Source organism: Erinaceus europaeus, chromosome X (assembly GCF_950295315.1).
Source record: "Erinaceus europaeus chromosome X, mEriEur2.1, whole genome shotgun sequence".
Taxonomy (NCBI): domain Eukaryota; kingdom Metazoa; phylum Chordata; class Mammalia; order Eulipotyphla; family Erinaceidae; genus Erinaceus; species Erinaceus europaeus.
In genome coordinates, this window is record NC_080185.1 from 93,265,744 (window position 1) to 93,554,101 (window position 288,358).

The following is a 288,358-nucleotide window of genomic DNA, read 5'->3' on the forward strand; positions in this document are numbered from 1 at the left end:
TAGTATGTATCTCTAAAAGACAAGTACTTTTGGAAGCACAACTATAATTTTGTTACATTGTAAAAAATATTTTACAATAATCACTTAATATAATTAAATATGACTTCATTATTCAAAATTTCCCCCATTTTCTTCAACTTCATTTTAGTTTGCTCAAATAAGAATTTTAATAATACCCTCACATTACCTGTGCTTGATATCTTTGTTAAATATCTTGAATCTGATGATGAGATCTAGACCAACGATGTTCAATAAAATTTTCTGTGATAACCAAAAATATTCGATATCTGGTTATTGGGCTTTTCAACTACTACCACTGCAATTAAGGAAATGAATATTTTTACTGGATCATAATTAATGTGAAGTGTTTGCTAAAAGCTTTATTGAAATAAAATTAACATACATAAAGTTCAGGTTTTAAATGAGTTCAGTGGCTTTTAATATATTGAAAGAGTTGTACACTAATTATCATCTATTCCAGAGTGTTTATATTGGCCCTCAAAGAAACCCATTAGCAATCAGTCCCTATCCCTCCACCCCACCCTCAGCCCCTGGAAACCATTAATCTACTTTCTATCTCTATAAATTTGCTTATTCTGGATATTTCATGTAAGTAAATCAGACATTATGTGATCTTTTCCACTTAGCATATTTCCTTGGCTCATCAACTGAAACATAGATGTAAAAGCTAACTCCTTCCATTTTACGGCCAAATAATGCTCTCTATATGCATATATCATGATTTACTTCTATATTCATTGATTTATGGACATTTGGATTATTTTCACATTTTGACTTTTATTAATAATGCTTCTATGAACACTTGTGTATAAGTTTTTCTGTGAATATGTTTTTAATTCTATTAGATACTTAAGAATGGAAATTTGGGGTCCTTAAGTAACTCAGTGTTTAACTTTTTTTTTTTTCCAGAGCACTGCTCAGCTGTGTCTTCTGGTGATCTGGGGTGGGGGTGGGGTTGATGTGTTTAACTTTTTTAGAAACTGGCAAATAAGTGACATTTCAAATCAGATATAACATTTTACATTCCCCACCAACAACGTATATGACTCTGAAAATCCTCTACATCCTCACAAAAAAATTTTGTTGCCCATCTATTTTGAGTGTAGCTAAGCTAGTAGATGTCAAGTGGCTATTCTACCAAAAGCAATCTACAGTTTCAGTGTTATCTTTATCAAGATCCCAATGACGTTTTTCAAAGAAATTGAACCACTTTTCCAAAAATTTGTGTGGAAGCAGAAAATACCACAAATAGGCAAAGCACTTCCGAGGAAAAAAAAGAAAAAGAAAAAATGGAGATACCATGCTTGTTCCCCAACTTCGGTTTATAGTATAAAGCAATATTACTTAAAACAACATGGTGCTGGGGAGTTGGGGGGTAACGCACATGGCGCAAAGTGCAAGGACCTATGTAAGGATCCTGGTTCGAGCCCTCAGCTCCCCACCTGCAGGGGAGTCACTTCACAAGTGGTGAAGCAGGTCTGCAGGTGTCTGTCTTTCTCTCCTCCTCTCTGTCTTCTCCTCCTCTCTCCATTTCTCTCTGTCCTATCCAACAATGAAGACAGACAACAATAAAAACTACAACAATAAAACAACAAGGGCAACAAAAAGGGAATAAATTAAAAAAAAAAAACCATGGTACTGGAATAACAATGGATGCTTGGATCAATGAAGAAGAATTGAGAACCCAGAAATGTATCCACATTTACAGCCACCTAATATATGACAAATGGGGCCAAAAAAACTTAGTGGGGTCCACTTAATTTTCTGCATATGGCTCAATGACCTTGAGTTGATGTGTAACTGACCTTAAATGTATTCTTTTCCATTTGATTATCCTGTTATGCCACATTAGTTACGGAAAAAACTTACTCTCTTCTTCATTAAATTATCTTAGTACACTTTTCAGAAATCAATTGATCATAAATACATTTTGGAATTTCAATTTATTTATTCATTTATTCATGTATTTGTGTATTAATTTATTGTTGAGCTTTGCCCATGAATGATTTCACTACTTTAATGTCATTTTTTTTCTTTCGTTTAGGTAGATAGATAGGTAGATAGATAGATAGGTAGATAGGTAGATAGATAGATAGATGATAGATAGATAGATAGATAGACAGACAGACAGACAGACAGACAGAGGAACTACAGCACTAAAGCCTCCACTGGTGACATGGTACTCCAGACCAAGTGTGTTCTTTGTCATGCATACAACCTACCCGGTGAGCTATTGCTCGAATCTGACGTTTCACTTTTATTCTTTAATCTATGTGTATCCTTGTACTTGTACCACACTAGTATGGTTATCATAGTTTTGCAAGATGTTTTGAATCGGAAGTATAAGTCCTCCAACTATATTCTCAAAGATGGTTTTGGCTATTTTTTTATCCCTAGCATTTCCATATGAATTTTCAGATCAGTTTATTCATTCTTGATAAAAGTGAGTTTGGAATTATGATAGTAATTGGATTTTAAATTTTTACTTCCACTCCAGCTTATGTGATTCTGGGAATCAAACCTGGGGCCTCAAGTATGACAGTCCTGTGAAGTAGTTCACTTAGATAATGTGTTGCTTTGCCATGTGCACAAACCATATTGGAGCCTAGACCTGCCCATTGCATTGAAAGAAGTTTTGCTATAGTTGTCTCTCTCTCTCTCCTCTTCTCTGCATATATATAATACATATATATTATATATATTATAACACATATAATATATATTATATATATAGTCTTGTACTCTACCTACAAGCCATTTCTCCAGTTTGCATTGAATTTTAGAACAACTTAGAGAGTACTGCAATCTTAACAATATTAAGTTCTCCAATACATAAAATGAATGTCTTTTTGTTTACTTAGGTCTTCTCTAGCTTCTTTAATTAGTGTTTTATAGTTTTCAGTGTAAAAGTCTTACTCTTTATTTGTTCAATTTATTCCAAAGTATTTTCTTCTTCGTTATACTGCTGTGAATGGAATTTTCTCATTCATTTTCATAATGTTAATTTTCAGTGTATATAAATAAAATCTGTTTCAACTGAATATTCATAACACATTCTATAACCCTATTAACTCGCTTCTTATTTCTTTTTTTAAAATTTATTTAATAATGATTGAAATGACAGTAGGATAAGAGGGGTACAATTCCATATAATTCCCAGCAAAAGAGTTCCGTATCCTATCTCCTGCTTTGGAAGCTTTCCTATTCTTTATCCCTCTAGGAGCATGGATCAAGGATCATTACAGGGTGCAGAAGGTGGATGGTCTGGCTTTTGTAATTGCTTCTTTGCTGAACAAGGGTGTTGGCAGGTCAATCCATATTCCTAGCCTATTTCTATCTTTCCCTAGTGGGGCAGGGTTCTGGAGAGTTGTGGTTCCAGGACACATTGGTGAGATCATCTGCCCAGGGTAGTCAGACTGTCATCATGTTAGCATCTGCACCTTGGTAGCTGAAAAGACATTAAGATATAAAGTAGAATAGACTGTTTAATACTCAAGAAGCTAAAGGAAAGAATATAGCAGATGAGATTTGTGGTCTCCCTTGTTATTTCTAATGGCTGTATGCCTGTGTGTGCATTTTCAGAATTTTCTATACACTGGATTATATTTTCTGTGAAAAGAAAAATTTTTACTTTTTAATTTCCAATATATATGTACTTGTTAACTTACTGTGCTTTGTTAGATTGCTTTAGTTAAAACCTCCAGAACACTATTAAACAGAAGTGGCAAGCACAAACATCCTTGTCTTTTTACTAATTTTAGGGGAAAAACATCTAGTATTCCACTAACAGGTACAAGTTAGTTGTGGCTTTTTTTTTTTTTTTTGGTATGGCTTTGATTTAATTGAGGAAGTTCCATTATACTCTTCAATTGTTGATTATTTTATTAGAAATGGAGTTGGATTTTGTCGAGTGCCTTTTTTTTCTGAATCATTTCAAGTGATTGTATGCTTTGGGTCCTCCATTTTGTTAATATAGCACACTATATTAATTGATTTTCAGATACTAAGCCAACTTTGCATTCTTGGAATATATTCCACTTGGAGATAGTACATAGCCTTTTGATATATGCTGAATTCAGTTTGCAAGAATTCTTTTAGTGGTTGTGGGGGTATTCATAACTTTCTTTGTGGCAATAGTGTCCTAGGGCAATACTGGTTAATAGAATGAGTTAGAAAGTGTTCCTTTCTCTTCTTCTTCTTTTTTTTTTTTTTTTTTTGGAAGAGTTTGTGAAGAATCAGTGATATGAGAACTAGAAATGTAGATACAGCTCGGGTTATCACATCATGAAAAGCGCCAGCTTTCAGGAGCTCGGAGAAATGGGAAATTAGGACAAAGGAGACTCCAGAGGCAAGATTTCAATGGAGAAGAAAAGGAAATTCTTACAGAAATAATGGTAAGGGCATTCTCTCCTGACTCCAAGGGCTCTCACATCTTGAAATACTGTAGAAAGGCTCAAGCTTGAGGATGGCCTCATTCCTCAAAAGACATTCTCCAACTGGGCAAATATTTCCTTACCTTATATAGGCCAGTTTGAGTTTGTTTACAAGTGTTACCTTTGCTTACCACTTCTGTGTTTTCTTCATCCACAAATGTATGTGATACATATTCTCTGAAAATTAATAAGTTTCCCAGCTCTGGTCCTGACATGACCCAAAATGTCTCCTAATTATTTCAGGGAGATGTCTGGCAATTCTTGAAACTAAACTTTATTTTAAAAAGAGATGTAAAGGGGATGGGAGATAGCTTAATGGTTATGCAAAGAGACTCTGATGCCTGAGACTCCAAAGTCCCAGATTCAATTCCCAGCAAGACAACTTTTTTAAAAAATATTTTTAAAATATTTTATTTATTTATGAGAAAGATAGAGGAGAGAAAAAGAACCAGACATCACTCTGGTACATGTGCTGCCGGGGACCAAACTCAGGACCTCATGCTTGAGAGTCCAAAGCTTTATCACTGCGCCACCTCCTGGACCACCAAGCAAGACAACTTAATGGATATGCAAAGAGACTCTAATGCCTGAGGCTCCAAAGTCCCAGAATCAATCCCAGGCACCACCATACACAAGAGCTGAGCAGTGCTCTGATAAAAACAAAACAAAACAAAACACAAAAGGTATAAATATATGAAGGTGCTTATGCAACTCACCAAGTTTGTAATTTATTTAAATTAAGATATTTAAACAGAAAAAAAAATAAAAAGACCATACTGTTTCATAACTTGTGAAGCTTCCCCTGACAGGTGGGGGGGATGGCTTGAACCCAGGTTGGTGCACCACTGCCCATCATTCTAACCCACTCCACCCCCATGATTTTTATTTCAGTAGTCTAGCCACTGCACCACCTCCCAGATTGCTTTTCAATATTTTCATTATTATTATTATTATTATTATATTGCCACCAGGTTTATTGCTGGGGCTCGGTGCCCACACTACAAATCTACTGCTTCTAGAGACCATTTTTTTTCTACTTTATTTTTATTTGATGGGAGAGAGAAATTGAGAGGGGGAGAGGGAGACAGAGAAGGAGAGAGAAAGATAGACACCTGCAGCCCTGCTTCATCACTCATGAAGTGTCTTCCCTGCAGGTGGAGAGTGGGGACTTGAACCCGAGTGCTTACACATGGTTATATGTGCACTTAACTGAGTGTGCCACTACCTGGGCCCCAGTATTTTCTAAATAAAGTTAAAGTTATGATTGATTTGCCGTTGATTTATAATACTAAGTAAGTTTGGGGAGTATATTTCAGTTTCAAGCCTCTACTGAATGGCACCAGAACTATAGGGGCAGGCACAACATGGTATGTACAGAAACATTTATAAACATCTGAGGGAACAATTCATGAAGGAAAATCGGCCAACACAGCACAAAGAAGTGGCACACCAGGACCATAAAACATTAGAACTTGGGTTGCACATGTTTATAATTATTAAAGAGGAACAATCAGCAAAAAAACTTTAATAAAAATTGTTTCTTAATGATGAGAGAGAGGGAGAGAGAGAGAGGAGCAGAGCAGCATTCTGGCACATGCAATATCAGGGATTGAATTCAGGATCTCATGTTTCAGAATCCCACTGTGCCACCTCCCAGGACATTAAAAGGGAAAAAAAAAGATTTAAAATGAACTGGTGAGACTTCCATAAATGAAAAATATACTTTCGAAATTGACTGCAGTCACATTTCTTTTAAGAAGTAATGATTGCTTGGTAAAATTGAAGATGTTCAGTTCTCTCCAAGATGTTAAAAGTACAAAAATAAATATTAGAACAGCAATACAAACAAAATACATTCTCCAGAGTCACAGAAATTTATAAATTACAATAACAAAGAAAACACGTCAAGAAAAACAGTAGATATACTGTAATACACAGGATGACATCTACATAGAATGTCAAGTGGAGACCAAAAATATTAGTTTTGTCAATAAGTGTGAATGGATTTAACTACTGAAAGAAAAAAAAATATTTTTCTATCTGGCTCACGAAGCAAGATGTGGTATATGGGCAAATCAGAATGATTCAGCAAACCAAAATAAAAGACATGCACAGATGGAAATAATAACGAAGTTTATACTGTGATCTTTCATAGCAGACAAAGTAGAAGTCAGGCCAAGAAAATGAAATGTGACAAGAAAGGCATACTTTATAATGCCAAGAACGAATTTCACAGTGTAGGTATAACATTTATTAGAATGTATGCACTCAATACTTATCCTTACTTTATTTTTGCTGCCAGGGATTTTTGTGTCTGTGTGATTTCACAGGTCCCGTGGACCCTTCCCCGCCTTTCAATATAAAATAGAGAGACAGAGACACCATGCCATTGCTCCACCACTCATGAAACTTTCCCTGAGCATGGTCTCGTGGTTTCAGGGATTGAAACCTAGGTCTCTACGCATGGTAAAGTGTACATTCTACCGAAAGACTTATATCCCAGTTGCTAAATAATTGTCTTTAAAAAAGAGAGAAATTGGAGGTCAAGCAGTAGCGCAGTGGATTAAGTGCACATGGCACGAAGTGCAAGGACCAGCATTAGGATCCAGGTTGGAGCCCCCGGCTCCCTACCTGCAGAGGTGTCCCTTCACAGTCGGTGAAGCAAGTCTGCAGGTGACTATCTTTCTCTCCCCCTCTCTGTCTTCCCCTCCTCTCTCCATTTCTCTCTGTCCTATCCAACAACGATGACATCAATAACCACAACAATAATAAGTACAACAACAATAAATAAATAAATAAGATAGAAATTACTGATGCAAGAAGATACAGATAAAACACACTGGTAATTGGGGACAGTAAAATGCCACTCCAGTACAACACAAATCAAGTGGCAGAAGTCTAAGTAAGGGTGCAGAGGAAGTAAACATTATAATCAATAAACTGTATATACTTTATCTATACTGAACTTCAGAACCTAATAATAGAGCTTATACTTTCCATCCAAAGTGCAAATGAAATACTGATCAAGTATTAGTTCACAAAGAAAACATCAAAAAGTTTTATACAATAGAAACACTACAATGTTTACTGATTTAAGAATATATATTATTTTATTATTATTATTATTATTATTATTATTTGCCTCCAGGGTTATTGCTGGGGCTCTGTGCCTGCACTACGAACCCACTCCACTGCTCCTGGAGGCCATTTTCCCCATTTTGTTGCCATTGTTGTTGTTATTGTCGTCATCATTATTATTATTGTTGTCACAGCTGTTGTTGTTGGATAGGACAGAGAGAAATCTAGAGAGGTGAGAAAGAGAGAGGGAAGGAAAGACACCTGCAGACCTGCTTCACCAACCGTGAAGCGACCACCCTGTAGGTGGGGAGCTGCCCGGGGCTCGAACCGGGATCCTTATGCGGGTCCTTGCGCTTTGTGCCATGTGCACTTAACCCGCTGCGCTATCGCCCGACCTCCTTAAGAATATATTTTATTGGGGGCCAGGTTGTGGTGCACCTGGTTAAGCCCACACGTAGTGCGCAAGACCCCAGGTTCAAGACCCTGGTCTCCACCTGAAGGGGGAAAAGCTCCACGAGAGGTGAAGCAGCGTTGCAATTGTCTCTCTGTCTCTCTACTCTCTATCTCCCCCTCCCCTCTCAGTTTCTCTCTGTCTCTAGCCAACACTAAATAAATAAATAAGAATATATTTTATCAATTTATTTATTTGATAGAGACAGAGAAATCAACAAAAGAAGGAGACAGAGAAACAGAGAGAATGAGACACTAGCAGCAGTGCATTCACCACTGGTGAAGCTTTCCCCCTGCAGTTTGGGACCAAGGACTTGAATCCAGGTCCTTGAGCATTGTAACATTATGTGCTCAAGTAGGTGTGCTTCTACATATCCCCTCAATGTTTACTTATCACAGTGCAGCAAAAGCAAGACTTAAAAACATGTTTTCGATAGTTCTTCCAATCAGGCACATACAAATCTTTTTTAAACAGTATTTATTTTTGTTGTTATCAGGGCTTCACTGCTTTGGGTCTACTTTTTTTTTTCTTTCCAGATAGAGAGAGAGAGATTGAGAGACTGCAATACTGGTGCTGTCTGCAGTGTTGCGAGGGCTAAGGGCTTGCACATTTCTAGACCTTCTTCTCTCTTTGAAAAATGAATACTAGAACAATTAATTTTATTACTAACATACTTCTTATTCACTTCAATGACTATTGCTCTAAGAAGTCTGTTCTGTCCATCAACCTTGTAAAAATAGTCTATCTAGCAACTCTTGAATGAAAGGAAAAAATATAAACCAAAATTAGATATTCTATCTAAAAATATATGTACAAGGAATAAAAGCACTACAAATCAGAGACAGTTAGATAGAGTTAAAGTAGACAGAGATCAGGGCAAAAAAATTAAAGGAATGCAAATCAATGAGCTATATTTAATTACAAAGTGAGAAAAAGGGAGTTGGGCAGTAGCGCAATGGGTTAAGCACATGTGGCGCAAAGTGCAAGGACCAACGTAAAGGTACCCGGTTCGAGCCCTCGGCTCCCCACCTGCAGAGTCACTTCACAAGCGGTGAAGCAGGTCTCCAGGTCTCTCTCTTTTTCTCCCCCTCTCTGTCTTCCCCTCCTCTCTCTATTTCTCTCTGTCCTATCCAACAAGGATGACAACAACAACAGCAATAATAACTTCAACAACAACAACAATAACAAAAAGCAAGGGCAACAAAAGGGAAAATAAATAAATATTACAAAAATTTAAAAAAGAAGTGAGAAAAAAAGGACAACAGATGAATTGGAAGAATAACAAAGATAAAGGCTTAAAAGTAAGAAGACTAAGAATAGATAGCAGTAGTTTAAATTAGCAAGTGAAAATTCTGCCTTCTTGGGGGAAAATATAACTAAATTACTCAAATGATAAAACAGAAATACAGCTATACAAAAGATAAAAGACAATGAAGGGGGCGGGGTGGTGGCACACCTTGTTGAGTGCAGGTTACAACGCACAAGGACCCAGCTTCAAGCCCCCTGTCCCCACCTGTGGGAGAAAGCTTTACAAGTAGTGAAGCAGTGCTGCAGGTGTCTCTCTGCCCTCTTCTTAATTTTCCTCCCTCTCTCCCTTCCTTTCTTCCTTCCTTCCCTCCCTCTTCTCTCTCTCTCTCTCTCTCTTTTTTTTGGTCCCCCACTCATTCCGCTCACTTGGGTGAGTTCTGCCATCATTCCCTCTCTCTCTCTCTCTCTCTCTCTCTCTCTCTCTCTCTCTCTTGTTTTTTTGCCTCCAGGGTTATGGCTGAAGCTCGGTGCCCACACTATACATCCACTGCTCCTGGAGGCCATCTTTTTGCCATAGTTGTTGTTGCAGCTGCTGCTGCTGTTGCTTTTGGATAGGACAGAGGGAAATCGAGAGAGGATGGGAAAACAGAGACAGGGCGGGGGAAGAAAGATAGACACCTGCAGAGCTGCTTCACTGCTTATGAAGTGACCTCTCTGCAGGGGGGGACCTGGGGCTTCCAGCCAGTATCCTTGAGCCAGTCCGTGTGCTTCGCACTATATATGCTTAACTTGGTGTGTCACCGCCCAGCCAATCCCTCCTCAATTTATAGCTGTCTCTATCCAATTCTTCTTCTTCTAGCGTTTGCCCTTCTTCCGTAGCCAGTCAACAGCGTCAGGTTGAGCCTGATATAATCTATCCAATAAATAAATTAAGATAATTAAAACAATGAAAAAACAAAGAAGTACTTTGACAAGGATAAGGCAACAAAATCTTTTTAATTTTAATTTTATTTATTTATTTTTACCAGAGTACTGCTCGGATTTGGCTGATGGTGGTTTAGGAGATTTAGGAGTCTCAGGCATGGAAAATCTTTTGCATAAGCTTTGTACTATCTCCCTAGCGTCTTCAGCAAGAATCATAACATGGAATAAACATGGGTATAAATGAACTAGACTGTTTTTCCTTTTTGAATAGTTTCTTTTCTTTTTTTTTTAATGTTGTTGTAGTTATTATTGTTATTGATGTCATCGTTGTTGGATAGGACAGAGAGAAATGGAGAGAGAAGGGGAAAAGAAAGACACCTGCAGACCTGCTTCACTGCCTGTGCGCTGGGGGCTCAAACTGGCATCCACAGGCCAGTCCTCCTGCTTCGCGCCATGTGTGCTTAACCCACTGAGCTACCGCCCGACTCCCCAGTTTATTTTCAGGCTAAATTTATATTAATGAAACAGCTTTATTATATAACAGGATTTATTTTTCATCAGCATATGCACATAAGCAAAAATCATAACGAATACCTAATAAAAGACTGAGGAAAGAGGGAGAGAGAAAAAACAGTACAACAATATTTCTCCCTCCATTCATGGAGCTCTCCAGGTGCTGTTCTATATACTTTATAATTTGGTGAATATGTCCCACACAGCATTCTTCTTGCGGTGTTTCTTTTTTTAATATATATTTTATTTATTTCTTTATTATTGGACAGAGATAGAAATTGCGAAGGGGAGACAGAGAGAAACGTCTACAATGCTGTTTCATCATTTATTTATTTATTTATAAAATGGAAACACTGACAAGACCATAGGATAAGAGGGGTACAATTCCCACCATCAGAACTCTGTATCCCATCCTGTCCCCTGATAGCTTTCCTATTCTTTAACTCTCTGGAAGTATGGACTCAGGGTCATTGTGGGATGCAGAAGGTGGAAAGTTTAGCTTCTGTAATTGCTTCCCCACTGAACATGGGCATTGACAGGTCGGTCTGTACTCCCAGTCTTTCACCATTTCTGAAGCCTTCCTGATACAGGTGGGGACCAGGGGCTTGAACCTGGATCCCTGAACATTGTAATGTGTGCACTGAACCAGGTGCATCACCGCCTGCCCCTCTTGTGCTTCTATCAAAAAGTCATAAAGTCACTAAAAAAGTCATGAATCAAATCATAAGGAAACTTGTCAAACCATAACTAAAGAGCATCCTTCAAAATACCTGACCTATTGTCTTCAATAATATCAATCAAATTCATGAAAGACAAAAACAAACAAACAAAAAAGATTGAATAACTGAATCAGGTAAAAGAAAAATTAGCAGACGTGACAACTAACTGCAGTTCAGTGTTATTGAAGTAATGTTTTAGAAGACTGTGGTCAAATGGGGAAGTTATAGAAGTGGGTCAGTGATTCTGGGAATTATTTAAGAAGATCTAGTCAAGTTGAGGGTGTAAACTCCTGTATGCAACAATTTCACCTCTAGGTCTGTAACTTAGATAATCTTAAAAGGAGCATTTCAAAGCATCGTTGATAAATAATGAAAAATTGAAAATAATATATAATAATAGCCATCAACAGATGCCAAAAGATGCATCAGTAATTTGGTAAAATTATGCAATGAGCTTAAAATAGATGAAATACATGTGTAAAATCATGTAGAAAATCTCAAATGAAAAACCAGCAGTAGAAACTTAGTGTGTAAAATGTATAAACACAGGGAAAAAATGATGTATAGTGTTTATGAATAAAGCAGGAGAGACTGTCCCTGCTCTAGAAGAATTGGGCCTTGAGAGGCAGTTATAAAGAGCCTGCTGTGCAAACTGGGGTTGGGTGAGGAAAAAGGTGAATGAGCACTTTCTTTAGAAAGCAATGCTTTCCTTCCTTGTCTCTCTCCTACACTGAACCAAGTTCTGAAAACCAGGAATGGGTTTACTCAGGTGAAAGACCAAAGGGAAGGGCGTGATTATTTACAGAATCCCAGAGGGAGAGCTTTGTTTGGAAATTTAAGGTGATTTCCGAAGAGCAATACTGAAGGCAGGGATCAAAGAAAAGCCCTCACCTCCCATCCCCCAAGGCTCTGATCTGGCTTAAGTGTTTGCCTGACTTCTGAAAGCAGCAACAAGGGTCCCTTATTGAAGCTGAAGATTAACAGATACATCATTAAGATAACGAGGATAGCTCTAGAGCAAGGTTTTTAAGTTTTTGCTTTGCTTATTTTATTCATTATTTAACTTTATTTTTGAGGAAACCAGGCAAGAAATCATGGGGCCTCTACTGAGAAAGAGGAGGTGGTGATTTAGAGATATCAGCCTGTCTAGCCAGTGAGGTTCAGGGAGCTGGAAAGGAACTTCCTGGCCTGTACATTTTGGGGCCAGATGGAGTGGTAGGATCCCTGTTTTTGTGCCTGCGGACCCTAACCCTGGCCACTCATAACTGAACCAGGAAGGAGGACCTTACAAATGTTTAGTTTAAAAGTTAAACATGGTCAGTGGAAGAACTGGGAATGTTGATTATGGCAGAATGGGCATTCACTGGGGGAGGGAGGGGGGAGAGCAGATAGACATCAAGGTGCCGGCATCAGCGGCACTTGGAGCAACCAGATTACAAAATAAAGGTTGATGTAAGTAGACCATAGGCAAAGGTCAAGTTGCATTCTAATGTCTGTGGGCCCACCGGTATCTTTTATGCTTTTCTACAGCCTTGTATGCATTTGAGCTCAATTTCAGAACTAAGTGGCAAAACAAACAAACAAAAAATATATTGTGGCAAGAATAGGGGATTAAGTACACACAAATGTCTGGGCTCTATAAAGTGGTTAAAGCACAAGGAGGTGGGGGAAGGGGAATGGTGTGCCCGTCAGGCTTTGTGAGCACACAAAGCTTTCTCAGAGAAAAGCCCCTGGAGACCTGTACCCAGCAGTGGGGGCGGAGGCGGGGGCGGGAGGGGGAGGGGGAGGAGGTGTACACACGAACTTCCGGCTTCGCGGCCTTCTAAGCCCCGCCCCGAGACCCGCCCCGCCCCCTAGATCCAGCCCCTCTTCCTTTCGTGACGCCACCTTCGGTCTCTAGGCAACGTGGGGGCTCAAAACTCGCAACCGGGTGGCCGCTACTTGCGGGCCCTGCTCTTCTGGAGCGGGCCCGTGATCGTTTGGCGCTCGAAGCCATGAGCCTGCCGCTGCTGCCGGGCCTCGGCTTCAACCGCAATGTGAGTAGGGAGGGCTTCAGAGGTCAGAGATCGTGCCAGACTCTGGGGTAGTACTGGGGATAGCGTCCAGGCAGGGTCGAGGCGTGACCTCCTCCCTGGCCCCTCCAGTACACCTGCTCTGCTTTCATTTCTTTGGATCTGATCTCAAGTTGGACCCAACTTCAGAGACTAGTTGAACCTTTCCAACTTATTCCTCATGTTTTCTGTTTCCCACTGCACTGGAGTGTTTTCTTACATGAGATAAAAATATTAAGTCCTTACCAATGACCAGATCTTTGATGGTAGTCAATGTTAGCAATAATATGTATCAGTCATCTTTGATAAAGTTATCCCAGAAACTGCTTTAATCACCTTCCAAAGGATTCGATGCTCTTAATAGCTCTAGGTACTACTGTTTATCCATTTTACAGTCCAGGGAACTGAGGTGGAGAGCAATGAAATGCTCACAGCAGAGCTTTACAGTCCTTGTAAAGAACCTGGTTTCTACCAACAAGTTTTAACAGCTCAAGAGCCTGTTTCTTATCCTTAATACCCTATGTGACAGAAATTGATATTATTGAAACGAGGAAACTTGGCAATCTCAAGCCTTAAAGAGAGTAGATAGGAATGGTTTCCACTGAACTGTAAAGATTCAGTTCTGAAATTTAAGGAGAGAAGCACCCACCCAAATTGAGACTCCCCCCCCCCCATTGTGAATCACCTAGAATTAAACTTTGGCTCATTTCAAAACAAGAGGAAGGTACAAAACAACATGTTATTACAACAATGACCAAAAAACAAACAAACAAGAAAACCTAAGCATGAAAGAAAGAACTTTTGCCAGTAAATAATATCACCTTATGTACACAACTACAAGAAAATAATTCAGGCTTTTGTTTGCACTGCCTTTCTGGTTTGAGTTGAGTTTGCAGGAAGAAGGTAAGACACCAATGAAAGGGTCTAGGAAGAGTCATGCATTTGTGTTTAGAAAATTGGCAGCAGATTGGACAATGTCAAATCTAAGTTTTCAGCCCCCAAATCACAATTTACTTTATAGTTTTGAGCCACCACATCCACAAGTAGGATAATATAATTTGTGTCTTTCAATTTTTTAAAATTTCTTTATTTGGGGATTAATGGTTTATAGTTCACAGTAAAATACAATAGTTTGTACATATAACATTTCTCAGTTTTCCACATAACAATTCAACCCCTTCTGCCATCAGGTTCCAGGACCTAACCCAGTCCTTTACTTTGGGGTAATACAGCAATTCCAGTCCAAGTTCTGCTTAGTGTTTTCCCTTCTGTTCTTATTTTTCAACTTCTGTCTATGAGTGAGATCATCCCATGTTCATTCTTTTGTTTCTGACTTATTTAATATAACTCCTTCAAGCGCCATCCAAGATGGGGTGAAGAAGGTGAATTCACCTTTTTTAATAGCTGAGTAGTATTCCATTGTGTATATAGACCACAACTTCTCAGCTACTCATTTGTTGTTGGACACCTGGGTTGTTTCTAGACTTTGGGTATTACAAACTGTGATAATGTGAACATAGGTATACACAAATCTTTTTGGATGGGTGTGGTTTGCATTGGCTTATTATATTCCACATATTAGAGACATTTTTTGGTAATTGTATTTCACTTTCTAATTTCATTTAGCATAATCACCCCAAGTGTCATTCATAATTTTGCTAAGGGTGGGATGCCATCTTTTTAAAAAAAAAATGGTTGAGTACTATTACACTGAGTATGTATACCACAACTTCTCTCTTTCACTTTTTAATTTTTTTATTATCTTTATTTATTTTTTAATTATTTATTTTTATTTTTAAAAATATTTATTTCTTTTTGTTGCCCTTGTTGTTTTATTGTCGTAGTTATTATTGTTGTTGGATAGGACAGAGAGAAATAGAGAGAGAAAGGGAAAGCAGAGAAGGGGAGAAAGATAGCTAGACACCTGCTTCACCACTTGTGAAGTGACTCCTCTGCAGGTGGGGAACCAGGGGTTCGAACCGGAATCCTTAAGCCTCTACTTGCGTTTTGCACCACTTGCGCTTTGCCTGCTGCGCTACCCCCCAACTCCCTTGTTTTTATTTATTTTTTTTACCAGAGCAGTGTTCAGCTCTGGTTTATGGTCCTGTGGGGGATTGGACCTGGGACTTTGGAGCTTCAGGCATGAGAGTCTCTTTGCATAACCATTATGCTATCTACCCCCACTGTTTATCTTTATTTATTTATTGGATAGAGACAGTCAGAAAATCGAGAGCGAAGGGGGAGATAGAGAGGAAGAGTGACAGACACATGCAGTACTATTTCACCACATGTTTTACCTATCAGTTTATTTGGATGTTCTTTTATTTAGTACCAGTTTTTCTACTGAGTTGCCTGCCTTTTTTCTTAGTGATTTGTAGTAGCTCCATCTAGCTTGTAGATAGGGCTCTTAGGTTAATTATCTGTGTTGCAAATATATTGTAGAGCCCTTTTGGTCTCTTGAGAGCTGTTTTTGTTGAATAATTTTTTTCCCTTCTAGATCAGTGCTTTCTGTTTTCTGTTTAAGAAATCATTCTTTACACTATTGTCATAATATTTTTCTGTGATAACTTCTGGAAATGTTGTTGTATTTACATTTCACATTGAGATCTGCTATGTAGGTAGAATAAATGTGTGTGTGTGTGTGTGTGTGTGTGTGTGTGTGTGTGTGTGTGTGTGTGTGTGTGTAAAGAGGTGGGGTAAGATTTTATATTTTCCCAAGTGGATATCCAGTTGACACATCATTTGTTACAGAACAAAGCCTGTCTGACTTAGGTCTTAATAACCTTGTTGGCTTTATCAGGCAATCTATGGCATAAATGAGCAGTATCCAGTCTTGCAGATAGAAAGAAACTCCAAGGAACTATACAAAGCAAGAACTTTCATAGACCAAAAAACAAGAAAACTGTAGTTGACAAAAAGTGGATTGAGGTAGCTAGCACAAGGTTCATTTCCTTCTAAGGCATAGCAGTGGGTTTTAAAGAAGATTTTCTAATTGATTCCAGACAGGAAGATTCACTATTGACTGGTATAAAAGTTTCCATTTCTGGGCAAATGGCAACTTCAATCTTTAAGTTTGAGGTTGGTGATGCAGGGCTTAGTATAAATGACTCCATTTTGGGCCCAGTTGCTTTGTTTTTTTAACACTTTTTTTTTTTTAAGTCACCCGTTTACCCTTTTCCACATCCCTACAGAGCAACTTTTGTTATAGCCAAGGATTCAAATAGGTGTGGGTCTGCTTCTAGACTCATTAATGCATTTATTTTATTTTAAATTTCTCTTTTGTTTGACACTAGGGTTATCACTGTGGCTTTGTCCCTATATGATTCCACCATTCCTGGCAGCCATTTTTTCATATAGTTTGAGAGACTGAGAGAGATAGGGAGGGAGGGAAGGAAGGAGAGAGAGAGAGAGAGTAACACATGCACTCTGCTGGAAGAACCACCACCCATCCTCTCATGAGTGCTTTAACCAAATTATTAACTTTGTGCCTCAGAAAAATAGGGGTGTGTGTGTGTGTGTGTGTGTGTGTGTGTGTGTGTGTATGTACACACTAGGAAGTTACTATGTTCTTGCTAGATACTTTGGATTATCCCTGGATAAGTCAGTGTTTTTATTGCTATATTCATTTGTTAAATTTGCAGACCTTGCTCTCTACACATGCAATTTCACCACTTCTGAGCTCAACATTTTTTTTTTTATTTATAAAAAGGAAACATTGACAAAACCATAGGATAAGAGGGGTACAATTTTGCACAATTCCCACCACCGGAACTCTGTTTCCCATCCCCTTCCCTGATAGCTTTCCTATTCTTTAACCCTCTGGGAGTATAGACCCAAGGTCATTGTGGGGTGCAGAAGGTGGAAGGTCTGGCTTCTGTAATTGCTTTCCCGCTGAACATGGGCATTGACAGGTCGATCCATACTCCCAGCCTGCCTCTCTCTTTCCCTAGTGGGGAAGGGCTCTGGGGAAGCGGAGCTGCAGGACACATTGGTGGGGTTGTCTGTCCAGGGAAATCTGGTTGGCATCATGCTAGCATCTGGAACCTGATGGCTGAAATGAGAGTTAACATACAAAGCCAAACAAGTTGTTGACCAATCATGGACCTAAGGGCTGGAATAGAGCAAATGAAGAGTTGGGGCACCTCCATTTTGTAGTTAGCTAGTAGGCATATTTAGTTATATTCCAAAGGGCCTGTGAGTATACTAGTTTTTTTTTTTTTTTCCTTTTTCTTTTTGCCCCTGAGCCTGAAATCTGATATGCCGGTGGATCCAAGTTATTGTCTGGGGAGGTGATGTCATGGCTGGCAGAAGGACCAGAAAGCTGGATCAGGGAAGAGAGTAGCTCCCTAATATGGGAAAGGGGTATAAATATTGTTGATTGTAAATCCCATGGATTTGATGTGATCTGGGGCCCATATTCAGCTTAGGAGCCTCTGTGACCTCTGCATCCCTGTAGATCCGAGTTCATATTCTGTGGTCATGAGTAGGAACGTTCCAAACTGCCCCAATATCAGGACCCATCTTCCTCAGGTGTAGCATAGAGTATGTTGTCCAGCCTCCCTTCAGAGGATGGAATTTTTTTTTTTTTTGCTTCTAGTGTTATCACTGGGACTCGGTGCCTGCACTATGAATCCATTGCTCCTGGAGGCCTCTTTTTTTTCTTCCCCATTTTGTTGCTAGTTACTATTGAGGTTGTTCTTTGATAGAATAGTGAGACATCGAGAGAGGAGGGGAAGACAGAGAGGGGGAGAGAAAGACAGACACCTGCAGACCTGCTTCACCACTTGTGAAGTGACCCTCCCTGCAGGTGGGGAGCTGGGGGCTTGAACCAGGGTCCTCACGCCAGTTTTTGCTCTTTTTATTTCATATACATAGGAAATGGAGACAGGGAAGGAGAGACACCACAGCACCAGAGCTTCCCAGATGCTGTTGCACAACTGTGTTGTGTGATGACTTGAGTATGGATTGTGTGCATGGCAAGGCACATGTTCTGCTGGGTGAGCTGTCTTCTGAGTCAGTGTTTTTACAATGAGTCTCCGCATACGTTTCCAAATCTGGTGGCTGCATTTATAGAATTGTTGCACTGGCATGAGTACTAAATGTGCTGTGTGTTGCCAAAACATCAATATTAATAAAGTGATAACTTGTTAAAAAGATGGTAGACCCTCTGACATATAATTGTCAGAAAGCCAGTAAAACCCAGTCTGGCATTTTTAAAAATCACTTTACCTCCATGACCATGACAGAGTCTTTCTTGCCGAACTGAATTATCAAGTGAAAAAGCCTTGGTTTCCTGGAGGTGGTATAATTACTGCCTGTTTGGGTCTAAGATGATAAATAACAAGCTAACTTTCTTTACTGCTTTGGCTTAGAAATGAAAAGGAACGGGGGTCTGGCGGTAGGTAGCGCAGCTGGTTAAGCGCACAGGACGCGAAAAACCCGCCGAAGGATCTCCGTTCGAGCCCCAGGCACCCCACCTGGGGTGGGGGGAGTGTTGCTTCTCTGGCGGTGAAGCAGGTCTGTAAGTGTCTATCTTTCTCTCCCCCTCTTTCTTCCCCTGGGCAATAACAACAATAATAACGACGACAAAAACAAGGATAACAATAAGGGCAACAAAATGGGGGAAAGACGGCCTCCAGGAGTAGTGGATTGGGGAGTAGTGGATTCGTAGTGCAGGCACCGAGCCCCAGGAATAACCCTGGAGGCAAAAAAAAAAAAAAAAAAAATTAAAAGGAACTTGCTTTCTCCCTTACTTAACCTGCTGGTAGTCAGTCCTGAGCAATAGATTGATTTCTGTCCACAGCTAGACGATGCGCCACTTACACTTCTCTCTCAGAAATAAATAAAGTAGTGCACTTTGTAAAATCTAAGCGTTTGTGCCACTGATGACATTAACTTACTGTGATATGAGTTAATTGAAAATATTAGGGAAAGATCACAACTAAATCCCAGGCATACAAGATCTTTTTTTTTTTTCCTACAGGTTACAAACTGGATTTTTATTGAGCTAAGAGAATCTCAGGCACACTGCCAAAAATGATAGGGTATTACAGTTAGAAGGAACATTTCTACCTAAAGCTAAAAATCCTTTTTACAGTGCTTTGTACCTCTAATGTGCCTATAATGGTAATGATGCTCTCTGTTCTGTTTTCGTTTTTTTTTTTTAATCTCATCATTGGAGCTTTTCCACTCCAGGCTAACTATTTTTTTTCCTAGACAGAAAGAGAAATACAGAGACAGACAAAGGATGCAAAGGATGAGAGGAAAAGATACCATAGCACCAAAGGTTCCCCCCTAGGACCCCACCTCAGAGCCAGGCTTGAATCTGGAGTATTCACATGGTAAAGCAGGCACCTTCCCATGTGCTCTCTCTTGCTGGCTCGTGCTCTCTCTCTCTCTTTTTTTTTGTAGTCCATCACCTAATTTATAATACAACAGTGATTTCCTTAAGAAAGGAAAGTTGTTCAAATTTGCAACCACACAATAAAATAGGAACTCAGGATCGGGTTCTCATAAAAAGCTGTGGGCAATTCCTTGAAATTTATTTTTTGTAAATAGGTAAAATGATATTTCAAAATATAAAATCTGTATTTTAGTCCATACTCCCAGAGGGGGAGAAATGTTAGGGCAAGTTGACTAGAGCACTCTGAAACCCAATTCCATCAGGACCTGGAGAGAGAAGAGGGAAAAATAAATAAGGAAAGACTTTCAGAAGTAGTAATAGGTATAGGTGTGACTTAAAATGGAAGAGAAGGCAGGACCATAGGAAAAAAATGGGTAAAAAGGGGCCGGGTGGTGGTGCACCTCTTTAAGGGCACACATCACAGTGCACAAGGACCCAGGTTCAAGCCCCCAGTCCCCACCTGCAGGGGGAAAGCTTCATGAGTGGTGAAGCTGCAGGTGTCTCTCTTGTCTCTCTCCCTCTCTATCTCCCCGTTCCCTTTTTTTTCTCCCTGTCTCTATCCAGTAATGAATAAATAAGATTGAAAAAGATCAATAGAAAATATTTAAAGAATATTGTATTTACTGTCGAATGTATAACATTAATCCCCCAATAAAGAAAACAGTATTTAAAGAAAAAGAAAAAATAGGAAAAATATATATTGATAGTCATAGAAATAATAGTCAACCCCATATCTTGTGTTGACCTTTGGAGAATCACTACAGTTTCCAGTAGAGGGAATGGGTGGGGACACAGAACTCTGGTGGTGGGAATGATACGGAATTATACCCCTCTTATTTTGTAATTTTGTAAATCACTAATAAAAACGACTATTTTAACCAGTGCATTTATAAATAGATGACAGTCATATGTAAAAAGTATATATAAATCTATGTAATATATAGATTGATATAGTTATTAGCTATATTATATAGGAACATTTTAATATATAGGGAAAATTGTTCTATGGGAAATTTGTCAGTGATTTAAATGGTAAACAAGACAGGGGAGGAGAGTGGGTAAGAAGTAGAGATACCTGCCGCACAGTCCCTGCAATTGGGGACCACGGGCTTGAACACTGTCCCAGCCCTTAGAATGATGTTTTTATACAAAATCATGCAAGCATGACCTACCCTATGATCCTGCAATTCCTCTCCTGGGGACATATCCTAAGGAACCCAACACACCCATCCAAAAAGATCTGTGTGTCGGGTTGCGTGGCTCGGAGGAGAGAGAAGAGACCAGAGTGGAGTGGGAACACAAATCTTTATTCACAGGGACACCCCAGTAGTTGAGGCCACGTGGAGCTAGCAAAATGGCCGCCTCCCACTATGCCTAGCAGCCCTTCTCTGGGTCCAGAACATTATAACTGTGTCACGTAGGATACTTTAGGCCATAAGTAACAGAATACCTGGCCAAGAATGAATTAAAGCCAGTTAATCATCACATGTCATCAGGACTGTAAAAGTATGGCAGTTTTGAGTTTAGGTAGTGACGTCATAATGAACTCAGGCTTTTTTTTTTTTTAATCTCTCCACTGTACCATCATCAGAATGTTGAGTTTTCTTTCTTATACTTGTGACCTCATGGTTGCTAGGTGAGAGGGAGAGTAAAAAAAAAAAAAAGTCTCTATTATGATAAAACATAATGTCCCTTTCCCCCATAGATTCTTTCTAATGTGTTAGTGGGCAGAAACCAGTCACCCACAGTCCTTTGCTACAGGATACTGAGAGGTTATCCTGATTTGTTACTATCTCCTTTTGGATCTTGGCAAGAGATAAGGGAATAAATAATGACTGTTAGAAGTCAACAAATCTGATCTATCATACGGGTCACAGACTCAGTACCATACTTGTGACTTTAGATGCTTTCCTTAGCCTTAGCATCCCTTTTATTTAGTAATCCTTTCTGTAAAATATCTTTGATCGTCTTTTTAATTATATGAGTAATACACAAGCACGTCACCATGGTAAAGTTTCTGAACAATGCCATTCTCTAAGACTCTTCTTTTTCATATTGGAAAACAAGACTAATAATTTGGTTAAATCAGTATGGCCACCCACTGCCTTTGAATGTCTTGGACTTTTCCTTCAGTTATAGGTTTATTTATCTTGTTTCCCTACAACATTCTCATACCTTTTTGTTTTGTCATTCAGATTGTAGTCACCCTCTGAAACTTGGTTCTGATTCTCCATCCTCATTAAAACCTTGCCTGATCATTTCACTTGGAACTCTCTCTCTTGTCTATATAACCCTGATTGTTAATATTGTGCAGACCACTCATTTTGGGCCAGTGAAGTAGCTCACTTTGGTAGTGTGCTTGCTTTGCCATGTGTGTAACCCGGGTTCGAGCCCAGCCCCCACCACATTGAAGTGGTGTGGTTTTCAGTGTTATGGTCTCTTTCATCCTCTTTCTGTCTTTATCAATCCCCCCAAAAAAACAAACAAATAAAAACACAAACCAAGACTACTGACTTACCTTCTCTCTTCACTTTCTCTCTCTCTCTCTCCACCACAGCACTGCTCAGCTCTGGTTTATGATGGTGCAGGGAATTGAACCTGGGATTTTGGAGCCTCAGGCATGAGAGTCTCTTTGCATAACCATTATGCTATCTACCCCTTGCCCTCCCTTCTCTATTGTGTCTTATGTTCCCCTAAGTGTGATCATGGTATTCCTCAGTTGACAAAGAAACTTATGATTCATTGCTCCTCGGGTGGATTTCTTACTCTTCTGGTGCATTCATTACCCCTGGCAGGTTCCTCACGTGTGCCTGTTGGTTACCTATGACTCTCTTACCATGCCTAAAATCTTTGAGTGGGGTGTGTAAACCCGGGTTGTGAGAATCATGTCTGGGATTAACTTCTCACTTAATGTCTTTCACTTATGCTATGGAGCAATGTAATTTTTTTTTATTCTGGCAACAGTGAATATAGAAGATGGAAAGTCATTTGCTTTTTGTGGCTTAAATAGGTCATAAGCCTCTCAGGATGCATGACTTACACAAAACATCCAGGGCAGCAATGAAGGTGTCACCAGGTAAGTTGGACTCAAAGCCTGCCTGGACTACTGTGTCATGCTGAGGGACATTTCTCTTTTTCTTGTTGGCTTTCAGTTTGACTTTCCCTGGAAGTAACAGGGAAATTTATCAGAGCATTTATCTTCAACCTTAGCAGACCAGTGTCTCAACAGCAGGATGCCAGACAGACAATTGTGTAGGTAGAAAGGGTTTTTTTTTTTTTTTTACTTGAGTTTATTCCCATTCCTACAGTTACATAAAAGGGCAGGATCAAATTATTAGGATGGAATGAATTCCCCAAAGCAAAGGGAAGGGAAGTAAGATGTGGACATTTTCACTCCTTTATTATTAGCCAGGTACCAGGATACTCTAGTTCAACCTGAAAATTCCACACTGTCAATGTCACCGGTTTGGTTAGTTGAAGGCTAATCAATTTCTTTGCAATTCTTTGGCATTCTAAAGGAGGGAATGGCTATGGCTTCTGAGACTTAGAGTAGAGCTGGTGAATTTCCAGCCTGTGGACTGTAGATGGCCTATATTTGGTCTGGGCCTGCCCAAGGGCAACCACAGGCAAGACTTGAAAGTCCATAAATCTAGAAGCTTTTTTTCCCCAAGGCAACATAAAGTACTACTTTTTAAGTTGATATGTTTGTATGGCCTGCAAATAATGTTATAAATATCCATATGACTGTTTGGCTAGTTTAAGGGAAGGTCAGGTCAATTCACATGGGGGGTAGTGGTTAAGTTAGGCTACCACTACGAGAAAGCTTTTCTTCTTCACATGAAATATGTTGCTTTATCAGACTGCAACAGATGTTTGTTCTTATTATTTACAGGACTATTTCCACCTCATTTCTATGAGAATTTTATTAATTTATTACTCATTTGTGTCCAAGTTCATACTTATTACCTTAGTTCATACTTATTACCTGAAACCTCTCCTAGTAACCAAGGAAAATAGGCCCTCCCTACCCTTATTTTTTGCTAATTGAAAAAAATTGATACAACTGTAGATTCACATGCAATTGTAAGAAATAATACAAGCTGGGCAAGGCAGCATAATAGTTATGCAAAAATACTTTCATGCCTGAGGCTCCAAAGACCCAGGTTCAACACCACCTTAGAGCTATAGTTCTGAGCAGTGCTCTGGTATCTCTCCCTCTCCCTCTCCCTCTCCCTCTCCCTCTCCCTCTCCCTCTCCCTCTCCCTCTCCCTCTCCCTCTCCCTCTCCCTCTCCCTCTCCTTCTCTCTCTCTCTCCATATCTATCCTCTGTACCTTTCTTAAAATAAAATATATTAAAAATAATAGGCATTTTGTGTACGCATTACCCAACTTCCTCTTCATTAAGCAAGATCACAGTACAATGTCATCAGGGTGCTAACATTAGTATAAACCACACATCTTAGTCATACCAAATTTTACATTTACTGTGTAGGGTCTCCCTCTCCCTCTCCCTTTCCCTCTCTCCAGTGTGTGTGCATTTAATCTACTGTTAATACCTCCCCCACTTTTTTTTTAAATCAGAGTACTGCTCAGCTCTGGTTTATTGTGTGGTGGTGGTGGGGGGATTGAACCTGGGACTTTGTAGCCTCAGGCATGAGAGACTCTTTGCATAACCATTATGCTATCTACCCCACCCCCCATATATCTAGTCTATACAGTTCATCACATGTACAACTTACTGTGACCACCATAACAAGGAAGACACAGAACAGATCTGTCATAATGATTCCTCTTCCTTCCTACTTCCTAATTTCTAATTTCAAAAAAATTATTATCTTGAAAACATGTACATGGAATCACAAAGGATGTTACCCTTGGATTTTTTTCCAGTTTGCATTATTTCTTGGAGGTTTATCTAGATTTATACTTGTATCAGTTGTCCATTTTTATTGCTGAGTAGTATTCCACTTATATGCCAGTTTCTTTTTTTTTTTTTTAATATTTACTTATTCCCTTTTGTTGCCCTTGTTTTATTGTTGCAGTTATTATTGTTGTTGTTATTGATGCCTTTGTTGTTGGATAGGACAGAGTGAAATGGAGAGAGGAGGGGAAGACAGAGAGGGGGAGAGAAGGATAGACACCTGCAGACCTGCTTCACCACTTGTGAAGCGACTCCCCTGCAGGTGGGGAGCCAGGGGTGCAAATCCGGAGGCGCGAATCCGGGATACCTGCGCTGCTTAACTTGCTGTGCTACCACCAGACTCCTTGTAGCAGTTAATCTTACTAGCCACCTGCTGAAGGATATCTGGGCTATTTCCAGTTTGGGGTTTCTATAAATAAAGTGACTGTGAGCATTCATGCAAGGCTTTTGTGTGGACATGCCTTTTCATTTTCTGGGATAAATACTCAAGAGTGCATTTGGTGGATTATATAGTAATTATGTGTCTAGTCTTATTAAAAATAAAGTTACTGTTGAGAGTGAATATACCATTTTGCATCTTCAGCAACAGTGTAAAAGTGATCTTGTTTCTCCACATCTCGGTCAGCAAATTTGATGAGGCACAATTTATCAATTTTTCCTTTTATGGATAGTGCTTTGGGTGTTGAGTTTAAACCCCCTCCCTGCCAGCCCTGATGATCTTCTCTGATGTGTTCCTCTAAAATTTTCATAGTCTGTTTGTATCACGATATGTATTTTATATTTTGTGTCATTTGTTATATGATACACAAATATTTATGGCTTTAATATTTAATATTTATATTTATGACTTTTCATATTTAATATCTATATTTATTTTGTGATCCATCTTGAGTACATTTCTCTCTAAGGTGTCAATTAAGTCATGACTTATTTTATTTTGCCAATGAATCTCCAAGGACTCTAACACCATTTGTCTAAAAATATATTCTTCTTCCATTGAGTTGCTTTTTGCACCTTTGGACAAGATTGAATCTCTATTAGGCCTGATCCCATAGAAAACCGAACACAGTCACTCCTGTTTTTGTAAGAAGGGGAAGACTACTTGTAGTCGAGAGAGCCTTACACAGATCTTCCTCTCTTTGTTTCATGGAATATTTACGCAAGTACAAGGAAGGGCTTGAAATTTCGTTCTTGCCTGTTTCTTGAAACACAGGAAGCGAATGTTGGGACACTTGATGGGAAGGTTATTTTTATTCATTTTAGGAAAAGTGGAAATTGAATATCAGGATAAATAGGATAGGAACATTGAGGTCCTTAGCTTAACTGGCTTTCTGGAGAATGTGTTTTTGTGAATTTCCTTTTAAAATATAGCTTGTAATATTCTGCTTCTTCAAAGCTGTTTCTGCCGAATAGAGTGTGTGAAGTTGCAGGGTTTATTATTTTTTTTTCCATAACCCAATTTGTCCACGTCAGGTAGACTTATATGCTTCACCATTATATGAGCATATTTGTGTGGGTCTCAAGTTTTTTATTCTGTTCCATTGGTCTTATGTGTCTGTCAGTGCTAGGCTGTTTTTACTACCATAGTAATAATAGTAAACCTTTGGTACCACATTTCCTGTGACGACTTTCACCTTACCTTTGCTAAGATTCTTCTTTGTCTTGGACTTTAGAATTTTAGCATACATTTGTCTAGAAATACTTTTGCTGGGGCTTTGATAAGAACTGCATTAAATCTCTAGATAAATTCAGGGAGAGTTGACATCTTTACTATCCATGAATCCAATATGTCTCTCCATTTCTTTAGATCATCTTTGACTCTTCATCAGAATTTTGTAATTTTCATCTTATAGACTCTATACATGTTTTTTCTTTCTTTCTTTCTTTCTTTCTTTCTTCCTTTCTTTCTTTCTTTCTTTCTTTCTTTCTTTCTTTCTTTCAGTGATTTTTGAGAGCGGGAGAGAGGTCATACCCTTGGGTCTAGGGTTTCGTTTTTTAATTGGGGTCAAGGGTATTACTGGCTCACTCTTAATTGCTGGATTGAAACAAAAATTTCTGAGAGCAAAAATTTAAAGTGAGAAGAGAAAGAAAAGAAAAGAAAGAAAAAAAACCTGGTTAAGTGGTTTGACCAGTCAGTTATGTAAATCAACAAAGATCTGCAAAACACTGAAACATCACTTTGGGGTGGTGGGGGGGGGGACACACACATAATGACTTTTGTGTAATGGTTTTGCAAAAGACACTCCTGCCTGAGGCTCTGATGTTCCAGATTCAATTCCCAGCACCACCATAAGCCAGAGTTGAGCAGTGCTCTGGTCTCTGTCTTTCTCTATATGTCTCTCATGAATAAAAATCAATCAATAAAATATTTTAATAAAGAAACATCAGTTTCAGGGGCCAGGCCATAGCATATCCAGTTAAGTACACATATCACCATGTGTGAGGACTGGGTTTGAGCCCTCATCTGCAGGGGGTCCCCTTCACTAGTGATGAAGCAGGTCTGCAGGTGTCTGTCTTTCTCCCCCTCTTTCTATCTCCCCCCCTGTCCTCTCCCAATTTCTCTTTATCCTATCTAGTAAAAATTAGAAAGGAAAAAAAATTGGCCACCAGAAGCTGGCAGCAGGCCCCAACTATAACACTGGTGGCAATAAATAAAGAAGAAAGAAAGAAGGAAGGAAGGAAAGAAAGAAAGGAAGGAAGGAAGAAAAAAAGAGAAAGGAAGGAAGAAAAAAGAGAAAGGAAGGAAGGAAGGAAGGAAGGAAGAAAGAAAAGGGAAGAAAGAAAGGAAGAAAGAAAAACAGTTTCTTGGGGCAGGCAAGATGACTCTTTAGTAAGGTAGAGAAGCAATATGTTTATTTATTCATTTAACCCTCTTTGAAGTGGATATCTCAACATCAACACTGCATTGACCCTGCTGAATTCAGTTAGTAGTTTTAGGATTTTAAAAATAAATTTTGTGGGAGACGGGCGGTAGCGCAGTGGGTTAAGCGCACGTGGCGCAAAGCGCAAGGACCTGCCTAAGGATCCTGGTTCAAGCCCCCCGGCTCCCCACCTGCAGGGGAGTCGCTTCACAGGCAGTGAAGCAGGTCTGCAGGTGTCTATCTTTCTCTCCCCCTCTCTGTCTTCCCCTCCTCTCTCCATTTCTCTCTGTCCTATCCAACAACAACGACATCAATAATAAGTACAGCAATAAAACAACAAGGGCAACAAAAAGGGAATAAATAAATAAGTAAAATAAATTTTGTTGGGTTTTTTCTTTGTATGTAATTATACAATTATAGTTCTTCCTTTGTAATGCATTTTTATTATTATCTTTATTTATTGGATAGAGACAGCCAGAAATCAAGAGGGAAGGGGGTGATAGAGAGGGAGAGAGACAGAGACACCTGCAGTACTGCTTCACCTCTTGCAAAGCTTTCCCCCTGCGAGTGGGGACCGGGGATTCAGACCTGGGTCCTTGCGCCTTGTAACGTGTATTCAACCAGATGTGTGCCACCACCCGGCCCCCATTTTACTTTTCTTACCTTATTATAGTAGGTGAAATTTCTGTTAATTTGTTAAATAGCAGTGAGGAGACCAAATATTCTTATTTTGTTCCTGATCTTTGTGAAGGAATACTCAGTTATCATTTTTTATTAATAAAAACGGAATCACTTATATACATATGTATAATTATAACTTATAATATGTCTGTAGATGGTTATCTATTTTGTCAATATTTAAAAAAAATTTAAATTTATTTATAAATTTGAAACATTGACAAGACCATAGGATAAGAGGGGTACATTTCCACACATTGTCCACCCCCAGAGCTCTATATCCCATCCCCTCCCTTGATAGCTTCCCTATTCTTTATCCCTCTGGGAGTATGGACCCAAAGGTCATAAATTATGGTGAGCCCTTGTATGATACAGCAAATCCCAACAATGGGATTTTTCAAAGTTAGCCCAATTGCTAAATGATTTGGTTATAGCTATAACTATCTATTGCCTTCTTAAACCCTAAGACAGCAGAAACCTTCCCCTTCCTCTATAAAGCCCATGTTTCTTCCAGTCCTGAAATCTCTAGGGTGGGGCTCATTTTCCCGCATGCTTCTCCCAGTTCATACCAACTGATACTGCATCTGCTGATCTCAACCCAATCAATGCAACCAGTACCACTTCAGCATGTCAATATATGTATTTTTACCACTTCAAATGAAGTATGAGAATTTTACTTCCATTTAACAACCTATTCCTTTCCAACATTTAAATATTAATTATATGAGTATCAGATTGTTGTAAATTTTATTTCAGTCCTGTGGTATCAGTGACAGTTAATGTAGACACTCAAATTCTATTCCTAAAACACACTTAGCATAAGGACACAACCACCACTCCCACCCCACCCCACAACCTTTGGGCTTCTGTGATAGCTCCCAATGTTAAAGATACCACTCTTCCAGTCTATAGCAATTTACCAAATTTTGTTAGAAGGTGTACTAATGTTTTGGGAGAAAGGGGAGGCTGGTGTTCATCCCCCCAACATTAAAGAGTTCATCACGCATTATCTCAACAAAGAATTGAAAAAGAGAGAACATGATTATTCAGGTACTTTAAACTTTTATTTGGGAAAAATAAGAACATTCACATGTTAGAGCATGAGAGAAAGAGAGACAGAGAGAGAAAGAGTAAAAAGGACCAAGTTAACACTTATATGATGGTCTGGGCAGAGAGAGAGCAAGAGAGTGGGTGTTTCGTTTAAAACGCAAGCCCTGCCTCCACCTTTCCAAGCCACATCTGTAACTACTCCTATTTTCTGGGTGGTGCCTTGGCCCTCAACACTCCCATGATATCTCAACCCTCTACTCTGAACCAGGGATTTTTGAATCCTAAGTGTTATCCTAAGTCACACAGGCTCTGCTGAGGGTAGCAGATGTGACTGTCATAATATGTTGTTTCCTTGGTTTCCGATGCCACCTTCTTTGGCCATAAGCTTATATAGGCCAGTGGAATGCTGACTGGGTGTTAGGAGGATTTCAGTTCATTCTCTCTCTCCCTCTCTCCCTCTCCCTCTCCCTCCCCCTCCCCCTCCCCCTCTCCCTCTCCCTCTCTTTCCCCCTCTCCCTCTCCCTCTCTCCTTCCCCCTCTCCTTCTCCCTCCTCCCCCCACACAAATACACACATACCTGTCCCATGACCAACTCCCCAGTTTCATCTTCTTCCGAATATTATAGGAAAAGTATTAAACCAGGTTGTAAACACCTTGTGTTCTACAGTTTCCATCTTGAGGTACATTAACATGTAGCTGCCTCTAGCTTTTCAATTCTTCTAGCCTTATAAGTGGAACCAGCTGCCCCTCTCTATAAATTATGTAGATTTTATATAAAAATTCAATATAGAATTATGTAGACTGAATCTCAAAGAGATCTCTCAAGTCAGTGAAGGTGACAGATTTTACTGATATTTGTCGTGCTCAAAGTTTGAGAAGAGATTTACTTTTCCTGGTATGTAGTGAAAATTACCCTTTGGATCACTTAATAATCTCCTTCTTTAAAAGGGAAAAAAAAACATTAAGACACATCTGTTAGAGACTTAAATGCATTAGTTTGTCTTTTTTTTTTTTTACTGCAAATGATGGAATGCTTAAAAGGTTTATAAAACCAGGGATCCCCCAGCACAAGAACTCCCGAACCTCCACCCCCAGGTAGTTTGCTCCTGGCATTCATTTACGAAAACTGAGATTTGAGTGAACCAGCATCATGACGTCCTCTCCAGACTTCCTGTCCATAATCCCAAGGCGACTGCTGACTGCTTGCTGTAGGTCCAGGTATCCTGTGTACGTCTCAGGGTCCCAAGTGTTGAACTAGGCTAGGGGTAGCATCCTGTTCATCTGTCCCTTGCTCCAAGAGGACAAAAACCTTTTCCAGAATATCAGAGCAGACTTCTGAAAAACAAGACCAAGTGGAGTTTTCGGTTTTTAAATGGAGACCAGCAAGGGAGGAGGAATTGGGAGATGTTATGCTAATCAGTTGCAATGAGCCAGTGATTTTCAGTGACTTTGGGGAAACTTTATACAATTCTTTTTATTGATTAGTTGAATTATTTAGAGGGGAAAAATCAGTCTTCTGAGACACGATTGTAGACCTCTCTAGATCTTGATGTAAGCTTTAATTTCTACTCTATTGATTTAAATATATTATTAACTATGTAAAATGGATCATAATGTTAAACTGAGGTGATGGCTTAAGAATTCAGCAGTTTGGAAAGAGAAGAATATTAGCTTAAAATGTTTGAGGTTTTCTTTGCCATGGCTATTTTGAAGTTTCTTTTTGAGTGATTTAGCTTTATTAATAAATAATGATAACTTTTATGTTCTTTTGATTCTGAGCTCTAAAATCCCACTATACCAGAGGCAATTTTGTTGTTATTTTCTTTGGAATATTCACAGTATCTGTTGAATAGTTTCTTGTCTCTATTAAAGTGCAGGAAAGAAAAAGAGAAAATTAATTTTTAAATGAGTACGAAGTGAGAAAAAGAAGCTATTCATGGAACAGAAGTAAACTTGTTCTAAACATAAGATAGAAGTATCAAAGAATGATAGTTTAAAGTAATTCTGAATCATATTTTCCATTAACCTCAAAATGTGTACACTGAAATATTAAATATTAACCAGCTCTTTTCAGTTACCAAATTTCCAGTAAACTACTGCTGGCTTTAAAAGCACTCTTTTCTGACACCTACTGTGCTAAAAAATGTATTGAATCTAGGTCCAATTATCTGATCTATTACTTTCTTTCCAGGTCTTGGTTGCCATTCTCATTATTATATTTGTCAAAAGCAAAAGTGTTAATTCAGCTCTGATGACTTAAACAAGGCAAGGCCTATTACTTTTCTCTAGAAGTACATTCATGTTTAAGGGCTCAGGCATTGGGTTTGCATTCTGGAATCAGCACACATACTGGTTGAATGACCTCGGGCAAATTGTTTAAATTCTCAGTGCTCTTCAGTACCTCCATTTGTAAAGGAGTTCAGATGAGGACCGAGTAGAAAACTTCACCTGTAGGGAGAAGCTTCATGAGTGGTAGAGCAGTGCTGTAGTTTCTCTCTTCTCTGCCTCTCACCCTCTATCAAAAAAAAAAAGAGGGATAATGATAAAACATAGTCTGCTTTTACTTGAGAATTAAAAGAAACTCATGTTTCCAAGATGCTTAGAATAGTACTACACAAATAGCTATCATGCTATATACTGTGCATGACATTCACATTTGCAATGATAGATCACTGGCTTTTGTCCAAGGATGTCGGGTATCTGGGCTCTGGAGCACAGCTTAGAAAAGAAACAGTGAAACAGACTAGTTTACTGGATCCCTGAAAGAATGATTTCTGAGTTAACAATTTTGATTTAGCTTTTATGTTTTTTTTTTTTTACTAGCTCTGAGAGCGTACTGGCTATTTGTTCATCAAGATAAGCATGTGGTAGAATTGTTCTCTCAGTCTTTAGCAACAAAGAAGGGGTCTCAGCTTCTTCTTCTAGCGTTTGCCCTTCTTCCGTAGCCAGTCAACTGCGTCAGGTTGAGCCTGATGGAAAGTTTCGAGACCTCCTTTGAATCTGGAGAGGTGGCAGTCGTTGACTATGTGGGTCATAGTCTGTCTGGAGCCGCAGGGGCAGTTCGGGTCGTCTCTGGCTCCCCAGCGATGGAACATAGCGGCGCACCGGCCATGGCCTGTTCCATAGCGATTGAGGAGGGCCCAATCATAACGTGCTAGGTCAAAGCCGGGTTGACGCTTGCAGGGGTCTGTGATGAGGTGTTTGTTCTTGACCTCAGCTGACTGCCAACTCTGTTTCCAAGAGTGTGGAACAGAGAAGTTCAGTGTAGGCGTAGGGGACCAGATTGGGTGACGAGACGTCAAGCGTTGGACAGGGTGGGCGAAGATATCTGCGTATATTGGCAGGTCCGGTCGAGCTTAGACGTGGGAAATGAACTTAGATGATGCCGCATCCCGACGAATGTCTGGCGGGGCGATGTTGCTAAGAACTGGCAGCCATGGAACCGGGGTGGAACGGATGGTTCCAGAAATTATCCTCATGGAGAAATATAATTTGGAATCGACCAAGTGGACATGGGGGCTACGGAACCATACTGGGGCACAGTATTCTGCAGTGGAATAACATAATGCCAGAGAGGATGATCGCAGTGTGGAAGCGCTCGCGCCCCATGAGGAGCTGGCCAGTCTTGCAATGATGTTATTCCTCGCGCCCACCTTTGCTGCAGTTTTTATGAGATGTTTGTGAAATGACAGAGTGCGATCGAGAGTAACGCCAAGATAGACTGGCTGGGCTTCATGCCGGATTCTCGTATCGCCGAGCTGCACATTAAGCTCATGCGAGGCCGAGGCATGGTGTAGATGGAAAACAGATGATACCGTTTTTGCAGTGCTAGGGATTAGTCGCCATTTTTTACAGTAATCAGATATCAGAGACATGTCTTTCGTGAGTGTTTCCTCGAGGATGTCGAACTTGGATGCCTGAGTTGCACAGCAGATGTCATCGGCGTAGATGAACTTCCTTGAAGAAGTTTCTGGGAGGTCATTGATGTAAATATTAAATAGCGTAGGAACCAGAACAGAGCCCTGGGGGAGGCCACTTGAGACAGGTCTCCATCTGCTAGACTTGTCACCCAGATGCACCCGGAATCTTCTGTTTTGGAGAAGAAACGATATAGTGTTGGCCACCCATGGAGGCAGGCATCTTGAGATCTTGACTAGGAGACCATGGTGCCAGACCGTGTCTCAGCTGATGTGCAACAGCAAGTCAAGAGTCTGAATTTGGATGTTGACTTTAGCATTGTGGTGCACTACCACCTGACCTCCAGGAGTGGGATTCTTGAATCATAGAAAACGCATCCATATTCTACTTTGCGTTTCCCTTTTTGTTCTTCTTTCTCCACTTCTGTTTATATGAGTGGGACATCCCACACTTGTCTTGACTGAGTTTGGAGTATTGCATCATAGTGAAAAACTCTAGGTGGAGGGTAAGGGTAGATTTTTCAGCAACACTATGGGGGGTGGGGTGGGTGGAGGTAGGGACACAGATCTTTGGTGGTGAGAATGGTGTTAATATATGCTCATATTAAAAAAGAAAGAAAGAGAAGGCATCCACAAATTTGCTTATTAGCACCTTGTTGTCTTTTAAGCTGATAATCAGCTAACACGCTCATCAGCAGAACATTAGGGTTCTTGTTGCCCCTCATCCTTTCAACCTTTGATATTATCCACCTTTCTAATTCTTGCCATTTCTATGACTGTAAAATGGTGTGCAGTCCCTCTATAACGTACACTGAGCCCACAGGACATATACAGCCCATGAAATCATTTACGGGAAGGGTGTTGATGTACACTCCTATTAACTTGTAGTCTCATAAATCACTATTTAATAAAAAAATTTAAAAAAAGAAATCATTTATGCCAATCCAGCCAAGGCAACTGGAGCTGTTATCATAACAACATTAACTGCTAATTTTCAAGTTGATGATTTTCTATGACCTGAGAATGATGTTTTAAATATCCACGTGGCCCTGGGCAGAGAAAAGGTTCCCCACTTCAGATATAGAACATTGCCACCCAGGCAGTATGGGATATATATATCCATGCTCAAAGAGAGTTTCAGACATATACAATATTTAGATGTGAGGCTTTCCCTAACATAGACCTCCTTATATATTCTTTTCTATTGCATTTTCCTCCTCAACTTGAACTTGTCTTTTTATATTGGACTCGTCTTTCTTTTGTTTCTTACACTGGGTGCTGTGAGCTCAGCTGTAGTGCATTACTTATAACCTTGTTGAGAACACACTTGAGGGGCCGGGTGTGGTGCACCTGGTTGAGTGCACATATTACGGTGCACAAGGACCGAGGTTCAAGCCCCTGATCCTTACCTGCAGGGGGAAAGCTTTGCGAGCGGTGAAGCAGGACTGCAGGTGTCTCTCTGTCTCGCTCCCTCTCTGTCTCACTCTATCCTCTCGATTTTTGGCTGTCTCTATCAAATAAATAAAGATAATTTTAAAAAAGCTTAAAAGAAAAGAGAGAACACAACTTGACTCTCCTCTTCTGCCTAATTGATCCCATTTCTCCAGGTCCAAGACAGTATCCATTTGCCCACAGGACCTCAATTCTATTATGCTAGCCCAGCATATGGCTTTGGGCCGAATTTCCCTGTTCATTCCTGAGCCTTTTCTTTTCTTTTCTTTTTTAAAATATATATCTTTTGTTCTGATTATTTATTTAGTCATGAGAAAGAGGAGGAGAGAGAGAAAGAACCAGACAGACATCACTCTGCTACATGTGCTGCCAGGGATTGAACTGGGACTTCACGCTTGGGAGTCTAGTGCTTTTATCCACTGTGCCACCTCCTGGACCACCATTCCTGAGCCTTTTCTATAAGAGGAAACAAGGTCTTTTTTTTTTTTACCTTCCTTTCAGAAATCCTGCTGGTACCTCAAGCTTTGCAAAAGGCCTTTTGGTCTAGCTATATACCATAAGAACAGAGTGTTTTCTTTCTTTCTTTCTTTCTTTCTTTCTTTCTTTCTTTCTTTCTTTCTTTCTTTCTTTCTTTTTTTTTTTTAAGTTCAAGCAGTGGACTGGAAAGGTATCTTACCAGGTAGGGTGCATGTCTTGCTGTGCACCTGGCTCAGGCTCAAGTTCTGCTGCCACATGGGAATGGCATAGCACAGGGGTAATTTTAGCGTTGTAGTCTCTCTCTGTCCCTCTCTTTCTTCTCCTCCTCCTCCTCCTCCTTCTTCTCCTTCTTCATCTTTTCCTTCTTCTTCCTCTTCCTTCTCCTCCTCCTCTCCTCCTCTTCCTCTTCTTCTTCTCCTTCTTCTCCTTCTTCCCCTTCTTCTCCTTCTTCTCCTTCTTCCCCTTCTTCCCCTTCTTCTCCTTCTTCTCCTTCTTCTTCTCCTCCTTCTCCTCCTCCTCCTCCTCCTCCTCCTTCTTCTTCTTCTTCTTCTTCCTCTTCTTCCTCTTCCTCCTCTTCCTCCTCTTCCTCCTCTTCCTCCTCTTCCTCCTCTTCCTCTTCCTCTTCTTCCTCTTCTTCCTCTTCTTCTTCTTCTTCCTTCTTCTTCCTTCTTCCTTCTTCTTCTTCTTCTTCCTTCTTCTTCTTCCTTCTTCCTCTTCCTCTTCCTCTTCCTCTTCCTCTTCCTCTTCCTCTTCCTCTTCCTCTTCTTCTTCTTCTTCTTCTTCTTCTTCTTCTTCTTCTTCTTCTTCTTCTTCTTCTAGCGTTTGCCCTTCTTCCCTAGCCAGTCAACAGCATCAGGTCCCCACTGAACATGGGCATTGACTGGTTGTTCCGTACTCCCAGTCTGCCTCTCTCTTTCCGTAGTAGGGTGGGTCTCTGGGGAAGCGGAGCTCCAGGACACATTGGTGGGGTCTTCAGTCTAGGGAAGCCTGGCCGGCATCCTGATGACATCTGGAACCTGGTGACTGAAAAGAGAGTTAACATATGAAGCCAAACAAATTGTTGAGCAATCATGGACCCAAAGCTTGGAATAGTGGAGAGGAAGTGTTAGGGGGGTACTCCCTGTAAACTCTAGTCTACTTCTGCTTTCAGGTATATACATGTGAACATATGCTCTCTCTCACAGAAACTGGTGTATATCTAGGTTTTGGGACTTTGTTAGAAAGTGAACCACCTGAGATGAAGTTAGAGTATACTATGAAAGGAAAAGTCTCACCTGAGTAATGAAGTTGAAGGGTTGTCATTCCACACGTGAAGTCTCTGGACACAGTCTGAAGTGAAGCATGTTGAGGTGGCAATCGTTGTGTTGGTTAGGTTGTGATCGGCAGATGCAATATTATTTGATGTGGATTGTGAGAGGCATATGGGAAAGTGGGCCCTATCCTAAGGTTCCAGGACTGGGAGAAGTAGAGGCTCTATAGTGGAGATGTGAGGTTCCTGCTGTCTTGGGGTTCCAAAAGACAATGGATAGTTAATGTTATCATCACATTATTTGGTAATTGGGTTAACTTTGAAAAGTCCTTTTGTTAGGGTTTGCTGTACAGTACCCAGTATCTTGTATATAGCTGTGCCATTGGTTGCTTCTGATCTACTTCGTCTAGGCTTTTGAGAGAGTCCGCATATCAATTACACAGCCTATATATTAAAAAGATTCAGTTTGTGTTTTGAAAAACTTTGAGACATACAATTAATTTCCCCCTCTCATATTAATTAACTAGTGATTTATATGACTACATTTTACTAGGAGTGTACATAAACACCATTCCCACCACCAAAAGACTGTGACCCATCCCTCCCGCCCACTCCCACCCCCCACTGGCCCAGGAAGCTGCATGTCTACCCCTCACCACAGGGTTTTTATTTTGGTGCCCTACTTACAATTTGGTCAGGTCCTGCTTTTAGTTTCCCTTTCAGATCTTCTTACTCAACTTCTGTTGATGAGTGGGATCATCCCATACTCATCTTTATCTTTCTGACTTAGCTCACTTAACATAATTCCTTCTAGCTGTGTCCCAGATGGGTCAGAGAAGGTGGGTTCATTGTTCTTGATAGCTGCATAGTATTCCATTGCGTATATATACCACAGCTTTCTCAGCCACTCATCTGTTGTTGGGCACCTGGGTTCCTTCCAAGTTTTAGCTATTATGAATTGTGCTGCTATGAACATAGGAGTACACATTTTTTGGTATGTCTTATACTTATTTTTTGATTTGACTTTGTTTTGAAAGACTTGCCCATACTGATACACATTATTTTGGAACTCAGTATTAGTGTTCCATTTTATAAGGAGAAAACAGACAAGGTAACTTTTCTGCTACTGACTGCCATTTAGATTGTAAAATAATAATAATAATAATAATAATAATAATCTTATACATAGTAGCTTTTCCTTTACAGGAGTGAAGGATCTTTAGGAATGGACTTCGAAGGCCAGAGGGCATATGCATTTTTTACTTAGCTAGCTATCATCAGATCTCTCCTTAGAGGCTTGGTTTTGCTTTTTTTTTCCTTTAGCAGTACATGCAGACCATGCAAGTCAATTTGGCCCCCATCCTTGCCAACTATTGGTAATATTATCTGTACTTTTCTCTCTCTGCCTATATTCCCAGAAAAGATGGATGGGAGGGGACTGAAGAAGAGGGAGAGCAGTGTTCTACCACTGGAAGAACTCTGAGCAATTTTCCATTACATTTATATCAGTGAGGAAAAGATTTAATTCTGTTTAGGTGAAAATCATGCTTAACCCTCTCTGGAAAAACTGATATATATAGTTGTTATTATTGTAGTTATTATTGCTGTTGTTGTCGTTGTTGGATAGGACAGAGAGAAATGGAGAGAGGAGGGAAAAACAGGGGGAGAGAAAGACCCACACAGACCTGCTTCACTGCTTGTAAAGCGACTCCCCTGCAGGTGGGGAGCCAGGGACTCGAACCCGGATCCTTACAATATATATATATATATATATATATATATATATATATATATATATATAATTTATTTATTTAGTTCCTTTTTGTTGCCCTTGTTGTTTTCTTTGTTGTTATAGTTATTATTGTTGTTGTTGATGATGTCGTTGTTGGATAGGACCAAGAGAAATGGAGAGAGGAGGGGAAGACAGAGAGGGGGAGAGAAAGATAGACACCTGCAGACCTGCTTCACCGCCTGTGAAGTGACTCCCCTGCAGGTGGGGAACGGGGGCTCGAACCGGGGTCCTTAAGCCGGTCCTTGCTCTTTGTGCCACATGCACTTAACCCACTGTGCCACCACCTGACTCCCCACTGTTATATTTTTAACCTGTTTGTATTTTTGGCAAATAAGTAGAGTAGGCCGATTAGTAAACTAAGATTCTAAATGTTAACTTGCAGTAATAATTATTTTTAAATGTTTTAAGTAGCATAGAGCATTCCGTTTATACTTACTGGTTTTCAAAATTTAAATGTGTTGAAAAGAATTAAATATCTAACAAAGCTTTATGGGTTAAGATTGAAAATAATTATTTGCTGACCTACTATGCATTTTGTAATGAGAAAAATAAACCATGGGAAATGTGTTTGCCTTTTAGAACAGATAAGAAATGTTGGTGGCACAGTGGATAAGGCATTGGATTCTCAACCATGAGGTCCCGAGTTCGATCCCTGGCAGCACATGTACCAGAGTGATGTCTGGTTCTTTTCTCTCCTCCTATCTTTCTCCTGAATAAATAAAGAAATTCTTTCTAAAAAAGAAAAAGAAATGTCACACAGAGTATTTAGCTTTTTTGTTTTGTCTCTGGTGTTCACAGGTGGGAAAAGAGAAATTTCATAAGTCTCAACATTGGGGCTTTTGCAACAATGTTGGAATGCTGCTGAGTGGTGAGAAACCTGGCATAGGTGGAGAACCGCTTCCGGGACAGAAGAAAAAACCTGCACATTCTGTCTTTCCTAAAGGAATTGGAAGTGCTGCACCAGCCTGGGTAGCTTTCGATAAGCATGTAAGTCCCATGACATTGGGAGGAATGAAATGTTCAGTGCCTGAGATAGTAAATATATTTAAGAAAATCAGAATCTTCAATGTAAACGTTAAGCCTAGTACTTCTTAAAAGACACATTCAAGAACAAAAGTACACTAGACAAAGCCAAGTTCACTCTCGAGTCTGCTTCTGACAGAAGTTTATCTCTTACAGTTAATACTTTCACTCTTTCTCTCATCTACTCTTCTGGACAGGATACTTTGTCCTTCATTAAGTTTGGTAGTCTGTCACTTTTTTTAAAATTTATTTTTTATTTAAGAAAGGATAAATTAACAAAACCATAGGGTAGGTGGGGTACAACTCCACACAATTCCCACCACCCAATCTCCATATCCCACCCCCTCCCCTGATAGCTTTCCCATTCTCTATTCCTCTGGGAGCATGGGCCCAGGGTCATTGTGGGTTGCAGAAGGTGGGAGGTCTGGCTTCTGTAATTGCTTCCCCGCTGAACATGGACGTTGACTGGTCGGTCCATACTCCCAGTCTGCCTCTCTCTTTCCGTAGTAGGGTGGGTCTCTGGGGAAGTGGAGCTCCAGGACACACTGGTGGGGTCTTCAGTCCAGGGAAGCTTGGCTGGCATCCTGATGGCGTCTGGAACCTGGTGGCTGAAAAGAGAGTTAACATACAAGATCAAACAAATTGTTGAGCAGTCATGGACCCAAGCTTGGAATATTGGAGAGGAAGTGTTGGGGAGATACTCACTGCAAACTCTAGTGTACTTCTGCTTTCAGGTATATATTTTGCACTAGTTTATGGATATGTGTGAACATATGCTCTCTCTCACAGAACCTGGTCTATATCTAGGTTTTGGGACTTTGTTAGAAAGTGAACCACCTGGGATGGAATTAGAGAATACTATGAAAGGAAAGGTCTCACCCGAGTAATGAAGCTGAAGGGTTGTCATTCCACACGTGAAGTCTCTGAACACAGTCTGAGCCGAAGCATGTTGAGGTGGCAATCATTGTGTTGATTAGGTTGCGATCGGCAGATGCAATATTATTTGATATGCAATATTATTTGATTATTTGATATTATTTGATGCAATATTATTTGATAAGCATGTTGAGGTGGCAATCATTGTGTTGATTAGGTTGCGATCGGCAGATGCAATATTATTTGATATGGATTGGGAGAGGCATGCGGGAAAGTGGGCCCTATCGTAAGGTTCCAGGACTGGGGGAAATATAGGCTCTATAGTGGAGATGTGAGGTTCTTGCTGTCTTAGAGTTCAAAAAGACAATGGATAGTTAATGTTATCATCACATTATTTGGTAATTGGGTTAACTTTGAAAAGTCCTTTTGTTAGGGTTTGCTGTATAGTACCCAGTATCTTGTATATAGCTGTGCCACTGGTTGCTTCTGATCTACTTGGTCTAGGCTTTTGAGAGAGTCTGCATATCAAATACACAGCCTATATATATTAAAAAGACTCAGTCTGTGTTTTAAAAGCTTTGAGACGTACAATTAATTTCCCCCCTCTCATATTAACTAGTGATTTATATGACTACATTTTACTAGGAGTGTACATAAACACCATTCCCACCACCAAAAGACTGTGTCCCATCCCACCCACCCACCCCCACCCCCCACCGGCCCAGGAAGCTGCATATCTACCCCTCACCACAGGGTTTTAATTTGGTGCCCTACTAGTCTGTCATTTTTTACTGAGCTAGGCAATTTTGCCATTAACTAAGTAATTGTGTTTGATTCTGAATGTGGCATTAAGTATTGAAGGAAGATGCCTTTCTTCTTTCCTATCTACTAATTGTGGTTTCTCGTCCCTGAGGGCCAAAAGGTGACATAGAAGAATTTTGGAAGTGAAGGAGAGTGATTTCATTATGAGACAAGTGTCTTCTACAATTCTTGCCATGCCAATTTTAAAGATGGATTTGTGTAATCACACAACACAGACATACTGGTATACTAATAATTAAAATACAATTCATGTGAATACTTCTTAAAAAATTTTTATTTATAAAAAGGAAACATTGACTAAACCATAGGATAAGAGGGGTACAACTCTACACAATTCCCACCACCAGAACTCTGTATCCCATCCTCTCCCCTGATAGCTTTCCTATTCTTTAACCCTCTGGGAGTATGGACCCAATGTCATTGTGGGATGCAGAAGATGATAGGTCTGGCTTCTGTAATTGCTTCCCTGCTGAACATGTACGTTGACAGGTCGATCCATAACCCCAGCCTGTCTCTCTCTTGTGTTAGTGGGGAAGGGCTGTGGGGAAGGGGAGCTCCAGGACACATTGGTGGGGTTGTCTGTCCAGGGAAGTCTTATCAGCATCATGCTAGCATCTGGAACCTGGTGGTTGACAAGAGTGTTAACATACAAAGCCAAACAAATTGTTGACCAATCATGGACCTAAGGGCTGGAATAGTGCAGATGAAGTGTTGGGGGGTACTCTCTGCAGAAGAGTTGGGGTGGGTCCTCTATTTTGTAGGTACCCAGTAGGCATATTTTAGTTATATCATGTGAATACTTTTAAAGGAGCTAAGGTCAAAGTAACAAAAACCCTAGATGATCAGTTATTTTATCCAAGACAGGCATATGGCTATGCTGTGTTTATCAGATAATCCTATATCATAGCCCAGTGTTCTGGTCTCCAAAAAAAGAAACTGTAATAAGATCATTGAGATCTTGTAATTAAAAAGAGTAATTCATGGGCAGGGGTAGATAGCATAATCATTATGTAAGGAGACTCTCATGCTCGAGGCTCTAAAGTTGCAGGTTTGATCACCTGTACCACCATATGTCAGAGCTGAGCAGTGCTCTGGTAAAATCAGTCAATCAATCAATCAACCAGGATCTTGGGAGATAACTTATCAAATAAGGTATATGCCTTCCCATGCCCTGGGTGTGAGTGCTGACATCACACGGGAGTACCATGAACAGCACTAGGGAGCTACATGGATGGTGGAGTGGTATTGTGCTGCCTTCTCTTTGTCTAAAATGAATAGTGAAAAAAATGTCCTGAGAGGGAGGTGGTGGTGCTACATACAGTGAGTACATATTGCCATGTGTGACTACTTGGGTCCAAGCCCCAGGTCCCCACCTGCAGAGGGGAAGCTTTATTGGCAGTAGTGCAGTGCTATAGGTACGTCTCGTTATCTCTTTCTCTCGCTCTTTGCCTCCCTATTTCTCTCTCTCTCTCTCTCTCTCTCTATATATATATATATATATATATATATATAGCCACTGAGAGTGACAGATGTAATACAGGTACTGAACCCCTGTGATAATCCGATAATCCTGGTGGAAAAACATTGTTTTGGGTGGTGGTTATCATGCATATGTAAGGTCCCAGCACTTCCATTAAAGGAAGATTCAGGACTGGATAGGTTAAGAATTCCAACCTAGATAAATCCCATTTGTCCGGCAGTTAGCATCCTTAAAATGAATTGGTTGAAAAAATGGATTGGTTGGTAATACTTTGATTCCAATTAAAAATGTTTTCAAATTAGGTAGAACTAACACCTCCCATGTCATCTGTGCTCGGGTCAATCAGCTAGAGTACCCCACCCAAAAAAAAAAAAGTTCTGACACTTAGGAAGATCTAACAGACAGCAAGGAAACTTCTTTCTCAGGAAGCTAACTCTTCTTTGAATACAAGCCAATATTTCTTTTTGATTATTTTTAGTACCTGACTGAGTGTTGGACTGAGTTCAGAAATAATTTTTGGGTTGACTTACTTCAGTGGCTCACGCCTGGTTTCCATTAATATCAGTCTTATAGGTGCGTGCAAATCATCACCCTGGAATATTTGATTTGTGAGGGTCAAAGAAAAGATTCTATTTTTTACTTCTGTGTTAAAAAGAGAATATAGGTGATCGTTTTTAAACGAATCTGCTACCAAATAAGTAATGTAGGCCACAGTGTATTAAGCTATTTTCTTGCATCTAAAGTGGAAAAATTCATTTTATTTCATGTTTTCCTCAGTATGTAATGTGTGCTTTTCAAGCCTGTTTTGCAGTCCCTTAATTACTTTCCAAATTATGTAGAATATTTCATGAAGTTGGAATAATTTTAGCTTCAAATTACTTGAGAAAATGAAGAGCTTGCTCATTCCGGGCCTAACTAAATGCAACATAATTCTTTCAGTTATTTTGTTGGTCAACTTCAATTAAATATTCATTGAGCTTTAAATGAGACACTGAGACTATGAAATATTTACATGCTCTGATGAGATTGTGAACTACAGACTAGATCCTGGTTAATACCCAAAGCAAATTATAAAACACTTTCTACATTTGACTTATTTAACAAAACAAGTCAACACCTGTTCATCATTTTTCTTAAAAATGAGACATCTTCAGCTCATTGCTAGCGTTTCCAGTAGCTTTTAATTATAGCTATGTTGCACTTAGTGTAACATAGAAATAAAGGCAGTTCTTTGAGATATCAAAATAAATATTTATAGTAGATGTTGGTTGATGCCCACCCAAAATTCATGATGGGGTGGGACGTCCAGCTCCCTCCAACCAGCTTTGACAAGAGCTTTTGGTAAACAGTTCAGCCACCCTCTCGCCCATCAGCAAGTCTGTGCTGTTGGCTTGTGAGAGTTGCATCACTATGAGAAGCCTGATGGGTTTCATTGGCCTTGTCCCCCAAAGAGAGGGCAGCCTACACTAATATGCCAACTGTAAAAATCTGAGCTTCTTATTCTGGTGTGTGATGGTGGAGATGGACACAAATTGGAGGTAAGAGTGTTTTGTGTACACCTATCATAGAGAGATAAGAAATTACAACCATGTGTCAACAACTGTACTGTAAATCATTAACCTCCCAGTAAAATGATAAACGAAAGCAAAATAGCATGGAAAAAGAAATAGCTGAGCTTCCTCAAGGCTGGCCAACTCAGTGGTCTGGTTTGGGTTCATTCTCTTCCCCTTTGCTGCTTTTCTCATACTCTTACAAAAACTTTCTGCCATGAGTTGTGCCCTTAGTAAATCACATATACTTAAATCCCTGTTTCAAACTCTGTTTCTATGGAATCCAACCCAAGACAGCATTCCAGTTTTCATTCATAATTTAAAAAGTGGCCATCAAAATGCTCTGCTTAGGTAGACCTTCAGATCACATGTGGAGAAGATAGCTATCTGAAATCTCTGAAGAAAGCCAGAATTATCCTGAATGGCCCCCATGGTAGACATTTCTAGCTATTTTCTTCTTTAGTTACTCAATTTTACTATGAAAAACAAACATTTTTATTCACGGTGGTGATATGTCCTTTTAAAATGCAAGCTAAAGTTTATTGGGTGAGGCTGCTAGAAAGGAGATTTTTTTTTTTTCTAATTAAGAGAGTCAGGCTCAGTTGTTCTGTTTTTCCTGCATTTCTCCCTATCTTGGCTTTCCTGCAGTTCCTTGGACACAGCAGCCATTTTGTGAATGACACAGAGGAAAAAAGAGAATCTAAATGTGGTTTTATGGTGTCATAGCTTTAGTGTCTGGCAGCCTCTTCCTGAACCTTTTTTTTATTTCTTTATTGGGAAATTAATGGTTTATAGTCAACAATAAAATACAATAGTTTGTGCATGTGTAACATTCCTCAGTTTCCCACATAGCATTTCAACCTTCACTAGATCCTCCTCTGCCATCATGTTCCAGGACTTGATATCCCCCCCCCCCCAGCTTAGAGTCTTTTACTTTGGCGCAATACACTAACTCCAGTCCAAGTTCTGCTTTGTGTTCCCTCTCTCTCTCTCTCTCCCTCTCTCTCTCTCTGTATATATATGAAGTTTCTGGCTCTGGCTGCCTCTCTGAACTTTTTTTTTCTTTTTCTGTTTTCCTCCAGGGTTATCGCTGGGATTCAGTGCCTGCACTGTGAATCCACTATTCCTGGTGGCCATTTTTAATTTTTAAAAAATATTTATTTGTTTGTTTTCCCTTTTGTTGTCCTTGTTTTTTTTACTGTTGTTGTAGTTATTATTGTTGTTATTGATGCCGTCGTTGTTAGATAGGACAGAGAGAAATGGAGAGAGGAGGGGAAGACAGAGAGGGGAGAGAAAGACAGACACCTGCAGACCTGCTTCACCGCCTGTGAAGTGACTCCCCTGCAGGTGGGGAGCCAGGGGCTCGAACTGGGATCCTTATGCCGGTTATTGTGCTTTGTGCCAAGTGCGCTTAACGTGCGGCGCTACGGCTGGACTCCTCCATTTTTCATTTTTATTGGATAGGACTGAGAGAAATTGAGAGAGGAGGGGAGATAGGGAGGGAGAGCGAAATAGAGACACCTGCAGACCAGTTTCACAGTTTGTGAAACGACCCCCCTTGCGGGTGATGAGCCCTGGGCTCAAGCCGGGATACTTGTGCAGGTCTATGTGCTTGTGCTTGGTACTATATGCGCTCAGTCTGGTGCTCCACCGCCTGGCTCCCTCTCTGAACTTCTTATATGATAAAAATCAGTCTCTATATCAGAGGTTCTCAATTCAGGGAGACTCTTTAGAAATACGTGGATGTGTTTGGGGTTGGCATAATGTCTGAGTGCATAAAGACGGAGAACAGTCACCAGTGTGCTGACGGATGTAGCATTTAAGGGTTGTCCCAAAATTCAGTCATTAAGCTAAATAATGTTTTGATGAAGTACTGTTGTTAAAATTCTCAGAGGCTCTTGCTGGCCGGGCTAGCTTCATGGGCGGGTAACAGAGACGCGGAGACAACGGCTGGGCAGGGAAGCTGTATTTCTTTATTCAGGAACAACGATTCATAAACTAAGACAAACTAATCACCAAACAGAACTCTGCTGTCTCTTTGAGGCGGCACAAGCACTCTCTCCTCCTCCGGAACTCAGGAACCCTCTCTTGGGGTTCCTTGGGGCGGGGCCAAGCCGGCCCGCGAAAACTAACTGGACTGATCTAATTCTCTTGGTGGGGGAGGGCTAGAACAAACCAATGTAAAGCATACGACAATTCCCCCTTTTCTTTTTAACTAAATGACTATAGTATCAAGGGTGTGGGGTGAACAAAAACATATATCATACAGGCATTTTTAAAAAAGAAACTGGCACAAACATGGAGAAACATGTAAGCAAGTAACAAGAACCAGTGTGTTGCTAAGGGAAGGCCTGAGGGGGCCATATCTGCCTCTGTGGGCTAAACTTTATCAGCTTAAAAAAACATCTCTTGCCTCTGGGGGGCGTACTTTCTTCGACGGGCATTTGCATGGGGGTGGGGAATGGCCTAGAGTCCCAAAGGCAGCTGGCTGCAATTTACTTACTATGAAACAAAACTTGTTATTAGCATATCCACAGCACAATCTAATGTTTTAATAGAGAAGGAATTTGAGACTTTTACATAGCAACAACGTCTTTTTAACCTTTTGTTACACCTATTCAAGATGAAGTCACGTTGTACTCAGGAAAGGAAACCTCAGGCATGAGAATAATTAGCATAGCCATTGTGCGATCTACCATTTCTAATAGAGAAGGTAATGGAGAGTTTTACATATCAACAAGTCTATTTAACCTTTTGTTTAGACCGACATAGTTAAAATATATTGATTGTTAACTAATTTTTACCTCAGACTTTAAATGTAAGTTAATTTTTATCTTTATGAGAATTACGTTGAAAACCTTTTTCATTTAACTTTGTCTAGTAAGAATTTAGTCTTAAAGTTACTGTTTACCAAACTTTAAACATACACATAAACATGGTCATTAATACACTAGGAGAGAAACCTTTGTTATGAAGACATGTCATTTTAAACATGAATTTAAATCTGTACTGTCTTAGTTGTTGTGGGGAGGTTCACCATCCAGAGGTGGCTTCCTGCGCAGCTTTACTTCTAGGAATTGCAGGTTGCAATCTCTGCACAAATCTTTGCGTACTCCAGCTTGTCTGTCTTCAGACCGGACCGGCGGCTGGAGATGTCGTGTGCCCAGTTTCGGCAGGGAGCCCAGGGGTCCAGGAGGTTTGGGATCGTTCCAGAATTTATAGCAAGAGGGCAGGCAGGCCACCATTGTAGAAGGCGTGGGCTTAGGTGCCCAGGGGTGGCGGCCATGATAGGCCGCCGCGGCCCTGCCCCATAACCCTGACATGTCTGCTGCCCTGTTCGCAGTGGCTGAGCAGTGTGGAGGGGTCATGCGTCCAGTGCCCTGAGCCACGCGGTGGAGGGCCGGCTCCTGTGGGCTGGCCTTGGGCTGTTGCGTGTTGGCATCGGGCTCCAGCGTGTTGGCGTCGGGCTCCAGCGTGTTGGCGTCGGGCTCTAGCGTGTTGGCATCGGGCTCTTGTGTGGTGGCATCGGGCTCCTGCGGGCTGCGGGGCTGCGGGCGCGGTGCGCGGGGTTGTCTGGGCGCAGCCGGCTGGCTGGCTGTTTAACCAGGTGGAAACAGCAGCTCCGCGCCTCGCCTCCCGCCCGCTGGCTCTTCCTGCTGGCTGTTCTGAGTTCACCCGAGCGAGTGGAAACCACAGAGTGGTCCAGAGATAAATGTTCCAGAAACAGCAAAACAGTCTCGTGAAGAAAGAGCAGAGGCCTTTGGAGATCTCTTCACAAGCAGAAGAGAAGGCCATAGCGCATAGGTAGCCAAATTGTCTTTACTTATCTGAGAGATGCGCAGGTCAGGTCCACGTGGGCGCCATTTGTTGTTAAAATTCTCGGAGGCTCCAGCTGGCCGGGCTAGCTTCACGGGCGGGTAACAGAGACGCGGAGACAACGGCTGGGCAGGGAAGCTGTATTTCTTTATTCAGGAACAACGATTCATAAACTAAGACAAACTAATCACCAAACAGAACTCTGCTGTCTCTTTGCGGCGGCACAAGCACTCTCTCCTCCTCCAGAACTCAGGAACCCTCTCTCGGGGTTCCTTGGGGCGGGGCCAAGCGGGCCCGCGAAAACTAACTGGACTGATCTAATTCTCTTGGCGGGGGAGGGCTAGAACAAACCAATGTAAAGCATACGACAAAGTACCTTAAAAAACTGAAAATCAGGGAGTCGGGTGGTAGCGCACTGGGTTAAGCACAAGGACCGGTGTAAGGATCCCGGTTCAAACCCCAGGCTCCCCACCTGCAGGGGAGTCGTTTCACAGGTAGTGAAACATGTCTGCAGGTGTCTATCTTTCCCTCTCTCTGCCTTCCCCTCCTCTCTCCATTTCTCTCTGTCCTATCCAACAATGACGACAAGGGCAACAAAAAGGAATAAATAAATAAATATTAAAAAAAACCCTCAAAATTAATGCAAAAAAATTCATGATGAGCAACAACAAATCCCGGCATTTTAATTAAAGACAGGATCATCAACTGTGCCATGCTGAGCATATTAGAGCCTAAGGCAAAAGGGGAAATCAGTTATCCTGATCCCATCTTTATTTAACATTTTTTTTCATTTTGATATTTTGTTCATCTTGTTGTTTTTTTCTTGCATAAATTTTGGTGTTTTAAATCACTCAGCCCTCGGGCTATCTCTGACCAGGAGCAACCAGCTTTGTATTTATAGCTTGCAATATGGGCAGGGAATCCCACCCTAGGGAAGACCATTCTGTCTAAAATGCCAGGAGCAACTTGTTGAGGAACACAGTCTTACTTGACTACAGTCAAATTCAGCTTGCTCATCTGAAAATGGAACTCAGGGCCTGAATCTTCAGACCTGCAGTCCTTCCTAATTACACTAGGCCCTGACTACTTCAATATTTGTGGTAGTTAATAATTGATGTTGTGCTACCATTGTTATTGGGCATGATCTACCATCAGCTGCGTTTTTAAGATGTTGCAATAGTTAGACATATTCAAGTGACTTTTAAAAAATTTATTTATTTATTTTCCCTTTTGTTGCCCTTGTTGTGGTTATTGATGTCGTTGTTGTTGGATAGGACAGAGAAAACTAGAGAGAGGAGGGGAAGATGGGGGGGGGGAGAGAAAGACAGACACCTGTAGACCTGCTTCACCACTTGTGAAGCGACTCCCCTGCAGGTGGGGAGGCCGGAGCTGGAACTGGGATTCTTCCGCAGGTCCTTGCTCTTTGCGCCCGGTATGCTTAACCCGCTGCGCCACCACCCGACTCCCAACGGGATGTTTTTTTTTTATTTGACTTTTATTTGAATGCTAGGCACCATTTATATAGACTTTACAGTTATGCTCCCATTGAATTTGCCAGTGGCTCTGAGTTAGCCTAATTTGTTTGCTCTTTCCTAAACAATTCTGTTGCAGTAAGTGGAAAGATGAAGGTTAACTGTCGTGTATGCATTCATTTCAAAATATCTTTTCTTTTTAAAAATTTATTTATTATTGGCTAGAGACAGAGAGAAACTGAGGGGAGAGGGAGATAGAAGGGAGGGAGAGAGACAGACATCTGCAGCACTGCTTCACCACTCCTAAAGCTTTCCCCCTGCAGGTGGGGACCAGGGGCTTGAACCTCTGTCCTTGCATATTGTGATGTGTGTGCTTAACCAGGTTCACCACCATCTATATCTTATCTTGTATCAATTATAAGTATAACATTAAAATTTTTAACAGGCTACTTATTGCAGAAATAGAATTTCATTTTGTACTCATTGACATTAGGTTTGTGCTAGACTAGTCATTTTTTAAAAAAAATATTTATTTATTCCCTTTTGTTGCCCTTGTTTTTTATTGTTGTAGTTATTATTGTTGTCGTTGTTGTTGGATAGGACAGAGAAAAATGGAGAGAAGAGGGGAAGACAAAGAGGGGGAGAGAAAGATAGACACCTGCAGACCTGCTTCACCGCTTGTGAAATGACTCCTTGCAGGTGGGACATGCACTTAGCCCGCTGTGCTACCACCCGACTCCACAGGCTGATTTTTTTCTTTCCTTTTTCTTTTCTTATTTTTACCAGAGCAGTACTTAGCTCCAGCTTCCGGTGGTGGGGGTCAAACTTGGGACTTCAGAGCCTCAGGCATGAAAGTCTCTTTACATAACCATTATGCTATCTACCCCCATCCAGGTGAATTCTTCAGATAGGAAGAGAGACAGAGACAGGGAGACCGAGAGATTGGGGAAATCCCACAACACCAAGGCTCTCCCAGTACAGTTGTGGTGCAGGCTTGAACATGGGAGACCAGGTGCCTTCCCAGTTGAACTATCTTGCCAGCCCAAAACAACACAAATATTTTCCACTTTATCCGAGTGTTCATAGTTTATGGTATAATTGTTGACACATATTCCAGACCTCCCCCAATTTAATTTAGCTATTCTCTTGGGTCACCATTACTTATTTTAGTGGGACAGTTGGTCTGTTGCTCATTGTAACGAGGGAATGCACCTATCTGAGCCAGCCATGGTCTGTCTGTCTGCACAGGTGTTTGAATTTGAAGTTACGTTAGTTAGTTACTTTTGGGGAGGACTTAAGGAAGTGGGGTTTTTCTTTGGAATGGGGCTGTGAGGAAACAGAGGTATGACTGGGCCTTAATAAGTATCATTTATAGCAAGAGCAGGCTAAGTGAGGCTATAGTTATCATTAATAAGAAGCAGTGGTCGACCCTATGAGCCAGAGATGTTTGAGATGTTAAGAGCGGAGACATTTGGCATTTTGTGGTTTGGACAATGTTCACGTTTTGTCAGTGTTCAGATATGATTTTGGATAGGGCTTTGTTTTGTTTTCATCCATCACACTCGCACGGGAGGCTTGTTTGAGGTTGGAATTCTCTTCTAAAGCATTCATGCTCATCTTGAGAACACTGAGACCTAGTTGACACTGCCAGTCCAGCTTGTAGGAGCAGCACGGAGGCCTGCTGATAATGCCAGTGGTGGTGCCAAGATGTCAGGAACTACATTTTAAAAGATGTCTTTTATTTTTATTTTTAATGAAAGAGAGATATATAGAGAGATACTCAGAGAGAGAGACCAGAATACTGCTCAACTCCAGCTTAAGGTGGTCCTGGGGATTGAACATAGGATCACAGGAGCCTCAGGCATGAAAATCATTTGCATAACCATTATGCTCTCTCTCTAGCCCTCTTGTTAAATATATATGTATGTATATATATTTATTAGTGATTTAATAGTGATTTACAAGATCATAAGATAATAGGGATATAATTCCACACCACTCCCACCAGCAGAGTTCTGTGCCGTCACTCCCCCTAGCGGTAACCACCATAGTTCTCCCATGGTCTTAGATATGGGTTAAAAATAATAATAATAATAAAAATATATATATATATGTTTTCTCTTTTTTTTCAAGTTCATGTGTTTCAATTCTCTATATTCCACTTATGAGTGAAATGATCCCTTGTTTTCTGTCACTTCCTTGCTTCACTAGGCGTAACCACTGCCAGTCCACTTAGAAGGACTACCTTTCTCTTTCTCATGCAGTACCAACCCCAATTTTTAAAAAAATTATTTATAAAACGGAAACATTGACAAAAAACTTAGGATAAGAGGGGTACAACTCCACACAATTTCCACCACCAGAACTCCGTATCCCATCCCCTCCCTTGATAGCTTTCCTATTTTTTAACCCTCTGGGAGTATGGACCCAAGGTCATTGTCGGATGCAGAAGGTCGAAGGTCTGGCTTCTGTAATTGCTTCCCCGCTAAACAGGGGTGTTGACAGGTCGATCCATACTCTCAGCTTGCCTCTCTCTTGCCCTAGTGGGGAAGGGCTCTGGAGAAGTGGAGCTTCAGGACACATTGGTGGGGTTGTCTGTCCAGGGAAGTCTTGTCAGCATCATGCTAGCATCTGGAACCTGGTGGTTGACAAGAGAGTTAACATACAAAGCCAAACAAATTGTTGACCAATCATGGACCTAAGGGCTGGAATAGTGCAGATGAATTGTTGGTGGGGTGGGGGTGGGGGGTTGTCTCCGTTCTGTAGATAGCTAGTAGGTATATTTTAGTTATATTCCAAAGGGCCTGTGGCTATATTGTTTTTTTTTTCCTGAGCTTGAAATCTGATATGCAGGTGGATTCAAGTTATTGTCTGGGGAGATGATGTCATGACTGGAAAAAGGACTAGAAAACTGGATCAGGGAAGAGAGTAGCTCCCAAATATGGGAAAAGGGTATAAACATTGTTGACTGTAAGCCCCATGAATTTGATGTGATCTGGGGCCCATATTCAGTTTAGGAGCCTATGTGACCTCTGCATCCCTGTAGATCCGAGTTCACATTCTGTGGTCATGAGTAGGAAGGTTCAAAGCTGCCCCAATTTCAGGACCCATCTTCCTCAGGGAGAGCATAGAGTATGTTGTCCAGCCTCCAACCCCAATTTTTAATTTTTATGCAGTGGTATCAAGGGATGACCAAGTATAAGTGAGTAGCAAAGTAAGTATATAATTACAATGTGAGAACATCACATCATGTAATGTTAATACTACAATATAATACATAATAATAATGGACATAAGAATAGATAATCTTTAAGTTTTGCCTATATAAATGCTATAGAATATAATTATGGTACATAAAAGTAAAAGATAATTGGGAGTCGGGCGGTAGCGCAGTGGGTTAAGCGCACGTGGCGCAAAGTGCAAGGACCAATGTAAGGATCCAGATTCAAGCCCCTGGCTCCCCACCTGCAGGGGAGTCGCTTCACAGGCGGTGAAGCAGGTCTTCAGGTGTCTCTCTTTCTCTTCCCCCCTCTGTCTTCCCCTCCTCTCTCCATTTCTCTCTGTCCTGTCCAACAATGACGACAACAATAATAACTACAACAATAAAACAAGAAGGGCAACAAAAGGGAATAAATAAATATTTTTTAAAAAGTAAAAGATAATTAAAATTTTAAAGAGTAACTGGAAAAATCTATCAGATAGTACAGCTTTAATCCATATCCCCAAATTGCAACTGAAAAATTCCTTAGAGGTTGATATAATTTTCAGATTATCAGAATTCTTCAAGAACCATTTCAAAAGAAACCAATATGTGCCTTTCTAATACAATGTCATGGCACTAGATTATACTTTAGTTCCAGGTTTTATATCACAATTATATGCATTTTCAGCTCTTTGATTTTAGAGGAGAAATGAAAAGTCTTGCCTGAGTTGAGGTCAACCATTTCATGCTCCAAATTTCCAACTATGCATTCTACATTTGTCAGAAGAGTAAAGTACCGAAATGTCATTCTTTACATTTATGTTAAAGTGATAAGGTTGCTAATTTCACCAAACAATAAAGCTTTCTCTCAGCCAAAATTCAATCAAGTCTTTTGGAATAAAAGTTTTTGGAGTTGAAAGAATGAGATTCACAGGGAGTCGGGCGGTAGCTCAGCGGGTTAAGCGCACGTGGCTCAAAGTGCAAGGACCGTCAAAAGGATCCAGGTTCAAACCCCCGGCTCCCCACCTGCAGGGGAGTCGCTTCACAGGTAGTGAAGCAGGTCTGCAGGTGTCTATCTTTCTCTCCCCTTCTCTGTCTTCCCCTCCTCTCTCCATTTCTCTCTGTCCTATCTAACAACATCAATAACAACAACAATAATAACTACAACAATAAAATAATAAGGACAACAAAAGGGAATAAATAAATATTAAAAAAATAAAAATAAATGAGATTCACAAATGAGGCTCTTACTAAAGAAGAGAATTCGGCCTCTCCACTTTTTCCAAATACTAAATTTCAGCTATTCAATGAAAATTTAAGGTCCTCCTCTCAGGTCTAAGCTTTTTCAAAAACTAAGCACGTGATTTCTCCTACTTCTCCTCTTTCCCCTCTCCTTCCTCTTCCTCCTCCTCTTCCTCTTCATCCTTCCCCTCTTTTTCCTCCTCCCTTTCCTCTTCCTCCTTGCCGCCCTCTTCCTCCCCTCCCCCTCCTCTTCCTCCTCCTTCCCTTCCCCGCTATTTCAGCACTGTTTCATTTTTTTCTTTTATTATGTCTCTCACAGTCTCCATGTTTCTGACCTTTCATTTTTGACGTTATTTCTTTCCTTTTTCTTTCATTGGGCTGCTTTTTATCTCTTCATCCTTATTCTCTTTATTTTCATTTTTATCTATCTTTTACTGGTGCCGTATTTCAGTTTTTATTTCCTTAATAAAGTTTTTTTTCTTTTTCTCAATTTTATTTATTTATTTATTATTGGGTAGAGAAAGACAGAAATTGAGAGGGGAAGTAGAGAGGGAGAGAGACAGAGAGACACCTGCAGCTCTGCATCACCACTCATAAAGCTTTCCCCCTACAGGTGGGCACCGGGGACTTGAACCCGTGCCCTTGTGCACTATAGTGTATGTGCTTAACCAGGTATACCACTGCCTGGCCCCAGTTTTTATTTCCTTTCTCTGTTTTCTGTTTCATGCCTTGGAGTTGCTGAATTCTGTTAAATATTTGTTTATTTATTTATTTATTTATTTATATGAGAGAGAGAGAGAGAGAGAGAGGAGAAGTGAAAGAGAGCTAACACACACAATGCCAGGACTCAGAAGCAAGACTTCATGCTTGAGAGTCCAACATTTTACCCATTCTCTCACCTCCTGGACTGCATTTGTTAACTTCTCAGGAGAGTCTTACCACCATCATCCTATCGCTAGTGGATCATTTCCTTTCCCTTTACCACTAGGGCTGGATCCAGGGTGCATATGTCTCCCCAAATGGAGTGTTGTTTGAAATGAATTCTGTACAGTGGTCAGGACAGCATGTGATCTTGCTGCTAGTCTTGCTAATGTGAGGCCATTTGGAGTAGTAGAGAGAATAAAACTTTCTCAGTCAGGCAGTGATTCTGAACCTGGATTTATTACCTACTTCATACTAGCCATGCATTTACTTATTTTACCTTTCTTGGTCTTAAATCATTCATGTCAAGTGAGAATAATAAACCTGGAGTTGCTGGCAACATCAGATGGATGATGCATATTAAGAACTTAGTTCCTAATAAGGTTTTCTTTAAGAATTACTTCACCAATGAGTCCTAGAACCACACCTCTCCAGAGCCCCTACCCAACTAGGGAAAGCTATAAACAGGCTGGGGGTATGGATTGACCTGTCGACATCCATGTCTAGCGGGGAAGCAATTACAGAAGCCAGACTTCTACCTTCTGCACCTCATAAAGGTCTTTGGTCCATACTCCCAGAGGGGAAAAAAAATACAGAACCTTCTAATGGAGGGGATAGGATATGGAACTCTAGTGGTGGGAATTGATTGGAATTGTATCCCTCTTACCCCACAATCTTGTTGGTCGTTATTAAATCACTAATAAAATAAAATAAAAAGAGAGTTGACTCTTCTAGGGATGGTGGTAGTGCACCTTATAAAGTACACGTTACCATGAGAAAGGATCCAGCTTTTAGATGTGTAGGCATAGAGCTCCAGTGATAACCCTACTGCCCCCAGGCCCTCTCTATTTTTTTTTTTGCCTAAAATATGACTTATTTTATTACATGAGGTGGGGGAGAGGGCTATCCCAGTAGAAGTGAGCATAAACTGGGAGTATCTGTGTGACTACCTGTGTAGATTATTACATTTTCCTTTGGCACAAATTCTAGAATATTCTAGAAGAAAAACTTTGGATATGTTTGCCATTGAGAAGTAAGTTATAAAATGTAGCCTTTGGGATCTTGATGTATTACCATTCCTGATTGTTCCCCCACTATGCCATTTATACTGTGTTGTTAGAATTTATTTATTTATTTATTTATTTATTTATTTATTCCCTTTTGTTGTCCTTGTTGTTTTATTGCTATAGTTATTATTGATGTCATCGTTGTTGGATAGGACAGAGAGAAATGGAGAGAGGAGGGGAAGACAGAGAGGGGGAGAGAAAGATAGACACCTGCAGACCTACTTCACCGCTGGTGAAGCTATCCCCCTGCAGGTGGGGAGCTGGAGGCTTGAACCGGGATCCTTATGCCCGTCCTTGTGCTTTGTGCCACGTGCGCTTAACCCCTTGCGCTATCTACCGCCTGACCCCCAGCTTTCTCTTTTACTGTACTACCATGCTCAGGTGAGTTCATTGCCAGTTTACTGAATGAGATCTAAATGTTGAATCATTAAGTTGCATTTTTTTGTTTATTTGTAAACAAATGACTATAAATAAACCAGACATTAGTAATCACCCTAAATGTGAATGGCTTAACAATGCCCTATTGTTTTCATTGTAAAGGTCTCTCACCTCCTTTGTTAGGTTAACTCGAAGGTATTTTATCTTTTTATAAGTGCTTTGCACCAGTTATATGGTTAATTAGTGAGAGAGCTCCTAAAATAATATTCTAGAATTATGATAATATATTTCTCCTTTTCCTGTCTCATAAAAATCAGATGTTAAGAGCCATACAAGTACAAATAAATATAATACATATTTATGCTGTCAATATAGGTACTTTTCATCTTAAGTCCTTGATTCAGTCTTGAAAGCTTGAGCATAAATTGAAATGTTTATGGCAATAATTTTATAAAAGAAAAAATTATTTGACAGTCATCTTGACAATCTGTCTTTTTATCATTCATCTATTCAATGTACCTTTGTTGACCATCTCTAGTATTCATTAAGCTAAATGAGACCTAGCTTTGTACAATTTTAGGCAATCGAAAATGCATTCTATTTAGTAAAGAAAAACATTGGAACTGGAAAAAATGATGGGAAAGGCACTTGAAAGATTATTTCAAAATGCAGAGAAAAAGGCTAGATATAACAGCAGTTTCATCTAATGAAAAGTTGGACAGAGGATGGAGTGCTAATATAGAGACAACTGTTCCTAAAGAATCAGTAGCCAGGGTCAATAACCTTTAGGGGAAAATGATTGTGACCCAGAAACTCCTGGTTATGAAGTAGACAATTCAAGTCTGAGAAAAACATAAAAAGACGAATACTGAGTATAGTCAACAAACTATAATGATAAATATATGAATAGAATTCAAACAGCATATAAACATTTTTAATGTTTACTGAAGAATGAAAGAATAACAATATAAAATGATTTCCAAATACAGGATAAGGATATTAAAAGCAATATCTTTTTTTGCAAATTAGGTCGGCTTTAAATATTCAGTTTTAGAGTGCTTATATTAACAATTCTTAAAAAAATTAAAGTTTCAATGAATACAGTTAAGATTTCATTCAAGAGGGAAATAAAAGTTCATCTCCATGTCATCTGTTTTTAGGACCTGTAAATATTCTGTTTAACTGCGTTTAATACATCTAATTTGTGTTTTTTAACTACTTTTTTTTAAAGAAGACTACTATCAGTAAAAATTCACTGGAACACGAAGACAGGTGGTAGAATTGTTGTGACATATAAGTCTTTGATGACTATGAGCATAAATTCCAGTGCATTTATCAAAAGTATATATAATTGTACATAAGCAGAAAACACAGAATTTTAAAATACATATAACAAAACAGTGGAATCTTGGTAGTAGAAGTACCATGCACATCTTTCTTTTCCTCTGTATTTGTAATGCACATGTATTAATTTTTACACTGGAGATGCAAAATACATTAACATTAAAAATCATATGGATGCAGCAAAATTATAATTAAAGGCAAATTTATGTTATTGAATGCTTTTTTTCTTTCCTCCAAATTAAAAATAAGCATTTAACTCAAGGCACAATAAAGCAGTCATCTGGGAACTGAAGGAAAAAATTAAGAAGTTTTAAAGTTAGGTTTTAAAAATCAGTAAACAGTAGCTAGGAACAAAAAGTCTTGAGTAGATTCTTTAAAACAAAAGGCAGAATTACCATCAAGCCTGTTTTGCTCCAGAAAGCAAGCAAGCAAGGAAACAAACCCCCACAAATAAAATATTTATATAATAAATTCAAAGGCAATAAAATTCACACTTTATGTTAATTATGAAGTGACTATTACAGTCAATACTAACAAATTCTTTCAGGGAGTATGATGCTGAAATTGACCAATGACCAAGGGAGTACTAGAGGAAACAAAAGACTACTAGAATTTTTATTGAAGTGATCTCTCTTAAGTAGTAGGAGTATGGACTGTTTTTTTCCCTTTGTGTTCTTTAGAACTCTCAAGAATTCTACAATAAGTAAGCACTCATTTTAAAGTTAGCTATGAATAAAGATCAACTGAGAAGAACAGAATCTTCCTATCTCTTAATACAAAGTAGGCAATTTGCTTCTTTTGAACTTTAAAGGTCAAAATAACTGCTTTTCTAAAAAATTTAAGTGAAGCAAAATATTGATGTGAACTGAACAGACTGCCAAGGTTCAGGGAGCCCGTTAATGGGCCTGAAAGGCCTTGTAACTCTGAGCTGACTAATGGCCCAAGCACCACTAATGGTAAATTGAATTTCTAGATCACCACTTTCATGGCTCTGATATCTCCAGAATGGGAGAATAAACACACTAGGTGCCATGCAAGTATATGAATACTAAAGAATCATCCTTCGGGGTTAAAGCAATACATTTGAGAAAACTATTAACGAAGTGTCACAAATTTTGTACATCTATAGCACAAGATTTAATAAAAGTTTCTTTTTTGTAATAGTAATAGGACTATGTGAATTTATTACTTCACTCATGAAATAAGTAAATGGACATTGTAGTCCCCCCCCACACACACACATTCTAAATCTGCTACAGTTGGAACAAACTATATTACTCACTCTCATTCTTGGAGAAATGAAATTGAATCATGGCAAGGCTTCTGCACGATAAAAACACTGCAGCCTGAAGTCTATGCATTTGTCATAAAATAATGTAGAGAGAGGAACATATAGAACAAGTATTTTCTCTCTATAAAGAGAAGACAGCTATCTTTTTGGAAAGTTAACCTACTTTAAGTATGATGTGTGCATATCCTGCTTGTCTGGTTGAATGCTTAACTTATATGCGCAATCATTCAGTCACACCCATTTCTGAAATACATCCTGCCAGTAATGTCACTTTGCAAAGACCAGATAAATAACGATTTGTTCTCCATAGATCTTATACAGTGAGAAAGTTAAATGAAATAGGACACGAAAATGTGGTAGAAATAGTAAGAAAAGTGAAAAGGGCGTAACAACAATCTTAACAAGGGCATAGCTCACATCCCCAAAAACCTCAGGTTCATTCATTGTACCTCAAATTAAGCAAAACAATCTGGAAATAAACTGAGAAACATCCTCTTGAGCATCTGCATGTCATATTGGCATATCAAAGGACAAGCAAGATCCCCAAAGCAAAAACTAACCATATAACATTGTACAACAGATCATTATTTCCTTCAAATGTGTGTCCAACATACCTGCTTTCCCACCGTACTTAATAAAGAAGCTTAGGGCTTCTGTGGGTTGAGGGACACACCTTAAGCAATATATATTTAAATTGGATATTACATAGAAAAAGCCTCCTTCACTCAAAATACTGGCTTAGTGTTTGAAGGTTTTCTGTCCTTTAAAGTTAAGGAGTGTCCTTAGAAACACTGTGCTTTATTTTTGTATCCCTTATATTTGCCCCCTCTCACTGTCCAAATGTCATAGATTTTTCAGGTATTAATGAGGTTAGTTATTTGTTCACATGCTAATTCAAGGAATCTTGCTGGGACTCTGCTCTGTTCCAGGTCCTATTCCAATATGAGATACACAGTGTGAATGAGACTGACAAACTTGAAAATTTACAGCTTGGTGAGGGCAAGACAACCAGTGAACACATAAATTAACAATACAATCTCAAACAGTACTAAGTGCTATCATTACACCAAAACAGTAAGTCAAAGGAGTTTTTTTCCCCTCCTAGGAAGGCTGAGGTGAGCACCATAGGTTAGTGGTTAAGGAGGGCTCTCTGTGGAGGTGGCTTCTAAGCTGAGAGAACCAAATGGTGGTGGAGCGATCTGATGTTTTCAGATGCAGATCAGGAAGCACACGGTGGTTGACTTTTTGAATGTAAAAGAGACTGTTTTTCAAATGGCATTTGTCATCTAATGATGGGACAACGGATGGCAAAACTAAAGTTCTCATCTCATAGTTCCTTTAAAAAGTCAATTCATTTTAACTTCTCTGGAAAGACAACTGTTTGCCAAGTGGGCAGCTGTTTCTGTCCTGTTGATGCTTTCTGAAGTCCTTCTAAGTAGTATACATTTGGTCTCTGTTAAGAACCAGACCGATTAGAATGAACAATTGGTTGTCTGAAGCTCTTTGGAATTATACAAATGTTGGGAGTTCAGTTCTGATTTAAAAGTCACCTCAGTGGTGTTCTAAGATTCAGCTGACTCGGCTCTCATTTCTAAGCTTCTCCACAGTTCCCGTTGGGCAAATTATGACAATTAATTGACTTATTGTTGTCTAAATTGATTGCCTTTCAGATGCAATGCTAGTGAAGGTTTATATTTAGAAATAAGAAATTGCAAGTTGAACAGTCACTGCATTTATGAATTTAACAACAAATCATGTGGCTTATAGAATTCCTATAATAGCAAATACATTTTGAAAATAAACAGAATTACTTACTTAACTTTAAAAATTCAATATTCCTTATTTCCCACCCCTCCCCTTTAATTACAAATAGGGTGATTTTATTCACTAACTGTTCCAGCACAGGGGCTAGAGAGTACAGAGATTTGGATTAACAAATTCCTAACAAACTCCATAAAATGCTTTCTTTAGTCACTATCCACTGGGAAGAAAATCCCTGAGAACATCCATGGCAGATTGATTGCCTTTCTCACAGACCATTGTAGCCTGCCTTAACAGCCAGAAGCAGAAATTTATGAGGATGTTTTGAAGAAAACATCCTCCCCTGCTTTTTCCAATTCAGATGGGCTTTCAGATTATATCCATTCCTACCAAGTTTCTGCTGCTAGTCTCCTTTTGTCTGGAAAATTCCTAATTATGCCTTCTCTGCTTAAAGATTGTAGAGGTGGGTGGTATTCTCACGCAAGGTTGCCAATGTATGGAGCAGTGGCTGATCTTTGATTATGGCAATCTCTTGAACTGTATGGAGAGCCAGGCCTGGGTGGGCATACTGACAGAGGCTTTTGGGAACTGCACGAGGGAGGAAGTAGGGAGCATCAGTTTCCACAATGATCCTCTCCAGAGGGATCTTTTCCACAGCATTCCGTGCCTTCCAGGCTGAAGAGTAGGTCAGGAGTGCCGTAAAACCCACAGACATATTAGGGAAGTACTTCAAGAATGGCTCAATGACAGGGTAACTGCCCGTAAAGCAATGCCTATGGATCTTGTAGTCAGAGGGCACATATTTTTTCATGATGCCAAAGAGATCTTCATCAGCGTCTCGGCAGTGGATCACCAAGGGTTTCTTCAGAGAGACAGCCAGTTGCAATTGCCTTTCAAATACCTTGTGCTGCTTTGAGATAGGTGTAGTGCATTTAGAAGAATAATCCAAGCCCATTTCTCCAAACGCAATAGCCTTGGGATGTCGTAAAGCCTGTAAAAGATTTCTTTCTTCCCTTTCATGGTAGTAGCGTGCAAAATGGGGGTGACAGCCAAAGGCCCCCCAAACCAGATCCTCTTTCAACAGCTCCTCCCAAAAGCCATCTGTTAGTGTGCGAGGATCACAGAAATCAGAGATGCAGCCCTGAAATTCCTTAGGGAAGGAGTGGCTGTATATTTTTCTGAATGTGGTAAAGGTCCCTTTGAAAGACAACTTCGAATACAGCATGTCCAAGTGACAATGAGTATCAATGAAACCATCTTTTAGACCTTGTTCCCACTGGTGCCTTGGCAAAGAGCTGGGTGCACGTGCTGCCCAAGGATGTGATGGTGTCTCCTTGTGGAATGTTCTCTCCTTTACCTCTGCTCTGGAACTTCTGCTGAGGCAAGATGCGTAAGAATTCTGGGACCGACCTCCTTCTGATACTTTTATGTCTCTGGACTGGCTTGAGGAATGCAGTGTAGAGCTGGAGAAATAATCACTCAAGAAGTTTAGGTTATTCTTTCCAGCCTGGGATGTGTTGCCACTGCTGTTGTAGCCCAGGGAGGAACCGTGAGATGGCTTGTCATTGTTGGCTGAGTAGCTAGCATGGCCATAACAAGGACTACTGGATAAATGAGGCCAGTTCCCAGTAAGGCCAGTGGTAAGGGATGAAGGTCGTGCAGCTTTTGAGAGACTCATTGAAAATGAATCCCCTGGAGAGATGATGACTCTGGAAATCTCACCCTTATCAGACCAGCCATTTCCTGAAGAGGGGCACACAACTGCCACATCTTTTTCTCTTTCCATTTGGATTTCTGTGTTATAGCCATAGTTGTTTAGAGATTTGGGGTCTGGAGAGATCTTTCCAAAATTGATTGCCCTTTGGTCACTGACTGGTCTCTGACTGGGTTTCTCTTCAGGATCTTTACTAGCGCTCCTGTCAGAGACATCACCGATGTTTATTGCCAACATCTCCTTGGTGGCTTTGACCTGTGGGGCTGATGCTTTATTATTCTGAGGAGCATACAAAGTAGTGGCCTTGGGTGGTTTATCTTCCGGGTTAGGATGTTCTGATGTTCTCAGCTTTGCACTAGTGACAACCTCTTCTTTTCCTTTTGGCACCAGTTTTGTTTGGATGCCCTTGAGAACCTTTGAGTAGGTCACGGAAAAGTATTCATCTGGACATTTATCCCTCCTTATCTGGTCCTTGTGTAGTTCCTCAGTCTCATAATTTTGACCCTCAGTTTTTTCTGCAAGTTCAGCATTAGTTAAGTTACCGAAACTTTGCTTGAGATTAAAAGTAAAGTTATACGCCTTCTCTGGAGAAGCCATTTTCTCAAGAAAGTTGCTGGTGAAAAGAACCGAGTGCTCAGGATCTGGAAGTCTTTGGAGGCAGCTCCACCTACACTTGGCCTGAGGAACGGTGTGTGGGAGGGGGCGGAGGACGAAGGGTTTCTCTTACAGGATGAACCCTAGGAAAAATATTGTCTGATAGTCACAAAGTCGAGTTGTAAGCCACTAGGACTGCTAGTTTGCCTGATTGTGATGTATAAATTCAGCCGACCCACTACGGGGAGGGGCCACCTTAGGAGTCCTCTGTGCTCCTCACGGAACCCAACCCCACGGAAGCTTGCCGCTCCTCTGGTTTTTGAATTTGTGTAGTTCGAACACCTTAACACCTTTTCCCCTTTCTCTCACCTCATCCTCACAGGTGTTAGTATTCCACTGAGTTTATGATTCCAAAGTGCCTCGCAAAAGCTGCAGAACTGCAGAAATTACTAAATGCTCTGTACGGTATCCGATCCCACCACGCGTTCCCAGAATTACTTCAGGGGCGATAGAGTGCTTCCGGAGTATACCAAGCACTTCCGGTACTACGACGTTTTACCATTTGGCTTGAGAAAAAAAAATCTTCCAAGTTGTTTACCCCCCCCCCCCAAAAAAGGGCTGCAGAGTACTTCAGGACCTACACATAGAGCAGCCCAAGGGGCACTCTGGAAGACAGAACCTGCTTCATCTGAGGGTGGAGGGCTCAAAGGCACAGCTCACCCCTCCCATCTGCCTTGACCATCGGAAGTTTTCCCCTCCCCCAACAACATCCTCCTTTGACCTAGACCTCAGGGCTGTAATTTCTGCCCACGTCCCGCATACTGTGCTATAGGCACCATAATCCTACAGCTGCCAGAATGCAGCTGTGGCCATTACTTATTTTTCATTCCTCCTTCTCTTGCCCAGTCATTTTACTTTTCAAAACATAGTTTAGGCACTGGGAGATAGTTCATCTAGTAGGGCTCTCACCATACTGTGTCCTAAATTCCCTGCTTCTAGCCCCTGTACCACACAGGATCACCACGACACCAAGAAGGTTCATGGATAGTGAACAAGTGCTGTGGCGTATCTATCTTTCTGTCTCTCTCAGATTAAAAGGATGAAATAGTTGATCCAGAAGCAGTGGAATTGCACATGGAAGCTCCATGCCACCAAAATAAGTAATAGTTTAAATATACATGTAACAGTTTAAATATACTTGTGGTGTATCACTTTTTATTTCCGGGTTTTTTTTCCCCTTTAGGGTTATTACTGGGTTTCGGTGCCTACACTACGAATCCAGCTACTGACTGCTATCTTTTTTTTTTCCCGAGTTTTTTTTTTTTTTTTTTTGGATAGGACAGAGAAATCGAGAGGGGAGGGGAAGATAGAGAGGGGGAGACAGACACCTGTAGACTTGCTTCACTGCTTGTGAAGCGACCCCCGTGCAGGTGGGGAGACAGCGGCTCGAACAGAGATCTTGCGCAGGTACTTACGTGCGCTTAACCTGCTGCGCCACCGCCCAACCCCAGTTCTCTGATTTATTCCCACTCAAGTTTGTGTTTTAAGTATTTCTTTTATTGCCACGTGGTTTTCAAAACCATGGTATTGTCTTTATAATATTCGACAGAGTACATAGAAGTTCCACACCTACCAAATCTTTCCCTTTTAGTTAACTCTTTAATCCTATTATAATTTTTTTTTTTGTAATTTGTAAAGGACATCTTTACACACAGTTTTCCATATTTTGGTTGGTTTCTTTGGGCTTCATACCCAGAAATAGAATTCCTGAGATGTATATAGCATTTAAAAAATATTCATTGCTGGAGAATAAACTCAAGGACTGGTTTATAGGTGATACCACTGAGCAGCGTCCTGGTCCCAGTATTTTCATTCCTGGACTTGGAGAGACAAAGAAGAAAGAGACTGATAGAGAAAGACACACCTCAGCACCCCTCCATCATCCATGGGGTGCCCTTGGTGCTGTCCATAGTGCTCCATTATGGGTCACAAACTCAAGACCTGAGTAAGGCACTTGCTGTACTGGTTGAACTGTCTTCTGACCTGCGAAGTATAATCGTTTTAATAGGTTATCACATTACCACATTGCCCTGAAGGATTATAATAATTTAAAATTCGATTCATGGGATGAGAGGGAGGGGGACTTAGCAGTGAAGCCCTGGGTTCCAGGTAAGATTAAAACAAACAGGACATCATCATGCATGGGTATCAAAATTAAGAAAAAATTAAAAAGAAGATTTAAAGCTCCGTTTATGATGAATAATCCTATCAGGAAAACCCAGGAAATCCAGAGTCCTGCTATAGTTTTAATTTGCATGTATCTAATATTTTTTTGAATATTTTATCTATTTATTCCCTTTTGTTGCCTTTGTTGTTTTATTGTTGTAGTTATTATTGTTGTTACTGATGTCGTTGTTGTTGGATAGGACAGAGAGAAATGGAGAGAGGAGGGGAAGACGGGGGGAGAAAGATAGACACCTGCAGACTTGTGTCATCGCTTGTGAAGACTCCCCTGCAGGTGGGGAGTTGGGGCCTCGAACTGGTATCCTTACACCCGTCCTTGCGCTTGGCACCACCTGCACTTAACGTGATGCACTCCCAATATATATATATATTACTGCCACCAGGTTTATCTCTGGGGCTTGGTGCCAGGACTACAAATCCACTGCTCCTGGCAGCCATATTTTCCCATTTAAAAAAATATTTTATTAGATCGGAGAGAGAGAAATTGAGAGATGACGGGGAAGTAGAAGGAGAGAAAGATAGACACCTGCAGACCTGCTTCACTGCTCATGAAGTGGAACCCCTGCAGGTGGGGAGTCGGGGGCTCAAGCCCCGCTCTTTGAACTTGGTAATATGTGCACTTAACCAGGTCCACCACCACCCAGGCCCTCTAATAATTTCGTAAAGCAAACTTTATTGACCTTGTGAATTTTCATTTCTTTGTAAGGGTCTTTTTAATGGATTGAAAAGTTTTATAAGTAAAACTTTCATCATATTCCTGATTTTTATTAGTATGTGTTTTTTCACATTTTGGTTGGTTAATATAATTTAAAAAAAAAGCCAAATCTTAATTTTTCTCTCATAGTTTTTTTTTTTTTTGTACTAAGCCAAAATTGTCATCCTCCCATTTAAGGCTTACACACACACACACACACACACACACACACACACACACACCACACCACACCACACTTTTTTTTGAGGACAAAAGGAGTTGATTTGTTATACTTAGAGTGAAAATCTGTTATTTATTATAGGTAATAACTTATTTTAGATGAGAATACACATTGATGCTTTCTCAACTTAGTATGTTTCCCACTTGATATGTGACTCTTACTTCATCGTGTATTCAAATTCCTATATTTAGTAGTCTATTCCTTGACCATCTATTATTTTCCACATCCTAGTAAGTCTCTTATTCTTCTGGCATTGTATCAGTTTTAGTAATTAAAGCATTTGATACGGAAGGTATCAAATCTGTAAGAGTTAGGTCTTATAGAAGAAATGATTCTGCCACTGCCAAAATAATATCTTTGTTCTCAGATCCAGTTTCTTCTGTTCTCATACACTGGAAATGGGCAAGAGACAGAACAGATCCCAGACAAGGTTTTATTGACGGCTTTTGCCTGGACACAAGGGAGTCAGCCCAGGCTGCAGGTCCACATTCTGACTCTTGAGAGGAGCTCTAACACGTTTATAAGAAGGCAGAGGCACATGGACAGCTCATGACCAGATTGGGGGGGGGGGCTCTCCTAATCAGCATTCAGTTAGAGAAAAAGATCATGTTGAGCTTTCCAGTTGGGGGTAAGTGCTTGCACTAAGTCCGGTACTCACAGACGGCTGGTGCCAGTGAGCTGATTAAGCTCATCAACTAGGAAGTGTTGGCTGTACACCTCCCAGCTGGGCAGGCGGTTATTTACCAGTATGTGTGGGTGATTTTTTGACACAGTTGCTTAATGGTGGTGGAGTTTCATTACTGCCTCCTCATGGTGCCTATATGCTTGTCCAAGGGTGCTGTAGGGTTTTTGTTTGCTTGGTGTTTTTTTTTTAAATTTATTTATCTATTCCCTTTTGTTGCCCTTGTTTTTTTATTGTTGTAGTTATTATTGTTGTTATTAATGTCGTCGTTGGATAGGACAGAGAGAAATGGAGAGAGGAGGGGAAGACAGGGAGAGAGAAACACACCTGCAGACCTGCATCACCGCTTGTGAAGCGACCCCCCCTGCAGGTGGGGAGCCGGGGGATCGAACCGAGTTCCTTGCGCCAGTCCTTGCACTTTTCGAAGCCCGCTGTGCTACCGCCCGACTCCCGTTTTTTTTAAATATATATTATTTTCTTTATTGGGTGATTAATGGTTTACAGTCAACAGTAAAATACAGTAGTTTGTACATATGTAACATTTCTCAGTTTTCCACATAATAATCTAACCTCCCCTCGACCTAAACACTCCCCTGAACAACCCAGAATCTTTTACTTTGGTGCAATATACCAACTCCAATCCAAGTTCCTGTTGTTCCTCCTCCTCCTCCTCCCCCTCCCCCTCCCCCTCCCCTCCCCCTCCTCCCCCTCCCCCCCTCCCCCTCCCCCTCCTCCCCTCCCTCTCCCTTCCCCCATCCTCTTTCTCCCCCTCCTCCCCCTCCCCTCCCCCTCCTCCCCCTCCCCCTCTCCCTCCTCCCCTCCCTCTCCCTTCCCCCTCCTCCTCTTTCTCCCCCTCCTCCTCCTCCCCCTCCTCCCCTCCTCCCCCTGCCCCTCCTCTCCCTCCCTTCCCCCTCCTCCTCCTCCCCTCCTCCCCCTCCCCCTCCCTCCCCCCTCCTCCCCCTCCCTCTCCCTTCCCCCCTCCTCCCCCTCCCTCTCCCTTCCCCCCTCCTCCTCCCCCTTCTCCTCCCCCCCTCCTCCTCCCCCTCCCCCTCCTCCCCTCCTCCCCCTCCCCCTCCCTTACCCCTCCTCCTCCCCTCCTCCCCCTCCCCTTCACTTCCCCCTCCTCCCCTCCCTCTCCCTTCCCCCCTCCTCCCCCTCCCTCTCCCTTCCCCCCTCCTCTTCCTCCTCTTCTCTCTCCTCCTCTTCCTCTTCTTTTTGCAGAGCTTGGGCTTCATGCATGCATAGTTTCACTGTTCCAGGCCCATTTTCATTCAGGTAGAGAGAGAGTGAGAGAGCTACCATAGCACCAGAGCTTCCTTCAGTCCTATAGTACCTCTCATGCAGCGCTGGGGTTTGAACCTGGACCAGGCACAAGGCAAAGTTCACCCCCTACCTGATGAGCTATCTGTGGTCCTGTAGGTGCTTTCTACAGGGAGAGTTTAGTGATCAACAGTGTCTTTCTTAGTCAGAGAGTTCTGGCATTCTGGGAGGGAGGAGACCAATCCCATTTCTATTCTGTCTCTCTCTTTTTTTTTTTTTTTTTGGCTCAAAGATTATTTCTTTGGCACTCTGAATATTGGGTGGAGTTTCCCCTTTCATAAGAGACTGTTTGTATGTGTAAATGAAAAAAAAAACCTTTCTAAGGGTATCTGCTTCACTGCATCTGGAAATTTTAATCTTTTATCCTTGGAGAAGGTGGCAATATAAATTTACATAAAGGTCATGCCTTGGTTGCCTCTGCCTTTCCTGACTTTCCCTTCCCCCTCCCCAACACCCTCTGTCTCTGGCAAAGCTTTTTAAAGTGGCCGCTTTTATTGTGTTACTGGTTGGCTCCCATGTGTACACGTGGTGCATGTGTTCTCATTAAACTCCTTTTTGTTTTTCTGTATTATCAATCTGTTTGATTTTTTTTTTTTGATTGCTGGCTCATCCAGAATAATACAGAGGGGTAGAGAAAAACTTTCCCTCTGCAGTTTCCTATATTCCCATAATTTTCATTATTTATTACAAGCTGACCTGCTCTGTCAGGAGGACTTAGAATTATTATTTTTTCAAGTGCCTCCAAATATCCATTTGAAATATGTTGTTTTTAGTCTGCTTATCTAGAATACACCTCATTGTTCCTATTGTTCTATACCCTTCTATTGTATGTAAGTATTGTAAAGAGTGTTATCTAGGTCACACTTTCCATGAAAGCTATTTTTTTTAATTTGTTTTTTATTTAAAAAAATTTGTTTTAAATATTTATTTTATTTATTTATTCCCTTCTGTTGCCCTTGTTGTTTTATTGTTGTAGTTATTATTGTTGTCGTCGTTGTTGGATAGGACAGAGAGAAATGGAGAGAGGAGGGGAAGACAGAGAGGAGGAGAGAAAGATAGACACCTGCAGACCTGCTTCACCGCCTGTGAAGCGACTCCCCTGCAGGTGGGGAGCCGGGGTTCGAACCGGGATCTTTATGCCGGTCCTTGTGCTTTGCGCCACTTGCGCTTAACCCGCTGCGCTACAGCCCGACTCCCGAAAGCTATTTTTAAGTGTTTTGCATTCTTTATTCTTTTGTATCGTACTTTCCCCTCCCACTATATATATATTTTTGCTGGCTATTGCTAATACATGATATCTTTTATTCACTTTGTTTTGACACCTTTCACCCATATCACTGGCAACCCTCCCCTTTTTATATTATTAATTTTATTTTCCACAAAATAATTACGAGGAGTCTTCAAACAGGATGTTGCAATGCGAGTACTTTCTGAAACCATCCGCAGAGATGGCCTTTCTATCTCTTTGCTCATCATCCACAGGAGAGAACAGAATGTTGCTGTTCTTTTGTAGTCATCCATAAAAGGACAAATCAGTGAGGGTACGTTTTTGTTTATAGTTACACCACACATTTCTGGTCTATTACTTTGCGGTTATTGACAGTATGGAAACTATTTTGACTCTAACAGACTCCATTTTGTCTCTAACTGCCATGATGAGGGTTCTTGGTGAAAAAAAAAAATGAACGACTCCATTCACCTCCCTCTGGGAGACTAAAAAATACCTACAAGCTAGTTGTTGCAAAAAAAAAAAACCAAAACACACACACATTGCAACGTTCTGATTGAAGACTTTTGTCATCAACTGTCAGAAATTTCAAACAAATGGCCTTAGTTTAGTTAGGTCACCCCCCTCCCTCACCCCTCAATATTTTAAAACTATTATGCCCTGTCCCCGATGGACCACAACTTGGGGCAAACTGCTCCTTGACTTTGGACCTGGATGATGATTCCTATTCTGGAATAATCATCTTCTTGATTATTGTGCATTCTGAATATTCCTAAGTTGAAAACTGTAATTTTTGTAATGTATGCTTTTAAAATTTATTAGAATTTTTGTAAATCAGTGTATAATACAGTTCCATGAATAGAGTTTTGGGGGCCGGATGGTGGTACACCTGGTTGAGTGCACATGTTACAATGTGGGTTCAAGGCCCTGGTCCCCAACTGCAGGGGAAAGCTTTGCGAGTAGTGAAGCAGTGCTATAGGTGTCTCTCTTTCTCTTTCCCTCTCTATCTCCACTTATCCTCTTGATTTCTGGCTGTCTCTATCCAATAAATATAATAATTTTATAAAAAAAGACATAAATATAGTTTTGAATAAAGTAGTTATTCTTAGCATTCAATATAAGTTTATGCTTTAATTCTTAAATCTTAGATCTCATAATCACAACAGGAACCATCACTTTCATAACAGATTTTTTTCCCAGGAATAAGCAACATGGCATTAAATGTGCTCACATTTTTACTGTTCATAACCAGCAATAACACACATTTATTATTACTATTATATACATTTCTCTTCTTATCTTACATTAAAAAAAAGATCTTATTGGCTTTATTCAACTAATCTTGAATTGGCTAGCATCCAATGTAGCAGATATAAGGGAGCTCCAAGGAGCTGTGGAATATAAGTTAAACCAGGCAAAAAGATTATTTATGACAAGGTCATTTTCCCTAAAAGAATGGGGGCAGAGTCTGTCAGGTAGATAACCTAATAGCATCTTGATTAGATGCTTCTTGATGGGCTAGTTTTAGATTCATTTCTGGGTAAGGTCAAAGCTAATTAAAAGTTCTCAGTTTTTTGGGGCTAAACATTGGTGGTTTTATATTGAGCACATGACCTTGTTTTTATTAGACTTTGGGCAAAATTTTTCAGAATGATGGGGGGGGGAATGGAAGACCCCAACACTGAAGCTTCCTCCAGTGCTATGGAGGCCATGTTCAAAGCTGGGTTATATGTTCGACAAAGCAAACATACTGTCCATGAGAGCTATTCTACCAGTTTAAAATTTAAGACATTAGCTATATTCTCAAATATTGCTCTCTAGTCCTCTCTCTCTCTATATACATATATAATTTTGCTTATTCACTGTGTAGCATTCACAGATAATGATACCAGCTCCATATGTTTCAAACCAGTCCTTTTTTCCATTTATTTATTTATTTACTTACTTATGAAAGGAGACATTATCAAAACCGTAGCATAGGAGGGTACAACTCCACCCAATTCCTACCACCCGATCTCCATATCCCATCCCCTCCCCTGATAGCTTTCCCATTCTCTATCCCTCTGGGAGTATGGACCCAGGGTCCTTGTAGGGTACAGAAGGTGGAAGGTCTGGCTTCTGTAATTGCTTCCCCACTGAACATGGGCATTGACTGGTCAGTCCATACTCCTAGTCTGCCTCTCTCTTTCCCTAGTGGGGTGGGTCTCTGGGAAAGCAGGGCTCCAGGACACATAGGTGGGGTTGTCAGTCCAGAGAAGTCTGGTCGGCATCATGCTGGCATCCGGAACCTGGTGGCTGAAAAGAGAGTTAACATACAAAGCCAAACAAATTGTTGAACAATCATGGACCTAAAGACTGGAATAGTGCAGATGAAGTGTTGGAGGGTACTCACTGCAGACTCTTGTACTTCTGCTTTCAGGTATATATTTTGCCCTGGTTTATGGACACGTGTGAACATATGCTCTATCTCTGGGGACCTGGTCTATATCTAGGTTTGGGGACTTTATTGGGAAGTGGACCACCTGGAATTGAATTAGAGAATACTATGAAAGGAATGGTCTATCCTGAGTGCTGAAGCTGAAGGGTTGTCATTCCACACATGAAGTCTCTGGACACAGTCTGAAGTGAAGCATGCTAGGGTGGCACTCGTTGTGTTGGTTAGGTTGCGATTGGCAGATGCAATATTATTTGATATGAATTGGGAGAAGCATGCAGGAAAGTGGGCCCCACCCTAAGGTTCCAGGACTGGGGGAAATATAGGCTTTATAGTGGAAATGTGAGGTTTCTGCTGTCTTAGAGTTCAAGAAGACAATGGATAGTTATTGTTATCATCACCTTATTTGGTAATTGGGTTAACTTTGAAAAGTCCCCTTGTTAGGGTTTGCTGTATAATACCCAGCATCCTACACCTTCTTTGATCCTCAAAACAGGCAGATTATTTGCTTGGTGGTGTCAGCTTCTTGAATTATATTCCTGTTTTGAGAGAGTCTGCAATATACATGAATTTAAGAAGTTTCAGCCAGTAAGTAGGTCTAAGGACACAAAAGAAAAGTCGATATATCCTCCCCACCCCCAAAGCTTAATACTCTGAAGTGGGGTGCTATTTTATCGAAGTCACATATCAAAATATAACTAATCTTATTTTGTGATCTGAGCCAAGGAATGATCAGTCTCACAGTATGCGTGCCAGGGATAGAGAATAAAGGTTTTTGTTTGTTTGTTAGTTTTTTAAGGATTCAGCAGGGTGGGTGTTCATAATCAAGCTAATTAAGCGTAGGTTCTTTGGAATTTTTGAACTAATTGATATTAGCATCAAATCATTTTAAATTACATGATCAAAGTAATGTAAATAAGAGTCAACTGTTCAACAAGTAGATGAAGGTCTTATTCCAAAGAAGATAAAATACCTAAGGTGTTTCTGGATCCCCAAAAGTCTGAAGTTTAAATGGACAGGTTATAATGAAGTCAGAGCATAAAGGCCCAGAAGTAGCTCTAGCATCCAGTTTTAGTACAGCAGAGGAGGTAGACTGTGGTTCTGAAAAGGAAAAGAGTTCAAAAAGAGAGAAAAAAGGTGACATTGGAGGTGGCACCTGAGCACATGCAGTGACTGTACATGCCGATTTTGCAGAAGATGTGGGAGGAGGAAGAAGGATCAGAAACTATTTTATTTCTCTTTTTTCTCTCTTAGCTTCAGCCAGTTTTAAAACTTCCTTTTTTAAGTAGACAGTTTTGGACTTTTGATAATTTATGGAAGCTCTCATATACCAGCTGTAGTAAGCATCCAATCCCATTACCTACAGAGGCACTACTGCTATCTAACTCAGTTTTATGAAAAACCATCTTTGGGGGTCAGGTGGTAGAACTCCCAGTTGAGAGTATATGTTACCATACATAAGGATTCAGGTATAAGCTTCCAGACCCCACCTGCAGGGGTTAAGTTTCATGAGTGGTCAAGCAGTGCTGCAGTTGTCTCTTTCCTCCTCCTCTCTCTCCCTCTCCCTCTCCCTCTCCCTCTCCCTCTCCCTCTCCCTCTCCCTCTCCCTCTCCCTCTCCCTCTCCCTCTCCCTCTCCCTCTCCCTCTCCCTCTCCCTCTCCCTCTCTCTCTTTCTTTCTCGTTGCCTCCAGGGTTAATTCTGGGGCTTGGTGCCTGCACTACGAATCCACTGCTACTCTGGCCATTCCCCCCCCCCATTTTTTTTGGATAGGACAGAGAAATTAAAAGAGGAAGGGAAGACAGGGGGAGAGAAAAACACTTGCAGACCTGCTTCATCGCTTCTGAAGCAACCCTCCTCCCTGCAGGTTGGGTACTGGGGCCTCTAATAGGGATCCTTGCATGGGTCCTTGGGCTTTGTACTATGTGTGCTTAACCTGGTAAGCCACAGCCACCCCTGTCTCTTTCCTTGTCTGTCTCCATATCCTCTCTCAAATTCTGTCTGTCCAATCAAATAAAAATTAACTTTAAAAACTAAAAAAAAAAATCTTTGGAAATTCACAAGTTCCTCAAATGACCACTGGCATTATAAATGACCTTTTGTCAATTCATACTGAGTTAAAAATATACATTTAAAAGGACCTGATGGAGGAAACTCATAAGAGCTCTTAGCCCAGATCCCATTTCCTTTCCGTTTTTTTTTCCCCCTGTAATTACTAATCCTAAGAATTCCTCAGATGATGTGCCACTATGAGCTATGCCTGCTTTCAGAGGTAAATATTTGGATTCCGGGGCAGAAGTGTGGCGACCCAGTCACAGAGAGTTGGCTCTCCCCCAGAAAGCAATTATTACAACAGAATAATTCAATGAATTTCATTAGAGAACAGCTGGGATTTCTGGGAAAGAAAGCAACATCACTATATGAAAGTTGGTGATTGTGTGTGGACAGCAGGGGCAGGAAAGGGCTGGGAAGTGAAGGACTCAAGCAGAAATAAGGGACTGCATTGCCAGCAGGTGCTATATTTGCAATTGCTTAAAATCCATGTGGCAGGTTTAAAAGGAACCACTCAGGGGTCAAGTGGCTTTAGCAAGGGAGCGTGGGACTGCTTTTTAGAGCTGTAGAAACCACAGGCTCCTGAGAAACCCTAGTGAACTGTTCAGAGGAACCAAGGAACTAACACTGTACCCTTGTGGCATTTGAGGAACCTATCAAACTCTAAGGTGTCCCAGCTGCCATACAAACCCTGGTGATAAGGTTAAACTGCACTGCAAACAAGAAAAGCGATTTTGACCTCACGGCCCAGTTCCTGTTTTCACTGTGTTTATGGTGATAGATATGTGTGTTTACCTTTTGGACTCCTAATATTTGGACTTCTAATATTCCCTTAGTTTCACAGTAAAGGAGACAATGGGAAGTGCCAAGTGTTATGGATTCTATCGTTTTCTTTCTTTTTTTAAATTTTTTAAAATATTTATTTATTATTCCCTTTAGTTGCCCTTGTTATCTTTTTATTGTTGTAGTTATTGATGTTGTCATTGGATAGGACAGAGAGAAATGGAGAAAGGAGGGGAAGACAGAGAGAGGGAGAGAAAGACAGACACCTGCAGACCTGCTTCACCGCCTGTGAAGCAACTTCCCTGCAGGTGGGGAACTGGGGGCTCGAACCAGTCCTTGCACCTTGCTCCACCTGCGCTTAACCCGCTGCACTACCACTCAACTCCCCTAGGTTCTATTGTTTTCTGATCTTCTCATGTGTGGCAGTTTATAACCTTCTAACGTAATTTAAACAGGGTTTTGTTTTAATAGTCATAGTGGTTAGTGGCTGTGAACAGGCACTTAAAGCTTTTGAGAGAATTATGCACCAGGAAGATTATTATAATTGTTAAAAAGAGAATATTCCTCAATGGTTGGAAAGTTCTTTGGAGCCATGGTCCACAAGACTCTTAACTAATCATAATCAAATAAGACCACAATGAAGAACTCACTTTCTTATGTCAACTGACTTGGTTAATAGTGTTAGCATGTAGACCAGTCTCAAGTTTTTCAGAAGCATCAGTCCAAGTGCAGCAGTTATAATACATTGGCCATAACAAAAACACTTCCTTACTCATCTAAAATCTAGTCAAGGGCCATCTTATTATCAAGAGCAACTTTATTGCCTTATCAATAGATTCTTCTGATTCTGCAATATTGTCCAGAATTAAGGAACAGAAACAGCTGTAAAGACCAACAAAATTTAAGGATCTGTAGACCGCACTGATGGTTTTATTCGGGTTACTTTTTCTTTGTGTCTATGTTTAATTTTTGTATGGAGGCTGGATGCAATGTTCCCCAGGCATGGGTTTTCTAACTAGAGTTAGGGGAATGCACCCCCAGAGTTACAGTACCAGACACAAAAAAAGAACACTTTTTTTTTTTTTTTTTTTTTTTGCCTTCATGGGCAGCACCTGAGGTAGCCTGTGTTAGCGTTAACTTTAGGTTAGGTAGACTTAATCATCAAGCCCTAGCTCTAACAACTCTGTGATTTTGGTTAAGCCATGTCCACTTGATGAACTTGCATTTGTATATCTGCATTTATTAAACATCTCATCTGTAAAATACTAAAATAGTACCTGTTCCTAAGAGATTGCTATAAGAGATAAGGGGTTAGTTAGATACATTCAGTGACTTGGGAAATAAGAACTATATGGATTTATTTCAAGGTACTGAACACTTATTTAAATATTCAGTGTTATATAGTAATACTTATGGTAATTATTAGTTTCACTGTTAGAGGTGAAATTAAGACAAGACATGGACATTACAAAATTAATCTGCTATTCAGCTCTCTAGAGCCCTACCCAAACTAGGGAAAGATAGAAACAGGCTGGGGTTATGGATCAACATTCCAATGCCCATGTCCAGCAGAGAAGCAATTACAGAAACCAGAACTCCCACCTTCTGCACCCTCAAAAATATTTGGTCCATACTTCCAGAGGGATCAAGCAATGGTGGAAGTAAACCAGAGGGCTCTACACCCCCATTCCACCAGGACCCATAGCGTTTGTCACCAGGAATACCATCAGTGAAAAGTTTGCGAATCTGGAAAACACTAGAGGATAGCAGGCACGGGTATACTTATCTGAGAAAAAAAGGAAAGGCATAAAATCATACTAACCTCACCATTTTTAAACATTCCATGATTTCATAGGGGTGGAAAAATAATTTCCCTTTCACCTTCCTCGGTTCTTGACTAGGCAAACACATAAAAAAGACAAATTAAAAGGTGAAACAAATTTTTAAAAAAGTATAGTGGCATATGTACCTGATATGCACTTGGGAGCTGAATCTAACTTGTTAAAATGGCCCACGTCACCTCCCCAAAGTCATCTTGAGCTGAAGACAAAGGAAAGTGGGAAGGGGAGGGTATGGACAGGTTGTCAATTTGGGGAGTTACAAGGCAAAACACAGCAAATGGGAGTCTGATTGATAAACCTTAAGTTAGGCCTTCTCTTTTGAGGAAGGGTTTCTGTAAATTGAATCAGTCAACCAGATTACTGGCACAGTAGGAAGGTACCTTTAGAAATGGAAAATTTTTTTAAAAGAAAGAAATGGAAATTTCTCCCATAAATATAAATGTCCCTTTCAAAAAGTAAACTTTTATTCTGTTCTCTTAGGTTCTTCTTCCCCGTCTTCTTCTTCTCCTTCTCCTTCTTCTTCTTCTCGTCCTCCTCCTTATCCTCCTCCTTCTCCTCCTCCTCATCCTCCTCCTTCTCCTCCTCCTCTTCCTCCTTCCTTTTAACTAGAGCATTTCTCAGCTTTGGCTTAATGGTGGTGTTAGATATTGAACCTGGCATCTGGGAGCCTCAAGCGTGAAAATCTTTTGCATAACCACTATGTCATCTTCCCAGACATCTAACTTTTTCTTTCTTTCTATCTTTCCTTCTTTCTTTCTTTCTTTTTTTGCTTTCTTTTTTATTTATCTATTATTGGACAGAGACAGAGAGATATTGAGATGGGAGGGGAAGGTAGAGAGGGAGAGAGAGACACAGCTGCAACCCTGCTTCACCACTCATGAAGCTTTCTCCCTGCAGGTGGGGACCAGGTGCTTGAACCCTGGTCCTTACACACTGTAATGTGTGTGTTTGACCAGGTGTGCCATTGCCTGCTCCCCCAAGCTTTTTCTATATCGCTATTAAAAAATAACGATTCTAAAACAATGCTTGTACCATATAGGCATATTTTGGGGTGGAATAGTGTATTATGTTTCTCTTCTATTTATTCAAAGGAATTTTTTATTTCCATTTTATGATTACATTTCCTGGTTTGTTATGGACAATCTTCTACACACAATTACTTTTTGCTGCAACAAAGAATAATCATTTAGAAAACATTTTAAATGAAAATTGGAAATCCAAATTGATGTTAAAATTAACATTTTTATCCCGGTATTTGGGATATGCAGTGCACAGCAAATAACTCAGTTGACATAAAAATAGGATTAAATCCTTTTCCCCAAGCTAAATTTATACCCATCAAGTTACAATCATGTGTGTCTTAAAATATACTCCTGATTGCTTTTCAAATATATTTCACTTTATATATTTTAATGAGAAAAAAATGCAGTGAGGAGGATGGATAGATAGATAGATACCAGAACACTGCTCAGCTCTTGGTTGGTTATGTTGGTGCTGGGGATTAAGCCTTGGACCTCAGAGCCAAAAGCAAGAAAGTCTTTGTAGGGGAGTCGGGCAGTGGCGCAGCGGGTTAAGCGTAGGCAGCGCAAAGCGCAAGGACTGGCATAAGGATCCCGGTTCAAGCCCCCGGTTCCCCACCTGCAGGGGAGTCGCTTCACAAGCGGTGAAGCAGGTCTGCAAGTGTCTATCTTTCTCTCCCCCTCTCTGTCTTCCCCTCCTCTCTCCATTTCTCTCTGTCCTATTCAACAACAACGACATCAATCATAACTACAACAATAAAACAACAAGGGTAACAAAAAGGAATAAATAATAAATAAATATTTTTTAAAAGAATTTAAAAAAAGAAAGTCTTTGTAGTACCATTATGTTGCCTCCCTATCCCACTCCAGTTGTGACAGGATCATGATTTTATAAATATTAACAATTTGAAAAATTACATTTATAATGAAGAAAAATCTACTACTTAAAAGGAATTGATTTCAGGTTTTATACCCCCTGGGCTAGAGTTAAAAAATAATTCCAAATGCTTTGCAGGGTTAGGCAGTTAATCTCTTATACATGATTAGTAGGGCTTACAGAGAACTTTGGGGGACTAAAGAACATACTCCTCTCACATGATGCCCTCAGTTTAAATAAAAAGATAACCAATTATTTTTTAAATTTATTGGATAGAGACAAAGCAAAATTAAGAGGGAAGAGAGAGATAGAGAGACACCTGCAGCACTACTTCACTCTTTATGAAGCTTCCCCCCTGCTGGTGGGGCCTAGGGGCTTGAACCTGGGGACTTGCACATTGTAACATGTGTGCTCAACTGGGTGAGCCACCATCCAGCCCTGATAACCAATTACAGCGGCCCTGTGATAATCGTGTCCCGGTGGTCACAATAGTGTCCACAAAGAATCAGGCGGCTCAGTGAATCAGACAAAGCAAGCTTTATTTAGAGGAATGAAACATACCTTGTGCACAGACACATGAGGATCACCAGAGGATGTGGTACCCTGCTGATTTTCCCCTTGCCTTTTATGTCCTTAATAGGTCTGTTGCAGTGACTGAGTGCTTCATTTCCCTTCGCCTCCCCCAGACTTACACCCACCTCCACACCCATCCAGGTGCAGCTGGGTAGCCAGAAACCTCCCTGGAATGTCCAAAGACAAAGTCCAGGGTCCTGCAGGTAACTTGAAACTGCTGGCAACTCTGCCAAGCACTGTGGAATGTTCATGTGACTGAAGCCAAGGATTTTCTCTCCCTAATTTGTCTCTTAACACAACCACATCCTCTAAGAACTTATTTATCTAGTCTCTGATTGGCATCATAAATTACAGTGAAACCTTGAATCATTACATTTCTATACATTTTCATTTCTAACTTTTTAAAAATTTTAGATACCTCTCTTCTACATCAATCTCCATTGCAACTAGATTCGTTTATCTTTCTGAGGTCACTTGTAATCTGTTCGGTGTCTCTTCCTTGAAATTCTACTTTGCTGCATTTTGTAATTTCCTCTCCCTCTAATCTATTTTTCTATCTCTCCTGCTCTCTGACTTGCTCTCTTCCTTTCATATTGAAGTTCTGGCAGTCCTCCACTCTCAGGAGAACAAATCATGATAGGTAAGTAGATCCTTTTTTTTTTTTCTAGAAATATTGTTACCCGTCCTAAAATAATGCCTTGCTTCTTTCATTTCCCCCTCCACCTAGCATCCCTTATACTTATTTAATACACCATTGCTTGATAAGTATTTCATGTTTATATTACAATTCAGTGCTATCAATTCATCTGTCTCATTTTGGTCATCTGCAGGTATATACCAGTAATATTCAATACACAGAAGTAACTTCTTTTTTAATACCTTTCAACATTTTGCTATCCAATTACAAAGAAAAAAAGTTTCAGATTGAATAACCCTTTTACTGGAAGTTCGATAAAGCCATAAATCTTGTCCTTTTAGGTGTTTCATCATCATTTCCTGCATATAGCTTTTGAGAATTAGGTAATAGGATTTCCATAGTTATATTCACCACATTAACCTGTTCAGCACAGTTCAGTGTCCAGCTGCTTTCTCAACTGAAAGTAAAATTTTCACAGCATAAAAGTAACCATTAGTTGGTTCTCTTTGGGAGGTAGGAGGGTGGGGACAAAGAACGTTGGTGGTGGGTGTAGTATGGAGCTGTATTCTGTAATCTTACAATCTTGTAACCCACTGTTAACCACAAATAAAAAATTAAAAAAATAAAGTTAACCATTAACAATTTTAAAGAGTGAAGTTCGGTGGCCTTTAGTGTATTCACAATACTATGCAGCCGTCACCTCTTTATAGTTCTATATCTAAATTCCATGCTTGGGGCCAGGTGGTGGCACACTTGGTTGAGCGCACATGTTACAATGCGCAAGGACCCAGGTTCAAGTCCCTGGCCCCCACCTGCTGGGGGAAAGCTTCACAAGTGGTGAAGCAGTGCTGCAGGTGTCTCGCTGTCTCTCTCCCCCTCCTATCACCCCTTCCCCATCAATTTCTGACTGTCTCTATCCAGCAAATAAATAAAGATTAAAAAAAATAAAAAATAAATAAATTCCATGCTTAACTCCTTATACTCCTATCCTGGCTACAGCTGATGTCAAGACAATCTGATTATGCAAGATGATTTTCCCTTTCTTCCTTCCTGAAGTCCCTCCTCCTTATTTCCTAGCCTTATCAAATCCCTTGCCTTTGTTTCCCTAGGCAGAAAAAATTCTGACATACTTTTCTCCCACCTAACACATTTCGGCCAATTCTAACTAAATCAATCATTTCTCCAAGTATCAGTGCTTTTGTTTGACTTCAACTCAGTGTCTGCTGCAGAGCCGGGTTTAGGTGCTCTGATAATAACTCCAAGACATTTTCACCACCTCACTAGGAAATCCTGTGCCATCCAACAGTATCTTACCTGCAATATTCTTTCAGTTCAAAAGTGACAACATTCTAGTAGCGGAATTAACAGAGTTTCTAGCTGGAGTCAGGATAGATGAATCCCCAAGATAGCAGCTGAATATAGCAACATTTTTTTTTGGAATAAAACTAATTCTGAAGGGTATAAATCTCTGGGCTTAGTCTAGGATGTGGGATAGTAAGTACAGCACTAGATTTGATGGCATGAGGTTCCAAGTTACATCTTTAGTATTGCATGTGCCTGAGTGATATTCTGATTCTCTTCCTTTCTTAAATAAGTAAATATTTTTAAAGTCTCTGGGCTCACTATATTCTTAGAAGTTTCCCCTGCAAACACTGTAGCTGCCCAGTATTGGTAACTGATTCATGTGTGGTAATTAACAAAGATTCCTGTCTTGATCAGACTTAAAGACTATTGAAGCATTTTGTCAGTCACTTTTCAAGTGTGGGCTTCTGCTGGAAATTTGCAAACAACCACCAGCGTATAATTTACATTGCATTTTATTATTCATTTAATTTGTCACTACTGGGGCTTTACTGCTTCAAGATTACTTTTTCATATTGAAACACACACACACACACAGAGACAGAGAGAGAAGGAGAGACACCACAGCACAGAACCCCCCCCCCCAGTGAAGTAGGATCTGAAGTTGGACCTAGGTTTTTTACACATAGTAAAATAGGCAGCTTCCTAGCTAAGCTATCTCGCTGGGCCCTGTTTTATTTACTTTTCTGTTCTTCTTCTAGCGTTTGCCCTTCTTCCGTAGCCAGTCAACAACTTCAGGTTGAGCCTGATGTAAAGTTTCGAGACCTCCTTTGAATCTGGAGAGGTGGCAGTCGTTGACTATGTGGGTCATAGTCTGTCTGGAGCCGCAGGGGCAGTTCGGGTCGTCTCTGGCTCCCCAGCGATGGAACATAGCCGCGCACCGGCCATGGCCTGTTCCATAGCGATTGAGGAGGGCCCAATCATAACGTGCTAGGTCAAAGCCGGGTTGACGCTTGCAGGGGTCTGTGATGAGGTGTTTGTTCTTTACCTCAGCTGACTGCCAGCTCTGTTTCCAAGAGTGTGGAACAGAGAAGTTCAGTGTAGGCGTAGGGGACCAGATTGGGTGACGAGACGTCAAGCATTGGACAGGGTGGGCGAAGATATCCGCGTATATTGGCAGGTCCGGTGGAGCGTAGACGTGGGAAATGAACTTAGATGATGCCGCATCCCGACGAATATCTGGTGGGGCGATGTTGCTAAGAACTGGCAGCCATGGAGCCGGGGTGGAACGGATGGTTCCAAAAATAAAGCCCAGGGCATCAGTCATGTGAGGCATGCCCTCTACTGCTGAACCAATTTCTTAGCCCATTTGTATCATTTTCCAAAAATTTTTGATCAGAGTATTACTCAGCTCTGAAGCATATGGTGGTGTTGAGGCTTCAACCTGGGATCTCAGAGTCTCCTGGGGGAAACTGTTGCATAAACCAATGTGCTATCTCCTCAGCCTGAGTATAGTTTTTTAAATTGTAAAAAATCATCAAAATGAAAGCAAAGAAAATATTAAAGTGGAGCTCTCAAGGAGCCTGTGCCCCAGGTCAAGCTTGAAATGGTTGTATGAATTTCATTTCCATCAGTTACCATGTTTTTCCCAGTAAATGAAAAATAGAGCAACAACTAGTATAGTCGTGGTCCCTTTGGAATATAACTAAAATAGGCCTACTAACTGTCTACAAAACGGAGACCCCCCCCCCCGACTCTTCATCTGTACTATTCCAGCCTTTAGGTCCATGACTGACCAACAATTTGTTTGGCTTTGTATGTTAACTCTCTTTTCAGCCACCAGGTTCCCAGATGCTAGCAGGATGTGACCAGACTTCCCTGGACAGACAACCCCACCGATGTGTCCTGGAGCCCCGCTTCCCAAGAGCCCTTCCCCACTAGGGAGAGAGGCAGGCTGGGAGTATGGATCGACCTGTCAATGACCATGTTCAGTAAGGAAGCAATTACAGAAGCCAGACCTTCCACCTTCTGCATCCCACAATGACCTTGGGTCCATACTCCCGGAAGGATAAAGAATAGGAAAGCTATCAGGGGAGGGGATGGGATACTGAGTTCTGGTGGGGGGAATTGTACCCCTCTTATCCTATGTTTTTTGTCAGTGTTTCCTTTTTATAAATAAAAATTAAAAAAATAAAATAAAAAACAACAAAAACAAAACAAACAAAAAACTCCATATAGAGAATCACTGCAATCATTACACATAGACATTATGCATGCAACATGGCACATAAGCATAATGCTGGTCCAACTAGTGCTTAACGGAAGGGCCAATCTGTTATTGTGTCCAACATGGGAGAGAATCTGGCTGTGTTGTACATAAGAAGCATTTGTCCAAAGTGATTAACGATTTTTCAACATTATTTTTCACTATGTCTAATTTTTAATATGACTACTTTAGAATTCATCTCATCTACCAGACCAACCCACCCCTGCCCGCATGCCCCGCCCCCAGTACCCCCCCCCCAGTGATGAAACTGGTCCAGATAAGGTTTTTTAAAGAAATGGAAGGTAGACAAAAGTGCTCTCCAATGCACTGGAAGTATTTCAGATCAGCTTGTTTGAATTGCTTCATGATACACATCTAGCAGGATCAGAAGTCAGGATAATTTTATCCTCAAACCAGTGTAGCTATACATTCTCTTTAATAGGAAAGAATATTTTATCTCACACATACATATAGAATCCCATTATGAAATGCCAGAAACAGACTATAGTTCAGTGTATGATGAGGATGAATGATGGTTTATTGCTGAATATAATTTCCTCATTCTGAGCAAAAAATATGAAAAGTCTGAAAATTACATATACTGTAATCTAGATAATAGATAAGTACCTATAGCTTATGTATAGAATGCCTTCTTGCAAACTGTCAACTTTCATTTACGTTAATGAAAGTAGGCTTATTCATTTTAAGTTTTTGCTTATTGCTTATTTTCTAATTATAATTTCAACAGGTATTATCTTTTGATGCCTATTTAGAAGACGAAATGCCTGATAAATTTCAAGAAACATATAGAATACGGTACTATAAAATTTACTTCTACCTGGAAGATGACACGATTCAAGTTAACGAACCGAGGTTGAAAAATAGTGGATTGACGCAAGGTATCTATTTAAAACAGTTATAGTTGTTTCACTTCTAACTCCTGTCTTTATATGTTATCTTTATCTAGCTTTTTAAATGACCTCATGTTACTACTTAGGTATGTAACTTTAGAATATCAGTAGTTAATGTATATAATGTTAGCTTGTAGTTATTGATGGTGATAAGCTTTCTATTTCTCAAATCTCAAAACTGGCCATTCCTCTCACCTCTGTAGAGTATTACTGCTTGCATACTTTTAGGTGCAGATTTTTCCTGTGTTTCTGATGCTTTTTTCTTCACATCCTTTGGTGTTTTTTCTGATGACCATATCACATCTTTCACAGTTCTTTCAAGGGAGTAAAGAAGGCCTTTTCCTACTGCTGCTTCCACATTGGTGCTCTCTCTCTTTGCTTAAATTCATTGTCATTTGCTTCAACCTTCCTCTCATCATCATACTTGTTAACTGCAGACTTTGGCAGTGCTTCAGCAGAGAATTGCACTATTAGAAGAATGGCAGAGGTCGAGGGAAGTAACTGATTTGTTCTGTTTGTGCTATCTTTTTTTTGGGGGGGGTGGTGGTGGTATGATGATGAGTTCTGAATGTCTCAGAGGGCAGCAGCCATGATGATTGAAAGGACTGAGAACTTATCTTGTGTTAAGCATAATAGTGGAAACAGATATGTGTAAAAGGAAGATATGAATATATTTGGAATCTGAGGGATTGTTGTGTGGAGTAGGAATCATCTTATTTTCTGTATTCCCAAGGACAAGTCTTGGGTGTTAATTCAGGTCAGTCAGAGGAAGGAATTTCTTTCTTTTCTTTCTCTTTCTTTCTTTTTTAATTTTTAACTTTTATTAGGGAAATGGTGGCTTACAATACAGTTGTTACATGGGTATAAATTCTCATCCTCTCATGATAGATTTCTGTACACCGGTCTCACCACAGACTTGGATCCTCCAGTACCATTGTGCATTGTGTCACTAGTGCCCTCTGAGTCACTGCCCACCATCTGTTTCTTCCTTTCTTTTTTTTCCCTTTTTTTAATTTAAAAAAAGGAAACACTGACAAAACCATAGGATAAGAGGGGTAAAACTCCACACAGTTCCCACCACCAGAACTCCGTATCCCATCCCTTCCCCTGATAGCTTTTCTATTTTTTATCCCTCTGGGAGTATGGACTTCAAGGTCATTGTGGGATGCAGAAGGTGGAAGGTCTGGCTTCTGTAATTGCTTCCCGCTGAACATGGGTGTTGACAGGTCGATCCATACTCCCAGCCTGTCTCTCTCTTTTCCTAGTGGGGCAGGGTTCTGGGGAATCAGAGCTCTAGGACACATTGATGGGGTTGTCTGTCTAGGGAAGTCTTGTCAGCATCATGCTAGCATCTGGAACCTGGTGGCTGAAAAGAGAGTTAACATGTAAAGCCAAACAAGTTATTGACTAATCATGAACCTAAAGGCTGGAGTAGAGCAGATGGAGAGTTGGGGGGTCTCTGTTTTGTAGCTAGCTAGTAGGCATATTTTAGTTATATTCCAAAGGGCCTGTGGCTATACTAGTGTTTTTTTTTTTTTTTTTTTTGGTTTGTTTGTTTGCCTGAGCTTGAAATTTGATACTCAGGTGGATCAAAGTTATTGTCTGGGGAGATGATGACATGGCTGGAGAAAGGACCAGAAAGCTGGGTCAGGGAAGAGAGTAGCTCCCTAATATGAGAAAGGTGTATAAATTGTTGACTGTAAACCCCATCGATTTGATGTTATGCTGGGGCTCATATTCAGCTTAGGAGCCTGTGTGACCTCTGCATCTCTCTAGATCCGAATTCACATTCTGTGGTCACGAGTAGGAATGTTCCAACCTGCCCCAATATCAGGACCCAAGAGGAAGAATTTTCTAATGGAAGGAAACCAGAAATTATGGTGGATGGCCCTGGATGGTCCTAGGGGTCAGGGTTGGGTGTAAGTGTGAGAAAGAGGTGAGTCACTTATTTGATTGTTGGTATAGATACATGCTACTGCAGGCAAGTCAGGGTTATTTTTCACTGACAGCTTGGTCTAAGTAGGAAGGAAATTATATATTTATTTGGTGGTTGGTGTAGATAACCTCTCAGGATCCTTTAGTTTGCTGAGGATTCAATATACTTAGGTTCACTGTTCCTTTGTCTTTTGGAATTGGCATCTTCAGTGTCCCAGGCTCTGAATTGCCCTATCTGATGATAATCTCTACTCCTTTGGCTTTCCCTAATTTGTTCACACCCACCATCCTCATTCTTCATTTTCACTAGAAAAACACATCCTGAATCTGTCCATTATTAGTCACACCCTTTGTTACCATCTCAAACCAAGTTACTTTCATTTCTTGTCAGAGACAGAAACTGAACACATCCTATATGTCTCTGCTTCCTTTTTTTTTTTTCTCCTCCTGCTATCTGTTCTCTGTGCAGTAGCCAGAGTGTTGTGTAGGATGTTACCCAGATACAATGGTGACCTCCAAGAAGCATACACGAAAGCTTTCTAGAGGTTACAGAACAGATCCCTCATGGATAAAAGCATGAGTTATCAGTTACTTGCTTCATTAAAATAATTTTAAATACACTGTAAGAAGCCAAAGGGAAAGACACTTAGGATAGTACACAAGTGGATAGAAGGGTCATCTGCCTCAGTCCTGCTGCTCTGCTCCATTAACCTTTTCTGCAAATAGTGTTTGTTTAGGGAACAGAGTTGATAATTTAAGTAAGAAACACAGAGTAGCCTTGGGCAAATGCCACATTGATTACTTCTATTGAAATAAATGGCTTTGGTTAAAGCTGTAGCTCACCAGTAAGACTGCTGAATAGTTGTGGGCTCCAGACAAAGGACTCATAGGGTCAGAATGGATATCACCAGTGAATGAGTGGCCAAATTAAGGACTCATGAATGTTGAGTACTCATGAATATTTAGTGTCTCTTGTATATTTAGTATATCATGAATATTTAGAGTCCAGGTGCCTCATATATATTTAATCTGTACTAAAAATTACATCTTGGCTCTTTCATCCCTTTCTTTCTATGTTTAACATGTATATGCTCTTCTTATTATCTAGTGATTGCTATTTGACTTATATTTTGATTTCTACCATTGTTGACTGAATTTTTTGCTTCCTAAATGCCCATCTGGGTTCGATGTCTCTATACTGATAGATTTGGGGGGAGAAGCAGGAAATTGTGGGCGGTGGGCTGCTGTGAATAAGGTTAGGATAAGTCACTGTGCCAAGAATTTCTTAAAATACTTATGAGATTAAAGTTTTTCTTAGAGCATCACATCTTTGTATCTGGATGGTGAGCTTCAAAGAACCAGTTGACATTTCTAAGAAGTGTTCGTGGAATATCTTTTCTGTTCTAGTCACTGTGCTGTGTTTTAGGAAAATAAACCAAAGAAGTAAGACCCAATATACCTCTAGCTTGTAGAGTTTATAGGCAAGTAATTAAGAGAGGAAAAGCTGCAAGGTGACTAGTTTGGGAATTTGACAGTTTTTCAGACTAGAAATTCTGTCTCCAAACCAGGACAATGATAAAAAAAAAAATGGTTAAGAATTTTAGAGACATTTTGTTGGCAGAATTGATAAGCCATGACCAGCAATTTAAAATAAAAAGTGAGGGAGGGAGATGTTTAATGATAAAGTACATACTTTGTCACTACGGCACTTAATCCCCAATGACCACCTAAAGTAGGTCATTGACAGTTTTGACAAAAATGGAAGTAGACATGAGAGTTATTTTGCTGCCTCCGAATCTGGATATTGATGTGCTACAAATTCCAGCAATATGGAGCAGTAGGGTTTAAAATTTTTTTTTATGTTTATTTATTTTCCCTTTTTGTTGCCCTTGTTCTTATTGTTGTTGTAGTTATTTTTATTGTTGTTATTGATGTCATCGTTGTTATTTAGAACAGAGAGGAATGGAGAGAGGAGGGGAAGACAGAGAGAGGGAGAAAGACAGACACCTGCAGACCTGCTTCACTGCCTGTGAAGCGGCTCCCCTGTAGGTGGGGAGCTGGGGGCTCACACTGGGATCCTTATGCTCGTCTTTGCACTTTGTGTCACCTGCACTTAACCCACTGCACTACTGCCCAACTCCCTGAGCAATAGGGTTTTAAGGTATGAGGCCTTTGAAGGTGTATCAGAACAACTGTATGATGATAATGACTTGGGAGGCAGAATCTTGGGATAGTTTTCAAGAAACAAAATTGAAGATTGGAGATGTGGATTAGGAATTGGGTTGTTGAGGGGGTGGGGGGTGGGAAACAGTGAACTTGGTAAAGCAGGCATGTTAAGATCTGCAAAGACTTGGATTCAAGCCCCTGGCTCCCACCTATGTAGTGAAGCAGTGCTGGAAGTATCTCTTTTTATCTCTCTCTATCTGTACCCTACTTCCCTCTAAAAAAGAAAGAAAGGAAGGAAAGATGAAAAGGAAGGGAGGGAGGAAAGAAAGAAAAGATGGATGGATAGAAGAAAGGAAGGAAGGATGGACAGAAGGAAGGAAGAAAAGAAAGGAAGGAAAGAAAGAAAGAGAAAGAAAGAAAGAAAGAAAGAAAGGGACGTGCCTAACTCATGAACAGAATTGGATTCATTCTACCATGTTAGAAGAGAGCCACTGTTAAGACAGTAAAAGAGGAAGAAGATACAATTTAGTGCCTATGTTTGATGTCACTATTGGAGGGAGGAGGTAAAGTTTGGTATGAGGATGGAATCTGAGTTGTCTGGTCTTTTGTTTGGAAAATTTAGGATTTATGGTAAATTTTTATGCAGTGTAGAACTACCTTGACATTTTAAGGAATGTTGTCATAAACTTCTAAGGTTGGAATATTTTATTAGGCAATGGAATAAAAGGCCTTTCTCTAGATTATTTAAGATCATTTAAACAGATAAGGCACTTTTAGAAGATTGACAGGTGCAGATTAATAAATGTTTGAAGAATGATCGCAGAACAGAATGAAAATTTGCAACTGTAATTTTTTTAAATTTATTTTATTTTTTATTTTTTTATTTTTTAAAATTTTTTATTTAAGAAAGGATTAATGAACAAAACCATAAGGTAGGAGGGGTACAACTCCACACAATTCCCATCACCCAATCTCCATAACCCACCCCCTCCCATGATAGCTTTCCCACTCTCTATCCCTCTGGGAGCATGGACCCAGGGTCATTGAGGGTTGCAGAAGGTAGAAGGTCTGGCTTCTGTAATTGCTTCCCCGCTGAACATGGGCGTTGACTGGTCGTTCCATACTCCCAGTCTGCCTCTCTCTTTCCCTAGTAGGGTGGGTCTCTGGGGAAACTGAGCTCCAGGACACATTGGTGGGGTCTTCAATCCAGGGAAGCCTGGCCAGCATCCTGGTGGCATCTGGAACCTGGTGACTGAAAAGAGAGTTAACATACGAAGCCAAACAATTTGTTGAGCAATCATGGATCCCAAGCTTGGAATAGTGGAGAGGAAGTGTTAGGGAGGTACTCACTGCAAACTCTAGTGTACTTCTGCTTTCAGGTATATATTTTGCAGTAGTTTATGGATACGTGTGAACATAAGCTCTCTCTCACAGAAACTGGTGTATATCTAGATTTTGGGACTTTGTTAGAAAGTGAACCACCTGAGATGAAATTAGAGTGTACTATAAAAGGAAAGGTCTCACCCGAGTAATGAAGCTGAAGGGTTGTCATTCCACACGTGAAGTCTCTGGACACAGTCTGAGGTGAAGCATGTTGAGGTGGCAGTCATTGCGTTGGTTAGGTTGTGATCGGCAGATGCAATATTATTTGGTATGGATTGGGAGAGGCATACGGGAAAGTGGGCCCTATCCAAGGGTTCCAGGACTGGGGGAAGTAGGGACTCTATAGTGGAGATGTGAGGTTCCTGCTGTCTTAGGGTTCAAAAAGACAATCGATAGTTATCATAGTTAATGTTATCATCACATTGTTTGGTAATTGGGTTAACTTTGAAAAGTCCTTTTGTTAGGGTTTGCTGTACAGTATCCAGTATCTTGTATATAGCTGTGCTATTGGATGCTTCTAATCTACTAGGTCTAGGCTTTTGAGAGAGTCCGCATATCAAATACACAGCCTATATATTAAAAAGATTCAGTTTGTGTTTTGAGAAACTTTGAGACATACAACTGATTTTTCCCCTCTCATATTAATTAACTACTGATTTATATGTCTACATTTTGCTAGGAGTGTGCATAAACACCATTCCCACCACCAAAAACTGTGACCCATCCCTCCCACCCATTCCCACCCCCCACTGGCCCAGGAAGCTGCATGTCTAACCCTCACCACAGGGTTTTTACTTTGGTGCCCTACTTACAATTTGATCAGGTCCTGCTTTTAGTTTCCCTTTCAGATATTCTTAGTCAACTTCTGTTGATGAGTGGGATCATCCCATACTCATCTTTATCTTTCTGACTTAGTTCACTTAACATAATTCCTTCTAGCTCTGTCCAAGATGGGTCAGAGAAGGTGGGTTCATTGTTCTTGATAGCTGCATAGTATTCCATTGTGTATATATACCACAGCTTTCTCAGCCACTCTTCTGTTGTTGGGTACCTGGGTTGCTTCCAGGTTTTAGCTATTATGAATTGTGCTGCTATGAACATAGAAGTACACACCTCATTTTGGTTGGGTGTTATGGAGTCCTTGGGGTATAACCCCAGGAGAGGAATTACTGGATCATATGGAAGGTCCATGTCTAGCCTTCTGAGAGTTTTCCAGACTGCTCTCCACAGAGGCTGTACCAATTTACATTCCCACCAGCAATGTAAAAGGGTTCCTCTGTCCCCACATCCTCTCCAGCATTTGTTGCTGCTGTCCTTTTTGATGTATGCCATTCTTACAGGAGTGAGGTGGTATCTTAGTGTTGTCTTAATAATTTGCATTTCTCTGACAATCAGTGACCTAGAGCAGTTTTTCATATGTGTGTTAGCCTTTTGGATCTCCTCTGAGGTGAATGTTTTGTTCATATCCTCTGCCCATTTTTGGATGGGGTCATTTGCTTTTTTGGTGCTAAGTTTGCTGAGCTCTTTATATATTTTGGTGATTAGTTTCTTGTCTGATGTATGGCATGTGAAGATCTTCTCCCATTCTGTGAGGGGTCTCTCTGTTTGTTTAATAGTTTCTTTGGATGTGCAGAAGATTTTCAATTTGATCTAATCCCATTGGTTTGTTTCTGGTTTAGTCTTCCTTGCAATTGGGTTTGATTAATCAAAGATGTCCTTGAGGTGTAGGTGGGAAAGTGTTTTACCAATGTTTTCCTCTAAGTATTTGATTGTTTCTGGTCTGACATCTAGATCTTTGATCCATTTGGAGTTGATTTTTGTTTCTGGTGAGATAAAGTGGTTCCATTTCATTCTTCTGCATGTTACAACCCAGTTTTCCCAGCACCATTTATTAAAGAGAGCCTCCTTTTTCCATTTAATCCTTTGGGCCCCCTTATCAAAGATTAGATGCCCATAGGTGTTGGGATTTACTTCTGGGCTTTCAATTCTGTTCCACTGGTCTGTGTGCCTATTTTTGTTCCAGTACCAGGCTGTTTTGATGATGATGGGCAACTGTAAATTTTTATGTGTGTCTATTTTGCTTAAGTATTCTTGTTGAGATGACAGTATTTCTTTAGCAAAGCTTTTTTTAAAAAAGATTTTATTTATTTATGAAAAATACAGGCGAGAGAGAAAGAACCAGACATCACTCTGGCACATGTGCCGCTGGGGATCAAACTCGGGACTTCACGCTTGAGAGTCCAAAGCTTTATCGCTGCACCACCTCCTGGAGCACGCAATTTTTTTTTTTTTATTAAATGTTTTTGCTCAAGTTCTTTACTCTGTTTTTCCTCTAATTATGTTTTGCTTATTTTTTAATGCCTTCCAAATTTGCACAATGAACTGGTGGTCACAGACCATCCTGAATCTGCATTAGTGACTTGCATTGCATTATTTATTATTTTTAAGTGAAGACTCATATTCCTATAGCTCACTGGTCCCTGGCCAGTGAGTCTAAGCTTTATTAAACTATACAAGAAGAAATATGAAAAGCAACTTCTGTGAGAATCAGGGAAGCACTTTTATTAAGACTTAAATTCTCTATGCCTCTTGATTTCAAATCTTACATAGGCATATTCTAAAAGCAAATCAAAGGTAGTAGATAATTTTTAGATAATCAGGGGGAGATGCTATTCATAAACATTCAGAAATAGCATGAGGGTAAAAGACAATTTTAAAGTCTTTTATAAAATTTTCATAATCTCTGATTGACTCACTCTGACCAGGATATTTCCTTAAGTGAAGCCACAGCTGAAGAAGTATGCATAGACTATACAGTAATCACAATATGTATAGTAAAAACTGAAAATTTCAGCAGAATGGAGTTATCTGGAGGGATACAGCAAAATTCCATGACAAAACAAACACGAACAACCACTCTATCATTAGGTTTGGTTTAGTGAGTAAACACTCTCTCTTGAAATACTTAACGTGGTGAAGGAGGCCCTTTTGGACAGAGTCTACTTTGGAAAAATGATTTAAATCACTTTTTAAACTTTCTATAACTAAATGATTGGGGAAAAGAAAATGAATCTAATGAGCCAGCGATTTAGACTTGGATGGAGTAGGCAAGCGGTGTTCCTTTCAGTTCCTTCCCGAGTGATCTAGGACTGATTTTCATGTGTTGGTGGTTGCTTAGACAGTGCTAGGATTTAACATTTAGTTGTAAATACTGGTGGTGGTCCTACCACTTGCGTATCATTTCAAAATGAACTGGAAAGTCAGATGCATCTGCTTCTTTGTGGAAATATCCATTCAGAAAGTAAGGCACTTTCTCTTTCAGTTTCTCTCCTTTCATAGAAATTATCAGGGAGAGAAGAGTTTGGAATTAGTCAGAAGCATCCCTTAAGCTTACTGCCAAAAATATTGAGGTGTCAGAAATATTACGGCATATGTAAAAATATGTCACAACTTTTGAGACAACCCAATAGACCTTCACTTCACATAGCTTCTAATTAGAACAACAGAGTTTTAATATTCACAAATCCTTGTTGGCAGAGAGTCCTATGTATTGTAAGTCAAGTCTTTGTTACACTTCCAGGCTTGGCTTTCATTTCTTGCCAGGACATCATTCTCTTTTTTGATTGGATATGTTATATTTATAGAATTTGTTCCTGTTCTACTGGAATGTAGTTAAAGCAGTGTTCTACTAAACCAAGGATGTCATAGGTTTTCCCAAAAGTTTTGCCTTCCAGTCTTCTAGCAGAATAATTGTCAAATACAAATGAGTCCAAAATGGTCTACAGAAAGGGTAACAATTAGAAACAAACCATGATTGTGTGTGTGTGTGTGTGTGTGTGTGTGTGTGTGTGTGTATGTGGTTTATACCTCTTCTTGGTTGAGTGATCATGAGAATCTCCTGGTTCTTTAACAGAACTTCTGATTCTGTAGATTTGTGGTCAAGATAAAGCTTCTACTTGGCTCTGAATGCATCCTTGGATAAGAATAGTGATAGTCACTAGTGACCTGTTTCGTCCCCTCAACAGGGCATTTCTTGCATGTGTACACATGCATTTTACACTCTCGAGATAATCTGTCCGAATCAAGCAAAGCAAATGTGATAAAAAATAGAGATCAGTTATTCACATGTCTTTCATTCATATTGGAAGATACTGTAAGTACTGTATTCCATTAAATGGAGGCAGAGTGATGGTAGGGTTTCCACATAAAATATAGAAATCCCAGGTAACATTTGAGTTTCAGATAACCAACAAAGTAGTTTTTAGTACCACCATATCACCAATGTGATACTGATTATACTTATACTCAAAACTATTCATCATTGATCTGTAATTCAAATTTAGCCAGGCTTTATGTATTTCAAGTTGGTCAATCTGACAGTGTTAGAGAGTGAGCACAAGAGAAGGATTTATCATTGAGTAGAGCAGAGTCGAGGTTAAGAGTGGAAGAAAGTCACCAGCATGTGAAGATAGGTACTTGGTACATGATAAAATGCTCAGTAAATATTTGTTTGAGAAAGGAGGGTGAAAAGGAAGATGTGATAAAGGAAATGGAAAATGGTAATTTGTACAACACAATGTGAATATCATAAGTGATACCAGGTACTTTGGGGGATCAGAGACTAATGTCAATATCCACTAGAGAAGTTGGCATTTAAGTGGTAATTCAAAAGTTTTTGCTGCTAAACATGGAAAATTAAGCCAGCTAAATTGAAAAGAACAGCATGAGATAAAGAATGAGGTAAGCCAGAAAGAGAAGGATGAATATGGGATGATTTCACTCCTGGACAGAAGTTGAGACATAAGAACAGAAAGGGGAAATACAAAGCAGAACTTGGACAGGGTTTGGTATATTGCACCAAAGCAAAGGACTCTGGAGGTGTGGGCCTTTCAGGTCTTCGTGCATGATGGTGGAGGAGGACCTAGGTTGGGCATGAGGGTGTGTTGCCGAGAACTGAGAAATTTTACACATGTATCAACAACTATCTTTACTGTAAACCATTAATTCCCCCATAATAAAAAAAAAGAGCTGAGAAAGTAATAGAGTGAATACCAGCAGGAGGTATTCAGCAGTAGATCATAGAGTGTGTAAGGAAAACTAGACAAGAGAATATTAGAAGCACTAGATGCTTTATTTTATTTATTTTATTCTTTCTTTCTTTCCTTTTGTTGCCCTTGTTGTTTTATTGTTGTAGTTATTATTGATGATGTTATTGCTGTTGTTGGATAGGAAAGAGAGAAATGGAGAGAGGAGGGGAAGACAAAGAGGGGGAGAGAAAGACAGACACCTGCAGACCTGCTTCACCGCTTGTCAAGTGACTCCCAGGCAGGTGGGGAGCCAGGGGCTTGAACTGGGATCCTTATGCCGGTCCTTGCGCTTAGCGCCACCTGCACTTAACCAGCTGCGCTACCGCCTAACTCCCTCAGACACTTTTTTTAAATTATTAATTTATTTAGGTGCTCACTCATTGGGTAGGAGAGAGATGCACATGACTATTATACTTATCATAATCAGAGATATGCAATATATATTTATTTATTGTTGTTGTAGTTATTATTGTTGTTGTTATTGATGTCATCATTAGATGGGACAGAGAGAAATGGAGAGAGGAGGGGAAGACAGAGAGGGGGAGAGAAAGACAGACCCCTGAAGACCTGCTTCACCGCCTGTGAAGCGACTCCCCTGCAGGTAGGGAGCCGGGGGCTCAAACTGGGATCCTTACGCAGGTCCTTGCGCTTTGCACCATGTGCGCTTAACCCGCTGTGTTCCCGCCCGACTCCCCTATTTACTTTTTTTTTGAAGATTCATTTATTTCCTTTGTGAGATCGATTAAGAACAAGTGAATAGACAGAGCACTTCTCCAGCAGATTAAGTATCAGGGTTTAAACCTGTGGCCTCATATGTGAAAGTTTTGTGCTCTCTCTACTCATCTACCTCTTTAGCTGCTTGCTTCTGCTTGGAGGATTTTTAAAAAATTTATTCTACTAATTAACAAAAATAATAACCCCAAGTATATGCACTATAATGTTCAACATTTCTGTTAAACCTTTGGCTTTCAATGTGCAGACAATATTTTATCGTTATTAATATCTATATCTGTATCTTTATCTGCATCTATATCATCTGTATTTAGATAGAGAGAGGAAGAAACAGAGGAAAAGATCATGCTGTGCCTTTCTGGTATATGGAATCAGGGTGTGCTAAAGGCATATGCTCTACCCACTGACTCGTCTCCTAGCCCTTGTTTTATTAGTTTTTAAATAACACATGAATGTTCATGTAAACATTTTATTTTTATTTATTGTTTTTTTGTTTTTAACCTGCTCACTTGTTACAAGTATTTAACAAGTTCTCCTTTGTCTCCGTTGCCATGTTGACAATGTCTTCGATGAGCATTTTGGTAAATCACTTTAGGAATTTAAAATTTCTTATTCTTTTGCGGCAAGGCAGATGCCAGACTAGCCAGTTAGCGAAAGTTATTTGAAACCAAAATTCTACAGACAATGATGATGTCTCATAAAGACAAAAATTGAATCTGCATTTTGTTCATGGAATAACAGTGAGCTCAAAAGGTGAAATGATTTTTTTCTAGCACATCTGATTGCAGTTAAGTTCCTTAGTGTTTTTAGGATGTAGATTTAATAGACCTGATGACAAACAGCAGTGCCATTTACCTAGGAAACTTTTGCCTTTAGCCTTGGATGTCCTATATGTCTTCAGTGCTACTACAGTGAACAAAACAATACTTTCAACAAAAATAGAGGTCAGAGTGTTACTTCTGGAAGGATTATTTCTGAAAACTAAACTTAGGGGCATTACAAAGTCTAATGCAAGTCCTAACCGAATGAAGTTAAAATACATTAAATGTAAATATGTGAACACATTAAATGTACATGTAAACAGAAATAACTTGTAGAAGTAAAATTATATTTCACCATTCTGACCCAAATAACAGAAATATTAGGGAGTTAGGGCTTAAGGAATATAATCAGCTATCTTGGCCTTTAAAAAAGGAAGAGATGCTAATGTGGCAACATCTGCCTAAACTGTTTCTGTGGACTAGATAAGAAGACACACATCTCAAAATATAAAGGGCAGGTGTGCTACTTTTGGTTTTATTTTTCCATTTGTAACATCACTTTATTTATGTATCTTGATAATTTCAGGTGCACCACAATGTGTGCCAAAGACATGGCATCTTGCCCATTTCTTTGATATTCCAAAACCAAATTCCTGCTTTTAGAGTTTCTGTCATTTGTCATGGAAGACTAAACCTGCTGGGATAGCCTGAGGGTGCTTCTTCCCGAGCTAGTGCTCTCTGGGTTGGAGAGAACTCAACTGGAGCCGATCTAGGCTGCTGCGTGGGAGAGGGATCAGGAATTCCTGCCGCACTAACTTCGCAGGAGATACACCCTGGAACTCTCGGAGCCGGAAAGCAATTTCCAAGTGTCTTTAATCAGAAAAGCAGCTGTTTTTATACTCTCCAAGTGGGGTGGAAACAGGATGTGACATAGAGAGGGTGGAGCAAAAAGTGACTGGTGGAAGATCAGGGTGTGACAAGGAGAGGATCAGGGTGTGACAAGGAGAGGGGGTGGAGCAGGTGAGAATTCTACCACTAAACCACCAATGCCCTGGAGGGAGTGTGGTGCTTTATGTAAATGTAAAAGTGATTTATGTAAATAGACCAAAACTTTGAATGGGATCAAATCAATCCCTATATAGGCATATGGTTAAGCAGAAGCCAGGGGGAGCTGGCATACTACCCAACATAAACCCACAAACACCAATAAATAGAAATTTAAATCCCCAAAGACTCAATTGAGTGATCCCATGAATATATTATTGAAAGCTCTCATGTGCAACTGTATATTTCAAATGACCCACTTTGGTTTTCTGATGAACATGAAATTGTGACGCTAGATATATATTTTTTTGTTATTAAAAATTTCTCCTTTAGATCTACATTCTCTTTCCAGTCCATGGAAGGCCCAGGATTTTTCTTGCCACGGAGAACATGCCTGTGCTCTTCTGAGAATCATCTCAGGAGAGCAGTGTGGTAGCTAAGATAGGAAGAGGTGTGGGAGTCTGAGGTATGCATGTTCCTGTAGGAAGGGAGACAGTGCCAGAGTGTTTCGAGTTAGGAATGGGGGAATTGCTGTAGCTTGCCCTTTCTAGAATTTGCCTTAGAAAAGAAGAGAAAGAGAGGGGGGGGGGAGAGAATTTTCTTTATTTTTTCTTCCTTTCCTTTTCTTCTCATCTCTTTTCTTTTCTTTTTCTTTTTGGAGAGCAGCTATATTATTTCTTTCTCTTCAGGGTGACTTGCAGCTCTTCTTTCTGTTCTCTTTTCCGTAGGGCACTTCCTTCTTAACCATCTCCTCCAGCTTGTGACTGTATAAAATGGTAAAAAAAATTATAATAATAATGGCATTTACAAAGAACTTGGAACCTAGGTTCAAGATCTTTTTCTTTCATTTGTTGGGGACATCACTTAACTGCTCTGAACTTTGATTTTCTGTTCCCAAAACTGAATATTTGTGTTTCCTACATTATCTGCCTTTCTGGGGCTATTGAAGATTAAATGAGAAAATGTTTATGAAAACATAGCCTAGGGCTATTATTATAGTTATTTAAAAATCTCAGAGGGTGGGCCAGTTCTTCCCACCTAAGAAAATAGAGAATTCCTATTCATAGTCTTACTGAGCAGAAATAAGTACTCACTTGCTTATTTAAATTTTTATAATGAAATATAAATGTAAGATAGATGGAATTTTTGAAGAAGCTTCTGGCTATTGGAGACATCTAATATATTTTAAAAGCTGTCACAATATAAGTATGTTTAAAGAGATGTGTAATGGCTCCTGAAAATACCTGAAATGCCCATCCTTTTATAGATATTTAAGTATGCAATTTGTTCTAAATGTCTAATCTTGAATGATTAAATAATTTGCATACTGTTTTCAGTGGCATGAATTAAAGGCTAATTGAAGTATGATTTTTTTGCAGTAAAATTATATTATCCTTTATGTAATGCATTTAAAAATATTTTAGGCCAGTTCTAATTTTATGGTTTTATTATTTTAATTTAATGTACCAAGTAATTAAAAATTGCTACAAAGAAAAGAAGATGGAAATGATTTTAGTTAATTTCCCTTCAACAGAGTGAAAAGATGATTAGTAGAATAATGGAACAGAACTCAGCACAGTTCCTGGCACATAAAGATATTCATTAAATGTTCCTTAATGAATAAGGAATAAATAATTTATAAGTGTTTTCTAGACTTTGGTTAAAGTTGCCATTTTCAGGACTCTAGAAAATATGAAGAAGACAACTTTATGGAGAGGTCACACAAGTCAATTTTTAAAGAAACCATTAAACTCTCAGTTTGTTTTCCTTGATTTTTTTTTCCCTTTTGTCTTTTCTCTACAGGCCTAGGTCAGTAGCAGGTACTGAGAAATTGTTCTTCATGGTATTTTACCTTTCTGTACATCTTGCAGCAAAGACAATTACTACTCTTTGTGCTGAACTCCTTTAAAGAAGTTTGCATAGCAAATGTCTTTGGAAAACAGTCTCTTTCTTCCCCTCTCTCTTTCCTATTGGATAGAGACAGAAACTGAGAGGCAGGGGAGATAGAGAGGGAAAGAGGCAGAGAGACACCTGCAGCTCTGTTTCGCCACTCCTGAAGTTTTCCACCTGCAGGTGGGGACCAGGGGCTTGAACCTGGGTCCTTGCACACTTTCATTGTGCACTTAACCAGGTGCACTACCACCTGACCCCCAATAGTCCCTTTCTGGAACAAACTATAAGTGTTAGAATACAGAGTTAGCATCTTCCTCCAGAGCAAACTTGACTGTCTCATGTAATGAAACCATCATCTCCCTCTAAAACAAAAGACAGGCATTTGGGCTCTGTGATCTCAGAGTTCCACTCCTGTAATGTAACCCATTGTTTGTGAAGGTGCTGCCTAGACCTTGTTTTGTCACCTTGTGTGACAAAACTGGGGCTCAGGAAACAGGTACAAAACTGGGGCTCAGGAAACAGGTACAAGAAATGCTGATGCCCTTTGTTTCAAACTAAAACATCTTATGCCTTTTACCAACATCCACAAAAATGTAACAGACTAATTTGCAAGTAGGATAAAACCTCATTTCATAAAATAGTTCTTGGTAACAGGTTTCATCAATGTTTATGTAAGTATTTTTGTTTGTTTTTTATTGCTATGGTGTCATATAGTCAATGCATTCATCTTTTCAGGGGTCCATTTTATTTCCAGCCAGCCACACTTTGGGGTATAGCTGGGGATATCCTGAGTCCATAATTTCAAGACATGAATAATGAAACTCAGTACTATGGAGTTGGGAATAAAAGACGGGATGAGAGGGCAGAGGTAGATAGGATAATGGTTATGCAAAGAGACTCTCATGCCTAAGGCTCCAAAGTCCCAGGTTCAATCCCTTGCACCACCACAAGGTAGAGCTGAGGAGTGCTCTGGAAAAAAAAAATCCAGAAGCTATAGTCCATAGTACTGGCAGAAACTATGAAGTCTCTGGTAACTTTTATTTGGTGTCAGTGGTTGGGTGGTAGTAGACAGGAAGAAGTATGTAGAAGGGAATAATATATAGAAGGAAGAAGGTTCCAGAAGCTTCAAAGTAGCATAAAATTACTCATGCTTATAGATGCTGTAAGTTACAGCACTGAGACCTGCTGTGTTGAAGCTCATTAGCTAATGTTTGGAGTCGGGAATATACACTCTTGTGAGCATTCTGTTTTCTGGCTTTTACTACCTTATTCAATGGGCGGACATTGATTGCTAGTGGTTGGAAGTGAGCATGCTTTTTCTGGGAAAAGATGATGGCACTATCTGGCACATTAGGTTATTCTGTCTATACCTTTCTTCTTCCCTGCCCTAGCTTTTATGACATATGAAATATTCTGTTTTTCTAGAGTTGTATTTATTAGGAGAGAAAGAATGAGAGAGAAGAGGACAAGAGAGGCCAGTGTAGGAAAGGAAGGAAGAGAGACCATAGCACTGCTCAACTCTGGCATATGGTTATGCTAGAGATTAGACCTGTGGTCTCTGGTGCCTCAGGCATGCAAGTTGATGCTCTTAACAGGTTTATCTATCACGCTGACTCTAAAATATATTTTTTTGGTATAGCTACATAAGTAACTACAGTAACATGCAAGTTTGGTTAAATAACTGTGGATCTCAGAATTTTCAGTTTGAACATACTAATGCCACTTCCAAGAACCAATCCTTTGCTCATTCCCCTGTTGTGGGGAAGATTCCAGTTAGCTGCACAGTGAAACAATTGTATTTTTTAAATTTCTTTATTGGATTAATGTTTCATAGTATTGCAGTAAATACCATAGTTCGTACATGCATAACATTTCCCAGTTTTCCACATAACAATAAACCCCCCACTAGGTCCTCTACCATCATGTTCCAGGACCTGAACCCCCCCCCCCCCACTCCAGTGTCTTTACTTTGGTGCAATATGCCTATTCCAGTTCAGGTTCTACTTGTGTTTTCTCTTCTGATCTTGTTTTTCAACTTCTTCCTATGAGTGAGATCATCTCCTATTTATCCTTCTGTTTCTGACTTATTTCACTTAATGTGATTCCTTCAAGCTCCATCCAAGACGGGCTGAAAATGGTGGAGTCACCATTTTTCATATCTGAGTAGTATTCCATTGTGTATATAGACCACAATTTGCTCAGCCACTCATCTGTTGTTGGACACCTGGGTTGCTTCCAGGTTTTGGCTATAATAAATTGTGTTGCTATGAACATAGGTGTACACAAATCTTTTTGGATGGGTTTGTTGGATTCCTGAAACAATTACATTTTATCTCACACCACAGGAACTGTGATTCGCCGTCATCGTATTTCTCTTCCTCCGCCAGACGATGACAAATATTACACTGTGTACCATTTCAATATTAGCATAGACCTTGTACTTTATGGCCGGACATTTAAGATTTATGACTGCGATCTATTCACAAAGAACTTTCTGAAGAACATAGGAGTCAAATTAAATCCTCCGAGAAAGCGTCCAGAAGATCCTTACTTGAAGTTAAGGAAAGAGGTAAGATGTTCATATGACCGTGAGTTCTTGTCTCCGAATAAGAGTCCTTTTGGAGTCTGTAAAGTCTGTTAATAGTCAGGATAGAAACGAGAAAGAACTTTGGAGGGTATAGGCATTGTGTTGCAGGAGAAACAGGTTCCTACTCTCTTAGGAAACCCCTATGAGTTTCCTAGCACCAGAGGAACAGGTTCCTTAGTTCAGTGGAATGTTATAGCTCGTAGGGAAGTTCGAGTGGGCTTCCCAGGGATGGGTCCTTCACAGTAGTTGCTGACGAAGATTCAGTGGAACTCTGAGAGTCAGGTAAGATCAATTTCATTTTCAGGGAAGAAAGCAGGAGAGAAGCACAGTCTTACAGGAATGCCACGTACAGTAACATCCACTTCCCGGTGCCAAGTACTTAGATAGGCAGTTGGACATTCTGTTCAAGAGACTTTTTCTCCAGGGCCTCCTATGGAGGGCCCTAACAATTGGAGCTGTCTCATTGTCCTTTGGGCTGGAGAGGTTAGGTATTGAAATGTCTTCCTTACTGCCTCCTTTCCACTTTTCTCCATGGAGTGATCCCACAGAGTAGGAATCTCCAGTCAGATACCCATGTAGAATATATTTTTTATTTTTTTTGAAATTGTTTAACTTTTTTTTTTCCTTTGTCACCAGGACTGTTGTGGTAGCTTGGTACATGTATAAGGACTCCACCTCTACCAGTGCACATTTTGTTTCTCCTTCCTTCCTTCTTCCCTCCCTCCCTTCTCTTCCTTCCTTTCTTTCCTTCTACTCTTCCTCCTCCCCCTCCTCCTCCTACTCCCCCTCCTCTTCCTCCTCCTCCTTATCCTCCTCCTCTCCCCTCCTCTTTCCCCTCCCCTCCCTTGTCTCCTCCTCCTCTTCTTCCTCCTCCTCCTTCTTCTTCAATAAAAACAGTAAAATAAGGGAGTCAGGCGGTAGCTCAGTGGGTTAAGCGCACGTGGCACAAAGCGCAAGGACTGGAGTAAGGATCCCGGTTCAAGCCCCCGGCTCCCCGTTTGCAGGGGAGTCGCTTCACGGGTGGTGAAGCAGGTCTGCAGGTGTCTCTCTTTCTCTCCCCCTCTCTGTCTTCCCCTTCTCTCTCCATTTCTCTCTGTCCTATCCAACAACGACATCAGTAATAACTACAACAATAAAACAACAAGGGCAACAAAAGGGAATAAATAAATAAATATTTAAAAAAACATTATAAAAAACAGTAAAATAGGGAGAGCTATTGAGGGAGACAAAGAGATATACCTGCAGCAATGCTCTACCACTTGTGAAGCTTCCTCTGTGCAAGTGAGGATCAGGGGTTTAAGCCTGACCCTGAGGCATGGTGATGTGTGCAGTTGACCACCTGGATCTAGGATACTTTCTAAGAGCCCAGAGTTGACCTTATGGTCACTGATATTTTAAAAGTTAAGTCCACACTTATTTAGCTAGTCTTGCTAGAGTTCAAACTCAAATCTCTTGCTCATTACTCTGATTTTTATTATTGTCATTCATTTTCCTTTTCTTTTTTATTGGAGTAAGACTACATATACTAAGACATACAACATCAAGTGTTCAGTGGCTGAATTCTAACACATGCACACGTCTGTGTATTCCTCATTCCAATTAAGATATAGAATATTTGCATACCCCCAGAGTTCTCCCATGACCATTCCTAAATAGATCCCTCTCTCCAGCCAGGGATAATCTATAGATTTCTATCCTTATAGATTAATTTTATCTCATTTTTATTGTTTCTAAAATTTATAATTCATTTCCTTGAAGATAACATTCTGAATAAAATTCCCCTTTGATTCTGTTTTGATCTATTGTTAAAAGCTGTCAGAGGACCTAGTGGGGGTTGTATTGTTATATGGGAAACTGGGGAATGTTATGCATATACAAACCATTGTACTTACTGTTGAATGTAAAACATTAATTCCCCAATTTAAAAAAAAGTAAAAAAAAATTAAAAAAAAGCTGCATGTAGGATCATTCAACTCTTCCTGCTTCCTAGCCCTAGCATAATTATTCTTTAGAGTTGTAGTCAGACAGCCCTCCTCATATATATATATATATATATATTTCATCCTGAAATATCTAAGGGGAAACCCCTATGACATTATATTTGAATCTATGGACATGCAAGGAGATTCATGGTTTGAGTTTATTTTTATTTTTCCAAAGGCCTTAATAAAATATTCGTAATCAATATAAATTCTTTAGAACCAGCAGAGAAAATTTTAAGTACATCTACCCCTTGCATATTTATTCACTAACAGGTGGCATTATATGATAGGGATCATGAATGATGGCATGAAATGCACAGAACACTATGCACCTTTATAAATTTATAAAGAGATAAGCTGTGTGTGTGTGTGTGCGCGCGCTAAGAGTTGAGAATAAACACCAAGAACAGCCAAAAAATGTTTCAAATAATTTCATCTCAGACTGAGTGAATAGTTTTAGCATTTACTCCCTCAAGACTGAAAGCCCTTCAATAAGTACAGTAATCTGTGGAAAGAATAGTCTAATAAGAGACTCCATATTGACTGCAGTGCATATACTTCTCCAGTGTTTGCTGCCTCAAAAATCCAAAATGAAACTATTTAACTGAAACTGAAAAGAACTCCAATGGTGTATTCAATAATGCATCTTTTAGAAGTTTTATAGTGCCAAATACGCACTTTTAATCAATGAAAGGAAAGGTTCCATAATTTCATTTTTACACTTGTGTGTGTTGCTGGGGCCTTATGCATGCATACTTTTTACCATTCCCAATCTCACTTTTTTTTTTTGTTCTTTTTACTTGAATGTGAGTGAGAGTGAGAGAAAGGGATAGGCATCACAGCACCACCTCACCATCTGTGGGGTTTCCTTTGGTGCCTTGGTGCTCTTATGTGGTTCTAGAGCTTGAACTTGGGACCACATGCATGGTAAGGTGTACATTCTACCGGCTGAGCTATCTCCTAGCCCTTCATTTTAAACATTAAGAACATGTTTGGAGAGCCTCTGGAAGTCACCACAGCTCCGTGAGATCTCCTGTCTTGGGTGATCCTATTTGAGACTCTGTTTTGTGAATGAGCATGTCCTCATGCGAACCTGTTTGTTTGCCCACATCAGATAGAAGGGGGCGGGTTTTGTTTCAAGAGAAGAGTGAGGAACAGTAGAAGCAGCATAATGGTTCTGCAAAATACTTTCATGCCTGAGTTTCTGAAGTCCCAGGTTCAATTTCCCACACAATCTAAACAGAGATGTGTAGTGCTCTGGCAAAGGGGGAGGAAGGAGGAGAGAGAAGGGAGGGAGGACAGGAAGGGAGAGAGAAAAGAATGAGAAAACACGTAAGTAGAAGAACACAGAATTAGTGGTTTGCGGTTGAAGGTGGGGGTTAGAGCCCAGACATTGTTTTTGTACCAGTTTGGAAGTTCTCCATTTGTTTTCATTCTTTTTCTGTGGTCTTTCAGATCCTCTGGATATGAAATGTTTGAACAAAATAAAACCATAAATATCTCTGTCTCCCTTTACCTTCACAAAATCTTTTAATTTATTTATTATTGATTAGAGAAAGACAGAAGTTGAGAGGGGTGGGGGAGATAGAGAAGGAGAGAGACAGAGAGACACCTGCAGCCCTGCTTCACCACTCGTGAAGCTTTCCCCCTGCAGGTGGGGACCGGGGGCTTAAAACCTGGTCCTTGCTCACTGTAGTGTGTGTGTGTTTAACCAGGTGTGCCCTCCCCAGCCCTCCCTTCACAAAAAACCTTGGAGGAGTAAGAATATATAGATATGAACTCTCAGTGAAAAAATTGTTTTTAGTTTTGATGTAATTGATAAAGATGCAGATAATATAGACATGTTTTTTAATATTTTATTTTATTGTTAATGAGCGAAATACAGAGAGAAAGACATATACACTCATACTCACACCTGAGTAGTGCACTACTCAGCTTATGGTGGTGCTGGGGATTGAATCTGGGACCTTACAGCCTCAGAACCATTATGCTATCTCCTCGGCCCCAGATATAAAAATCTTGAGCCTGAAGATCAACACATTTTGAAAAAACGTGTACAATTTAATAAACATCATGGAAACCAAGGTAGAAAATATTTGCATTGCCCCAGAAATTTCTCATGCCCCCCTTTCTGATTAGTCTCCAACCCTCTTCTAATTTATGTGACCATTTATTAGTTTTGTCTTTTTTTTATTTGAGACAGACACAGTGAAAGAAATCATAGCACTAAAGCTTCCTTCAGTGCAGTAGGAGCCAGGCTTGAACTTGGGTTGTCATGCACATGGCAAAGTAGCATACTACCCATGTCAGCTATTTCAGCAGCTGTCTATTTTTAAATAAGAATGTTAAGCATTTGAGAAAAGTCAGTTTTGGAAAACTTTACAGAATTTTATTTTTAGTGAGGTTACAATAATATATAATATGAAAAACCTTACTCTTGATTGTCTATATTTTTAAATTTCTTTTATTAGTGATTTCATAATGATTGACAAGATTGTGGGATAAGAGGGGTACAATTCCATACAATTCCCACCACCAGAGTTCTATATCCTGTCCCTTCCATTGGAAGCTTCCCTATTCTTTATCCCGCTGGTGTATGGACCAGAGATATTTATGGGGTGCAGAAGGTGGGAAGTCTGGCTTCTGTAATTGCTTCTCCACTGGACATGGGCATTGAGCAGTTGATTCATACCCCCAGCCTGTTTCTTTCTTTACTTACTGGGGTAGGGCTCTGGCGAGGTGGGGTTCCAGGACTCATTGGTGAAGTCATCTGCCCAAGGAAGTCAGGTAGGCATCATGGTAGCATCTGCAACTTTGTGACTGCAAAGCGTTCCGATATAAAGTAGTACAATTTTTTAAAAATAATCAGGAACCTAAAGATAAGAGTATAACAGATGAGATTTGGGGGTCCTCATGTTGGAAGAAGCCAGGAAGTCTGTTTTAGATATATTCCGATGGGCCTGTGGCTTTACAAATTTTTGTGTGGGCCAGATAGCTTATGTGCAGGTGGGCTAAAAGTATTGTCTGGGAGGATTGTATCAGCGATGGGATTTTTAAGGCTAAGACTGTTTACATAGGCACATAATGTTATTCATCAGTGAAATTCTTAAATATATGCCAGAACCCTCTATGGAAAAGATATATTTATATTATTTGATTGCTTACATCCCAAAGGTTATTATTATTACAAGAACACAAACTGTTATCGTCCTTTTGTCTATTTGCAGAAATGGGATGTTGTGCAACCTTTTCGTCCCTATGAATCTTTTGACACGCTGGGCCAATTCCTGGAGTATGATCGGAAAGTTTTGCGTTTTTTCTGCCTATGGGATGATACGGATTCACTCTTTGGAGAGCGTAGAGAACTCGTTTTACACTTCTTTCTAGCTGATGATACTGTTGAAATCAAAGAAGTGATGCCACACAACGCAGGCCGAGACGCCTCATCATTGTTCCTCCAGAGGTCAAGGTTACCCAAGGTTAGTCGTGACCTCAGAACTGCTTTCCAGGTTTGCCTGTGGACTGAAACATTCTAGTCACCCACTGTCTGGAATGTTGTGTGATATGACAGTAGTTATCATACATTAGTGCAAGTGTTTAGAATAGGTTCACTTTGTATCATCTACTATTATATATCCATGAATTAATACAGAGGATATGACAGTTTGGAATGGGAAAAAATCTAGGCTTAAGGAAAATAAATGGAAAATGTCAAAGAGGAAGTATCATGGAGTTAACAATTAGTCTTAGGAAGGTAAAAACAACAACAACAACAACTATCCAGTAAAATAATTGTTTGTGGCCTTGGACAAGGCACAGACCTCTGACTTCTGTAATTTACCAATATTTCTCTCTCTCTCTCTGTCTCCCTCTCTCTCTCTCTCTCTCTCTCTCTCTCACACACACACACACACACACACACACATGCGCGCGCGTGTGCACATACACAAATTTCTGCACAGGAGTGAATCTTCTGAGAATAGCAACCAGCTACCAACAAGCCACTGACTAGTGGCAATGACAGCTTTTGTGACTTAATTAGTATTTGAAAGAGTTGTCAAGCTAATCTCTCTCCCTCTCCCTCTCTGTCTTTCTTTCTCTCAACCATGTTATGGCTGAGGTTTGGTGCCTGCATGAAAAACTCACTGCTACTGGCAACCATTTTTTTTCTTTTCTTTTAATTGATGTGACAGAAAGGAATTGAGAGGCGAGAGGGAGCTAGAGAGGGAGAGAGACAGAGAGACACCCGCAGCATTGATTCACTGCATGTGAAGCTCTCTCCCTTCAGGTGGGGTCTAGGGGCTTGAACTTGGGTCCTTGTGCATGATAATGTGTGCTCTCAACTGGACCTACCACCACTTGCCCCACTGGCCAATTTATATTTATATTTGTATTTATGACCATTAGAGAGATTATGTAACTTGGATGCAGCAGAAATAGCACAGAGAAAGAAGACCGAGGTTAGAGTTGTGAGTATTGTATTGATTGTGAGTATTAGTCCTGATAACTGTGTATTTCCCTATCTCAAGATGCAGTTAACATGGCCTCCCTCATGCTACCAGTAACTGTAAATACTAGATCAGATGGTATCATGTAAAAACACTAGTTAAGGACCTATGAGCACCTATAAAAACAAAACAAAAAAAGGCTCTTTTTTTTTTCACTCCTCTATGTTATTTTTTATTTTATTTTTTTTTAACTTAGTGCTACTGAGAGGGTTTTCTATAGCTTTCATTTCTGACTTTGAGTTATTTGCTCCTCATGGGAGGCTCACCCAGATTCTCTAAAACCACAGCGCAAAGCCCTGCTATGTTTCTTGGATGTAAAGGCAGGGATGGAAAAGACACACGATTGTTTGATCTAGTGGGAGCTCTTTGTGTGTGCAGCAGGTGGCCATGAAGCGCCAGTGAAGTATATATATACATACACACACATATATATATATATATATATGTGCTTTGAAAAATTAGTCTGAAAATAACACACTAACACACACCTGACATTTGCGGTGTGGCTTGATGTCAATTGCTTCATTTATTCATTCAGTCAACAAATATTTGTCGAGTGTCAGTAATATGCCAGCTCTGAAATTACAGTGAGAGAGAGAATGGATTAAGTCCAACTTTCTGGAGTTTGAGATACACTCACAGTGGGTGCTCCCTTAACACTGATAATATCCTTTGTTAGATGATAAAACCGAAATTCTAAGGAGAGAAATAGCTATCCCAAAGCCCTGTAGCTAGCAAGTGGCAAAGAGAGCATTTGTATCCACCTGTACTATTTTCCTGTTATCAGACTTACTTATACCCCATACCTCATAAACTCAGACATTTAAACTTACAGTTTGTGTCACATGTGTCAGGGATGATCCAGATTTCTTGTGTATTTCTTTTCTTTTTTTTTTTATTTTTGGTCAGTTTTTTCCCCCTCTCATATTTACAGTGATTTATGAGACTACAAGTTAATAGCAGTGTACATCAACACCATTCCCACCACAACAAAGGACTGTGTCCTGACACCCCCCCCCCCCATTGAATCTGAACATCAACTCTTGCACTTCATGTAACTATTTGCACTACCTCCAGTATATTTTGATCTGAGGAGTTTTCTGCTTTGTTCTAGACCACAGTTTTATGATTTTAAATTGCCACCAGGATTGTTGCTGGGGCTCAGTCATTCTCTCTCTGTCTCTCTCTCTCTGTCTCTGTCTCTCTCTTAATGTTGAAAGATAACACAGCGAAATTGAGAGAGTAGGGGGAGGTAGAAAAGGAGGGAGAAGGGGCCGGCCGATGGTGTCACATCCAGTTGAGCGCGTACATCACTGTGGTCACATGTGATGGAAGGACCTTGCAATGCATCATTCCTGCTTGAGCCTCTCAACAGGCTCACCTCTCACCTTTTTGTACAGAAGCTACCTACCGCATCTTGTTTTAACTTTCTCTTCCAGTATGGCCCTCCTGGAATCTTTCAACCAGGCCAGAGAACCGATAAAATAGTTCTCAATTTATATGGTGGCATGACTGAAAACCGAGTTACTGGCTACTTGATGGATAAATACAAGGTGAGGAAGTTCACATTTTCATCACTGTTTCCAGTGTTATTTCCCTAGAAGTTGAAATGTGGAGAGAACTGTATATTCTTCTCCTGTGAGATTGGTTATGAATAAAATTGATGAATATATAAGTTGAACAGCTAGTTAGAGCTAGTAAATGTGCAGAAGTGCATATGTAATTATATATATTGTATTGCTATTGACATTCACTTCATTGCTGAAAGAGTATTTATGTTATGAGTGTTGACTGTCTTTTGATTTAGATAAAACACTTATAAATAATACGATGGAGGGTTTTTTTTGTGATTTATGTTTTCCTTTGGGAGAGTAAGAGTTGTCTAGGTCTCTGGAGGGTCTGTGGTACCAACACCTTGTTCCTTTGTCTTTATTAGCTAGAGAAAGTACAGCAAGAATATTATAAGGATACTGACTTGACCCTAGGAGCTACCATCAATGTGTGGGGAAGAAAAGTAATCCTTTGTGATTGTGATGAATTTACAAAGCTTTATTATAAGACTAGATATGGAATTGGTAAGTGATCCATATGTCAATTAGAAAATAATTGTTTATGACTAAGAATCTTTGCTCCTGAGTTAAATAGTCTACTTTTCAGTTTCAAATGCTAAGTTTATAAAAACTGCCATTTATTGAGCATTTCTTTTTCTGCCAGGCATTTGTTGCCTTATGTATTCCTAGCAACAATTTCAGAGGCATCGTCTCAGTATCATCATTTTATTTTAGTTTTAGTTGAGAAATTATCATTTTTAGAATCAAAATATCCCTTAGGTATGTACATTATTATTACCATTTAAAAATTTGTTTATGAAAAGGAAACATTGACTAAACCATAGGATAAGAGAGGTACAACTTAACACAGTTCCCAACACCAGAACTCTGTATCCCATCCCCTTTCCTGATAGCTTGCCTATTCTTTAACCATCTGGGAGTATAGACCCAAGGTCATTGTGGGATGCAGAAGGTGGAAATTTGGCTTCTGTAATTGCTTCCCCGCTGAACATGGGTGTTGACAGGTCGACCCATACTCCCAGCCCGTCTCTCTCTTTTCCTACTGGGGAAGGGCTCTGGGGAAGCAGAGCTCCAGGACACACTGGTGGGGTTGTCTGTCCAGGGAAGTCTGGTTGGCATCATGCTAGCATCTGGAACTTGATGGCTAAATGAGAGTTAACATACAAAGCCAAACAAGTTGTTGACCAATCATGGACCTAAGAGCTGGAATAGTGCAAATGAAGAGTTGGGGCACCTCCATTTTGTGGATAGCTAATAGGCATATTTTAGTTATATTCCAAAGGGCCTGTGGCTATACTAGTTTTTTTTTTCTTTTTTCCCCTGAGCTTGAAATCTGATATGCCAGTGATCTAAGTTATTGTCTGGGGAGATGATGTTATGGCTGGAAAAAGGACCAGAAAGCTGGATCAGGGAAGAGAGTAGCACCCTAATATGGGAAAGGGCTATAAATATTGTTGACTGTAAACCCCATGAATTTGATGTGATCTGGGGCCCATATTCAGCCTAGGAGCCTATGTGACCTCTGTATCCTGACTTTATATTACAGAAGAAGGCACACAGAACACACAAAGGGGGTGGTATAAAAGAGACTTTGAATTTCACTTTTTGGTTCATTAGGGAAATTCATTCCACTGCGTCTGCATGCCATATCAGTCAAAACGTGTGGGTTCTATGTGGCCAGTCTGGTGTCCACTTATTATTTGATTTTCAAAAACTGGTCCACTTTGGGAAACACACAATTGGGCACATTTGTTTTTAGGATAGCGAGCAAGAGTTAGCCAGTGGTGTGCATGGGCTGGCTACTACAGAGAAACTGCTTGTGACCCTTCGATGGTTGGAAGGGAGAATTTTGTCTTTAATAAATGTATATGCCTATTTAGGGTCAACATGTTTCAGTAGAGACTTGAAATTTCCATGTTGATGTGAGAAAAAAAATTATGTATATAAATGATGGGCTATGGACACGCTCACTTGTTTCCCATTGAATGATTACTTTAATATAAAGAATGTGGTCGGGCTGCGTGGTGGCACACCTGGTTGACCGCATATGTTACCGTGCTCAAGGATCCAGGTTGCAGCCCCTGATCCCCACCTGCAGATATGTGGTGAAGCAGGTCTGCAGGTGTCTCTCTATCACCACCTTCCCTCTCAATTTCTGGCTGGCTATCTAATAAATAAAGGAAGATAATAAAAAATTTAAAAATATGTATGTATAAAAATGTGGTAGAGATTGCAGAACATAATATGATCCCTTCAACAAGACTCCAGCATTTGGTTGATGTTGACTGTCAGCTTGCTTTTGCGAATATAGAGGTTGCAGTTGGGGAAATGGATGTCACTCTGGGGGAGACATGGCGCATAGTATTAGTCTCTTAATTGGTTTGCAGGAAGCATTCGGAAGTACAAGTACAGTCCTTTTCCATACACTCCAAATCGCCGTCCTAGCCAAAGGGATCAGCTTCAAAGTGCTTGCTGACCCATTTCACATAAGCCTCACTGCTTAATTTCTTTGCCCACTTCTTTTGTCCATTCTGAAGACTTATTGTACAATATAAAAAAAAAAGTAACTCATGCCTTTAAAGTTAATAGAATACAAATGTTATGGACTTAAAACAGAAAACCACGCAAGTGCAAAAATATGTAGAGTTACACTGCTTATATTTTTCATAGTTTAAGCTAAAATATTCAAATTAAAACACACTTCTATCACAACATTTCTTGAGCAACAGTAGTGTACTTAATGTAACTAATGACTAGAAATCATAATCCATGACGGAAGGAGCAGGGAGGCATGACTTAATATTCTTCCATAGTTTTTTTTTTTGCATTATCTTTATTTATTGGATAGAGACAGCCAGAAATCAAGAGGGTAGGGGGAGAGAGAGAGAGAGAGAGAGAGAGAGAGAGAGAGAGACTTACCTGCAGTCCTGCTTCACCACGTGCAAAGCTTTCCCCCTGCAGGTGGGGACTAGGGGCTTGAACCTGGGTCCTGCACATTCTTCTTCTTCTAGCGTTTGCCCTTCTTCCGTAGCCAGTCAACAGCGTCAGGTTGAGCCTGATGTCTGCTTGTTGCTGGCTTTGAAAGTGACTGGGATCCATGTAGATTCAGTCGGCTAGGAAGGATCGTCAGTTTCCCCAATAAATGGGTACTCACGGGATGCACCACGAGAAGGTCGATCCAATGCATTCCTCCTGCACATTGAAAACATGTGCATTCAACCAGGTGCGCCACCACCCAGCCCCTTTTTTGATAGTCTTTATGTTTGTTTTTCCCTAAGGTGTTTCTTTGTTTTGCAAGGTCAATATACTTAATGCTACTTAGCTGCAACTACTTCTGACATTTTAGTTTTGTTTATAATCCATTTGGCCCTAAAAAGTCTTAGTGCTGACCAAACTGCCTTATAATGTGATATCCTTGAAGCCTAAACCAAGACAATGTCCTTTTGATAATTGGGGTTATTTTTCCCATGTCAATAATTGTAGTCTGGTGTGTCTATTCTGTGACATCATAGGGAGGGACTAACAAAGGTGAACAGCACAGCTAGAGACCTCCCTAGCATAAAATCAGGGAGAAATTTCTGTTGTAATATGAAGTTTTGGTGGTTTAGTGCCTTCTCCTACTGAATGGCCCCCTAGTATATTTTTTCAGCAGTTGAAAGTGCCAGAGAGACTAAGAGAAGGAATTTGACACACTTCCAAAAAAGGTGCTTGGATAAAATTTCTATGTAAGTTGAAGTGGAGGGCTTTATAGAATGCTGAGAGATAACTGAATGCCCATGCAATGCTGATTTGAATTTTAATACGATGGGATTCATTGGTGAATTTTAAGAGTCTAAGAAAAAAGGTGATTCCTTAGGATTCTTCCATATAACACTCTAATGTAACTCCTCAGCTTGGCCATCCCCTGGACTGGTCAAGCTTTCCTGCTGGGCTGGAGTATGTCACTCCCTCACTATTTTATGTGGATGAGCAAGGACTAGCAGATGGAGGTCTGTTGCACTTTCCTATAGCACGAAGGTTGGAAAAAGCTCCACGGCCTCTGCACTTATTTCTTTTATTGAAGGGACAGGGGTTTGAATGTAATTTTTTTTCTAGAATAATACTTGCTGTGGTTTATTATTTCTTTGTCCTTAAGAGGTTTTTCTTTTCACTGGTTTTTATAACTTGAACAAGCAAACATATAGTAAGACTGTTCATTCTCTCTCTTTTTTTAAGTCTTTAAAAATGTTTTTTATTTATTTATGTTGACAGGATAGAGAGAAATTGAGAGAAATGGAGATAGAGAGACAAAGAGATGCCTGTAGCACTGCTTCACTGCTTGTGAAGTTCCCCCCCTTCTCCCCTACAGGTGAGGATTGGGGACTAGAACCCTGATCCTTGTGCATGGTAATGTGTGTGCTCAATGGGATGCAATACCACCCAGCCCGGAAGACTGTTAATTCTTATGGCTTTTACCATATTGACACTAAAGTGGAGCCAAAATCTTTAGGCCCCTTTAATTTTGTGGGGTCATTTCTGGTTATCTCTGAACTTGGTGCTGGAAACATCTAGATATGCAAGATGAGAATGTAATGATCATTTGAAAAAAAGGTGATTCCCAGGTTGAAGTAACAGGTATAGAATTTGCTTCTGGTTTCACCATATAGTCTCTTGTAAAAATATTGTTTGTTTGTTTGTTTGTTTGTGTTTACTGAGAGGACCAGAGTGTCATTCTAGTATATGGATGTCACAGATCAGACTCAGAACCTCACACATAAAAATCCCGTGCTCTACTACTGAGTCACCTTCACAGCTGCTCACCACATATCTTGATGGTCTTAATGTCATTACCACTTCTATATTATCCCAGTATATAATCTGAGGACTAGGTGGGTTTTATAGCTGAAAATTTATAAGACTTGCCAATTGACCCTAAAAACAAACAGTCCACCAAAACTATTGGACCTGAACATTGAATATAAGTAAAAATTGGATGTACCTTAAGGGTACTGGGGTTCTCCTTTTGCAGGAGTCCTTGTCCAAGACACTCAGCCTAATTTTATCTTAATAGTTTGGCCTCTTTTTGCCTTGAAGTATTTCTTCCAAATAATATAAGCTTCAGGCCTCCCAAAGCCCGGGTTCATGTCTGGGTTGCTAGAACATATGACATGCACTTTGAGATAATTGAAAACTTTTCCAAGTTACGTTTTCAAATGAAATGGCGAAACAGTTCATCACTACATAGGAACATTAGAACTCCTTTTAAAATATATCAATTTGTTGGATTCTAATTAATGGTGGATAAGTATTTAATATATCTGTTTTTTGCAAGTCACTTGGAATTAGAGTTATCCAACCATTTGAAAGACAAATGTGGTTGAGGATCCTGCAGAGTATATCTGGGAAGATGCTTTGTATAAAAGCGTGCACTTTTTCATTTATTCATCAAATAACTTTTAACAGATGTCATGATAGAAAACTACAGGCAGGAAACCTATCATTCAGGTGAGAGTCAGTCTACCACTTTGTGATTCTATGTAATTAACCAGAGAAATGCGATCTTGTGTCAAGTACCCAAAAAGTTGTTTATGGTGTTAAAATTTTTGGAAATGACCCAGTGGAACAGCTCTAGGCTTTTACACACTAGATGGCACTGTGGGTGCAGAGGAAAGGTCTAAATTGGTTCTTTTGTTACATAAATCAGTTGTAAAATTTATGTAGTTGAGAAAACAACACTGTGTTATAAAACTGAAATTTTAGGGAAAGGTGTGGAATGCATTCTTAATTACTTCAGCAGTCCACTTGTGTGTTCTCCTGGTTATACTCTTCAGACTAGCATGTAGAGTTATATGTATGCTCTCCTCTTGGAGGAAACTGATCATGCCCTAAATTTCTGATAATCACATAGTGCTTCCCCCCTGCCATCCCTATGATATTTTCTCTGAAATGAATGTACGAGTCAGTGGTGTGCTTGCTGTGACGATTCAAGATGATAGGGTGTACTGCACTTCTACCAAATTTCGAGGTGTTAATTTTCTTCTTGATTATCAAGACTTTATAATGACCACAAATGTAGCAAGAAGAGTGGCTCACAAACTACTTACATATCAGTAGGCTGACTGCCCCCTTTCACTGAGCCAGTGAGAACTATTTCATGGCATTCTCTTTGCCAATATGTTTTCTGTGAACATTTTCTGTTAGTATGGAACAATACTCTTTTGGGGATTATGCTTGAGGGTATTTCACACAAAGGCTCCTAGGAAGGCTAAAGAAATGTGAGAGTTGAAAATATTTTCAAATTCGTGTTAGAAATAGCCTCTAGCAATTACTGAGGGTCTTGGACCATGGGGTCCATGCTTGATTCGAACAGAAACTAAGATATTTTCAAGTTAGTAAGAGCTTTGTTGTGAATCGCGTAATAGGGTAGGGTGACTGATAGCCAAAAAGGTACCTTCTCTGAACAATAGGGAAGCACAAGTTTTGTCTTTTAGGAATTAAGCAATTATGGGTGTAGAGGATAGCATCATAGCATGTGTATGTTGAGACAGAGTGGAATATGTGTTATATGCTAGCATTCTTCTTCTGATGTCATGTGTTCATAAAATGGATTCTAAATCCTGCCCAGAAGCAGAGAACTTAACTATGAGATAGAGTGTTTGCTCACCTTGACCAAACTGAGTCTCCACTAATTCACATTGGTCCTGGAGTTACAGCCTTTGTCCAAGAAATTCATGGTTTAACTGGAAAAAAAAAAACGTGTTATAACATTAGAATCTTCCCTTACCTCGCTCTACTAATTTTTCTTTGGAGTTAATATAAAGGATTTTAATTGGGCTAGGGGTCCCTAGTATCGAAAACAGTAGTTTTTGATCAATCAGTAAAAAAAATAAATAAATAAAATCCTTCAGGTTGGAGAAGAAGGTTGCCTTAGAAAACAAAATTACACACTTTTAAAATTATGGAGGTATGCACTAAATTTAATTCTCCCTTCTGTAAAATCAGTAGAAAAGGATATCTTAGAACTTCCTTTAGTCATGAATGGGAACACTTATGAGATACTCAAAGTTGAAGAGACAGAAAATATGAATTGTTTTGTCTTGTTGTTCTCTATTTGAGGCAAGATCCTGGCACTTGGTTTATCATTTGTGGTGAGATAAATACAAGTGACTTGGATCTATTATGTCAATATGTTATTTGCTCTGGAGAACACAAAATTCCACTTCTTAAATGAGTAACTAAAAGTTCCTAGTATACTGAAAATGTGTTTCTAACTCTTTCTTCCAGCTCTGCTTCCTCACAGATAAGTAAACAAAGAAAATCAACAATATCTCCCACTTAGCGCTCACTTTGAGAGAGTAGGCACTGGCTATTTTAAAAGTTTATTTTTATTTATTTGCTTTATTGGGCTTAGTACATTTGCAATCATTTTTAGGCAGTAACTAGAGTAAGTGATAAGTTTTTATTTTTGCTTGTGTATTAGGCATTGAAGCTCCATGACCTGCAGTTGAGTTAGAGGAAAGCAAGAAGGAAAAAAAAGGCCACAGGAGGAGGGGACAGTGCATGGGAAAGATGTGGATGAAATAGACAAGAGTTAGTTCTTACTGGAAATGAATTTTATTGTTGAGTGTTAACTGGAGATAGGGCAAGGCTAAATCACAGATTAAAATATGGGTTGGGTGGCATAAAGTTCCAAGTTTGAATTTTCTTATCACTGGAAAATTCAGGGAAGAACAAAACAGATTCAGAAATAGGGGTATTATGACAAAAGATAAATGTTTTCATATTGGACATAGAGAGTTTCTTCTCTTCTTTCTCTTGAACTAATGGTGATTATTGAGTGATTTTTGATGTTTTTGTAGACATGATTGAAACTTACTCTCATAAGATTTTGCTGTGTTTTGTTTGCAAGGTTTAAAATAGTCCACAAAGATCTCCATGTTCATGTTGAAAGCATAACAAGTCTTTCAAAACAACCGTAATCAGGACAAAAAAAATATTGATGTTTCATTTGCCTTTGTTTTGTTATAGACAAGTTTGCCTCGATTCCATGCAAGCCTCCACCTCCTCCAAAAGTCGAAAGGAAATTTCCACCTTATAACGGCTTTGGTTCTGAAGAGGACTCCCTCCGTACCTGCATAGGTCTAATTCCCACACCTCATCAAAGAAACTTTAAGATGTTCATGGAAAAAGACAGGTGCTTAAGGGAACCGAGATTTTAGTTCAGTTTCTCCCAAGTGTGTTATAGCTTTAATCCTGTGATGATAATAACATACACACACTACACACACACACACACACACACACACACACACACACACACACACACACACACACACACACACACTTCAAGATAGTTTTAGAATAGGGGGCTCAGCAAAATTTTTCTCTTCTTCTCCTCTTCCTCCTTTTCCTCCTTTTCTCCTCCTCCTCCTCCTCCTCTTTCTTCTTTCTTTTTTTTTTTTTTCCTTCATGGTTATCACTGGGGCTCAGTGCCAGCACTATGAATCCACTGCTTATTGCAGCCATTTTCTTTTTTTTTCCCCCTCTGTTCTAATTGAGAGTAGAAAGGGAGCTAGGAAGAGAAAAAGAAAGACACCCATAGACCTGCATCACCACTTGTGAAGTATCCCCATGGTGAGTGGGGAGTGGGAGGGCGGGGCTCGAGCCCAGGTCCTTGTGCATAGTACTATACATTTAACCAGGTACATCACTGCTTACCACCACCAACCCCCCCCCCCCGCCTCCGAAAACTTTTCCTTAAAGGGGTTAGTAGTAGATAGTTTTGGCTTGTGGGTCATGTGGCTTCTACTTACTGTAGGGTAAAAGCAGCCACAGACAGTAGAAGAGCTACATTTGCAGTTTAACTAAATGGATAATTACATCCGATTTCCATATCAGTTTTACACAGCGCACAGTATCATTCTTGTTATTTTTCCCTTACCTTTAAAAACATCTGAAAACTATTCTGAGCTCACAAGCCATATGCAAATGGGTGAGCAGCTGCATTTAGCACCCCCAGACTATAAGTCTGTCTGGCCCTGCTTAAGACACTTCAGTGATTTATGAGTGTTTTTCAGAATGGGTTATTGGAAAAGTCATGATGCATTTTTCTGTTTTTATTTTCTATGCAAAAATGCATCATGACTTTTCTGACAACCTGACATTTGAATTTGGATTGCTCACATGACTAGATATTACTTTCAAAAGATGGTCTTTCATAGGTTTTCCTAACATCACCCCTGAGTCATACGAATAGCATGTGGGCACTCACTGCCCATGGTTACTTTTTGCTTCTGCAGGGAGAACAGGAACTGGAGGAAAGCATTTGGGGGTGGGGAGTGGTGGACAAATGTTGCATTTGCTTAAATGTGGACTAAGAATTAAGGTCCCCTATGAGGGGGAAATAACAGGTAAAGAGACCCTGTGTTAAAAATGACAAAGCAGAAAAAATCAAGGTAGGAGAATCTTGTATATGATCAGACTTACTGAGGTCATATGCTGTCGTGGAACATTTTGAAGTAGCGAGGACAATAGTTTTGTCATAACTGTAACGTGGTGAAAATGTGGGTGGGAGCAAGGTGGTGCACAGCAGGTTGAGAGCACATGTCACCATGTACAGGGACCTGGTTTCAAGCCCCCAGTGCTCACCTACGGGGGAGAGGGGATTCACAAGTGGTGAAACAATGTGTCCCTCTCTGTCTCCTCACCTCTCAGTTTCTCTTTGTCTCTATAAAAGCAAATAATAAATAAATGGTGAAAATGCATGGAATCATGCAGTGTCTAAGAGGCTAAGTGTACCCATATATAATATCTGTTGTTTTTCAAGAAATTATTGCTTTTAAAGACTTCAGGGTTTTAAGTTTTAAAATTGATGATGCTCAAAGCATGATTCTTCCTGCTCTTGTTAGAAGTGCAAATTCTTTTATTTTTTTTAGTATTTATTTTATTCATTTATTCCCTTTTGTTGCCCTTGTTGTTTTATTGTTGTAGCTATTATTGTTGTTGTCGTTGTTGGATAGGACAGAGAGAAATGGAGAGAGGAGGGGAAGACAGAGAGGAGGAGAGAAAGATAGACACCTGCAGACCTGCTTCACCGCCTGTGAAGCGACTCCCCTGCAGGTGGGGAGCCAGGGTTCGAACCGGGATCCTTATGCCGGTCCTTGTGCTTTGCGCCACTTGCGCTTAACCCGCTGCGCTACAGCCCTCTAAGTTGTTCTGATATGCACCAGTGTTTAAGAACCACTGGTTTCAATCACGTAAGAGGGACATCGTTTATAAGGTTCCAGGGTGGGATTTTTGATGGATATTTTTCAATGACTGCTGTTTTTAAGCGAAGTCACCTTAAGAATGTCCCTATTGTGGGGCAGGGTGTTAGCTGAGTGGGTTAAGAATGTCCCTATTGTAAAAAGAAAGAGGACTTTTCTTATAAGTAAACAAGATGAAACATGACCCAGAGTGTTGCTTTTGGAACTCAGGGGAAATCAGTTTGTTGTGGGGAGCTACATTTGTCTCTCTGTGTACACTGCGTCAACTTGCCCACAGAATGCTGACTGTAGATAGCGTTCCACGTTCTTGTCATACTGCCCTGGCTAGAGGATGGTGGTATGGGCACGACTGTCTAATTGAGTTTCTTTCTGTCCACCACATGAGGTATGCCAAGAATATACTTCCCTCAAGCTCCTTCTACACAGTGACCTTGTTTCCATAGTAACTAGCACATTTAAGCTGAAGACATATACAGTATGAGTTTCAATAGCCCAAGGTTTTGAAATTGTGAGAACCTAAGGAAGATGATCTCATAAAGCATACAAAGAACAGTTTCTTAATGCAAATAAACTGTGAGTTGAGGCATGCAATTGCATTTGACATGTATTATTGTGTGTATTGCAGTTGAAAATTTACTGAGTTCTAATTGTTGGATGAGGTCAATGTTGATGTACTATGAGTCATTGAAGGCGATAGTTTCCAATTAAAGCATGAAGTTTCACTGTATATGAAGACCTTCTTTATCCTCTGAGTGAAAACTTACTGTGTTTGGCCTGCTGGATAGATTTCCTAGTGTAACTTGGCAGAACCAGAATAATTCCTTTCTTCCAATACCTGACTAAATAATATATATATATTATATATATTATTACATATATAATATATATAGAGAGAAGGGGGAATAGCATAATGGTTATGCAAAGAGACTTTTAAGCCTGAGGCTCCAAAGTTCCAGGTTCAATCCCCCATACCACTATAAACTGGAACTGAGCAGTACTCTGGAAAAAAAAAAATCTTATGGGAGAGAGATGACATAATGATGATGCAAAAAGACTGTCATGCCTGAGCCCTCAAGTCCTCAGGTTCAGTCTCCCTCACTACAATAAGCCAAAGCTGAGCAGTTCTCTGGTTAAAAAAATAATAATAATATATAATTTTTGAAAAAAATATGAAAGACCGAAGGGGAGAGAGAGAGACCGCTACACTGACCCATCACTACACTGCTTGTAAAGCTTTCCCCCTGCACGCACTTCTGTATGGTGGCCTGGGACTTGAACCTGGGTCTTCATGCATGGTAACATGTGTGCTCTATCTTTTGAACCACCTGCTAACCCCCAGCATTAGTTATTTTGGGTATGTATTTTTTTAATATTTTGTTTATTTGTTTATTTATTTTCTCTTTTGCTGTCCCTGTTTTTCATTGTTGTTGTAGTTATTATTGTTATTGATGTTGTTGTTGTTAGATAGGACAGAGAGAAATGGAGAGAGGATGGGAAGACAGAGAGGGGGAGAGAAAGATAGACACCTGCAGACCTGCTTCACCGCCTGTGAAGTGACTCCCCTGCAAGTGGAGAGCCTGGGGCCCGAACCAGGATCCTTGCTGGTCCTTGCGCTTTGCACCACGTGCGCTTAACCCGCTGTTTGGGTATGTATTGATAGTATCCTGCTGATCAAGCCTCTAACAGTAGTATTATAAGCAGTAACTTACTATTTTTAAATTTTTAACATTTCTTTATTGGGGGATTAATGGTTTACTGTCGACAGTAAAATCTAATAGTTTGTACATGCATAATGTTTCCCAGTTTTCCACAACATAATTCGAACCTAGGGTCCCTTCCTTCCTTCCTTCCTCCCTTCCTTCCTCCCTTCCTTCCTCCCTCCCTCCCTCCCTTCCTTCCTTCCTTCCTTCCTTCCTTCCTTTCTCTCTCTCTCTCTCTCTTCTTTCTTTCTTTCTTTTTTTCTTTCTTTCTTTCTTTTACTGGTTTACTGCTCAGCTCTGGCATATGGTGGTGCAAGGGATTGAACCTGGGACTTTGGAGCCTTAGGCATGAGAGTCTCTTTGCATAACCATTATGCCATCTACCCCCGCACTCAAGTTTATTTTTCATGCTTAGAACCAGCACTATCATAGTATTTGTAATTATTTATGTAACTGTGGTTTCCTCACTCCAAGAGCTCTTTGAAGGCAGGAATTGACTGTGCTGTGTTTCTTCCCTAACAGTTGAAATAGTGTTGGAAATGTAGGACTGAGAAGCACCTGTAGTTTCATTTTAAACACAGTTGTTTGGATGGACCTTACTGGAGACAGAAAATGTATTTTAGGCAGAAAGACCAGTCTGTGTAAAGAACCCAAATACGGAGCAGACTTAACGATATACAAAATATAGCTGGAGGCTGGTATGGACACAAAAAATAGCCATTGGGATTGGCATTGTAGAGGTTGCTGTTGACTTTGATAGGAATGTCGGTAGAGCAAATCTAATGGAATAAGTTAACAGAGAATGGGAGGAGTATTTGAGGCAGAGATTAAAGATAACTCCATGTTGTCTGTAGAAAAACTTAAGGCACGACTTCTAGACCTAGGAATTTATCATTTGTTTTGGCATAGTGGAAATAAATATATTTTATTTAATTTGTAGCTTTTTAGTACTTATTTATTTATTCCCTTTTGTTGCCTTTGTTGTTTTATTGTTGTAGTTATTATTGTTGTTATTTGATGTCATTGTTGTTGGATAGGACAGAGAGAAATGGAGAGAAGAGGGGAAGACAGAGCGGGGGAGAGAAAGACAGACACCTACAGACCTGCTTCACCGCTTGCTAAGTGACCTCCTGCAGGTGGTGAGCCGGGGGCTTGAACCGGGATCCTTATGCCGGTCCTTGCGCTTTGTGCCATGTGCGCTTAACCCACTGCGCTACTGCCCGACTCTCTTTAATTTGTAGTTTTTAAGTATATATTTATTGATGGGAGGGATAGGGAGTAGGAGGAGGAAGGGGAGAAGGAGAGAGAGCCAGAGCATCACTCTGGAATATCTGATGTTGAGTTTGAACTCAAGACTTTATGCTGAAGAGTCCAATAGTTTATCGACTATACCACCTCCCAAACTACAGGAATAAATATATATTAAAGGAGAAGCCAAGAGTATAAATCTATACGGTAATAAACTTGATATGACATAGTGTGAGCAGTAAATGAAGTTAATTTGTATGACTTGTGGATAGAAGGATAGATTTGGGTCAATTATAGGTAGTCGTGACAAGTAGCTATGTATGTGTGTATATGAACTTGGCCCACCAGTGAAAAACTTGAAAGCCAGATTGAGCAACATAGGAGGCCAATAGGATGTAGGGAAGATGCTAAAGTTTTTGTCCATTAGGAGTATTGTGATTAAAAATCAAAGTGTCTAGAGGAGTTTGCTAACTAGCTTATTAGTCAAAGAATTATCTGAAGACACTTGCAGTGTTTTTCAAAGTACACCTTGGGGACCACTTCATCAGTATCCTGGGGAGCTTATTAAAAGTGCAGGTTTCTATAGGTGTAAGCTAACTACTGAATCCATTATCTCTGGAGGTGGGGCTTTGGATTCTGTAGATTTACAAGCTCCCCAGGTGATTTTTATAGCATGATTAAGTTTGTGACCTAAAGGCTTTGTCTTATAAGATTATCTTCTCTGGGAGCCGGGCGGTGGCACAGCAGGTTAAGCGCATGTGGCGTGAAGCACAAGGACTGGCGTCAGGATACCAGTTCGAGCCCCCGGCTTCCCACCTTCAGGGGAGTCGCTTCACAGGTGGTGAAGCAGGTCTGCAAGTGTCTATCTTTCTCTCCCCCTCTCTGTCTTCACCTCCTCTCTCCATTTCTCTCTGTCTTATCCAACAATGATGACATCAATAACAACTATGATAACTACAAAAGGACAACAAAGGAAAATAAATAAATAAATATATAAAAAAGATTATCTTCTCTATTGAGGTCATCTCCAGAATACTAGAAATTAAGTGAAAAAATGGCATATCCGGTGCTGGGGGATATGGTTTAGTGGTAGAGCACCTGCCCTTTGCATGATAGCAAAGACCAACACTCCATGGATGGTTAAGTCGTGCTTTACACACATTCAGTCTGTGTCTCTCTGACTCTATTTTTCTTACTCTAAAAATAAAAAATTGAGCTAAGAGGTGACTCAGTAACAAAGCATATTCATTTCTTCCTGAGTTAAATCTCTGGTATAACAAAAGAAAATGGCATATTAAATGTGAAAAACAGTATAAAATTATATAGGCTCCAAGAAGCCAAATTTATCGTAGTTTCATTTGGGTTTGATGGTAAACTTGTTTCAGGATCTGTGGAAGTTATTGGTCTTTTGTGAGAAGGAGCTATCAGTTTTCTTGTGTAATTCTAATCATGTACAGGAGATGGTTGAAAGGGTATTGCCATCTCTAATGCTACATGAGGCTTCCCTGAAATCTGTGAAACTAAGAACAAAGAAAAACAGTGATGGAAATCTAGCTGTTTTGCCCATAGTGCCCTGGGATTGTCCTTAAGAATCGCTAATTTCCATCTCACAGAAGGCTTCGATACGAGAATCTTGGCTGTGTGCTTTTTCTCCTCCTGTTCCCTTGGACAGTCAGAAAAAGAGGCAGAGAGAAACTTTTTCTGTCTCTGCAAATTAAACATATGTATTTTCTTTTAAATTACTGTGGCCACAGGGAAAGAACAGATTTAAGCTTGGAGGAGTCTGAAAGTGAGGATCTCCTTGCTTAGAAGTTGGGGTGAGAGTGTTTTGCAGACACCTATCATGAGGAGATGAGAAATTGTATCCATGTGTCAACAACTGTACTGCAAACCATTAAGCCCCCCAATAAAGTAATAATAATAATAATAATAGAATTGCAACAGAGAAGTGACAAAGTGCATAGTTTATTTTTACTGTATGCCTCCTTGGAGTAATGATTTCAATAATAAAAGGTCTGCTTGATGGTTTATTTAGTATTTGTTATAAAGTCTATCTTTTACTATCTGATAGCCACAGACATGCTTCTACTGACAGACCATGAATTAATTTATTTGACTAGGCAATCAACTTTGGGAACTTTTGATTCTAGAATTTGATCCTTTTTGTAGTCTATTAGGCTATACTATGCATGCATTAAAATTCTAAGGGCAAATTCCAATCTGTGCAGAACTTATAACAACTTTCTACATTTATTGAGTGCTTAGAATATAAAAAGTTATATTAGGTAAGGTCTAATAAGAAGCAGTTCTTGCCCTCTGAGAACAGACTTGTGATGACTTGAGAGAGGGTTGGGAATTCTGGAGAACAGGTGGAGTGATTCAAGAAGGAGAGGATGTTGGCTTAAAGAAGGGGGGAAAGTGGGCATGAGGAGGTAAGAGGTGAATTGGGATGGGGCTGTGGGCTCTAGCCCAGCAAGCTCTCTGACATGATCTGGCAGTAAAAGACTAGGTGTAATACTCTGGGCTGACACAACTTTGATCGCTGACCAGACTTTCAGAGTAGAAAACAGTTGCAGCTGCTTCCAGGGGTGTGATTATGACACTCGTTTTGGCTGTATTTTTCCCAATGTGCATGTAAAAAGAATAAGGCATTTTACTAGAGTGAGAAAATTTCTCTGCCTATAGACTTAGAACCTTAAGATAAAGAAGACTAAATTATTTCTTCTTTAGAAAGTTTATGCTGTCTTAAACACATAGCATACCTGGGGCTATGGAGTGGGTGAAATGGGTAAAGGAGGTCAAAAGGTACATCTAGTTATAAAATGAATAAATCTCAAAACTGTAATGTACAACATTATACTATAGTATAACTAAATCGCACATGTGAATGTTGCTAAGAGATCTTTAATTTAATTTATTTATAAAAAGGAAACACTGACAAAACCATAGGACAAGCGGGGTACAACTCCACACAATTCCCACCAACAGAACTCCGTATCCCAACACCTCCCCCGATAGCTTTCCTATGCTTTAATCCTCTGAGAGTATGGACCCAAGGTCACTGTGGGATGCAGAAGGTGGAAGGTCTGGCTTCTGTAATTGCTTCCCCGCTGAACATGGGTGTTGACAGGTCGATCTTTTTAAAATTGTTTTATTATCTTTATTTATTTGATAGAGACAACCAGAAATCAAGAGGAAGGAGGAGTGAGGGAGAGAGGTAGAGACATCTGCAGCACTGCTTCACCATTTGTGAAGATTTACCTCTGCAGTTAGGGACTAGGGACTTGAAACTGGGTCCATGCACATTGTAACATGTGCGCTCAACCAGGTGTGCCACCACCCGGCCCTGAGAATAGATCTTAACAGTTCTCATTGTAAGGACAAAAGGAATCATCTCTTATGGACAGTGACAGATACTAAGTAGACTCTTTGGGGTGATCATTTTGCAGTAGAATCAAATATTGACTCCTTATGTTGTATACTTTAAACTGATACAATGTTACCTGTCAATTATAATAACAAAAAAGCATATCACAGCTTTTGCATGTTGTTTACTCTATCCAATGTGTGGATGATTACTGATATAATGCTGTAACTCTCATTTCTCTTCTGTTTAGCTACGGCAACATAAGTAATACATTACGATTTTTCGCAAGACTATTCACACACAAATGTACTGATGCAGAGAGGATGTTTATCATTTCGTATTTTCTCAGTGATAACACAATGGCAGTATTTGAACCTATCGCGAGGAATTCAGGTAAGAGATTTACCTTCTATAGCAATTTTCTCAGAAAAATTAACCATCCTCATTTTGAAAGCATGGTCTGGTTTTATTGCCTGTGAGATATAAGGTAGTAGCTTTGTCTTCTTTCCTTCCTTCCTTCCTTCCTTCCTTCCTTCCTTCCTTCCTTCTCTCTCTTCCTCTTCTTTCTTTTTTTTCTTTTCTTTTCTTTTCTTTTCTTTCTTTCTTTCTTTCTTTCTCTCTCTCTTTTTCTTTCTTTCTTTCTTTCTTTCTTCTTTTCTTGCTTTTTTATGAAGATATCTTAAACAAGAACCAATACATGTAAAAATGATAAATAAGAAGTTGGGGTAAACTCAGGACTGAGGGAATAGGGAACATCTTCTCACCATGTTCTCTGGGACCATGGAATCCAGTGACTTTAAAATCATAATGATCCTGGGTCCATACTCTAAGAGAGATAAAGAGTAGGAAAGCTTCCAGTGGAGGGGATGGGATATGGAACTCTGGTGGTGGGAAATGTGTGGAATTTTATCCCTCTTACCCTCTGGTTTTGTCAGTATTTTCAATCTTTTATAAAGGAGTTAAATAAAATATTTTTTAAAAAATGTAAAAACCATGGTCTGTCCTCTCATAGCTCGTATAATAATAAGAAAGCTATATTCTTGATATCTTACACAATTTTTAACTGTAAGAAGCTCATATTAATATTTTTCATCTTATGAAGCCATCTTCTGAGTTTTCTGTCTGTTGAGGCTGTCTCCAAAGTTCCAGCACCAAGGCCCATGGGACACCTCTCTGCAATGGGCTGATATGTGGCTATTATTGAGGAAGACTACTTATTTTTGTCTTATTTTAATTTGTATTATTGATTTAACAATTATTAGCAAGATTGTAAGATAACAGGGGTATAATTCCATACAGTTCCCACCACCAGAGTTCCCTGTCCCATCCCCTCCATTGGAAACTAACTTTCCTATGTTTTATCCCTCTGGGAGTATAGACCAAAATTTTTATGGGGTGCAGCAGGTGGAAGGTCTGGCTTCTATGATTACTTCTCTGCTGAATATGCTTGTTGGCAAGTCAATCCATACCCCCAGCCTATTTCTATCTTTCCCTAGTGGGGTAGGGCTCTGGAGAGGTGAGATTCCAGGACACATTGGTAAATGAGGTCCTCTGCCCAGGGTAGTCAGGATGGAATCATAGTAGTGTTTGCAACTTGGTGGCTGAAAACTGGTAAAATACAAAGCAAGACAAATTGTTTAATAAACAGAAACCAAAGGTAAAAATAGAACTGATGAAATCATGGGTCTTTGGAAAGAAGCTAGGAAGTCTATTTTAGGCATATTCCAAGGCCTCATGGCTTTAGTAATTTTTGCCCGAGTTGGTTGGCTAACATGCTGATGGACTGAAAGTATTGTCTGGGAAGATGGTGTCAGAGTTGAGAATAGAACTAGAAAGCTGGATTAGGGCAAAGAGTAGTAGTTCCCAAATATTAAGAAAGTATATAAATACTATTAACTGTTAACCCCATCGATTTGACCTAGAGCTTATATATATTCACAAGACTATTGATTTTTAAAAACATTTTATTTTAATGAGAGAAATACAGAGAGAAAGATCCAGAGTGAGAGAGACAGAGACACCAGAGCACTGCTCAGTTCTTGCTTATGCTGGTGCTGGGGATTGAACTTAGGACCTCAAAGCTTCAGGCATGAAAGTCTTTTGCAGACCCATTATGTTGTCTCCTCAGCCTTGGACTACTGATTTTTAATTACCAAAGTATGCAGTTGTATGGTTTCATTCTTGGCCCCAATATGTTTAAAATATTTATCTGTGATAAATAATATTGGGAAGAATAATTAAGTGGTATGATAGCTAACTACTCTATAAAACAATTTCAAAAGTCCCAATCTGTACTGTCTGCCAGCTACCATTTGTAAATACCTCACTATGGCCAATTTCAAGAGATGAACTGTTTAACAAGTGACTTGCAAAATCCCAAACATTTAGCAGTCAGCTCGTGAACACACCAACAGATAACGTGTAACTTGTATAAGTCATTGAAGCCTGATAGCACTTGGAATAATGGACCAAGTCTTAAAATATGAAACTGAATAGGGGTGAATATAAGATTAGGTTGTTTTATTTTAAAAGGATTTATTTCTTCTGAGTGATAAAATGAGAGAGAAAAAGAGATTGGAATACCACTCAGCTCTGGAATGTGGCAATGTTGGGGATTGAATTTGGGACCTGTAGGGTCTCAAGCATTCAGGTCCTGTGCAGTAAGACTGAGTCACATTCCCAGCCCTACAATCACCTCTCTCTCTGTCTCTCTCTCTCCCACCAGGGTTATTGCTGAGGCTCTGTGCCTTTACTATAAATCCACCACTCTCAGAGACCATTTTTCCCTTCTTGCTTTCTTCTTTTGCATTTGACAGAGACAGAGAGAAATTGAGAGAGTTGGGGGGAAATAGGGAGATAGAGAGGGTAAAAGAAAGAGATACCAGCTGTACTGCTTTACCACTCGTGAAACTTCCCCTCTGTAGATGGGGACCGGGGCTTTGAACCCAGTTCTTTGAGCACTGTAATGTGTATGATCTATCAGGTACGCCTAAAATCATGGTCTTACTAGTAAAAAAAAAATCATATCTGCAATGGGGATAATGTGGTCAAGAATTGCCACATAAAACAAAAGGATGATTGGTAGCCAGCAACAAGCTTACTAATAATAATAAGCACCAGTGGGTACTGGCTTGTGTCCTTGTAAAGGCTTTATGAAGTTTAAGCTTTGTTTAGTGCTAGTTCTCCAAAAGGCAACCTTAAGATGACATTAATGGCATAAGAGATTTATTATGGGTAGTGTTAATGGAAAAATGTAGAAGAAGCCAGAGCAAGATCTGGGAGCCAGTGGACTACAGTGCATGCCTGACTCTTGTGGAAGATGGAAAGATGAAATGGGGAGATGTTTAACTGTAGTGCACACTCAATAAAGTTTCAACAAGGCTGATAGGAGTCTTAGAGTAAAAGTCACTAGTTGAATGAGTAGGAATGAGTCTACTGTCATCTGTTCCTTGCTTAGCCTTTTGATGGCAGCAACCTCTGGAGAGCGTAACCTGGGCATACACCTGAGGTAGACTTCATAATATAGTAACTGGGGCCTTCCATCTACTATCTGCCAAAGTTGACCATCTCAGAGGTACATTATCGTGACCTTCAGAGACTTTATTCTCATTTTACCAGTGAGAATTCAGAGACGTTCGGAAAGCTTAAGCCAACTTCTGAAGATCATCCAATAAATAAGGCAAACAGCCAGGATAGACTCCAGTGCTATTTGGTTCCAGAGGCTATTTTGTTCCATACCTCCAGTTTCTGAATATGATTAGAAGTGTGATGAAACACCCCCCCAGGAGCTCACCTTTTGTTTCTGAGGCTGTATTCACAGGTCTGCAGATTTTAACGCAGAGTGAGCGAGCTGAACGTCCATGTTCAGGTCGGCATGTGGTTCCCCCAAAGGCTGAAAACCAAATATTTCCTATCAGAGAGCTAAATAAATGGTGAGCATTTTGAAAAGAAGGAAATAGGAAGCAGTGCTAAATAAAGCAAAGGCACTTTACTTAGCAGGGAAATAAAAAGTTTTAAAGAATAGGAAAGCTTTCAAGGGAGGAGATGGGATATAGTACTCTGGTGGTGGAAATTGTGTGGAATTGTACCCCTCTTACCCTATGGTCTTGTCTATATTTTTTATCTTATAAATAAAGTAGTAACAATTTAAAAAAGTTACAGGAGCTTCTGTGGTTACCTTCAAACACTCAAGTAAGCTCATTTCTGCAAGTGGGGCATCTTATACTTAATCTATGAAAATAAATAATAAGACATCATCTGGAACAAATAGATGTGAATAAGCTCAAGTGAGAAAATTTCTGTCTGTTAATGTTCAAACATGCTCTAAAGATGAATATCTTTCTGGTGTCCCACTTCCCAGTATGCTTGCTGGGTGTTCATGTAAGTGTTTGGATTGGGCAGAAAGTAGACAGAAAATATAAGACTGCCATACTAGGGAAAGAGAGAGGCAGACTGGGAGTATGGACCAACCAGTCAACGCCCATGTTCAGCGGGGAAGCAATTACAGAAGCCAGACCTTCCACCTTCTGCATCCCACAATGACCTTGGGTCCATACTCCCAGAGGGACAGAGAATGGGAAAGCTATCAGGGGATGGGATGGGATATGGAGATCAGGTGGTGGGAATTGTGTGGAGTTGTACCCCTCCTATCCTACGGTTTTGTTAATGTCTCCTTTCATAAATAAATAAATAAATAAATAAATAAATAAATGAATGCCGTACAAATTGTTCTTTACACACTCACCAAGGACTCTTTCATTTCTTCACGCTGTCCATGACATTCTTTCCTTCAATCTAAGAATAATAGGCCACTGGAGTTCACAGTTCAGTTGTATGGTCCCTGTCCAAGTGTGAAATGCCTCAAAGCAAGTTATTTAGTTCTTTAGGGAAATATAAGCTACACGTTAACTCATGTATTTTTTTTTTCCCGACAGGCTATACTGGTGGAATGTTCTTGAAAAGAATTCGTGTGAAGAGACCTGGACAAGAAGTGTTCAAAAGTGAACTGTCAGAGTATATCCAGGCTGAGGAGCTATATGTCGGAGCGAAAGTGAATGTGAACGGCTACCTGTTCCTTTTGCTCAATGCTGATGAGTACACCTTAAAGTACATGGAAGATAATGTGGACAAGGTGAACTAGCTTGACTTGCCCTTCGGCTCTCTGCCATTAGTGGTTTTCTTTTTTTTTATTTCTTTTTATTTCTTTTTTGATATGATTTATTTTCACTTTTGTTGCCTTCATTGTTTTTTTATTGTTGTTGTAGTCATTATGGTTATTGTAATTGATGTCGTCATTGTTAGAACAGAGAACAATGGAGAGGGGAGAGGAAGACAGAGAGGGGGGGAGAACATTAGACACCTGTAGACCTGCTTCATCGCCTGTGAAGTGACTCCCCTGCAGGTGGGGAGCCGGGGGCTCGAACCGGGGTCCTTACTCCGGTCCTTGCGTTTTGCGCCACGTGCACTTAACCTGCTGTGCTACGGCCCGACTCCCGTGGTTTTCTTCTTCTCCGCCCATTTTCCTTCTCCTTCTCCTTTCCCTCCTTTTCCTCCTCTTCCTCTTTCTTTTTCTCCCTTCTCCTCCTTCTGTCTTGCCGTTCATTTGACATTTTGCATTCACACACGTGGGCATGAATAATAGATGCGCGTGACTTGGCCACAGTCCCGTTACCGGGCCAGGTCCCAGTCTACTTTGTTTACGAGTCGCGTCCTCTGAGACCCAGAGGTATGGATGCCAGGCCCAGGCAGGAGGCAGGCCCAGGGCTGAATCAAGTTTCCCGGATTTTCTGCTGATTTTCACAATGTTTTCCGAAAGAAATTCAGCCACTCTAGGAAAAGAAGAAAAGCCAATGTCACACACTGTGCCATCCCAGTTAATTGGCACAAACCTACAGAGAAGGCCAAAACCTAAACAAACAGAAACCCCAAAGGAACCTGAGAGTTGCTTGAGTTGCAACTTCCCATCTCCGGAACCACCTGAGGTCTAACTAAGAATTTAATGACAAATTGGCAAGAGTAAGCTCATAAGAGGTTTTTCATTTGCAATAAGATGACAGATGGTACATTTAATAAAAAGTACTGTCATGGTAATGCTGCTCAGTAAAATAGCATATCACCAAGGTCTCAGTTTCTTTCCTTTTATTTGATAGGATAGAGAAATTACCAAGGGTGGGGGGAGATAGGAAGAGAGCAAGAGAAACTCCTGCATTACTGTTTTACCACTTGTGAAGCTTCACTCCTGTAGGTGGGGACTGAGTGCTTGAATCCTGCTCCTTGTGAGTGCTCAACTGGGTATATCAATCCCCCCCCAAGGTCTTGATTTAAGTGTGAACTAGTTTGGTGTGCAAATATGTTCATTTGAGAGTCTTTGCCTAATACCAACAATAACAACAAAAAGCTTTCTCAAAACAGTAAACTTAACAAAACCCACCTGTATAAGTAACAATTTTTGTCATGTATATGTATATGTATATGTATATGTATATGTATATGTATATGTATATGTATATGTATATGTATATGTATATGTATATGTATATGTGTATATATATATGTGTGTATATATATATATATATAGTACCAGTTAAATTTTTTTTTTTTAATATTTATTTTCTTTTATTTATTCCCTTTTGTTGCCCTTGTTGTTTTATTGTTGTAGTTATTATTGTTGTTGTCATTGTTGGATAGGACAGAGAGAAATGGAGAGAGGAGGGGAAGGCAGAGAGGAGGAGAGAAAGATAGACACCTGCAGACCTGCTTCACCGCCTGTGAAGCCACTCCCCTGCAGGTGGGGAGCCGGGGTTCGAACCGGGATCCTTATGCCGGTCCTTGTGCTTTGCGCCACCTGCGCTTAACCCGCTGCGCTACAGCCCGACTCCCAGTACCAGTTAAATTTTATGTATATATAGAACACTCAGGGATAAATTGTCAAGATGAATCTCTCTCTCTCTCTCTCTCTTTCTTGCCTTCAGGGTTATTGCTTGGACTTGGTGCTGGCACTATGATTCCTCTGCTTCTGGCAGCTATTTTTTTTTTCCCATTTTATTGGCTAGAACAGAGATCAGTTAAGAGAAATGGGGGGAACAGAGAGGGAGAAAGAAAGACAGACAACTGCAGACCTATTCACCACTTGTGAAGTGTCCCTCCTGCGGTCCGGCAGTGGGGGCTTAAACCCAGATCCTTGCACAGGTCCTTGTGCTTAGAACTATGTGCGCATAACAGTGTGTGCCACAGCCCAGACCCCTGAATCTTTCGTTGTATGTGACATCGCCCTTACCAGTTTGCCACACAGTTCTAATACGGACCAGCTGGAGGGGGAGCCCAAGAGCCCACTGTCCATCAGAGAAGTCCTATGTCAGACACAATAGCCAAGCTATGGTGTTTCCCTGTGCTCAGTAATTAGATGGAGATGGCCAGGGAAAGTGTGATTCCTATAAGAATGCTCTGGACAATCTCCATAACGCAACAGTTAGGGGACTGTAAGGTAACCAGGCTCTTCTGCATCGTCTCTTTTGATACGACGCTTACGCAGTGCCTCTCCTGGTTGGCACATAGGCTCTCCATTTGTAGTGGGGAAAATACGGGTCATAGTACATGATGGTAGAGGAGAACTTAAGTTAGTGGCGGGTGTGATGTGAGGACCTCTGTCATGGAATGATAAAAAGTTGTGCCCATGTGACAGCAACTATCTTGTAAATCATTATTTCCTTAACAAAAAAAAAAAAAGAAGAAATTTTGCTTCCAGGGTTATCACTGGGGCTCAGTGTCTGCACTACGAATCCCCTGCTCCTGGAGGCCATTTTTCTTATTTTGTTGCCCTTGTTGTTGTTATAGCTGCTGCTGTTGTTGTTGGAAAGGACAGAGAGAAATCGAGAGAGTAGGAGAAGACAGAGAGGGGAGAGAAAGATAGACACCTGCAGACCTGCTTCACCACCTGTGAAGTGACCCCCCTGCAGGTGGGGAGCTGGGGTTTCGAACTGGGATCTTTATGCAGGTCCTTGTGCTTTGTGCCATGTGCGCTTAACCTGCTGTGCTACTGCCCAGCCCCCTAATTCTCTTTTTTTGAGTTGGTGGGTGTAGAGTGAAACTTTACCCCCGAAACCCTATAATTTTTAAAGCCATTATTAAAATATTAAAAAACAACAATCACTGAATTCAGTTGAGAGGCCCAATGAAAGGGTGGTCAGTTGACTTGTCTTAGAAAAATGATTCTACGCTTAATAATTGAGGGGTCTCAGATGTGTATCATCCTTGAACTCCACTTTCCACATCTTTTAAGTGGTATGAAAACAGTGCCTATGGAGTTGCTGCAAAGACTAGATATACTACTATGTATAAAATATTTATCTCTATGTGGGCCCATTAGCATATTCAGCCAGTGTAGCTATTATAAATTAAGATTATTATTTTTTCAAACACAGGGCTAACCTTTATCTTAATATAAAATATATAGTAAAAATTTGGATATAGATACATACAGATATGAAGGGATTTTTTCCTTTCTGGATGATGAAAGCCATGCAGGACATTATCTGGTATTATCATTTCATGTGAAAATTGCGTTGTTTTATGCAGAGAAGTATTGACATATACCTTAATGTCAGTTTGATGAGTCTTTTCAAAGGAGCTAATAGATCCCATCATCGGAACTGGTGAAAGGAAATGGAAAAAAAAAAAAGGAAGGAGTGAGGTTTTCTACTATATGTCATACTCTCCAGTGAAAGAAAGAGAATTTTATACTGAGTTACATTCAGTGTTTTAATTTTATGTTTTATGTGGGTTCTTTAATAGGTTTATTTATTACTGTCACAAAATAGAAGGAGGGAAAGAGAGAAGGAGAGGGCTCCGTAGTTTAGTGTTTACAAGATTAAATAAAAATACATTTAAAGGGACCAGGAGATAGCTCACTCAGTCGAACACATACCTTGCTGTGTGTGAGGCCCTGAGTTTGAGCCCTGATATCACATAAAAGCATCATGGGAAGCACCAGGATAGGTTCAGGGATGGTGGATTGGTTCTGTGGTATCTCTATACTCTGTCTGTCTCTCCCTCCCCACTCTCTTTAAAAGAATGGAAACATTGGGCCAGAGAGACTTTAGTGGTTAAATCACATATGTAAAAAGTATGCATACAAAATTAAAAAATGTAAAAAAAGTCTTAAGCACATGGTGAAAGATAAGAACTGGGGGCTGCACAGAGTATAAATTAATGCAACTTGCAGGTACGTAAGTCTGTGACAACCAGACTTGCTTCACTAAGCATCTATAGCCTTGTGGTTCACATTCCTGGGGGGGGGGGGGCTGGCTCTGAAGAGCTGGAGGAAATACCGGTTCATTTATTCCATTTTGAATCCTTGCTCTCTTCGTTTGTCTCTTTTAACACACTGGGCCAATATTCAGGTGTTAAGGGTGGGGCTTCTGGTGGTGGTGATGGTTGAGGTGCAAATAGGATTATTTTCTAAATCCTGTGGCCTATTGCCCTTTCATCTCATTTTTCTCACATCCAGATCTATGGTAACATCGCCAGTTGTCCAGAAGCTTTAACTAAAAGAGATACAATCTGAACATTAGAAAAGACTGGGATCCCTGTGTTCCAGGCACGTTTGAATATTTTTCCTTTCTGTTCTCTCTTCCAGTATCCTCGGAGCAATATCAAACTTGCCCTAGAAAAACTGAAAGCAGAGGAATATAAATCGAGAGAGATCAAGCAGGCATTTGCGGCTCTTGACTGTAACTGTACAATGAAGGTGAAGTTCAGTGTTTTCAGGTGAGCACTGTTCTGTTTGCAGTAGTGAGTCTCTCTCTTAAAACTATCCAAAGAGCAGAAAGAAACTTTTCTGCTTTGATGTCATAATTTACTATAGACTTTTCAAATCCCAGAAACTGACATTTCGGAGCATTCATAGGACTCTGTGATTATGTTTTGCTCAGTTCTAGTAAGTTTTATGAATTTGCATATAAAAAGTTTACAGGTTAAAAAAAGAAGTTTAAAGGTGAGACCAGCGAGGCCAAAACAAAGAAAGCCAGTTTGTCATGACTGACTAGATTTTCAGGACAATATTAGACAAAGTATACTTGCAGGGGGCTGGGCAGTGGTGCACTGGGTTAAGCACACATAGTACAAAACACAAAGTCCAGCGCAAAGATCCTGGTTCGAGGCCCCCGTTCCCCACCTGCGGTGGGTGGGTGGGGTTCACTTTACAAGCAATGAACAGGTCTACAGGTGTTTCTCTGTCTCTCTCCCTCTCTGTCACCCTCCCCTCTCAATTTCTCTCTGCCCTATCCAATAGTACAAAAAAAGTATATTTGTTTAGGATTAAAGAATTCTAATTTGAGAGCATGCCAAATCATGTCCTTAGCAGGTACAACAAGCAGAGGATGTGGTAATGGATGAGGTAGTGGTTGGGTAAAGGAGTCACCAAGTCAGAGTAGGTAAAACTTTGCTTTAATCAGTTCTTGAAAACCATATTCTTTTTTTTTTATTTAAGAAAGGATTAATGAACAAAACCATAGGGTAGGAGGGGTACAACCATATACTTGTTCTCACTCGTTCCTCAAACAACTGTGAAGCAACTGTCACTTGGTCCAATCCAAAGATCTGTCCCAGTTTAAATAAGACAGTAATTTATATATATATTCTTTTTATCAACGGTTGCCTGACCCCATGTTAAAATGTGTCCACTTACGTCAACTTTTCATAGTCACATTTTCCTGTAGATTGTGGTGTTGAAGGATTAAAGGTTTCTGGGAAAACTGCATCTCAGTGAGAATAGCAGGGGGAAAAAACAGGCAAGAGCTCTTAATTTTTTTAAATCAATTAATTTATTTTCCCTTTTGTTGCCCTTATTGTTTTTTTTTATTGTTGTTGTAGTTATTGATGTCATCGTTGTTAGATAGGACAGAGAGAAATGGAGAAAGGAGGGGAAGACAGAGAGGGGGAGAGAAAGATAGACACCTGCAGACCTGCTTCACCGCCCGTGAAGCGACTCCCCTGCAGGTGGGGAGCCGGGGGCTTGAACCGGGATCCTTGTGCCGGTCCTTGTGCTTTGCGCCACGTGCACTTAACCCGCTGCACTACCGCCCGACTCCCGAGCTCTTAAATCTTAAATCTGGGCAAAGAGAATGAGAGAGATCTCCTTTTTAATATATTTTTTTCATTCATTTATTTTTGCCTCTAGGGTTATCGCTGTGGCTCAGTGCCTGCACTACAAATCCATTGCTCCTGGAGGCTATTTTTTCCCTTTTGCTGCTCTTGCTTTTTATTGTTGTTATTGCTGTTGGATAGGACAGAGAGAAATGGAGAGAGGAGGGGAAGACAGAGAGGGGGAGGGAAAGATAGCCACCTGCAGACCTGCTTCACCACTTGTGAAGTGACAAACCCCCCCCCCCGCAGGTGAGGAGCCAGGGGCTCAAACCGGGATCCTTACACAGGTCCTTGCACTTTGCGCCAGTGCGCTTAACTCGCTTCACTACTGACGGACCCCTGAGAGTTCTCTTTAGAAACAGGATCAGGTTAGAAAAGTGAAAGAAGACAGAAAAGCAACAAAACAACGTATTAATTTGAGAGGAGGCTTTGGGTCCTGATGCCTGATAGTAGAAGTTACCTATCCCGGGGTAATGTTTTGTAGACACCTATCATAGGCAGATGAGAAATTGTGCCCATGTGTCAACAACTGTACTGTAATCCTCCCCCATAAGATGATAATAGGAAAAGAAACTTTCAACTAAGAGTTAAAAAAATAATTACAAAATGACCCAAAGTAGCATTTCTGTGAGAGCTTATCTTTTTAAATGCATATCTGCTAGCTATCATAAGTAAATCCACACATCAGAGATGATGAATGAGGAGTACCAGAGATCCCATGTTATTCTTGACCATGACAAGTTTCCTACTGTGGTTTGGGACAAGCACTAGAGCCTCTACCTGAATTTTAGTTTGTCAAATCTAATGTTGATATTTAACCTATATCAAAGCTTATTGAGGATCTGTGAAATACAGAGTAAGTCTCCAAAAAAAATTGCTGATTATATTTTAAAAAGAACAGATAGGAGAAACTTCGCTTATTATCAGAGAAGGTAATATTTAGGCATTTGCTCATCTGTGTATTTTTAAAGGCATAAAAATACAGAAACTGAGGGAGTCAGGTGGTAGCGCAGCAGGTTAAGCACACGTGGTGCAAAGCGCAAGGACCCCGTAAGGATCCGGGTTCAAGCTCCTAGCTCCCCACCTGCTGGGGTGTTGCTTCACATGCGGTGAAGCAGGTCTGCAGGTGTCTGTCTTTCTTCCCCCCTCTCTGTATTCCCCTCCTCTCTCCATTTCTCTCTGTCCTATACAACAATGACATCAATAATATCTACAACAATAAAACAAGGGCAACAAAAGAGAATAAATAATAAATAAATATTTTTTAAAAAAATACAGAAACTGAGAGGAAAACACCTGACAGTGCTTAAACATATTATAGGAACTCTTCTTCAACCATAAAGATTTCCTCTACAGTAAAGCTGAATTTTGAGACTGCCCAGTGACTGACCTGACTGACTTAGGCAAATTTCCAAGCAGTGGAAACATAGGGAAATTCAAATTCAGGGCCCAGTGCAATTGTGAAACATTTTAGCCTGAAAAACAAAGTGAATGGACCGTTCAGGAGAATGTAAATTAAATCATGGGTGGGAGACAAAGGAGACTTTCTCTTTAGGCTGAGAATTCTGGCTCCTGAAAACAATAGTGGCTGAAAGCTATATAGGAAATAAGCATGATGCAGTCAAGATGTGGGCTGAGAAATAGGGAAGTGAACCCACAAGAGGGTGACAGCAAAGTCTTTCTAACTTTGTGTCTGAAGTTGCTATTGCGCTAATACCTGCTGACCTGAGTCCCTCATTATGGCAAAGAGTCCCCAAAACTCATTTATTTCTTTCTTTCTTTCTTTCTTTCTTTCTTTCTTTCTTTCTTTCTTTCTTTCTTTCTTTCTTTTTTTTTTTTTTTTTTAGCAAAGCTCTTCTGTGTTTCCAGAATGTTCTTTTGAAACAAATCAATCAGAGGACAGATTTGTATTGTTTCGAATACTCACCCTTCTGGGATCAATAAGAAATTATAATTGTTTGCTATTGTCCATTGTAGTACACATGTTCAGGGTCTTTGGGGTGGAAATAATGGGTAGCAGATTAAAGAGCAAAAACCATTTACCCAGGCTGTGGGTTAATAGCAAGCACTGGAGGAGAAAACAAAATTCTTATTAGAAATGCGGGCGTGGTGGTGTTTTATTAGAGTCCTTTTGCAAAATCTGTTGGAAACATTTTACTGACTTTATGGGGGGGAAAGCTCTTAAGCCAGGCAGAAGATCCAAGGAGGAAGAGTTGTTCTGCAGAATAGACGCCTAGCCCCAGTTGTAGATGGGAGTCAAGAACTCCCACCCTATGACTCCAGGTCCAACATTAGTGCTCAGAAAGAACCAACTCCCATTCTTTTGATCTTCTTGTGGCCAGAAATGTCTCAAGATGAGAATTAGATCAACTCATGCCTGGCTTAAAACTCTTCACTGATTCTATCCTTACATTAGGTTTCAAACATTGTATTGCAGTCAACAGGACCCAGAGTGAAGTGACTTTGGGTTTCCAGTGCCATCTCCTTTCTTTTTATCTAGCCCTGTCATTCAGTTTCTCAAGCATGTTGAGTTCTTGCCTGCTTCCAGTCCAATACACATATGCTTCCTGCCCCTGGGAATGCTCACACCACCATCCTTCCCATGGCAAACTCTTAAGACTCATCATAAATGTTACTTCTTCAACAATGGGGCTTTAAAAAATTATTGCAACCAAGGTTATTGCTGGAGCTCAGTGTCTGCATGATGAAATGGCTCCCAGCAGCCATTTCTTTTCTTTTTTTTTCATTTCTTTTATTTGATAGGATAGAGATAACTTGGGGCCAGGCAGTAGCGCAGTGGGTTAAGCACACATGGCGCGAAGCACAAGGACCGGTGTAAGGATAGAGACAACTTGAGGGGGGGGAGATTGAGAGGGAAAGAGAAAGGAGACACCTGTAGCATTGCTTCACTGCCTGCGAAGCCCCCCATGCCCTGCAGGTGGGGACCAGGGGCTCGAACTTGGGTCTTTGCTTATGGCAAATTGTACATCTGTCTGGGTGCACCACCATTCAACACTAATAACAGGACTTTCTTCTGACTATTTTGATGATCTTGACTATCACTCTTATTGTTGGTCCTTCATTCACATTTTTTCCCCACATCATCCAGTGCAATTTTGAGCTCCTTCATTTACATGTAGGTCCTTGGTATATGTATACTTGTATGGATCGCATATTAAAACATGAACTTTCTGAAGTTTAATGACCTCAAATCTGCTCACTACTCTACTCCTAGCATTTAGTGGTGAAGTCAGTGCTTATCTTGGCTCCTGACTTGAATAATGAGCTGCTCGAATTAATCTTGCATATTCTAGTTTAGAGGTGGTGTCAATGTCTCCAGTTGAGAGTCTAGACCAGGAGTCAATCAGTATATCCTCATCCACAGGACACATTCCATGCCAGGCACTGTGTCCTTTTTGTTTAGGGCTTCACTTCTGTAGTTGGCTATAAACATGGGCCTTTAGCTCCTCTCCTGCTCTTTAGTCCTTCCTTTGGCCCCTCTTGTTTTTTCCTGGGCAAAGGCAAAAGAACTACATATCAAATGACTGACACCACCCTAATTTGATTCCATGCTTGGCATTTGCACTAGCTAACATTTTTATTTTTGTGTATATATGTGTTTTGCCTGTTTTCATTACTCTGGCTTTTATTTTCATATATATATATATATGTATATCACGGTAACATTCCCAGGTTTGAACCTGGGCTGTATGGCTAGCCAAGTAGGTACCATACTATATGACCTGTCCCTCTCTAACTTCTGTTCTGGCTATTCTAACACAGTATCTTTGAGGGTAGAGATCATGTTATTTTCTCCTTTTTCTATGTCACTTTTCATTTTGCCTGGAAAATAAGTGGCTGTTAATAAAGATTTTTCAGATGGCTACATTTTTACCATCACTCACTGTTCTATTTTCACTTGAAGGCTAGTTTCTCCACATAAGTAACTCAATTTCAGACCTTTCTACTGAAATGTACATCTGTAAGTATTAATAGCTCTGGTGCATCTCCCTTTTAAATGTCCCTTAAGTGCCCCCGAATTGCTTGTCCCAAATTAATCTAATTTTCTTCTCCCATAAAGTCGTAGCCAGAAACCCTAGTGTGCTAAAGGCCATCGTACTTATTTCCAGTCTTGACTAGGATTTTTTTTTTCTTTCTCTCTTCTCTATAATCTTTACTGGCCCTAAGTAAAATCGACTTTTTTTTTTAACCATCAGGGTTATTGTTGGGGGTCAGTGCCTGTACAAATTCACTGTTGGTAGTGGAGAGAGAGAGAGAGAGAGAGAGAGAGAGAGAGAGATAGATCTAGCTTGTGAAGCTTCCCTCCTGCAGGTAGGAGCCTGGAGGTTGAACCCTGGTGCTTGAGCATGGGAATGTAAGCACTGTACTAAGTGAGCCACCACTTGGACCTGAAATTGTATTTTTTTAAAAAAGATTTATTTACTTATTTTTAAATATTTATTTATTATTTATTCCCTTTTGTTGCCCTTGTTGTTTTTTTGTTGTTGTTATGATTGATGTCATTGTTGTTGGATAGGACAGAGAGAAATGGAGAGAGATGGGGAAGACAGGGGGAGAGGAAGATAGACACCTGCAGACCCACTTTACCGCCTGTGAAGCCACCCACCTGCAGGTGGGGAGCTGAGGGCTCCAACCGGGATCCTTATGCCAGTCCTTGCAGCTTTGCGCCACCTGTGCTTAACCCGCTGCACTACCGCCCCGAAATTGTACTTCTTAAACTGCCTTTCTCCATCCACTGCTTCAGCTTATCTTCAGTCTAATGCTCTTCCAACTGAGCTATTTCGGTTGCTGATGCTTCAGCTTATCTTTATGGTTCACTTGAACTCTCCTGGGAGCTGCATGACTGATCTCCTTTTCTTTAAGTTTCATTCTCCAAATTTTTTCTGTGACCTTCCCAAAAATCGGATGATGTTACTCCTTTGCTTTAAACTGTACACCAGCTTCCCATCTCTAGTGCAGATTACAGTCTCTCAGTAATTTTTACAAGCTTGGTACAATGTGACCCTTGTATTTCCCTCCACCTTATTTCCATCTCACTTGAAGAATATTCTTGTACAAATCACCATTTGTCCAGCACTAAATGATTTTCCTCTATAGTCCATCCACTGGTAGCCCCTGTTGAGTTGTTTACTTCCTGCCTCCACTATTAGCTCCTGCCTCATGCTATAGATGTTTGTTGAATAATTAAATGAATGGTCTTATGGCTCAAAGAACATTCTGTTTGAAGTTTGCAACAAACAAGTACATAATTAATTACCTTGCATCAGAGAAGGGAGATTTGTCTCTTACAGTAGGGTGAGTTAGGTCTGATCTTCTACTAGTCAAGTGGTATGCTTCAACTCACTTTAGTTTCCTTTTGTTCATATAATGGACTCTAAGCCAGTCTGAAGCTCGTGATCAAGCAGATTTAGAAATCCTCTTATGCAATGCTTCCTTTTCAGATTCGTGCATTGTAATTATAGGAGTAGGCAGGCAGGGGCAGGATTGCAGCAAAGGCCTCCAGGCTTCTCCTCCCCCGTGTGTGTATCTGGCACTTGGGGTGTACACCTGGGACCTCAGAGCCCAGACTTGCTGCTCTGGGCATGGTCCAAATCCTGGGCATTTCCTTTCTCAAAGATTTCTGCCTCTTCTCAGGGAAACCTTGAGGATTGGAGAAAGCTTATAAAGGATCTCTGTGCATAGGTGCAGTGGTAGCTGATAACAGACAAATACTCATACCTTTGCCCAAAAGTTGACCTAAAGGAATGCAAGGAGGTGCTTGATGGAAAACAGATTTGGGGGAGGAATGTTTCTCTTCTGCCTGGCAGGGGTCACAGGTTCTTTCTATTTTGGATATGTTTCTTTTGGACCTTTCTTTTGGACCACCCCTTTTTAAAGTTTTGTTTATTAGAGAGAGCGTGAGAGGAAGGAGGGGGAGGAGAGAGAATCACTTTGGCACAGGTGATACCATGGAGAGACCCTTGTATTTGAAAGTCCAAGAAATTATCCATTGTGCCCCTTTCAGACAACACAGTCTCTGTTTTCATGGTCTGTCAGGGTAGCCTGGGAAATTTTTTTTTAATTCATTTAAAATTTTCTAAAGATTTCTTTAAAATATTTTTATTTATTTATTATTGGATAGAGATAGAGAGAAATTGAGACATGAGAGGGAGATAGAGAGAAAGGGACAGAAGGTGTCTACCTGCAGCCCAACTTCATCACTAGTGAAGATTTCCCCCTGTAGGTGGGGACCAGGGGTTTGTACCTGGATCCTTAACAGGTGCGCCACCGCCTGGCCTTCTGTAAGATCCTCTGAGCATTACCCAAGAGAACACAGAGAATGTTTCTCTGAGAAACCAGGTATCTGGCAGATTCCATTAGGGATCTAGGCAAGGACTAACATTTCTTGGAGTTGGGAACATGGACAAAGTGAGACTTTCTGTGATAGAAATAGTAGCCAGGGTCCCACACCACGGAAGATGTTATCAGTCTTTTTCTCCAGCAACCTCTCTAAGCCTTATGAGATCTACCAATATGAATGACATGACACCTGCCCCAGGTAGCCTGCGTTGTATTCTGACTCCTGAGTGCGCACTTCTGCTCTCAGAAGAGTAGAGCTCTCAGAAGGCAGAGTCCCTGCCTCATTCACTAATGTGCCCTTCCCACATCCCTCCAGTACTAAGTGTCTCAGGCCTTGAGGAACATCGTAAATTATTACATAGTTCTTTCCCAGGCCCTTATTATTAACTTCAGGGTCAGGAAATTTCCATTGAACATTCAGTAATAAATTACTTCATGACTTAGAGACTCGAGAAAATTTTCTCTCTTATAAAATTCTTCTGGAGGCAGGTAGTAGAGTATAAAGAAATCCAATTTGGGGTGGGGGTATAGCATAATGGTTATGCAGAGACTTTCATGCCTGAGGCTCTCAAGTCCCAGGTTCAATCCCCCCCACCGCCATAAGCCAGAGCTGAGCAGTGCTCTGATAAAAAGAAGAAAAAAAAAAAAAAGAAATCCAGTTTGGGACTTGCAGCCCTGAATCTAAATCTCAGTTCTTGCCAGGTCAGTGGTCTGGAAAAGTTGCTGAACAATGTTTCCACCTGTAAAATGTACACAATAATATCCACGTCATAAAATGGTTGTTATGAATCGATTTGTGAGTGTCTGCTCTTATTGTAGCCCGCCGAGTGAGTGCATAGTCAACACTAGAAAACAAAAACCCTTTATTCCAAAAGTTGCAACTTGTCATCACTGAAAATAGCAAGGGTAAACTTAACGTCCTGTTTTTGATATTTCAATAAGTTATACATTTTTCCCTTTGAAATCGTTCTTCAATAAATGAGGCTGAAAGAAAACTTTAAAAACTTGGAAGCCATGAAGGTGGAAAATAAACATCATTATTTGTGGATCAAGGTTGGAAAACATTAGTATAATTCACCCTATTACTGTCCTTTACTTCATGGAAGAAGCTTGTAAATTTGGTGCTTAGAACATTGTAATGATCTCATCCTGATTTATCTCAAACTTATCTATCTGTCTCTCTCTTTATGTGGTTTTTTTCTTGTGTCTTTGAACAACTCTATGTTCGTTGTTTTCATTGCAAACTATCTTACGTCTTTTAAGGAAATCATTAGACTGTGACTCTATATAAACAAACAAAAAAAACCCACAAAGACAAATTTCAAAAGCATTTAAACATCTACTTAGATTATGAACCGACTAGTCACTTTCACAATGTCCACAGTATATCTTTGAGATGGGAGTATCAGCACACATTTCTGAAAGCATCATTTTGAGCCTTCTTAAACAACTTTAAATAAAAATGTGATGTCATTTACCCCCCCCCCCCAAAAAAAAAAAGCTGGCTTGGGAATACAGAAGACCAGAATCTTTTTGATTCTGTCACTGCCAGATAGTGTTGTTTGTATTGGTGAGGGCTTAGTTTTGAAAAACAAGAATCCTTTCTGGCTAGCTAAGCAAAAAAGGAATTTATTAAAAAGGATTCTAGGTCTTACACAGTATCTCCGGGAAAGCTAGAGAAATAAGCTGGAGGATAAATTTTAGGAGTAGTGCCCAGAACAGAGCTGTAGAACTCATCTGATGAGAACATGGCCTCTATTACCACTCCAACGTTCACAGCCGATTGCTATATTCGCACTGTTGCCGAGAACTCAATTTTACTGCATCCGTCATTACCACCACTTTTGGCAAACATGTCCTTTCCACTCATGAAAGCTAGACATCTGTGATAGCATACATGGCCCATACCTGGCTGGTTTTCTCAGATCAAAGTGACCCCCCCACCCTATTGGTGGAACCTGCATTGTTCTCACTGCAAGAATGTGTGGGAAACTGAGCTCTGACTTCCTTGTTGGGTAGTAGGAAACATAGGGCAGACATTTCTCTTACTGTGGAAAGGCAATTTTATAGGTACACTTTCCAAGCCAACATGAACCAAACAGGGAACATAAAATTTGACATTATGAATTAAACTCCCTGTTAGTGACTACACCAAGCAAAAAAAAAAAAAAACTTACCTGCTTTTAACACTTTACAGGTACCATTCTCATCTATTAAAGGGCTCAACAAAATATAAAACCCTTCTTTATATTCTGCTACTTCTGTGATCTCTTACAAAACTTTCTAAGCTTAAATTGTCTTAAGTGAAGGTATTGGATTCAATTCAGTTCCATAGATTGAAAGCTAGCAAGGGTATGGACTGTTTTAAGGATCCCGGTTCGAGCCCCTGGCTCCCCACCTGCAGGGGAGTCCCTTCATAGGCGGTGAAGCAGGTCTGCAGGTGTCTACCTTTCTCTCCTCCTCTTTGTCTTCCCCTCCTCTCTCCATTTCTCTCTGTCCTATCCAACAATGACGGCAACAAGGTTAACTACAACAATAAAACAATAAGGGCAACAAAAGGGAATTAGTAAATATTTTTAAAAAAGAAATAAAGACTGAACGTACATTTATTTCTCATGGCAACAATGAGTTTTGGGTAAGAAAGAACCTTTATTTTGCTTTTGCATTCTCTCTCTACAATAACTTGTTTTATGCCTTCTCCCATTGGTAGTAACTGCATTCTTCAGTAGATATTTAACTAGGATTAATTATTATAAAGCCCCTTCAAGCCATTAAGTTCCATTATTTTGTTACCCTAGTTATAGTAGAAGTAACCATTTAGAAATAGGCACTGATAGAGAGACTAGAGCACGACTTAATTCTGGCATAGGATTATGCCAGGGCTTGAACCTGAATCCTCTGGGATTCCAGGCATGCAAGTTCTGTGCCCTAATACTGAGCTATCTCTCAAGCCCAAAGGATGGAATATTAATCAATGTTTTAGTGACAATTTATCAGGAAGCGTATATATATATAATTTTGAAGTAAGGTACAACTTCCTAAAACTATAAAGGGAAGGTTGGCTGTATTGACTAGATGAAAATTTTTCTATTTCTCTCTACCTCTCTGTCTCTCCTTCCCTCCCTCTCTCTATACACACACACACACACACACACACACACACACACACACACACACTAATGGCTGCCACATATATGCCATGCTGTTTTGTATACATAGCAAAATTCAGGTAAGTATAATATCCCATTTATGCCAGAAATTAAAGTTTCTCTGTGTTTGTATATTTACATAAATATTTCAAAGACCATGTATCCTTTGAAGAAATTCTAATAAGCTACCCACCCAATTGTCAATAGTGTATGCCTCATTCTTTTTGATTTTTTTAAAAAATGAGCAGCTGTAAGCAAACTTTTTAAAATAGAAATTAAAAACAAATAATCCCACACAAATAAAACCAAATGGCCTGGGGAAATAAGGCTGAACATTTTTTTCGTTTCAATTTCTTGCTTCAGTTTCCAGAAAGATCTAATAGCAAGTACTGACAGAATGTTTTGCGAAAACAGAAAAGAGATCCCGAGTCATTGAACAGAGGATGAGTTGTGAAACTTAGTGTTATTCTTTGATTATTGTTTACAGTCAAACAGTCATGTTGTCAGTGTTTCCTTTTTATAAATAAATAAATAAATAAATAAATAAATAAAATAAAAAATTCTTGTATTATAGATCAGAACATTTTATATTAACACTACAAAATTCCAGAGCTTTGAAACAAATTTTTGGAATAGAATACTTTCTTATAAAATTAGAATAACATTTTAGTGGCCTGAGAAGTAGATCAGTTGCAAAGTCTTGTTCCTAAAAGCATGTGATCCCGAGTTCAATCCCAGCATTATATGTGCCAGTTTGATTTTTCTGATTCTTTCTCTCTTTTGTGTGAGGAAATATTTAGTTTTTTTGACCCAATTATTTCCCTTCACCATTTTAAGAATATGAAAAATTAAGAACATTTGAAAGAATTGAATTTACTACTAGATTGTATCTTAAAATTTTAAAAATTATTTTCCCTTTTGTTGCCCTTGTTGTTTTGTTGTTGTTGTAGTTATTGTTGTTGTTGATGTTGTCGTTGTTGGATAGGACAGAGAGAAATGGAGAGAGGAGGGGAAAACAGAGAGGGGGAGAGAAAGAGAGACACCTGCAGACCTGCTTCACTGCTTGTGAAACAACCCCCTCTGCAGGTGGGGAGCCAGGGCTCCAACCAGGATCCTTATGTAGGTCCTTGGGCTTTGCTCTGCATGTGCTTAATCCACTCTGCTACTGCCCGACCCCCTCATTAACATTTTAATACATTTGTTTTATAAAGTATCTCTCCATTCAGGTGCCCTTCTGCCCAACCATTATTGCATGTTAATTTCTATACATTTCAAAAGAAAATCAGAGTTATTGGTTACTTCCCTCTAAATATCTCAGCATGCTTGATATTAGGATGTAGTGTTTTTTTCTGTAAAATATATGCTCATTGCAGGGGAACTAGTTCTGTGATGGTGTACTTGACTTGCATGCATAGTATATGCCCTATACCAGAACAGAGCAGTGCTCTGGTCTTGAACAGTCTTTTCTTTTTTAAACAGTGAGACTGAAGAAAAAAAAAATAGCAATAGGTTCTGTTCAATTAAATGCATAAACATAAAATGTGCCTTTGCTGAGTTTTTCTGAATGTGCAACCAAAATTCCTGTTGAGAAAGAACGTTACTGACACCCAGAAAGTTCCCTTATACTTTATCTCAGTCATTGTCTGCCCATATTCCTTTGTTCTGTTTGAGACAAGTACTGTCCAGGCTTCTTTCTACCATAGTTTCTTTCCTATTCTAGTAATTGATATAAATTGAATCATGTGCTATGTATTCTTTTATACCTTTTCTCATTTGGAATGATTTTGAAACTCATATCGTTGAAGCATATCAATAATTCACTTCTTTTAGCATTGCTAAGTAGTATTATGTTGTATGAATGTTGTATGAATGAATTATATTATTTCTTTATTCTTTCCCCTAATAGTAGATACCTTGGCTAATCCCAGTTTATTTTTGGCTAATATAAACAAGCCAGCTCAGGACATCCTTGCATATACCTTTTTGTGGGTATATACTGTTATTTCCCTTGGATATAAACCTATAAATGGAATTTCTGGGACATTAAGTATGTGTTTATTTTTTTAAGTAATTGTATGACCTTTCATTCAAGTGGTTATACTTGTTTACACACTCTCTACAGATATACTGAGGCTTCTAGCTCCTTCACAACCCTGCCAACATTTAGTATTGTCATATATTGGATTGAAAATAGCATGTCACTAAAGGATGTACAGACAGTGTGGTACCATTACATGCAGCTTAAATATACAGTACACTATTATAAATTTTGTCTGGACACAAAAGTATATGGGACAACTTGTTCTGTGAGACTTCATGAAAATAGATACAGGAAACAAAAAGAAAAAAAATAGATAAAGAAAGTTCTAAATAAAATATTCCCAGATAAAATGTAATACATGAAAGAGCAGTAACATCACGACCAAGGGAGGATTATCCCAGAAATACAAAGTTTAACATTTGGAAGTCAAGATAAGCTACCATATTAACAAGCTAAAACAGAAAATCACTATATCATCACAATGTAGAAAAAGGGATTGGACAAAATATAATCTAATTCATATAACAAAGTAGAAATAGAACATCTACAACCAAGTGAAAGATATCTACCAAAATTCCTTAACTAATACTACATTTTCACGTTAAAATATCAGATCATGGGAATGATCTCTTTTCCCCTCCCCTCCTCTCCCCTCTTTTCCCCTCTTCTACCCCTTCCTCAGTTCCCCTCCTTATTCCCCCTCTCCTCCTTTCGCCTCCCTTCCCTATACTCCCTCTGTCTTTACTTCAGTAGCTATCTCACATTGCTTCCTTCTACTGTGTGTGTGAGAGAGAGGGAGAGCGAATCTTTTCTCTCTTTTAAGCATACATTAGGGCTCAGTTGGATAATTCGGTATAATTTAGAATAACCCCTCCAGATATATAATTTATTCACATTTGCAAAAACTTTTTTTTCTTAATAAAGTAATATTTACAGCGTCTAAGAAGTTAGGCTCTGATATATTTGGGAATCATTTGTCATTTTTATAACACTTAGGGAGAGCTATTTTGCTATTGCAAAAAGCAACAAAGGAACATCCTTTTGCATGTCTATTAATATGTGCTTGCGTTTGTCTAGAATTGAAATGTACAAATAGAAATGCTGTGCTATAAACTATGAATGTCTTCAGCTTTACTAAGGATTTTTACACTGTTCTTCAAAGTGGAAGCAGCAATTTATGTTTTCATACTTGGTATATTGTTCTTTGTCAGTTGGGACTTAACTCCTATTGCTTTTCTTGATACATTTTAGATGTGAGTATTCTGTTGGTTATGCATATTGCAGAAACATTCTGTGCCAGGGCTTTGCTGTATAAATTTCTGTGTATCTTTTGTCATAAGAAAGTTTGGATTTGTTACTATTGTCCCTAGTTCTTCACTGCTCCAAGCCAGATTTTTCAGATAGATAGAAAGCGTGCGAGGGGAGTGGGGGCGACAACAGACAGATACCACAGTACCAAAGTTTTCTCCAGTGTGGTAGAGGCCTGGTTTAAATCAGGGTTGAATGAATAGCAAAGAAACACATTATCCAGGTGACCTATCTTGCCTGGCCAGAAGTTTTCAATTTTTGATCATAAATGAATGAATACATCCACATTTTTCTTTATGATTTGTGAATCATGCATCTCCTTTAAAAATTATGAATAGTAAATGAATTGTCAGTTATTCCATCACTATGTATGAGTAAATCTGTTGTTTTTCCAATATTGATATATATGATATTTTTCATGGTCCCAAATCCATTTGAATTAATTTCTAGGCTTTCTTTTTTTTTTTTTTTTTTTTACTTTGTCCACTTGTCTATCTACTGTTTAAATTTATTATTATAGCACTACGATAAGTCATATATAAGGGTCCTTTTCAAATTTTTATTATTCTTTTTTCAAATTTTTATTATATTTATTTTCCCTTTTGTTGCCCTTGTTGTTTTTTACTGTTGTTGTAGTTGTTGTTGTTATTGATGTCGTCGTTGTTGGATAGGACAGAGCGAAATATAGAGAGGAGGGGAAGACAGAAAGAGAGAGAAAGACAGACACCTGCAGACCTGTTTCATCGCCTGTGAAGCGACTCCCATGAAGGTGGGGAGCCGGGCGCTCGAACTGGGATCCTCAGGAGGGTCCTTGCGCTTCTGCCGCCTGCGCTTAACCCGCTGCGACACCGCCCAACTCCCAAATTTCTATTATTCTTAAACCTTTACTTTTCCATGTCAGTTCTGTTGCCACTCTTAGTAGTTCTTTTAAAAAGTCAGACAATTTTTTGTATTCATATTTTTACTAGTTATTTACAAAATTATAATGGGTATAATTACACAACATTCCCAGTACCAGAGTTCTGTGTCCCCATTTCCTCCACTGGAAACTGTAGTAGTTTCCCCCCAAAATCACAGATATGGGTTAACTATTATCTATCTATCTATCTATCTATCTATCTATCATCTATCTATCCATTTTTTCTATGATCCTGTATTCACTTCCTTTCTAAGTCACACCTACACCTATTACTACTTCTGCATATCGTTCTTTTATCCTCTTCTCTCTCTGGGTCCTGATGGATTGGGGGTTATGAGCCCTTTGGTGATCTTTCATAAACATCTCTTCTCCTTTAGGAGTATGGACCAAAATTTTCCTTGGGGTGCAGTCGTTGGAGATCTGGCTTCTGTAATTGCTTCTCCACTGAACATGGGCATTGGCAAATTGATCCATATCCCCAACCTGTTTCTATCTTACCCTGGTGGGTAGGACTTTGGAGAGGTGAGGTTCCAGGATACATTGGTGAGGTCGTCTGCCCAGGGAAGTCAGGATGGAATTATGGTAGCATCTGCAACTTGGTGGCTGAAAGGCAGCAAGATATAAAGCAGGACAAAAATGTTTAACGAACAGGAACCAAAAAGTAGGAATACAGCAGATGAGAACAGGTGTCTTATGGGGGCCTATGACTTTATTAATTTTTGCTTGAGCTTGATAGCAAACATGGAGGTGAACCAGAAATATTGTCTGGGAAGATAGTGTCAGAGTTGAGACTAGAACGAGAAAGCTGGATTAGGGCAGAGAGTAGCTCCCAAACTTGAAGAGAATATATAAATACAATTAACAATTAAACAGGTCAATCTGACCCAGGGCCCATGTATATTCATATTTAGCACAGGAGCCTATATAAACCCCGAGTCCCTGTCAGTCTGAGCTCACAGTCCATGGTCACAGCTGCACTCATTTCAGGACCAGTCTTCCTTGAGTGGCAGGGTAGGATGACCTAGCCTCCCTTCGGAGAGTGGGGAAGTCCCAACCATTGCTACTATATAGTGAGGACAAGGTCTTGGAGAGGTCCCCTAGAGGGCTTATGTTGATGTTCCTGTTGGAAGTGACCAGTGATTGTGGAGAGAGGTATCTATTAGAGGTCTAGGCCTAGCATATCTATGGGGGAATCCAAGGATTCCCTGAGTAGAGCCCCAGGTGATGGGGTAGCCTGGTAGTGACCAAAAAGGCCTTCATTAAAGTGAGCCACAGACTGACTTTTTATTGACATCATATTGACTTTATTTGAGAGGGTATAATTGCTATCAACCATGAAAATAATTTCTCACTCACAAAGTTTGTACATATTGAGTTTAGTTACTCTTGCAAACATTTTTTCTTTATAATTTTATTTCCTAATTGATTGCCGCTGGTACATATGAAAGCTATTTACTTTTGTATATTTTTATTTGTTGATTTTGTCTTTTTGGGGGGTTTTTAGAATCTAGACTATTTTGGACTGTATCATATAAGCCATGTAGATTTGAGTCTTCCTTTTAATTCCTGTGATTTTTCCTATTATTATATTGACTGGTAGCTGCAATGTATGACAAGAAGCGATAACAAGTATCCTTATCTTTTTACTGACTTTAAAAAATATACTGCTAGGGACCAACAAGAGAGCTCACTTGGTAGAATGCTTTTCTTGTCATGTGTTCCTCAGGTTCGAGCCCCATGTACACCAGACAGGAGTACTTCAGCACTTGTTACTGTTGATATTGTTTTTGAAAATTTGATTTTTGTGTTGGCCATACTTCTCCACTGTAAAACTCCTTTAAAAATAGTTTTATAGTTCCTGTAATACTGTTCCAGATGGTCCTTTTTCAATATATTTTGTTCATGAGAGAGCTCCAGAAAGAGAAAGAACCAGAGCACAGATCTGGCACTTGGGATGCCAAGGTTTGAACTTGAGACATCACACTTGAGATTTCATGGCTTTATCCATGGCACTACCTCTTGAACACCCTGTCTCTTCTTTCATAGTAAATAGATACCACTATGCAAAAGATACTTAGAGTTTGTGTAAATTCTGTTTTTCCTCAAACTTTTTACCCACTAATTTTAGCATCTGAGAGTGAAGTGATTTTGATTTTTGACTCTCTAGATTGGTTTATAAACTGGACCCAATTTCATCTTAATTTTAATGTTAGTTTATTGACTTGGAGCTTGCCACAGTAAATGAACAAAATAATCTTTACTCCAAATTCTTATTAGGCAGCTTATTAGCTTTGAGTTTTATCATATAGCCTCCTCCTCCTCCTCCTTCTTCCTTTTCTGACTCTGATTCAGCAGAGAAAGGGATCATTGTCATCTTTCCTGGTCAAAGGGTAAAAATATTAATCCTTTCATCTCAATTGCAACTTTAAAACATCCCCCCCCAAGTTTTCATTTTGTGCACAGGTTTCATGTGTAGTCATTCCAAATTGCTACCCTCCTAGACCAGAAACCTTGTCTCTTATGTTTGAGTGAGCCCCAGAGTCCAACTTTTACTTGTTGACATTATTTGATTCCATATCTCCCAAGTGTACCCTGTTAGCTCTCACACTGTCCTCTCTGGCTCTCTCATTTTTTCTCATTTTCTTTTTACAAGCTCAGCCAGGAGTTGGAGTTTTAATTGCCGCTTAGTCGTCTATTTTGCCACACATGGTCTATCTGTCATGCCATACACTTTCTCTAAAATTACACTGGAGAAACTACTGACTAGACATCTTATTATTTGGGAATGTCCAGCTATTATTAATACCTGTATGTTGAAGTGAAGTTGGCTTTGCTTGTACAGGCCTAGTTAAGATCAAGTCCACTATTTAAAAGTCTTAATAACTCTCAGGCTTTTCTCTTTCTATTTTTGAAGCATATCCATTCTTACAGCCTTGAGTTTTATGGGATGCTAGGAAAAAAAATTCTTGGCATTTCAGAAGAAAACTATATAATGTTGTGCCAAAACAGATAGACTGTTTCTTAGGTTTGTAAAGAGTGGAAAAAAGGACCAGCTCTTTTTCTGAGGTTTTATATGTATATACATATATATTTATACTGTGTTTTTTATTTCTTTTTCCATGATTATATTCTTGAGGGAGTGAATAAGTCATTAACAGTGAAACTACAATTTAATCCAAAGAACAATGTTCCAATGGTCTCTTTTCTAATTGAACTCTACATGAATACAAGCGATGTAGCCATATGACCATCTAGTTATTAACAAATGACTTGGTCAATACCACCATGTTTTTTTTTTTAATTAAATTTTTAATGAGGTCAATGGCAGCCAGAGAGGTGACTTCGTAGTATACACTTGCATATGTGAGGTTCCCAAGTTCAGTCCACAGCATTGAATACATCACTTAGTCCCTCATGCTCTCATTACATAAATCTATTAATAGGCATTTTTTTAAATGAGGACAATAACTGCAGACTAACTTTCAGTTCCTCTGATGGATAATTATGAAATACAGTAAGAGAATACTACAGAGCGGGAGGAGAATGATGCTGTGGTTGTCATAGGGGAGATCCTACCTGGCTATTTTTATTCAAGTAAATGTTTTGACCCTTAAGTACTTGAAATGGCAGCCATGCTTCCTAGTTCAGTATTTTATCACATGTATTTAACATTCCTTCAATCACTAGGCATATCTTGGTCACATAATCTCTGTCAGGTTCCACCATGGATAAAAGAGGTTCAGAGATGAGACTGCAGTTTACCAAGGAACATTCTGTTAACCTCCATCACCCATCATGGGAGGATCTAACACTATATACACCATGGGACCTAGCACTATTGTTTCTGGACAGTCCAATCTGGGATATTCCCTTCCCACACTATTATGAAAGAGGTTTCTTCTTCAGTGCCCACCTTTCTCCTAGCCCTGAAGACATGATCCAGATGAAATTTCTTCTCTTAGATGTCCTGATGGCTCTAGTTCACAGCGAAGCCTGTCTCTTTATGCCCAGCTGGTGCCATGCATTGTAACTACCCCCCTCCACTTATGCATGTTGAAAAAAAAAGCAAAGCATAAACAAAGGCAGTATTCATTTGGATTCAGCATTTTACTAATTTAACAATCTGGACCCTAGTTATAAAAGGGAATACTATTTTTGACTTTTTAATCAGAACACTGCTCATCTCTGGCTTATGGTGATGGTGGAGATTGAACCTGGGACTTTGGAGACTCGGGCATGAAAGTCTTTTGCACAACCATTATGCTGTCTCCCCCACCTAGACTTTTCTTGAAAGGAAATTCATGGTACTACCTACAAATAGTGGTAATATTTACAAGCATTTATGTGCTGCTTACCACGTGCTAGTATAATATGTTATGCGTTATCCCTACTAGTCCCTACAGCAGTCCTTGAAAGTGAGGACTGTCATCAGTCCCGATTTTTCCAATGAAGAAACTGAGCCAGAGAGGTTAGAGAACTAACCCATGACTTCATATTAATGCCAGAAGTGAGATTAGCACTACTCAGCTTAGCAGTTTCATCATGAGTTAGAAAACCAGCTATGTTTGGCTTTTGATTTCACTGGAGTCTTTGGTTCTTTATGTGTGAAGTAAGAACTATCCAGGAAATTACCTGGAAGATTAAATGAGTTACTATGTGCTAAACTCCAAGTCTGTAAGTAGCCAGTGATGTTAGTCTCATTCATTTTCCCTCACTCATCCCTGGCCATATGTTTTCAGGATCTAGAAAACATGGGCATATTTCTGGATGGTCCAGAAACTGTTTCCTCCAAACTCAGAGATGTTTACTCTCATTAAAATCTCCTTCTTTCACTCTGTTTTGTCTGGAGAATAGTCTTCTGGAATGAGGGGGCAGCTGAGGTCGAATTAAAAAAAAACACTGAATGTTTAACTTTTCAATTTTTCTTGTCACTATCATATGTCTTTATGACCAGTATTTTACCTTATTTCAGCAATGGACTTAAGGTGAGTTGCTAAGAGGCTAATACTTCAATAGCATAGTACAGGTATACAAATAGTTCAAGTAAAGGAAAGTAGGCCAGTGAAATAGCTCACTTAGGTAGTACGCTGCTTTGCCCTCTGGTGGCTGTGTGGTGTTCCCCATAACATGCCTTCCAGTTGCTTCAGGTAGCTATTTCTGACAGGAGACCTTAGAAGAATCAAATCATATCCTACCAGATGAAGCAGTTCTGTTTAGGGTGTCATGTGAAATGCCTTAGGTCTCCAACTTTCCGAGGTCCAACTTAACCCATGACATTAAAATATCTCTTCCTAACCTCTGGGTGAAGGAGAAGTACAAGATGTCAAGGCCTGGTACAAGGGATGAATTGCCCAAAGCCACAATATAACAAATGACTGCAAAAATATTGGGCTGTCAGAAAAGTCATGGCACATTTTTGCATAGAAAATACACAGAGACATGTTATGACTTTTTCGACAGCCCAATATATTTAGCGCACACATGGGTGGTTTGGCATAGTCACTTAATTTGGGCTGTGCCCAGCTTGGATCAGTCCCTTCTCTTCTCAGGATCACATGTTTCTTCTCCAGGAGTCAGTGCACGAACCTGGGTGCGTTATTCTCCTGATGATGGCGGAAGTGCAGACGGGGTGAGAAACATGCTAAATGCCTTGTGGCCTAGGCACACATTGACACACATTGACTTGCGTCTCATTGTGTTAGCCAAAGTATATCCTGTGACTGACCCCACTGTCAAAGAGCAGGAACGAAACTGTTCCCTTTTGTATAGTGCAACTGAGCCAGGGAGACATCTCGATGCGTTAGAAGACAGGACTTGCGGGAGTCGGGCTGTAGCGCAGTGGGTTAAGCGCAGGTGGCGCAAAGCACAAGGACCGGCATAAGGATCCCGGTTCGAACCCGGCTCCCCACCTGCAGGGGAGTCGCTTCACAGGCGGTGAAGCAGGTCTGCAGGTGTCTTATCTTTCTCTCCTCCTCTCTGTCTTCCCCTCCTCTCTCCATTTCTCTCTGTCCTATCCAACAACGACAACAACAATAATAACTACAACAATAAAACAACAAGGGCAACAAAAGGGAATAAATAAATAAAATAAATATTAAAAAAAAGAAAAGTCATGATTCAATTTGCATAGAAAAACACATCATGACTTTTAAAAAAAAAGAAGACAGGACTTGCATGCCTGAGACCTCAGAAGCCCCAAGTTCAATCCCTGACTCCTCTTAATGTTAGAACTAAGTGGTACTGTGATCTCTCCCCTCTATCAAATTAATTAGTTACATTTCAAGAAGTAGAACAGTTAAGTCATATGGGACAAGATGAAGTTATAGAGTGGGGAATTAAGTATAGTGACTCAGTGTCCCACAGATGAGATGGGAATGTTTGTGGGGAGTGTTCACCATGCCTTGAGGTATGGGGGCCCCTCCCTTCTCACTGGTGGCACCTGCTGCCACCATGCAGGGCAGTTCACCTGACAGGAGACTTGGGCAAGAGTAGCTGTTACTGTGCCTGCACATCAACTCTGACTGGGCAAACCAAACCCTGGGTGTGATTATTGCAGGGCCTGTGCTCTAGCATCTGCTTGAGCTATTCCCTCCCACTTGTAGTGAAGAACATTGCCCCCTGAAATAGCAAGGAACTTGGGTTTATGATTGACATCTAGCTCCTGCATTTTATTTCATCTTAATTAAATCATGCATATTTTCATTTTTTTACAAGTAAAAATGTCAAAGTACTGACATATGATGAGCATACTGACTTTACTCTTGATTTAGATCACTCGTGATTTATAGATGAGGATATCAACATATGGATCTCTAGTATTAGTTTTGAATTCGCTATATTTAGACCTGATATCCTGTGGTTACACACTTAAGATTCATTACACAATTTAAGCACAGAGTGTTTTAAGCAAGGAGCCGGGAACAAATTCCCATTTTATTATCTGAACTGAAAATGATTTCTCACTGACATTGTAAAGTTGAGAAATTTTAGCTACTGCCAAAATGTCGTCAGGTAGCTTGCGTAGGCTTGTACCTGTGCCTTCTGACTTGGATAAGTGGTTTGATCCTCATGCCAGTGTTGTCCTCTCCCACACTCAGGAGTTCTCATAGAAAACAAAAAAAAGATTCCTAAATAGGTTATGCAAGAATAAACTATAAAGGGGTTCTGGTGGTGGTGCACCTGGTAGAGCATATGCGTTACAGTGTTCAAGGACTTGGGTACAAGTTGCTAGTCTCCACCTGCGGGGGGAGGGATCTTCTCAAGCAGTGTTGCAGGTATCTCTATCTTCCTCTCAATCTTCCTGTTCCCTCTCGATTTCTCTCCGTCTTTAGACATTAAATAAATATAAATATGACAAACAGAAAGTTCAACTTTGTTTTAAAAAATATATAGGGGGTCAGGCGGTAGCGCAGCGGGTTAAGCGTACGTGGCGTGAAGCCAAAGACCTGTGTAAGGATCCCGGTTCCAGCCCTTGGCTTCCCACCTGCAGGGGAGTCGCTTCACAGGCGGTGAAGCAGGTCTGCAGGTGTCTCTCTTTCTCTCCCACCTCTGTCTTCCCCTCATCTCTCCATTTCTCTCTGTCCTATCCAACAACGATGACATCAATAACAACAATAACTACAACAACAAAAAAGAAAAAAAAAGAACGACAAAAGGGAAAATAAATAAGTAAATATTTTTAAAAGAACATATAAAAGAAATGATTTTTCTTTAAAACTGATAGTGAAATAAAACACTATATTCCTTAGCGGACTTAACATTTTCTCCTTTTTAAATTCATTCACTGTCTTGGAAGACACAATTGCCTTACTTACAGTCTGTCAGCTGAGCACAAGCCAGAGTTTACCCTAGGGCTTCTATGTGGTGAAGTAATTTTAGGGAAGGGCCCTGTAAGGTTTGCCCAATATGTGAACTCCACAACTCTAGGAACACCAAGCATGGAAAGCCCCTTCGGAGTCCCTCAGACAGTAGCTGGGCTGTTGACTCAAGGTTCCCAGCTTTTAATCTGTAGCTCTTTTTCTTCCCCTGCTATCTCCCACCCCCTAAATTTAACTGCTTGTGCTCCAAGTCAAAAGCCAGTATTTCTGCATCCCTCTTTTCATATTGACTCGAATACATTTATTGAGTATGACCATGATTGAATCCTTATTTCTTAAGTGCTCCCAGTGTGTGTGTGTGTGCACGCGCGCACACACACACACACACACACACACACACACACACACACAGAGAGAGAGAATAGATACCATAGACTTTTTTTTAAAAAAAAACACCAAGAACACCATATCATTAATTATTTTTAGAATTCTTTTCTCTGGGCATAGCTCACCTAGACAGTATGCTTGCTTTGCCATGAACTTGGTTCAGATTTGAGTCTGGCCCATACTGTATTGTGGCATATACCCCACACTCTCTCTGTCTGTCTGGAAAAGTAAACCCCAAGCAGTGAAGCCAAAAAAACAGAAATCATCTAAGCTAAAAAAAAAAAAAAGTCTGAAAACTGAGAGTTCACTCTGTTCTGAGAAAATAAGCGGCGAGATAGATCACTAGAGAGAACTTTGTAAGAATTTAAAGGTCACATGGAAGGAAAGAATCTAATAAGAAGGATCAAAGCAAAACATACCCGAAGCTTAAAAATAACACCACTAGCAGCAGAACCAGTAGCCTAAAAACAAAAAAGTTACAGTGAGCCTCAGGTAACATGGGATACATTGGATGAAATTTTCTTTGCTTTCATGGAAAACAAAGTGGGGGCAGAAGTTTTTCTCACATGGGAACAAAATAAATATTTTTAAGTCTACAAGGAAGAAATAGTTTCTTTAATAAATGGCACTAAGAAATGTTTTAGTAGTTACTCTATATATTTTTAAGAGAATATAAGAATTAAGAACATAAGGAGAACATTTTATTTATTTATTTGTTTGTTTATTTATAAAATGGAAACACTGACAAGACCATAGGATTGATAAGAGGAGTACAATTCCATACAATTCCCACCACCAGAACTCCATACCCCATCCCTTCTCCCGATAGCTTTCCTATTTTTTAACTCTCTGGGAGTGTGGTCCCAGGGTCATTATGGGATGCAGAAGGTAGAAGGTCTGGCTTCTGTAATTGCATCCCCGCTGAACATGGGTGTTGGAAGTATGTCAATCCATACTTCCAGCCTGTCTCTCTCTTTCCCTAGTGGGCAGGGCTCTGGGGAAGCAGGACTCCAGGACACATTGGTGGGATCGTCTGCTCAGGGAGGTCTGGTTGGCATCATGGTAGCATCTGGAACCTGGTGGCTGAAAAAGAGTTAAAGCCATATAAATGGTTGACTAATCATGAACCTAAAGGCTGGAATATTGCAGATAAATATTTGGGGTCTTCATTTTGGAAATAACTAGTAGGTCTATTTTAGGTATATTCCAGAGGGCTCATGATTTTATTAGTTTTTGGCTGAGCCTGACATCTGATATGCAGGTGGACCCAGCTTAATGTCTGGGGAGATGATGTCATGCCTGGAAAAAGGGCTAGAAAGCTGGATCAGGGAAGAGAGTAGCTCCCAAATATGGGGAAAGTATATAAATATTGTTGACTGTAAACTCATCGATTTGCTCTGGAACCCATATTCAGCATAGGAGCCTATGTCACCTCTACATCCCTGTAGGTCCAAACTCACATTCTGTGGTCATGAGTAGGGACATTCCGAGTTGCACCAATTTCAAGACCCATCTTCCTCAGGTGGTAGATAAAGTCTGTTATCCAATCCTTCTTCGGAGGATGGAACGTTCTCTACCATTATTGATCCACATTGAAGGCAAGGTCCTCTGGGAGCCCCCAAAGGGGTCTATTATGTTGTTCCTGATGGAGATGACCACTGATAATGGAGAGAGGGGTATATATATATATATTAAACTGAGCATTAAAGAACTGGGTGGTGGTGCTCTCAGTTGAGTACACAACCATGTGCCAGGATCCATATTCAAGCCTGCAGTCCCCATCTGCAAAAGAGAACCTTCACAAGTACTGAAACAGAGCTGCTCCCCCTCTCTATACTATTTAAAAGAAAAAGAAATAAATGGCTATTAAGAGTGGTGGATTTGTTGTGCAGACTAAGATCCACCAGTAATCCTTGTGGCAAAAAAAAAAAAAAAATCAACATCAGAACAGGTTTATATGAGTAACAGTTACCCTTATAGAATCAAAGATAAAACTGTATTTCATGACATTAATGGTACTGTTAGAAAAATTAAGCAAGAAGAGAACATGGTTACAGTAAGTTTAGAGATGGAAGACTCGGGACTGGATGGTGGCATACCTGGTTAAGCGCACACATTGCAGTGCGCAAGGACCCGGGTTCGAGTCCCCAGTCCCCTCCTGCTGGGGGAAAGCTTTGCAAGTGGTGAAGCAATATTGTACGTGTCTCTCTGTCTCTCCCTCTGTATCACCCCCTTCCCTCTAGATTTCTGGCTGTCTCTATCCAATAAATAAAGATAATTAAAAAAAGAAAATCAAGACTCAGAGGAGGGTAGGGCAGGTAAAGGCTGAATGTATCATATTCCATCTTGAGAGTAAAATCATGTTTCACCTCTGTTTTTGAAAATCAAGTAGATATAAGTTTAAAATATTTCAGAGAGATTTCAGCTTAACCAAGATAAAATTCCAAAAGAGATTGACTGCAGAACTTGAAAATTATTTTACAAAATATATGTATAGGAAAGCTATCAGGGGAGGGGATAGGATATGGAATTCTGGTGGTGGAAACTGTGTGGAGTTGTACCCTTCTTATCCTATGGTTTTTGTCAGTGTTTCCTTTTAATAAATAAAAAATTGTATCTCAAATCTCCATACTGTGCACTTTACATAAATTTTCTAAATCAGTTATACCTCAATAAAACTAGAAATGAAGAAATGTTGGTGATTTGTACTACAGATTCAGATAATGGAGATATTCTTTATATAATTGTTTATGCTTTTGAATTCATATTATGATGCAGTCGTTTTTTTGTTTGTTTTAAATTATCTTTATTTGTTGGATAGAGACAGTCAGAAATCAAGAGAGAAGGGGGAGGGAGAGAGACACCTGCAGCACTGCTTCACCACTCGCAAAGCTTTCCCCCTGCAGATAAAAAGAATGTAGAACCCTGGGAGTCCGGCGGTAGCGCCGCGGGTTAAGCGCACATGGCGCAAAGTGCAGGGACCTACGTAAGGATCCTGGTTCGAGCCCCCGCTCCCCACCTGCAGGGGAATCGCTCCACAGGCAGTGAAGCAGGTCTGCAGGTGTATGTCTTTCTCTCCCCCTCTCTGTCTTCCCCTCCTCTCTCTATTTCTCTCGGTCCTATCCAACAATAACAACATCAGTAACAATAATAACTACAACAATAAAATAAGGGCAACAAAAGGGAATTAAAAAAAGAATGTAGAACCCAAGAGCAAACTAAGTATAACTTTTATTGCAAAGGGCAAGTAATAGGAGGTAATAGCAATAATACATGAAAAGTTGAGAAAGCTAAGAAAAATGACAGGGGACAATGTCCCAGGAGAGCTGTTGAATGTCATTGTCAGCTCCCTAATTGTCCCTGGAATCATTACAACACATTCACACTTCTCAAAGTTAGCTAATATCTTTTACTTTCCCATCTAATCGTTGAGCTCCCATAGGGCATATTTTCAGGAATTCCTTTGAGGAATGTGAATTATATTCCTCTTGGGACTTTTTTTCTTTTTTTTTTTAACATTTATTTATTTATTTCCCTTTTGTTGCCCTTGTTGTTTGTGTTTTTTTAAATGTTTTAGTTATTATTGTTGTTACTGATGTTGTCGTTGTTGGTTAGGACAGAGAGAAATGGAGAGAGGAGGGGAAGACAGAGAGGGGGAGAGAAAGACACCTGCAGACCTGCTTTACAGCCTGTGAAGCGACTCCCCTGCAGGTCAGGAGCCAGGGGCTTGAAACGGGATCCGGGATCCTTAAACCCAGTCCTTGCACTTTCGCCAAGTGTGCGTAACCTGCTGCGCTACCGCCTGACACCCGGGACTTCTTCTTTAGTTGTCTAGGAACCCAAGAAACACTTATTTTGCCCAAGGAGAGTACCAGCCACTCTTCACACGGTACTGTAATGGCTCCTTGCCATCACAAAGCTGCTGTGCGAGACTGGTTATACTCTGTTAGTGGATGATACTGGTATAACTTAGTAGGCCAGAAGAAGTGGTGAAGCAGTTCTGCAGTTGTCTTTTTCTCTACTTCCCGCCTCCTCTCAATTTCTCTCTGTCCTATCCAATAAAATGGGGGGGGGGGAATGACCACCAGTGCAGTGGATTCATAGTGCTGGCACGGAGCCCCAGTGATAACCCTGGGGAGATAGAGAGAGGGAGAGAGAGGGCTACAGAGGTACGAACCTCCCCCACACCATTGTATGGCTAACTTGGCATTCTTCCTTTCTCAACTTGGTAGAAAATACATTTCCACTGTGGCTCAAAGATAGCTGTCTCAGTAACCGTGTCTCCCAGACACTCAACACAGGTCTACTAAGAATATCCAACTCTAGTTGATACCTTTCTATCCATCCTAGGGCTCTAATGACTCACACATGTACCTTACAGGATTGAGCCCCATCTGCCAGCTTTCTAATTATCCTGTTTCATGCTTTGCTTCCCTGTGTTCTAGTCATCCTAAGAACCTTGACCAAAAATCTTGACTTCTTTACTTACTAGCTGTGTGCCCTTAGGCAACTGCTAAAGCACTCTGCCTTAAGGTTGTCACTGGTAAAGTGGGAGTTCCCACCTCTTAACAGGTTGTTGTGAAGGTTAAATGAGGTCATGGAGAAGCAGACTGGCATACAGTAAGCGCTTGACAGATGTTGGCTCCTGTTATTAATATTTTATATGGCACCTCAGATTACTATTCTCTCAGTCTCTTTGAATCTTTCAGGAAGTAGCTCATTCTCTTTATTCTTTCCAACTTTTTTCCCTCCTCCTCCCTACTTCTCTGACAAATTGCTTTTCATATTCAATATTTGTTCTACTACCCCTTGGCTTGTATTTAACTGTTTGTAATTAAGGTGCAGTCATGGATGGGTGTCAAAATTAGAACATCTCATATTTATTTATCAGTTGATATGGCCTGGCATGGAGTTAGTACTCAAATAATGTTTGTTGAATGAATGGGTACATAGATTAAAGACAAAGAAAGAACTATGCAGACAGAACACAATGGAATAAATGTAATTTCTTAACAAACAAAAGGTGTTCAGTTTTATTAGTAATCAAATCCTTGTTGATTAAAATAAGACATTATTTTTTACTTGTTGAATTAGGAAACATTAAAAAATTAATAGCACCTATTACTGTGGTCTTTCCCTCAATGCTGATGAGAGTAAAATTTGATTCCATTTTTTATCAAGATACTTTAATATGCTCTTTTGTTTTGCCCACCTCGTATTTCTAGAATACCATCAAAAGTAGATGATTGTATATACAGAACATGTTTATGTATAAAGATGTTTCTTATGACATAATTTATGAACGTTTTTGAAAAAAGGGAGACTCATGAAATATCCAGTAAAAGTAATATTATTATGACATATCATTTTAGTTTCAGATGAATATGTAAAAACATGGATATATTGTATTAGTTAAATAAAAAAGGTAAACTATAAAATAGACTCCCAGCTATTAAGGGAAAAAAGAGAAATGCCCATGCCTAAGAAAGAGATTGCAAAAATGTATACCAACCAGAATGCTTACTTGTTTACATTTGGGTGTTGGGAGTGTGTATAAAATTGTATATAATTAGAAACATGTCCCTATTATAGTAGAATAAAGGTAATAAATTTTATGCTCTTAAGCATAAGTGTTCTGGAAGAATTAAGAATGTATGATGAGAGAAGATAGCATAATGGTTATACAAAAAGACTCATGCTTGAGGCTCCAAAGTCAATCCCCACACCACCATAAGCCAGAGTTGACAGGACTCCAGTAAAAGAAAAAAGTTAAGAATCTAACTATATTTTGATATAAGTCAATCTTGAGTTACTAAGTCTTTTGTTAAGCAACCAGAGGGCATAGAACTGCTCTTGTGTTCAGATGATTGTGTGATCAGTTACTCATGGACTCATTGGGAGTCACCCTCAATGTAAGTTCTCCCCCCACCTGCACACCACATACATACATTGCTCCAGGACTCTAAAACATGGGGCAGTTAAAGAGGCAAGTGCAAAAAAAAAAAGAAAGAAAAGTTGGAGTCTGGTTGAAGACAAGCCCTGAGCACTGGGTGGCTGTTAAAGAAAAAGGATGGCTGGGAAATGAAGGGAAATGAATTAACTTTGCTTATAAATGGAATGAATATTCATTTCCTCTCTGCCCGCATTGCACGTTCAGCAGTTCAGCACCATCACATCACTCAGACTGCCACTTGTTGTTACGGAACATTCTTGACAGGATTAAGGGAGCTTCCAGTAGAAGGGATAGGACAGAGAACTCTGGTGGTGGGAACTTACAGAACCATACTCCTGTTACATTCTTGTTAGTCATTATTAAATCACTAATAACAGTTTTAAAAAAATCAACAGTAGAATAACCCTTGCCTTAGTTTTCAATGCATAATGTACCAAATGAAAGAAGAATTAGAGATTAGTGTTCTAGAGTGTTTCTAAATGTGCTCTTATGAAGCATGCTGTTAAATAATATACAGCCATTGTTCATAACTGCTTGATAAAATTTCACTTTGTTTGGGTAGACTTAAAGAGCCTCAAACTTAAGTGTACCAAGACACACTGGATTTCAGACTAAATAAATCAAAATTACCGTGTACTTTCCACTACATGCCAAAATAGGAAAAGCTATCTTATTTGATGTGAAATGAAGTTTAATCAGTAATAAGAGATAATACCAGAAGCTGCTTACACTGATTTAAAATAAGAAAATAGGGTCAGTGTTATTCAAGGCAGATGTAATTCTCTTCAAGAAAATATGTTAAAAATCACTCTATAAAGCGGACAAGTTTGGCAATAATTATCCTGTCAAAAAAGTCTAGTTTCCAGAGGACTCATTTCAGGGTTCAGTGTGTTTGCTTGTCATTAAAAACTTCAAGGAAATTAGAGGAATTGAAATCTAAGGTGTTAGGTGTCATTTCCAATTAATAATGCTCAAAATGATAATAACATTTTTATATTTAACAGAACACCTAATTTCAAATGCTTAAGTATTTGTGGCATTATCTCAAATATATTCATTATATAAAGGAAAGCACACCTGGAGCTTATTACTTTATCACTGCAGTCTTAATTCTAAATATAACTGTTTTAAACAAGTCAACCATTTCTCTCTTACATTCTACAGATAATTCTATGCTTTTAGTCATCAGAAACACTTCACATTTTTCCAAGATAAGCTTGCTACAGAAAAGTATCTCTTTCCTCTTAATACAACTTGAAATTATTTCCACTGTGGAAAGAGGAGAATAACCAAATGTGCTATCATTAACTGAACATTCATAGTTCATAGTTACAGGCACTATGCTAAATACTTTTCATACCTTGCTAACTTAATCCTCTTTTTTTTCCATTTATTCCATAAACAATTTATTATAGAGTTGTTACGACATGCCAGGGGCTATTTAAAGATTCAGCAGTGAACAGATAAATAACCTTGTCCACTGTGGAACTTACATTGTAGCTAGGGTATTAAGACAATATAAGAATAAATAGAGGCTGGGAGGTAGTTCATCTGGTAGAGTGCATGCCTTACCATACATGAGGATCCCAATTCGAACCACCCATACCTGATGGGAGTACCAACATGACACCAGGAAGGGGAAGTTTCATAACTCATGGAATGGTGCTGTAGTGTTTCTCTTCTCTTGTTGTCTGTCTCTATCTGAAATTAAAAGGGGGAAAAGAGTCAAGCTACAGTGCTGCAGCAGGAGAGTGCAACATGAGCAAGGCCCTGAGCCTCAGCACCAAAAAACAGAAACAAACAGAAAGAATAAAAAAGGAAATGGGGGTAGGGGAAAGAGCATAGTGATTATGCAAAAAGACTCTCATACCTGACACTCCAAAGTCCCAGATTCAGTTCCCTGCACCATCATAAGCTAAGCAGTGCTCCAGTGAAAAAAAAAATTAATTTAATTTAAAAAAAATTTAAAAGAAAGTAAATGGTATGCTAGGTTAAGTTGTGAATACTACTGAGAAAAAGAGAGCGGGGTAGGGAGACCCAGGAGGTGGCTTAGTGGCTAGTGTATTGGACTTGGAGAATGCAGACCAGTGTTTAGTCCCTGGCATTGCATGTACAAGGGTGATGCTCTGATTTGTGTTCTCCTCTTTCTCTCCCTCTCTCTCTCTCTCTCTCTCTCTCTCTCTCTCTCTCTCTGTCTCTCTCTCTCATAAATAAATTTCAACAAAAAAGGAAGTGGAGAAAGTCTGACATTAGGAAATGTCAGACTTGTAAGGGGGGGTATCTTTTTTAAGAGGATCAGGCAGGCACAAAGCACAAGGACCAGTGTAAGGATCCCGAGTCAAGCTCCCGGCTCCTTGACTGCAGGGGAGTCGCTTCCCAGGCGGTGAAGCAGGTCTGCAGGTGTCTATCTTTCTCCTCCCCCTCTCTGTCTTTTCTTCCTCTCTCCATTTCTCTCTGTCCTATCCAACAACGACGACATCAATAACAACAACAATAAAAAAGGACCACAAAAAGGAAACAAATATATATTAAAAATAATAAAATAAAAAAATAAAATAAACCAGAGCTGAGCAATGCTCTGGTTTAAAAATAATAATAATAAAAAGGTCAGGTAAAGTAAGCCAAATGAGAAGATGTCACCTGGGTTCATGAGAAGATGTCTTACAGGAGGTGAAAGACCAGACTGTATAACTGTGTTGTGGAAGAGCATTCAAAATACTAGGAACAAAAAGTACAGGTTCTGAAGTTGTAATGTGCATGACATCTTTGGGAAAGATCAGAGTGTAGGATGATGGATGTGGAGGGGAACAAGATCTGAGAGATAGCTGAGGAGGGACCATATTACACAGAATCTGGTAAGTCATCATAAAACTTTGGGGTTCTACTTTGAGAGAGGTGGCAAGCCCTCAAAGGGTTTTAAACAAGGGCATGACATGATCTGACTTAGGTTTTTACAGGATCTTCTAGGCTCCCATGACAGAATCAAATTCCATGTAACAGATGGGATTGTCCTTTTATAGCAAATTATTAGGGCTGAAGTGTGTTTTTTTTTTAATAATTTTATTAGGGAGTTAAGAGTTTACGGTACAGTTGCTGACATATGGGTACAGTTTTTCATCTCCCCATGATAGGTGTTTGCAAAACACTCTCATCCCCAGCTTGGAGGTTCTTTGTAAACTGAAACCTCATACTTTTTCATTAAACCTCACCACCTCCTAATTGAGATATAGAGTTGACATTTTTGTAGTTTGTAGTGACCCCTGGTTTTTTGTTGTTGTTGTTGTTTTCCTTTTCTTAAGTTCCTTGGCTTCTCTTGTGAGACCACCAAGTCACACAACTCCAGTGCCTATCATTTATACCATACATTTATAAATGCACTCCCTGGAGGAGGGCAGTGCCCAGCCCAAGTGACCATATGTAATGATTTTTTTTTCTCTCCAGTGAAGTGAGAAGCTTTAAAAAGGACTTTGAACTATGGTTAAATTGGCAGCAAAATTTCTTTGGTCGAGCATTTGTGTAGACCCCATTGTGAGATGTTTTTTCAGTTCACCTTCCTGAAACAGTATTCTCTCAACTGTCACTGCTACTCTCTGTTGGCTAATAAACCCCTATACCAACAGCAAGCCAGTTTAGAATGCAGGTGACAGACAGCAAGACAGGGTTTTCTCCTCTGTATGGTCAACTTAGACTCACAAGGGTAAGAGAAAGTCTAAGGGAGTAGAGTATGTCAGAAGGTGTGGCTGGCTTCTTACTAGAGGAAATAAAACCTTTCATTTTCTGAGTATCAAATGGAAATAAATGATAAAGGACACTACCCAATTGTTATCCAAATTACAATTTGGCTTAATTTAGGACCAACTAAATTTTCTTATAAGTCATTAGACTCTTAAGTCCTTGTTAATCTCAAACCTAATATTTTTCAGTTCATTAGAAGGATGTTGCAAAAACTTTAGTGATTTAGTATGTAAGAAAATACCCTGACATTCAGAACTTCAAAATAAAGTTATTTTTTAAATTAATTTATTCATTATTGTATAGAGGCAGAGAGAAATTGAGAGAGGTAGAGGAGATAGAGAGGGAGAGAGGCAGAGAGACATTTGCAGCCCTACTTCACCACTTGTGAAGCTTTCCCACTGCAGATGGGGACCAGGAGCTTGAACCCAGGTCCACGGTAGTGTGTGCGCTTAACCAGGTGCACCACCACCTGGCACCCCAAAATAAAGTTCTGGTTCGCCACTACTTGACTAGATGATTTTAATGGAATTGTGTTGTGTAAAACTATCTAGCACTATCTAGCACTTCTGAGACTTCATGTTTCAGAATTCTTCATAGTTATCTCAATACCCTAGAACTGTTTAGCATTTTCCTTAGTCTTAGGACTTTAATTACAAAATAGGAGAGAAAATTAAGACAGCATCCCTTATAAGGTCAGCTAAACAATACTGTGGTGACTGTATAAAATATTAGTAATAGGGAGTCGGGCAGTAGCGCAGAGAGTTAAGCGCATATGGTGCAAAGCGCAAGGACAGGCATAAGGATCCCGGTTCAAACCCCGGCTCCCCACCTACATGGGAGTCACTTCACAAGCGGTGAAACAGGTCTGCAGGTGTCTATCTTTCTCTCTCCTTTTCTGTCTTCCCCTCCTTTCTCCATTTCTCTCTGTCCTATCCAACAATGACAACATCAATAACTACAACAATAAAACAACAAGAGCAACAGAAGGGAATAAATATATAAATAAATACATATTTAAAAATATATATTAGTAATAGAGTACAGGTTAGTAATAACATAATATAGGTTAAGGCTAAGGTAACTTGTCATTTGAGTCTTTAAGATTAGTAATAATAACCATAGAACACCAAATCGGTACAATTACAACTATTTTTAAATGCATTTTTATTTCTATTAAATGACCAGGCAACAGTATCAACATGAGACTTTGCTCTTAGATCTCACTTCTGGTTTAGGTGAGGAAGGGTTGTTTGACAGAAATTGGACTTTTTTTTTGTGGTGACTATCAAGCAAAAGTGGAGTATATCTAGTAGGATATATATAGAATTACTATATATATATTTTTTAATTTAATATTTATTTCCTTTTGTTGCCCTTGTGGTCTTATTGTTGTAGTTATTATTGTTGATGTCGTTGTTGGATAGGACAGAGAGAAATGGAGAGAGGAGAGGGAGAAAGACAGACACCTGCAGACCTGCTTCACCGCCTGTGAAGTGACTCCCCTGCAGGTGGGGAGCCGGGGGTTCGAACCAGGATCCCAACGCCGGTCCTTGTGCTTTGCACCACGTGCGCTTAACCCGCTGTGCTACCACCCGACTCCCAGAATTACTATATGATTGAGAAATTCTATTGCTTCTTCTATAGACCCAAAATATAACAAAATCTATATGTTCACAGTAGCCGTGCTTACACAGAAACAATCTACATGCCCACTGATGCATGAATAGATAAGAAAAATGTAGCACATTAGGCAGTAGAATATTATAAAGAACTACATTCTGGCACATGCTGAACATGGGTGGGCAGGAAAACATACTAAGTGAGAGAAGTCAGACACAGAAGATCATATATCATTTGGCTGTGTTATTATGGAATTACTGGAATTGGCACAGCTACAGTGATAAAAAGCAGATTAGTAATTGGCGGTTGGGAAAAGTCCAGGGGGAGGGAAAAAAAGTGGAGCTTTATGTCATGAATGGTATAGTCCATGTTGGCATGTATTTCACCACAATTTTGTAAAATGGAGTGTGCCCAGAGGAAGTCAGGGAAGAGGAAAAAGGAAGAACAGTCAGAATTAGTGACAGATAATAGGAATGACTTAGAAAGGAAATGAAGGCAGAGGCATAGAAGTGAATAAAAATGGGCAAAAACAGATGCTAGGTAGATAGGTAGATTAGATAGACAGACAGACAGACAGACAGAATCAGCCCATATCTGTGATCTTGGGAGAACTATGGTACTTTCCACTGAAGGGGGATGGAGGAACAGAACTCTTGGTGGTGGAAATGGTGTGAAATTATACCGCTATTTTCTTATAATTTTGTAAAGCACTATTAAATTACTGACATTAAAATAAAATAAAATGGAGTATGCCAGTTTTGAAAAGATTCTTCATTCTTGGTGAAGCCATTAAATGTTGACAGGGTGTAGTGAATCCTAAGGAAAGCCACAGGGCAAACACAGGGCATAGTGCCTGCGGCAGAAGCCACTTGAGAACTGCAGAACAAGCTTATACATCCCAGATGGGATCCCAGTGCCAGGATCTATTGCCATGGGTACAACGGTCACATCAGTCACACAGACAGTTACTCCAACACCCCTGGTGTCTTGCAGAACTGAGGTTTAAGTCTAGGGCAACTTGTTTAAAAGCCTCGTATAAAGACATGGAGAGTGTGGGATACTGTGATGTTTAAAATTCAAGTTTCAAATTCAGCAGATATAAATTTTAACTGCGGTGAGACCAGAGTGATTTCAGTATACCCAATGAAAAGGTAAATAAACTTTTATGACTTGGTGTTGCCAGAATAAGTCTAGTTAAAGGTGCGTGGAAAGTGTCTAGTTGTTGCTACATATGTTCTTTTTCCCCTGTCCTTGGGAGAGCACCACTGTTCCTCGTCACACCACTTTCTACCCTCAAAAGGAGAGGAAAAAAAAAACATTCAAATGGGTTTCCTCCTGTAGATGAAACTGATATTCATCTACTTCAAACATTATATTATATAGTATATTATATAGTATATATTTGTGTGCATATATATTATATATGCATTATATATATTTTATATATATTTTATATATATTATATATATATTATATATATATTTAATATATATTTATATATATTATATATATTATATATATTATATATATTATATAGTATATATTTGTGTGCATATATGCATACGCATACAGAGAGATCTCAGAAACAGGGACAATGCTTTGACATGTATCCTTTCAACATTTTTCTTCTCTGAATATATATATTCTAGTTATGTTCTGTTCACTGAGTTCCTACTACACTTTTCATCACAGCACGGGCTTCTTTCAAACTGATAAGTACCAAGCAGTGGCATACATTTCATGATTGCACAGTGCTGTTTTATGCACATAAAATTCCACAACAGCAGTCTAAATGAGCTCTGTTTTTTTTTGTTTTTTTTTCTGAGGAGTGGCTTGTCTGTGGTCACTTAGCCCTCCATCAGAGATGATTGATGACTCAGGATTTCTGAAATTAACCTCATTACTTATTTATCCTGGTTAGTGAGAGCCCTCAAAATGGAGATCATGGATGGCAATGGAAACAGAGAATCATATAAGTCAGTTCAGGGGCACTCGTGTTCAAGTTCCTAGTCCCTAACTGTAGGGGACAGTCTCATGAGTGATGGAGCAGTGCTGCAGGTGCCTCCTCTTCTCTCTGACTTTCTTTCTCTGTCCTCCTTCCCCACCCCCTCTGTCAAAATAAATAAGAAAGAAGAAAGGGAGATATGATGGCTGGGCACAGTGGAATTATGCAGGACTTGAGGCCCAGTGATAAATCTGGTAACAAAAAAAAAAAGTCAGTTCAAAATCTGGCTGAGCCCCATTTCATCCAGTGACTCCATCTTCCATGCTCCAGCAGAAATAAGACAAAGTAATATAGAGAAACACAGAGCTAGGAGTCAGACAGCATGGTTTTTTTATTCTCGACTTTTGTGACATTTGGTGCATTACTTAACATTTCTGCACCTCAGTGTTTTCATCTGTAAAATGGGGATAATAATAGTATCTATATTCTAGACCAGATGAGACCATCCAGGCCCAAAGTTCCTGCTAACACATGACCCAGACACATAGCCAGTACCCAGCTCTAATGCGGTTCACTCAATTGACCTTCCCGGTATATGAGAATTCATCTGTATTCTTGCACAGCCCAGCGGGATCACAAGCTGCAATGCCCAGCCAGTGTTACTGATTCATTATCTGACCCAAGTTTACTTGCTGTGATGATGGGGCCCTGTCAGTTGAATTTGGCCTTCATTTCCTATTAATTATAATAATAGCAAATCAAACAACAGCAGTGATAATAATACTACCACCAACAAAGTACCCCAGAAAACTGGGAACTGGATGAAGGTGAAATGTGGTCCCTTAAGTAGGTCAGCATCACTACTGTGGGTTTTGCTAGATTTACAATCAGGAAATTATAGGAGAACCAAAAATTCTCAAATGACAGTGAAAATGTCCAAGGATAGTTACTCTGAAAGACCATTTTATAGAAGGTAAGTTAGTAAAATGTTCTCTCATTTATTTGGGCATTCTTAGGAAGTCAGTAGATTTCCAGTAAGTAGATTTTTTTCTGGACAGAGAAAGTTTATTCACTTAACCACTGCAGTAGTTAGCATCTTAACCATTTTGATGTGATTCTAATGCATGCTGAAGAGTTTATAGCATCCTTAAGGAGGATGTATTGAAACCAGCCCAGCCAATTTGTTATGTTTGACCCCTTGTGTCTATTATTTATTTATTTTTGCTTATTTTGTAGGCAATGGGATGGGGGTGGGTGGGTGGGATTGCCAAGGCGTTGGAAATATGCTATTGCAACACTCCAGCAGACTTTTTCATTCATGTGGGTGGGTAGGCAGGCAGGCAGGCAGCATGCAGGCAGACAGATTGACTGACTGACTGACTGACTGACTGACTGACTGATCACAGCACTGGAGCTTCCCCTAAGACCATAGCACTTCCATGTGGTACCAAGTCTTGAACCTAGGCTGCATGTCTGGCAAGGCATACTCCCTATCCAGTGAAGCTATCCAATCCAAATTCTCCTCCTAATAGATATGTGTTGTGTTTTTTTTTTTTTTTTCCCAATTCCTCCAAATAATTTCAATGGCCATCTGTAGCCTCAAACAACTATAACTTTATACAGCTCTTTTAACACTTATCTCCTGTAGTTTTTCTCTGGAAGGCTGTGTCCATTTTCACTTTTTTTTTAACTACAGAAATGTGCATAATTACTTCCCCCATCTCCAGAACTTGTTTCTGATTTATTAAGGTTGGTAAGTTTCATATACTGGGTAAACAGACCCCCTGCTCCTGGTCTTGTTATTATTTTGTATAAAGTTAAGGTTCACAGATATCAAAATAGGTGGCATACTAATTTGTGAAAAGTTCTAAATTATTGTTGTTTTACCACCCAAGATCTTAAAAGCTGACTTCTTAGTTGCAGGCTGTCATCTCATAGAATTTTGACTCTGAGCAAATGCTATTTTATTTATAGTTGTAGCACTCTAGTTTTCCTGTCTAACATAGATGCCCTCTGGGAAGTTAAGAAATTAAAGAGAAATAAGCACCTATTCTCTCTGTAGTTGGTTAATGTTTTGTAAACTAAGATTGGGATACTCTTAATAAAGAGGTAAAACTTATTAGCTATGATTTCACAAATGTTTTTTTTCCCCACATTGTCTTTACAGAGATCTACTGATGACTATAACGGTTGGCAGACTCACAGACCAGGAAGTTATAACTATTGCACGTCAATACCCAGCACCTGATGATAACCGGTGCTCAGAAAAATTATTCTTAATTGCCAAGGCCCATGAGAAGTTCAAGAAAAATCATTTTGAACACTTTGACAGAATACTTGCTAATTGTGTTTATGAAGATAGAGAGAGGTAGGCTTTCATTTTAGTGATTCTAATCATTTTAGTTTCTGGGAGTGTCAATAATGAAAGAATTCCTGTTTTCTCAAAAATCAAAAAGAGAATTGTCACATATTCCCATATTCTACAAGTTACCGTAAGATCTTTTAAAAATTTGATCTTCCATTTGCTTATTTATGTACTTTGGGAGAAGGGCCAAAAAAAAAAAAAAAAAACCACACTTCTGGTGTAAGTGGTACTAGAGATAAAACCTGTGGTCTCACACATGTGAGTCATGTGCTTCACACACTAAATATCTCACTAGCTACCTAAGTCCTTTTTGGAAAGTGTCTATGTACGAGTATTTCATAGTAATGGTGATCTTTTTTAGTGGAATTGAGAAGACCCTATATCTTCAAAGTAGACTTCCCTTTTGTATTTCCTTTACATTGATGTCTAGAAGCCTTCAACACAAACATAGTAAATCAAGACGTCTTAAATGGTTTAATTCAAAAATGTCATTTTCTTACGTTATTTTAATATTTAAACTAGAATTCGTAGATAAGACTTTTATAACAGAGCATCAGATATGCAAATCAACTTTCTGTGCAATTTCCTTGACCTTATTTCTTCTTGAAGCTAACCACAATCTATTTTTAATACAGATATCATGTATGTATTGTACTTAATAAGTCTTTGTTTGAACAACTAGATCTTAATATCATTTGGTGTTCACCTTACCTAGAGACTTAATAGAATGGGGAGAGAGAGAGTGTGTGTGTGTGTGTGTGTAATATTCATTTGTAGTTATAAAATGATACTCTTAACTCTAGCATCTAATTTTGATGGTAAATGTCACTGTCATTGCTTTCCTCAAACCTGATATCTGCACCCTCATAACCCGTTATGTACCCTAAATACAATTGAAAATCCTATAGTTCATTTTAATATTGAACATGATTTTTCCTCACTTATTATACATTTTTATTGGATTTTTCTGATCCATCCCCCCACTCTGTGCCTTTTGATGGGCGAGTTTAAGCCATTGACATTTATTGATATTATGGATTTAATGTATCGTAGTGCCATTGTTCAAAAAAATATTTTTGTTTGCTCTGATATATTGCAAGTATTATAGTGATGTTCTTGTTTATAAGAGGTCTTTTAGAACCTCTTTCAGGGCCGGTTTGGTGATGGTTGCCTCTTTTATTGGATTTTTATGAATATGTTACTTTTCTTTGAGTCGTTGTGTTTCCCTGAATTCCCTGGAGGGTTTGTACCTTGACCTTTGTGTGACCATGGCCTTGCCTTTCACCCCTTGCCTGAGAAGCATGACCTTCCTTCACTAAAAGAACATCTCTTGGGATTAGTGGGAATGTTTTATCAGACAGCTCTGGGATTCTTCCAGATCTGACAAACTTTGATTCTAGACACAACATTCTCTCATAATTTTGTAACCTTGTTGTAAAGGAAGGAACCTACTTTCTTTCCTGTTGGGTCTAATTTTGCCTGGTGCCTGGAAGAACATTGGATAAGTGAGAACATCAAAAGTATTTCTATGCCCCCAGCAAGTTAGAAAAAGAAAATAACAATAATAACTCTTTTAGCTGCTCTGGAGAAACCATTTAAGTTGAATGTTAAGACCGCAGCTGAAGCTTCTAGGTTATAGGTTTGGGTCCAAAGAAAAGAACAGAAAAACACCCTGAAGTCATATAATAACTTGTGTTGGAGGCACTAGATGCCTGTCAAAATTAAGAGCTGTTTTCATATATCAGAACCATTCTTGAATAGTGGTCAAGAATGCAGATCAATTACTTAAAACAATATTCATGGCTGCAGCCTTAATATTATCAGCAACTAATAATCTGAATCTTGGTGGAAATGCTTTTATAAAGGCAGAACCTGGTAATTTCTGAAATGGAAGAGGTTGTTGAAATGCATTACGGTTGCTTTTCCTTACTGAAAATTCCAATTTTCAAATTTATTACTATATACATAAAATGTACACATTTTTAATTTATAAAAAGGAAACATTGACAAAACCATAGGACAAGAGGGGCACAACTTCACACAACCCTCACCATCAGATCTCTGTACCCCCATCCCCTCCTCTGACAGCTTTCCTATTCTTTATCCTTCTGGAAGTATGGACCCAGGGTCATTGTGGGATGCAGAAGGTGGAAGGCCTGGCTTCTGTAGTTGCTTCCCTGCTGAACATGGGCATTGACAGGTTGATCCATACTCCCAGCCTGCCTCTCTCTTTCCTTAGTGAGCAGGGATCTGGGGAAGTGGGACTCCAGGACACATTGGTGGGGATGTCTGTCCAGGGAAGTCTGGTTGGCATCATGCTAGCATCTGGAACCTAGTGGGTAAAAAAAGAGTTAACATATAAAGACAAATGTGTTGTTGACTAATCATGAACGTAAAGGCTGGAATAGTGCAGATGAAGAGTTGGGGGTCTCCATTTTGTAGATAGCTAGTAGTTCTATTTCAGTTATATTCCAAAGGGCCCATGACTCTACTAGTTTTTTTTTACTTGAGCCTGAAATCTGATATGCAGGTGGATCCAAGTTATTGTCTGTGGAGATGGTGTCATGGCTGGAAAAAAAGGACCAGAAATCTGGATCAGGGAAGAGAATAGCTCCCAAATATGGGAAAGGTGTATATATTGTTGACTGTAAACCTCATCAATTTGATCTGATCTGGGGCCCATATTCATCTTAGGAGCCTATGTGACCTCTGCATCCCTGTAGATCCAAGTTCATATTTTGTGGTCATGAGTAGGAATGTTCCAAGCTGCCCCAATTTCAGGACCCATCTTCCTCGGGTGGAGCATAGAGTATGCTGTCCAGCCTCCTTTCAGAGGACGGAATGTTCTCTACCCTTTGTTGATCCAAGTTGAGGGCAAGGTCCTATGGGAGTCCACAAAGGGGTCTATTGTGCTATTCCTGATAGAGACGACTGGTTATATTGGGGAGAGGGATTTATTCAAGGTCTAGGAAAAAATGTATACATTTTTTATGACACATTTGATTTTCTTTCCTGTATCATATACTTGTTTCTTTAGAGACAAAAGTTATATCAAAACTATTTATTTTGTTTTAATGCAGAACAAACTCATTACCCACCAAAGATATCAGAAGGCTGTGCAAGACTGGCAGATTACCTTTGACGGATGATTTTCTAGAAGCCTTACTGTCCAAGTAAGCTACAATTCCACCCTTCATAGAGATTGTTTAGCCTATTTATGCTATTTATTTCTTGTTTTAAATTTGCCTTCAATTTCCTTGATCAACCTTTAACTTTATTTTACTATATTATCAAAGACATACCTCCATTACATGTTACAAGAGGAAAAGTTAGTTATAATTTTGAATGTTACAAAGACTATTATGAATTTCATCTTTTCTTACATTAAGACAAACATTCACACAGGCCTCTGGGATCAACTTAAAATAAATGTATAACTTACTTGGTTCTGAAGATATCTGATATAAAATTGTGGACACATTTTTAAAACAGTAGTTCCTGATAGCTACAAGAAAGAAATAAGAGGGCCTAGTTTTATAAGCATAGGGATTATGATGTCCCAGAAGGAAAGCACTGTAAACTTACTTCTTTCCCCCACTGAAATCACTGTTTTGGGGAATTAATGGTTTATATGGTACAATTGTTGACACATGGGTACAATTTCTCATCTCCATGTGATAGGTATCTGCAAAATCCATTCACTCCACCCCCAACTTTGGTCTACTTCCACGCCATCATGGTCCAAGACCCCAGTTCCCTCTTCTTCCCCTCCATTCTCTTTCTTCCACGGAGTCCTTTGCTTTGTTGTACTACACCACACCCAGTTCAATTTTCACTTTGTGTTTTCTCTTTCTGTCCTTGTTCTTTTTATCATTATTATAGATTACTTTTATATAGATATTATTATTATTATTATATAGACACAGAAATTGAGAGGGAAGAGGGAGTGAGAGAGACATCCAGCCATAGCCCTGTTTCACTACTTGTGAAAATTTTCCCTGGTAGGTGAGGATTAATGGCATGGATCCTAATCCTTGTGCATTATATATAATAAAGGCACTCAAACAGGTGGGTGTGCCCCTGCTCAGCCCCTGTGTCCTTATTTCTTAAGCTCTATCTATGAACGAGCTCATTTTGGTATCTGTCCTCCTCTTTTTTGCTTATCTCATTTAACATGATGTCTTTGAGTTCCATTCAAGATGAGACAAGTTTACTTCATCATTTTTAACAGTCGAATAGTATTCCATTATGTATTTATACCATTATTTTCTTAATCTGCTCATGTGTCATTAGGAATCTGGGTTGCTTCCAAATTTCGGCTGTTACAGATGGTATTGCTGTGAACATAGGTGCATATAGATCCTTCAGACGGATGTTTTTGCTTCCTTTGGATATATCCCTAGGAAAGGAATTGCTGGGCCATAGGGTAGGTTCGCTTCCAGTGTAGAGAACAGATTTCTAAATTACATCACTTCCCCTCTTGAGCTGGACTTTGACTTCTTCATGATACCCAGATTCTTACTATGATGCCCTGTGGCACTCCAACTCCTGACTTAACTCATCTTGATATCCCTCCCCCCCATTTTTATTAGCTTTCTTTATTAGATAGAAACAGCTGAAAACTGAGAGGGAAGTGGGAAATAGAGAGGGAGAGAGAGACAGAGAGATTCCTGCAGCACTGCTTCACCAAGTGCAAAGTTTTCCCCCTGCAGATGGGGACCAGGGGCTTGAACCCGGGTACTTACACATTGTAACTTGTGCACTCAACCAGGTGCACCACCACCCAGTCCCTTCATCCTGATAGTCTGGCATTTGAATGTTTTCTTAGGAACTGGTACTATTGTTTTGAATACATTATCTTGTTGGTCTTTACAGTTCTATCTTGCTACTTGTATTTACTCTTTCCTCTCCATTACCAACCACTACCTGTATCCAATACCCTCGGCCCTAGCCTATATCTAGTATCTGTAGCTATGTTGGATAAAGTACTATCTGAAATGAAACTAGCTAGTCCCATGTGTTAGGAAAGTAGATTAGAGGAATTAGGAGCATGACATCTTAGGCTTGGCATCTGTGGTGACACTGCAGTAACTAGTCAGTGGTAGCATAACATGGCATGGCAGCACTGGTAGCATTGATTTAGTTGAGGTAAACAGGGGCAGTATGACAGGAAGGGATCAGAGAGAGGAAACATCAAGAAACATGGGCATAGTCCTAGATGTTCCAGGACTAAGAGAAATAAGGATCTTAAAGAGAATAGGAAGGAGGGAGTCGGACGGTAGCGCAGCGGGTTAAGCGCACGTGTTGCAAAGCACAAGGACTGGCATAAGGATCCCGGTTTGAGCCCCCTGTTCCCCACCTGCAGGGGAGTCGCTTCACAAGCGGTGAAGCAGGTCTGCAGGTGTCTATCTTTCTCTCCCCCTGTGTCTTCCCCTCCTCTCTTCATTTCTCTCCTATCTAACAACAATAACATCACTAACAATAATAATAAGTACAACAACAATAAAAAAACAAGGGCAACAAAAGGGAAAATAAATAAATTAAAAAAGAGAGAATAGAAAGGGTTCCTTATAGTCTTAGGCTTTAAAATAATAATAGTTAACTATTATTGTAAATAAGTTAGTTGGGGGATTTGTGTGTGTATGTGTGTGTGTGTGTGTGTGTGTGTGTGTGTGTGTGTGTGTTACTCGTCTGTTCACAAACCTGTATCATGTCTTTGCTTTCTGAAACTTCTTACCATTTTGAATGCCTTCTTTTCCATCCTGGGGCTCAAAGTTGTCTTTTGGATAACTGTTCTCAAGCAGAGTGTTGAGTGAGGAGCCCTGAGCTGATTTCAAAAGCGAAGCTAGAGAAACCAATAAAACTGAGTGCCACGTGATAACACTAGGTTCCAAGGTATCAGGAAGGGAATCCAGAAGAGGTTCAATCCAGTTCCAAAAGTGTATGTATTGGATTGACTTGGGGTTATTTTTTAGGGTTATTTTTTTCAGTTTTTTTTTTATTTTATTCGCTACCAAAATGAGTCTTCTTGATGTAGAGGAGCTGAGATGAAATAGATTTAGGGGTCAGGGCTCCCCACTGCTCCCACATTCCAGAAGTTCTCTTTCCTGTTTCCAGTAGTCTAGCCAGATGGCCTAATTAACATTTCACATGCATGCTTCTTGCCTTTCCAGTTTTTTTTCTGCCTTTCTCTGCTGTTTCTTCACTAGGAAGTAAACTCCCAGTTTTCTTTACCTACTGCAGTTCTTCAAGACCCATTTCATACAATGCCATATCCATGAAGTCTTCTTGGACTGACTTGGCTGACAATGGTCATGTCCACCTAAGGATTTCCACAGCATTACTAATATTACTCCCATTGTAATGAAGATTAGTGACTTAGTATTTCAGTCATTCGGATGCGGAGGCCTCCTTCTAGCCTATTTGATTTTACTGCTTATAAATATTCAGTGGCTTGACACATCTTAGCAACAACCCCCCCCACACACACACACACACATTGTCTCCTGTATTCTTGGACTCAACTTACTATCTGAATGATGTCATGCAAGAGTTTTGACTTCCCTGAATCCTAGATCCCTTACTTCTAGAATGAGATAATAGTGCCTACTTTCTAGTTGTTCTGAGGATGAATTAAGATAACATTTGTTAAGTGTTCAGCACACCATCTGGTTCTAAATATTGAATGGGAACTGGGAGAGAAGTTTAGGTCAGGGATTGTAGGCCACACACTCTGACTTAGAAATGAACTGGAAGAAAACTGTGTCCTTCTATTGATACATAAAAGAACCTTTGTTGTTGTTGTCGTTTTAAACAGTTGGATCTGAGTACCTTTCACACATTAAACTTTCTTCTGGTCAGGAAGCTGTAGTTATTTATTAGATTATCTCTTGCTGACCTCAAGGATGAGTTGTCCTAGGAAATCCAGTGTTGTGGGAGCCTGGCTTAGAGAGGACCTAGATGTTTCTTATCCAACATGAGGCTACCAACTCATCAGCTTCTCACTTTCTTAGCAGACTGTTTCGTCTCTGCCTTTAGGATTTGACATGTCAAGGCGGAAAGACTCCTCCAGCTTGCTTCGAAGTCATCTGTGCTTCAGAATACATCTCCCTCAGAGCCGCTTAGCAGACTATGTTCAGTCTAACATTGCCTCTAATTGTGCAGTGACCCTTCTCCACACTCAGGGGGAAACTTCAGACTAATCAGATTAGAAAATGTCTCATTCCCATTCCCCTCTCCCTCCAATATGCCCTGCCATGATGTGGGTCACATGCTTGGTGTTTTGCATCATCTCCACAGATTCTTTTCAAAGACTGCCCTAATTCCTAATGGACCCATCAGCCTGCAGCTTACATTTATATTCTGCATTCTTATTGTTCCCCACAGACTCCACAGGGCTTTCCAAGAGCCTTGACCAGACTCTCTCTGCACAGCCCTTCTGTGACACGCTGAGCCAGAACCCCTCTGACGTCTGTAGTCTCTCATGGGAGGCAGACATGGAGTTTGTTGATTTGGTTCAATGCACGCTCTGCTGAAGGGCAGTTTTACCTGCCTAGGGATAGGGCTAGGCAGCTATCAAATGATCTTGTAGCTCTGCTGTGTAAATTTAGAGCAGGACACGAAAAACAATATGGCTAAATTTGGGGTGCTTGCTTTCACCCAGTGAGCACTGGAAGTTATTCTGTTCATTTCCAGTCCTCTTGTGATCCAGGTAGGTCTTTTGCTTACCCATGCAACTCAGGACTTCAAAATATGTTTCCTTTAGTCTGCCCCAGCCCCCCATGGATTAAGTGTTGTGGTCCTTAGTATGAGGTCACCTTGCTTACCAAACAAATTAATTTCCCTAATGCACAAAGCATCAGACTTATATGTTCTGTGTAGTGGTGGCTATTTTCCCCATTAATAATCAGAGTGACACTCTGTATTGACATAGTGCCAAGGACCTTAAAAGATTTTGTAAATCCTTGAACAAATTAAAAGGTGCATTCAGTTAACAGTAGGCCTGATCCCTCATTTCATAAGTGCAAATACTAAGAGGCTCTCTCTCACTGAAAGAGAGTGCTTCAGGTCGAGATGAGTCTCCAATGGCATTAAAATGACAACTGCCTAAAGTGCCTGAAACCTTTACTCCTGTTTTAGTTCCTAGGAGTGGGAACTATGACTCATTCATTCATCTTTGTAGCCCCAGAAAATTGTCTAGTTCTGGTATGTTGAGCAGGAGAACAGCATGGGCTTGATATCCACCAGGCCTACCTCTGACACGTTTAACTCTGCTGCCTCCTGCTCATGTGATCCTTGTGAGTTGACTTAATCCTCTGGGCCTTCATTTGGCTATGAATGTTTCCCCAGTTTCTACTAATTCCAGTAATAAATTTAAAAATCTGGCTCTCAAACTCTTAAGAGGTAAATAATAGTAGATCATTCTATTCTGTATTCCCTGTGGGACTGGAATGCAATTTTTATTATATTTTATTTTCACTTTTTACCAGAGCACTGCTCAACTCTGGCTTATAGTGCTGTGGGGGACTGAACCTGGGACTTTAGAGTCTCAGAACCACATACTATCTACCCCACCCTTCCTTGTGGGTCTGGGAAGTAGAGAGGTAGTCTACACCTCAGATTGTGGTCTTCAAAATTGAGAGTTGAAATAATGTGACATTCAAATGCAAATCTGTCCTTCAGAAACTCTCCCCTAAGCTGGTCTTTTTATAGCTGGCTTTTTGTTCTACTCAATGCCTTAGAACTGCCCTCCCAAGAATTTTGGTATCTCATCCAGAAGGATCAGCTTAGTTGGATAAAGTTAACAGAGCTTTAAAATCATCTCATTATACTTTACCCAGCCTTATTCTCTGTGCCTCGTACCAGAGACCTGGTTTGAGTTCAGCAGATTTTGATCAACAATACCTGGCAGTAAGGTGGAAGGGCAAGTATGACCCGTATGACAGTTTTTGTTGCAGAGTGCTTGGAGCAGTGTGCAATTTTCAAACAGAAAACTGCCCCCCACCTCTAGACACTCAACCCAGATGCTTTCCAAATAGAAGGTGATTCATAGTTTCAGATCTTTTTAGAAATTCAAGACCACGTAGACCAACAGAATACTGACCGTGTACACTTGTCAGCTATGATACAACTCATCAGGGACTTCCCTGGCAGGGTCAGCATTTGAATTCAGAGATAATTCCTTAGAGATAACTGGAGTTGCTCATTGGCAATATGGGCAAAGCCACCTTGCCAACTCCAGATTTTTGTGACCAACCAACACAGTAGCCCAGAGCTCCACTGTTTTCTCAAGTGTTTGGGCTTTTTGAATCTTATGACGTATTTCAGCATGTACACCTGGGTTTTCTGGATAATGAACCAAAACTAAACACAACTATGTGAATCAAAAATATGTCTTCATTGCCTTCCTGCCCTTCTGGTCCTGGTCATGCAACCAACCCATTGCCCCAAAATACAAATGGCCTTGTAGCAAAAAGGAGCCCAAGTGACTCCTCAGCAAAATGAAGTTGTCACTGTGCCTTTTTACCTGCATAGATGGTGGAAATAAAGCAGATCAGCATATTCCCCATAGCAAGAAGATGGATGACTTTTGCAGTTTTCAGGCCATTCATCATTCCTGGCAAGGGGAGCAAGTGCACCTGTCAAATGACACATTAGACTCCCTTAACAAGAACTCCCACCTCGCAGGACATCAAGAAGCATGCTTGGAGGTCATTATTATCTAGAGAGGACCCAGTGAATTTGCTGTCCCTTCCTCTTCTTCCACAAATAAGTCCCATAGTTTGTGGAGGGTAGCAAATAATGGCTTTCCCAAGTATCAAAGGGAAGGACGGATTTATGGAGGTTTTAGGAAAACACTTTAGGACTGTGAACTGGGACTTTAAGATGATGAGGCTGACTTTTTAACAAGCTTGAGACACTTAAAAAGCAGAATTAGTGCTGCCCTTGAGGGCAGTCACCCTGGAAGACTGTGCAGTGACTCTAACAACGCTGCATAGAATATTCTTTTGGAATTGCCTTCACAGCATTTTCAAAAGAATTTCCTCCAGTATAGCAAGTTTTCCTACTTTAGATTTGGATCTGAGCCTTGGCAAGAGCCAAATGTCATTTGGAGAAGAACCAAGTAGGGGATTCCAGTGACAACCACGATGCTAACTTGTATGATCAGAAAGACAAGCATGACCCTGAAGTCCACAGATACATTCTCTGTATGTTTGAGAGGCGCTTCCAAAGTGTTTTGAAAGTACAGATAGGATTTGGTGAAATTTATCTATAGTCATGACATAGGGGACACTGACTGACCTACTTGTTCTCATTCCCCTATCATCAAACCTGTGTCTGTCTCTGAGGTACTTGTCCCCACTGCCGCCTTCTCTTAACCCAGACCAGCTTTAAAACTGGAACTCTCCCTTGAATGCTGTTCTCTCTCACACCGTCAGCTAACAATCACAGTGTACATTGGAGATAGTGTGTATTATAATAGCAAACGAGGGCACAGGACCCTCTCACTATACCAATGGAGTATGTGCAAAATTTTGGAGTAGCGAGGAAGACTGGGAAACTATTCAGTCTTCATCAACACACTCTCAACTAATAGCACTCCTTACTCTCCAGGTTAAACTGGTATGAGTTTATTACCTTGAAAAGCATGTTTTGAGGTCTCTCATCTGCTTCTTGCAATTAAAGTTTTTAATTTGTATGCAATTGATTCATGGTCACAGTGAAAAGCATCCAGATTATTCTAATATTCTAACAAGCTTATTACAGCAGAGGTTTCCAGTCTGACCTCCCAGATCTACTCCCAAGAAGCAGTCACTGTCAGTGCATCTAGCAACTCCTACAGGCATTTGTATGCCATGCCATGCTGCTATTTTTGGAGTTCTCATATTTAGATACCACTACCAACTTCCTGTTAGGAAGCTTGAGAATTTAGCATAATATTGATTCCCATTACTGTTGTCCTTTCAGGATGCTCTTATTATCTTTTCTTTATTCCTGGTATTGAAGTTCATGATGGGGTCTTGTGTTGTGTCTGTGTGAGTGAGAGAGTGAGAGTTAGAGAAAGAGACTATATATAGTTTCACTGTACCTAATACTTTATGAGTCCTTCTGGTCTGGTGACTCTGTTCATTGCTTCTGAGAAAGTTTCCATTACATTTTAAATAATTCCCCCCCCCTACATCTTTCATTTTTCTCTTGTGAGAACTCTTGTAATTAAGGTTTTAGAGCTTGTGCATTTTCTTTCCCAAATTATGACATACTTACTAAAGGATTTCTGCAAATTTATATTCTACCCTATTCAACTGCATTTACTTACTGCTACCACATTTTTAAAATTCCAAGAACACATTTTTTTGTCCAAATATTGGGTTTCTTTTTAATTTCCTCTACTGTGTAAATTGTATTTTCTTCTTGGATGCCCCTTCCCCCCAAATTAGTTTCTCTCCATAATGTTGGAAACTTTTAAGGGTAAGTGCTATAGATTGATGGGCTTGCTTGAGTTGTCTCCTAGTTATTTTTATTGGAGAATCATCAGAAACTGGAGTCTGGAGATCTCTCTGAAATCATTCAGAGTATTGAGGAGAGAATCCTGTCTTTTCCTGCCGAGGTAGGAGCGCAAGTAAGATGGGGAAACAGAAGAGAATTTAGGCATGGCCACTGGTGGTCTAGACATGGAAATAGAGAAAGAAGAGGGCTAAAAAAAAAAAAAGATCCAACTTCAGTATAGAATATTATCTTCTACCCTCCATTATGCATCAATATTAGAACCTTTTTATTTAGTTTTTCTGGAGAACATGTCTTACTCCCTTACAAGGAGGAGTGTAGTATAGAAGATAATGTAGTGGGAGTCGGCCAGTAGCACAGTGGGTTAAACGCAGGTGGAGCAAAGTGCAAGGACCGGCGTAAGGATCTCTCTTCGAGCCCCCGGCTCCCCACCTGCAGGGGAGTCGTTTCACAGGCGGTGAAGCAGGTCTGCAGGGGTCTGTCTTTCTCTCCCCAACTTTGTCTTCCCCTCCTCTCTCCATTTCTCTCTGACCTATCCAACAACGACGACAACAATAACTACAACAATAAAAAAGGGCAACAAAAGGGAATAAATAAATATCTTTTTAAAAAGAAGGAGAAGGAGGAGAAGGAGAAGGAGAAGGAGAAGAAGAAGAAGAAAACGTAGTGACCCAACAGCTGTTGCTGTTTTCAAGCTTCATAGAATCTTTTATTTGTCCCTACACCTTGTTCTTACTCATTTTGTTATCTGGAGCATGCCATCCCTGAGTTTCCTGGATGTTCTGTGGGACACACTAACTATCCCTAAGCGCTTGCTACCACCACCTTGTACATTTAGAGTTCAGTTTTTGTTCCCTAGCTATATCAACTCAGTTTCCAGTCCTTGGTCCACTGGCAGTCTTACAAAAGATTTCTCAGTCTCTTATACCATTCTTTATTCCCCCAGGGATTGTTGTGATCGTCAGTTGTCACCTATTTTCAATTTCTCTACAGTCATTTTGGTGAGATCTTGGTGGGAAAGGGAGCTAAATATTTTTCATCAGTCCATCATGATTCACTACAATTCTGGTCACTTCCTAAAAGCAAACAGATAGTTAAGGAGAATTGGCTAGCTTTATCCCTTTTATTAGCAATTTGTTTATTTTTTGAAAGAGACAGGTCAGAACATCATTGACTTCCAAATAGCATATGAATCATTAATATTCTCAAAAATTGGTACTATGTTTAACGTGTTAAGTCAAACATATCTGGGTGGTTAGGAGGTAACATATGTATCAGTAAATATTAGACTTATTGGGGCCAAGTGTTGCTGTACCTGGTTGAATGCACATGTTACAATATGCAAGGACCCAAGTTCGAGCCCCCATTCACCACCTGCAGCGAGAAAACTTTGCAAGTGGTGAAGCAGTGTTGCAGGTGTCTGTCTGCCTCTTTTCTCTATCACCCCACCCTCTCTCTTGATTTCTGGCTGTCTCTATCCAATAAATAACTATAATATATTTTTTAAATTTTAGATTTATTGGTAAAAAAAATCTGATAATAAACCTTCCTGTGGCAACTCTCAAAACTTTTCCTGTAAGTTAACAGTGCCTTCATCCAGGGAAAAGGCAAATTTAAGCAAGGAAAATCAGTCAAAAAAGAAGCCCTTCAGGAAGGCCTTTCTGAGGAAGTAATATTTGAACTGAGACTTTCAAATAGACAAAAGAACCACAGAAAGTGCAAAAAAATATTTCTGGGAACAATCTTGTTATGCTCAGAGAACAAGACGGCTAGTGTACCTAGAACATTGTTAATATTCTAAAGAGGGTTTTCAAATGATATCAGAGAGGTAATCAGGGGCCAGATTAGGATTCATAATAGGATACATGACCCTAATAAGGAGTTCAGCTTGCTTGTATTAAAGTAGGTTGGGAAGCTACTGGAGAAATGCAAGTTAATGAGTCAATGATCTGATTTGTGTTTTATAAATATCATTCTGATAGAGGAGGTCTGTAACCTGAGAAAAGGAGGAATTAAGATATAGATGGAAGTCTATAGTGGGATCCAGGAAGATAGCACAATAGTAGCCCATGAGACTTGCATATGAGAGGATACAGGTTCAATACCCGGTGCCACTTATAGTTAACGTTGAGCAATGCTCTGGCACAAAAATAACTTAGAAAGCTATTGCTGTAATAATAGCTGAGTGCTAACAGTGACTTTGACTTATTAAGTAGTATAGGCGATGCCCAAAAAGTCTTTGTGAAGTAGCTATGGAAGTAGGACCCTTTGGACTGGTTAGCAGAATGTGTATAATTAAAGTCTGAGGTGATTCGAATCTGTTTTGGTAGTCTTCTGACTGGTTCCAAAACTCTAGGGCTGTCATACTTCTGAAACCTCTGAAATTAAAAATGTGCCTCTTACAATGGATATAATGGAAATTTACTGATGATTAAATTCTGTACTGTAGGAATTAATGAACTTATCTCATTGGTGATCTCATCCAGTCTCCTAGACTGGTGGCTTTTAAATATTAACTTTGCGCTAATGACATTCACATCGCTATCTTTAACCTGAACCTATCACCTGAACTTCTGAACTCCAGATTTATATAGCTAGCTGTTCCTTTCCCATCAGATTCTAATATATCCCAACCAAGTTCCTGATACTTTTCTCAGCAAGTTCTTTCTTTCCATTTGTTCAGGTGAAAACCCTTACAGTTGTCCTGGATTCTCTCCTCTCTCTCCTGCCCCCCCACCATATACACACACAAGCAAGAGACATTATATCTATTTACACATATATAGATACACACATATGCATTATGCCTATATACATATAAATCCAGGCAGGAATCCTGTATTGGATAAGCCAGAAAGAGAAGTGTGAATACCAGATCATCTCACTCATGGATGGAATTTAAGAAACAAGGACAGGAAGGGAAAAACACAAAGTAAAACTTGGACTGGGCTCAGTGTACTGCACCAAAGCAAAGGACTCTGGGGAAGGAGGTCTTGGAGGGGGAGGGAGGGGCTCAGGTCCTGGTGGTGGTAAAGGACCTAAACTAGGAGTGAGAGTGTTTTGCAGACACCTGTCATGGGGAGATGAGTATTTGGATCCATGTGTCAGCAACTGTACTGTAAACCATTACCCCCAAACCAATAAAACAATAAATAAATAAAAAAAATATACTCAAGTTAAAAAATATATTCATAATTGACCATTCCATATGTTATTGCCTTTCCTCGACTACAACCTCATCAACCGGACTTTCTCATCTGAATTGCTGTACAGGACTGCTAGCTGCTCTTGATATTTTGGCGCTTTGACCTTGCCCCTACATTCCACTCACAATAAATAAATAAATAAATAAATAAATAAATAAATAAATAAATTGTGGGGCCCAGGCAGTGGCACATCAGTTGAACACACATAACATTATGCACAAATACCTATGCAAAGACCCGGGTTCGAGCCCCTACTCCCCACCTGCAGCAGGGATGCTTCACAAGCAGTGACCAGGTCTGCAGGTGTCTGTCTTTCTCCCTCTCTATCTTCCACTCCCCTGTCAATTTCTATCTGTTCTATCAAATAAAAATAGGGGGGGGAAGGGGAAAAAAATGACTGCCAGGAGTGATGGATTCATAGTGCCAGCACCGAGCCTCAGAGATAATAAACTCTGGTGGAAATAAAAACAAAACAAAACAAAAAATATCAACAGTAACAAGTGCTAAAGTATTCCCACAAGTGTAATCTTTAGAAGAAAATGTCACTTAAATAGTATGGTATAAATGTCCCTTATCGTTTGCACCGGTAGCTCTTCGTTTTCCCCAGTATAACAATCAAAAGTCCTAAATGACTTCATTCTTTGACCTCAGCTTCTACTCAAAGTATCAGAGAAAGCTTTTCTTCTGGCCTCCATGCTAAAACAAAGTTCCCTACAAAACATCTTTAATTGATTGAGTCTTTGTTCATCTCCCAAAACACACACACACACACACACACACACACACACACACACACACCACACAAATAAAAGACATAATGGTCCTACATCTTGGCTACAGAGATTTCCATAAACAGAGCATGTTTTTTCAAGGATTTTAAATGAAAAGTGAACCAAAGTGCAAATGATAGATACACTGGTGGGGGGGGGGGTAGCAATTTGGAGTGGCATGCCGGATTTCTTGGTTAAAGTAAATGTACACAGGAGAATTTCTAGATTCTGTTGCCTCTCTTCTAATCGTTCTATTTGATCTACTTTGCCTATGTGACTTTTATTTCTTGCTCCTCATTTTTCTTAGTTTATACATATGGTTATCGTTTCTCAACAGACAAACTGAGTATATTGTTTCCCTACTTTTATGAGCAGAGTTTTCATGTAACTAATTATTTGTTCATCCATGCAGCAGTAACTTGTGTGGCTGGCTTGCTGACTGTTAGGAGTATGTTGAGTTAGAGGTTACAATGGCAAGAGTGTAGAGCAGCTTATATGGACAGAACCTTAGTGATAAGCTTTGTTTTTTCTTTCTAAAAAATGGTACCATGTGATGAATATGTGCAGTCGGTCCTTGAACAACACAGGCCCTTAAACTGTGCTTGTTCACTTATGTATAGATTTCGTAAAGTAATGATGCTAGCTTAGGGTTTTGATACAGTTCCTTAATGTAAATGTATTTTCTCTTCCATATGTAAATGTATTTTCTCTTCCATATATATATGTATTTACCACCAGGGTTATCACTTGGGCTCGGTGCCTGCAAGATTAATCTACTACTTTTGGAAGCCAATTTTTTTTCTTTATTTGACAGGACAGAGAGAAATTGAGAGGAGAGAGGGAAACAGGGAGAAAAACAGAAAGACACATTTAGTACTTGCTTCGCTACTTATGAAACTTTCTCCCTGCCAGTGAGGAGTGGGGGCTCAAACCCAGGTCTTTGTGCACAGTAACATGTGCCCTAAAAGGGGTGTGCCATCACCGAGCCCCCACCATTTTTTAGTAGCCATTTTCTTTAGCTGGATAACGGTACAGGACAACAAGATGTGTGTGTGTGTGTGTGTGTGTGTGTGTGTGTGTGTGTGTGTGTGTCTGTGTCTGTGTTTTCAAAAGGTTAATGGGATTATTTTTTACTAGTTATAAATTTTAAAGCAATTCAGATATACAGAAGTGTTTAGGAAAAAATTTCACTCTATTTTCCCAGGAATAACGATTTGAATACCTCACTGTATTGTCACTCCATTTTAAAAATTTATTTATTATGTAATTTCCCTTTTGTTGCCCTTGTTGTTTATCATAGTTGTTGCTGTTATTGCTGTCGTTGTTGTTGGGTAGGACAGAGAGAAATGGAGAGAGGAGGGGAAGACAGAGAGGGGGAGAGAAAGATAGACACCTGTAGACCTGCTTCACCACTTGTAAAGCGACTCCCCTGCAGGTGGGGAGCGGGTGGTTCGAACCAGGATCCTTCTGCTGGTCCTTGCGCTTTGCGCCACCTGCGCTTAACCCACTGCGCCACCGCCCAGCTCCGTCACTCCATTTTTAAAAGATAGAAACAGAGTCAGAGAGAGAGAGAGAGAGACTGAGACCTCTGCACTTAAGTGTGATGGAGGCTGGGCTTGAACCAGGGTCATGCACATGACAAAGTAATGCACTATCCAAGTGAACAATCTCCTTGGTCTGTCACTATAGATTTATATGCCATTTTATTTTATTTTATTTTGTTTTGTTTTTGATGTATCTTTATTGAGAAAATGTTTTTCAAGACTCTTGTCACAGGAGTACAATTTCATATCGCTCCAAAATGTCTATGCTTTTTTTATATAAATGTAAGTCTAGGGAGAGATCATAATTTTACAAACCTCACCATTCAACAATATATCATGAACATATCCTATGACAGCATATGAGGATTTAAATAACGTCCTCTGAATTTAAAACAGTCTTTATTGTAACTTATTTTTTACATTGTTTTCACATATCTAGAATTTATTATCATCTTACTATTAAGATAGTATCTTTTCTTTTTTCTTGATTTAATTATGATTGACAATGGCTATTTAATAAATGAGAAAAAATGAATCCAGGCTTGACTTAAAAATTTAGAAAGCACAAATAAACGGATATTTTATTTTATTGTCATATAGTATCATTCATATTAGACTAAAAAGATCTTTAAATCTTCATATTAAAATAAAATGCTGGTCTTAGTATGGCATAAGTTAGCTTCTATGTCAGCTGCAACAACTATTTATTAAAAACCTACTAAGTGCCAACATCGATCTAGGTGCTGGGGGGTCCTTCTGTGAAGTCAATGCTTGAGACTTCTCATCTCAAAGTTTACGTGCTAGCAGTTTAGAAGCAGGTAATTAATGTGAAATAAGCAAAAATACGATGTAATAAGGCATACCTAAGGATATGATTTCATGGTAGCAGTTAAGCTGACATTTTGGTACTGGATTGTGCAGATTAAGTCAAATTATGTATTACAATTATACTTTCAGGTTTGAAGACAGTAAAAAACAAATCAATTATAAGACATTTTTCTGTGCCATGAACTTCAGAATCAACCCAATGCCTGAACTGCAAGCAGAGTCGGTCGAAAGAGAGGTAAAATTAATACTTACTTTTTAAAAACAGCTTTGACAACTCCTCTTACATTTTAAATAGCCTCTGTGTTAAAATCATTTCTCAATATGAAATATTAACGTCAGTGCTTTCACAAAGAGCATGATGTGTTCCTGGCTATTTGTGTTAAAGGCTAATTCACTTTCCATGCTGAGCAAACATCTGCTCTGTAAGACCTGACTTTTCTTATGCAGCTGAATTTCCCTTAACCTTGTTCTCATCCAATTATATGGAAAATAGGATAATAGCTTACAGTTATAAATAGATATAAACACTGTTATCTAGGGATTCTGGTAACATCATCATCATGAGCCAAAAGAGCAAATCTCAAATGGTGCACATGTCAAAAATCCCCAGTGTATTTGTGCATGCAGGTTTGCCTTGGGTGAAACTAAAAAAAAAAAAAAAATTCCATAAAATACTTGGTTAGGAGAAAAAAAAGTTCATGTGATCAAATACTGCTGTCAACATTTTGGAATTGTCTGAATTTTCTAAGATATCTTCGGACCAATTGTCTGTAAGGAGTGGGTGGGTGGTTGGTAGTTTGTTTATAGTTTAACATGCTTCAGAAATTGATTTTCTTGGGAAAATCCCTTGATAAAGCAAATGGCATGTGGTTGATCCTATCAGAAAGGAGGCGTTTATTCCTCTGGTCTCTGCTGACCAGTTCATTCTGGCCTAAACCAGTCTAGTGCCCCACGAGAGTTCCCTCAGGCATGCAGCCATTCTGGAGAGTCAGGCAGCCATAGAACTTCCAGATGGTGAGAAGACACTGGTGGCCTTTGGAGTCATAGGGAGTTGGTATTGAATCTTGCCTCTGGCGCTTATGTGACTGAATGACTTGAGGGTCACTTACTTAACTCATTCATTTATAAATTCAGTTCTCAAACCAAGATTAAGTATTCCTTCTTAGGGAATTCTATGCTCTGCTCTGGAGTCCTGACACAAAAGTCATTATTTATACCTTTGAGGAGCTTGCTGTGGATAGAGGAATCAATACACTCATGATTTAGGGAATATAGTATGATTTAGTTTTAGCTGTCAGTGCTGTGGTATGACATTGAAGCTACTTATAAATATTAGACCTGGAACAAGGGGACAGGAAGTGATCTCAAGGGATGTGAAATTTCAAATTTCAAAGGATGTGAGTAAAAGCAAGATGGTGTGGAAAAGGTATGCCCAGCCTAATGTAGGTCTGACATATGGAACACTGTGAAGCTTGAGCAGAACCAAAAGGAATCAGCGTAGATGGAATGAAAGTACAAAGGGAAAAATGAAAAGGGATGAGAGCCTGAAAATACTTGTAAAGAAAGGTCTGAGACCCTGGGGACATTGCAAGGAGAGAATGATCAGTTGTACCTTTTAAAACGGTGGTGGGCTTAAGTCCAGCTCTCGGGCTATACACAGCCCACAAAATCATCTGGTCTGACCCCTTCAAAGCCAACTGCAGGCGGGATTTTAAATTCAGCAAGTGCTGAGTTTTAAGTTGTTAAATTCGGTATGGTCTGCGAATGATGTTATAAATAACCAAAATGACCCGTGGTAGGAAAAAAGATCCCTCACCCCTGCTTGAAAAGGAGTTTGCTCTGGTTAGATTATGGGTAAATTGGAGAGAGGGCATGAAGACAGGCAAACCATAGTAGGCTGTTGACAATCCATGGTCACTATGATAAAAGCCAACCGTTAAAGCACTTGCTATGTGTGAAACACTGCTCTAGGACCTCAAATGTCATCAGCTCATTTAGTCCACTTGGCAACTTTGTGAGACATTTTTAAAAGGTTTTTATTATCTTTTATTTATTTATTAGATGGAGATAGCCAGAAATCGAGAGGGAAGAGGAAGATAGAGAAGGAGATAGATAAGAGAGACACCTGCAGCACTGCTTCACCACTCGCAAGGCTTTACCCATGCAGAGGAGGACTGGGGGCTCAAACCCGAGTCCTTGTGCATTGTAGCATGTGTGCTCAACCAGGTGCGCCACCATCCGGCCCCCGTGAGACAGACATTTTTTAGAGAAGAGGAAATTAACAAAATAAATGTGTGGCAGAGTCCGTATTTTATGTCTTTTACTCCCAAGAATAAAAGAAAGTCATCCTTTAAATTGTATTTATTATGATTGAGGACTTTGGATTTAATTAAACAAAATTTATGATACTATCACAAAAGAGATAGATAATATTATTTGCCCAGGTAACCTTTCCCTTTGTGTCCATTTAAATATATATTTTTTCTTTTTTAATTTACTTTTTATTTAAGAAAGGATAAATTAACAAAACCATAGGGTAGGAGGGGTACAACTCCACACAATTCCCACCACCCAATCTCCATATCCCACCCCCTCCCCTGATAGCTTTCCCATTCTCTATCCCTCTGGGAGCATGGACCCAAGGTCCTTGTGAGTTGCAGAAGGTGGAAGGTCTGGCTTCTGTAGTTGCTTCCCCGCTGAACATGGACGTTGACTGGTCGATCCATACTCCCAGTCTGCCTCTCTTTCTCTAGTAGGGTGGGTCTCTGGGGAAGTGGAGCTCCAGGACACATTGGTGGGGTCTTCAGTCCAGGGAAGCCTGGCCAGCATCCTGATGGCATCTGGAACCTGGTGGCTGAAAAGAGAGTTAACATACAAAGCCAAACAAATTTGAAGAATCATGGACCCAAAGGTTGGAATAGTGGAGAGGAAGTGTTGGGAGGTACTCACTGCAAACTCTGCTTTCAGGTATATATTTTGCACTAGTTTATGGATACGTGTGAACATATGCTCTCTCTCTCACAGAACCTGGTCTATAGGTTTTGGGACTTTGTTAGAAAGTGAACCACCTGGGATGGAATTAGAGAATACTATGAAAGGAAAGGTCTCACCCGAGTAATGAAGCTGAAGGGTTGTCATTCCACACCTGAAGTCTCTGGACACTGGGCTGAGCAGTGGCACACCTGGTTGAGCATACACTTTACCATGTGCAAGGACCTGGGTTCAGGAGGGAAGCTTTATGAGCTATGAAGCAAATGCTGCAGGTATCTCTCTGTCTCAATCCCTCTCTATCTCCCACACCCCTTTCAATCTCTCTCCGTTCTAGCAAATATAATTCATTAATAATTTAACAAAATGATAGGTGGGATTCCATTTTACCTTTTCATTTGGTTTCAGTATATAACATTAAATTACAATGTGTAATATCCTCTATTGGCTATCATCCTTTTTTTTTTTTCATTAGGGTGTCTCTCCAGCCCCCTCCACTCTGCTCTGAGTCCCAGCAAGCTGACCTTTCGTGGGCTGGATCAATGGGGCCCTTTGCCTTCTGGCCTCCAGTTAGATTGTCAGTGTGATGTACCAGCAGGATTGTGGAGGAGGGGGCCGGGGAGATAGGGAGAAATAGTATCTCACCCTGACAGTCACAAGAGACTGACTGCCTCCAGCTCCTGGCTGGAGGTTCTCTCCATATGCTTACTCAGCCCAGATTCTGGGGACCAGCCCTCATCTGCCCCGTCAATCCTAGCTGGTGGGAATGGCTCCTGATACTGCAATCCCTGAGGGATGAGAGAACTCACTCCCTCTTAGTTTTCCGAAACAGTTCCCTCAGTTTTGTAAATAGTCACATTGTTAAAACAAACAACAACAACAAAATCATCTTTATGTAGGCAGTGTGTATATAACTTTCATTTCCAAAGTGTTAAACTTGCTTGTTTCTGCAAGTTAGCAACAGCCTTTAATTAATTTTACTTACTTTCCATGTCTCTCCTTCTCCATTCCACCCAATCTACCACCCAGATGTGTTGGGGAGTTGATTCATTGTACAAAAATATAATCCTGTCCGCATTTATCTGCCGTGTGATTTTTTTACTTAACAGTACACCATGGGAATTTTCTCTCATTTCTCATGTATAGATTTTAGACATTCTTTAATAGCTATATCATAGCTAGACGATAATTTATTTCTATGTTGATAGACATTTAGACTATATTGACATTTTTACCCCCTGAAAACCTGTGCTACGTTATGACTTTAATTTTTGTTTTTCTGGTGACAATTGAGTTTGAATCAAAATTGATTAACTTTTAGTACCACAACACACACAGTAAGAAAAACATTTTTTTCTTACCAACCCCTTGTGCACATACATAATGGAACAAAAGTTTCATGGAACAATGCTGTTCTGACTACATGTAGTGCAGTATGATATATTCTTCTTTCCCTTTTCTCTTTTTCTTCTCTTATTTTTCTCCCCTCCGGCTCCCTTTCTTTCACTCTTCTGAATGTAGTTTGTGACCCATTAAATCTATTTAAGGACCCACAGAAGGATTACCACCCACACTGTATGGGAAGGGCAAAGATTCATTTCCCTTTAACCACCCCTCCCCCGCATCATCTCTTACCAGCTCCATCAACTGAGACAGTCACTGAGCCATGAACCTCAGGTGCATTAGCAATGTAGAGCAGAAGGTCTAGAATGACACAGACCTGAGGTCAGAGTCTTAGTTCTGTGACTTATGTAGCTAACTTGGTGCAAGTTACTAAACCTTTCGAGTTTCCCCATCTCAAAAATGAAGATAGGAATAGTGTGCTTCCATTGGGAGTTGCCATGAGGATTAAGTGAGTGGATACACTTGAGACATAACACAGTCCCTGACCCATAGTGAGGGCTTGTCCTTGTAAAATGAAGTTGTCGTATTTCCTCAGATAAGGCCAGACCCTGATAGTGGTTCTATCCTGAAATGTCGAACAGTTACGGAACAGGGATGTAGTCAGAATGGACCTGTGCTTCAGCCGTAACTGCCAACTTTCACTCAGTTATGGTGAGAACTGTATTCTTATTTCTTGTCAGTTGACCAGGCCTAGAAGTATTTTAGGCTACAGAAGACATTTGGAAGGGGCCTGTTCTTTACAGTCAGTTTTTTCGAAGACATAAATATAAAAGAGTACCTTGATGACCAGAAAAGTGACCAGGAAAGTAATATTCTTTGCACTTGTGAAGTCTCAGGCTTAATCCCTGGCATCATGACAGCAATGTCTCTCTCTCTCTCTCTCTTTCCCCCTCTCCCCCTATCTCTCTCTCTCTCTCACACATACACACACAATCTCATCTATTCCTCTCACTATACAAATAAAATATGTATGCTTGAAAATCTTCTTCTTCTAGCATTTGCCCTTCTTCCGTAGCCAGTCAACAGCATCAACAGGAGTTTCGAGACCTCCTTTGAATCTGGAGAGGTGGCAGTCGTTGACTATGTGGGTCATAGTCTGTCTGTAGCCGCAGGGGCAGTTTGGGTTGTCTCTGGCTCCCCAGTATCTTGATTACTTTAACCAATAATGAGAATTCGATTTCAGGTTCTGCAACACTCCCAGTCTTATGTTTTCAGAAAGAGGATATAATGTAGTATGAGAATACTATCAGTGAATCTATGATCTCATGTGAACATGTTTAATGTGACTGGATTGAGCATGGCATTGCATAGTTCATGCAGTAGAATCAATCATGAAAGGTACAATATTTTTGGAAGCACATAAGTGTGTGTAAACATTGCTGTCTAATAACGCTTGAGGTACTTCCTGAGTCAGCCATTGTCACAGGTTGGATTCTCCAGGAAGTGGATGAAATCTAATGGGGAGGATATTACTTTGGGATTATTCTTGCACTCACTGTCCATGAGAGGGAGAGGAAAGACACAGGTGTGGACAGAGGGAGAAGATGAGAGCTGCAGTGCAAATCCAAACACAAAATTTAGCTGGTCCACAAGGAACTTTTGAGCAAGAATGACTTTTCAGAGTTGTCTTGACCAAGGTCTTCATCCTTGTGGGTTGGTTGAGGAAGGAGTCTGACATTGGACAACCCGATTATGTGCAGCCAAAAATAGCTCTGTAACTGAAGCAGTCCCTGAAGGGTACTCCCAGCAGCTGAGGCACCAAGACTCTCTCCCCAGTAGAGATTTGCAGCTTGTTAACCAGCCATACTTTGCACACACTTGAAACCCTTGTTGGTTGTTCCCTGGTATTAACCGGAAGTCTGGCAAATGTATTGTAGCTTCATCCTACCCCACTCACCCCCTGCTTTTCAATTATGATCTGATCTTTCACCTATTCTAAGGAACTTGCAGAAGTGTGGTTATCCTACAGGAGGGTATGGAGAGTCAGACTAGATATGTAGAACTGAGAGGTCCAGTTGGCTAGGGCAAGTCTCTTAGAGCTTTAGCGACCACCTACATTAGGGAAGTCTGCCATATTTGAAAAGTCACATGTGGGACTTCAGTGTAAGGAGATTGAAGTTTGGTTGAGAACAAGAATGACAGGCAGATATTCTGTGTGGACACATAGCTAAGGTGGAAGCCAAGGACTGGGCTTGTATGAGCTGGAGGAAGACTGACTTTGACTGAAGTTCCAGAGATGTGATAGGCAGCAATCAAGAAATTACCAGGGTAGGGAGATAACATAATGTTTGTGTAAAACTACCTTCATGCCTGATGCTCTGAGGTGTCAGATTCAGTCTCCAGCACCACCGTAACCCAGAACTGAGTAGTGCTCTAGTTAAAAAAATCAAAATACTGGGGCTGGGTGGTTGACACCCCTGGTTGAGTGCACATGTTACAATGCCCAAGGACCCAGGTTCGAGTCCCCAGTCCCCACCTGCAGGGGGAAAGCTTCACAAGTGGTGAAGCAGTGCTGCAGGTGTCTCTCTGTCTCTCTTCTTCTCTATTCAACCCTTCCTTCTCGATTTCTGGCTGTCTCTATCTAATAAATAAATAAAGATAAAAAAAAATTTTTAAATACTATTCAGTAAGTAAAGTAGCAGGAAGAAGTTACCAACACCTCCCACCACTCAGAACCAATACATCATTATTCCCAGGCTGACTGTTACTTTCAACATGATCTCTTCTCTGAACTGGAGATATTTATGTTAAATGACAAGGGGCTTATCAAACTGATAAAAGCTGAAGAAGCTTCCGTACTAGAGTCGATATTATTTCTGTTTGTCATGATTTTAATGAATGGGATAAAAGGCAAGGGTAAAGGTATGGGGAACTATCCACTCTATCCTGGTTAACAGTAGTGCATAGTATACTCTGGGAGGGACCACAAAAGAGAAACAGAACTAAGGGTTTTTGACAATGAGAGGCCGAGGCAGTGGCTGGTCTGATACATAAGCAGTATTAGAAGAGTAGAGCATCAGAGAGTTGCAGCAGGGCATGTCGGCAGACCAGGAAAGTGATGGGGAATCCTGAAGTTGCCAACTTTCAGCAGTCAGAGGGAACTAGTCAGCAGGCTTGTTTGTTGACAGGCTTGAACCAAGACTTCAGCCCTATCAAAAGCATAAAACAGTCTAATCCCTTTATCAGCAAGATTCCAGCCGGAAACACACTTGAAAGAACCATGGGTATGATTTAATGAAGTGGCTATTGGCAAAGGAGTGGAAAGGGTTATGAGAACCAATCAGTATGATGTAGCAGGAGTGGGAAACCTTTGCTGTCCTTATCCTGGAGAAGGAGAGAAATAGAGAGACAGAGAGACAGAGACAGAGACCGACCTGTGTTGTTAAACCCCACTCAGCGTTAGAGCTGAAACAATATCCACAAACAGACACTGTGAAACCATGACTGGGCAGGGAGGGTATAAGCTGAGGGAAGGAGGGGTGAATGCCCTACTACTCCCTTGGTGCTTCTCACTGGCTTAACCCACCCAGAATCCAGAAAACAGGGAAACCTGAGGAGTGATGTAGGTCACAGAGCTTAGCTTCCTGGGAACAAAGAACAGTCAACAAAGAATTTTCTCTTGAGAGGCAAATGGAGAGTGACCAACATGGTTTTGCTACCAGAACAAAGCTTTGGGCTCAGGCATATATACCCTACAAAACCAGATGCAGACTAACAGCTGCATGTCCCCAGATTCATATGTGACTTCCCTATATTTGATGGCCCCATGACTTGATTATAATGGGAGTAGGCAACAAGAAAACAAAAGGTAAAATCATGGTGTAGCTATTCTAGCCTTGACTAGTCCTACAGCCTTTTGTTGAGATGTATTCCTTCCTCTGGGGCTATCGTAAACTGTCAGCCATCATGACTGTTGACTGGCCTGTAGCTGGGATTCTCACTGGCGTGTAGTCTGAGATTCTTGGGCGGTCCCTTGGTTGGGCCTCTGCCTCTGCAGCAGCCCATGGTGAGCCCTGGGGCTGTAATTTAACTTGCGCTCAATTATGTAACTATCTGTGGTCTCAGCATGTCACCCTGGTGCTGTCATGGCCTAGAGACCCCATTTCCATCCTATTGTGCTCGCACACAGATGGTAGCTGTAAAACTGGCAAGCTAGTTCCCTCTGTTTAGAGCCTGTCTGGTTAATCTCAGAAGTCACATTTTAAAAAATAGCACAAAATCGGTTCTCATATAAACTTTATAACTTGCTCTGTGTGACTGGCGTCTTATCTTTTGACGTTTCTGAGAAAAATTGGATGTGCCTTCATTTTATGAGCTCTGGAAGTGCAAAAGCATTAGCAATGGGCTCTAAAGCCTTTTCTTGTCACACTAGAATTATATATAGCTTTGGCAGTGGAGCATAGGGGGCAGTTGGGTGCATTTGGGGACACATCTTTGGACACCCGATTTGTAGAGGATGTCCTTTATTATTTAGAAGATGCATTACCCTGTGACACTTTATTGTCCCAACGGTCTTGTGAGAGGATGCATCCTTTTCATTCCCAATGTATAGGCAGGAAGTTGAGACTCAGTGATATTCTTAGAGTTAATTGCTACACAGTCAGGTGTTAGTCCCAGCTTTAACATAGTTTATTTACTTATTTTAATGAAAGCCATACAGAGAGAAGGACCAGAGCACTGCTCAGCTCTGGCTTAAGGTGGTGCTGGGGATAGAACCTAGGACCTTTGGTGCCTCAGGCATGAAACAATTTTGCATAACCATTATGCTATTTCCCCAGCCCTTAGTTCCAGCTTTAAATAAGCAAAGTTATTTATAATATCTGAGGTTGAAGTTGACCACTGAAATGCAAGATTATTAGTTACTTCCATTAGATTTTGAAAAGTAAAATGATACATACATGATGATTCTCTTAACACAAAGAATAACCTAGGAGGAAATGATACTGCTGGAATGCACTTTGATTTTAAAATGTTGGATGATGTCTACTAAAATTATATGCATGAACCTATCATTAAGCTAAAAAATATTCGTGTGTCCTTGAAAAATTTACTTCCCTTATAACATTGCTTCAAGGAAAGGAAAAAAAAAAAACCCAAATATTGGCATTATCATAAAAAGACAGAAATGGAGAGGAATAAAAACTCATTTCCAGGCTTTATATATGAGCCTTTCCTTGTTTATCCAAATGCTATTGCCTACTTATACAAACATTTGCAGAGTTGTTTTCCCAAAATTAATTTCAACTTTATTTCCTGAAATTAATTTATTTTTATGACTTCATCACTTTAATTTAATTTTTTTTAATGTCATGCCAACCTTATTAAAAGAAAAAAAATCCAAGAAAGCCATGATTTCTATTTCCATAACACACTACTGGACTTGTCTGCAAATTCAAAGATATTTCCCATGGAAACGTCCCCCTTTTTGAGCAAGTAGAGTGACGTAACAGGGTGAAATCACTAACATGACTCTATCAGCCGTACATTCGGGAGGAATAAAAATAACCTTGTTTCACTGAAGCATGGAATTTAATTGGTTCCCGATCTTTCACCCCCTCATGCATCTGGTGGCCAGTACTACAGTAGAAAAATTTAAACTACAAGGAGACATAATGCAATTAAATTTCCTTTTAAAAATGTCAAAGCAAATAAATCCAGGGCCTATTAGTTCACATACAGCTCTGCTATTCTCACTGGACAGCTGCTGTTTACTGGGTTTCTATCCAGCACCATCTTCACGTCCCATTGCAATGGTATGCGATTTTACAGATCAGCAGCTTTTTTCAGATGAGCAGTAATTTATTGCCAACTTGTTTGACATCTTAAGTTGCTCTGGTGACAGCTAGAGTGAAAGATGTCATGGAAACTTCTTACGGAGAGCAATTCCCAGCCATGGAAGAGTCATGATTTTTCTATCATTGTTGAATTTGTCTTCCTTCTTCCAGAAGATTCTCTGTGGTTCATATTCTTTATACTCCGGGTTAACTTAAATTTTGTTTTGATACTGGGGTATCATATCCTGAGTTAATGGGAAGTCACCCTGGAGAATCCATTCAGAAATCCACTCAGGTTGTCAGAAAGTTGCTTTATTCCAATTTCTGCCAAGACTTTCATAGTCATTGTATTAATTTTTGACAAACGCAAAATTGCATAATGTTTTTGTTGAGCTTCCCCCAGACACAAGAATTTGAGTATAACTATATTTTGAGGGACATGCAGAGAACACTAGGGAGGGAGTAGAAAATTGATAAATGGAAGAGAAGGAGCTAGTATAGAGCATATTATCAAATTTGATATTATCACATTAGTGATCAGATTATCGTTAACAAATGAGGGTGACTCAAGCTGAATATCTGTGGGAAACATGGCTTCAGTGATATCTATATCTATATATCTATGTATATGTATATCAAAGTTGTCTTGCCCGAAGTATAAGGAAGCTGTGATATTTCCCCATCATCTATTTTTTGATCATTTATTGGGGGCTGAATGGTTTATAGAACAGTTATTGACACATGGGTGCAATTTCTCATCTCTTTGTGGTAGGCATCCGCAAAACACTCTCACCCCAATCCCCAACTTAGGTCCAGTTCCACCATTATTCACCAGGACCTCAACATCCTCTTCAGCCCCTCCCATTCAATTTCCAACTTTGTGTTTTCCCTTTCTGTCCTTGTTTCTTAAGTTCCACTTATGAGTGAAATCATCCAGTATTTGTCCTTTTTTTTCCTGGCTTATCTCATTTAACATGATTCCTTCAAGTTCCACCCAAGATGGAGCAAAGGAGATGACCTCATCATTGCTAACAGTCGAGTAATATCCCATTGTGTGTATATACCACAACTTTATTAGCCTCTTATCTACTGTTGGGCATCTGGGTTGCTTTCAGGTTTGGGCTATTTAAAAAGCTGCTACCACGAACATAGATGTACATCGCTCTTTTTGGATAGGTGTTTTTGCTTCTTTTGGATAAATCCTTAGGAGACCAAGTCCTGGATGATAGGGTAGGTCTATTTCTAGTGTTCTAAGGAATCTTCAGACTGTTTTGTAGAGGGGATAAGCCAATTTACAGTCCCACCAGTAGTGTAAAAGTGTTCCTTTCCCTTCACATCCTCTACAATACTTATTCTTTCTGCCCTTTCTAATGTATAACATTCACACAACTATAAAGTGTTATCTCCACTAGGAGCTGGCCACCATCTTTGGGTACTTTCAAAAATCACCTCATTAACATAACAAAAGATAGCTTCCCCATTCTCTTTGAAATTCCAAGTGTTTTAAATTTTTTCTACTAGACATAGAGACAAAGGCCAAATGTAGATTTTTGTTATAAGTCACATCACATTGACAATGTTCCTCAAGCACTGTAAATATACCTGCGACATTGATCAGATATTTGAGCAAAAAAAAATTCCGCTCCTACCTGGAACCTAGAGAACAGTGGCAAAGGGAAATAAAATCTCAAGAAGTAGGGGTCAGTAAGGTAGGTCACCTGGGAGGTTGCCTGTTTTGCCATGCCCACAACCCAGATTAGAGTTCCGCCTCCACTGTTATAGGGATGGGGGGGCGGGGAACAGCGTCTGTCCCCCATTGTGAGGATTCGTCAAACCAATCACAGCAAAGAATTGATGGGAAGCATGATCATCCAGGTAAAATTAAACTTTATTGAACACAAAAACATGTAAGAGCATGAGAGAGAGAGAGAGAGAGAGAGAGAGAGAGAGAGAGAGGGATTGAGAGAGAGAGAGAGAGAATATGAAACGGACTTAACTCCTTGTAGGTCACATGGTAGTCTCAGAAAGAGAGCCTGAAGGCTTCCAGGTTCTGGGTTATAACTCAAAACCCCGCCTACACATTCTAAGCCACACCTGTAGCCACTCCTGTTTCTGGGTGATAACCCTCCCTTAACAGCACTACACTGGGGGAAACTTAGTACGTTGGTGTCTTTTCCTCTCTTTCCCTGTCTCTTCTATCTGAAAAAGTTGGCCTGGAGCAATGAAACCCCAACAACAACAAAAGAAAAAAAATTTAAGGAGGTAGTATTGATTTTAGAGAACATAGCGGGGCTCGAACAGTCAGGAAAGCACTGTGCATTTTAACGCATTGTGAATTTTAAAGAAATTATAATTTAAAGGGATGGACTAGTGTTATTTCTTCTCATTTTATGTTATCTTTAATTTCAAATTTCAACATACAGTCTCATTGTTCAAATTTCGGTTTGTTACTAGTAATTTTAATTCTCATCTCCAAATTCTTGCGTTATTATTTTATTGTAAGTTTTCAGTTTATTTCTTATTTTCATTCTTAGGATTTTAGTTATGGTTCTTTGCTCAAAAAAATCTTTTGCTACCTAGTAAACTATGAGGAAGACTATATTAGTACCCAATTTTGTATGAACTCATTTCCTAAATAATTTCATTATAATGATTTGAGTTGCATATATTTTATTTTTAATACTGATTCATTTAGGAAGGGGGAGATCATTAATGATTATACGAAAATGTTATTCATGACTGAAGCACTAAAGGTGACAAGTTTAGTCCCCAGCACCACCATAAGCCAGAGCTGAGTATTTCTCTGAGGGTGGGGGAATAATAAACTTATAATTGATTTATTAGCTCTGCTCCTGTTATTTTTACTTGTTTTTTATTTTCCTCCAGGGTTATCACTGGGGCTGGGTGCCTGCACTATGAATCCACTGCTCCTGGCGGCCATATTTTTTTTTTCCTGTCCATTTTTGTTGTTGCTGTTGTTGTTGAATAGGACAGAGAGAAATTGAGGAGAGGAAGGCAGGGAGGGGGAGATAAAGACAGACATGACCTGCTTCACAGTTTGTGAAGCGACTCCCCTGCAGGTGGGGAGATAGGGGTTCCAACAGGATCCTTCCGCGCGGGTCCCTGCACTTGGCGCTATGTGCACTTAACCTGGTGCACCACCTCCCGGCCTCCTGTTCTCCCTCTTTTTTTTTTTTTTAATCTTCATTTACTTATTGGATAGAGACAGTTAGAAATTAAGAAGTAAAAGGGTGATAGAGAGGAAGAGAGACAGAGAGACACTAGCACCACCACTTTACCACTCTCAAGAGCTCTCCCCTCCCCCTCTCCAAGCAGGAACTGGGTGCAACACTACCCGGTCTGCTCCTGTTTGTGCAATGCTAGGGAATGAAACTTCTGGTTCATGTATGCAAGTCCTGAGCAAAAATTGCTTTTAAGTTTTATAATGATTTTTTTTTACATTTTTAAAAAAATTTTATTTTTAAAAAGGAAGCACTGACGAAACCATAGGATAAGAGGGGTACAACTCCACACAGTTCCCACCACCAGAACTCCATATCCCATCCCCTCCCCTGATAGCTTTCCTATTCTTTATCCCTTTGGGAGTATGGACCCAGGGTCATTATGGGGTGCAGAAGATGGATGGTCTGGCTTCTGTAATTGCTTCCCCTCTGAACATGGGCGTTGACAGGACGATCCATACTCCCAGCCTGCCTCTCTCTTTCCTTAGTGGGGTGGGGTTCTGGTGAAGTGGGGCCCCAGGACATGTTGGTGGGGTCGTCTGCCCAGGAAGTCTGGTTGGCATCATGGTAACATCTGGAACCTGGTGGCAGAAAAAAGAGTTAGCATATAGAGCCAAACAAATTGTTGACTAATCATGAACCTAAAGGCTGGAAAAGTTCAGATGAAGCGTTGGGGGTCTCCGTTTTGTAGATTGTTAGTAGGCCTCTTTCAGTTATATTCCAAAGAGCCCATGACTATTCTAGTTTTTTTTTTCCTGAGCCTGACATCTGATATGCAGGTGGATCTAAGTTATTGTCTGGGGAGATGATGTCATGGCTGGAAAAAGGACCAGATATTTTTAAGGTTGTGTTGAATCATGGAATTGGACGACTACTGATTTCAGCTTTCATATAACTTTGTAAACACACATGCACACAGTGATTTTCTGCTTTGAATCTAAGGACAGACATTTTGCCAAATTACATGAAATATGAATTGCAAAAAAAATAGACTCTAAGAGTTAGTTTAACCATTTATCTATCTGAATGGTCATTCCTGTTAGTGCTTTGGACTCAACTTCTTAATGGAGGAATTTTTGAAGAAGAAGAGTAGAATCACTACATTGTTTTTTTACTTAGCTGTCATCTCTCCCCAGGACAATTGCAGTAATCTCTAAAGTGTTTTGCCTACTTCATTCTTCACATATACAACAGTTAGCTAACCGATTTCTAATCCAGCTTCTCTGTCTGGGACCCACCAATAAATTTTCCTAGCCATGGTATGAAGTATAAGCTAACACTAAAAGCCCCAAGTTTAGCCCACATTTCTCCTTCAAACTACTTCTTCTGCCACTCTGCATTCACTTTTTCAGTTTAATTTTTTCTTGGTATTAATTATTAACTATTTACCATAGCACTGCTCAATTCTGGCTCACGGTGGTGCTGGGAATTGAACCTGGAACTCTGGAGCCTCAGGCATGAAAGTCTTTTACATATCTGTTATACCAGCTCCCCTGCCACTCACTTTTTCTTAAAAAGTAGATTTTTAGGTTTCTAGGCTTGTGTTTATGCTGCCCCCTATACTTGGGACAGCTTTCATCATTTTAACCTCCTGCATAACTTCTTGCCCCATCAAGCCCAAGAGAAACATCACTTACTCAGGATGTTGCCACAGTTCCATTGCAGAGGATAATTGAGGCTTTACTTAATGTCTGTGCTACCTTGAGAATCTGCATACGAATGTAATACTGGCAAAGACATGACTTCTTTTCTTAAAAAAACAAACAAACAGTCTTGACAATAGAAATATAACCAACCACAGTCATTAGCCTCTTGGCTGATATCAACATCGACTATTGCAGCATAAATGAAAACTAGGTGTAGTCATATGTGTACTTGTATAGGTTGACCTACACATTAATTTTTGAAGTCTCTTTGACTAATTTATTTTTTATACTTTATTTTTTATTAGTGATTTAACATTGATTTACAAGATTGTAAGGGGTATGAGTGTAATAGGAGTATAATTCCATAGTTCCCATTTCCAGAGTGCTATGTCCCATCCTTTCTGTTGGAAACTTCATATTGTTTAATCCCCCTGGGATTATGGATCAAAATTCTTTTGGGGGGTGCAGAAGATGGGAGTTCTGACTTCTGTAATTGCTTCTCTGCTGGACATGGGTGTTGGCAGGTCGACCCATACCCTCAGCCTGTTTTTATATTTACCTAGTGGGGTAGGGATCTGGAGAGGAGAGGTTCCAGGAAGCATTGGTGAGGTTGTTTGCCCAGGGAAGTCAGGATGGAGTCATAGTAGCATCTGGAACTTGGTGGCTGAAATGCAGTAAAGTGGAAAAAAGGACAAAAGGTGTAATAAACAGGAAGCATAAAGTATGAATAGAGTAGATGCAAGTAGGACCATTAAGGAACAAGGAAGTTAGGAAGTCTATTTTAGGAATTCCTAGGAGCCTATGTCTTAATAACCTTTGCTTGAGTTTGATAATCTAATATGGAGGTGGACTAGAAATATTGTCTCGGAAGATGGTGTCAGAGCTGAGAGTAGAACTAGGAAGCAGGATTAGGCCAGAGAGTTTCTTGCAAACTTGAAGAAGATATACAAATGAATTGTTTACCACAATGATCTAACCCAAGGCCCATATCTATTCATATTTAGCAAAGGAGTCTATACAGTCTCCAAGTCCCTTTCAGACTGAGCTCACAGTCCATAGTCACAGCTGGGAACATTCTAAACTGCACTCATTGTAGAGCTTTTTTTCTTCCTTTAGTGGCAGAGTAGGATGACCCAGCCTCCTTTCGGAGAGTGGGACGGTCCCGACTATTGCTAGTTCATAGGGAGGGCATGGTCCTGTAGAAGCCTGCGAAAAGGGCTTATAATGATGTTCCCAATGAGTGTGAGTAGAAAGAGGGATCTATCAGACATCTAGGCCCATATTATCTATGGGGGATCCAAGGATCCCCTGTCTAGGATCACAAGTGATAGGGTGGCCCGTAGTGGCCACAAAGGCTATCCTTAAGTGAGCCAGTCTCTTTTCTCTATCCAGCTTTTGTTGTCACTTCTTTATCTGACAAGCTTGGGCTTTCTCCCAGTTGTTAAAGCGTTGTCAATTATTGCACTGAAACCAATATTAGGTTTGTAGGATCTGACCTCAAGTTAGGGAGGAAATAGACTTAGGATTTTAGCAGGGTCTTAGTTAGTCTCAAGTTTTTCTTCATTTATTTGTTTGATGATTCTAACAAAGGTTATAGGAACATAAAATTGTCCTTTACTTGATATATAGTTTTTGACAGTAAAACTCTTGGCTTATCAAAGAGTAGCAATAATGTCGGAAGAGATTAAAAATGGATGAATATTTTTACTTACTTTCTTTTGTATAGTTGAGTGACTGAGGGAAGTGAAGTAAGGGGTAAGAGAGAGGATGTCTTCTGGACCTAAGTAATAAATATATGGTTAGAGAATTTATGATGCCTTCTTTAAGTTTTTTTTTTTTCTTTTAACCAGAGCACTGTTCAACTCTGGCTTATGGTGGTATGGTCGATTGAACCTGGGACTTTGGAACCTCAGGCATGAGAGTCTGTTTGCATAACCATTATGCTATCTACCTTCTGCCCTCTTTAGGCCGTTCTACTAGAATGCCAGGTTTATGAAGTCTAAGTCTAATCTCAGAGAGCTATTAAGTACTTTGACTTTGAGGTATATAGTTGCCCCTTGCTTGTGGATACATGTGCACATGTATCTATTACCCTAGATCCTAGCCCATAGCTGGTATCTGTAACTGTGTCAGAAATCATGCCATCTGAATTGGAATTAGGATAGGAAAGATCTCACCAGATTAGAGGTGTTGGGAGGTTGACATTTCAGGCTTGGCATCTCTGTAGACAATCCACAGTAGCAAGTCAGTAGCAGTATAATGTGGCATGGCAACACCGGTAGCACTGATTTAGCTGAGGTCAACGGAGGCAGTCTAACAGGGTAAGGGATTAGAAAGAAGAAACATCAAAAAATAAGAACAAAGTCCCACAGGTTCCAGGACTAGGAGAAACTCCGGTCTCAAAAAGAATGGTAAGAGTTCCTTTTAGTCTTAGAAGGAGTTTAGAATAGCGGTAGTTAATTATCATTATAACCAAGGTAGTTGGGAACTTATTTTTCTTTGAAAATTCAATAGTTAGGATTTACCATAATATACTTGACCTCACTATGCTTCATGACTTTTAAGGATGTCTACTAACTACAGTATCTTAAATACTGACAGGCACAAATGGTTTTTATCTATCTGGCCTAAAGTTGTAGGTAACTTAGATATTAAAGAAAAATATACATATATATATAATATAGTTATAGGAATAATAGTCAACCTATATCTGTGATTTTGGAAAACCTAATGCAGGTTCCAATGGAGGGAATGAGGACACAGAATTCTGGTGGTGGGAAAGGTGTGGAATTATACTCATTATCTTATAATTTATAGATCAATATTAAATCACTAATAAGTATTTTTAAAAATGTATACATACAAAAATACATTAATAAAGATGCCATTTAGTCATTCAAACGTTGAGTAAAGCGCTGAGAACAGTGAATAATACACGTATACACACACAGACACACACATACACACAGATTTATTTTTAGATCTGCTTAAAGCATTTAAGCCATATCAGAATTTGATCATCTTACAAATATGAGACATTAAATATTTAGGATAAAGAAAATATGTATACTCAGAGCTGTGATCTAGGCAGAGAACTGGAAATATTAAATCTATTTTTCACCCTTGGCATATTGAATCAATAGTGATTTATAAGATTATAAGTTAATAGGAGTATAATTTTACACCGTTCCCACCACCAAATGTCTATGACGCCCCCACTCCATCTTGCTCCCCTACATAACCACTATAGTTTTTCCACAGTCTTGGATATTGATTGACTTCTGCTGTTGTCACTTTCATGTCCTATGTTCAATTCTTTTTTTTTTTACATTTATTTATTTTCTCTTTTGTTGCCTTTGTATCTTTATTGTTGTAGTTATTATCGTTGTTGTTATTGATGTCGTCATTGTTGGACAGGACAGAGAGAAATGGAGAGAGGAGGGGAAGATGGAGAGGGGGAGAGAAAGATAGACACCTGAAGACCTGCTTCACCACCTGTGAAGCAACCCTCCTCCAGGTGGGGAGCCGGGGGCTCGAACCGGGATCCTTATGCCGGTCCTTGTGCTTTGCACCACGTGCGCTTAACCCGCTGCACTACCGCCAACTCCCCATTCAATTCTTTATATTCCACATATTAGTGAAAACATTCTGTCAGTTGTCCTTCTTATTTACTTCACTAAGCATAATCTTCTCTAGTTCTATTTTCTCCTAAAAGACATAATATTACCTTTTTATTGCTGAGTAGTACTTCACTGAGTGTATGTCCCATAACTCTTTTAATCCAGTTATCTGTTGTGGGCAGGGGTAGATAGCATAATGGTTATGCAAACAGACTCTCATGCCTGAGTCTCCAAAGTCCCAGGTTCAATCCCCCGTACCACCATAAGCCAGAATGGAGCAGTGTTCTGGTTAAAAAAAAAAAAAAAAAAAAAGGTAATCCAGTTATCTGTTGTAAGACATGTTAGGTGCTTTCATAATTGGGCTATGAAGATGGGGATGCATCTATCCATTCAGTTAGTGTTATAATCTCTTTCAGATAATGCCTAGGAGTGGGATTCTTGGGTCATAAGGTATTTCCATTTGTATTTGATGAAGGAATCTGCATACTGTTCTCTATAGTGGTGGCACCAGTTTGTGTGCCCACCAGCAGTGTTCCTCTCTCTCCACATCCTCTCCAGCACTTATCCTCTCCTGTTTTATGATGAAGGCCATTCTGATGTGTGAGGTGGTGTGATTTTAATTTGCATTTCTCTGATGATGAGTGAATTGGAGCATTTCCACATATGTCTGTGGACTATGTGTTTCTCTTTAGAGAACTGTGTATTCCTATCTTCTGCCCATTTTTATTTTGTTGTTATTTTTCTTTTTGTTGAGCTGTATGAGCTCTTTATAGGTATTTATTATCAACTACTTGTCTGAAGTGTGGTATGCAGATATCTTCTCCCAATTGCTAGGCTTCCTGTTTATTCTTACAGAATTTTCTTTTGATGTGTAGAAGCTTTTCAATTTGATGTAGTGTTGGTTGGTATGTTCCCTTCCCCCCACCTCTGAGAAGAATTGGTTTGCCCCTTGCTAGTTTCGCGCCCGCTTTCTCCCCGCCCCCTATGCTAAGGATGGGCAGAGTCCCAGCAGCAGTGGCGGAGAGAGGATGATGGAGAAAAGCACATGGTGTGGTGATTTGCCCGTTGGTGAATAAAGATTAAACTGCATTCTCAGCCCAGCCGTATGTCTCTGGTCGTCTCTGTTACCCGCCCGTGAAGCCAGCCTGGATAAAACAACAATGTAGTCCCATTGGTTCAATCTTATTTTTGTTTCCCTTGCCCATGTGGTAGAGTCTCCAAATACATCTTTGATGTTAACGTCATGAAATGCTTCACCAATTTGTTCTTCTATATATTGATTAATTTCTCATAGAACTAAGTTTTATTCTAGCTTGCCCCATCAAAAATCATTACTAAGCATTTCTTAGTTTAAATTTTTTAGTATCTTTATTTATTGGATAGACAAAATTCAAAATTGAGAGGGAAGGGGGTGATAGAGAGGGAGAAAGACAAATAGACACTTGCAGCATTACTTCACTACTCATGAAGCTTTCCCCCTGCAGCTGGGGACCTAGGGCTCAAACCTGGTACTTGCACACTAAAACATGTGCTCTCAACCAGGTGAGCCACCGCCCGGCCTCATTACTAAGCCTCTCTAAAGAGAAGGCATTTATTGTCTGAAATCAGCAAATGTACACATACATAAATGTCATTTAAAGTATACATGTAGGTATGCTTTCATACACAAATACATATAATGAAAGTTCAACTTCTTAACCTCATCTTGGATAGAGCTTGAAGGAATCATGTTAAGTGAGATAAGCCAGAAAGAGAAGAAAGAATATGGGACAGAAGTTGAGAAATAAGAACAGAAAGGGGAAACACAAAAGAGAACTTAGACTGGTTTGGAAGTGTTGTACCAAAGCAAAGAACTCTGGGAACTGGGTAGTGGCACACCTGGTTGAGTGCACATGTTAAAATACTCAAGGACCCAGGTTTGAGCCCCCCGGTCCCCACCTGCAGGGGGAAAGCTTTGAGAGTGATAAAGTAGTGCTGCAGGTGTCTCACTTTCTCTCCTTCTCTGTCTCCACCTACCCTCTTGATTTCTGGCTGTCTCTATCAAATAAATAAAGATAATAAAATATTTAAATAAAAAGAGTACTCTGGATGTGGGGTGCTTTCAGGTCCTGGTGCATGATGGTGGAGGAAGACCTAGACTGGGTATGAGAGTGTTTTACAGAAAACTGAGAGATTTTACACTTGTATCAACAACTGTATTTACTGAAAATCATTATTTCTTCAATTAAAAATATATATACATATACATAAAGTAAACTATCCATAATAGCATGCCATGTACTCATATACAATTTCCCTTTCTTTGTTAGATTGAGGAGACAGCAAAGCAACCAGCATAGCTACCAGTGGGTATTGTAAAAAAAAAAAATGTTCTCAATATAAGAGAAACTACTACTGCAATAGTAGCACATAAAAGCCCCCCCCCCAAATTACAGTGGTTGACAGTAACAGATATTTATTTTTCTCATTATGGAACTATACATCAGCTGGTCTTGGCTCCAGTCTGCAAACAGAGTCTGTTCTGCTCTACATGTGGAGCAAAACTGGATCATGTTCTTCCCATGGAGAGGACGGAGATGCAGAAGACCAAGCCAGCACATTAGCATCTCTGGTCTGTCAACATGACATAAGCCAGAACCAATCATGTGGCAGAGTCCATAGCAAAGGAACAGGAAATATATTTCACAAGAAACTCTGTAAAGCAGCATGGCACATGGTTTGAGTTTATGCCTGTGGTACAGGAACCAAGCAAGAAAATTCAGTCTCCCCCAAAGTTCTTAAGAGTCTGAATGATAGAAATGTCTCTTTTGAAAATTAGCTATTTACTAAGATAAGAGTTTATCTCTCTTTGTGAAACTGCAGTTTGAAATGTGATTCTAATTATATTACTCATTTTTGTTGTTGTTTTTCCCCCCTAGATATGTGAAGATGAATGGATCGGAATGCCATCACCCGTTCCTGTGAGATGCATCAACTATTTAGCTCTTATAAAGGATATATATGGATTAGACGATGAGTAACCCTATCAGGTTGTTCAAGCCAACAACCTTTGATTACATTTTCTAATTTTTGCCAAGCTATTGTAGTAGAAACAGAAAAAGAAGCAAGGTTCATTATGAGCTGTGTTCTTGAACCACAATTAATTTCCTTTGTCATTTCAGTTTTTCAGAACATCCTATTATATTACTGATGTACCAGCTTTATTAAAATGACATTAAAGAAATATTGCACATTTTATTATATGTATTACCTATTAGTACCAAGTAATCTTATGGTAATTCTCTGTCCAACATAGTTTTTATTCACTATAACACAAAAAGAAAGTGACTTTTGACCTCTCTGTATGATAATATAAAATCAAATCATCTTAGAGAAATAAGTTGTGGTTCTGTTAAACATTTTAAAAATCCTCACGAAACATGTTTATATATAATTTTGTTTCACAGAATCCCACCTTATCAAAACAGTCCTTAGAAATCTTTGGGGTAAAGATATTTCAAATACTGATAAAGATATGAGAAGACAAGAAATCTCTCTCTAATCCTCTGCAAAGACACACACACCACATAAATTAGGAGAGGAAATGAACTGTGTACGGTGCAGTGTTTATATTGTAGTGTCCTTTTATATCTAATATAAATATGACTGTTTTATGTTCATATAGTTATACTATAACTAAAAATGTATTGTGTCTGAAATATTTAGGGATGTGAATGTTAAAAATTTTGAAAGAATTTTTTTACATAAAACAGAGAAGCAGACACACACATATACACATGGGGGGGAGAGAAAGGGAGATACTACAGTATCAAAAGCTTTCTTCATTGTAGTGGGGACCAGGCTCAAAACTGGGTCGCTCACATGGCAAAGTAGTGCCTTATCCAACTGAGCTATTTTGCTGGTATTGAAAGATTTTTTTTTTTGGTTCATATCAAACACAGATACACACACACAGCACACTCACCCCAGAGGTTTAAATCTGCTAAGGCTATGATTTAATCCCCCACCCCATATTTTTCTAGTTTTCTTCTTTTTCTCCTAGGCCTATATATAATGAATTTCATGAGTTGGTATGGTTTCAATCCATAATCATGTACCTTTGGGAATGTATTGTAGGAAGTCTATCCCAGTCTACCCAGTGTTTCAGAGTTGGATACAGTGTTCTTAAAGACAACAGAAGTCTATAGGTAGAGAAGGGACTGAAGGGAGTACTCACATTACTGTATGGAAGGACCTGGTTTTGAGCCCCTTGTCTCCACCTGCAAGGCGAAAGCTTTGCAAGAGGTCAAGCAGGGCTGCAGGTGTCTCTCTGTCTCTCTCCTTCTCTGTCTCCTACTTCCTTTCTATTTCTGGCTATCTACCAAATAATTTTTTAAAATATTTATTTATTTATTTCCTTTTTGTTGCTCTTGTTGTTTTTAATGTTGTTGTAGTTATTATTGTTATTGATGTCATCATTGTTGGATAGGACAGAGATAAATAGAGAGAGGAGGGGAAGACAGAAAGGAGGAGAGAAAGATAGACACCTGCAAACCTGCCTCACTGCTTGTGAAGCGACTCCCCTGCAAGTGGGGAGTTGGGGCTGGAACCGGGATCCTTATACCGGTCCTTGCGCTTTGCGCCACATGCACCTAACCCGCTGCACTACTGCCTGACTCCTACCAAATAAATTTAGATAATAAAGAATTTGGGGGGCCAAGTGGTGGCGCACCTGGTTAAGCACACATATTACAGTGTGCAAGGACCCAGGTTCAAACCCCTAGTCTCCACCTGCAGGGGGGAAAGCTTCACTAGTGGTGAAGTAGTGCTGCAGGTGTCTCTCTGTCTCTCCTCCTCTCTATCTCCCTCTGCCTCTCAATTTCTGGCTGTCTCTATCCAATCAATTAATAAAGGTTTTTTTAAGTTTAAAAAAAGAAAGAGAAGGTACTGAGTCTTTTACCTTTCAGAGATGGCTCAAAGAAGAAGAAAAGGGCTTCAAAGGCCCTTTCAATCTCATTTTTTATTCCACCTTTGTGACAGTGTGTTGCTTAGAAAAGAGCTGGCTTACTGACACTCAGATATAGAATTTTCTGTATAAGAAAAACTCATTTTTCAAAAATTATAATACTTGCTAAATATTTCTCTATATGTTGCATAAATCTAGGATAATTACATATGTGCTGCAGCTAGGGCAGAGCTCACACGACTTTACAAAAAAAACTAGAATATTCATTTTATATACTAGAATTATCTACTCATAAATTCTGATTTTGACTTCTTGATTTTTGTACCAGATTTCTTTCTTTTTTTTTTTTTTTGAGACAACTAACAGTGCCAAGCCATTTTGTCACTTTAGAATTTCTATTCCCCAGAGAGCAAGCTTTTCGAAGGATGACACTTTCCTGGAACTTTTCAAGCTGACACATTTGTCACTTACCTATTCAACTCCTCAGTCACTTGTCTTTTCCTCAAGATTTTAAATATGTAGATAGTTTGCCCCTTGTATAGGCTTGCAATATCTTCAACTTGAGAAGTGGGAGGAAGAAAGAAAAGTAATGATAGAAAGCAAATCAATGATATGTTCCCAAGTTTGTGGGATGCCAACTCTTATTCTGTCACATAAATGTGTGTCACTTCCCTGGCTATTCACAGTCATCGCCCACAATTAGCAATTAAGTGGCCATTATAGGAATCATGCCGATAAACATGATAAATTGCAGTCATACAGACACTTTAAATAATTATTCTTTTTATAACTAAGCCATATACTGAAGGAGATTTATAATTTAGAGATAATATCCCCATTAGTAAAGTTTATGACCCAATAAACAGCTCCCACTAGTTAATAAATGTCAAAGCCATAAAAACAAAGACTATTAATGTAATAGAATTTCTGTACCTCCCTCTTTTGCTGGTGGTCTCAAGGCACTGAAGGGAAATGCTATCTTAGGAAAAACATATATCCTCATTATGTAAATATCTATGAATTGTCTTACAATCCATCTGGAAATCTCTTAGGCCTGTGGCCTTTGGTCCCAGGTGGTCCCAAAATGCATTTCTGTTTAGGTTTCAAGCAGTAGATAACACTCGTTTTCAGCATTAGTTAATTCTGTAACTAAAATCTTGGGAGGCGTGGGGGGGGAGATAGCTGGAACTTTTGCTTTCTCTTCCTTTTAAATAAGAGAAATCACAGCTATTCCTATGATTCCAGAATGATGGTTTTTCAAAGTCTTGCAACTTTTTTCATGTACTTAAATTTTTAGCAGCCTCTTCGTTTCTCCTTGAAAAAGTGAAATCCCAACAATTGTCATTACTCCAGGGCAATGACTTTTAAGAATGTTTCACAACTTTTGTATACACGTATATTTTTAGCTGCTAAAATTTCTCATTTTGATGGAAGAGCAGGTACTCCCTGTGGATGTCTGCGTGAGTTGAAGTGTTGTTTTCGCCGGGCTGGCTTCACGGGCAGGTAACAGACGACCAGGGACTCATGGTTGAGCTGTAGGCAGTATCTCTTTATTCATGCAGGACGCAGCACAATCTAAGCCGAGCTAAGCTAAACTAAAGGTACGGTAAAACTCACAATGCTGTCTTTATATGTACTTGCCAAGTAGGGTGGAAACAGGATGTGACATAGAGAGGGTGGAAAGAAAAGTGATTGGTGAAAATCAGAGTGTGACAAGGAGGGGGCGGAGCAGGCGAGAATCCTATCACTGAACCACCAATGCCCTGGAGGGAGGGTGGTGCTTGTTAACAGTGGTTATGTAAATAGAATGCAGTGGTTATGTAAATAGAATAGTGTTAAGCAGGGGGGATTAAACCAGTTAAACAGAAGGGGTCTCATGCATACCAACATTGAAGGTTAATATTGGCAAACCTTTTGTACTCAGAATTAACTGTTTTGTAGTGTTCCTGGAATTACGGGAATGACTCATGAACGGGTTTTAAGGTCCCAGCCAAATCATGTCTTTTAATAAGCTGATTAAGAGCTGTTCAAGTTCACATGGAATGGTTTGCTGAGTCATTGTTGTTAAGTATGGCTGTTGTAAGCAAATACCTATTCTCTCATGTTTATTTGCCTTCCCCCTTACATTTTTCTATTGTCTTAGGGGATTGATGATTTACTGTATAGTAATTGACATATAGATACATCAATACCCAAGGCCTATTTCACTGCCTCCCAACCCCTCCTTCCCCAGTCTTTTGCTTTGCTGCCACCTGCCCCATTCAGTCTTAGCTTTGCCTTGTGTTTTCCTTTTCTTTCCTTGTTTCTTTTTTAAATTTTTTTATTATATTTATTTTTTGTTAGATAGAGACAGCCAGAAATCAAGAGGGAAAGGGGAAATAGAAAGGAAGAGAGACACCTGCAGCACTGCTTCACCATTTGCAAAGCTTCCCCCCCCCTGCAGGTAGGGACCAGGGGTTCGAACCTGGGTCCTTGTGAATTGTAACATGTGCGTACAACCAGGTGCACCACCACCCGGCCCCCTTCCTTGTTTCTTAAGTTCCACCTGCAAGTGAGACAATCTGGTACTTATCTGGTATTTGTCCTTCTCTTTTTGCCTTCCCTTACTCCTTTTAAAAATCAGACCATTTGAACCATTTATACCAGCTTGAAAAATTATGCTTAGTTTTATTGGTTGAATTTGGTGTTCAGTAAATAAAATAGCAAAAAAATTAATTTAATTTAGTCAAAAAATTTTTAAAAAAATCAACAAAACCATAGGATAAGAGAGGTAAAATTCTGCACATTTCCCACCACCATCGTTCTATATCCCATCCTCTCCACTGGAAGCTTTCCTATCCTTTATCTCTCTGGGAGTATAGACCCAGGATCATTATTGGGTGCAGAAGGTGGAAGGTTTGGCTTCTGTAATTGCTTCTCTGCTAAACATGGGTATTGGCAAGTTGATCCATACCCCAGTCTTTTTCTCTCTTTCCCTAGTGGGGCAGGGCTCTGGAGAGATGGGGTTCCAGGGTACATTGGTGAGGTCATCTGCCTGGGGCATCTGAAACTTGGTGTCTGAAAAAGCATTAAGATAGAAAGTAGAACAAATTGTTAAATAATCAGGAACCTAAAGGCAAGAATATAGCAGATGAGATTTGGGGCCTCCATTTTGGAAAAAATTAGTAGATCTATTTTAGGTAAATTCCAAAGGGTCCATGACTTTACTAATTTTTTGCCTGAGCCTGACAGCTAACATGCAGATGGACCAAAGGTATCTGGGGAGATGGTGTCAGGGTAAGAATAAAAATTTTAGATGTTAGAGATGAACCCAGTAACTTTCAATAATGATATATTTTTATATATTTTGCTAACCTTATGCTATGCATTGCCTCTGATCCAAGTAATGTTAAACACACTTTTCTTGGTTTTTTATTTTTGACACTATACTGTTTGAAGTTTGTGTGGGTTTGTAGAGCTCTCAGTCTTTATGGACACCTCTATCATGAGTTCAGAATAATTAAGTTGTCCTCCCTTCTTTCAAACAGCAAGAAATTACTGATAAATGAAGAACTCTCTCTGAATTAAAAAATAATAACTCTTGCCTTTCAACTTGGACTTATCTCTCTTAATATAAGTGAGAGCTACTTCATACCTTTTTCACTTCTCCGTCATTCCCCACCCTCTGGTTTATGATTTTTTTTTTATGCTCAACAGTTATATATGCTCAACAGTTATCCCCCATAATGACTTGATGAAATACTAGGTTTTCCACAAAGTAATTACGATGTTTAACAATAATTAAACGAGTGGTCATGTTTCCAATTTTCAGTTAAGAATGTAGCATTTTGAATACTCTTCAGAGTTAGCTTACCAATGGTCTTTCAGAAAAGTAATTATCAAATGTTATAAAGCATATACTCAAGGGATTCATCATTGCCTTAATATTTGCTTGGGCCAATTTAGAATTTCTTCAGCTGAAGCCATATTAAAACCTTTTCAAAAATGAATCTTTTCAAATGGACGGAATATCTTCAGAGATAATGCTTTTCCATTCCTAAGAGAATATAACTTACAGAAATGGAGATCCCAGTGAGGCAAGATCAATAGAGCTACTTAGCAAATAAACCTGGATTGATAATGAAACAAGCATCCTTTTTACAAAGGGTCTTGCTGCCTATGCAATTAGTTTTATTTTATTTTATTTTATTTTATTTATAAAGTTAAATATTGACAAGACCTTAGGATAAGAGAGGTACGGTTCCACACAATTCCCCCCCTCTAGAGCTCTGTGTCCCATCCCCTCCCTTGAAAGCTTTCCGACTCTTTATCCCTCTGGGAGCATGGACCCAGGATCATTATGGGGTGCAGACGGTTGGAAGGTCTGGCTTCTGTAGTTGCTTCCCCGCTGAACATGGGTAGTGGCAGGTTGATCCATACTCCCAGCCTGTCTCTCTCTTTTTCTAGTGGGGCAGGGTTCTGGAGAGGTGGGGTTCCAGGACAAATTGGTGAGGTCGTTTGCCCGGGGAAGTCACATTGATGTCATAACATCTGGAATTTGGTGGCTGAAAAAGCAGTAAGATATAAAGCAGAGCAAACTGTTACATAATCAGGAACCTAAAGGGAACAATATAGCAGAGGAGATTTGAGGTCTCCTCCATATTGGAAAAAGCTAGTAGGTCTATATTCCAAGGGGCTCATGACTTTACTAATTTTTCCTTCTCATATTGATTAGTTGTTTGTATGACGGTAAGTTAATAGGAGTGTATATTAACACCGTTCCTACCACCAAAGGTCTGTGTCCCTCCCCTCAGCCCCCACAGTAAAGCTGAAAATCTACCCTCACCCTCCACCCAGAGAGTTTTACTTTGGTGCCATACTCCTAACTCAGTCAGATTCGCCTTTGAATTTCCCTTTCTGTTCTGCTTTCTCATGTGCAATTAGTTTGAAGAGAAATTGTAGTTCATCCTCACTCACCTTTGTCTACCAGGTTTAGACAAACATTTTCATCCAAGGTCAATGAAATTCCCTCGAGTTAAGTTTTGAGACTAAAATATGCATCATCACCCAGTTGTTTCTGGGTCTAAGCAAAATTCTTTCCAAGGGGACTTTCAACCCCATTATGTGTTTGGTGCATGGCACTGGGGTCCAAGGGTCAGCACTGCTACTCAGTTGCAACTGGTAACAACTAAAAAAAATGTGACTGATGAAAAACTCCACAGTGGCTCTGCAAGTATAGAATTAATGACTGGCTAGAATCAGTAGGAGCCTTTAGTTCTAAACACTTATTAGTTTAAGCAGTGAGGCCTGATGTTATGCATGTTAGAGAGGGGAAAAGGGGCCCAGCCCTCCCCATTGTCTATTTTGAACAGAATATGCACATTTAACTCAAAGTGGTGAATGGTTCAAATACTTCAAACCAACTATTCATCAATCTCCCAGCTTCCTGAGCACCGCTTTGCATCTGTGTAAAGCCAACAATAGAGAAAATGCTTGTTATGACCCCACTATAATATTAGAACCCAGAAGGGCTGATAGCTCAGTGAAAAACACAAAATGCATTGTTCTTTTGGAAATAGTTCCATCAAAGTCATCTTTGTGTTTCCTTTTGCCTATACAAGAACATCTGACCGAAACAGGAACCTGACAAAATTAATTTTGCCTGGTGTTTTTTTTTTCTCCCTTACTACACTGTTCCTGATTATTGTTGTGAGACCACTCACTGAATATAGTGCAGAATCTGAAAACGCATTTCAAACTACTTCAGATATTCCCAGTGTTAACAAGGACCAGAGCATGGTGTGTGAGAAGTGCTAAGAAATGATACCTGTCAATAGGAATTGGTTCAAATTCTTCAACACACATTGAAGAATTTGAACTTCTTCCAAAAGGGATGAGAAGTTAGTGAAATATTTTAATCAGGAGAATGACAAGATTGTGCCTGTAGTTAAAAAAAAAAAAATCTCTGGCTGCTTTGTGTGTGTTAACTCTAGGAGTGCGTTTGGTGGCCAGGAAGCTGACTGGGAGAAGGTTGCCAGAGAAGTGATGGGTGGTTTGGATTAATGTGATGTCAGTGAAGTTGAGGAGGATTGGAGAGATTCATGGCACATTCAGGATGTTGACGAAGAGGAGAAATAAATCAGAAAATTATGATGGATTGGGTCATTCTGACAGCTGGGTAGACAGTGTAGCCATACACTGCACTGGGATATACAGGAGACATATTGCTTTGGGCAGGCGGTGGGGGGGGGAGGGGTTACCAGAATTGTCTGGGGCATGTGAAATTAGGAAGCCGATGAAACGTAAATAATGCTGATAATGCAACAAAACCATCAGGTCTGATCTCAGTTGAATGGCCTGGGCTGGAGATACATGTTTGAGAGTCACGAAAATATGGTTGTAAGTACTCGTACTAATTAGATAGAATTGAACAAAAAAGCGTGGGTTGCTTTAGGACTTCAGTCCCTGCCATGTTACCAACAATTTTTTTTTCCTTATTGCCACCAGGGTTATCTTGGGACTTGATGGCTGCACAACAGATCCACCACTCCTAGTGGCCACTATTTTACTTTTATTTTCCTTCTTTTATTTAGTAGGAAAAACAGAAATTGAGAAGGAAGGGGGAGATATAAAGGGAGAGAGACACCTGCAGCACTGCCTCACCTGTCCTTCACCACTGCATGTGGGAACTAAAGGCTTGAACCTGGGTCCTTGTGCATGGTAGCATGTGTGTTCAACTGGGTACACCACTACCTGGTCTTCAACCATTTTTTTTTTGTGTGTGTGTGTGTTTCCAGGGTTATTGCTAGGGCATGATGCCAGCGTTACTAATCCACTACTCCTGGAGGCTATTTTTTCCCTTTTGTTGCCCTTGTTGTTTATCATTGTTGTCATTATTATTGTTGTTGTCATTATTGCCGTTGTTGTTGGATAGGGCAGAGAGAAATGAAGAGAGGAGGGGAAGACAGAGAGGGGGAGAGAAAGATAGAGACACCTGCAGACCTGCTTCACCGCTTGTGAAGAGACCTGCCTGTAGGTGGGGAGCTGGGGGCTCGAACTGGGATCCTTATGCTGGTCCTTGTGCTTCACACCATATGTGCTTAACCCACCGCATTATCACCCGGCCCCCTATCATTTGTTTTTTTAATGAGATAATTTTTTATTGACCTTAGTTAAGAAGGAGGGGAAATTCCTCTCACCACTCTGATTGCTTCCCAGGCTGTTCATGCAATCAGATTAATATCAGACAGACTTTAGCAGGTGAGAAAAATTAATTATACTAGTATAGGAAATCACACAAACTTGAGGATTCTAAGGTGACATAGGTGGACGATTGGTCGGGAGGCTTGTAACCTGAGTTAAGGAGTAAGGCCTGGGGTTTCCAGAAGAAGGGAGTGAGACTCAGTTGATGAGAGGGTGAGTCATATGTTGGTTCTTCAAGATTGGTCATAAACAAACATCAAGGAGACTCATAAGAGAAATTTATGAATAGGTGTACCTTCTACACATGAGAGAGATTCAGGAATTACAATCAATGCAAGCTGCATTGTCTTGGACTATCTTAAATGCTAGTACACAGGATCTGGAGATGAGAGAAGGGCCAGGAAGGCTTACTAATGCAAATTTCACCCTCTTCAGGAAGAAGAAAGGGAGGGCCAATGAAGCATAGGACTGAGACAGTTCCCGTTTCTACTCCTGGATGCCACAGGAGATTGGGCCAGGTGATTTGGGGGACAGGCATGTCCCTGTATGTCACTCTCCAGTGAAACTAGCTGGGTGCTCAAAAACTGGAAACCAGCCACAAAGCGTGTTTGGGGGGGGGGGTGTCTTATTTGTCATCCAACTTGAGAGATGTTGACATGGCAGCTTTTTTAAATTGTTAAAAGAAAGAAACAACAAAACCACCCAAAATGGAATCATGCATGGGCCTAGGGCTGTCCACTCTGACCTAATAGTTCACTGAATTGCAGTTTTAATCTCTCCCTAACAGTGAGATTCTAAACCAATCAGTCTGGAGTTTTCTGATTAGCAGGCTGACATAATTTGCATAACCCCCCCTAGGCCTTTTCCTGAGGGAAGGTGACTCTGCCTGGAATAATCTTTTTCTGTTGCTAGTAACTTTGCCCCCCCCCACCCTCTTTCAGACTATGAAAGTCTTCCCTGGTTTGAAAAAAACTTTCTCTGCATAAAAACATCACCCCAACTAAGGTAACGAATATATTACTTGAAGAAGGTGGATGATTTATGTGTTCTGAAGAGAAACCAGAGTAGTGAATTAATAAATTCCCTTGTTTGCAGTGTCTATTCCATGGCATGTCCACCAACTCAGAAAGACTTTAATAAAGTTATTACCATCTCTAAAGTATTCAGACGTGTTTTTCAACATGACCAAGACCAGGTAGTCTGTAATTAGATGTCTTTTCTGTTATATAGATAGGTTTCTCGGCTAGAACAGTTATTTCTGGCTCTGGAAAATAACTCAGCCTATTGGGAGTACAGCATTTTGCAAGTTTGAGACTGCAGGTTTTACTTTCGGTACCACATCAAACCATATCTGAGTAGTGCTCTGATCTTCAATCTCTCCTCTCATGCTCTTTCATTTTTTTTTCATTTTTTTCCCAGTTTTTATTTATAAAATGGAAACACTGACAAGATCATAGGATAAGAAGGGTACAATTCCACACAATTCCCACCACCAGAACTCCATATCTCATTCCCTTCCCTGATAGCTTTCCTATTCTTTAACTCTCTGGGAGTATGGACCCAGGGTCATTATGGCGTGCAGAAGATGGAAGGTCTGGCTTCTGTAATTGCTTCCTTTTTGTCTTTTTACCAGAGCACTGATCAGCTCTGGCTTATGGTGGGTTGGGGAATTAAACCTGGGACTTTGGAGCCTCAGGAATAGAGTCTCTTTGTATAACCATTATACTATCTAACCCCTCTCATGCTCTTTCATAAAGGGTGATAAATCTAAGAAGTTTCATTAAAAAATGTTTTTCTGATGAAATTCTAATTCTGGATAATACCCACAATTTTTATGTTTATTTTTTTAATATTTTATTAATTTTTATTTATTATTTATTTATTGGATAGAGACAGCCAGAAATCAAGAGGGAGGGGGTTACTAGAGAGTGAGAGAGACAGACACCTGTAGCCCTGCTTCGTCACTAGTAAAATTTCCCCCCTGCAGGTGGGGACCAGGGGCTCGAACCCGGGTCCTTGCACATTGTAATACAGGCGCTCAACCAGGTGCTCCACCATCTGGCCCCAATTTTTTTCTTTTCTGTAGTTAAGGGACTGGTAAAATTTCTTGTGTGCCTGCCGGACCTTGATTGACCTCAGTTCTGAATAATTCATAAGCCAAGGAGACAGATCTTGAGAAGATCTTTCCTGAACATCTTGGGAAGCCTATCCTTCGCCTACAATAAGCTGCATACATTAACATGTATAATCTGGACTGGGAGTATAGCTTATCATGTAGGACACATGTGCATGGTCCAGGTTCAAATCCTGCCTTCATTTGAGAGGCACCACTGCTGTGATGTCTCTCCCTCTCTGTTTCTTTCACTGTCTCTCTGTCTGAATGTAAAAGTGTCCCAGAGTGGGTAAATCAGGTATATACAAAGCCCTTATTTCTCCAAAACATAGTTAAGTATACAATACAACAAACTGACTTATATTTACACACCTGTGGAACGTCAACCCAAACAAGACAATGAAAATATTACCACCTAAATTTCCTCATGCTCCTTTGAAATTCCTCCCTTCCATATGTCTCTATTAGAAGAAAAATACTTTTCCTATACCTTTCTGAGTTCTTAGCTGCAAATCTCCATTACAAAAGAGTAATGAGACCAAAGAAAAAATCCACAAAATGTAATAATATGTACACCTCATATCTCTCAAGATATAGAGGAGAAACCTAGGAAAATTGAATTACCCTCTCATTTTTATTTATTAATATTTTATTTAATATGACAGAGAGAACTTGAGAGGGGAGAGGGAGTGAGACAGAGAGACACCTGCAACATTTTTTAACCACGTATGAAGATTCTGTCCCTTGCGGGGGGGGGGGGGTCTGGGCGTTTGCACCCTTGGTCCTATACGCATGGTAACATGTGCATCCAACAAGGTGTGCCACTGACCACCCCCACCCCCTGCCCCAGTTTTAAATACCATCTTTAGCTAAAGATACAAGAAACGAGGTGGGGGAGGAAGGCAGCTATAAGCTATGGACACAGAATGGGCCCCACTGCTTGGTGTCCAAGAAAGCTAGGCACTGCCACACCACTTTTTTTTTTTTTTCCAGAAGAGGAAGACTGTTTCCTTCAGTCTGGAGAACAATGGAAACAGGAACATTGCTCATATCTGCCTCTGAGTCTTCTTGTTTCAGGGAATGTTAATGCAGATAGAAGGAAGCATTTGAAACTTCTATCCTGTCTTATTTCTTAAAGAAAACCAGAGGTGTGTTTTGGGGGCATACAGAATGCAGTCCTTAAAGGAAAACCGTAAGAGGTAGGTCTCAGGATAAACACCACAGGGACTTTGAGGTCCTTTGGACATCTGTCTGCTAGGATGATGTGTTTCTGCATTTCCTTCCAAAAATATAATGTGTAATTTTAGATTCTTCTGGCTATTTTAAAGTAAAAGGGCAAGCAGGAACAGAGAGAGGGTGTCTTAAGTGAATTTCTCCTTGTCCCTTCCTGCAAAACAGTTGAAACATATTAACAGCTTCTGAAAAGCAGTTCCTACAAAACAGACTTTGAAAAAATAAATGTCTTTTGCTTAAATCTGCTTATTAATTTCAGGTCACCTTGTTCTTTTTAAATTTTTTTTTTAACACCCTGTCCTTTTAGGACCATGTCAGATCTGTTTTAATGACTTCTGTGTGCATTTCTACATAAATAGTATAGTTTCTTAATATAGCTTTTGTAATGTCTTGAAGTCAAGTGTTAATTTTCTAATTTCATTCTATTTTGTAATACTATTCTAGACTGTTTGCATTTCCATATGTTTTTAAAAATATACATGCCAGTTATAAGAGCATTATTGGAATTGCACTGAATCCACACATCAGTTTGAGAAGAACTGACATCTTCATTATACTGAGTCTTCTGGCCCAAAAACAGTATATCCGTCCATGTATTTAAACTTCTTTGAGTCACCAAAATTTTTCAGTTTTTAGGGTATAAATATGTATTGCAGATATGCGGCTGGCTTCTCCCTAAGGAATTCAATTGTGATAATGCTAATAAAATGGTAATTAAAAATCATTCTATCTCTCATAGATAGCTTTTCTTTTCTTCCTTTTTTTTTTTTTTTGCTAGCAGATTGAGAGATAACTGGCTTTTGTACATTGATCTTATATCCTTCAAACTTAATAACTTTATTTATTAGTCTTAGGGTTTTTTTTTTGTAGATATCATCAGATTTTTGCATAGATAATTCACATAAATAATAAAAAGATCAGGAGTCGGGCGGTATGCAGTGGGTTAAGCGCAAGTGGTGCAAAGCACAAGGACCTGCGTAAGGATTCCTGTTCGAGTCCCCGGCTTCCCACCAGCAGGGGGGTCACTTCACAGGTGGTGAAGCAGGTCTGCAGGTGTCTTTCTCTCCCCCTCTCTGTCTTCTCCTCCTCTCTCCATTTCTCTCTGTCCTGTCCAACAACGACGACATCAGTAACAACAACAAAACAACAAGGGTAACAAAAGGGAATAAATATTTTTTAAAAATAATCAAAAGATCGTATTTTCCACATATATGCATTAGCTTACAAATAAAATTTTACTTGATTTAAAATTCCAGTGCCTTGTATTCCTCTCCTATCCAGAGAAAAAGACACATATCCAAAGAGATAGGTTCATACCCATGTTCTTTGTTTTCTTGCAGAACTATTTCACTTTTTCTTGCAGCTATTTCATATATATACACCACACCTTCCTTAACTACTACTCTGTAACTAGAAATGTGGGTTATTTCCACATTTGGAGTATTACAAATAGTGTTGCTATGGGCATAACTGTGCAAAGATCTCTTCAGATATGTGTTTGTGTACTTTGGATGGATTCCTAAGAGAAGAACTTCTGGATCCTATGGTAGGTCCATTCCCAGTGTTCTGAGCATTCTTCAGACTTTTCCACTATGGCTGAACCAGTTTACATTCTCACCAGCAGTATGTAAAACTCGCCTTTTTTCCACATCCCCACTAGCACTTGTTCTTAGCCTTTTTAATGTCGTTCATTCTCATGGGTATGGTAATTCAGTGATGTGTTTATTTGCATGGGAAGGAGTTCTTAAATGAGAACCTCAATAGTTTAGTAGATACGGAACTACTAAGATTCTATACTCTATAGTGAGATTTGATAGTTATTATCTTAAAGAAATTTATTCTCTCCATCTTGATTGTTGAATTTATTGGTTGAAAGTTACTCATGATAGTCCCTGTCCTTCTAAGATCTGAAGAAGCTTTAGTGATATCACCTCTCCTTAATCTCCTTAATAGAATTCTCTTTTATTTTTTGATTAGTTTGACTAGTGATCACAAAGTTTTATAGAGCTTCTCAAAGAAACATTTTTATTATTGTTCTCTAGTATTTTTCTGTTTTCTAGTTTATTGATTCTGCTCAATTTATTACTTTTTTTTTTTACTTACTTTGGGCTTAATTTGCTCTCCTTTTCTTAATTTCTTCTTACACAATGTAGACTTTGATTCTATGAAATCCTAAATACTGCTTAAAATAAATTACATAATATTTGATAGTGTTTTCATCTTCAGTTATTCTCATTCAGTTGGATTAATTTCAGTTATTCATTTGCTGTATTATTTCTCTTTGATATTCTTTTTGATCTAAAGCTCATTTAAAGTATGCTAATTTAGTATTAAACACTTGAATATTTTCATAAAGATCTCTGTGATGATTTCTGATTAAATTCCTTAGTTTCAGACATGTATGATATGTCCTTTTAAATTCTTTGAGACTAGTTTGATGGTTCAGAATATGATCTTTCTTAGTAAATGTATTTTATGAATTTAAAAATAATGTATTCTCTTTTGTGGAACATTCTGTAAATGTCACGTTAATTTTTTCTGTAATCTAGTCAGGTAATTATTAAGAGGAGAGTACTGAAATTTCTTCATATAATTATGATTTTATTTCTCTGTATAGCTTTTATAAGTTCTTGTTTCATGTATTTTCAAAATTTTTCATTGTTGTATAGACATTTAAGACCATTATGTCCTCTGGAATTCATTCCTTTATCATTATGAATTTAATTTATTTATCACTGGTAATATTCTTGGCATGGAAATCTACATTGTCTTGTAACAAAGCTACTCAGGCTTTCTTTTCATTGGTGTTTGTATATTTATTAGTATTTTTGTTCCTGTCTTTAAAATATCTGACCTATATATATTTTGTATATGGAGTGACTTCCTTGTAACTAATATTTATTTGAATTTTACTTTTTGACACAAATTTGACAATTGCTACCTTTTATTGGTATAGTTCTTGCATTTAATCTAATTATTGATGGCAGTGACATTTAATCTGCCTCTATACTATTTGCTTCCCACTTCATATTTTTAAGTTTAATTTATATTTTATTTTTAAATTTTTATTGAGAGATTAATGATTTATAATAAATACAGTTGTTGGTACATTTTAAAAATTTCTTAGCTTTCTGCAAAACACTCTCACCCCTAACCTACGTCCTCCTCTACCATCATACACTGGGACCTGAAACCCCATTCCCTAAGTCCTTTACTTTGGTGCAATAAATCAAATCCAGTCCAAGTTCTACTTTGTGTTTTTTTTTCCTGTTATTATTACTCAGTTTCCATCCCTGAGTAAGATCATCCCAACATTTTTCTCTTTCTGGCTTATAAATCTTAATTTTATTATACCTTCAAACTCCGTCCAAGATGAGGTGAAGAAGGTGAATTCCATCATGTTTTTTAAAATATTTATTTATTTATTTATTTATGCCCTTTTGTTGTCCTTGTTTTATTGTTGTAGTTATTGTTGTTGTTATTGATGTCGTCTTTGTTGGATAGGACAGAGAGAAATGGAGAGAGGAGGGGAAGACAGAGAAGGGGAGAGAAAGATAAACACCTGCAGATCTGCTTCACCGCCTGTGAAGCGACTCCCCTGCAAGTGGGGAGCCAGGGGCTTGAACTGGGGTCTTTCTACTGGTCCTTGCGCTTTGTGCCACGTGCGCTTAACCTGCTGTGCTACTGCCTGACTCCCGAATTCATCATTCTTAAGAGATGAGTAGTATTTCATTTTGTATATACACCACAATTTTCTCAGCCACTCATCTGTTGTTGAACACCTAGGTTGCTTCTAGGTTTTGGCTATTACAAAAATCATGCTGCTATTAACATAGTTGTACTCAGATTATTTTGGATGAATGTTTTTGATGCCATAGGATGTATTCTCAGGAGGGGAATTTTAAGGTCATAGGCTAGGTCCATATCTAGCTTTCTGAAAGTTCTCCAGACTGCTCTCCATACAGGTTGGACCAATTTACATTCCCACCAGCAGTGCAGGAGGGTTCCCTTCTCCCCAAAACCTCTCCAACATTTGTTGTTAGTATCCTTTCTGATGTATGGCATCAGAAAGTATGATGTATTCTTGCAGGAATCAAGTGGTGTCTCATTGTCTTTATTTGTATTTCTCTGACAATCAATGACTTCGAGCATTTTTTTTCATGTCTGTTGGCCATTTAGATCTTTTATTTGGAGAATATTCTGTTCACGTCTTTTCTCTTTTTAAAATAAATCTTTTTCAATTTTATTTATTTATTTATTTGTTACTGGATATATATAGAGAAATTGAGAGGAGAAGGAGAAGGTAGAGAGAGAAAGAGACAGAGAGACACCTGCAACCCTGCTTCACCGCTTGTGAAGCTTTCCCCCTTCAGATGGGGTCCAAGAGCTTGAACCTGGGTCCTTGCGCACTGTAATGTGTGTACTTAACTAGGTGCGTCACCGCCTGGCTCCTTCATATCCTCTCTCCACTTTTGGATGGGGTTCTTTTGTTGTTGTGGTTGCTGAGTTTGGTGAACTTTTTATATATTTTGGTTATTATCCTTTTTGTCTATGTATGGCATGTAAAAAAAATCTCCCATTCTATAAGTAATCTCTTTGATGGCTTCTTTTTCTGTGCAGATGTTTTTCAATTTGATGTGGTCCCATTGGTTTATTTTGTTTTAGTCTTCCTTGCAATTAGATTTGATTCTATTAAGATGCCTCTCTAAGTTAGATGGGAAAGAGTGCTGCCAATATTTTCCTCTAAGTATTTGATAGTTTCTGGTCTAACATCCAAGTTTTTGATCCATTTGGAGTTTGCTTTTGTGTGTCTTGAAATCAGTTTCTTTCTTCTGCATGCTTCAACCCAATTTTCCCAGCACCATTTGTTGAAGAGACTCTCCATTTTCTGTTTAATTGTTTGGGCCCCCTTGTCAAAAATTAGATGTTCATAGCTGTGGGGGGCATTTCTCCATGTTTTCTCTGATTACATTTTCCTTCTTCTTTTGGGCTAATCAAAACAATTCTTTTTTTTTTCCATTTTGTCTCTTTTGCTGTATTATTTATTTGTCACAGAGAAAATATTTTCATTATACTTTCCTAAGTTAAGTCCTATGAAGTCTATACATTAAGTGAAAAAATAGTATCAGGACAAATAGTTCATTACAACCACAAAGAAACATAATCAAAATTGGTATCAGAGTTTGGGGATTTAAGAATGCATTTGGAGGGGGCCGAGCAGTAGCACAGCAGGTTAAGCACACATGGCACAAAGTGCAAGGACAGGGTAAAGATCACGGTTGGAGCCCCTGGCTTCCCACCTGCAGAGGGGGGGTCACCTCACAAGCAGTGAAGCAGGTCTGCAGGTGTCTGTCTTTCCCCCCTCTGTCTTCCCCTCCTCTCTCTATTTCTCTCTGTCCTATCCAACAATAACAACAACAACAATAAACAACAAAGTCGACAAAAGGGAAAAAGTAGCTTCTAGGAGCGGTGGATTCCTAGTGCAGGCACCGAGCCCCAGCAATAACCTTGGAGGCAAAAAAAAAAAAAAAAAAAAGAATGTATTTGGCATTTTGGTTTTCATTATTATTATTTTTTTTCCTCCAGGGTTATTGCTGGGCTCGGTGCCTGCACCATGAATCCACTGCTCCAGGAGGCCATTATTCTCCCCTTTTGTTGCCCTTGTTGTTGTAGCCTCTTTGTGGTTATTATTATTGCCATTGTTGATGTTGTTCATGGTTGGATAGGACAGAGAGAAATGGAGAGAGGAGGGGAAGACAGACAGGGGGAGAGAAAGATAGACACCTGCAGACCTGCTTCACCGCCTGTGAAACAACTCCCCTGCAGGTGGGGAGCCGGGGGCTCAAACCAGGATCCTTACGCCTGTCCCTGCGCTTTGCACCACATGTGCGTAACCCACTGCGCCACTGCCCGACCCCCTTCATTATTATTATTATTATTGGGAGGGGATGCTAGAGCACTGCTTTGGCCTGTGCAGTGCTGGGGGACCAAACCTGGGGTCTCAGGTTCGCTGAGTATGTGCTCTACACACTGGACCCTGTCCCCAACATAAGATCTCCCTTCCCCTCATTACCTTTCCCCTCCCCTCCTTCCCTTGCTCTTTTTCTTTTATTTAATAGGGCAGAGAGAATTTGAGAGAAGGAGAAAGAGAGAGACAGAGGGCGAGAGAGAGAGAGAGAGAGAGAGAGAGAGATGCACTATTTGTTTCACCACTCATGAAGATTCCTCCCTTCAGGTGGAGGCCATGGGCTTGAACATGGTTCTTTGAACACTGTAATATGCACATTCAACCTGGTGTGCCACTGCTAGCCCTCCCCCTTTTCCCTCTTTTCTCATCTTATTAGTGGATGGAAAGGATCAAAGGGGCAGTTATGGAAGCACAAGTTACTTTTTATAAAGAGAAGAAACAGGGCAATTATGTAAGAAAAATATTTTGGGAGGACTAGTAGGCCCTTAGGAAAACAGCTAGGATATATGGCAGTTTTGTGACATTAACTATTTGGATGTGGTTTTCTACAAATATTATTATTATTATTATTAATCATTATTACCAGAGCACTGCTCAGCTCTGATTTATGGTGGTGCTGGGGATTGAACCTAGGACATCTGGTTCCACAGGCATGAAAGTCTTTTTGCATAACCATTAATCTGGGGGGGGGGGGCTGCGTTAAGCACATATATCACCAAGCACAAAGATCTGGGTTTAAGCTCCCTGCTCCCCACCTGCAGGGAGGACACTTCATGAGTGGTGAAGCAGGTCTCTCTAACTCTACTTTCTCTCTCTCTCTCTCTCTCTCTCTCTCTCTCTCTCTCTCCCTCCCTCCCTCCCTCCCTCCCTCCCTCTCTTCCCTCTCTATATCTCCTACCCGTTTGATTTCTCTCTGTCCTGCCAAGCCAAAAATAAATAAATAAACTGGAAAAATGGCCACCGGAAGCAGTGGATTCCTAATGCAAGCACCAAGCCTCAGGGATAACCCTGATGGCAATAATAAAACAAACAGCAGCAACAACAACAAAAACAAAAACCTATTATTCTGTCTCCTTCACCCAAGCACTGATTTCTCTCCAAGAAGAGAATTCAGGAACTGATTTCTGATTGCTCTGAGAGAACTGCTCTGAAGACTAGGTCTTGGCATGGAAATTTTTATACATTGAATATACCCCAGGGGAGGTTACAGCAATTATTTTAGGAACTCTGCAACACAATACCAGCTAGACAGTATGTCTCCTGACTCAGTGTTATCTGTGCATCGATGCAAGCAAGTTGAGCCATTTAATTTCATATGACTATTTATCCATTGTTCTAGGAAGTGGGGAGTTGGATATAACTGGATGGTTGTTCATGTGCATATCTTGATGGTTGATGGATATCATGTCTCAGGTCACTGTGCCCCTGCTTCTTCAAAGAGTCAGGAGGTTCCAGGTGTGACCTTTTCACAAACAAGACCAACTGTGGTCTGACTCTTGGCTCACACATTTACAGTGATTACTATGGTCTGAACTGGGTTGCTGGTAAAAACTTCTAAATGTTTTCTTTAGTACTTTGTGATGTGATTTGTCTTTGGTTAATTGCAACATTCTATCATTGGTTTCAAGATAATTGTTTTTAACAGAACTTTGAGCTAGTTTTATGTGCCTAGATTTAAATTTCTTGAGTCTGCAGACAAGTTTCCATACAATCTGGAGAATTTTTATCTATGTTTTATTTAATTGTATTTGGTTCCTTTTCTCTCTTCTCCTTTCGTGACTCCCATTATATGTATATCAAGCTGCTTAAAGGTCATTTTCTTTTGGAAGGATTTCATGTTTACAAATAAAATTTTCTATGGTATATGATCTATTATTAATCATGCTCTTATATTTTTATCTCAGTGTTATAAATGATGTGAGTTAGGTCTTTTTATATCTTCCAAGTGTCTACCTAACATGTTAAAAAATTTCCCTCTATTTTCTTGTGTTTTTTTAAGTTTTTCCCCCTTTTGTTGCCCTTGTTTTTTATTATTGTTGTAGTTATTATTATTGTTGTTATTGATGTCATCATTATTGGATAAGACAGAGAAAAATGGAGAGAGGAGGGGAAGACAGAGAGGAGGAGAGAAAGATAGACACCTGCAGACCTGCTTCACCGCTTGTGAAGCTACTCCCCTGCAGGTGGGGAGCCGGGGACTCAAACCGGAATCCTTACGCCGATCCTTGCACTTAACCTGCTGCTCTACCGCCCGACCCCCCTCTTGTGTTTTTTTTAAATGAGTTTTTATTATCTTTATTTATTGGATAGAGACTGTCAGAAATTGAGAAGAGAGGAGCATTGTAACGTGTGTACTCAACCAGGTGCACCACCACTCAGCCCCTGTTCTATCTTCTTGTACTTACATATTTGCACCTTTAGTAATAGTTTTAATGTCATTGTTTATTAATCTTACTACTCATTAAAAAAGTTTTATTTTTACAAGAGAGAGATGAAGAAATTCAGACTAGAGTACCACTCAGCTTTGGTAGATGACATGCTGAGGATTAAACCTAGGACTTCAAGCTTATGAGTTCTTTTTTTTTTTTCTCCTCCAGGGTTACTGCTGGGCTCGGTGCCTGCACCATGAATCCACCGCTCCTGGAGGCCATTTTTTCCCCTTTTTGTTGCCCTAGTTGTTGCAGCCTCGTTGCGGTTATTATTGCCATTGTTGACGTTGCTTTGTTGTTGGATAGGACAGAGAGAAATGGAGAGAGGAGGGGAAGACAGAGAGAGAGGGGGAGAGAAAGATAGACACCTGCATACCTGCTTCACCGCCCGTGAAGCGACGCCCCTGCAGGTGGGGAGCCGGGAGCTTATGAGTTCTTATACTCTTCTATGTAATTTATTCTTAGAAGATATAATTCTTTATCAACATGAGGACGAAATTGAGGCAAAGAAGGAGGAAGAAAACCAGGACACCACTCTGGTGCCTGTGATACTAGGGGACTGAACTCAGGACTCATGCTTGAGGGGTCCAACACTTCAACTATTGCACCACCTTATATCCTGTTGTGAAATTTCCATGTCAGTTTAGATGGATTTATTTATTTTTCATGGTCATGGGTACTGTCTTTTTGTTTCTTTACATGCTTACTAACTTTCATCAGATGTCATGCATTTGAACTTTCATCTTGTGAGTGTATTTATAAATACATTTGACATACAATATTGTATACGTTAGAGGTATATATCCTGTTGACACTGTTATACGTTGCAATGACATTAGCACTACAACATTTGTTAACGACTCTGTCGTCTCACAATATTGTCATTTCTTTCATTTTATGGTGGGAACTATTAAAATCTAGTCTCTTAGCAACTCTAAAGTTTATAATGCAGTATTGTTAGCTACAGTGCCAAGTTTGCCTTCCAGAGATGGTTTAATCTATTAGTTCCAAGTCTGTACCCTTAAAACATGTATTTGTATATTTTTATTTTCATATAAACAGTTGAGCTTCATTCTGGAATATGATTAAGTTACTTGGATATATTAATAATTTCGTCCTTTCAGAACATGCTTTCAACCTTTGTTAGGCAAGGAAAGAATAGCTTTTAGTTTAAAATTGTATTTTCCCCATGACTAAAGAAAAACACTTCTGAATACTCTGTCCAATTCCCTGTTAATGAAGTGTTCTATTATGACTAATGGGAACAAGAATATGGCACACAGCATTCAAAGAAAACCCTCAATGACCCACACCATTGTATAGTCCTCTCCATTGAATGTGGTTATAAACTGTGAATATGACGGGAGGATCCTTCCATGATTTAGTTATGTTACACTAGACAATTGATGAGAAGTAGGACTGATTGCCCCGGGTCGGTCTGACTCAATCAGATGAGTCATTGAAATGCATGAGACTTTTCTGACAAAAGAAATTTGAAGTATGTGAAGGATTCGACATGAGGGATAGTGTGTCTTGTTACTACTGAAAACGGAAAGGGCCACTTGGCAACAATTTGAAATCAACCACTAGGATGAGAGCAGCCCCTGCTGACAGGCGATGAGAAAAACGATGCCTTAATCCTACTATTGCAAAGATCTAAATTCTGGCAAAAGTAAGCTTCAAAGTGGATTCTGCCCAAGAACTTCAGGAAGGAACTCTGTCTATTCAAAACTCTTGATATCAGCCTGTGAGACTCTGAGTAGGGGACCTAACTAACCCACATTCAGACTTCTGTCATAATGAACTGTGAAATAATAAATGGCTATTATAGTAGTTCACTTTGTATGTAGTAATCTGTTACATAAAATGGAAAACTATTATAAGAAACTTCTCATGACCTCAAGGATTTTTCTTACTACTCTTTGATGAATTCTTCCCCTGGACTCATTTATTTTCCTTATATATATATATTTGTTAATCAGTACTTGGTAGAAGGTTCAGATGCTCACCTCTACAGATCTTTGGAATTCTATCTCTGTGTACACCTTTCCCACTTTTTGCCTCGAGAACTCTCATTTCCTTGACTTCTCTTTTTTTTAAAAAAAATATTTATTTATTTATTTATTTATTGTAGCAAACCCCCTGCAGGTGGGGAGCTGGTGGCTCCAACCGGGATCTTTAAGCTGGCCCTTGTGCTTTGCACCATGTGCGCTTAACCCCCTGTGCCACAGCCTGGCTGCTGACTCAATTTCTTTTTTTTATTTTATTTCTAAAAAGGAAGCACTGACAAAACTGTAGGATAAGAGGGGATACAACTCCACACAATTCCCACCACCAGAACTCCGTATCCTATCCCCTCCCCTGATAGCTTTCCCATTCTCTATCCCTCTGGGAGTATGGACTCAAGGTCATTGTGGGATGCAGAAGGTAGAAGGTCTGGCTTCTGTAATTGCTTCCCCGCTGAACATGGTCGTTGGCAGGTCAATTCATACTCCCAGCCTGGCTCTCTCTTTCCCTATTGGGTCGGGGTTCTGGGAAATTGGAGCTCCAGGACACATTGGTGGGATTGTCTGTCCAAGGAAGTCTGGTTGTTGATCCAGCTTTCTGGTCCTTTTTCCAGCCATGACATCATCTCCCCAGACAATAACTTGGATCCACCTTCATATCATACTTCAGGCTCGGGGGGGGGGAGAAAAAGGGGCAAAAAAAGCTAGTATAGCCACATGCCCTTTGGAATATGACTAAAATATGCCTACTAGCTATCTATAAAATAGAGACCCCCCCAACTCTTCATCTGCACTATTCCAGCCTTTAGGTTCCTGATTGGTCAACAATTTGTTTGGCTTTGTATGTTAACTCTCTTTTCAGCCACCAGGTTCCAGATACTAGCATGAAAAATATTTATTTTTATTTTTTATTTGATATGGCAGATCAAAGTAGAAGGTATAGTTTTCTCAGTATATGCTTTCCTGAAATATCATATAGTTAACAGAAACTTTCACTGACCTCATTCTCAGTTTTTTATTTTAAAAGTAAGAATACTATGGAATCTCTCTCTCTCTCTTTGATTCCATATGCATCATGTTTCTAGTTAGTTTCCAAAATGCTTAGCAAAATGCCTTACATGTAGAAGACACTTGATTAATGATTGACTGGATTTTTAGAACCCACCCTGTATTTAAAGCAGTTTTTCAAAAATATAGTGGGTAAGGTTATCTTATTTCCTGCTAGTTTTTGCACAATTGCAAAAATATTCATCATAATGTATTGATATATTGCAAATATATGTAAGTATAAACACTTCTCTATGCTTTCTTTAAGAAAGAGGGCACTAAGAACTCTGGGAAAAAATGAAAAGAAAACACTGAAAATGAGTATAAACAAATAAATAATAAAATTGTGGAATAATAGCCTTTCCAGCTTTAGTGCGATAGAATTGGCATGTATCATTACTTTAGTCTAAAGGGTAAAGTCTACCCATCAATTCCACTTCCAGATACTTAGAGAGAAAGGAATATAGAAAGAAAGAGGGGTGGAGCCATGACTACACAGTCAAGTGCAAATCACTCTCCCTATTATTGTGATCAATAATAATTCACAGAAAGATCTCACTAGCTCACAGTGGAATTTGCCTTAGAGACACATCCATCCATCTAAAAGGTGGTGAGACCAGTGGACAATGAAGGCAAAAAAAGGTACATAGGCTTAAATTCATAGTGCAGCACACCAACTGTTATTATTGCCAGAAGAGCAGACTATGCTGGGAGATGATATACTTCATAGACGCGAAAGGCCTGACCTCATGGAACTTACTGAGCAGAGCGAGGCACTTCCTGCTAGCAGACACTCAGCATTGGGACAGTAACATAGAACCAGAAATATAAAAAATAGTAATTTAAGGCAATAAATAATGGAAAGAGAGGGAGAAAAAGACAGAAGCACTATAGCAGAAAGACAATGAAAACAAGACCAGCACCAAGGTTGTAGAAATAATTCACTGGATTATTTACTTATGAAATGGAAAGATTAGCATGACTATAGGATAAGAGGGGTACGTTTCCACACAATTCCCACCACCGGTACTTCATATCCAATCCTCTCCCTTGATAGCTGCCCAATTCATTATCTCTCTGAGTATATGGACCCAGGATTATTGTGGGGTGCAGAATGTGGAAGGTCTGGCTTCTGTAATTACTTCCCCATTGAACATGGGTGTTGGCAGGTCGTGGATCAAACTCTTATGGTAACCAAAAATAAAATATGGGGCTAAAACAATTAGAAGGAGGGGAAAAAAAAGGAAACTGAGTGTGTCTCCTTGGAAAAGTATCCATAAAGGCAAATAGAAATAAATGGGAAAATAAATAAGAAAAAAAACCAAACAAACAGAAAATGAAATTTAGATTTTCAGTAAGTAACATATATTAATAATTCTCCTAAATGTGAATAGTCTAAACTTAACCTTCCAAAGACATTGTGGTTGGATGAATTTAAAAAAAAAAAGCAGGATTTGGGCTGGTGGAATAGCTCACTTGAATAATGAATGCTCTGCTTTGAGGGCTGGGAGGTGGAGCACCTGGTTGAGCGCATATGTTACAGTTCACAAAGACCTAGGTTTGAGCCCCTGGTCCCCACCTGCAGGGGGAAAGCTTTGCAAGTGGTGAAGCAGTGTTGTAGGTGTCTCTCCCTCTCTATTGCCCCCTTACCACTAGGTCTCTGGCTGTCTCTATTTAATAAATAAAAATAATATTTTTTAAAGGAACTAAAAAAAAAAGTAGTGCACTACTTCACCATGAATACAACCCAGGTTTGAACTTGGCCTCCATTATGCTGAAGAAAGCTTTCATGACACAGTCTTTTTCACTCTCTTTGCCTCTTTATTGATACCAAAAAAAATAAATAAAAATAAAAAGCAAGGTCTATCTATATTATGCATACAGGACACTCATGTTCAATATAAAGACAGGCATAATTTCGGAGTGAAGAGTTGGAGCAAGATGTTTCAGTCCAATATTACAGAGGAAAGGATAAGAACTGCTATTTTCATATATAAGATAAACATTCAGACAACAAAAGTGACAAAGTAAAGACAACCTCACCAATGTGTCCTAGAAGCCCACCTCTGCAGTGCCTTACCCTACTAGGGAAAGACAGAAATGGGATGGGGATATGGATCGACCTGTCAATGCCCATGTTCAACAGAGAAGCATTTATAAAAGCCCGACTTTCTGTCTTCTGCTCCCCATAAAGATCTTTGGTTCAGGAGTCAGGAGGTAACGCAGCAGGTTAAGTGCACGTGGCATAAAGCACAAGGATTGGCCTAAGGATCCCGGTTAGAGCCCCCTGCTCTCCACCTGCAGGGGAGTCGCTTCACAGGTGGTGAATCAGGTCTGCAGGTGTCTGTCTTTCTCTTCCCCTCTGTCTTCCCCTCCTCTCTCCATTTCTCTCTGTCTTATCCAACTACAACAATAAAACAAGGGAAACAAAAGGGTATATATATATATATATATATATATATATATATATATATATACATACATATAAAAGATCTTTGGTCCATACACCCAGAGAGATAAAGCATTATTAGAGAAACTTCTAATGCAGGGAGGGGATATGGAACTCTGGTGGTGGGAACTGAATTGTATGGAATTATACCCCTCTTATCCCACAATCTTGTCAATCATTTATTAAGTTATTATTAATAATAATAATATATATATATTATTCAGTAATTCAGGAATCAGTTCATCAGAATGACATGTCATATAAGTTGCCAACTTGGATGCACCCAAATACACAAAACAGTAATGAAGCACAAATGATATAATGACAACACAGTAAGAATAAGGGACCTGAACATATCACTTCAAGAGACAGATCAGCTAGACAAAAAGTTAACAAGTAATGTCACTAAATAGGTGTCGGCATTTTACTTAATAGGTATTTTCCAGTTTACAGAATATTTCAGGATTCTCATGGTATATAAACTGATCATTAGCACTTTTGAGAAATCCATTCCTCATGGAAACAATTAAGTGTGGAGCTTGTTGCTTGTTCCTTGATACAAGTCACTGTTGTCAGATGCTGTTAAGTGGAAGACACATGTGAAAAATCAAATCACTGTGTAGGTCTAATAATTCCAGGCCCCTTTGGAAAAGTTGTTATAAGACAAAAGTGATAAATTGTAAAAAGGATTATATAGACAATGATAGCTATTGAGCCTACGGAGAGGAAGAGATTATCAGAATAAAGCTGTGACAGAACTACGAGTTTGTATCTGAACTTGTGGCCAGATCAACCCTGAATATGGTCACGGTTGGGACCGGGAATTTCAAAGCAGAAGGAGTGACATTCTCACGAAGAAAAAAAAGACACAAAAAAGTGTATTTTGACATATATGGAGGAGAGAAGGAATTATTCTGGAGCAGTAGTCATTGAGGTAGATTTTGAGACACTTAGAGGTTTTCCGCAGGACGTGGGACATCAGAGGGAAAGACAGTAAGAGAATGAGACAAGAAAAGGTTCAAAGTTTCCCCACTCTTGCAGATTCAATTGAGGTTTCTAAACTAGACTTAGGGTTTATCCCTGTCTGTTTAACCTTCTCAACAGCTGAACTTTAACAGAGAAAACATATCAACTCTCACATAATGTATCTTTACTGGCTCCAATAGTTGCCTTCTGGATCAAATTTAAACTGCCTATTTTAAACAGCCAGTACCCCTTCCTTCACTCCAGTGGTGCATTGTATAAATATCCATCATGGGCAATTAGTGTCTCTGATTTTCTTCTTTCTAAATAATGTGGTTGAGTGATGTTTAATATATTTCAGTTTTTCTCTCCCCAAATATGTCAAGTAAATTACACTTTCTTATTCCTTTCAAAGTTCATGCATATATCACTTCAACTGTGATTAAAAAGGATAAAGGGACATTAAAGAAAAAGAATATGAGACAGCCACATATTAACATTTTATGGGTAAAATGTTGTTTGGGTCAGAAGATTTCTGAAAAAGGGAAAACATTGCCATCTTCTTTAGAGAAGATATTTCATGTTTTATATAGCAAATATTAAGTTACTATATAACATGAAATGGGAATTTGCAGTGTTGTTTATTATTCTTGCCGTTCTTGCTCACCCCACATATGTCAACGTTGCACACATTTGTTGCTGTGAAGCACAGTTAACTTACCCATAAATCTGCACTCCGGTAACCCCAATGGCTGAATAAGAAGCCAGACCGTCAAGGGAGCAAATAGTCTCAACTTGTTGGGTTCTCAAGAAATTAATGATGTGTTAGGCTCAATTCCTGTCACAAAGACTGAGAAGGAGGAAGATCCTAATACTAGCTAAAGTGTCAGCATGCCATCTAAGTACCAAGGGGCAGTCTCTATGACCACACCCAGAAGTGATTTGCAAAAGCACTACTTTTCTAATCTATGCTTTTCGAGATTTCCTTTTAAGGACACAAAATGAACTAATTTCACTGTTTCTGTTACATTGCGTTATGTTTCATAATCACCACAATGAAGGTTGTCATGACTGACATAAAGAGACCAGGGATGCTAATGAATAAATAAATAAATAAATAAACAAACAAACATCTGAAAGGATGACTTCAAAGATTTGCCAGAGAAATCCTACTCAGTTATTTTTCAGAACCCTAAACTACCACCCTATGCAACAGCATATTTCTTTCATGCCCAGGGTGCCCTTGGTAGTGTTATTTCAACTCACTGCTTGCCCCCATGTCCACTTGGTCGATTCCAAATTATATTCCTCCATGAGGATAATTTCTGGAACCATCCGTTCCACCCCGGTCCCATGGCTGCCAGTTCTTAGCAACATCGCCCCGCCAGATACTCGTTGGGATGCGGCATCATCTGAGTTCATTTCCCACGTCTACGCTCGACCGGACCTGCCAATATATGCGGATATCTTCGCCCACCCTGTCCAACGCTTGACGTCTCGTCACCCAATCTGGTCCCCTATGCCTACACTGAACTTCTCTGTTCCAGTCTCTTGGAAACAGAGTTGGCAGTCAGCTGAGGTAAAGAACAAACACCTCATCACAGACCCCTGCAAGCGTCAACCCGGCTTTGACCTAGCACGTTATGATTGGGCCCTCCTCAATCGCTATCGAACAGGCCATGGCCGGTGCGCCGCTATGTTCCATCGCTGGGGAGCCAGAGACGACCCGAACTGCCCCTGCGGCTCCAGACAGACTATGACCTACATAGTCAATGACTGCCACCTCTCCAGATTCAAAGGAGGTCTCGAAACTTTACATCAGGCTCAACCTGACGCTGTTGACTGGCTACGGAAGAAGGGCAAACACTAGAAGAAGAACTGCTTGCTCCAGTGCTCTTTAACTACATGTGGACATACAGTCATTTTTGTTGTTGTCTCTTGTGCCTTTATTGCTCTGGGCCATCTTTTTTACAGATAGAGACAGAGAGGGAAAGAGAGAAAGACACCACAGTAACAAAGCTTCTTCCCCCAGTTCTGTGAGAACTCAACTCAAACCTGGGCCATGCAGTCGGCAAAACTGGCACCTTCCCAGATGAGTTATCTTACTGGTACTGATGTGACAAACTTATGTGTTGAGTCAAAGATCAGTCAGGCTATTTCTCCCCTATTCTCTAGAGAGTCAGCCCAGACCTGAATGGATACTTCTTCAAAGAAGATATAAAAATGAACAATAGGAACACAAATTCATATTATTCATCTCTTATTATTTTGAAAATACAAATCAAAACCACAGTGAGAGATCATTTCAAACCTAGGAGAATAGCTTATTATGCAAAAGTCAATAAACAACAAGTGTTAGGCAGCATGCAGAGAGGAGACCCTTGTACACTGTTTGTTGTTGGCTTAGTCATTATAACAAGCAGTATGGGGATGACTCTGAAATTTTTAAAACTTTATTATTATTATTTTTTATTTTATATTTTTTTATTTAAGAAAGGAGACATTAACAAAATTATAGGATGGGGGGTACAACTCCACACAATTTCTGCCACCCAATCTCCATATCCCATCCTCTCCCTAATAGCTTTCCCATTCTGTATCCCTCTGGGAGCATGGACCCAGGGTCATTGTGGGTTGCAGAAGGTGGAAGGTCTGGCTTCTGTAATTGCTTCCCCACTGAACATGGGCGTTGACTGGTCGATCCATACTCCCAGTCTGCCTCTCTCTTTCCCTACTAGGGTGGGTCTCTGGGGAAGCGGAGCTCCAGGACACACTGGTGGGGTCTTCAGTCCAGGGAAGCCTGGCCAACATCCTGATGGTATCTGGAACCTGGTGGCTGAAAAGAGAGTTAACATACAAAGCCAAGCAAATTGTTGAAGAATCATGGACCCAAAGGTTGGAATAGTGGAGAGGAAGTGTTGGGGGGGGGGTTACTCATTACAAACTCTAGTGTACTACTGCTTTCAGGTATATATTTTGCCCTAGTTTATGGATATGTGTGAACATATGCTCTATTTCATGGAACCTGGTGTATAGCTATCTAGGTTTTGGGACTCTGTTAGGAAGTGAACCACCTGGGATGGAATTAGAGAATACTATGAAAGGAAAGGTCTTACCCGTGTAATGAAGCTGAAGGGTTGTCATTATGCACCTGAAGTCTCTGGACACAGTCTGAGCTGAAGCATGTTGAAGCAACGTTGTGTTGATTAGGCTGCGATCAGCAGATGCAATACTATTTGATAAGAATTGGGAGAAGCATGCGGGAAAGTGGGCCCTACCCTAGGGTCCCAGGACTGGGGGAAGTTTAGGCTCTATAGTGGAAACGTGAGGTTCCTGCTGTCTCAGGGTTCAAGAAGACAATGGATAGTTATTGTTAACATCACATTATTTGGTAATTGGGTTAACTTTGAGAAGTCCCTTTGTTAGACATACAATCAATTTTCCCCCTCTCATATTAATTAAATAGTGATTTATATGACTACAATTTAATAGGAGTGTACACAAACACCATTCCCACCACCAATAGATTGTGTCCCATCCCACCCACCTGCTCAGGAAGCCGCATGTCCACCCACCCCCTCACCACAGGGTTTTTACTTTGGTGCCCTACTTTCAGTGAAAATTTTTTTAAATTATTTTTATTTACTGGATAGAGACAGCCAGAAACTAGAGGAGTATGAATGATAGAGATGGGAGCAGACAGAGAGATACTCTCAACACTGCTTCACCACACACAAACCTTTCCCTCTGCAGGTGGGAACCCGGGCTCAAACCTGGCTCAACCAGATGCACCACCACCCAGTCCCAAGATAACTCAGAAATTAAAAATACGAGTTCCATAACATCAAGTTATCCCACTTCTTAAGAAGTGCCAAAGAAAATGCTACTAAATCTGAGAGATATCTGCACTCTGTATTCAATGCTACTTTACTTACAATAGTCAGGAGCTTGAAACAACCTATGTGTCCATCCACAGATGGTTGGCTAAAGAAAATATTTCTTTTTTTCCTTTGTTTTTTTGCTGGGGCTCAGTGCCTGCTCCTGGAGGCCATTTTACCCCCTCTGTTGCCCTTGTTGTTGTAGCCCTGTTGTGGTTATTATTGTTGTTGATGTCGTTCGTTGTTGGATAAGACAGAGAGAAATGGAGAACCGAGGGGAAGACAGAGAGGGGGAAGAGAAAGATAAACACTTGCAGACCTGCTTCACTGCCTGTGAAGCCACTCTCCTGCGGGTGAGGAGCCAGGGGCTTGAACTGGGATCCTTAGGCCAGTCCTTGTGCTTTGTGCCAAGTGCGCTTAACCCACTGCGCTACCGCCCGACCCCCAAGAAAATGTTTTATATATACGTGCTGGGATATAATGGTTAAAACTGTGAAATGTGGTAAAACTAGACATACAGATGAATGGAATAGAATTGAGTGCCCAGATTAAACTCTCATATATCTACATAGTTAGCTGATAGCAATGGAACCTAAAACATAACATGGAGAAAGGAGAGTCTTTTCAATAAACAGTATCTGGAGAAGTGGATAGTTACAAGGTAGAAGAGTAGAACAGGGCCATCATATCTCATTATGCACAAAAGTCAACTTAATATGAATCAAAGACATAGATGCTAGGTTGCCATGTACTTTATGTTTATGTTTATAAAGTACATGGAGGAAAACACTGACAGACTACTCCACAGTGCCTTGTAATGGACAGATGGCACTTTGGTGGTGGGTGAGGTGTACTGACACCTATCTTGGGGATATGGAAAACCGTTCCTCTGTGACAGAAATCTTGCAAACCAACATTTTCTCCATAAAGTAATTTGGCTGAAAGAAAGGAAGAAAATAAATGTGATATATATATATACATACACATGGAATATACTACACAGCTATAAAAAGGTGAAATACTGACATTCTCAACATTATGGATGGAACTATAGTAACATGCTTCACTATCTCATCATCTGGGGCCCCAGTTAGGGAATCCTTGGACTCCCACACAAGTTTAATGGGCCTCTAATGAATCTCTTTCCCCATCACCACTGGTTACTTACATCAGGAACATCATCATAAACCCACTTCTGGGCCCTCTCAGGACTTTGCCCTTACCATAAAGTAATGACGGTAGGGATAGCCCCACTCCCTTAGGAGATTGGGGTATCCTGTCCTGCCTCTCAAGGAAGACTGGTCCTGAAATAAATGCAGCTTGCAGTGTTCCCAAATGTGACCAAGAGCTGCGAGTTCAGACCAATAGGGACTCAGAGATTACACAGTGCCTTGGGTCAGGTGGATGGCGCTAAATAGTTAATTGTATCCACAGGATTTTTTTCAAGATTGGGAGATACTCACTGCTGAAACCAACTTTCCAGCCCTTTTATCTACTACAATACCATTTTATCAGACAATATTTTTATCCAACTTAAGGCCAGCTGTAAAACTCAGACAAAACAACGATAATTGTGTGCCCTCAGGAACATTCCCAAGATAAGACTTTTTAACTTTCTACTACCCTAAGATCCCTAATCTCATCTGCTCTGTTTCTACTTTTTGGTTCCTATTCATTAACCATGTTGTATCAGTTTATGTCCTGTCACCTTCTGGACACCAAGTTACAGATGCTACCATGATTGCACCCTGACTTCTCTGGGCAGATGACCTCACCAGTGTATCCTGGAACCTTGCCTCTTTAGAGCTCTGGCCCACTGGGGAAGGATAGAAACAGGCTGGGGGTATGAATAGATCTGCCAATGTCCACATCCAGTGGAGAAGCAATTATACAAGCCAGAACTCCTACCTTCTGCACCCCAAAACCAACTTGATCCATACTCCCAGAGGGGGGAGTATGATAGGAGAAATAAGAGGGCTCTGAACTACAGCTCCATCAGCAACCAGAGAGAGAGGAGGAAAAGGAGAGGGACATATGGAGGTAGTAATGTTGTCATGAATGATTTGGAGGGGAAGAGAGGATTGGATCAGGAAGAAAAATGGGGTAATTATGTATAAATGTAGACAGTTGTAGAGATGATGGTTGGCCCATGTCTATAACCTTTGGGGAACTGTAGTAGCTTGCAGTGGGGAGACTGAAGATTCAGAGCCTTGGTAGTGGCAATGGAGTGGATTTATACCCCTGTTGACATGTAATTTTGTAAATCAATATTAAATCACTAACGAAATAAAAATAGATTTTAAAAAGCTTAGGTTAAAAAATAGAGTATTATGTTTAATAAAGTTAAGTAGCATAAGTAAAGACAAAAATTGTATAATTTTGCTCATATGTGGCACGCAGAGAAACAAAAAAGAATAAACAAGCAAAAAGGAAAATTTAAACCATAAGGTCAAATGAGTAGATACTACAAAAGAAGGAAGAAAACAGTTGGGTGCATGAGGCAAAAATAAAGCATCAATTTTATGGTGAACAAAAGAACTGGACTTGCAGTGGTGAACCTGATGTGTAGCAGGCACACAGGTTGATTTCTTTTTTTTTTAGTTTTTATTTATTTCTGAGAAAGATAGGAAGAGAGAGTAAGAACCAGACGTCACTCTGGCACATGTGCTGCTGGGGATCGAACACAGGACCTCATGCTTGAGAGTCCAAAGCTTTATCACTGTGCCACCTCCCTGACAGCCACAGGTTTAGTTCTAATAACACACACTTGAAACCTATATACGGTTACAACGCAATGTTATTTCAAAAAACAAAGCAAAACAAAACAAAAACCAGAAGAAATAAAAAAGAGAATCAATTCAGCCCTCGCCAAGGTTCTGTCTTCCATAGAAGAGCTCTCTGTAGAGAAGACCAGATTTGTGTAAGAACTGATGTTAAGAGAATGGATCAACATAGAAAAAAATGGGCAAATACACACACACACACAAACACACACACACACACACACACACACAAATAGATATCTACTCTTGCCCTTTTAATTTCTCTCTTCCACTGGAAGATTCTTTTTTTTTTCTTTCTTTTATTGCCATATGGATTATTGCTAGGACTTGGTGTCGTTACTATGAATCCACTGCTCCTGGTGGCCATTTCTTCCCTTTTTTTCTTTCTACTTTTATTTGGTAGGGCAGAGAGAAAGAGAAACAGCTGTAGACCTGCTTCACCACTCATAAAGCATCCCCTCCTGTAGGTGGGCAGCGGGGGGTGCCTGAACCCAGGTCATTGTGCCTGGTAATATGTGTAATCAACTGGATGTGCCACTCTCTGGCCCCCATCCATGTACTTTTCAATGCCAATTCCACTTGTTTGATAATGATATGGGAGATAGAAAATAACATATTTATCAAGCACATTTCACGACATGAACTCGGATGGTGGGGACTATATGGAATTGTACCCCTGTTATCTTACAATCCTGTTAATCATTACTAAATTACTAATAAAATTTAAAATAAAGAAAGAAGGAAACAAAGAAAGAAAGAGAGAGGAAGACAGGAAGGGAGGAAAAAAGGAAAGGAAGGAGGGAGGGACATGGACGGACAGTAGTGGTGTTCGGTGAGTTAGTTCAGCCACCACTCCTTCGACGGCATGTGAAGAACTATCCCTTTCTGTTTGAGAGACAAAACAAAGTATTATCCTAAAGAAATGAGTACACTGGCCAAATCTGATTTTCTTCTTCAGAGGATACCAGCAGCAACTCCCACTTCGAAAACCAAAAATCCCATCATTTATGTGTATGGTGCCTGGGAAGTATTGTAAATCTGAGAATGAAATCCCATAAACAGGGCAATAAAAGTTCTTTTTCTTTTTAAACAGAAATTGCTTCCTGAGAAAGGGAACATTGTGTATAGACAAAGGGGAAGGCTAGCATCTGAGAAGATGGATAGGAAGTCTCTTTAAAATTTTTTTTTAATATCTTTATTTATTTATTGGATAGAGACAGCCAGAAATTAAGAGGAAAGGGGGTGGTAGAAATGGGAGAGAGACAGAGAGACACCTGCAACACTGCTTCTCCATTTGCATAGCTTTCCCCCTGCAGGTGAGGACTGGGGGCTTGAACCCAGGTCCTTGAGCATTGTGACATGTTCACCCAGGTGCGCCACCACCCAGGCCTGATAGGAAGTCTCTTAAGACTAAGTGACCTAGGGGCCAGGTGGTGGCGCACCTGGCTGAGTGCACATGTTACAATGCACAAGGACCCAGGTTCGAGCCCCTGGTCCCCACTTGCAGGGGGAAGACTTTGTGATTGGTAAAGCACTATTGCAGATGTCTCTCTGTCTCTCCCTCCTTATCACCCCTTTCCTCTCAATTTCTGGCTGTCTCTATCCAATAAGTAAAGATAATAAAACATTAAAAAATAAAGACTAAGTGACCTAAAATCCTAAATTCAGTTAAAAGTAGTTTGAGACCTTATATGTATGATGATGAACTATTGCTTGAAAACCCTTCCTTTTTTAATTTATGATCAGTTTGATAGGGGTCTTTATATGGCATGAGTTTCAGAACCCCATAATTATGCCCTGTAACCTCTCCAATGACATTCCAGACCCTCTGTGTGTGCATATGGAACTGTGGTAACTCAGAGCTACTGACAGTCCCTAGGAGTGGGCTGGATGAGGGAGACGTGCTTGGCCATTACCCACCCCATTGGGGTACCAGCTTCAAGAACAAAAAGGCTTTTGACTGAGGTCTTCACTGGAAACTGAATGACATTCTTTGGGTCCAAAGGAGCAATTGGAAAGGTAGTTTTGTGGGTTGGCTTTGGAGCCAAAGTGGAAACTAGGCTGTAGCAAATCTGACAGAAACCTGGCAGAGGAGGAAAAGGCCTTTCATGTGCCAGGAACTACATAAACCCATGACCAATCAAACAGAACCAGTGTGGTGAGGAAACATTTGTGACTGGCAAAGAAGACTCCACTGTCTAGTGATTTACTATAAGCGGTGACTATCAGTGTCTGCTTGCTGAAGTGTGGCCTGTTAAAGGAAAGCCTGGCTGGAATGATTGTTGTATTATTTATCTTCAACCTGGAGAAAACTAATTTTTTTCAAGAGGAACCAAAGAAGGAAAATCTTTTTGGGATTGTAAGATCTTAAAAGGGCATTTTATGCCCTTTGTAACCAGACAGATTGAGTTATTGCTTAGGCTATGTTGCATAAAATTAATGAAATTAAAGATGTGCTTCAATGAGGATTTAGTAGGCATATGGCCATTTTTCATAAAGGAAGAGAAATAATTAGCTTGACAACTAGCCATAGTTGGCTAACCCAAAGGACTTTTCAAGTCAACCAGGGTTGCTCTGTAGACTGAATACAAAAAACTGTTGTAAAATGAGTAAGCACAAAACCTCATATCACGTAAGACTAAGGGACAGTGTTGACCCTGGGCTAGAGAAAACAAATTCATAGCGCTAACTCAGTTCCTTTAAAGCCCCCAGAGTAGAGATGTCTCTGATTGTGCCCCACTGAGTCTTTGGCTTTTGAAGCAATATTTCCATTTGTCATAACAATCAGCTGTAGAATAATTGGTCTAGATACTGAGCAGCCTACCCAATTCGTTTAGTGAAAACTAACAGAGGTTTTTACTATTCTGGTAAATTTTGTGATTGATATGTACGACTCTGACTGCTTAGTTTTCAACTTGAGGGTGGGAAAGAACCAAGGAAAGGACCCTAGGGATTGACAACTACACCTTTTCCCCCCACCCAGATCTGAAGCCCAGAAAGTAACACCCAAGTCACCAGGCTTGGTAGACCAGAATAAGATTGAGATCACCAAACCAGGATATCTCACCCTTCTGTCCCATGTGGTCAACTCTCAGCATCTACTCTTTATTTGAAGAAATAAAACATAGACACACACACACACACACACACACACACACACACACACACACACACACACACATACACGTGTGTGTGTGTGTGGGTATATAATTTTACTTATTTTTGTATTTTTTTTTTTTTGCCACCAGGGTTATAGCTGGTGCTAAATACCTGCACGACAAATTTACCATTCCTGGTGTCCAGTTTTTAAAACTTTCTATTTTTCTTTTATTTGACAGGACATAGATAAAATGTAAGGAGAGAGGGAGAGGAAAAAAAGGCATCTGCAGGACTGCTTTCGTTTTTCTGTGAAGCGTTCCCTCTGCAGGTGGGAACCAGGGATTTGAACCCAGGTCCTTGGAAATGGTAATGTGTGTGCTCAGAAGGGTCAGACACCACCTGGTCTCAATAAAGCTTTTTTTTTTTTTAAATTATGCTTTTGCTCCAACAGAAGTTAATCCCCAAAGACATATCTTAATTAAGGTAGCATAAGAAAAATCGCTGCAATAACTATTAAAATAATGTAAGATAAATACAGAATTCTTTGCAGACTTAATTTATTATGCCTTTAAAAGGGTTGCGAAAGCTCTCCTTGCTTCTGTGAAGCATAGTGCATTTTTGCAGTTCCCCTCAGTTATAAATTAATATAGGCCATTAGGGATGACGCTAATGGTGGATGAAGACTATCTCCTGGGGAATACACAGCACCTGAGAAAATGAGCAGCTGTGGTGTGTGGACCCCCAACCAATTCTACAGATGATACAACTTGTCACAAAATTAGTCCCCACAGAGGCATATTAATTTCTAATAAATAAACCCAGCCATTTGGGTTTCAATTTGCTTTCCTTTGTAAGCAGGCTTCCTTGTGTTCAACCTAGAGGCGTTTTAGTATGGTATCAAGGAACTGTGTAAGCCCAACTTAAGCCAACCTGCTTGAACTCTCTGTTGACATTTGACTCTTCGCTCTTGGGAAGTCAACATTCTCAGCTGAGAGGTTGTGCTAATGAGAAGAAAAGTTAACACATTTGCATGTTGTATAACCATTGTCAGTATACCCAAAGGTTTTCCTTTCATTATGTAAGAAGCCCCCAGAATCTTACCAGTGCAACAAAGTAAAATCTAGGGTGCTTTAGGAAAAACAAGGATTAGACAAAACAATATATCAAGTTCCCCTAGCACATAATTGTACAAGGCTGCAGAAAAAGGCTTTAAGGAGTTTAGCAACTCACTTGGGGAGGTTGGAGATAAAAGACAAATCTTCTGCTCTTGTGGATTTCTGTTTGGAAATGGAGTCACTTTGAAACTAAAAACCCAAAGCCAAGTTTTAGATATACAAACTCAGAAAAGCAAGGCGATGTATCTGATATATGTAAAGAATGAGTATGTGTGCTGTTTTCCTGTGGACTGGATCAATCTCTGGGAAGCCATACCTGGATGAGTAGCTGATTTTAATGACACCCCATGACTCAATGCATTCCCCACATCCCTCTTCACTTTTCCTTAGTACTTTTGTTCAAGAGATTTGCATGTCCTCCCCCCAGAAACTAAAATGTAGCCTTTCTTTATGTGAATAATAATAAAATCCTATAATAAATCAATACAGAAAGATGAGATCACATCTGGTGTTAGGGATTTTGATTTGTTGCGGTAGCACTGGGTTCCAAACACTCCCCCCCGCCCCCCACAACTGGATGTTCGAAATGGTTGAAAATTAATAGGTCTTTGGAGAGCAGGCTTGTGTCCAATAAGAATCTGTATTATTTTTATATAGGGTGTTCATCTGCGCTTCTCAAAGTCTCCGTGGATGAAGGGGATTGTCATTTGTAATACACTCAATTGAGTAAAAGGTTATTAGATACTTCTCACTTTACTTCAGTAAAAGAACAACTGACCATGATATTTCACAGTAATGATCCTATGTATACAAGTCTGCTTCATTTCAGCAGTAAGGGATAAAGGGAAGAATAATCCTTTCCCCTAAAAATAGTCCATGTTTACCTGAAAGAAGCTTACTCTTATTAGAATAACTGTGATATGAGTTTAAGGATATCTGTAAGCCAACAAGTCACCATTTGTGTCCTTTAAAAACATAGGAATGCTGTGGGGGAGTGTGGAATTCAATATGGAATGTGATTTTCTCTAAGTGAGAGGCAGAACAGGTGAGAAAAACATTTGTTTATGCAAATTCATTGTTCTGGGGCCTGGTGATAGCACACGCATAGTGGAGTGCATACATTACAGTGCACAAGGATCTGGGTTCAAGTCTACAGCCCTTATCTGCCAGGGGAAAGCTTCATGAGCAGTGAAGCAGTGCTGCTGATGTCTTTCTCTCTCCATATTTCTCCCTTGCCCCTCAATTTCTCTGTCTCTATTCAAAATAAATTTAAAAAAAAATTTAAAACATTAAAAAGTCCTCAAATAATTTCATTGTTCTTTTTGCCTTGCTAATGCATGATGCTGCTTATTATAAGGGAGATAGTTGAAATAGGAAATAATCTTCTTTTCATTGAGACAACATAATATATGACATGGCATTCTACATACTAAACGTCTAGACACAGAACAATGACTATTGTGATTTTGTATAGTTCTCTGTGCTCCTGGTACTATTTGCAGAACCAATCAAGCATATGGGAGACTTCAATGAATGTGTATTGAATGAATGAATGGGTCCTTGAGTTGAAAGGAAAATCAAAGATCATCCAACTAAGGTCTTTGCATTCCTTACTTTAGAAAAGAGAAAGAAGTGTTTATGGGGTGGGGGTGAGGTGGTTTATTGACTGAGTGAAAGTCACTCAAGGAGAAGGGGGCAAAACTAAGATCAGAACCAGCTCACCTGATTATCTACACTGTCATCTTTTAACCATCTTATATTGCCTTCACCAAGACATTCTGCCATCCCTTTCAGACCTGCTTGCTTTAACTTTGCTGATATCAGTTTCTTATTACTTTGCTTAATTTATGTTGCAATTTCTTGCAATCTCATAATTTATAATTCTTACCACTGAAATGAGATTCAAGCTTTCCTTGGATGAAAGGTGCAAACCTAGATAGGAGTACCTTCCCCTTCAGATATTCTCTGTGAAACATGCCCAGACAAGCTAAGCCTGCCTTGTGACTTGTTACCTGTAAACCAGGCATCATAATCATGTGTTTATTTTTTTAAAAAAAAAACGGGTTACAAGACTTTAAAAAATATTATCTTTATATTATTTATTTGTTGAATAGAGACAGCAAGAAATCAAGAGGAAAGGGGATGACAGAGAAGGTAAAAGAGATACTTGCAACACTGCTTCACCACTCTCAAAGCTTTCTCCCTAAATGTGGGGACTGGGGGCTCAAACTCAGGTCCTTGCGCATTGTAACATGTGCCCTCAACCAGTGCCACCACTGAGCTCCATAAGACTTTGAAAGTATAATTTCAAACCTGTGTGTGTACAACTCACTATACTTACCACTCAAATTTGGTACACCTCGCTACACAGCAGACCACTCTCCACCTCCTATCCTCTTTCTTTTCTGTGGTAACTACCACAGTATTCATAGAGTCAGAGTCCTATTGGCTCTGAATATTATTGCTGTGTGTTAGCCTCTGCATATCAGTAAGCCATCCTGTAAGTGACCTTTCATTTCATTACTCATTTCACTGGAATGTTTACCTATAGTTCTATCCATTGTGTCACAAATGACACAGTGTCACCTTTTATAATTGTTGGGTAGTATTCCATTGCGTATATGCCCACAGTTTCTTTATCCAGTCATCTGTGGTAGGCATTAAGGTTTATTCCTTATTTTGAATTTTAAAAATTATCCTTATCTATTTATTTATTAGACAGAGACAACCAAAATCGAGAGGGAAGGGGGAGCTAGCGAGGGAGGGAGAAAGAAGGACACCTGTAGCACTGCTTTACCACTTGCGAAGCTTTTCCCCTGCAGGTGGGGACCCAATGCTGGAAACTAGGTCCTTGGGTATTATAACAAGTCTGCTCAACCAGGTGCGCCACCACCTGATCCCTCCTTATTTTGAAACTATTGTGAGTAGTGAACATATGAACAATAGGTTGTATCTATCCTTTAAAATTAGTGTTTTCGGGAGTTGGGCGGTAGCGCAGCGGGTTAAGCGCACGTGGCACAAAGCGCAAGGACAGGCGGAAGGATCCCGGTTGGAGCCCCCGGGTTCCCCACCTGCAGGACATCACTTCACAGGCGGTGAACGCGGTTCTGCAGGCGTCTTTTTCTCCCCCTCTTTGTCTTCCCCTCCTTTCTCCATTTCTCTCTGTCCTATCCAACAACAACAACAATAATAACTACAACAATCAAACAACAAGGGCAACAAAAGGAAATAAATAAATAAATAAAATTAGTGTTTTCATGTTCTTTGGGCATATGCACAGGAATGGTATTATAGCATTATAAGGTACTTTCATTTTTTTTTTTCAAAATCACATTATTGAGGAAATATAGCATTATAAGGTACTTTCATTTTTTTTTTCAAAATCACATTATTGAGGAAATAATGATCTACAAGATAGTTGTTCTCACATGTGTACAGTTTCTCATCTCCCCATGAAAAGTGTCTGTGTACAACTGCCACCACCAACTTAAGTTTTCCTCTAACATTGCACACTGAACTCCCAACACTCTCTCCCCCTCCTGCTATTTTAATTAATTTATATTTAAATTTTTTATTTATAAAAAGGAAACACTGACAAAAACCACAGGATAAGAGGGGTACAACTCCACACAATTCCCACCACCAGAACTCCGTACCCCATCCCCTCCCTTGATAGCTTTCCTATTCTTTATCCCTCTGGGAGTATGGATGCAGAAAGTGGAAGGTTATGGGAGGCAGAAAGTGGAAAGTCTGGCTTCTTTAATTGCTTCCCCACTGAACATGGGCATTGGCAGATCGATCCATACTCCCAGACTGTCTCTTTCTTTCTCTAATGGGGCAGGCCTCTGGGGAAGTGGGGCTCCAGGACACATTGGTGGGGTTGTCTGCCCAGGGAAGTCTGGTTGGCATCATGGTAGCATCTGTAATCTGGTGGCTGAAAAAAGAATTAACATATAAAGCCAAACAAATTGTTGACTATTCATGAACCTAAAAGCTGGAATATTGCAGATGAAAATTTGGGGTCTCCGTTTTGGAGATAGCTAGTAGACCTATTTTAGTTATATTCCATAGGACCCATGACTATACTAGTTTTTTTCCTGAGCCTGACATCTGATATGCTGGTGGACCCAAGGTATTGTCTGGGGAGATGACATTATTCATTTTTTAAATCTTGATTAGTGATTTAATGGCAAATGCTAGTAGTAGTAGTAGTGATTTAATAATAGTTTATATTACTATAAGATGCAGGGGTATAGTTCCACACCACACCCACCATCACAGTTCTGTGAACTTGTCCCATCCCTACCCCAGGGTACCACCCCTCATCCCCAAGGATAGCCATCATAGTTTTCACAAAGACTTAGTGACAGTTTGATGACTCCCCACCCTCACACACACACACAAATTCACGTTTTATGTATGTGAGGGCCATCTGGCTGCGACATCTGTCACCCCATTGATCGCCAGGGTTGATTCGGCTGATCTGGCTGGCTAGGCAGGTGTCCCCTTCCTCCCTCACTGCTCCATGTGCGTCCCTCCCGAAGCTGTGCACTCGGTCAAGGAGGACAGACGACCTTCCCCGAATAGAGACTGACCAGTCTTAGGTTGAGGGTATACGAGTAGCTGCGCTCTCCTTCTAGAACCTCCAAACAAGCTCTCTTTTCAATTCTTTATATTTTGCATATGAGCAAAAGCATCCTGTAGCTCTCTTTCAGGGAAATGTATGTCATTTGGGAAAGATAAAACTACAACACTTTTGGGGCCGGGTGGTGGCGCACCTGGCCCAGTGCAATGCACAATGCACAATGCACCAGGACCCAGGTCTGAGCCACCTGTAGGAAAGTATTGAGAGTGGTGAAACAGGGCTACAGGTGTCTCTGTCTCTCTCTCCCTCTCTATCACCCCTTCACTATGAATTTCTGGCTTTATCTATCCAATAAATAAATAAAAATAATAAAACATTTTAAGCTATAACACTCTTAAGATATTATGTATTACAAATAAGATGATCATACTTTCAAATATGAGAAGAAAACAAACAAGAAAAAAGTTGTTACGAAGTGGATGAAATATAGTGCACATTACTGCAGAAGGAATTTTTAACTCTTGTAAGAAATATGGCAAATAAAAATATTTATGCTAAACAAAGAGAGAGGCAGATATTTGGAGGTAGTTGTTAGTCAAAAGGAAAGGGGTAAATAAAAGCTGGTACTGCTAAGAGTCTGTTGAGTACTAAACAAGGACAAAATAGTTTCAGGAATAAACACCAAATTAAAGGAAATCAATGTATTAGGTATGATAAGAAGGACATGAAAGAAAGAGAAAAGATACAGGAAATATCAAAAGGTACTAGAGTAATGCAGCTATGAACATAGTGCTGCGTATGTCCCTTTGAATTAGTGTTTGGATGTCACTTGGATAAAAGCCTAAGCATGGTATTGCTAAATAAATTCCAGTTGTTTGTTTAAGGATGTGCCATACAGTCTTCCAAAAAGGCTGCACCAGTTTTCATTCCCACCAACAGTGGAGCAGAGTCCCTTTTCCTTCACAATCTGGTCAACATCTGTCATTTCCTGTTCTGTTGATGTAGAGCCTTCTCACAGGTTTGAAATGGAATCTCAGTATAGTTTAATTTACATTTCTCTAATAATAAGTGAAGTGGGACATTTAGAAAAAATATTTATAAAATGGAAGAAAATTGACAAGACCATAGGATGAGAAGGCTACAATTCCACACAATTATCACCACCAGAGTTCTGTATCCCATCCCCCTCCCTTGATAGCTTTCTTGTTCTTTATCCCTCTGGGAGTATGGACCCAGGATCATTGTGGGATGCAGAAGGTGGAAGGTCTGGCTTCTGTAATTGCTTCCCCGCTGAACATGGGCGTTAACAGGTTGATCCACACTCCCAACCTGCCTTATGAAAGTACTATCTATTCTTTCTGTGGAGGCTCCTGGGAGATGATCCTTCCTTGTCTCTTTCAAATTCTCATAAGCATTTCTTGACTTACTAAAGTTGTATCACTCCAAATACTGCATCTACTTGCATATAGTCTTCACATCTGTGTCTTCTCTCTCTCTCTCTCTCCCCTCTCCCTCTCTCTCTCTCTTTTCTGTTACAAGGGTAGCTGCCATTGACCTCAGGAAGCACATAGATGACCCAGAGTGATCACACCTCAAAATATTTTTTATATATATAATTTTTATTTATAGAATGGATATATTGAGAAGACCATAGGATAAGAGGGGTACACTTCCATACAATTTCCACTACCAGAACTCTGTATCCCATCCCCTCCCTTGATAGCTTTCCTATTCTTTATCCTTCTGGGAGTATGTACCCAGAGTATGGGGTGCAGAAGATGGAAGGTCTGGCTTCTGTAATTGCTTCCCCGCTTAACATGGGCATTAGCAGGTCAATCCATACTCCCAGCCTGTCTCTTTCTTTCCCTAGTGAGGCAGGGATCTGGGGAGGTGGGGCTCCAGGACATATTGGTGGGGTCATCTTCCCGGGGAAGTTCGGTTGGCATCATGTAACCTGGTTAACGTATAAAGAAAAAGAGTTAACGTATAAAGTCATACAAATTGTCGACTATTCATGAACCTAAAGGTTGGAATACTGCAGATGAAGATTTGGGGTCTCAGTTTTGGAAAAAGCTAGTTGGTCTATTTTAGGTATATTCCAAGGGGCCCATGACTTTACTAGTTTTTGCCTGAGCCTGACAGCTAATATGCAGGTGGAGCCAACATATTGTCTAGGGAGATGGTGTTATAGTTGGAAAAAGGACTAGAAAGCTGAATCAGGGAAGAGAGTAGCTCCAAAATATGGGGAAAGTATTTAAATACTGTTAACTGCAAACCCCATCGATTTGATCTGAGGCTCATATTCAGCACAGGTGCCTATGTAACCTCTGCATCCCAGTGGGTCTGCCCTCACATTCTGTGGTCGTGCCTAGGAACGTGCCAGGTCGCACTAATTTCAGGACCCATCTTCCTTGGGTGGTAGGTAGAGTATGTTGTCCAACCTCCCTTTAGAGAACAGACCATTCCCTACCATTGTTGATTCACATTGAGGGCAAGGTCCTATAGGGGCCCACAAAGGGGTACATTTTGTTGTTCCTCATGGAGATGACCAGTGACAGATCCTCTAACAGGGATCTGTTAGAGGTCTAGGCCCATCATGTCTGTGTGGGAGCTCACCTCTCTCAAAGTCACATTCTCAGGTTCAAGGAATTAAAAAAGGGACATAAGGGGTCAGGTGGTGGGTCACCAGGTTGAGCGCACACATTACAGTATACAAGGACTATGTTTCAAGCCTCCAGGCCCTACTTGCAGGGGGTGAAGCTTCACAAGCTGTGAAACTGTGCTGTAGGTGTATCTCTCTCCCTCCCTATCTCCCCCTTCCCTCTCAATGTCTCTCTGTCTCTATCCAAAATAAATAAAGAAACAAACAAATAATATTAAAAAAAGAAAAGAGAGGAACATAACCTTTCATGGGTCACCATTAAAATGACTATAGCCCTTTAACTTACTTCTTCCTTCAGATCTTTCCAGAACTTGCCCTCTCAGCATTCCATTCTTCCTTGCCTCTTGCCTTAAACTTCCCAGCTCCCATACCCTCCCTGCTTAATTAATCACCATCTGACATACTGCATGTCTTATTTTCCCATTTTCTACCATTATTTACTTATTGCTTAATGAGTCTCTTCCTTACCTAGTTTAGGCACAGCTTTCTGTTTGTTTTGCTTTTGTTTGGATTGGTCTCTTGAGTTCTTTACTATGTCCCCATCCTTTAGAACAATGTTTGGTGCAGTGTTAATATTGAATGAGTAATTATATCTGTTTTAGAATTTTATGAACTATGAGTTATGTGGGTTTGTCCTAGTATACTATTCATCAAGCCCTATATACTTAATGGCAAACTGTTCCAGAAGAGCACAGTCTCCAGAATTAGGAAATAAACTCTAGAACATCGAATTGATTTCTTACCCTTACACTATCTGAAAGACATGAAACACTTTCCTTATGTAAAGATCTTCTCCTCCTCCTCATTTCTGTCAGTTTCATTCCCTACTAAATACATTTTCCCTGTTAAGTAGCCTAAACCTTTCATGTCACAGTGGAGGTTCATTTCTTCTTCTGTCCTGAGTGGCAAGAGAGAGCAGCTGCTCTCCAGTCTTTCTGAATTTGGAGATTATTATCAAGTTGCCCTGTGGGCTTACTAGTCCAGACAAAACATGCTAGATGAGTTCCTTTAGTTTTTTTCCAGAAATCTCAGTTTATTGTTTCCCTAGTTCTCCCTTCTCCCTTTTCTCTGCAATGGGTTTCTGATAAAATGCAGGATGAGAGTTTTGGCTTGTAGCACGCACTGCCCTTAGGTGATGTTCTATAAATAATGAATGGAACAGAACAACATTTTTTAAAATGCATATTTTGGCTCAGATTCAATTAGTGGTATTGGCACTTGTTACCCTAGCAAATAAATGCATTTTCCCTGGTAATCAACAGCAGGATCCAGCTTTTAGTGGGTATTTTCTGGGAATTTGGTTTGCAAATTGTACTTTGATAAACATCAGGGTGTTCTCAGAGGTAGAAGGGAGAAGCAAGTATTAGTCTTATCTGGTGTACAGGTAGGGAGACTGAGATGGAAATGGACTGTAGCCCTCTACAATGAACAGACAGTCTAGGACTTCACATACTGAGTCATAGTGAGCTGCAGAGGCTAAAAACATTTACTCATTCCATTGAGCAAACTTTTGTAGAAAACAAGGCAAAAAAAAAAAAATCCAGGCTGATGTTTAGATGACCATTATTCTGTGCTCTGTCAGCCAGATTCTCAGCCTATGAAGCTTTGTGGCAGTATGTGTGGAGTCTCATCTCTGGCTAGTTGATGGGAATTTCTATAATAAGGGAAGTTGAAGCCAAGTTCCCAACCAATATAACTCTGTGAATTCCCACAGAATTACGTAAGTTGAGAATCTGGCCTATGTGTACATGCATGTATATAACTCACATTATTTTACAAGGTCAGTCATAAGGATGACCATAAAAGTCTCTTCATTACAATACTATTATCTGGAGGGTTCACAATCTTAAACTGAAATTCCATGGTGAAGTAAACGGGGAATTCTCTGTGCATGTATGTCCATATAGATGTATGTATATAAATTATATATTGATTATGCAGAGGAATAAGAAATCTCCATTTGGTTTGAAATCACTGGGTGTAGCTCTGCTCTTTTTATTTTATTTTATTTCTGTCTCTTCAAGAAATCTTGTTTGCCTCCATCTTTCATTTGATTGAAATATGATGAACCTAGCTGTGGACAGTTCTAATCAAGCTTGAACACATGAGCCTTTTAAATTGTTCAGAAATCATTTGAGAATTCCATTCAGGAAGTTCCAAACACCAGAGCAATTTGGAGTTGGCTGTTGGTGCCTTTCCCAGTGCAGGTGGCTTTTATCTTTATTATGGATTGCTCAATGAAGCAGTGTGGTCATTTGAGTTTATTTTCAATGTAACATTTAAACCTGTAAAGAATAAATCCTTTATGTGCAAGAAGGGATAACTACAGAAAAGGAGACATGGAAACTTTTACCTTCCCCCTCCAGCTACTGGTTCAGGGCCAGCCTGGGTCTGCATTGGCAGAACATATCAATTTTTCAATGAAAGCCATTTCTTGTGTTTAGTTAAAAAAAAAAAAAAAGGAAAAAAAAGGTTGGTGGTCTTGGTCTGAAAGGTTTATGTGCACAATGGCCTACATCATTAGCCTGAACCCTACAGTTGGCACTGATCTCATGGCATGAAAACTGAACGGGGTTGGATTCAAAGAGATGTGTGGCATTAGACATTCTTTGATGATTCTTCATTACCTCTAATGTGGCTGTATAAACTGGTTTTCTACTAGGGACTATGGGTGTTGTTCCTTCTCTATGATTTCAAGCTTTGTTCACATTTCAAAAACATTCATTTTAGTCAACTGTAGAGCAGACTTCACATTCTCCTGGCCTTCCATTGGGTCCCAATTTGAAAGAGACTCCACGCCTTAAGGAGTTCAGTTTGATTGTGAGAGGACAGATCTAGTTCATGGTTTCCTAGAGCTTAGCAGTGATGAGGGGCAGTGAGCCATGATCTGAAGGACAACAAAGGGGTCAAGCAGATAGAGGACAGCTAGGCGTTAAGATCTTGAAAGAGGGAGTCGGGCGGTAGTGTAGTGGGTTAAGCGCAGGTGGCGCAAAGCTCAAAGACTGGCGTACGGATCCTGGTACAAGTCCCCGGCTCCTCACCTGCAGGGGAGTCACTGAGTCACTTCATAGGCAGTGAAGCAGGTCTGCAAGTATCTATCTTTCTTTCCTCCCTCTGTCTTCCTCTCCTCTCTCCATTGCTCTCTGTCGTATAAAACAACAACAACAGCAATAACAACAACAAAAATAATTACAATAAAAAACAAGAAGGACAACAAAAGGGAATAAATAAATAAATATAAAAAAGACCTTGAAAGATAATAATCTTGCAAACCATTATTAAGTCACTATAAATAGAAGGGGGGAGGAAAGATGAGGAACACTTTGTCAGGATGTGGGAGAGGAGGGTGGGAGATAATTTTTTATTGTTTTTTTTATTTATAAAAAGGAAACATGGACAAAACCATAGGATAAGAGAGGTATAACTCCACACAATTCCCACCACCAGAACTCTGTATCCCATCCTTCCCCTACTTTATTATTATTATTATTATTTTATTTTATTTATAAAAAAGAAACACTGACAGAACCATAGGATAAGAGGGGTACAACTCCACACAATTCCCACCACCAGATCTCTGTATCCCATCCCCTCCCCTGATAGCTTTCCCATTCTTTAACCCTCTGGGAGTATGGACCCAAGGTCATTGTGGGATGCAGAAGGTGGAAGGTCTGGCTTCTGTAATTGCTTCCCCACTGAACATGGGCGTTGACAGGTCGATCCATACTCCCAGCCTGCCTCTCTTTTTCCCTAGTACGGTGAGGCTCTAGGGACATGGAGCTCCAGGACATATTGGTGGGGTTGTCTGTCCAGGGAAGTCTGGTCTCATTTTGCTAGCATCTGGAACCTGGTGACTGAAAAGAGAGTTAACATATAAAGCCAAACAAGTTGTTGACTAGGGAGATAATTTTTAAGCGTAAAAGCACAGAATAGTCAGATGAGAAAATTGCCTTCGGAATTTCATTACCCTCCCCAGCCCAACCCACCTTAGCCATTATGCTAAAGGAGAAACATTGCAGCATGTCTACAGTCTTTTGCTTGACTGGTCTCTAAGATTCTCCTGTCTTTGTTTCCCTTCTTCTTACCCACTAAAGCAGTCTTAGTCCCATGGACCAAGCCTTCTCACATTCGTGTTCATTTAGATTTACTTTCTATTAAAAAATTTTAATATTATTTATTTAATTTGTTTTAAATTTTATTTATTTTCCTTTTTGTTGCCCTTGTCTTTTTATTGTTGTTGTAGTTTTTGATGTCGTAGTTGTTGGATAGGACAGAGAGAAATGGAGAGAGGAGGGGAAGACAGAGAGGGGGGGAGTAAGACAGACACCTGCAGACCTGCTTCACCACTTGTTTAGCGACTCCCCTGCAGGTGGGGAGCTGGGTTCTCGAACTGGGATCTTTACCTGTCCTTGCGCTTTGCACCACATGTGCTTAACGTGCTGCACTGCCGCCTGACTCCCAATTATTTATTTATTTATGAGAAAAATAGGAGGAGAGAGAAAGAACCAGACATCACTGTGGCACATGTGCTGCCGGGAATCAAACTCGGGACCTCATGCTTGAGAGTCCAAAGCTTTTCCACTGCGCCACCTCTTGTAAAATTTTGTATTATCTTTATTTATTTATTGGATAGAGACAGCCAGAAATCAAGAAGGAAGGGGGTGAGAGACAGAGAGACCCCTGCAGCCCTCCTTCACCACTCGCAAAGCTTTCCCTCTGTATGTAGGGGACCAGGGGCTCAAACCCAGGTCCTTGAACATTGTAACATGTGCTCAGCCTCTACATTTACTTTCTTAATCACTTTTTATTCTTTTCCATGACTAACTTTCCTTTGTCCTTCAGAAATCTTCTTAAACTTTTCCAGAATAGTCTCCTTAACTTCCTCTGTCCTGTCTAAAATTGACATTTGATATAGTTTCTGGTTTCACAGTATGGTTATTGCTTCACTTCATACAACAAAGACTGGCCTCTCTGTGTACAAAGCACCTAATATACTGTCTAGTGTTTGGTTGGGAAAACTTTCCCTCTATCCTTTAGACTTACAGTTGTGGGGGTAGTTCCTCCAAATTAAATTGACAAAATGCAGACTAGCAAGAGAAAAAAACAAAAACCAAATTTAAGTAAATGTCTTTTCTTAAGAGACCACAACAAAATGTGAGTAGAGGGGGAAGTTAGGCTAAATTTTATATACCACCTTAACAGGAGGTGGACAGAAAGGATACTTCTGGGAGAAGAATGATTTCTTTGCTTTTTCCCTTTCTCTCTTTTTCTTTCTTTCTTTCTTTCTTCTTTTTTTGCTTGCAATAGAATTTATTTATCATTGTGGTACATGCATTTAAAATTTTGGTGAATGGTATGGAATTGCCCACTAGGGAAATAATTTATATTTCTTGAAAAATAACTTCTTCTCACATAACTTTGCCAACACTAGCCAGTGTCAGAGTTTTTATGTTTATGACAGATTTATATGCAAAACACGATGTTATTAGTTTGGCTATCAATTAATTAATTGTGATGTTGATGACTATCCTTACTGAGCTTCTGGATTTTTCTATAAATCCTTCATATCCACAGTATATTGTACATTAAATTTTAGGTTCTGTCATATGTGACACATACATTTTTCTAAATAAACTGTTATTTGTTCATGAATTTTTAACATGTAGAAATATTTAGTAATTTATATATAATCTTTGCTCTTTGTCTTATTTATAAAGCTTATATGTACAGCATCTACTATTTCTTACAGTCCTTTTAAAGTTTAATTTTGCTTTTGATCAATATAGGACTTGTTTATTATTTTGCTTATGTCAGTCTATATTACAATAATTATTATGAATTTATAATTTAATGTTGAGATGTATAGTAAAGTTAATATATTCAAAGAAGAATGATTTCTTAAAAACGTGCACTTATTAGACTAGAGGAGATTATGATAGTTTTATGACAATGTCTTTTAAAATGATTTCTTATGCAGAAGATGCTCATTTGTGATGGCTTTTCTTTAGTGATAAGAATACATTTTACTCTGGTTTTGAAATTTCTGGGGGAAGAGACTTATGACAGTTAAATTATTTTAGAACATTTTCCTTTTAGGAAAATCTGGGGGAGTTCAGAAAAAGTCTCTTCCTTCAGCTGTTGATTCTCAAATGTCTTCATCTCAAAATAATCTTCAAGTCACTGTGACATATTCTGGTCTTCTCACTAGCACAAAGTAGATGTTCTCTAAACAGTTGGTGAACAAATAAAATACTCTAAATCTTCTTTTTCTCCAGTCTTTTCCTTCTCAATAAAAGGTCTTGCCAGTGTTTCCATTTTATTAAAAAAAATCAAAAAAATTATATAATAAAAAAGGTGCCATCATTGTCCAGTTGCCCAAGCTATAAATCTAGGAATCAACTTCAATTTTTTTTCTTGTGTCACATGCAAATCCATTAGTTATTTCTGTCATCTCTGTCACCAAGACATACCTTGGGTCTACCTTCATTTCCACAACTATTTCTTCATCTCAGGAACCAATATAAACTGCCTGGGTAACTGTAAGAACCTCTAAATGTGTTGCTCTGAATTTCTACACTTGTCCCTGCAAAATCAGTCACCAATACAGATGCCAGAGTCACATTTGTAAGGACAGATTTCCATATGCCTGTCTTAGCACCACATTCCCTCAGAAAATAGAATCCATGGCAAAACTCAGATGATACTATGACATTTGGACTGTAATACCAGGAAGTGAAAAACAGGGATAGGTAAAGACTGTCCATGGGGATGTTATTATTTTGACCATTCTTTTGTACCAAAGTGAAACTGATTACTTTAGGTTGATGGGCTCACTTCCAAGAAATCATGTTAGAACTACATTTCAAGAGAGTCTGTTCAAGCTGTTTACTTGGATATAGACTATTATTGGAGAGAGGAAGAAAGAGCTAAAAGAGATAATTCATAATGACACCTTTATTTCCACTAATAATACTTTTGAATTTCATTTTCCGCTCTATGACCCTCTCTTCTATTTATAACTCTTTAGCAGCTTCCTTCTATAATTCAGGATGTAATCTTTAACCCTCAGGGTTTTCTTGAATACTCTCTTTGATCTGAAATCTGGTAACCTAGTCACTGAACTCTTATTCATCTCCCTCTCTCTTTCTTCCTTTCCTGTTCTTTCCCAGAACTGCTGGAGGCAAATGAGTAGCTTGTGTGGAACTACTATAGAAAGGGTGCCACTTTCACCTTTGTGGGTGATATCCTTTGGAGCTTAGAGAGAAAAACATGAACCAAAGAGTTCTACCTTGACCATAGATGTAGCTCACCAAAACACCTTGTTCTTTCTTGCCCCCAGGACCCCAATTTTTCTTTCTTTCTTTTTGTAAACATTTTAATTGATTGAATAATGATCAACAAGACCATAGGATAAATGGGGTACAATTCCACACAATCACCACCACAGTTCTGTATACTATCCCCTCAACTAGAAGATTTCCTGTTCTTTATCACTTTGGGAGCGTGGACCTAGGATCATTATGGGGTGCAGAAAAGGGAAGGTATGGCTTCTGTAATTGCTTCTCCACTGGATATGGGCATTAACAGGTTGATCCATACTCCCAGCCTGTCTCTATCTTTCCCTAGTGGGCCAGGGATCTTGGAGAGCTGATGTTCCAGGACACATTGGTGAGGTCATCTGCCCAGGAAAGTCAGCTTGGAGTCATGGTAGCATCTGTGACTTAGTGACTGAAAAAACATTAAGACATAAAGAAGAACAAATTGTTTAATAATCAGGAACCTAAAGGCAAATTATTTAATAATCAGGAACCTATAGGCAAACCTGTAGTAGATGATATTTGAGGTATCCATTTTGGAAAAAGCTAGTAGGTCTATTTTAGGCATATTCCAAGGTGTCCATCACTTTACTAATTTTTGCCTGAACCTGACAGCCAACATGCAGGTGATGGGCTCAAGGTATTGCCTGGGGAGATGGTGTCAGAATTGGAAATAGAATGAGAAAGCTGGATTAGAGGAAAGAGTAGTTCCCAAGTAAAGGAAAAGTATATAAAAACTGTTAACTGTAGGCCCTATTGATCTGAGCTGGGGCCCATATTCAGCACAGGAGCCTGTGTAACCTCTGCATCCCTGTAGGCCTGAGCTCACATTCTGTAGTCATAGTTAGGAACATTCCAGGCTGCACTCATTGAAAGACTCTTCTTCCTTGAGACTCATCTTCCTTGAGACTCATCTTCCTTGAGTAGCAGAGAATGCTGATCCAAGCTCCCTTTAGAGAATGAGGCAGTCCCCACCATTGTTGATCCACATTGAGGGCAATGTCCTGTAGAGGCCTACAAGAGGGGCTACTATGTAGTTCCTGATGGAGATGACCAGTGACAGTGGAAACAGAGGTCTAGGCCCATCATGTCTATGTTGGAATATCAGGATACCCTGACTAGAGCCCCAGATGATTGGGGTGGCCTGGTAGTGATCTAAAGAGCCATCATTAAAGTATGCCAGTATCTGGCCTTTACCCAGATTTTGTAGTCCTTACTTTGTCTGATGACGTTAGACTTAGAGTGATCGAGGGACATAAAATAAGAAATAGGTGAGGAGGATATCTAGGTCTAAGTAGAAACTAAACCATTTGGTTAAGTACTTGATGGTGTCTCTTTTAAGTTTTCCTACTTGCTTGCCGCACTTATTATATCACTTCAAACCACTGTGCACTTTTACTTTAAGGTCTATATTTTCCCCTAATTTATGGATACATGTGCACATGGGATCTGTCTCACCAGCCCTGGTCTAAATCCAGGTTCTGTGGCTTCGTTAGGAAGTGCACCACCCAGAATGGAATTAAGGAGTTCTGTGAGCTAGGAAAGGTCCCACCAGAGTAATGGAGCTGAAGGGTTGACAACCTATGCCTGGTGTCACTGGCTGAAGTTGGAAGTGAAACATGCCAAGGTGGTACTGGTTGCATTGCTTTGGTTGAGATCAGCAGATGCAGTATCAAATGGTCTGGATTTAGAGAAGCACGAAGGGAAATGAACCACACCACAGAGGTTCTAGGACTGGGAGAAATATGGGTATTATAGAGGATGGGGAAGGTTCCTGCTGTCTTTGAGTTTAAGAAGGCAATAAGATAGTTATTGTTATAACCAAGGTATTTGGGAATCTGGTTTACTTTGAAAACCCCATGGTTAGGATTTGATGTACCATACAAGACCTTACCATCATTTATGTCACTTAAAGCTATTTACACATAGCTGTATCTTATATAGTGACACAACCAGTTGTTTCTGAGGACTCAATTTTTCTAGTTCATGTGCACTTCCCTAAAAAAAATCTCCAAAATGCCTTTCACCTTTCTCTGTACCCTCTCTTTCACTGGATACACACAGGAAAAGTCCTGTGCAAAAACAATGAGGAGACAGCCAACTTTAGTCAGGAAAAGGGCCCTCACTATACCCCGAGTTTGCTAACTCAGACATCATCCTGGGCTTCCAGATTCTGCAAGTGTGGGAAGTCAGTGTTTATTGTTTAAGCAATCCAGTCTACGTTATTTCTTACAGCTGTCTAAGCTGACTAAAACAATTACCCCAGTTGTTCCTATACGCCAGTCTTAAATTTGGGGCTGATTTCTCATCCAGCAAACAATAGTTAGGATAATTTGATGATAGGCTGACTTCTGGAGGACAGGGGTTGTAGCTTTCAGTGTTACATTCCCATCACCTCACTTCATGTACATTTTTCTCAAATGTCAGAATGACTGACTGAGTACATTAGAGTGAGAGACAGTAACTGCTCGGAATGGGTAACATCTTAGGTGACTTGTATAGCTGGTGTTTTAGAATGTCTGAATGCATAAAGTTACATGATGAAAAGATTGCCTTTAGCAGGTCCCTTCTAGCCTCTTCTTCCTGGCAAGCACAGGCAGGATAAATGCTTCTATGTCCCTGCAATTGCTCAATGATTCAAATGTGGTTCCCAATCAGGTCAGACCTTACACTTATTTCTTCTCCCACCTGGCAGGGGCTATCGGAACTTATAAAAATCATTCTGACTTACATCTGCTTCACCAATCATCGACTGGGATTTCAAACCATGATCTGTCTGTAATGATGTCGTTCTTCTCTCAGCAGTGTCCAGATTTATTGAAGTTGAAAGTCTTGGATCCTTCTTTGCTGAGGATGAACCTCCTGGGTTTACAACTCCTCACCCAGATCTCAGTTCAGAGTCACCAACAGCTGCTCAGCATCTGCCATTTAGTCTGCAGGTGTACTCTGCTAGTCAAATAAACACAGTGCGTGTGTGTGTGTGTGTGTGTGTGTGTGTATGTTTGTGTGTGTGTGTGTGTATGTGTTCCAGAGTATCACCCAAGTGTTGGGACAGATACAACGGTATCATCTGTGGGAAAAACACATTAGCTATTACACTGGTCGGAGGACCATGACAGAGAGGATGTGCAGACTAGAGTAAGATGTACTTGGCAGTCAGTGCTGAAAGGCCACACTAGTGGATCCCACCCTTAAGTAGCAGCCCAACTTTGTCAGTGCTGTGAAGTTGTTGATTTCAGGATAAACACTCTCCATTAAGAAAAAACAATCCCACAGATTTTGGCCTGATTTGGAGCTGGATTGTTGATGGTCTTAGGAGGTAGAAATATCGGTGTTGTAGCAAACAGATCTGGGGACTTAACCTGTGTACTATATCCTTCTGGTCTATACTTACCTGAGCAGAAGGTAACAGAGGCAGGGTGGGGACAAAAATAAAGCCAAGAGGGATTTTCTGGGAATTATCCTCTTACTGACTAAGTCATGCCATATGAAGTCCCCCCAGTTTCTCAACTTGGGACTGAGGAGAAAGCAGTGAAGAAAAACAAGGGGATATTTTGATTTTACACATTTTTCTAAAGTATAACAAACAATAAGAAAAGTAGATAAATTATCAACAATGCATCACAACAAAATTCCTTTTAAAATTTTAAAAATATTTTCTTATTTATATTTATTTATTTATTTATTATTGCCTCCAGGGTTATCACTGGGGCTCAATGCCTGCACTATGAATCAACTGCTCCTGGAGACCTCCCTCCTCCATTTTTTTGTTGCCCTTGTTGTTGTTATTTTTATTGTTGCCATTGCTGTTGTTGTTGCTGGATAGGACAGAGAAAAATCAAGAGAGGAGGGGAAGACAAAAAGGGGAAGAGGAAGATAGACACCTGCAGACCTGTTTCACCACTTGCAAAGTGACCCCGCTGCAGGTGGAGAGCCAGGGTCTCTAACCAGAATCCTTACTCCAGTTCTTGCACTTCACGTCATATGTGCTTAACCCGCTGTGATACTGCCCGCCCCCCCCACAACAAAAATTTTTAAACTGGGGCTGCGAACACAGCATAATGGTTATACTCATACTGGAGTCACTGAGGTTGAACCCCCAGCCCAACCATAACCCAGAGCTGAGCAGTGCTCTGGTCTCAGTCTCTCTCATTAAAATAAACTAATTAAAATATTTAAAAAATTCTTACACTGAACATACTCAGATAAATAGTACTCAGATAAAGTGTCAGGGACAGAGATCTTTGGTGGTGGGTGCAGTGTGGAACTATACATTGTAATCTTATAATTTTGTAACCCACTACTCTTGACAAATAAAAAAGTACTTTAAAAAGAAACAAATGTGATCTCCAACACCCAACTCCACATTCTTGCTGCCAAAGGTGACCTCTACCATGCCATCTGACAATATCAATAAGCTTTGACTGTTCAGGGGACCTTATATAAATTCAGTCAATAGTAATTGCCTTTTAGAGTTCTGGTTTCTATTTCCTCAACATGTGTGAAAAACATCAGTATGCTGTACAAAGTTCTAGGTCATTCATTCTCACGTCTACATAGTATCACTACTTACCCATGATGCTACTGAGAGACCTTTGGGCAGTTCTCAGTCTCGACTAATACAGAGGGCATCACGATAAACATTCTAGTGCTTATATTTCCATAAGGTGTTGAGCTTTAAGAGTAGACTTGCTTCTTCTTCTAGCGTTTGCCCTTCTTCCGTAGCCAGTCAACAGCGTCAGGTTGAGCCTGATGTAAAGTTTCGAGACCTCCTTTGAATCTGGAGAGGTGGCAGTCGTTGACTATGTGGGTCATAGTCTGTCTGGAGCCGCAGGGGCAGTTCGGGTCGTCTCTGGCTCCCCAGCGATGGAACATAGCGGCGCACCGGCCATGGCCTGTTCGATAGCGATTGAGGAGGGCCCAATCATAACGTGCTAGGTCAAAGCCGGGTTGACACTTGCAGGGGTCTGTGATGAGGTGTTTGTTCTTTACCTCAGCTGACTGCCAGCTCTGTTTCCAAGAGTCTGGAACAGAGAAGTTCAGTGTAGGCATAGGGGACCAGATTGGGTGACGAGACGTCAAGCGTTGGACAGGGTGGGCGAAGATATCCGCGTATATTGGCAGGTCCGGTCGAGCCAGAAATTATCCTCATGGAGGAATGTAATTTGGAATCGACCAAGTGGACATGGGGGCTACGGAACCATACTGGGGCACAGTATTCTGCAGTGGAATAGCATAATGCCAGAGATGATGATCGTAGTGTGGAAGCGCTCGCGCCCCATGAGGAGCTGGCCAGTCTTGCAATGATGTGATTCCTTGCGCCCACCTTTGCTGCAGTTTTTATGAGATGTTTGTGAAATGACAGAGTGCGATCGAGAGTAATGCCAAGATAGACTGGCTGGGCTTCATGCCGGATTCCCGTATCGTCAAGCTACACATTAAGCTCACGCGAGGCCGAGGCATGGTGTAGATGGAAAACAGATGATAGACTTGCTGATTCAGAGAGACTGCGAGCAGTAGGCTGGTTGCTCAAATTTATTCAGGAGAAATTCAGTTAAAAGAAAGGAGAGTCTGGATGTTCATTATCTTGGAGTGTTGATATTTCAGGACCAGTCTGAGGGAATTCTAGGGGAGAGAGCAAAGAAGATTTCATGTTTCTTTGCACTTTTGGGTGCTTTTATCTACACATTCATTCAGGCATATACAAATGGATTTTGCTCTCCCAAGATGGGTTGTAAAGAAAAGTCTATTTTTTGGGATGGAGGGGGCAGGAAGATGGTGACTTGTAGATAACATCTGACATGAGCTCTGCAAGGAGGCTGTTTTAAACCTTGGAATCCCAGCTGAGGGTAGGACTTCTGGGCCAGTGGTGGAGGAGAATGGCAGGGCAGGGTGGAACCAAGAAACAGCCCTACAATCCATCCTTGGGCTGGAAAACAGAGGCGGCAAAGGACAAAGGAAACAGGGATTTGGCGGGAATTTTCCATTTGGCTGTTTCTCTCTGCACTCCCCCTGTCCCAAGATCAAAACCCCATACCAGCTGCTCCTAGTAGGCCTCCTGTGGAGCTAATTTGTTTAGCAAGACTCCAGGCTCAGCAGGAGTGTCATCCTAAAGAGGGGGGATATTTCCTCAAGCAAAGGCTTTTTTTTCTTTTTTGAAGGGGGCTGGAGCTCTGAGTGACAGAATACTGAAAGGTAGTAAAATACAAAGCAGGATGAGATGATTAATGAACAGGAACCAAAAAGTAGGAATAGAACAAAGGAAAATAGGGATTTTAGGATGGAAAGAAACAAGGAAGTCTATTTTAGGTATGTTCCTAGGGGCTCATGACTTTTGTAGTTTTTGCTTTAGTTTGATAGCTAACATGGAGATGGACAAAAATATTGTCTGAAAAGACGTTGGAGCAGACAATAGGGCTAGAAAGTTGTATTGGGGCAGAATGTAGCTCCCAAACTTGAAGAAAATTTATGAATAAAATTAACTGTTCACACATCCACTTGACTCAAGCCTACATATATTCATATTTAGCACAAGAGCCTTTGTAACCTCTGAGTCCCTATTGGTCTGAACTTTTTTTTTATTGTACTATTTTTTTATTGGGGAATTAATGTTTTACATTCAACATTAAGTACAATAGTTTGTACATGCATAGCATTCCCCAGATTCCCATATAACAATACAATCCCCACAAGGTCCTCTGAATCCTTCTTGGACCTGTATTCTCCACACCCACCCACACCCACCCCAGAGTCTTTTACTTTGGTGAGATACGCCAATTCCATTTCAGGTTCTACTTCTGTTTTCTACTTCATCGTTTTCAGCCGATCTTGGATGGACCTTGAAAAAATCATGTTGAGTGAAATAAGTCAGAAACAGAAGGATGAATATGGGATGATCTCACTCTCAGGCAGAAGCTGAAAAACAAGATCAGAAAAGAAAACAGAAGTGGTCTGAACTTTTGTTCACTATTACAGCTGGGGACATCCTAGGCTACACTCACTTCAGGACCAGTCTTCCTCCAGTGGCAGGGTAGGATGATCCAGCCTCCCTTTGGAGAGTGGGGCAATCCCTAACATTACTACTTTATATGGAAGACAAGTTCCTGGAGTGGCCCAAAAGAGAGACTTGTGCTTATGCTGAAGGTCGTGATGGAAATGACCGTTAAGGTGGCAAGAGAGATCTAATGGTCCATCCAATCTGTGTGGAAATCTAAGAATTCCTCAACGAGAGCCCTAGGCTAGTCTGCTATTGATCAAAAAGGCCATCATTAGAGTGTTCCAGTCTTTTGCTCTTATCCAGCTTTTGTAGTCCTTTCTGTATCTAACGAGTTGTCTTTCTCCCAGTTGTTAAAGTGCTGAGTGTCATTTGTTGCTTCCAAACCAGTGTTAGGTTTATGGTGGTCTGCCTTTTTTGGGTCTCTCTACTAGATTCCCAAGCTTATTATGTCTAAATCTAATCCGTTAGAGAATTTATGATGACTTCTTTAGGCCCTTCTACTAGGATCCCATTCTTATTAGGTCTAAGTCTAATCACGAAGTGCTATTAAGCACTTTACTTTGAGTTAAATAGTTGATCATTGCTCATGGAAACATGTACACCTGTACCCAGGCCCTAAGTTTGTATCTAGTATTTGCAACTATGTGAGATAATGTGTCACTTGAAATGGAACTACGTAGTTCCATGTATTAGGGAAGATCTCACGTGATTATAGGCTTGGAATCTCTGGTGATAATCTGCAATAACAAGTCAGTAGCAGCATGAAGTGGAATGGCAGCACTGGTAGCATTGATTTAGTTGAGGTTGACAGAGGCAGCATGAGGGTAAAGAATCAGAGAGAGGAAACATCAAGAAAGATGGGCATAGTCCTAGAAGTTTCAGGACTAGGAGAATTAAAGATCTTAAAGAGAATGGGAAGGGAACCTTGTAATTTTAGAAAGAATTTAAAATAGCAATAGTTAATTATTATAGCCAAGTTAGTTGGGCATTTGCTTTTCTAAGAAAATCCAGTGGTTAGAATCTATTGTAATATGCTTTAAATCACTATATTTTGTGCCCTTTATGGGAATCTACTAATCACTACTTAAAAAAAAAATTATTACTTATAAGAAGGAAACATTGGGAGTCGGGCAGTAGCGCAGCAGGTTAAGTGCACGGAGTAAGGATTCCAGTTCGAGCCCCCTGCTCCCCACCTGCAGGGGAGTCGCTTCACAAGCAGTGAAGCAGGTCTGCAGGTGTCTATCTTTCTCTCCCCCTCTCTGTCTTCCCCTCCTCTCTCCATTTATCTCTGTCCTACCCAACAATGACGACATCAGTAACAAAAATAATAACTATAACAACAATAAAAGGACAACAAGGTCAACAAAAGGGAAAATAAATTTTAAAAAAAGGAAACACTGACGATAACCATAGGATAAGAGGGGTACAATGCCACACAGTTCCTACAACCAGAACTCTGTGTCCCATCCCCTCCCCTGATAGCTTTCTTATTCTTTCCTATTCCATAAAGGGAAACTCAAAGCAAGATCTGACTGAGTTTGGAGTAGGGCACCAAAATAATCCCTACTTAAAAAATTATTTATACATTCATTAAATATATATGTGTACACCTCTGTTCATAGCAACACAATTTGTAATAGCCCAAATATGGAAGCAACCCAGTACCCAACAACAAATTAATGGCTGAGAATGTTGTGGTATATATACACAATGGAATACTACTCAGCTGTTAAGAATAATGAACCCACATTCTCTGACCCATCTTGGGTGGAACTAGAAGGAATTATGTTAAGTGAGATAAGTCAGAAAGACAAAGATGAGTATGGGATACTCCCACTCATGAATAGGAGTTGAGAGAGAAGAATGGAAATGGAAATGCAAAGCAGAATTTGACTAAGTTTGGAGTGTTGCACCAAAGTAAAAATCTCTGAGTGGAGGGTGAGGATATATTTTCAGCTTCACTATAGGAGGGTACGGGTAGGGACACAGACCTCTGGTGGTGGAAATGGTGTTAGTATACACTTCTGTTAACTTATAGTCTTATAAATCGCTATTTAGTCAATATAAGAGGGGAAAATAGATCGAATGTCTCGAGCTTTTTAATGCATAGACTTCAGTTCTGAGTATATATTCCTTCAATCTAAGCCCTTAAAGTTTCAAATTGGTGATGACAGAATTTTAACAGTGGACTTAAATTGTTAATACAATTCAAATAATGATTTTTTGAAATATTAAATCACCTATAATCTTAGACCAGGAAGATTGAAAGGAACGAGTTTTGTCAGTATATAAGACACGGTTATTTGTAGATAACATTAAATGACATAAATCATGGTAAGGTCTTATATGGTACAGCAAATCCTAACCATGAGGTTTTCAAAGTAATCTAAATTCCCAAATAACATGGTTATAATAATAACTATCTATTGCCTTCTAAAACTCTAATACAGCAGGAACTTTCCCCATCCTCTATAAAACCCATACTTCTCCCAGTCCTGGAACCTCTGTGATGTGGCTCATTTCCCTTCATGCTTCTCTAGATCCAGACCATTTAATACTGCATCATATATTTATCTGCTAAGTTCTGTAATACTCTGAGTTTGAGAAATAGATAAAAAAATTCGAATCCTTTTATTTTGAATAATCAGTGATGCCTTTAAGTTTTGCATAGCACTTGTTTCAAGTAGACCATCTGCTTAAACAGAACTTCCATGGATCCCTGCATTGGAGATATTGGGGAGGCTTATTCAAAGAGCATGTTTCTGGGCCCTCCTCCAGACTGGCGAAAGCAGAACCTTAGAATCTTCATTTATAAGCAAGCTTCCCTGGTGATTCTTATGTATTCAAGATCCACTGTGTTAATGGCGATATGTTTTATAGGTCCCCAGTTCCACTGCATGATATGTGTAGATGCATGGTGAGTAGAAAACTCAATAAGTTGTCTTATTAACTGAGGCCAGCAAATGAAAACAGTCAAGTGGAGAGACTTTGCATGGACATTGACAACATCTGGCTCAGAGCCAGGAGCATCCTTTTGGGATTGTTTTTATGAGAAAAGTAATTTGTATTTTGGTTCCTGGAGAAATTGCCTTGCAACAACAACAACGAAGTGGCTTGGCATTAAGTAAACATTAAGGTCAGAGCTACCATTGTCTAGTGTACATGTGTGCCATGCATCAATTTTTGTAACGTGCTATATTACTTTATACTAATGTAGGACTCTAATACAATGAACTGAACTACTCAAATAGACATCTCTGATAGTAGGAGTTGTGTTTGTTTAGAAGAGCATTTTGACCAGTTGATTAGATGTCAAAATATATGTACAAGGTGGTCTTCCAAAACTGGGTTTAGTGCTAATGGAGGTCTACACTAATCTGGTAAAGAGTATTTGGCATTTTGAAGTTTCATTTGATTGTCCTCCTTCTACCACCCAAGTAGAATACAAGAGAAAGGTAGACATAGAAAGAGAGAAAGAGAGAGAGAGAGAGAGATAAAGAGAAGACAAAGTACATTGTCTCATATGTAATAGAGGTTTCAATTAACAAAATATCAACAGAATTTTTTAAGTGAGGAGGAGGGGTATTCAATTTTAAATGTGTGCATTGTAGTAATTTTAACTTTTTTTTGTCACCAGCAGGGATAAAATTTGGTACACACATGACCTTATATGAGTAGTTTGAGTGTGAAATAGAGGAAAATACGTAGGTGACCTATATTGCGCACAGAGAGAAATCCAAACTGTATTTGCATGTTTTTCTTTGTCTTTGACTTCTGATAGTTTACACTGAAGTGTTTTGTTGTAGGTCTATTTGAGTTTAGGAATTCTGGAGTTCTTTCTGCTTCCTGAATATCTATATTCTGACTATACCCCAGACTTGAAATATTTTCCACTATTATTTTTTCAATTATGGTTTCTGTTTCATTTGTTCATTCTAAGGCCCTTATCATCCTTATATTGGCTTTTCTAATGCAATTTTTAGTCTCTAAAAGAGTTGCTTAATTTTTCTTAAAACGTTTTTCTCCTTTTACTTTAAAGTAAAAGGGGATGGTCATTTTATCTTCTATTTCTGTCTTCTTTTTAATATATTTATTTAAATTGGATATATAGAGAGAAGGAATTAAGAGGGAAGAGAGAAATAGAAAATGAGAGAGAGAGAGATGCCTGCAGCATGTGTTCATCACTTATGAAGCTTCCCTCCTGGGGGCTTGAACCAAGGTCCCTGAAAGCTATAATATTTATAGTCTAGCAAGTATGTCACCATCACCCCCATGTTCTCTCTTCTACATGGATAGGAATACTTTCTGATTTGCTGTTTGAGATTGGAATACATTTATAATGTCATTTACACATGTTATTCTGTCTTCATGTATTGTCTTTTTCCTTTTGAGTGAACCTTTGAGGTCATGGATTTATTTATTAATCTATTTCCCCATATTAATTTGAGAGTTTTTCATTTCTTCAATTTTTCCTGACAGTGTATTCTCTACATTCTTTCTCTGATAGTTTCTCTGGATCAATACCATCAAATTGACTTTCCGGAACAGGAATTTTGCTAGTTTTATCCATTTGTTTTGGTTCCTGTTGTTGGCCAGCAAGCGGTGCTGGGCTCTGCTTTGTATGTGAGTTGCCAGGGGAGGAAGGTGCTTTGGAGAAGTGACATAGTACTATGGTTGCTGATGTCCTTCAAATGGAGCCCTAGTCTGGGAGTAGTAATGGAAGGGTAGGGATCCTAGACTCTATTCTGCTCTTCCTAGAATGTTTCCAGAAGGTGGGAACTCTATTGTGAAATCCCAGTCACTTTTTCTGCCTGCCAGGCATCCTGATCCTGTTCACCAGAATCTCTATAACAGCTGGGACACCTTACAGTTTGGTTGGCTTCCGTCTGCCACAAGGGTATAATGTTCAGATTTTTGTTCCCCTTAGATGGTACTATGAGGTTCATCGAAGAACCTGTGCCTTCTACAGCTCTAAACAACAATCCCAAGCTCCTTTTCATAAGCCATTTGGTTTCTAAACTACTCTGCTTGGGCCCTAGAACTCTGCCACATGGATTTTAAGCAACTACAGATATGTCACCCACTAGCGATGCAGTGCTCTGTTTTTGCTTGAGTCTTTCTCTCCCTCCCCTCCCTTCATTGTAATATTCATATTTTGAGGGAAGTGCTAACTTCCAGAAACTCTGTTGCCATTACTCTAATTTGGAAGTCAATTCAAACAGGATTGATTCAGAAGGAAGAACTTGTGATCAGCCGTGGCTGGGGACAAACATTTTGTTTTATTCTCAGTCCCTCCTCAAGTTCCCAGAGAGACTGGAAGTGATGCAAAGTCATCTGTAAACACTGGATAAATTTTGCTTGAAAGTCAAGGAGCTGATTATCTTAGCTGCCATCACTGTTACATAAGCATCATTTCATTTACATTTATGGTAGAACTGTGAGTTTGTCATGATTTTGCAGAAGAGAAAAAGAGAGTTTAAGATGAAGGTTAGGTAACTTACTCCAAGCACCCCAGATTTTTCCAGCATTTAAAAAGGTATTTATTTATTTATTTATTTATTTATCAACAGAGTACTGTTAGCTCTGGCTCATGATAGTGCTGGGGATGGAACCTGGGACTTCTGGTGTCTTAGGCATGAAAATATTTTTGCATAAGCATTATGTTATCTTCCTAGCTCTATTTTTCCTGGTTTATTTTTTATTTTTTTTAAATTTATTTGTTTAAAAAAGGAGACATTAACAAAACCATGGGATAAGAGGGATACAACTCCACATAATTCCCACCACCAGAACTCTATATCCCATCCTTTCTTCTGATAACATTCCTATTTATCCCTCTGGGAGTATGAACCCAAGGTCATTGTGGGATGTGGAAGGTCTGGCTTCTGTGATTGCTTCCCCACTGAACATGGGCGTTGGCTGGTCGATTCATACTCCCAGCCTGCCTCTCTCTTTCCCTAGTAGGGTGGGGCACTGGGGAAGCTGAGCTCCAGGGCACATTGGTGGGGTCATCTTTCCAGGGAAGTCGGGTCAGCATCATGCTAGCATCTGGAACCTGGTATCTGAAAAGACAGTTAACATACAAAGCCAAACAAATTGTTGAACTTGTTTATTAATAAGAAATTTTCTCCCGTTTTAAGCATCTTAAGCTGGGATTCACAGACTTCATTGTTTCCAAAGCTCATGTTTCTTTCCTTCAGCAGATCCCATAGCATGTCAAGTTCAAGCCTTTCAGCACTTTGTTGAATGCATTGTCTTTCTGAACTGTTGGATTTAGTTATGACTGAAAACATTCTAATGTGGAATAATGCTTGGCTTAAAATAAACCTTAAGGGTATAAGTTTATCTCTATAAGATTATGTGATTGCTTGAAACTTTGAAACTCTTCTCATCTTTCTCCTATTTCTTTTTCTTCTACTCTTCTTTCCTCCTCTTTCTCCTCTTCCTTTCACTTCTTCCTTTTTTATTTCTTCTTTGTGCCCCCAGGGTTATTGCTGGGGCTCAGTGTCATCACTACAAATCCACTGTTCCTGGAGGTCATTTTTCCCCATTTTATTGGCTAGGACAGAGAGAAATTGAGAGGAGAGGTGCAGACTGAGAAGGAGAGATAAAGACAGACACTTGCAGACCTGCTTCACCTCTTGTGAAGCCAACCCCCTGCAGGTGGGGAGCGGGGGCTCAAACTGGATCCTTGTGTGGGTCCTTGTGCTTAGTACCATGTGTGCTTAACAGCGTGCCACCACCTGCCCTCTCCTCTTCTTTCTTTCTTAAAAATATTTTATCTATTTATTGAATAGAGATATACAGCAAGAAACTAACAGGGTAGGAAGAGATTTTTTTCTTTCTTTTTTTTTTAATTGGGGAATTAATGTTTTGCATTCAACAATAAGTACAATAGTTTGTACATGCATAACATTCCCCAGTTTCCCATATAACAATACAACCCCCACTAGGTCCTCTGAATCCTTCTTGGAGAGGCAACTGCAGCATTGCTTCACCACTCATGAAGCGTTCCTCCTGCGGACAGGGATCAGAGGCTTTAACCTGGGTCCTTGTACATTGTAGCACATGTACTCTACCAGATGTGCTACCGCCCAACTCCCTCTTTCTCCATCTTTACCTCCTCTTCCTCCCCTCCCTTCACATTCTTTTTCCTCTTCTGCTTCCTCTTCCTCCTATACCTCTTCTTCCTTTGATTCTAAAGCCTAATCGTTTTCTTTCTATAAGAAAGCAAGAAAACATGAGATATAGACAACCTTATTTAGTCTAACTATAAAGGAAGAACCATGGGAAATTAATCAGACTGCCAGGAATCTAGAATTTGCAGATGAATGGACATCTAGCTGAGTATAGTAAATTTTCGGCTAATTGAAAGCAGATAAAAAGAGTAATGCATCTACCTCGAAAAACACCTCATTCTTAATAAATAACTGGAGATGGCAATCTTCTGACGTATGAATGGAGAGGGAAAAGTCTTAAATAAATTTTAGGCTAATTCCTGTCACATATATTATGCTGTATTTAGCAGGTGTGCTATATGAGAAGATTAAAAGTGATAAATCTCACTGCAACACCATCTATCTATGTTTTAAACCAAGACTAAATAGGAGTGGAGTTCTCAGGAAGCATCATAGCATAGTGACATCGTATGTGTCTGTGTACATATGAGTGTTTGGAGGGTCTGTTATAATTCTCTTTCTGAATCCAGAGTCAGAGAAAATAGATTCCTCTCCCTCTCCCTCTCCCTCTCCCTCTCCCTCTCCCTCTCCCTCTCCCTCTCCCTCTCCCTCTCCCTCTCCCTCTCCCTCTCCCTCTCTCTCTTTCTGCCTCCCTCCCTCCGACCCTCCCTCTCTTTTAAACCAGAGAACTTATCAGCTCTGGCTTATGGTGGTGTGGGAGATTGAACCTGGGACTTCAGAGCCTCAGTCATGAGGGCATGAGTCTCTTTGCATAACCATTAATGCTAGCTACCCCTTACCTGGAGACAGACATTTTAATTGGTCTAGGAGTAACCCTGTTCATCTGACTACTGCTACAAAGTGCTTCTTTTAGAAGGTTTTTGCTAACTCCCAGTAGATCTGTGGATCAAAGAGGATGAGTATCACCTGGAACTAATTAGAAATGCAGACCTCATCTGAGACCAGCTTAGCCAGAATCTGTTTTAATAGGATCCCCACGCAATTCCTGTGCACATAACATCTGAGATGTGAGGTTCTGGTGTTGAATCTAGGACAATTTTAGACAACTTGAGTAGGCAACTAAAAGTAGGAACATAAAATCTTTAACATCTGCCCTTGCCTTGGATTTACTTAGAAAATTTCTTAGGTTAGTTCCTTGAAATAAAATTGTTTTTCATGCCTGTGGCTCTCAAGTCCCAGGTTCAATCTCTGGCACCAGCATAAGCCAGAGCTTAGCAGTACTCTGGTTTTCTTTCTTTCTTCCTTTCTCTCTCTCTCTCTCTCTCTTTCTCTTTCTTTCTTTCTTTCTTTGTTCTTAGAAAGTTGTTTTAGTGGTCATTTGTTGGGCACTCACTATGTTCACTTACTTGACCAGATGATATTTTTACTATATGTCTTATATACGTCTGGATTCAACACTAGAACAACACACCTCAAATGTAACATGCACATGAATTGATTTAGGATCTCATTAAAAGTACATTTTGACCCAAATAAGATGCATACTTGAAACTTTATTGTGGTATGGTATAATAATATTCATATAAATAAGAGTATAGTGAAATGAATTTTTATACATATATCCACCTGCACTTACCATAACACTATCAAGACACAGACCATTTTCCTTTTTTTAGATCACTTAATTGGGGGAAATAATAATTTACAAAAGAGTTGTTTTCACATGAGAATAGTTTCTTATCTCCCTGTGATAAGTGTCTGAATACAACACCCTCCACCAGTTGATGTCTTCCTCCACCACTGTGTAATGTGTCTTCAAAACCCTCCCAACCTCATCCCACCATAACATTTTCATCACCACTGAGAGTGTCCTTCTGTTCTTTTTCCAGTCACTTATCCTCATTACAGAGACTCCTATACTTAACTCCTATTCCTAACGATAATGCACAGTAAATAGAAGTGGAAGTGATTATAGTTAGTGAAGTACATAAAGAAATGAAAGGCAACTACTGGATAGTTTTGTTCATACATGGAATATAGGAATTTGAGACACATGAACTAGCCAATTAAAAAAAAAAGACCAAACTTCCTCAGGACTATAGAATGAGTATGATATTCTTTTGTGTCTGGCTTTTTTTCCATACCACATGGAGTTATGAGAGGTATTCATGTTGTCATGCATGTCAGTAGCTCCTGGTGATATGTTTTAATCTCCTTTTTATCTGCAATAAATTGCAGAGAGTAGCTAATTCACCTTGGCCATAAGACAAGGACTGGAATTAGATTTATTAGATTTCAACTTAGGGTCCAGGAGATATTTCACCTGAGAAAGTACACATTTTGCCATGTGTGAAGATCCAGGTTTGAGTCTCCAGCACCCAAGAGAGCATCATGCATGGGATCAGAGGAAACTCGGTAGTGGTGGTGGTGATGGAGTCCTTAGGGAGAAGTGGCATACGTTCCTGGAGGAAAAACAGACATATAAACAATAAACAAACAAACAAAATGAGTCCACCTCAGTCTGACTTAAAAGCCATCTTAAACTCTTCATCACAGGATACCACATCAAAAATTTGAGTTGTGTTCCTTTCATAAATGATTCCCTCTCCTGTTTTGTGCATTTGGGGAGTCTCTCAGTTCTCACTGATGGTTCACTCTTCTGTCCTGGTTTTGTTATTGAGCTTCTGCTTTCATTTGGAAAGGCCTGTAGTATCCAACATCAAATGGAATCTTCAGAGCGGCTTATCATTCTGGCGTCACTTGCAAAAAAAAGTGTCCTGAGATGACTACCTGGGCAGAACCAAGGGCAGAGCATAAGTGGAGGCCCTCTTCCTAAAGTCGCTGAGGTAGAAACTGCCTTCTTGTGGGTGAGACAAAGAATATGATGGCTAATTTTAAATGTCAACTTGACTGGTTCTTGGGGCATCTAGATATTTGACTACATGTTATTTTATTGTTTCTTGTGAGGGCATTTTCAGCATTTTTAAGAGACTATCGGAAGTTGGACTGTAGAGCAGCAGGTTAAGCGCACATGGCGCAAAGCGCAAGGACGGGGGAAGAATCCTGGTTCAAGCCCCTGGCTCCCCATCTGCAGGGAAGTCGCTTCACAGGCGGTGAAGCAGGCCTGCAGGTGTCTTTCTGTCTCCCTTTCTGTCTTCCCCTCCTCTCTCCATTTCTCTGTGTCCTAGCCAACAATGATGACATCATCATCAACAACAATAATAATAACTACAACAATAAAACAACAAAGGCAACAAAAGAGAATAAATAAATATTTAAAAAAGAGACTAGTATTTGAATTGGTGAGTAAAGATTACCCAATCCAATTTTGCATTATCCACTCTGTGAGATATTTAATAGAACAAAAAGGTGAAGGAAGAGACTGGGTCTTGTCCATCGGAGTGAGTTAAGACATCAGTTTTCCCTTTATTGCCAAAGTAAACAGTTCTCTGGTTCTCAGGCCTTCATACTTGGATTAGAAATTACAATCAAGACTCAGGGATGAAGTTAGTGTTCAGAGTATGTACCTATATACTCTCTACATGCCCTATTTCATGTTGGGAGACTCTGACTAATATATAGCTGACTCTTGGGTGTCTTATTGGTTTTTCCTCAGTGATTGACCAATCTTTCCTGAGAAGAGTGGACTGCTATATTCAGAAGATGACCTAAATTCTTGCATTCTCCCATATTCTCACATTTTCAGATTGATCGTTAGAAAAAGAGTGCAATGATGATTTATAAACTGCAATGTGCTTCATAAGCCTAGACTACTGTTGCAGTTCTTCACTCTTAGGTTCTGAACTATTTCAAAGTCAAATTAAGACTAAAAGGGGAAATAAGAACCAATTTATTAACTGTCAAGAACAATCTCATCAATTAGAAAGAACAGCTTGACTACAATGCTGATGGTGCCATGTGATTTTTTTTTTTTTCCCAATTTGGATCTTCTTTTTATGACTGTGAATACTTACATTCTATTGCTTTTAGTGCCTTCAGGTCTACTCCCCCATCTACACCCCTAAAATACCTTCGGATACTTAGTCAGTTTGTTTTGGTTTTCTACTTAGAATGGATAGGATAGGAATGCAGAATATATTCGAATAATCATTTTAAAATTGGTTTGATAAGAGTTGCTGTCACATCACTTGAGGTGTATGGGGGGTGTGATAACAAACTTCTGGAAAACAGGTTAAGTAGATAAACATTTTTCTGATAATGTCAATTATATAACTATAATAAGTTAGCATTAAGAATAATATACTTGTAATTAAAAAATTCTTTTGCAGTAGTGATAATATCCAATAGGATTAAATTTGTAATTTCCTTAGACACCATTATTAAATCCTTCCTATTTTTCTTTTTGGCTATAGTAAAATTATCAGTTTCTTTCTCTTTCTTTCATGAGTTTTATAGTCAAGGTTCTCAGTCATCTCTACAGCTTTTTCTTTCATGCAGACTTTCAGAATTTTTAAATGGGTATAAATCATAAAGGAATACACTACAATGAAAGAATTCTCTCACTCTCTACCAAATATCCTTGCTTACAAAATCTTTGTCTGTGATTACATTACAGAGCTACCTAAAAAACTTTTTAGAAGTTATGTTTGACAATATCTTGGTCATTTATTAGCATGACTGTATTGACTTTCGTCGTATTGAATTCTAGTAACTGATCTCATTCCTCCTGATTTCTGTTTCCTGAGTTTTAGTGAGGGTACTGTAGTCTTTAACTTACCAGGAAAGTTTCTTTCATGGGATTCCCCTTGCCCAGAATGCCATTATGTATAAACATATTGGGCAGACTTACTGTTCTGCCCACTCCCAGCCCCAGGAAATGATTAAAGGTAATAGGTTCAAAACAGACCTTCAGGGCCATAGTTCAAGTGTAAGATTTCAAACTACCTCCTTTTAGTGGTAGAGAATAATTGTTAAGAGTGAAACGTTTATTTGTTGAGCTTTGGGGAAGCTGTGCTGTGGTTCTTGATGGACAATTTAGGTGAAGATGCCTATAAACATCATGCCTTTTTGTGGTCTCCAAAGTGTCACAGGCAAACTATTCTAAAGGATGGACAGACAGAGTTAGGCTTTAAAAAATGTTGACCCTGTCAATTACTCAAAAAGGGCCCTTGGGAAAGTCACTTAGCCCATCTGAGTCTCTCTCTCTCTCTTTTTGTCCTTATATGGAGCTAGTGATAGCAACCTCACCAAAGTTGTCAGAATTAATGGAGTTTATAAAGTGTTTGGAACATAGGATTATTTGATGACTACTCCATAATAAGTCTCTGGATATGAATTTTAAGATCATGCCCTTACCAAAAGCTGTGTGGTTTAGACCACATGGATTTTTCCAATTTGCTAATGAATCTGTTGTTCGAACAAAAATCAAAGGCTCTTTAATGTCAAGAGCAATTACACATATTGCTTATGCAGTGATTTAAGATGATTAATTCCTTACAGAGGTCTGAACATTAATTTCCTATATTCTTTTTCTTTTCAGAATTTAACAACTCTACTTTCTGTGATTTTATTCCCATATTTTCTAAATCAAAAATGGCATGTGTAGTTCTGTTGTTTTAAGGACCACCACAATTTGGTTTTTGTTGTTGTTGTTGTTGTTGTTGTTACGTGGTAATTGCACAGACGCTTTTATTATTACTACACACCTTTTCTCAGCCCATATCTCCTTCTAAGTAGCGGGCAAGTTACTTCTCATGTACCTTGTAGTAAAGCAACAAGTCTGACCCCACCCCTGTGTAACTGGACCACACATAATGAACTTGCTCACACATAACACATGGCTATTGTCCTCTCTATCTCAGGCATGGCCTGCCTTTATTTCCAGTTCATTGTCAACTCATTCATGGGTAGTTTGATCTACTGTAGGTCATTAGTAAAGATGTTAAATAAGGACATATTCCAGTGGCAAGCACCCCTTCTCACAGTTAGTTCAGAGAGCCCTTGAATGTTGGAAAAGAAAAGAGGGCTTTATGCTATCAGAATGAAATATCCCCTTTCAGTGAATTATAGAATTGGTGGGTCCAGGGAGTATGGAACATATCTTGGTATTTAATGATGAGTTTGTTCCAGAGCCTAAGGAAATGTTTGTATGTGACAAGCTAAATTTTATTTGAATTTGGACTTGGACGTAGTTTCAGTGGATTCAAGCAGATTTAAAACTCATGAACAAAGGGATGCTGGGGTAATGAAAAACGTTATGCTTAAATTCCCTATTGTGTGGCATTCTAGATTATGAAAGAAACATCAAACTGAGCAGCTAGGGTTCACTTTCACGCAAACCCTGGCTCCCCACCTGCGGGGGGGGGTCGCTTCACAGGTGGTGAAGCAGATCTGCAGGTGTCTATCTTTCTTTGCCCCTCTATCTTTCTTTCCCCCTCTCTATCTTCCCCTTCTCTCTCCATTTCTCTCTGTCCTAGCCAACAACAACAACATCAATAACAACAAAAATAATAATAACCACAACAATGATAAAACAACAAGGGCAACAAAAGGGAAAAAAGTGGCCTCCAGGAGCAGTGGATTTGTGATGCAGGCACCAAGCCCCAGTGATAAGCCTGGAGGCAAAAAAACAAAACAAAGCATGGAGGTGGCAGCTACAGAACCAAAGAAATTTAAGACCCATATTAGTCTATTGCAATGTTCTGATTTTATTTAGATATTAGTTAAACAAGCAAACAGTTAAAATAGATTTATAAGATAAATGAAAAATTGAATAGTGACTGAATATTAATGATAATGAGTCATTAACTTTAAAGTCATGATAAGAGTATTGTGTTTTTGAATAATATACATATTGATAAGATGATATTATGTCTGAGATTTACTGAAAAATAAAATAAGAGAAAGAAGGTGCGGGTCTGGGCAGTGGTACATCCAGTTAAGCGCACATATTCTCATGTGTGAAAATTGCAGGAATAAGCCCTTAGTTCCCACCTGCAGGGGCAAAGTTTTACAAGTGGTGAAGAAGTGCTGCAGGTGTCTTTTGCTCCTTCTCTATCTAACATATCCCTTCTTCGAACCGGGATTCTTATTCTAGTCTTCTGTGCTTCGCGCCCTATG

At 39.8% G+C, this 288,358-nt stretch overlaps 2 protein-coding genes across 3 annotated transcripts; one reads left to right on the forward strand and one right to left on the reverse strand.

Moving 5' to 3' along the window:
* The first annotated feature begins 13,264 nt into the window (after nt 1-13,264).
* Nucleotides 13,265-214,606, forward strand: EFHC2 (EF-hand domain containing 2). Of its 2 annotated transcripts, XM_060182527.1 has the most exons (15): nt 13,265-13,423; nt 39,037-39,225; nt 83,731-83,881; nt 101,240-101,463; nt 106,691-106,942; nt 109,411-109,524; nt 109,908-110,046; nt 117,550-117,715; nt 126,352-126,494; nt 131,036-131,232; nt 135,736-135,866; nt 174,645-174,845; nt 177,923-178,015; nt 192,825-192,930; nt 214,288-214,606. In XM_060182527.1, exons 1-15 carry the CDS (start codon nt 13,382-13,384, stop codon nt 214,387-214,389), a joined length of 2,250 nt encoding a protein of 749 aa, XP_060038510.1. In that variant the 5' UTR covers nt 13,265-13,381; the 3' UTR covers nt 214,390-214,606. The 2 variants fall into 2 exon arrangements, with proteins under 2 accessions (XP_060038510.1, XP_016045960.2); XM_016190474.2 differs by lacking the exon at nt 39,037-39,225.
* On the reverse strand, nt 60,932-62,794 carry LOC103118052 (putative deoxyribonuclease TATDN2). The gene has a single exon (XM_060183413.1). It carries the CDS (start codon nt 62,792-62,794, stop codon nt 60,932-60,934), a length of 1,863 nt encoding a protein of 620 aa, XP_060039396.1.
* Nucleotides 214,607-288,358: the final 73,752 nt, after the last annotated feature.

Coding starts and splice junctions, on each gene's coding strand:
- EFHC2 (XM_060182527.1), top strand. CDS start 13,382: ATGAGCCTGCCGCTGCTGCCGGGCCTCGGCTTCAACCGCAAT. Junction 109,525..109,907: donor ACTTGATGGATAAATACAAG/GTGAGGAAGTTC, acceptor TGTCTTTATTAG/CTAGAGAAAGTACAGCAAGA. Junction 178,016..192,824: donor CTAGAAGCCTTACTGTCCAA/GTAAGCTACAAT, acceptor TTATACTTTCAG/GTTTGAAGACAGTAAAAAAC.
- LOC103118052 (XM_060183413.1), bottom strand. CDS start 62,794: ATGGCTTCTCCAGAGAAGGCGTATAACTTTACTTTTAATCTCAAGCAA.